At 27.6% G+C, this 243,793-nt stretch overlaps 1 protein-coding gene across 1 annotated transcript; it reads right to left on the bottom strand.

The window, feature by feature from the left end:
• Positions 1 to 9,671: 9,671 nt before the first annotated feature.
• Positions 9,672 to 197,990, bottom strand: LOC107438598 (neuroligin-2). Its single transcript, XM_016050915.4, has 6 exons — positions 196,550 to 197,990; positions 45,213 to 45,365; positions 31,572 to 31,757; positions 20,516 to 21,317; positions 14,886 to 14,998; positions 9,672 to 10,844 (listed from the first exon to the last, which is right to left on the bottom strand). The coding sequence occupies exons 1-6, from the start codon at positions 197,061 to 197,063 to the stop codon at positions 10,354 to 10,356; spliced, it is 2,259 nt and encodes a 752-aa protein (XP_015906401.3). The 5' UTR covers positions 197,064 to 197,990; the 3' UTR covers positions 9,672 to 10,353.
• Positions 197,991 to 243,793: the final 45,803 nt, after the last annotated feature.

Below are 243,793 nucleotides of genomic sequence, written 5' to 3'. Positions count from 1 at the left end.
TTATTTTTTGTTACTACTTAGTAATGCCAAAATATATTTACAAAATATATATTACGAATACTATAACTTTCAATACAAAATATTTTTACTTATTACATAAAAACGGAAGCTTAAATTTTGATAATCCATCTTTACTTTTGACGAAACCGTTCCCTGCTTCATGCTCCAAGCATAAATTTCGTCAAGGTGATGAAATTGCTGCTTTACTTTATATTTTATGATCGTTGTTGAACTGCCGTCCCAATTTTTATGGGTTTATGACTACTAATGTTCAACTCCGTAGCCTTGTAATTTTGAACCCAATCCTGAAGGCAAGCGACTCCTGGATCATGTACCCCTAGAGGTATAATTTGTTATGGGAACATGGAAGACTTTGTGACTCGATAGATTTAACGTGCACCAGTTACTATTTACTACACAGGGAGTCTTTGGCCAGCGGGAATCGAACCCACGACTTCTTGGACATGGGTCCCGTGCCCTACCAGCCAGGCTATCCCGACCTACGAAATTACTATTTTATTTTTATTTTGCAACCGTCTTTGCCTAGCCGACCCAATTTCATGGGTTTACGACTACTAATGTTCAACTCCGTAGACTTGTAATTTCAAACCTAATCCAGAAGACAAGGGAACTCCTGGATCGAGTATTGCGAGAAATTTTACCTTCGTGGAGGACTTTTTGATGGAGCTAACCCGCATTTGCGTTACATTGATAGGAAGACCACGAGAACCTCTCACGGTTAGCCTGACGGCAAGGGGACTCTAAACCATGATTCGTCTATCACTGAGGATATTTAACGTCAGTACTGCGGTCGGTGCAAGCCGGAAGTGGAATTTGTATCGACTGAAATTCGAACCCGGTTCGCCTCATTGGAGGGCGAACACTCTATCCCCTAAGCCACCACTTTACGAAATTACTATTATCGCTTCTTCGAGGAAATGAATTTAATCAAATTTAAGGAATTGACTTCCGATTTTTTTTCCTTTTCGAAAAAGAAAAACTTATAGTGCCTAAGCTATCTAACTATTCTAATAATCACTTTATTTGGGAACCAGATAGGTGGAACAATGTAGACCAAATAACACACAAATGATAGAACACATACAAAAATAAGCCAGAAGCGGGATTCAAATCCGGGAACGTCCTGATATGAGGCTGAGTCCTTGACCACCATTCAAGCCGGTTGGCTTGTTTCATGTCTTCATTTTCGATTGTCTATTCCTCATCCCAGTTTCGTCATTCTAGTTAACTATCTTCCACAATGCACAGCGACGAGGTTTCAAGTTGAGAAAACATTTTCGTGATATATTTTATACGTTTTGTCACAAATCACGCTATTTCATTACGAAATGATTCTCAAAATTAACGAAATACAGCTTAAGTATTGCTGAATCGTCAAAAGGGAGAGTTTTATTTCTTAGAGTGCAAATATATATTAACACGAATTTCTTTCTTAACATCGTATTATTTTTGCAATCAATTGATCAAAACTTGTACTCCATCTTATTCGTAAAGTGTCTACTTTTTTTTAATCTAGTAAATTCTAATATCTTCTTTTGGAAGGCTGTAACTACTATCTCATGGTCACCCGATGAAATAAATTTGACTCTAAAATATCATTTTCGCTATTAATTTGCCAGAAACAGTTTTAGTAACAAAATTGATTTTTTTTTTTAAAGTTTAAAAAAAAAAATGAAAACAAAAGAGCATTCAAGTGATTCTTGTATAAAAATAATATATTTTTAGAAGTATTATTTACTTACAATAGAAGTATATTTTTATTAATCATGAAAGGAAATATTTTCCTTATGAGTTTTCTTCTCGATTGAATAAATAAGCACAAAAAAGCATCCACAAGTTTTAATAAAGTAACAACTGTTACTTTTACACATCGATGCTTCAAGTCAAAATGAAGTTCTCCTTCTACTATTTTACCTAACGCGAATGCTAAGCAATAAGGCCCGAGGCTTAATTTTATTCGAAGGGAAAAAAATTATGAAAGAATAAAAATGAACAAAGGTTGATTCATCGAAAGGGAAACTACTTTAGTTAGTGCAATGATGATAACAATAGTTTAAATCTTCTCTGCTGAACTAGGGGAAAACTTCGCATTATCTCAGCTATTTCCGTTTGCAAAAACGCTTTGAATATGTACAATACCGACGCCGCTCTGTTCATTGTTTGCGGCCACAATTCAGAAAGTGGTGAAAAAAATGTGGGAACTTAATTTTTATTTGCCACTGCATTGTTCTCAATATTAGTTTCTGATTTTTACAACTTTCTCCCGGAGCAATTGCACGAGTGTTGCTATGGTAACTCTCTTTGGGATTATTAAAATAGCTGTTTTATCAAAATGCGAAGAGTGTTTGGCTTTTTATTTCCTCTCAGCAAATTTTCCGCTTCACTTCATAAACTGAAGCCGAATATTTTCATTTTTTTCCCGATGCTTTGTATGTCTTATTTTCTCTGTATGAAAATGAAAATGAATCAAATTTGTTGCGGAATAATTAATGAAGGTTTTTTTTTTATAAAGTTTAGCAATTCCCTACATCCATACGATCTCCAATGCTTTCTTTCAGGGTAAAAATTCTTCTGAGAAACCGAAGAAAAGTTATTCATTCACTTGAATATTTCATCAGATTAAGAGAAAAGTTAAGTACATTCGGAAATTGAAAAAGTTAATGCATTTATTATGGTTTTTTGTTTTTGAAGATTCTTAGTAGCGTGACATTTGACATAAAAATCCGTTAAGATGATTCACAGATGAACTTCTGCTGGAATATTTTATTATTATTAAAAGGTGGTAAAGGGAATACTAATCGGAGAATGTCTAAGAACGAGGAGTTAACTAATAAGCAATCATTTTGTGCTCAAAGAAATGGTTGAAGTATTTCATCAGTCTAGGGAATGTATCTAAATATGAAATAGTATAAAACTTATGTTATAGCTGATGACAGTGATAATTTTGTAAACATGTTTAAGAAATAGTCTTCAAAAATATTTTTCACAAAAAGATCTGTATTTTAAAATTATGGAATTGAAAGTATTTTATGTTTAAATCTCATTTCCATACAAAACTGATAAATTCCCATATCTTATTACCAACTCATCCGCTGTAAATGGTTTCAATAAGAATAAAAAATGTAGTTAAAAAACTTAATCCATGAACTTAAGCAAATTATTGCTGTAGGACCGTATAAAATGTAAAATAAGGAGTATTCAAGAAATAAAAAAAATAACAGACTGGTATAAAACACTTAATTATAAAATAACACTCCTAAATTCAAAGGTTCATGTGAATTCCCGTGTAGACAGTATTAAAAGTAATTCTAATATTCATCTAAAGGGATCAGATAAATATTGGGTCAAAATTTACACTGTGAAAAATTCCGGGTCAAATTACGGTAAAAAGTACAAGCACCCTAACGAGAAATCCATTTTTACAGGAACATGTAGAGGAACAAAAATTTGATGTACCGTAATGTTTACAATATTAATTTCCGTAAAATCGCTGAATCAATCTAATGAAATAAATATTATTGTACAATTTATAGTATAATATTTTAGGGTAAAAATAAAATTTACTTTGAAATGGATTTCATGGAAGATGCACTAGGTCCTTTATACAGCACTTCGATTCGGAATTTTTTACAAAAAAAAAGCACAAAACAAAGGAATACATTTTGCATTACTTGCACTACGAATAATAACTATCCTGGTTCTTGGTGGAAAGACATGGTACTAAATTTTCTAATTGGAAACGCTGCTATCTCCCTATCTGCTATCTTCGAATTGAAGCAGTCAGGTTTATCTATACAGTAAAAAATTCCAGGTAAAGTTTGGGAACATCATCCGTAAAATCCATTTTTATGGTAAAATAATATACCATAATTTTATTAGTACTTCTTTCCAGTTAGAGATATTTAGCGATTTTAGGTTAATTATTACTGTAAAATTCGTGATGTATCAGATTATTTGTTTTGTAACATAAGTACCGGTTATTACTTTGTTCTGTAATATAATAGAGTGTCGGCACCCTGAAAGCCGATACTTTTAGCCGTTATTGATTCGGTACAACTAAAACAATCGATGCTTGCAGTGAAAAGGGAGCATTGTTATTGTATCGAAATTAAAAAGACCATTTTGTTATGAAATTTATAAGACATAACAGTCTACTGCTTGCAAAATGCGACGAAAAAAAGTTCGAAATCTCAGGCATCATTGTGATCGAAATGTCATGCATTATGGAAATTATTCACGTGATTAATCAATGCAGCTATTTACCTTTTCAAATATCAGTAATAAAAACTACATGATAAACCACTCAACAGTGAGAACTTGTTACACGTGCTACTGTGTGAAACTATTTTTTTTATTGTAGAATCTTGATGACTGGAAGTGAGTGGTATATAAATGGTTAAAAGTGTGCATGTGAAATTTATATTTTGATTTTCAATCACGCTAAGATAAATGTTCTAAAATGGCAATCATATAATTCAAATATTTATTGCTTTGTTTAGAAGCTGGTTGATCTTTATTGAGTTCTTATAAAAACCAAGAATGATAGTTTCTCTTCGAAGTTTCAGAATTCAATTTTTCGGAAGCATTTTTAGATTATCCTAAAGAAGAATCGAGATTTCAGATTACCATGATGATTGCTCTTAAAGCGTAACACTATGACTTTAAACTATTCGTTTTCATGATTGCCCTCGAGTGTAGTGACTTCATATAAAATGATTATTTATTACAATAAAAATAGTCAGGTAAAAAAATAAGATTAAGTTTTTTGTCCCCTAAAATAACGTTACAAAGAAACCTACGGAAATAAAGTTCGGTGATGTAATTAATACAATTTATTAACAATACATTAATAATAAGAGCAATACTTATTGAAAAATCATTTCTTGAGTTTTATTCTTTTTATAAGAAATTCGTAATTTATAGCTTCAATGTGTATTATTATATATTAATTAAAGAATCTTTCAAAAGTATTATAGCTTGTAATTTTAAAAAATGTTGCGCATATTCCTCTTACATAAAACGTTTTAAAACATAATTAGCTTACTAATTTTCCTTTTCTCGCGTCATATATATTTCAAAAATTATAGCAAGCTATTCCATATTATAAATAAGCATCGTCCTCAGTATCAAACTATTTAGAAAATAATTTACATATAGTTAATATGTTTTTATGTTTATAAAAATTATTTCTAAAATACGCTTCTTTAAATCTGTGTTTATTTTAATACAATTTAATAACATAACAATAATAATATAAGAGCAATATATATTAAAGAATCATTTCTTGAGTTTCATTTTTTAATAAAAATGCGTAATTTATAGCTTCAGTGTGCTTTATTATGTATAAATCAAGGAATCTTTCAAAAATATTACAGCTTGTAATTTAAAAAATATTACGAGTATTCATCTCATTTAAAATTTAAGAAACTAAATTAACTCATGCAGAAAATTACTACTTTTTCTATTCTTGAAATCACATATATTTTGAAAAATTATAACAAACAATTCCACATTATAAATGAACATCGCCTTATTTATAAAATGTATTAATATATTGTTAATTTATTTTATAAGTTTATAAAAAATATTGGTAAAATGCTTTCTAAATTCTTTATCTTAAATTAACTAAGTTACGGTTCTATAAACTACGTAATTTTCAAACTTAGTTCGAATAATTCCTAAAAATAAATACGTGAATTTATAAATTTTATATTCCACCGAGCTTATTCTTCTAATTAATATGCTTAGGCTGTGAACTTACCATTTTGTACTGACTTAAAGTATGATAAAATGCCTTTTTGGGATGGTAACCAAGCGCTGAACCTAGTAATCATAATTTACGTCAACGTAACGCACTTTAAGATTTAAATCTCTAAAATTTCAGTTGTTAGTGTTTGTAAATATTAAATATGTATGGTTGAATCTAGAACGTCTAATCTCCTCTTTATTAACGTTTAAATATACCTGCTTGTATAAACAGCAACAGGAATTGCATTTAAACTGTCGTGAAATGTTTTGTGAAATTCATTTAAAAAAATTGTTTAAAAGAATAGGCTATGAAAATAAATTTTGCTTCCAAAGCTATGCTATTTATATAAAACTATTTTTTAAATATAATTTATAAAAACTTTTAACAAATTCAAAGTTTATATATATAACTATTAGATTTTAAAGAGTTTATAAATTAGTTTAATCAGTTAGATCTTTTCAAGTATAAGTTTGGAAAAATTAACCTCTTTAAAAAAAAGTACCCTATACATAGTTATACTGCTCATAAAAATGTGAATAAAGCTATATTTAGAATGTTATTGACAAAATGATGTCGAAAATTAATTAGTGGTTTCAATTATTTTCACAAAGTGTAACTGTATTCTTGAAATTATTATGACGAAAAGAATTGCTTAGAACTATTAGCTAACTCAATATTTTATCGGAAATTTTCATTTATTGTATGTTACAAGTGATAATATTTTATTGAAGCAGAATTCTTCAATGAATATAAATATTTGGTTATTTCTTTCTTTTATATTATTGTAGAAAATTTAACAATGGAAAGATTCTACCTCGTCATCAGACCAGTAGATTAAATGCACAAAAATATCGTTTTCTGCATTAATGCCCATGAATTATGGATAATTCAGAATCACACAAAAATTGAATTAAAGTAAAAATTTCACTAGTAGAATTATCACATCATAACATGCCACCAGATATGCCACCATAGATATGCCACCATAATAGATATGCCATCAGATTTAGTAAAAGTTGGCAAGGAAGTAAAATTGCTCTCAAGAGTTGTGTGAGTCGTTTGGACTATGACACATCAGTATTCCATATGGAATACTTATAACACAAAGAAAGCATGTGGATTTTATTTTGCATGGTAGAATTATCAAGATCCTTGAATTTGGGTGTACCCAAATGGACTTATCTGAGGAACTTGGAATTGAACTTAGTGTCATCTCAAGTCTTTGTAAACAATTCCAAGATGATAGAATTGTAAGTAGAAGTTGCAATACAGCCCCCCCCCCCCCAAGTTACAATACCAAATGAAGACCGGTAAACGATAGTAACAGCCAAAACAGATGGATCTTATTATCCGACTAGTCTTGTCTGCTACCTGCAGCCACGGATACTGCAGTTTCAAGGTAAACCGAGTAGTGTCGTTTGGGTAATATTGTACGTATCTATATGCTTATAGACCTATCAGATGTCATTCTCTCACGCCAACTCATGTGCTGACCTTTAATCCTAAAGCTAAGTTTGATTTATTTTCATAATATATTTAATGTAAAACTATGTACAATGAAATATTCAGTAAACTATTAAAATAATTAAAGGTTTAAATAAATACTAGAGATTAACTTTAATTAAACACTAGGGCAAAAAACATGCAATATAGTACCCGGAAATTAAATGAAATTTAAAAATACAAGTTTATGAAGGAAACTGCAATGACAACGAGCTAAGTAATTAAATGTGATTTTAACTAGAAGAATCGAAAAATATATCCGTGGAACCAAATTTGTGTTAAAAGAATTAAACCTTTTGAGTACCTTTAATAAAATAATTTTAAATTTAAGTTTATAATTCCTTTTATCTCTAAGGCACGATATTGATTGTAAAGTAATATTGGTATAGGCTAGTGATAACCAAGGAAAAATAAAACTACAGCGTCGTATTAAAAAAATATTCAGTCATATTTATTCATTAAATTTCCCTTTCATTTAAAAGAAATTCTATTTAATTTGAATAAGACCTTAACCATTTCTTTTTATATTTTATTTTCAATTTATATCACTAACTGATTGCTTCTAAAGATTTTCTTACCCGTTATAATTTAAGCTTACCTAATAATTTCTCACACCTTATAATTTTGCTCATTATTCTCATTAAAATAAACATAAACTCGCCATCTTAAACCTCATACAGTTAAATCTTCGCCTTGCCAATGTTCAAGGTTCCTGCCACTTTCAAATCGAACATGCCAATTTTCAAGGTTTAATTCAAGCAACCTCAAAACCTTTTTTCAAATTTCGCAAATAATTTTTTTTGTCATGTAATATTTGATATGCAACTCGCTGTTTTCGCCTTCTTTCATAAATGAATTAGGAAACTAATTTGTCATATTGGCATAAGTTTATACTTAGTTAAAATTAGCTATTATTATTTATCTAATATGTAATGCACGGCATCATCATCACGGCATGAATCTGTAAGTAAAATGTTTTATTTTATTATCTTTAGTTTTATGATCATTATTTAAAACCAAGAGAAATATATATTTGAATTATTTTCAAAAAAGTGGTTAAAATGCAATAACTATAATAAAAAAAATTCAAACAATGCATATCAGAACTTTACATGTGTAAAAATTATTTCCCTTTGTTTCAGCAAATCTAATAATATGAAACAAAACTGTATGTAAAAAAAATATAAGATTAGAAAATATTAGAGATTAGCTTAAGAAAGTGACATACGAGTATTGGAATGAAAAAAAAATTACAATATGAAAACATTCCCGGACAACTTAATATCTAAATAAATAACTTAACTAGGCATCAACGAAATAAATTACTTAAATCTGAAATTTATTTATCATGTGTTTAATATCTACTACAATTATAATGCATCGTGTTTTTATTCTATTGTGTAAGTATTTCAGCACTAAATATTTTTTGTTTAGATCAATTATGCAATTTCAAATGCAAATGAAAATTCCATAGAATTTTTCAAACCAATCTAATATTTTTTAGGAGAATAAAACATCTCATAATGTTACTCTAAAAATCAGTATATAATATACGTACGGAAAAAATATACTGCATTTAAGATTTTATATATGGTAAATAATTAATTTTAAGGATGTCGATAAGTTTTTAAATAAGTAATTGTTTTATTTTAATTAATATGTTCATTTATTTTTTCTAAATCTCAATTCAAAATTATGCTTGAACAAAAAATTAAATTTCTTTGTTCCTTTATATTGACCAATTAAGCATTTTAATTTGTTTTTTAAATGCTTATGTTCTGCTTAAAATAGCTTTACCTCATTGAAAAAAATTAACATTACTTAGCACGAAAATTATTTTATTAATGCATTAAAATTATGTACATAATGCATATCATTATGTAAGTGTGTCGAATGCTTTTTAAATTCTAATGTTTTTAATAATATTCTAAATTCTCAATTTTAAAAACCTAAAATGAAAGTAAATACAAAATATTTTTTTATAAAAATAAACAAATAAAATATTAATTTAGATTAAAAAATTTAATTCTTACTTCGAATAAAATTATTTTCCATGTTTTTTATAAATATATAAATAAAGCATTTAATTTTTTCATTATCATCCTTGCATTTCCTATAATTAAAATTGTATAATTTAGTTTTGATAGACAAAAAGATAATTTACTTTTATTGAAATTTCAAAACTGGTTTTAAAATGCAATTTATAATAAAACAAAGTGCAAATAATACGCAGTTATGTAAATGTAATACTTAAAATTGAAGAAAATTGTCAAGTAATCTGTAAAACAATACTTAGTCATGTAAAAATGTTCTCTTTTTTAGAGTAAGTGCAGCTTATCACTACATTACTCCAAGCTCAAATTGCATCATAGTCATTTAAATATAATACAAGAAAGCCTAATTTTCAACAAACATTTTATTAAACAAATGAATAGTCATTTTTTTTAACAAATCCAGATTTTGTAACAAATTTGAAACATTCGAATAACAATCCAATTGAAATCAAAAGATATAATTTATATCACTTACAAGGACCATCATTTTTAACATCGCTGTATATGTTTGAATATATGTTTTCAACTGAAATTGATTTTTAATTCCCCTTAACACATGAGTGTTCTTATATGTACATGGTACAGAATAAAACTTCACTTTCATATGTACAATACGGGAGCAAGACACAAACTTTTTAAGTATTGCATGGTTACAAATATTTTATTTCGAACCAAAACGTATAAAATTCATGTTAAATAAGCACTGTTTTTTAATAAAAGTTCAGCATTTGATAGCATAATTTGAGAATGGTGTCTCGATATGCAAAGCTTCAATTTCTATTCGCTTTTATTTTTATGTTACCTATTCTCTTGTTCATTTTATACCACAATAAAATAGCACAGCTTATTTATAATACATGTTTGTTCTTCCATATTTCATTTGCAAAAGAGTTTTGCAATAAAAAATTTTGCTCGCCAATGGTCACCAATCAAGCAACCATAAAAGTAAGCTTCTGAGTTAAGCAGCTCACTATACCAGTTTATTTAGTTTATTTGGATTTTTTTCTTTGTCTCTGTTTTCATGCGTTAAGATCTCTCTTTATAATCTACATGATGTTGAATTGTTCTTTCTCTGTTCATATAAACACCAGCAAATATGATTATGTTCAAAATGAGAAGAGAACAGCCTATGCCTATTGTGACAGTCAATGCAGTTGAGTAAGCCCCCTGTTGGAAGATCATGGCGAGAGAATCAGATATATTCATGGACTTAGTGGCCGCAGTTGGCCTCTCTTCTAATATTATTAAAGTAGCATATGCACTGGTGTTGATTCCACCACCCTTGGTGGTAGTTGATGGAAGTGGTGGCATTGTTGATGTTGTTGTCATAACAACTATGTCACCTGGACTTCTGCTTCTAACAATTCCATCATAGGTATGTGGATTATCATGGTCTTCTAAGAGATGATGGCTTGTAGTAGCTTCGGAAGCAGCAGCTCTGTGAAGTGTTGGGATGAGATTCAACCAAAAAGATAATCTGTGAGCGTGGTAGTGATCGCGTAGTTTTGGTTTCAGACCTGTAAACAAATCAAATTTCTTGTTATTTATCTAAAAGTGACTAAATTGTAAACGAAACATTAAATACTCATTAAAATTTAAAAATTGAGGTCCCCTATACTCATTTTACTTTATAAACGCAATGTTTTTTCCCTTCTAAACAGTTTGAAATAATAAATACCTACTTATACAATTAGTTCAAAATGGTTTAAATTAAATAATCTATAAATTTGGTTTTTAAGAGACCTTTGTCTCTTTATAGATCCTAATTGTTCGAAATATGCATTTATGTTATTATCCATTTAAATGTGACTAAAATATTAAAAAAATATTATATATTCGCTAAAATTTTAAAATTGTAGCTCAGCATTCTACTAAACACATTTTTCTTCACTAATAGTTTTTCTTTTCTTTTTTTTTAATGGCAGGCACTTGGAACTATTGTCCATTGGCCACAGAAAGTGCCAGAACTGCTAACTCTCCTTTCGTGACCCAGTGGGCACCTGTGGCGAAGCCACGGCGGTGGAGCAGCGTCGCCCACGTCACACTACCACAACCCGCTTATAGGGCGGGTCACATTCTCACACAAAGGAGAAAGGGCATAGAACGCAGATAGTGAGAAAGAAACAGTTACTACTTTACTAATAGTAATGCTTTTCTTTTCTTTTAAACAATTTGACATAATCAATATGTACTTTTGCCAATTTTTTTAAAGGATTCAAATTTAATATTCTATAAACTTCATCTTTAACAAGTCTTTCCTCTCCCGATCTAAATAGTCTAATAATGCCTTTAATCTTCCTATTTAACTGTCGCAAATAAACTGATGGTGTATATTTACTCTATTTGACAGTAATTTTTGCTACATATGAAATGCAAGGCCTCCATCCAATTATAATTTGAGATACAAAGCGTGCGATATTTTTGATTCTCTATTCTTTTTTGCAAAAAAATTATGACCATATAATTCTGAAATCAACAGTTTTTAATGGATAGTTAAGTAGTATACACTTGCATGTTTTTAGGTTTCAAATGAATATTTTATGACATTAACGTTCAAGGAGTTTTATAGCATCATCAGAATAATTTTTTCTCAATTTTAACAATAATAAAGTTAGTACTAATAACTATATACTTTAACGATAATAAAATTAACAGTAATAAAATTAATTATAACTTGTAAACATGTATATTGAAATTACTAACTTAAAACCATAAAAATCATAATCCCAATGAAGTCCTAATGAAAAATTTATAATAATTCTGAAAATCATCAAACGCCATTTCTTTTAATCTAATACAGCGATCCCTTTATTTCCTGCCTTTTTGTAAGGTATTGTGCTGTCTAAAAGAACTATATAATCAAAAGTTTGGTAAGTATAAAAAATATCCAGAAAACAAAAAATTAAAAACTTAACCTAAAATTCAAGATTGCTGGGTTAGAGAGCTCTTAACTCATAAATTACAAGTTGTGTTGTAGTAAAAGCAACAAATTTTATATTTACAATTGAAATGGGAGTTTAAAAAATTAACTTGCTGCATGCAGAAAGGACTAACTACAAACAAACTACAGTTGACGAAATCTGAAATGAAAAATAGTTTCTTATTTTTCTGTCGGTGCGAAAAATCTATAAAAAATATATATTTAAGAGCTAGTTTCAGCAAATTAACATTTTTTCAGATCTCTTGTACTGGTCTGAAGAGCAAAAAACAGTGCTATTCTATCACATTCTCCTACGTGGCTCAGAGAACTGAAGCTCTTTGTGCATGCAGAGATTTATTTGAGAAATAAGTTTACATTGTGTACAAACACATCATATATCAAATTTACATAATAAATCACTACGTTTACAAAATATGTCAGTTATTTTTTGCTATTGAAAACAGTAAAAATAAAAGAAAAGAAAGTAAACTTTTAAATATACTTAGAAGTTCTTTTTCTACTTTTTTCGATAAAGTTCTTCTCGTTCTCTTAATATTTGTAAATTTAAAAAGCAGTTCTCAATTGATAATTTTTTTCATGGCGAATTATGGCATTGACACAAATCAGGGTAACATAAAAGGCGCATTTTCAAACAACCTATATTAATATAGCACATCCAAACCTCTATTTTTCATAATTTAATATACTATGTTTATTAATTTTCATGCTTCGATATTATTCAATTTCCTTCAGAGATATTAAATATTACCTAGTAAGGAATGTGAATTTAAATTAGAAATTATACTTTACAATAGTTGTTTTGAAGTTGTTTTAAAAAAAACTCAACACTAGCTTAGAAAAAATAATAGTTACCACAAATATTACTTCAAGTAATTTTAATAACAGTATTTGACGTATTTCTAAATTTAAATAGTTTAAACATTGTGAGCTTCTTAGAATCTGTTGTTACAAAACAATTTTAATGTATTTTAATATTTATCTACTATAAATACGTTTGATTCTCTCAAAGGATTTAAATATTATAATATTATAAGATGAGTAAACAATTCCAAAAATTTAATATTTTGGTAAACAGTTTCTAACATATATGATGAGATAGACATAAGATGAGACTTTGAATAAAATTTTAAAGCTTTTTTCAATTCTTTTAAAATTAATAAACAATTTTTTTTATTAAATAATATACATCTCAACTAATATTAAACGAAAGGCATTGTTGTATATATATATATGTATATATATATATATATATATATATATATATATATATATATATATATATATATATATATATATATATATATAGTCAGTAGGGTATATCAATAATGCTAAAACTGACCTTTTTTGATATACTTTTTCTAACTACTTATGATATAGTTTCGAAATTTCAATGCTGTGATACTATACTGTTTAAGCACGTTAACAGGGATATTTTTTGAGTTATGAAAGATTTCTGCAGAAATATGATGAAAGTGCTTAAATAATTAAAACTTCGCAGTCCGTAATTCCAAATGTAAGTAATAACACTTATCACAGTGAAAACATGTACATGTAAATATTCTGCGAAAAAAAAACTGAAGCAATATCTTGTTGAGTTGCTGAGACAAGGTGCATCGGAAACGGTCATTTTTTGCATTGTATGTATATGCCCCTCCAACTCCTCTTAATGTCATTAATTTCTTTCCTTACCCTATTTTTAATCCCGCCCTTGTATACCCCTGTGAACTACCCTTTTTATTAATAGTTTTTATTAATGGTTGTTTAAGAGCATAAATACTGTACTGAATCTCCCAAAACAATATAATGATTAGGTTCTCGGAATCAAACAAGTTATAAAATGTGATTAAAATAAAATAGTGAAATATCTGAAAAAATTCCGCATGAATAATTAGTTTTTATGAATTATGAAATGTTTTCTTCATTAATGAAAAATAACAGATATGAATTTATATTATTGCAGTAAAACGAACAATTCAAATACAATTTTGTCATTCAATGTTTTGTTCTTGATCTTATTCTTAATATCTTAGAAAGTTTTCGTATTCTTAATATCTTGATCTTATTCTAAATATCTTAGTTAATTCTTCACTTTCTTTTTTTCGTGGGAACTGCCAAAATTCTTATTTAGGTAAGCCAGGTCTTATCTCCCTTAGTAGTCATTGTGTAAGAAAATATTTAAAACAAAACATAAAAAATGTTAACACAAAATGTTCATTAATATTTTCTGAGAAAGTTTTAAAACTTTTAAAATAAAAATTTATGTTACAAATTATATTTTATACATTTTTAAATGAGTCTGCTGAAATATTAAATAAGAAAATATTTAAAAAAAGACATTTCAGAATAATTTGAAATCCAATAAGAGAAACATTTTAGAATAATTTGAAGAGAGTAATTTGAAGAGAATAATTTGAATAAGAGAATGGAAAACTTATATTAGTTTCTAATTTAATATACAAAAATATCTTTTATGGTATTTAAAAGAGAAACATTAAATAGTATTTTTAAAATAATTAAAAGAATAAATAGAACATGGTGAGAGATTTTTGTGTTTTCAAAATAACTTGATATTTTGTTTTTTGTTTTGTATTTCAGAAGAATATCGATTGTACCTTACCTATTGATAAGTACTTTTGATGAGTGTCATTATATTCAGGCCACCAAAGTTTCTCAGGTTTACCTCTACTTTTTTCATTGATTTCGTTTTCTTGAAATGGATCATTAGGATTCCTGAAAAAAAAATGTAAAAATGCATTATTAAAATTTAAATAATTAATTCTTGCACAAATTTATATATTTGATAAATATTTCGCAATTAAGCTATAATAGCATATAAATATAAGGTAAAATAAAAAAAACATACAAAAGGAACTCTTTCACGGTCAGAATTTCTATAATATATCTCACAAAATATAAATCCAAAAATAGTAATTCACAAAAAATAAATTTATCATTCGCAAATTTTTAAACAATTTACTAATTAAGAGTTAAAAACAAAAAAATTCAATCATATTTGACACAAACTAAAATACTTATTAGTTTAGATCCTTTGAATCAGTAGTACTTATCCATTAAGAATATCTGTTTTTATTTTCGAAAATATTCCTTTCTGTTTATTCTGCAAAACATTCTTACTTATTCTTCTCACTTGCAAAAATTTTGTTTGCTTCATTTTACACTTTTAAAGAAATTATTCTGAAATTATAACACACACACTCACAAATAAATAAAATATTTCAAATACGTTTTTATATATTAACAATAAATATATATTTCTGTGAGTAAATGAAACATGAAGAAAAATAATAAATACATGAACTCTATACTTTTTAAGGAATTGTGTCTAATTAATCAAAACCTAACGCGTCAGAATCAATATTAGTACGAAAAGCTGCACAGATTCATTAATAATAAGTGTCTATCAGGTCTAATGAATTTAGAAATAGGAGCTTTGTCATGTTTGACTACTGATTATCATAAAACATAAACTGAAGTTGACATGTTTAACGTAAATATTGTAATGAGTAACTGTTATGACATATTAAAAGAAATATTACTTTAACACTTAAAATAAAATTCCTAAAGTATTTGCATTTTTTTCGATTCTTAGGACTTTTTCAGCAGAATAATAAGAACTTTAATAGATTTCTATGTCAGAAAAAATTTAAGCTAAAATAAGGTCTTTAAATACTGAAAATCAAAAGCTTCTTACTAATCAAATTTATTATTTTATATTAAATCATTTTCGCAAGTATAATGTTTAGACACAGTTTAATATAATTAATTTGATATCATAACCACATAAATTAATAATGCACAAAATATTAAAATTTTCTTTTCGCTATCATAGATTTCATTTTAGCATTTTTTTTTTTCAAAAGATTTTCCATTAATCCATAAAAAATCTTATTTCCACAAAAGACTTTCCATTCAAGAACTGCTGAAGTTTTTTTTAGGAATTAAATTTAGATATTACCAAAAATCTCATTGTTATCATTGATTTTTTTAATCAATTCAGCTAAAAATAACTAATTGAAATAAATATGTTTAAAAATGGGATTTTTTTTTAACTTTTTTAATTGAAAACTCTTCATTTCATGCTAATTATGTACACAATATTGTATTTAAATTGAAAAAAATTAATGAAGCTTGAAAGCATTTTCTAATGAGTGTTACATATAACTGAAGTAAAATTGCGATTCCTATTAATAATAGAATTAATATTTTTGATACCTAATTCACAGATTCCAAAAAAATATTCCCATTTACCAATTTATAAAATAATGGCTTTGAAAAAATCATAAACATAAAATAAAACCATGTTAATATGTGAACAAAGTAATCATTATTCATGTCAGTTTTATTAAAAAAAAAAGAATAATATTAAAAATGATTCTTTTTAAAATATAATGCTACCATTTTTTTATAAAAAAAATTGTTCTGACAGTCTTTTTCGAATGCAAACATCTTTTTTTTAATTTATGATCGTTAGTTCTATGAAATTACACACCTTAATTTCATTCTTTCCATGAAAAAAATTTAAAATACATTTCATTTTAATCTTAACTCATTTCTTTTCTACGACATTTACATTTCATTTTCTATAAATGTAAGCAGACTTAAGAAGAAATTCTGTGTCATTTCTAAAAAGAAAAAAAAATCTCATTTTTTTTAAAAAGAACACTTTTAAGTGCCTTCCTTTTCATTTTTATTAGAAAACCAGTTGTTGAAAAAAACCTCTTTTTAATGAAAAATGGACATTGAATTAGTTCTTTTAACAAATGTCACCAAAAAAATATTCTCTCTCTTGTTTGCAGAAAAAGTGAATGAAAAAAGAATTGGCGCAATCCTGGAAAATAGCTTAAGGGCAAAGGAGACTAAAATGAGTATTCTGTTGCCTTAAGTACCTAAAAAAAGAACAGTATTGGTGGGTTTTTCGAAGTTGTTCTAATGATCACCGACACGATTAAGAAAAAAAAAGAAGTGTTAAGATCGCGTGTACATCTGATATAACGATTTTTGCTGCCAATAAAAACTGGGACTAAAACAAACCAGAAACTTCTAAAAACAAGTAAAACGAAATTTAAAAAAATCTATTGAACATTCGTGTGAAGTTCTTTTTGTAAGGAGCATAAAAAAGTGAGAGCGAACTTTAGCAACAAATAAATAAGTAATATTTTAATAAATGAAAAAATGGGGTATTTGTTTACTCATTTTTTTTCTTTTGTGTAATTAAAAATTTACTACTTTTTTATTTGAAATATTCTAAAAAATTTCTGCAAAAAAAGGTCAAAAATTACTAATTCAGACAAGTAATTTTATCCTAAGATATTCTAATTCAATTTCAGCTTCAAACGAAAAAACCACAAACAGAACTATTTTTTACACTATTAAATCCACGCAAATTTATTGAAATTTTTAATTAAATTCTACAGATTTTATAAATCTCTGAAGCTCTTGTAAGTAAAAGAAAAAAAGTGCTCATTCTTGTAACTTCATGTAATCTTATTAAAAAGGATTTTCGTTGCATTGTGTGTGGTTCCGGAACAGCGCCTTGTGATTATGAAGGTTATGGCTTTACAGGTACGCCTACAAAGACATATATTTGTGGCAATGTGGAAAGAAGGGCACAATCTTTACTTCGCAGAATAGCTGGTATCCATTAAACTGTAGCTAGATTGGCTTCAATGTATGTTATTTTGCAAGAACTGTTACATTTTCAGTCAAATGTTTTTTGTTAGTTTTATTTTTCATTATCTACTAAAAATATTTATTTTTCTTGACATTAGTTTTAAGATTACTACCGGGAGAAACAATGTCGAATGAAATCCTTGCACTGCATTCGGGTTACTCTCGTTTTCTACATTATAATTCTTATTATCACACAATTAGTATTAATGACGAAATTAAAATGAGTAAATAGTTTTTATGCCTTGTTTTAAAGCACTGTGATAAAATTATCTAATTTTACCAAAATTAACCAAGTTTGATCACGTATTATTAAACCGTATTTTATTGTAAATTTTACAAAAATCATTACCAATCCGCTTCATTTAAAAAAAATTACTGAGCTTTTTGATGTTCCTATACATCCATAAATACTCTACATTTTACCATATTCTGGTAATTTTGATCATCATTTTTCTCAGTATAAATTTAAATTTTGCTTTCATTTCTACTAAGCAAAGTGATTTTTTTCCTAAAAAATACTAATTTTACACTTACACTACACTATAAATATTTTAGTGTATTTAAACGCCAAAATTGGTGGCAACTACTCTACACCAAAGTGATGTAGTGAAACGCAATACATAATCGTTGGATTTATAGTGTTGCCTTACACCAATGTCCTCTTACACTGGTTGCCTTAAATTAGCCGGTGCCTTTTTTTTTATTCAACAATACTGAAATTTATCTTAACAGTTATATGAGATGCACTTAAGGGTCTGTAAAGTTGCTTTTACAATACAATATAAAGAGCCATGATGGCTCAGAAGATAGAGCGTGAGGCGAACCGCGTTCGAATCCCAGCGATGGTTGATCGATACGAATTTCGCATCCGGCTTGCACACAACCACAGTGATGACGTGAAATATCCTCAGTGGTATACAGCTAGAGTACCCTTGCCGTCAAGCTAACTGAGTGAGATTCTCGTGGTCTTACTCTCAATGTAACGCAAATGCGGGTTAGTTCCACCAAAAGTCGTCAACAAAAGCAAATTTTTCCTAATACTTGATCCAGAAGTTCTTTTGCCTTCTGGATTGGGTTCAAAATTACAAGGCTACGGAGTTAAACATTAGTAGTCTTGAAACCAAAATTGGGTCTACTGTTCCACAGCAATTATGAAATAAAATTTTAAAAAATGCAATATAAAGCAAAAACAATTCAATTAGAATGCATATATATTCTAATTCTTAAATTAAAATTAGTTTGTAAATCAAAAATCCGTGTAGCCCATAAAGAATCTTAAGATAAATAGGAACCAGACATAACACAGCGAAAGAGGATGAAAATTATGCATTATAAAATCAAATCTCCGCGATTTAAAAATTAAAATATATTTTTCTTAATACATAGCTAAAGACATGCATAAATATTTAACGGTGATTTTATTTCATTTTGATGATTTTTAGAACTTAGAAATTAAAAAAAACTCTCAACAGCTAATTCCAGATAATCAAGAAAACTACTCACGAGGCTCTAATAGGCTCTTTTTTTTTAAGTTTTGATATTCAAAGTGTGCCAACGGTGGAATTTTTGGAAGTGAGAATAATTATCATATGGAGTAAAGCGGGAAAATTTCGTGTCAGATTATTCAATTTTATGTTATTAGATTAAATTACATCTTTTATATCATATATGAAGGCTCACTTTGTTAAGCCTGAAAAAAGTACTCCTACACAGTTTTTTGGGTTATACAACACTATATTTAGAGAGAAGAAAGTTTATTAAAAAAAAAACTATTTTTCTTACAAAATATAATTTTTTTTCTTAGATTGATAAAAATTTCAAGCTTTTATGATAAGGGTCAAAAGTGAAATGAAACTCGAATCATATATTCACGTGTTTATAAAACAGTATTTTTTTCCACTGCTTTAAACCTGTTTCAATTCTTTAACTATGCTAAAATAAATATTTTTCCAAAACCACTCGAAAATTTGTTAGCAAGACTAAAAGTTTATAATTGCTGGATTACAAATATTAGTGTTAGAAAAATTGACAATCCGTAAGAAAAAATCTTGTTAAACTTTTAGACGCATTTATAACAAATTATAAATATCAACTAAGGGGCCATAACAGTGATTTTTAATAAAGTTAAACTGTGTCGAATTTAAGTCATTATGCGCTTTAAATTGGCAATGCTTCCCAAGATATTTTCCAAATTGTTTTAGCCATAATTTTGACATATTTTATTCTTCAAAAGTCATAGATATTTACTCATACTAACTAAGGTTGAACAGCTATTATATGGTTACTCTCCTTTTTTAGGAAAAAATATTGTTATAACTGGAAAAGTAATCGTTTTTTTAAACACACTTTTATTTGAGAAAAGATTTTTTTCTAAAATTAGCAGATATGTTAATATTTATACAACACAACAGTATTATACATTCTCTATCACTTAGTTACGATAGAACTGAGTGGTAAAAATTATTTATTTATTTTCAGTTCAAGTAAGATATCGTTAGGAAAATTAAGGCTGATAAATGGATATTTAAACAATTTACATAACTTAAATTTTCCTACCCATATTTGGCAAAGTTGCTCCAGAAATGAATCACAGCTTCGGATAAAGTACTCTCAGGCTTCGAAAAATTTCTAGGAAAATAAGATAGCGAACTGACCAAAGGTGCACCAAAAACGTAAACAAGATCTTCACCGTGAACGCAACCCAACCTTTGACCATAACCAGCCTCTTCACTCATGTGAGTAAAGACGTACTGATAAGTTTTAGGTTTTTTGGGATAATGCACCCTGGAATGAAAGTTACCAGTTCTAACCAAAGGTGCAATAATTAAAGCATCACTCATGGCATCAGTTGTAGAATCTAGAACATTTATAGGGTGTTGGTCCGGTTTGCTCCAGTCTGTGTATTCATTCACTACTGTGAGAAAGATCTCTTGCAAATGGTACGTGAACAAGTTCCTAACCAATGTTCGTAAAAGACGGTCTCTTCTGAGGACGTCAATACCAGATTTATCTTCCTCACTGGAAAACTGGTCGTATGCTTCTATCCTAGTCATACCAAACAACAAATCATACTGACCGAAGTGGTCAGTTTGCCTTTCCATTAAATCGGCTGGCTCTCCTGGTACAACAACACCGTCTATTGTGGGACCAAAAGCAGACAGATGATCGGGAACACTGAGGTGAACATTTAGAATATCTTGAGCTGGACGTTGACGGAGACACTCCACCAGAACAGAACTATCTTCTGTTGGACACTTCAAGTTCTTAGCTATTTGACGCGTATAAGCTAATGAGTTCCTAGCGATAGCCCATGGACTTAGTGCAGAGCCACTTTGAAGAATTGCACGTTGAAATAAACCTGTAAAAATTCATAATTTAGAATCAGCACCATTCAACAATATAATTAATATGTAAATTAATAATTCTTCTTAATAAATGTTGCTTAAGAGACTTTGTAATTTTTTAAAATTTTATATAGATAGATATTTTATATTTTATATATGTTATGACCGAAGTAGGTGGTTGTTGACTTTCACCGGTGAATTTGGAGAAGCACCAAAAACGTAGGTGAAAGATCGAATATTTCATTACATTCTTGTACATTCGGACCCTCACATAGGTGCATGTCAACAATCACATATTCGCTTATGTGAATGTCCGAAATATTTGTTATATCCAATTTTATATTTATTTATTCCCTGATATTATTATATTTATTTGATATATTTATATTTATTGTATATTTTAATACTTACTGACGACAGATTAGACATCAGTGTAGGGTATACCGAGCCAGTTAAGGTTAAGTGCCACTGCCCGGTATACTCTACACTGATGTTTTTTAAGGTTAAGTGCCACTGCCCCGTATACATTTGCCCGGTATACCTTACACTGATGTTTTTTTAAGGTTAAGTGCCACTGAACGGTATACATTTCCACGGTATACCCTACACTGATGTTTTTTTAAGGTTAAGTGCCACTGCCCGGTATACATTTGCCCGGTATACCCTACACTGATGTTTTTTTCAAGGTTAAGTGCCACTGCCCGGTATACATTTGCCCGGTATACCCTACACTGATGTTTTTTTAAGGTCAAGTGCCATTGCCCGGTATATATTTGCCCGATACTTGGTGTATACCGGGTAGTGGCACTTGACCTTAAAAAAACATCAGTGTAGGGTATACCGAGCAAATGTATACCGGGTAAATGTAAATGTATGTCCCGATACTCCAAACACTGATGTTTCTTCTGATCTATCGTCAGTAAATATTAAAATATCGAATAAATGTAATTATATCCACGAATAAATTCATATCAAATCGAATGTAACAAATATTTCGGACGTTCACCAAAGCGACTATGTGATTGTTGACATAATTCACCGGTGAAGGTCAGAAGTAAGGGTTTTTAGCAAATATTTCGGACATACACCAAATGACTAGGTGATTGTTGACATTCACCAGATTTTGGTCATTCACCGTTCCATATATACTCTTTATCTATCTATCTCTCTCTCTCTATATATATATATATAGAGAGAGAGAGAGAGAAAGAGAGAGAGAAAAAGATTTATATGGATTCATAAATTTTATGAAAAAAAAAGAGAAATTATGATAAAAATTAAAAAAATAATTCTCTTTTTTCAGAAAGTAAAAAACAATTCAAAAACTAAGAACAAAATGACGAAAAGATAAAATCTCGTCGTCAGCTCCTACAATTATATCCGCCAATTAGAAGGCTATCTAATAATGCAATAGCCATAAGAGAAATATATTAAAACATTAGTGTAAGAAACAACTACAGAAGATTTGAAATCGATACGAAAACTAAATATATCAAGCAAAAACCACAAAAATACAAAAAAAATTCTTGTCTTTTTGTGCTTTTTGCTTGATATGTTTTATTTTTGTATCTATTTCATCAATTTTTTTTGGTACTCATTACACTATTATGTTCATATTTCTTAATTTGGCTATATTAATACAATTTTATAAAGCACTCTAATTTGCGATATAATCGTGCGAGCTGATTGTGAGATTTTATCTTTCCGTTATTTATTTTTCTAGCTTCTTAATATTTCGTTTAATTTTTTTTTTAAAAATAATTTTTTAATATTTTTTTTTATTTTTAGAAAATGCTATTCCTTTTTTAGTTTTTTCCTTGTTTTCTTTGTATTTTTATCTTTTTACATGGGTTTTAGTGCTTTCAGCTTACACGTACACTTACAGCATAGAAATATTTTTAAGCAAATTAAAAATTAAAAACTATATAAAAACTAAGTTATAAGTATCAAATTCTTCACATTAAAACATTTAGAAGAAAAGGCTGATTATCTTATTTATTATAAAATAAAATATCTATTTAAAAAAAGCAGGTGAGAAAACATTTCACGAGGAAAAAAATTGATAAATCATTAGACTTTTTCTGGTTTTTGCCTCTTATTAACGACAAAGTATCGTTTTTACTTTTTCATAAAATTAGTTAAATGGTCCATTAGCAAATAGCTTCTCATCATTCTTTATGTTGTTAGTATAATGTATTTAGAAGCTGTTTTTCACATTAAGGCTATTCAAATGCATTATCGTACGATCAATTTTATCTTAAGTGCTTTATGTTATCTGTGATTTTTTTTTGTTGGTCTTTTACTGAAGACGGGTATTTTTAAGTGAGCATTTTAATCAATGTCCAAAATAAATTAAAACGCTTGACTAAGGACTTTTTTTCCAGTAAATGCTTTTAGTATTTTTAAGATTCAGTGCAAATATTTATGTTTTTTTAAGAAAATACTTTAATTCATTTATGGCAAAAAATATTAGTCCATTTTCCTTAAATAAATTATTCTCTAAGTAAAAGAAATTTCATTTTTTCAAGTTAAAACGTATATTTTTCTAGTTTTATGTGTAAATTCTATTTTCCAAACATAAAGGCAATAAAACACATGTATATTCAATTCTTTTTTGTAAATTTATATGAACATTTTTGCATCCTTATGTTCATGTTACGCTACACGCATAATATTTTTTTTTAATTTTGGTTAAATTAATTCAGCATTTTAGAATTCAAGATTTCATGATATAAGTGTATTATCTAAAACTAAATATTTTAACTATTTTGTTCTAATAATTCAATTTAATTGATATTATCAAAAAAATTAAAAATCGTTGAGAAATTCTTATAAAATAGGAATAAAATTTCCAAGGAAAGTTAAGGTTGCTGATCTATAGATCATTTCGCCTTTTAAGTGTTGGTTAGTAATATATTATACATTATACTTATTACTTTTAACATATGTTTGCCAAGCTTCCAAATTTTCCATTGTAAATCTGTTCGAAAAACATGATGAAACAGTTTGAATTGTTTAATGCGAATTGACTATTTAACTTCTTATTGCCAAGACGAAAATCAATTAAAAAATCATTAAGTTTTCAAATGCATTAATTAATCCGCTTCATAACGATGGAAAAAAAATTATCGAAAAACAAGACAGAAATTAATAATAATAAACACTATTATGTTGGCTGCCAAATTATCTATTCAAAAACTGTTCAAACAGCGTACTCCAACAGTTTAAGTTATTTAATGCTAATTTACTCTCTCTATATATTTGTTTGCCAAGACGAAAGTCAATAAAAAAAATTTTTTAAGAAAATATTAAACGTCTGCATTATTATACATATTATATTAATCCATTCTTTTCGAGACAGTGAAAAAAACACTTTTCATCTAGTAGTTTTCAAGTATAAGATGTTTCATTTTCATAACACTTTCAGTAGTTCTTTCGCATATGTATATTAAAATTCTGTAGAGCTGCATGTAAACTTAAAAGTACGAAAGTTTCATATAAATTCGAATTTATTACTATGAAAAAAAAATCAGTGTTTATAAGGAAAACACTTTCCAAAACGTTGGCAAAGAAATAAGTGAATATGGATAGATTGGCGATTTCACATCTCTTTCATTTCATCTTATGAAAGCTATAAAACTGTCTGATGTATACAACAGCAAATAAGCACTTCGAGATCTGAGGGAATTTCTTTATGAATCTATTTTTATGCCTCTGCGAAAAGGCTCTGACGTAAAAGCCACGCAGGCTTTTATATCTTAAAAAAAAGTTTTATTATTTTTTGAAATGTAAAAATGCTGTAATTTTACGAGTTGCAATCATGAAAATAAAAATTCATGTCCCCTAAAATACAGGCAATATAACAATACCCAGCTCAATCTAATCCTCTCAATAAAATGACTGTTGAATTCATAAAGATTTGACCAATGAATAAACATGTAAGACCTTAGGCAACAAAAACTTAACACATTTTCTGGAAATAATATTATTTAGATCATATAATTTAAAATTTGTTAATAACTTTGTTAGTAATTAATAGTTGCTATATTTTTTTTTAATTGACACAATTGACACAAGCTCAATTGACACAATTTCGCAAACATTATAAATGATTTATTTGAATATTGAAAAAATAATTGAGGTATTGATTCTTCAATCATTTATTTCAATTTTACTCATACTAAAATTATTTGAATTTTCGGATAATCTTGATGCTCTGGCTGAATTCTTTCATGTATTGTTTTTCCCGTTCAGAATGTTTACTAAGTCTGACTTAAAATTCATGATCAAAATTTTATTTTTAAATTACTGCACTGTAAAAAAACCAGATAAAATTATCTTAAAATGAACGGGCTCCCTGGATAGATCACGTGTAGTTTATATATAATAGAGCTCATGATGTTTGTTCTCATAATGAAATCACGTGACTCTTGTGCGCATCAAGATAGAGTATTTCTAACATCTGTTTCACCTAGCTATTGCAATGGAAGAAAATTGATGCACGCATTTCAAAGCCAAAAATTATCGGTGATTTATTGTTCCGCATTTGGTGGCACAAAAAAAAACTGTTAAAATAGGACCCTAAACACTCACATGTAAGTTAATTTATCCCTTTTTTGAATCACTATTTACATATTGATTATATTGAGACACGACAACAACATATTGATTATATAAAAAAACTTTTCAAATGTTTTTCTTTTCATTAAAATGTCTTATTAATCCAGAGGCATGGCATGCAAATGATTAGAATTACAAAGCGTTTGCGCATGTATAATGAGCAATAAAACGGACCATCCTGACTAAATTTTGATCTAATGATGGGATTTTCACGTTATAGGAAGTTCTCAGAGTTTCAGGGGGATGACCTCAAATGTGCTAATTAATAAATGAAGACGATATATTAAATTTTGAAATCAGATATAAAAACGTACTTTCTCAGAATAAACGCACATTTTTTCAACAGATTCGGATTTCTGACCCCTTAAGTACAGGGGGCAGCCGAAATTTAGGAAATAAATATAGCCCAATAGTTTTGTCAAGAGAGCACTCCATAGTATAGACCCCTTAATGTTTACTTTACTTTTTACTAAAGGTGTCCCACTATGTCACGAGAACTTTTTTAGCGAATTGAAAAATTTTTGCACGCAATTATGAAAATCATTTATCCAAAGATAATTTCCTGCAAAAAGAAATTTTTGTTAAATATTTATTATTTTTTTATTATTTTATTAAATAGCTAGAACATTTCGAATTATAAGGTACAAAATTTTCTGCATCATTTCGAAGAATGTAATTTTACACGCAAAATACAACATTTGAGCAAAATCGGTCGAATAGTTACATTTTAACTACCTGACTTTTTTTGAAATTCAATTTCTCAGGAAATATTCGACCAATTTCACTCAAACTTTTCATTTTGACACCTAAAATTAAATTCTTTTGAATTATGTAAAAAATTTTATACCTTATTTTTCAATTTTTTTTAATCATTATTGAATAAAATAATGAAAAATAATAATAAATAATAAATATTTATTAAAAGTTATTTTTTGCATGGTTTTATCTTTGACTAAATGAATTTTATAATTGTATGCAAAAGATTTTTAATTCACTTAATAATTTCTCCAAAAAAAAGTTTAAAAAAATAAGTAAGATTCAAAAAGTAAAAGTAACATTACGGAGTCCAAACTTCGAGCTCCCTCCTGACTGAACAGTTGGGACCATATTTCCCAGATTGTGTCTACCCTCGATATTTTGGGGGTCAGGAATCTGAATCCGTCGAGAGAATGGTATACTTATTCAAGGAAAGTACATTTTTGTGTTTGATTTCGTAACTTAAAATATCGTCTGCACTTATTATTATCATATTTGAAGTCACCCTCACGAGCCATTGAGTCTTAGAATGCGAAAATCCGATCATTTTTTAGAGCAAAATACATTCAGGGAGGTACATTTTTTGGCACGCAAAATAGCAACTGTGCGTGTGATTTTACCCGAATCAATACTGTGCGGAATAAATTTCATCAAATTCAGAAAAAATTTCAGGGTATTGCAATATTCACAAGCCTTAGTGTAGCAAATATCGCTGTTTCTTGTACTTCTAAAGAGGTGTGGTATTCATATACGTTTCTATTAAGATGCGCAGAGGTGACTTGCGCATGCCCATGGAAATATATGGGAATTCGCTTCCTATATGCTTTTTGCTTCTTGCTCGTTTGTTGAGCCAAGTTTGACCAAAATAACCGGTTTTTATGACAAAATGCTCTCGAATTGGCAGAAGTCTTAAAGTGTAAAGTTCTTCGATTCAAAATACCTCCAATCCAATAACAAAACCAGTGGGATGACTTTCTTTTTACTAAATACGAATTTGTAAACCCACATTTACCTGGAGCTTATTTAAAAATAAATCTAATGAATTAGCATGAGTATTTAAATTTTCTCCCAAATTTCAAGTTTTATTAAGTTACTCATATTTGTCCAAAAATTGTGAATTTGATTTTTGGAATTAATTCAAATTAAGAATTTATTTTTTTAAATTTCATATTTAATGAACTAGTATTTTTCCTATTGTTTTTCCAAAGTCTCATTAGTTAAATATAAAAGTAGTTTTATGTTTATAATTAAATATTAATCTAATTAACATTACTTTTGAAATATAAGTTAAAAGGGAAATAAAACTAAAATTAATGTAATTTCCTTATCATACATGAATAAAATAATGGAATTACTTTTAAACACTTAAACTTAAATTATAAGTGCAATTATAATTTAATGAAGATACGGTAAGAATCATTTCTAATATCGAATTGCAAATTAATATGCTTAAAAACAAAATTATGTTTTTCAATTTACTTTGAAAGCTTTTAAATAATATTCCAAAAGAAAATTAAATTTCTTTGTAATGTAATATTTGTATGCTCTTTTCTAGTTACATTTATATATTTTTCTTCATTTTTTTTCCTTACCTTCCTTTTGATCTGCTAATTTGTACATCTTAGCAATAAACCGTAAATTGCTTAAGTTTGACCAATAATTGTTCAATTTATGATTTAAAATTTGTTATTTTAATGAGACGCATTTCAATGGCAATTGCAAGTCATAGATGAGCAAATAATTTTTAAAATAATCAAAGGTTAATTAACATAAGAACATCCACTTCGATTTATTTTTCCTTTTCAAAAATGCTCCCAATTAAGGAGGAACAGAATGCAGATGAATGAAGATTACAAAAATGCCTCATTTGTATAGAATGGGACAAAGAATCCTAAATCACTGTCAACAAATTTAAAAGGTTTCTTAAACTCTTATTAGAGTAAATAAACGTACGAGTATTATTATTCAATCATAATTGGAAACGCACAGAAGCGTACATAATTAAACAGAAAGTTGTATTTATTAGAGCATAACAATAAATACAAATTAAAGAAGGAGATATGTTTTACAAAAAGACATAATGAAAAATTGATCTTGTTATGCATTGTCTGAAATATGAAGTTTAAATGCAAAACAGGAGTTAGTTTTACACCTATTTATGCTTCCGAAGAACTATAAAAATAAATGAATTTTAAAATTTTATTAAAAATTTGCGTTTGTAATCTAAAGATTTTATTTTATTTATTTGATGGATTTTATTTCAATAACAATAAAATATTATTTATTGTACAATCATGTATTACGTTTTAACAATGCCATTTAACAACTTGATAAACTCCGTAACAACGACTATAAATCTATGCAAGAGAAATGAACTTTAAATGAACAATGTTCTGTTACCCAAAACATAACAGCTCGATATGTTATGCATGTCATAATTTAATTTCAAATGCAATTTAAAGCTGCGTCTTTGTTATTAATTCGAGAATTATCAACTTTTAAACTTGTAATAAAAAATACCACTCTGGTAGTTTTGCAGTCCACTAAAACAGAGCAGCGGAGTTGAAATTCGTCGTGATGAGATATTTTCACTTTTGAAAGTAAAGGAAGCCTTTTCTTCGAAATTATAAACTTATTTTTGAGCTGGAATTAACGTCAAAAGTGAAGAAAAAATAGATTAAAAAAAAGAGAGTCAGAGATTAGATATTGCTAGAAAAATTTTAACACTTACATGGAAATGTTTAAAAATGTAAATGTCACAAAGGAAATAAGAACCATTTCTAATTTGAAATGTTAGATCATGCACGTTTATTATTATATATTGTTTAAAACTAAAACTACTGTTCGTTTTTTGCTTCATTCTGTGAAAGTTAATTCTATGAAAGACGATCATTCTGTAAAAGTTTAGTTATTTCAACCTAATTTTACCTAACCTAACTAATAATTAACCTAAGTATTACCTAAGTTCAAGTTTTGTTTTCGAGTACAGTCGTTTATTCCTTTAATCCAAGTTATCTTCCATTTCATTTTAAAAAAAGTTCTATAATTTCATAAAAAATTATTCATTTCTGTTATAAAAAAAATATCGCCCTTTAAATGGAAAAAATAAAGCAATGACGAATTAGTAAGAGCTTCGGGAATCGTTGAACTGAGCGAGCAATGGTAATAGTCTTTAAAACAATTGATAGAAAGAATCATCTGCAGTTTAAAATTGCAACACAAATCAGTGCTAATCCCATAAGAAAATTCTCTTTCCTACTTTAGAACCCACTAAGTAATCCCATTTAAGCGTTTCGGAGCAGAATGTTCTAATGGAAATAGCGAACATTAAAGACATTCTGAATTTTTTTGTCAAACTATCAAGTGTCAAATTATTATGCTATGACGTGTATACGCACATAGAAAAGCACTTGAATAAGCAGACACGCAAAACATAGATTTTATAACATATATAAATCATTATATATCAATTATTATTATTATTATCATATATTTTATAACATTGCATTTATAACATTATATAATTAAGTGACTTTACGAACACGCAAGTTTGCGTCCAAATGGAAAACGCACCTAAAGATGTCGTATGCTATTACATGAAAGTATATCTATACGCTGTTAGAATTTTCATTCTAAAATAACTGGCAGTAGTACATCCATCAAATTAACTGCAAAGTTAACGGTCAAGATTTTTTTTTACCTTAATGGTTTTGAAACCACTTACAACAAGTATGGTTATAAAATTATGAATACAAACCTAAACGGTTTTTTAGCCATTTACAACCAGCAAGGTTTCAAAACCATAAAAGAGAAATTTAACTGAACGTAGCAGCTCTGCCTTTTGTTAGGTAATGGGCATTGGAAAGTGCAGGACACAAATTGTGTGTTGAAGGGAATACTGTGGTATTAACTCTGGGATTCAAATCCCATTTTTCTCGATCATTGAACTGACAGAATAATCCTCTTGTCTATAATATGTAAGCAGTAGTAAGGCACTAAGCGGCTTCATTTGGTGGGCTTAGTTGGTGCAATAAAATTCTAGTTTTTTAACCGCATTAGGTGAAATCATTTAATATGTGGTTTTTCTCACATTTGACAGATTGATTACCATCTTATTTATGATTATTTGATTGATTTTTTTTTTAATGTGGTGAAAAAACAATGAAATAAAATGTTTCTTAATCATTTTTGCGAATAAGTTTCTAACACTGTAGGGCCATCAAACGGCTAGATTCAAGATTTGTTCGGAGATTCAGAGTAGCGCATTGAACGTAAAATAAAAATCAAGAACCAAGTTACGAAGCACTCTCGAAACATAAATATTACGTAAGATGCTTGTAAATTTGAAATGGCACCGAAACTAAAGAAACATTATTTTTTCTGAAATAAACGAACATAATTGTGGCAGCATTAAAAGTATGAATTACGTAGGAATTACGTATTACACTGTAAAAATATCCGGATAAAATTACGTACAGACACCCTCAGGGCAAGATTCGTAAAATCCTTTTTTAACGTTAAATTTTATACCGTAGATTCTATTTCAAATTAGAGAAAAGTTTAGTTTGAGCTTAAAAAAATATTATTTTTCCAAATGCTTTTAGAATGAACAAGTATGAAGTTAGCTATGTAGATAACTTAAAAATTCTTGAACAACATTACGAGAAACTTCTATGTAAACATCTGTTTATTGGTTCAAAGTTAACCTATATCTAGCAAAGGTAAAATTATTAAGATAAGGTATCAGATGAAAAAAGAAATTTAAGATCAATATGCAAAACAATTTATTCTTTCTTTTAAAAAGTAATTATAATTTATATAATATTTCATTTGTGTATTCAAATAAAATGCAAATAAGAGTAGTGATATTCTGAAATTTTTATCCACATTACCTCTAGTCAAGGGAGTTAACATTAACAAATTAACACAAGCTGCTCCATGTCCATGTCCAAAGACTGTTACATTTTTTGGATCACCCCCGAATTCCGCAACATTTTCTTGAATCCAGTGCAAAGCTGCTACTTGATCCATAATTCCATAATTTCCTCTGGAAGAGCCATCAACAGCTGGTAAGAAACCTGGTAATAATAAATGACAAGAAAAATTAAATAATGATGGCAGTTTGAGGATCCCATCGATATTATTTTGAAAAAAAAAGCATTTTTTACACTTCAAAAGCATTTTTCATAATATTTTGTTAGATGTATGCAAATGAAACTAATTACATGGGGTGAATAAAAAGTTATGGAACGACGGTGTAACTAAAAAAAAATATATGTCTGAAAAATACACGAGATCAATTTTCAAAAAACAAAATTGAGTGATGCTAAAATAAATTCACATTATTGTTCTATGACTCTTGACCTTTGGTGCACTGTAAAAAAATTAAGCATCAAATTAAGAAATTACGGAAAAACTAGGAATTTAAACCTTTAAGATTGAGTCCCGTAGTGGACTAATCGTTGAGACACGGTTCCCAGCAGATCACCGAAGTCAAGCATCACTGGCTGCGGTCAGTGTGCGGGTGGGTGACCACTTGGATCAGCCTGCGTAGGGACCGAGGTTGTGCGGTATTGGTCCTCGTTAAACTGCTCTTCCGTAAAGTGCTCGACTTCGCGTGCAGGTCGTCGGGCTACCGAAGCGGGGGTGTCATCCCCTCTGCAGAGGATCAAAATTGTGATGGCATGTCTTCGGATCATCCTCAGGGATGTTTCCCAGACAGTCGCCAATAGCCCTTTGTGCAGCTCTAGTGCGACGTAAATGAACTACAACAACAACAACGTCTAATACGTGAAAATATTTTCATTAGATCACATGTCTCAGAAGTTGTACTCACTTCTTTCTCAATATATTTAAAATAACACTGTTAAATCCATTTTTACTGGAACATGCTACGGAGCAAAAAAAAACTGCTATACTGTAATTTTTAGATTTATATTTATCGTAAAATCATTGAATCACATTCTTATCTAATTGAATAAGTATTACTATAAAAATTACGGTATAATATTTTACAGTAAATATAATATTTTATAAAATACTTTACAGCAATAAATTTTACAGTTCACTGAATTTTGCTGAATATTACACTCAAAGTGCATACTTTGTGACGCCCGGTAGCGCATCGTGCTGCCGTGCCCCAGGACCCTGGTTTGATCCTTGGGTCGGGCAAGGTTGACTCAGCCTTTCATCCCTTCAATGGGTCGATAAATGAGTACCAAGCATGCTTGGGAACTAAACACTGGGGGTTCCGCGTTCGGCTAACCATCTGACCGGAACATCTGCTCCTGCACCCTAGAGCCTAAGGTCAAGAAAACTGAGATGGGCACAGTAAGCCTTGGCCCCCTATGGGCTGTTGCGCCACTGAGTTTAATTTAGTTGTGCATACTTGATGCCGTTATTTTATCCGGAGTATTTTACAGTGTGCGCTTGCAGTTTATAAACGGTCAGGCTATTTTATTTTACCTCTAAAGTCTTTTGAAGATGGGGGTTTATTATTTGTTTACTTTTCCCAGAATTTAAAATCTTGGCTGAAAAGATCAAATTAAACTTTCAAAAATTACATTTCAGCACTGAAGCTTCAGATATGTACTTACTTTGAAACTAAAGTAAATATAAAATTCAATTAAGAAAATGAAATTTTCCATAACTTTGCGGTTGTCCCGAAAATTTAATTTTTGCATTATGTAACTAAGCAGTTAATATTTCTTAAATTGCGATTAATTTTCTCAATTACGTAAATACGTAATACACAAATTGATGATTTTCTCCAAGATAGGTAGTGTTGAAAGAACATTTTTGAATCTTTTCATTATTTTATTTTTTAGATAAAATGATATTTAATAATGTAAAATGAGTAGACTGCTTTTGACAGATTTATCTATCCAGTCCCCGACCGGTATTAATCTCTTAGTAAGAAGATCTATCTGATAATAGGCTATTTAGACGAGCCAATTAGCAAATTCGACTGGGAGTGACTCAATTTAATTCATATTTTGAATATGCTTGCCAGTTTACGTGAAATCGATTTTTGTTGGACAAGCGCCAGAGGCAAAAAAATATTAAACGAGCCGTTCCCAGTCAATCAGAGCATCTGTTTTTAAGTTTTTCGCTGATTAATATGTCCTTTATGGAAGAAAAATATGTTTTAAGTTCTTAAAGATTGAGAAAAAGGAAACATCTTTCAATTTGCATTTTTTTTCATTCCCTTATTTTTATTTTTTATTTATTTTTCAACCCAATTCATAAGTATGTATCTTAATTTTTACAAGTATTCCAAAAATACATATAGGAGCTTTTTTAAGAAAAAAAATTATGATTTTTTTATTTTAGTGAAAATACTTCAAGATGTGCAGAGAGACGTATAAAAGCATTCATATTATTTAATTTGTGTTAAACAAAAGAGAAATGGCTCATGTAATTGCTGAAAAAAATTGTTTCTGAATGAGACAAAATGATTTTTGAAAATATTTGCTTCTAATATAAAGCTGATAACTTGAATGAAAAATCAAATTATTTTTAGCGAAAAAACTATTTTTTGAATAAAAAAAGCAGGAAATTAAATCCTTAAAATTATCTTAAGAAATAAAAGACCAATAGAAAATTGTCTTGCAAAATTTAAATTTTTTATGAACGATATTGAAATATTATTATTAGAAAAATACTTAAAAACTGATTAAATATTATTAAAAAACATTAAATTCAGCAATCTAACTATATTTGTGCTCTTTAATTAGAAAAAAGAACTATTTATCTATATTTCATTTTATAATCGTTGTCGAACAGCAGACCCCAATTTATGGTATAAATCTAGTCCGTAGCCTTGTAGTTTTGAACCCAATCCCGAAGACAAGGGGACTCCTGAATCAAGTATTGGGAGAAATTTGCCTTCGTGGAGGACTTTTTGATGGAACTAACACTACTTTGCGTTACATGGAGAGGAAAACCTCCCATGGTTAGCTTAACGGCAAGGGATTCTAACCCATAATCTGTCTACCACTGAGCATATTTTACGTCAGCACTGTGGTCGGTGCGAGCTTGGAGCAGAATTCTTGACGAATAGCCATAGCAAGTATCCGAACCTGGTCACCTGATAGGTTTTATCCCCTGAGCCACCACAGCTCATGTAGCTATATTAAAACTATCGATGGTGAATAGTGATAGTCCTAATTACATATGGAAAGATGATTTTTATTTCATACTGTACTGTCGTTAGTCTTCGCTTACATTTTAAAAGTATTTTTTGTAATTAAGAAACTTTTGACTAATTAAAATTTTAAATCGAAGTTATTTGCAGATTCTAACTAACATCTAACGAAAAATTGATTTCATTGAATAGAAATAGTGCTGAATGTTGAGTATCTACTCTAGGTAATCATGATCAAAAGGCTTGAAAAATCAATGCTTTTGAAACGTAATGAATATTGACTTTTTTTTAATTTTCCATGCATTTGCTGCTCTTCAAATTGCATTCGCTCACACATTTATTAGTGGTACGCGTGCAAATTTTATGTCATTTTGAAATAAACGAAAATTATTGAACTCATTTTGCGCAATTTTAAGATTGAACACATTAATCGTGAACACACTTTTTTTGGTCTTGCATTTATGGATATTATATTTATGTACAAAGCATGTATATCTCGGTTTTGTGATCATGTGTATAAAAGGAACAAAGGTATCACGACATTAAAAAAAGAATGAGAATGTGTTAAGAAAGGTATATATCAAATGCAGAATCTAATTCCATAAATACGTGATTAAGTTTATATCTTACTCCATTGAAACACTCACACTCAAAAATGTGCATGAAAATTATTTAAATCACAACCCAATTTGTTTCATAGATTTGTTCTTTGCTACTCAAATTTTTCTGACAAACACACAATTAGAAATTTATCCAAAAATATGGTTAAATATGAATTAATTTAATTGTTATTTTACCATTTTCAACAGAAAAAGTCAAATAATCATAAAAAAATGGTATTCAAACTGTCAACTGAGAGAAGAATAGTTTATGGAGAGTTTTTATCTAATATGCTTTAACTACCAGAATTTTAATCACGTCAACTTGACCCCCCCCCTTATGAAGTCACTTAGTTCTTTGTAGCTGAGTACATACTATAGCCGCAGCATGTCCTTTTGTGAACCTTTTGCCAATAAACCCTACATTCAATTCAATTCAAAACATACTATAACCAGGTCTCGTCAGTTTCATGTCAGCCTGAATGGGGTTTTGAAACCCAGCGTTCCCACAACAATATCTCTTCCATTCCTTCAAAACATAAAAAGTTTCCTGTGTCCTGCCTTTTTTACTGGTGACCCTGGACTATTGGAATACGAAACTCTCATTCACATATAGATGACACCACTGCAAACCTTTCTCAACACATAAACATTCTAGTATTTCCCTTTCCTCATGATAGATGGTGCTACCAGATAAACCAGTTAATCCACACTCTACGGTTCCTTTGACAAAACACTACTCAACCACAGCTGAAACTCAATATCCTTTACCTAACCAAAAGCCTAATATAATATAACTTCAATTTTCAGTTAAATTTTAATTTCACAGTTTAGAAATAATGCAAGTCGTGAATGATTACAAAACTGCAATGTTTCGTATTCATGGATTTTTAACCATACCATACCAGTTATAAGCAGTTTCAAAACCATAAAAGTAAAAAATTTTAATAATCATAAATTTAACGTTTAATTGAATGAACAGGTTGATATTGGTTTTACAGTAATTTTAGAATAAAAATTCAAACAGTGTATAAGAAGAAACTGTACTAAAACGTTAAACTGTTCAATTAAATGTTTAAGTTCTAATTGAATTTGTGTTAAGTATTATAAAGTGTATGAAGATCATAAAATATTAAAATTTAACATGGCATAATATAAAAAAAATTCCTCTTTATATGATTGATAATAATTTAATTCAGCTTAAGTACTTCGATGTATATTTTTTATTATTTTTCAGTCATATCAAGATATTATATAATATATCTAAATAAAACAATATAACAAGATATTCAAAGTACAACCAAAGAAATTGGGAAAAGCCTTTTGATAAACAACAGCTACTTTTATTGAAATATAAAGCAGAATCTCGCTTCCGCCAAGGTGACCTGAATGCTAAAAAATAAAGATCTTCAAGTTCTTCATTCAAAAAGGAATTAAAGCCTCATTTCCACCTCGATCGCAGTTGTGACGCTATAGTAATGAAGAACATTTTTACTTTAACTTATAGTGCTAAACTTTTAGAACTCGGTAAAATTAAACTGATGCTTTTCATTCAACCGTTATTGTAGATGTCCATTTTAAGAACAAGCTAATGAATCTTAAAATGTATATTTACTAATACATGAATTCTTTCCTACAAAGCGATTTTATAAATATATTTGCTATCAAAAATTTTATTCGTTATTTAATGTTTCTCGTTTATCTTCTTCGTTATTTACGTAATGCTTTCGGCAGAAAATACTATTCTGAATTTACCTTGTACTTTATATTGAGTCAATTATTGTGAGAATTTGATATATTTAATTTATTTAAAAAAAAACCGGAAAAAAAGATAAAATCTTTTCTTCAGCCCACACGATTATATCCGCAAAACAGAGTGCTTTCTGATATTGTATCAATAAAGCCAAAGCAAAATATATTAAATACAATAGTGTGAGGAGCACTCAAAAAAATTTTTCATAAAAATAACAACAAATAAAATAGATCACAAAAAGTAAAAATAAGTAAAAATAACATCTGAAAACAGAAATAAAATAAAAAGAAAAAACATTAAAAAGGGACTATAAAGCGAGTAGCAAAATCAGATCAACTTACATGGACAGAAAATTTTTCAAGAATGATTTAAAAATGTTTTTGCAGAAAGATTGCCAGATTACGAAAGATGAAAACAAAAGCACAAATAGAGTGTAACAAGAGGGTTTCAAAGTGTGGTTTTTACTGCACTGCTGAAGTGATTTGTTACTCTGAGCTTTGATTTGTTAGTTACCAAGGATGGGCCCGAAATGGATGTGCGCAAGGTAATATTATACTGGATAATTTTAGAAATTTTATGGATGGAGAAATTATACTGGATTCTTCTAAAACTATTTATGACCAATTTCTAAAATTATCCAGTTTAATAGTTTATAAATTATTTTACAATGAAAAATGGGTAAGAGATAATTATTTACTATCAGCTTTAAGGATGTTTGTCACTTAATTTTTTTTAAAAATTATCTTGGTAATTATTATCAAAATTACATTTTACTATGTTAGTAAAAAAGAAATGGCCCTAAAATAAAGTGTTTTGAAATATTTTTAATTTTATTTAAGAAAGATTTAGTTTTCTTCCTTTTATAACTTGAAGTACATTGAAACTTTTCGTGTTATAATTTGTGACGATATACTTTTAAAAAAATATTTATTTTTTCCATTATAAACCCATCAAATATTAGTTATATTTGTGTTTTAAAACCTTTTATCAAATAAAGAGGAATTTAGCTTTTGGAATGATATGTTGTCAGATATATCTGAACAATTAAACCTGGAAACCGAACAGAAATGGCATATTCAAATAAACATTAAAAAAAAAACATAATGGAATTTTTGAAAAATTTATCGTCAAGATTGGCCGACACTAAAGAGAACACTGTCAGGAAAATTTTAAATGGAGCGTAATAAAAGCTTTTATCGAAAATCTAAATAAGGAAAACTTCTTTTTGGAAATAAGAAAGAAACAGTTTGTTCAAAAAGCAATAGCATGAAATATCTAACATCAAATTCAAACAAAACCATTTATCTTTGAGGATCGAATTTCGATATACAGGAGCTCAATGTTCTTTAGCTTATTTCATTTTAACTAATCAATTAAATAGTTTATTTGTTTTCTTACAAATGAAATCAATCTTATAGGATATTGACATACAAAACCATGAATTTTCTTGTCATTTTCAACAAATTTTGAACAATTATATTAGTTTTAGTTAAATTCTATATTTATTTATATCTAAAAAGTCTATTATCTTACACTTTTTTAGTATTTAAAGTTTAAACAAATTGCTCTCATTACTATCTGTATTAACACTCTTTAGATTCAAAAAACCACCGAAATTAAATTAAATTTTGTCCATTTCAAATAGCTAGAATGCTTACAATTTAACAGAAGCTTTATTCTAGATGACAATAAAAGTTTCAATTGCTTTCTAACAAAGTCTCAATTGCTTTCTAGCAACGTTTCCATTACTTTTTTTAAATAGGCCATATTATTATCAAAACAAATGTATCTTTGTTTAAGCTTTGGATCACTGTTTGACAAAGTAGAGTGTTTGAAGTTTGACTATGTACAATGACAAAGCTTTGTTCTCGTTAATGATTGAGATTTCTGTGCGCAACATGCAGACAGTACAAATTTAACGCCAAATAGTCAATTGTAATTCTTGACCATTTTCCGACTCGATATAAAGTTATAGTTTTGGTTGTAGCACTACGGCTTATGCTAATAATAATTACATTTGTGTCTTCTTCTTCTTAACTCCTACTTAGTCAAATGAACCGATGCAGCTCATGTCGATCACAAGCAAAGAAGACGAGTAGATTTTTTTTCTCTGTTGAATCTAAGTATTATTTGTCTAACTGTTTCTTAAACCATACAAATTTCATTTATTGTTATTGTATTTCCAATCAAACTTTTGACCACTTTCCTATTTAAACAAACTGAATTCAAAACTAAAGCAAAAAATTATAACTGTGTGAAAAAAAATATTAAAAACATTTTTAAGCAGACTAATAAATAAGAAAAATACATTTGGCAAGAAAGACACAAGATACATTAATTTTGTTATCACAAAATATCTCCTACATTTACACGTCTATTAAAATTGATGTGCACTACGTCTTTGATTCTAGATCTGAAAAATTAAATTATCTGAACTTTTATATCACCAACCTGTAAAAACCAATAGTTTTAAAGCTTTTAATTTCATTAATTTCTATTAATGTGTATTTTTTAATTACGTAATCATTAGGAGAATGATGATGATATTAAACATAGCAACAGTTCTTATATGCTTATTATTTGCGTAATTAAGAGAAAAATATATTCGGAAAATATAGTAATGTATATATTTTTCATATAATTTATTATATTTTTTATTCAATTAATACTAAAAAATACTGTCTTTTTTTATTTACATTTTTAGGCCTTTGTCTAACACGATTGCAAAACTCTCACTCAAAACAATATAAATACTTTTTAAAGGCAAGATAGTTTTATCAATTTTATTTTATTCAATTAATTACTTAATTTTAATTATTTTTATTTATTATTTCTCGTTTAATTACTAAGTAAATTTGTAAGTACATTCAAATTATAGAGTAAGATTAAAAGGTAAACAAGACGCATATACAGAAATTTATAAAGAAAAAAATAAGCATCATACTTAATTAATGCTAAGGTATTAAATGATACTATATTTTTTAAGCTAGTTTCCAAATTTTAAAAAGTATTTTCTTCTTTGGCCACACATCTAGAAAAGTTTACATTATTTTTACGCACATCATTACTTTTTCACAAAATATTCAGAAATGTTAACAAAGATAATCAATTTTGCGCTTAGGCTAATGAATAAACACCACGCATATACGTAATGAAATAATTTAATTAAATGAAGGGAAATATTTGAACATTAAGTTTGCATAATATAAAATAGTACACATTATAAAGTTTATTAAAATTAAATTTCAATATTACATTCTGTTAAATATAATTAATTTAATTAGTAATATTAGTTTTATTTGTAGCTGCATTTGAGATAGAATCGATATTCTTTTTAAAAAAATCTAATTCTTTTTAGATAAAATGCACTCAATAAGTATTGGGATTAAAAATAGTTCTCATGACTTACTTACAAACACGACATTAACTTATTATCATTCCAACATAAATAAAATTTGATGAAATAAATTTAAAGTTTACGGATTAAAATCAGATAACAAAACGCAACATAAATTATAAATCAGTTCTCTGAATGCATCAAGCATTTAGATTACGCATTAATCTACAATTCAGTCCATAGTAAATTTAAAATTAGTCAAATGAAAGGAATTGCTAGCTTCGTAGATTAAGCTAATTATTCGGAGTTAATCAATGCAATTAAATTTATTCATCCATTTGGAGAATAAACTATAGGAGCGATTAGGACCATAAATATGTATGCCTAATGCAAGATTTTGAAAATCCTTGAACAGATTTTAACTGAAAGAAACTAGTATTAAGCATGACTATCTTATTAGTAAATAGCTTATGAATATGTATGCAACTGAATTCCTAAATAAATTAAGTATTTTCATATGTTTTTCATTTTTATTTTCTGCCCCTATTTTTGGAGTCCCGTTATTTTTTTTTAATGCATCTATGTCTGAATTTTTTTATTACATGATGTTTGAGAGTTACTTCGGAAAATTTAGGTAAATTTCCTAAATTTTAATTTTGCAAATGAAATATATAGAAATGGTTTTTGGAACCGTGGGACTCCTCACATAGAATGTTTCTTTACTGATGTTTTCTCCTCAATATTAAGGATCAAGCATGAGTAAACAAACTTAAAACCCTATTTTTTTCCGTCTAGTTGGGAATATTTTACCCAACTTAGACTATCAATTGTTATCAATGGATAACGCTTATATTTTTATTATTTTGGAATAAAGCATATCATTTTCAACAAAGATTTATTATACACTTTGTATGTAAATTTTTATGCCATAGAAGTATATTAATTATCATGTGGAAAAGTAAACATTTTAAACTAGATTGCTTATATTATTTGTATTACTTGTATTATTTTATTTGTATTGATTTCTTCAAGTGTATGTCATATGTTGTGAATAATTCTACACAATATTTGTGAGAATACATAATTACTAATGAGAAAGTAAAAACCATGTAAATGATAAGTGAATTTTAATGACTTCATGAATAATAATTGTTTTAAGAATGAATCAATGATGATAAAGACCACAAACATTCTTTTCCTCTTCTTACATGGACGAATAATTCAATAAGTTTAGCAAACTATATGTCTGAACAATGGATCCAGTTTATTTCAAGAGAAGAACTTTTCACAAGTTGTGAAAGTTTGGTTTGATTTATTTTTATTTTAGATATGTCATGGTATATTTTGTTTTAGATATTCTAGAGTTGTTTTGATATTTCTTATTCTTTTCAACAGGAAAAGGAAAAATGTACATAATCATTATTAATTATTATAAAGTTATTAATTATTGTTATTCAAAGTTATGCAGAAATATTTAGTTACTTTTATATAAATGTTATTGTTGTAATTCTCTACTTATAAATGTATAATATTGGACAATATACCAAAAATAATAAATTTTAATTTGAAATCGCGTGAAGGGGGAAGTTCTGACCAATAGGCTAGCATATTGATCAGACCTTTCTTTAGAGGGGGGGAATATTATGTAATGTTAAAACAATTATATATTAAATATAATCCTTAAATAGAGCATTTATCCAACGCGCAAACGTTTAAAAACCTTTCCCACAAGAAAGTAATAATATTGATCTAATTATCTCAAAAAATGTGATGATGTGGCTTTAGCAGCTTGGGAAATTGATCAGTCCCACGCTACTGAGACCTATTAACATTTAAATATATTGTCCAGAAAGATATAAAAACCCTCTTTCCAAGGTCAAATGTGCTATTCTATACCTATCCACCAGCATGTAAGGTTGTCATTCTGGGGCTCTGGCCCTTACTTTAATAAAATTATATTATGATTCCTGCATTTTCCTGTATCTTTTTCAAGAAGCACCGGCCACACTACGAACTTACAATGTTTAGGCTTTCAAAGCGTAACAGATATATATATATATACACTACCGGTCAAAAGTTTGCGAAAATTTTGAAATCTACAAAAAAAAGTTCTAAATTCAAATGTTCATAGAACTGCGAAAAATCATTCAAATGGCATGAAAATTTGATATGTTCTAATGTGAACTCTTTACAGTTAGTTACATATGATCAAATTGCAATACTTTGTTTTTTGCGAACTGAATCCACCTTTTCTTCATGAGTTGTTTCTATGGTGAAAAAAGTTGTTAAGTTTGAACACTTGCCAAACTTGCAAAAAAAATTTTTTGTACTTTCTGTTAATAGAAAATAGTTATTTGAACAGTTCTATGTAAGTTCTCAAAATTTCAAATCGATTTGATTTTTTTTGACGAAGTTATAGAATTTTGAAAAACATGTATACTTTTCTCGATTTTTAAGCATTCCACATTTGCGGTCCTTTGGTCTATACATCTTCGACCAAAGAACTTTTTAATTTTAATGTTTTCTATATTTTCAAATAATTAATATTGATTATAAAACAAATATTCTTATTTATTATTGTAATTATTGTTACTACAAGGAACTTATTATGAATATAATTAAAACAATATCTCATAGATGTCACATTTCATCTAAAATTTGTTTGTTCTTGCAAACGATGCTCTGCTATTTGAATCGAAGTCAGTTATGGGACATTTTACAACAGGAATGGAACTCTATATCACTTGAAGTGATTAATGGTTTATTAGAACGAATGCTATGCATATGTAAGGCTATAATAAAAGCAAAAGGTGGATGGTTCGAGGAATCTAAGATTTAAATGTTAATTTATTTAATTACAAAATACGAATAAGAATATGTTAAATATTTGACCTGTTGTAAATAAAATAGTTTAATAAAAATGCAAATTTTTTATACTATTGTTATTATTTTTTTAGAATTATTTATGTAATTATTGTTATAACTTTTTAATTTAATTTAATATAAAGTAAAAATATCACAACAAAACTAATACAGGTAAGCAATAAATATAAACAATAAATATAAACAATAATAATTACAATAATGAATAAGAGTATTTGTTTTATGATAAATATTAATTATTTGAAAATATAGAAACATAAAAATTAAAAAGTTCTTTGATAGAAGATGTATAGACCAGAAGACTGCATATGTGGAATGCTCAAAAATCGAGAGAAGTACACATGTTTTTCAAAATTCTATAACTTCGTCAAAAAAAATCGAATCGATTTGAAATTCTGAGGGCTTACATAGAACTGTTCAAATAACTATTTTCTATTAACAGAAAGTACAAAAAATATTTTTTGCAAGTTTGGCAAGTGTTCAAACTTAACAACTTTTTTCACCATAAAAACAATCCGTGATGAAAAGCTGGATTCAGTTCGCAAAAAACAAAGTATTGCAATTTGATCATATGTAACTAACAGTAGAGGGTTCACTTCAGAACATATCAAATTTTCATGCCATTTGAATGATTTTTCGCAGTTCTATGAACATTTGAATTTAGGCCTTTTCTTTGCAGATTTAAAAATTTTCGCAAACTTTTGACCGGTAGTGTATATATATATATTTCTCTTACACGGCGACAAAAAAAAGCCTCATTACAACTCCCCGAATGGCAACGCTAGAAAATCGACAAATGATTGCAGCTAAAAATGTCACATGCCAAATCTAGCTGAGATGGCTAAACATATAGCGCTTTTAAAAACGGAAACTGAAATAACCAGAGTGAGCATAAGTTAGGCAGAAGTGTCTAGGCAGTCGTTGTCGATAGATCTCTATTTTAGTATTTTGTCGAAAGCGCTTTTTTCACGAATTTATATATTACGAATTTATTTGACGATTTTTGATATATATCACGAATTTATTTGTTTTACTAGAATTTATTTGTTTATGCGGGTTTTTCCATTGCAATTCACTTATTTCAATTTTTAATAGATTTAATTATAGCCAAAATTTCAACCTCTTTAAAAAGATATCAGTTTTAGAAATTTTATCTTAAGATTTTATACTATAGCACATTTCTAATAGGTTTAACGAATTACATGTCAATTATTTGAATCCAAATTTATTTTAATGACTTAGTATTTACTGAAAAGATTTATTTTTTTCTTTAAAAAAAGTTGTTATATGGATTTGAATGATTGTTTTGAATTCTTAGAATTTTGTGCATTTGCAATGTACCTAAGTTAGTAGCGAGCGAAGCGAGCTTGATTTGCGAAGCAAGCCATATAAGATTGCGTAGCAATTTTCGGGGGTTGGCGAGCGTTAGCGAGCAGGGGGCGCAGCCTACTAGTAAAAATATATTATCCTTATCAAAAATTCAATCTTTGTTTGGATATAGTCAAATAATTACACGAAATTTTTTTTAATATTTTTTTTTACTTTTCTGTAAAAACATCATGAGTGAAACTCCAAACGACAAGAGAAAGGCAATCTGAAATATGTATTTCATTTAATCAGGAACTTCTGAGACTATAATTTATACATTCCCAACGAAAACTTTGGACTTTTATAGATGCATGGAATACTATGCTCAAATATATTACGTGTAAAGTTTGAGTTTAATTCACCTTTCACAAAAAAGGAAAAAAAAAGGCAAAATTAGACATAAATTCCATATTGGTGAAATTTATAAAAATATAAAAAGAAGCTTACCAAATATTCCAAGTCGGAAATTAATGGTGATGACAATTACATTGCCTGCACTGGCCAATACACTGCCATCATATGGATTTCCGGAATTCCAATCATATGACTCTCCATGAATAAATACCATGACAGGAATTTTTGATTTAGAGTTTCTTGGGCCTTTAAGAAAAAAACAAATTATATAAGTTGCATAAATATAAAAGATCGAATTTAGACACTTCAAAAGCATTTTATGCCAGAAATTTTGAATATATAAATAAAATGAGAGAAAGTATGGTCAGAAGGATAAAACATAGTAATCGTGTTTCTGATTTTATGGGAACACCAGAAAGAACTGAAAATTTTACAGAATTGGGATAAAATTAACAATAAAATACAGTTTTATTACCATGCTTTTTGGTAGTAAATGGGATAATATTCATTAATTTTAACAGCACTAGTATAATTTGAGATGACACAAAAATTTTCAGTTTGATAACTTAATTGTACTTCAAAATTGCCTCAATTGAATAACATTTGAGTATTGTGCGAAAAGCATTGATCAGTGGTAACAAAATAGAGTCAAAAATTTAAAATCAAATAAAATTCTCTGGCCATTTCTATACCTGGCCATTTCTATACCTGACCTTTAATATACTGTTTAAAATATTTATAAGTAATCGAGAAAAAAATTTCTTTTAATTATTATTGTTTAAAATATTAATACACTATCTTTGCTACCACTGGAAATACATTTATGCATATGTGGGTATATATTATAAGCTTAACTTGTATATTTAATTAAATCGAGAGCGTTCAAAACTGTTGATAGTTCAGGGTACCCGGGCAAAGTTGGATTTATTGACTGGCCGAATTCTTCTGTTCCGTGTACCCAGTCGTGTATTATAATATTTATACAACATAATAAAGAAATTGTATAACTATCTATTGAACAAATAACTTACAAGATACAGTTCCGCAGAATTTTATTGCACACCGACATATAGTAAAAATATGTGTTTTTATTTTTAGTTTTTCTTAAACTGAACTTAAAATTGTTTCCAAAAGAAAATTTGGATAATTTTTCGAATGTAGAAAGAATACCATGAAAACTATTAAAATGGGGACATCCACTAATAGTAGACTTTACAAATTAGTAAATTTTCATTTCATTTACTGAAGTTTTCAATATTATTTATTAATGTAGCTATTATTAAATTCAGGATATTTAGAAAATATTTTTATAAAATGACAGTATATAGCATGAAAATTGTTTTAGCTATCAAGGTTTAATTTTTCATCATCCACACTCTCAGAAATACAACTCTCCCTTTTGACGAATCAGAAATCATTCAGCTATATTACGTTAATTTTAAGATTTTGTCACAAAGTCACGAGATTTGTGACGAAAAGCGAACCTTCAAATGTATGACGAAAAGGTTTCCTCCATTCGAAACCTCACCGTAGTTCTTTGTGGAACATTATTACTAGAATGATGAAACTAGAATGAAGACTAGACGGTCGAAAATAAAGTGACGGAATAAACCGGCTGGTGTGTATGCTAGTCAAGGAATCGGCCTCGTACCAGAAAGATTACGGTGTATACTACCGCTTCTGGCGTGGGCGTAATTTATCTCTATGTTCTATCTTTTTTTCTTGTCTTGTCAGGATATCCTTCATCCACCTACATGGTGCCTACGATAAAGTAATTATTAGAAATGTTAGATACTTTTGGCACTTTTGGTAAAAGGGCGAAATATTTCTTTAATTTTGAAAAATATCGTTTCCTCAAAGAAGTGAGGATAGTTATTCCGTCATTTTAACGAAAAAGTCATTCGGAGCATAAACATGGAAACGGTTTCGGGATATTTGAGTATCTATTTTTTTGTGAAATAGCTAAAAACGCAATTTGAGTGCAATGAAAACTACCTTAGTACTATTTCATAACATCAGCTAGATATTTTATTACATTACGAATTTTGAACAGAAGATTTATAAAGTGGTTTCGCTGTGTCCTTAATGCTGCGATATCTCCGTATCATAGTAAATTTTAACAGACAAAAGATAAAATAACTTCTAGATGAAGCAAGAAACAAATTAAAAGTTTGCCTTCATTAAAAACATTAACTAACTTAAACTAACTCGTATTGATTAGTTAGACTGTAAGAGTACTTTAATCAGATGGGTAAGAAATTGAACTTATTGAGCTAAAGAATAAGGAACTCGCTTCCTTATTCTAATAAAAATATATTTTAAATGCAAATCTTCAATTTTAATTTTGAGCTTATTGAACTAAGCTATTAATTTAATTAAAATAATTTTCATCATTAGAAATCGGGTATTGTTTGCTTGGAATATACTATTGAACCATCCACGGCACAATTAATAATATTCTCCCATTATCTGAAATATAAATTGTCAGTAAACTGATAAAATGAAACTTTATGAGCTTTTCAGTTTGGTTATTGAAGTCAAATAATTCATAGACTTTAATGAACAGTTAATAAACTCTATTATGTTATAATGTGAGCAATTTACCTAGTTAGGTGTTCACTTCATCGCAGGAGGTTATTAAGCTTTCCTCTGTCAGTTTAGTTACAATTTCTTCCACTGTGTTAACTGAGTTATTTTCTCCTTAATTATAAACTGTCAGTATCAGAGAAGTATTTATTAGACAGTAGCTTAAAATATAACGAATATTATTGAGATTACAAGTTAAATTTCTGACAGAATTTATATTATACTATATCTCAGCTATATCAATGAGACGGAACATCAAAATTAATCTTCCAAAATATTTTAAATGCTATATTTTTAGTTAATTATCAGTTAAATATTTCGTATTTTTTGTTAATAATCCTTTATAGAAAATCAGTTTAACATTTTTTTGAATTTTTTTATAAACATTTTTTTGAAATTTTTTTTTACTATTGTTATAAATAATCTTTATAAATGTAATACGTTATTGAAGGTGCTTGATATATACGTTAAATATGAATAAATATATAATGTTCACATACAATAAATTTTTAACAGTAATCCAAATTAATATTTACACTATATTTAAATCTTTTCTTAAAGTTGAACTTAATTCATTTCAACAGTTTTCTCGTCTCATATTAAGACTCGACGCCCTCGATGCATTTTAATATGCATTTCTACATAAAGAAAAAAAGTTTGACAAAATTACCGTACTTGCATGGAAAAGACATCTCTTGTATAAATAAAATCGTAATTTTGGTAATTCAACCAAAATATATCGTCTTTAAATCATCTATTTGATAATTTTATAATTTTTCTGTTCGTATGTTAACTGTTTACCGGAAATACCGGTTTTCAAAATTGTGAAGCAACAGTAAAAATCACAAAACTGAACAGTTCATTTAACTGAGTAAGGCATCCTGATAAAATTAGCATATTTTATCGCATATTATAAAACTATTTTTATTGTTAATTTGACTAAAATCATTACCCAAAATACTCCGGCAAAAATGATTTTCATGCCATGCTATAAGGTATCATGCTAAAGTTACCAAACTATTCTTCGGAACTCTTCTTCCTTTTACCATTTGTTTGATAATTTCAATCATTTGATCTCCATGCCTTTTATCAAGCAAAATAGTAATGATATGCTTTATTTAAATGGCAAATAATAGTAAGGTGATGGTTAATTATTTTATTTCTTACTATATATCCCGATTACATCAAAGGGATGATGATACTAATTGCAGCTTTCAAGCGTTTCAATGATGCTAAACTCGGATAGATCAAGCAATGCTTTCTGTTTTATGCATTGCTTATTGGGGCGGGGATTTATTTAATTATTCGCAAACTTATGTAGTTTTCTTTATTAAAAATAAATTTTAATACCAAACAAAATTCATGAAAAAACGTATTGAATAATTTAATAGTTATAAAATGTAATGAAGTAATAAATAATAATGCAATATAGTAATGTAATGTATAGTATATTTTTGCAATACATTAAGAAATCGCAATATAACATATTAGTACATTACATAGTTAATAATGATGTAATGTAGAAATTAATAATAATAATAAAATAATAAATAATGTTGTTCTGTTGTTCTAATAATAATAATAATAATAATAATAATATATATATATATATATATATATATATATATATATATATATATATATATTAAATAACTTAAATAAATTATAAATTTCAAAGAAACACGTTCGAAAATTTGAACAAATGTTATTATTTCATGTAGTGCTATAATTGCAGTTAGGTATGAAATGATTATGGTATTAATGCGATTATCGACTTCAATAATTTTAAGTTCATTTAATATTTTTGATTTTCGATTTTATGCTTACTTCAATGCACAAATAATAGCAAACGAAAAAAACTTGAGCAATTTCATTTGTCAAAACATTCTCATTTACAAATAATATTAACAAAGAAACGTTTTCTAAATTAAACTATAATCACTAAAACATAGAATTAATTTTGTGTTTTGCCTTCTTTATCCGTTTATATATTAGCAGTCAATTAAAATTGTATGAAATCTATGCAAACACATTTACAATATTTTAACAGTAAAATAAACTGAATTGTAAGGAAACATATATTAGAATTATTAATATTTATAAAATTCGAATTTAAAATAGCTTTGAAATCAACGACTTATAATTTTCAACATCCCAGGTAAACTAAACGAGCGCTTTTGAATCACAAAAGAAAATTATATTACTTATTTTGATCCATTGTTTGTTGATTTCGCGAACGCCAAACTGAAAAGGATTTCATTGCTAAACATATTGGTAATTCAAGTTCTAAAAGGGGGGATAAAAAATCTATTCCTCTGTGAACAAAAGGCTTGCATTTCAGTATAGATATTCTACAAGAACATAGCATAAAATAAAATCTCAAAGGATTTTCGAATCTTCCTTACCCAAACAAAACAGCTATTCAAACGCGGATGTTATTCAAGTTGACAATTGCAACTCGTAAACAGCGGAATTGAAATGTCACTATGTCAAGCTGTAAAACTAACTCTTTTCAAGCACTTATATTGCACTGATATTGTATTTACTTCAGAAGAAGAGCATCGCATATGAAATACTTATTGTACTCAACTTTTGGGATTAGATAAATATTTTTACAATGCATTATTATTTCAATAATAAACGCCTTTGAAAATAGTGACTGTTTTATATTGAATTATAAAGACATTCATACGGTTATAAAGTTTAGCGGTACTTCACGAATTGATTTCTATTGTTGGGTAGTAATACCCTTATCAAATTTCTAAACTTTTATTAGTAAATAATGTGCATAAAATGTTTGAACATGAAATTTTAAATAAATGTTACATTTTAAGCAGTTTGAATGTAAAAATTACACGTGACAGAAGTTTAATATAATGTGGTTACAGAAATAACTATTTTCTTAAAGTGTAAAAGGCAATTAGATTTATGTAAAAAATGTGTAAGCAAGCGGTTTAAATAATTGATAATTTTCCAATGTTCGTTTATCCAGTGTTTAGAAAATTTTGCTTAGCCCTAGTGATTGCGTCAAAATTTTAGCATAACAAATAATTTTTTATTTTAAATAGAATTTACAATTTTCGAAAATTGTCTGTTCTTGACATTAAGAAAATTCAGTTACTGATTTAAAACTTTATCTCGAAACTGTCTTTTAAGTGTTTGTAAAACTGCATCCTTTATTCAAACATTCCTTACAGTTGAATTTATTTAACTATATTATCATTTCCATGTATATTTAATTCATTTAATAAATAATTGATATTATAGATATGCAATATTGCAGATATGCATGTTTATATATTTTAACAAACTACGGTAAAATCTGATTTTCGAAAACTATTCGTATATGAAAATATAGAATATTCTTAAGTATGTTTGAGGCTTCCCTAAATATACAACCGAAAAACAATTAAGGTTTACAAAAATGAAATATACGTGATTAAGCATAATTTTCTCACAAAGAGATTTACTTTTTTTTGTTCTAGACATTTTCTACAGATGACACTGTACATTCCGTTACAGTTTTTCCAGCTGCGTTCTAATACAGAAAAAACTTCTTTTACAGATTACAACATGCTATGGGCATCTCGAAAATATAGTTATGTGATTTTTGTATAATTAAAAACATTTCAAAAATGTCTAATGCATTTTTTGATGTTTTTATTCCAGAGACAGATTTATTCCATCTGCTGAAAAATTTCGAGCAATTTTTCAATCTTGACAATCTTTCATTTATACATTTTTAAAAACCATTCATTTTATAGAGGATACCTTATAAGCAAAAAATGACGAAATACATTCAATTTATAGCTATTATATCTAAACCCAAACAGTAAAAAAAAATCCATTTTACCGTAAAATATTATACCGAAAGTTTTACAGTAAAATTTAATTAATTATAGTGATTTAATGATTTTACAGTAATTATCACTGTAAAATCTGCAGCATATTGAATTTTTTTGTACCATAGCATGTTCCTGTGAAAATAAATTTTACGATAAAAAAAAGTATTTCAACCTGATTGCCGGTGCTTTTTACCTGAGTTTTATCCGAAATGTTTTATATTTTACTTATTTATTAAAACATTAAGGATTTATATTACACAACAATTGCTAATTATATAGTAGTAAATTTTATTACAGTTTTGTGTCCGCAAATAAAATTCATTACGTTCAAAATTATAGATTCCTTAAAGTCTGTAAAAATAAATTATCGAAAAAATTATCTGTAAAAATATATTATAGGATTCAAATATTTATGAAAAATTAAATTGGAAGTAGTTTGCGAACTATGGAAATTATTTACAGTTTAAGAACCTATATGATTCTCTGCAATGCATGGTTACGGTCTGTTTAAAATTTAAAGATTTACAATATCTAAACTCTTCGTAAAACAATATTTTCCCATCTTAATTTAAAAATATTATGCATATTCGTAATTTCAAATCACTAATAGTAATAGTTAGCAATTTAAATTTATTCTCCAGACATTTAAGTCTTAAAAATATGAATACATATTGTCGAAATATTAAATTCTAAATTTAAGCATAAGAGTACATATTCCAGTCGTCATTGAAATTCAAAATTCAAAAGGAGGCATTTTAATGCGACGGAGAGAAGTGTTAGTACAGTTTTAAATGCAGTAATTACATTCGAAGATATGCATCGTTGCGCAAAATTACTGCAAACATACATGTATACACATATATGTTCGCTTTGTTACGATCGTTCCGCCTTTTGCAACCCGTGTGAAATGACCAGAACTGAAGCGTATGCCAGATTTCAAGTGAAAAGAATTTCTACTTTAGAAGGGGGCGTTACGTCATTAAGCTTCAATCATCGTTTTCATGTCACAGTAGTTTTAAAGGAGTGGGACTCACTGTAATGTTATTTCAAATTGTTCCGAGTCGTATAATGTTCGAATCATTAAAAGCACTTCGCTGAAGAATGAAATTTATTCTTTCCTGCTAGACAAGTGTGATTTTAAATGGGAATGGAAATGCCATTGATTTTTTTAGTAATTTACTTCGTTAATGCGTCCAAGATTGCCTTAACTTGTTTCAGAATGTTTCAAAGAGTAAAATTTATCTGAATAATTCGGAGCAATGTCACATATTTTAGATGAATATTAAATTTGAATAATATTTTAAAATTAATAAACATTTCTCTAAGGGTTAGCTATTTAGTCATGGTTACTATGTATTAAAAAAATATGTTTACATTATTTCTTTTTTGTAATTTACTTCTTAATTCGCTTAATATTATCACAATTTTTTTTTAAATGTTTAAAAAAGTAACATTAAAATAAAAATTTCTAATTATTGATTATTGAATTATCAGTGAACTAGTTTATTATTTTCATTATTATTAAGATAACTATGACTGTTAAATTTGATAAAAAATGTAAACACAGGGATTAAAAGTAAGGTCAAAACTACCAGAAAATGGTAAAATTTGCCGTGTTTCCGTCTTAACGGGAACACCGAAAAGGTCGGTAATTTTTACTATAGCGTTTTAGTAAAGATTTTTCTAAAATTAATAAATATGATTTTATAAAGAGTGGTAAAATTTGACAATTTCTTCATGATACTTTAGAACATGGTAGAAGGCCATTTATTCAGTTAAATTTATTTTTCAGTTTTGTATTTTTTATTAACTGTGTAGAACTGAAATTTAAAAAAATAGAAATTCTGCTAAATCGTTAAAATATGAATATACAAATTACTGAATAAATGAATAAATAACGCATATTTTGGTTTTAATAACTATAATTACATTTTTTTTTACCAAAAATGTCACTCCTATACAGTACAGTCATCTTTTCTGAATTTTTTCTGTGAATATTTTTTTTATAATAATGAAAATTTCTCTGCCAGTTGGCTTTTTAATCATGGACTTTTTTTAAAGAGACAATATTTGTTAAATGCCATTATGTTAATGCAAATTTGCTTATCTATTCATTATAAACGTGATGTGCTCAATGCAGAATTTTTTACCTAACGCTTGCATTTGTGTTATAAGGCATATTTTTAAAGTTTAAAAGAGTCTACATAATCTATAAACATCGGAACTACTAATTTCTTATGTTTGAATACAAGGGGTTTAAATAGTTTTTTTGTTCAATTTAAAATAGAAAACTGAATCATTTAATTATTTTTCAAGTTATTATTCTTGTATTTTATTTGCTTACATAATATATAAAAATAACACTTCTAAAGTAACGGAGAAAGTAACTGAGAAAATTCAAAAAACTGGTTTAAAAAAAGAATATAATTACAGCATATGTATTAATAATTTTTGTGTTGTAAATAGTTTAAATATTTTTGAAATTTGGCGAGAAAATACATTAAAACGCTCAAAACTTCAATTAATATAAAATACAAATTTTGAAATAAATGGAAGAAACATCTTTACAAATAGTGCGTCCGAAATTTTGCTTAAAATTTTGTACAAAAACTTTAAAACTACAAAAAAATAAAAATTAAAAAAAATTATTAAAATCAGCTTTTTAGATTTAAACTTCTTTTAAAGAAAACGAAGAACAAAGTTAAGTCCATGGAAATAAAAATGAATTTTAATGCAAATGAAAAAATAAAATACGTAAAAATACATATAACTATAATCTTTAAAAAAATATTTATGCAATTTTATTTTACTTAAATGCATTACGAGATTTTTCTTGTATCAAAATTTCCTTATAATAACATAAAGCAGTTTATAAAAAACTAAGTTAATTACATAAATTTCTTTATATATATTTTAAAATAATGAATAAAAGATTATTTATTTATGACTGTTGAACATTTTTATTACAGTTTGTGGGTAGACGCTTTAAATTTTCGCTTTTTTAAGAAACATTATTAAATAGAATTGATAATAAACCTATTCAAATTTTTAAAAATTCTATTGAAAAATATTCGTTATACGCATTTAAACTACCGAAATAAATGAGAAATGTAATTGAAATCATTTTTACGTTAACCTTTAGAAATACTTTTAAATAAACCAAGAGAAGAAAATTAAAATCTACGAAGAAAAATACCTTTTTATGCAAGGAAAAAGATAGGGAATATTTTTTCAGTAAGCTCTGGCATTTATGAAAAAAAGTAAGAATAATAATGCATTGAAGAGATTGCCCTATCAAAGGCGTAGCTTTTTTTTAACAAAAAATACAAAGAATAAAAAAACCAATATCAAAGCTTTTTCAAAAGCTTTGATTAATACTTTCAGGAAAAAGCAGGATACTAGCGTGGAATTTCAAATCCGCACCGCAAAAAGATACATCTTTTTTAAAATATCTTTTTAACTTGTATTTTATTTAGCATTTATTTTATATTTATTTAGTGTGTGATGCAGTGAGAAAAAAAGGAAAACTATTTTCATTTTGAGAATAAATGAATCAAGTCTCTCATTCTTTTAATAGACATGTACCAAAAACATAAGTTTTTGCTGTTTTTTGATGCATACAAAAGGATTCCAGGAAGCTTTAAGAAAAATGAAGATACGTAATACATTAAAAAACATCTTCTCCATTATCCTCTATGAAGTAAAAACAATAACTTTCGTAAAAAAAAATTAAGTGAAACATTGCATCTTAAAATATATGTCAAAACCATAATCTCAAGAGCCGAATTGCAAAAAGAAAATATCTCAGAATTTAAACTATGAATGGACTTAGATTTATCATCAAGCTCTTACAAAATTGATAAAAATTACAGCGCTTTTTTAAATATTTTTTATTTTATGTTTCTTTTCAATTTATTTATTTTCAGAAAAAAGTTTTGACTTTTTTTAAGTTAAGCAATTTTACTAAATCAACGATAACTAAATTTTAAAGCTTAAAAGCAGTTAAGTGTGGTTATAGTAATAAATTTATTTTTAGAAGAATAATAGAAATTTTTCATAAACATTTCATGTAGAAAATAAATATATTATCCCATTATTAAAACAAACATTTTAAATAAGACATATTCATTTAAAAAAACTATTAATTTAAAATAGCATGTTTTATCTTTTCATTTAATTCATTTAAGGTATCATACAGTAAATACGGACTAAATTTTTAATTTAAAATAAGCTAAACAAATAACTCAGCAATGTGATGACAAATGGGACTAAAGTTATTATCAAACAATAGTTATAATAAGTGGATTATATTACATTAACTTTTTGGAAGTGATGATGATTCTCAACTATGGCATTGAGATTACAAGATACTTCGGTTCAACTTAAATATTTGCATTATTCAACCAAATACCTTATTAAAGGAACATTTACGATTTTATAACACATGATAGCAGGATTAAGGTTCAAATTTGAACATTATTAAATTTGAATATATGTGTGAAATATTATAGTTCATAATATCGAGATAAAGGCTACAATTTGATATTTATTAAGTTAGCAACAAATGTGTAAGATATTTTGACTCATGATACCAAGGTAATAGATATAAATATATGGGATATTATATTACATGATAGCAAGAATAGGGTTCTGATTTGAACCTCATTAAGTTAGCAACAAGTAAGATTATTGTAAGATATAGCACATGTTTGCAAGACTAAGGGTTCAATTTGAACCTTAAATAAATTTGCAGCAAAATGGTAAGATATTATGACCAAGATTACGGCTTATTTTTGAACCTTAATAAATTTGCAATATATGTGTAAAATATTATGGCTCATGATACCAAGAAAAAGGTTAAAATTGGATATTTATTACGTTAACATAAATGTGTAAGATATTTTGACTCAAGTTACCGAGATAGGTTTCAAAGTTCAAATTTGAACAAATTTTTCCTGGTTCTCCTGTTCTTAAACATTACAATTTTCAATAAAAACATTTCATTCCACTATAAAAAATTTTAAAAATACAATATGTGCTCCCAGAATCATTTCCCAAATCCAACGAATCTCTTTCTGTGTATACTAATTTTAAACTTTATTTAATTTTCATGAAACTATATTAGAATTTATCAATTGTAGTATCAATTACGGATTTTTAATGAATGTAAACCCAAGAAGAATTCCCCTAAAAAGTGCTTTTTCGAACAAAAACTGTAAACGAAAATGTGAAGAAAATCGATTAAAAAGATGTTAGAACCTCATTTATCACTTTGTCTAAAATATATTTTTCTAAGGAATTTAAAAGTTTCCATTTAGTTAATGCATTGCTTTTGATCGAGGCTTAACGATAAGCCTTTAAACCAATAAACTAGCTTAATAAATATGTGTGACTTAATAACAACCTCATTTTTTGCAGATAATTATGATAGAGCACTGTCTATTTTCCGAAACAATTGCAAACAATATAAGAAAGGTTATTTCTCATCATATTTGGCAATATGGGTTTTAAATTTAGAAAAGTGCTAACTATTTTTATTACTCAAAAATTTTAACGATAAAAAATTATAAAAAATTTACAAAAGCTGCAAAAAGTTATAATTTTATTTAAAATGTAGATTTTATTTATAAAACAAAAAAGCGTACTTGTATAAATGAAAAGCAAATGATGAAAAAATATAAATATAATTTTCTTACGATATTTTTATAACGTTTTCCATTTAAATTTATAATATTTTAACAACACGAATTGTAGTAATGCTTACAAAGAAGATGGAAAGTGACATTTAGTATAGTTATCAGAATGTATAATAATGAATCAGTTTGTATAATAATATTTGTAATCTATAGTAGTCATATTATTTGCAGTATTTGTAAGTGGAGCTTCTAAGCATTGTCAGTAATATAAGTACTTGTATAATACAAATGATTGATTTCTGAGTTCATCCTTATAATAATGTAAACATCTCCTCCAATTATTTAATTGTTTACTTTGAAAAAAGAGCTAAGTACTTTCATCTTAGATACTAATATTTTCGTTTCAACTGAAAATTAAAATTCAGTGTTTTTAAGACATCAATTTAAACAACAATTATACATAAAACAATTACACATAAAATAATTTTTGTTAGGTTTTTAATATTCATGTTGAAAAAAGCGTTTCAAAATATAAGTTACCTGAGATTTTCTCCAAATTTATACTTTTATGACTGATTCATTGTTAAATTAATTTTTTACTATACAATTGCTTAAAATTAGTAAAATATTCTTATGAACATAATATTTTAGTTAATTTTCAACAAACTTCGTATTTAAAATAAATAACTTATAACATTTTGTTTATCAATATATATTTGTATACAATTTTTAATGTACTTTTGTGTATAACGACTTCCGTTCCTGTTTTGCATCAATATTAGTTTTTAGTTGCAAAATAATCATCAAATAAATCTTGATTTGAGCTTCAAAAATTCAGAAATAAATCCAAAAATTTAAAATAAATTTAATCAGCAAAAAAGTATAACATGCTTCGAGGGAGAGAAAATGCAAAATATTGAAACTAATTTAGTCATCGTAAATATTTGAAAATAATTTTAGAGTAATTAACAACAAAAACCAAACGAATTTAGTTTCAATATTTATTATTTACCAACTACATCATAAAGACATGTGTTACTGAATCTAGATTCCATCAATAGGAATCATTAATAAAGACGATTATAATTATTCATGTCAAGTTTAAACGTAAGCACTGATAATTATTCTAAGCAGCACTCCATCAGGAAGTGAAATTCTGAACATGTTCCGCGCTTAGAATATTAACATTAATGGTAGCGAAAATTAATTTAAAATCTTATATAAACGTGAGGATTTAATTAAATTTAAGGCTATTAAATACAAGCTTTCCAACTAAATATCGACCGCTGTAAAACAGTTGTTAGAGAAAATATTTTATCGCAATAGCTTTAGATTATGTACGTAAAAGTGTGCCACTCCTCTTGTTCATTTCGTTTTATTTGTTGAAAAGGTTGGGGAATACGGAGCACTACTGTGGTCGTAAATGTTTTTGAAAATTAATTCCAGTTTTAGGCATATTTCGTCATTGATTTTATCTGCTTTATAATGCTATCAATAAAATTATACCATTCTTTACTGAATATTTTAAGGCCAATATCATTTTAAGTAGCAATTTGTCAAATAGAAATTAAATAACATTCTTGTTTTATTCTATTTTTGCAGAAATAGGGTACCATATCAACATTCTTAGATTTCGCGATGCAAAAGGAAACTAGTGATTACGAATTTAAAAGAATTTATTGTTTCAATATTATGTTGGTTCTAAATGAAAACTAGGGATAGTAATTAAAATTTTGTTAGAAATGTGCCCTTTTTTATTTCTTTACAATTCCGGAAAAAAATACGTTATTCGTCTGATTCGTCTGTTCCCTTCGAAATGAAAATGTGATAACAATTTTAATAATTATTTATTAAATTTATTACGTAAATTTTATATTATACCAAGCTGTCAACTATAGCATCTTATTTACATTTATTTCATGTCATTTTCATTCCATTATGTTTACATTTTAGTATAGCAAATTAAGACATAGTTTTCTATCACATTAACATTATCTTTCATTATAAAATGATTATGTTATATTTTACTGTAATGAATGAAGATAAAATTTATTTTCTCAACAGCAAATATTTTATAATATAATATAATATAGGATAAGGTACTGTTGCTTCTACAATGTCTAATTTTCTATAATAATTAAAACCAAATTTTTCTATCACAACATCGCGTTTTGTTGTTATTACAGAGATTATTATTTTGCTATATGAGAAAAAATAAGACTTACTAAACTTCTAAATGTCAAATTGTAAACAATATTGAAAATAGTTGAATCATTTTTATATTGGACCTAAATCGTTGTTATATCCTATGAATTAAAGTTTAAGTAGCAAGAGACAGTAAATAAATAAAAATCGTTTTTAGTATCTCTCAAACTATCCATTAAAAAATATCTTCTATGTAAAACGAAGGGAGGAGACGGCATAACAACATTAGAAAAATCTGCAAATTTACTAGATAAAACTATTTCATTTAAAAATTAAAAAGTTAAATTAAAAAGGTATTTGTTTTTTAAAACAATATAACCTGTCTTGTAATTCGTTATTTTACTTTTCGGAGATTTCATAAGCTATTTTAAATTTAAGACATATGAAATTTATGAGTATTTATTATGGGATAAATTTATTATTGTAAAACTCTTGACCTACCAATTCACTATACTTTAGACTTGAAAATGTGAAAAGTATTTACTTTTACGCTTTTTATTGGAAATTTAGATATTAAGAAAAAATTAAACCAAATGCAGCTTAATATTTTACTCTCTAGTTTATGGAATGAATCATGTAAATCATGTAACAAGCTGACGAAGTCTAAGCAGATTTTTCAACAGTTCTGAGTAGTCAAAGTGATTTTTTTTATAAAAATGATTCTCTGGTCTCAACACTTCTTGTCCAAAGATCAATTTTGTGGAGACTTGATCTTGTGGAGATCTTATTGACTTTTGTTACCTTGCATCAAAACAATTATTAGTTTAAAAATTGGAAAAAAACTTTAAAAAAAAACATATAATCAATGAAAAATCCAATAAAGCTATTCCTGCAATGAAAAAAATTTCGTAACTTAAAAACATTTGTCATGGTATTTATATTTTAAAATTTAAGAGATAATAAAGATTTTTAATTTAAAAGATTTTAAAATTAAGAGATAAAATTAAGAAACATGTAAATTAAGATAGAATCATCTTAAATGCAGATATAAAATATTCATTAAAACACATATGGTATTAAAACATCTGATCCAAAACTAACTCAAAACTTATGGAATGAAAATCAAAAATCAAACTCAGAACTTACTAAAACTAGTGTACAAAAATTATCCAGCAAAATTTGCTTCACCCAGTTGCCTAAGTTTCATTATGGCAATTGCAATACCCAAGTCAGAATTTTTGATGGTTTTTCCAATGATGGACAACATAATCTTGATGGTAACCATCATTGATTCCATTATGAAGCATTATACTCTTTGGTGGTAACCAACATAAGTAAACATCATCTCAATGTAGGAATTCGGGCTTATTTATGATGTTCCAACATAAGAATAGCAACTTGTTTTGATGGTTTGTTCATCTTCAGTAATCGTGAATTTTCATCATAGTATCTTAGAAATCAAATGTTGGAGTGATCAGGAACATCCATCATTTTACTGTAGGAAATCGGACTGATTTCTGACGGTCCAATATAAAAAAAAAACAAATTGTTTTGATGGTATATTCCTCAGAACCAAAAAAAATCCCTTTAAACCATCATAGAAACGTCTAGTTGAAACCATCATAAACCATCACGGATCATCATGGTATGTTGGTCCATGAGAGTTAAACTTCTCTTGATGGTTAGCCATCATAGTATTAAAGTAGCATTTTCCATCATGGCATGATGGAAGTTTGTTGGCACATCAAAAACCATGAACACGTAATGGAAAATGTTAGATGATGGAGACCGTCATGATGATGTTGGACCATTATGAAGCACACTGAAATCAGGAAAAAACCATGAAAATGTTTTGATGGGACTATTAAAAATTTTGACTTGAGTATGAATGAATTTTTTTTGTATCAAGAAAACTGCCGAATAATAACAGAAATCATGTTAGAAGTTAAAATTAGTGTTAAATGTGTAAATTTGATTTCTAAAAATCGTTTTCTTCCCTTTTTCTCCCGTTTACTGAATGAGAATTCCGATAAATGCCCGAACTGTTAAAATGTACAACTCAACTCAACGTAAATCCAAAGGTAACAGATTTCTCTTTGTTCTGGTTGTAAAATATGCGTTAAACAATGTACTAAGAACAACTAAACTAGTTCTAAAAGCCGGTAGTCGTTTCGGTACTATTGGAAACATAAACGATGCCGAAACAAAATAAAAAGGAACGACAAAATCAATAGAGTTGCAACAAGAACGCAACTCAGTATAAAATTGACTATGGTAGATAAATGGTTTGACTTCACACTGATCATTTTTTCCAGTGATATATCCTTGTTGTTATTGAATTGATTCTGCACTTTTCCTCGTTCAGAAATAGCTTTTCGTCTTTCGAGTTAGTTTATTTCAGTTTTTGCGTTGCTTTTTAATTGCTTTATTTGTAATCATAAGAAAGTTATAAATATTAAAAGAAAATATTATCATATTAGGTAAAGAAAATTTTTATTTTTAAAATGGGTGTTTATTAGAAACGGTTTCAAAGCAAAAGATCAATAAACGCTTGACACAATAAAACTATCCTTCGCTTATTTTTTTAACAACAGCATTACGACAATAAGCTAGCAGACAGACATTGTAGTAATGGGTGTTTATTAGAAACGGTTTCAAAGCAAAAGATCTATAAACACTTGATACGATAAAACTATCCTTCGCTTATTATTTTAACAACAGCATTACGACAATAAGCTACCAGACAGACATTGTAGTAAAAGAGCAGATTATACTACAATATCTGTCTGCTAGGGAGATATATTAATAATTAAGGACTGGATTTTGATGAGATTTGCATGTTTCTTAATCTGCTGCTCTTTTTAAACATTTTTGTTTAGATTAATGAGTTATTTTTGGAGATTGTGTAACTTTTTCTTCAAATTTTAGGCCATTGCATAATATTTTTGTGCAATTTATAAAATTTTCGGCCATTTTTGAAGACGTGTTTCAGTTGAAGATTTTGAATTCGGTTGAATAAGTGATATCTGATTCTGAATGTATCACTGAATGGAGAAATATTATCGTGTAAACTATGTGAAACAAAAGATTTCAGAAAAGTTATTTTGGCCAGCTAAGTGGAAGGAATTAGCACATAAGACATATAAGAGATATTCACTTTGCTGAGACACGAAGTCAAGCATATCAACTATTGGTTGAGTAACGTAATTGATCTACAGAGTCAAAAAAAGTCATTACTTTACAAAAAATTATATATTTCTTTGTGTTTGTTAATATTCATCAAAAAATTGCATAGTTTAAAATCATGCAAGTTTTTGTATTAAAAAATTCGCTGTTTACTTTATGCTTAACAAACAAAGACTGTGAAAAATATTCCTTGAAGACTGCTTTACTAAAAACTAGAACAAAATTAGAAATTTTTAAGGAGGAAAAAACTTTTGTGTCCATATACGACTTATTTTTTGTATTAAATATTATTTCTAAATTTTAAATAAAATTATATCTTGATTTTTCTTAGCATGCATTTTTAAATACTGTATGTTACATGAAATTAGATATAATCTCATGCAACTAGCCTATCTATCGCTAGATATCGATAATAGGAGAAAAAAACAATATGATACTTCGAGAAAAAACTCATGTGTCATATTGAAACTCCTTTTTAATTAAAAGAATTATCTTTTTTGATTTTAATATAATTTTAGATGCTTTAAGGGTATATTTTGAGATTTCTACTATTATCAAAATCCAGGTTCTACTAATGGCGTTTCTGCCAAGGTCTTACGCCGCGTAAATTCGATATTTAAATTTTCATTAGACGACTCATTTAAATCCTATTTAAATAAAAGCAAAATTTTTAGCAGTCTTTTTTTTACAGAAACCTTTAAGTGAAGATTTTTTTTCTTAATTAATTTTTCTCAGATCAGTTAATCCTATCTCTATCTAACACCATAGATTCTTCCATCAAATGGCTTTTAAGCCAGTTTGAATGCATGAATCATACGAGTCTTAAAGATCGCACCGACGCGAGTTTGCTTATGAAGTTACCTTTCTATTTTCTCTTTCAAAATTAATGAATCTCATTATCGAAGGCGGAAAGCTCTTTGCCGTGAAAGTCCCCGAAAATGAAAAGTACGCACTTCCTTCGCATATACTTGCTTCATTAAAATAAATTGCATAACGGTAAAAAAAAAAATCTGTTTTTGTCTCATAATTTTTTCTACTTCCTTAGAGAATTTTTACTCATTTTTGAGAAAAACCTTTCCTATTCAGACTAGCTTATGCAGAATAATAAAGCATCCCTAGATGACCAAGTCATAAGATACTAAATTTTTAACTTTTAGAGTATGAAAGAGAAATATTTACTCATTGGTGGGTAAATGTCTGGAAAAGTCAACGAATAGTGAATTAACACAGAAAAGAAACGGAATGAGCTGTAGAAAGATTTAATAAATTAATTCATAGGGAAAAAAAGACTCGAGAATTCATAAAAGACGAGAAGTGAAAATGAAAATTGTTTTAATCATCCGTATTTGCTTCAGAGAATAAAATTGTAATTGACAATTATTTTTGAGTAACGATCTGATATCTTGCAACTGCAATAATATTTTGGTATTTGTTACACTATTACACTATTACAGATCACTTATTTCCGTAACTAGCACGTTTTTAAGCCAAATGAAGTGCTAAAGCTGAATAGACTAATAATTGGGGGTATTTCTAATAGGTTTCAGAAAAATAACTGTTGGGAACATTTTATTCAGATTGAACCATTAGAATAAGTAATAGAGTGAGATGTAATAGATAAGTAATCATTGGATCAAAAGTTATTAAGGGTGGCTCATTTTCTTGGGCATTGTCTATATTATTTGTTATTTGAAGTTTGCCAAAAATTATTTTAGACGCAATAGGGATATTTTTTAAAAGCATTTTAGAGTTTAAATTCTTTAAAAAGAATACGTTTCACAATCATAAAAGAAAAAAATTATAATAGTTTGAAGAAAATGACATTTCCAAAAATTGATATTGTTTGAAAAAAATGATATTGTTTGAAAAAATGATATTGTTTGATATTAAGCTTTCATTTTCAAATAAAAATGCGAATTGGAAACAAGCATTTAATTAGTGCAATAATACAAATATTTCAAAGCGCAATCACCAAAGCTATAAATGTATTGAAATTGCACCCAAATTTTTTAAAAAAATCGGACTAAATAGTTTTCCTTAAATTGATTCCCCGTAAGCTTTAAAATACAAAGACATACTATTTAATCAGGTCAGTTAGACAAGGTATAGGAACAATAGGCACACGGAAAGTGTCGTTCCTTATTTGTGTGGGAAGAAAGAGTTAGAAGAGGACTCTCTCGTGAGAAATGAGATTCATTATGGACATGATGCTGGTAGAGTGTAGATTAAGGAAAATGGAGCAATGGGTCACCAGAAATAAAAGCTGATCTTCGTTTTGATTTAACACATGTATATTTGATTTAACACATGCATATTTGATTTAACATATGTATATGTAACATTAAACACATGTATGCACAGCATTTGATTTAACATACGTATATTTGGAAATATTATTTAACATAATTATGCAGAATCGGAAATAAATATCTAATGATATAAGTCCTCGTCAATCTAATGAGTGTTTCAAAAGACGAACTGCAAATAAAACAGTTCCACAAAGAGCAGTTGTCACATATGCCATGTAAAAAAATTTTAACATTTTGTGATGTTTATAAACTTTATAATACTTTACAAAAATTCAGTTAGGACTTAAACATTTAATTGAACAGTTTAACGTCTTCTTAAAGCAACCTCTATCTATACCCTGTTTGAATTTTCATTCTAAAATTACGGTAAAATAACCAGCAGTAAAATACAAAAATACACGGGTTTTTTAACCATTTACAACTAGCGTAGTTCCAAAACCCTGAAAAACAAATTTGACTGAGAATTGGAGATAGAATTTTAGTTAGGTGATGGGCATTTCGGTTAGGTTATGGTTGAGTTGCGTTTTACCAAATGAACCGCGAAAATAGCTTAAATAGGTTATTTGGTTGTTTCCCCTATCGTACGAGATGGAAAATACTAGACTTTACCCCAGAACCATCAATGCATGTGCTATCTATATGTGAATGAGCGTAACGTATTCTAATAGTTCAGAGTCACAAATTGGAGAGAGCAGCACACTGGAAACTCTTCATGTGTTGATGGGAATTCGAGAAATATTGTGGTGTCAAATTTGGGAATCGAACCCCAATTCTGTCTGCAAAGAGCTTGACAGGTTAGCTTTCTCTGCTATAATATGAACCAAGCTGCAAGGAGCTAAGTAGCATCCTTAGGTGAGCCTAATTGGTGTGATAAAATGCTGATTGTTTAATCTTATTAGGTGAAAGCTGTTAATAAACTGTTTTTCTCTCAGTTAACAGTCTGGATGCCATCTTATTTATGCTTGTTTGACTGTTTTGTTTGAATATGGTAAAATGACATTTGGCCAAATTGGTATTTATCCATTTTTTTCCTAGAAATTTTTGACAGTGTTGGTTATAATACGATTAATGGCTGTTTATTATACAAAAGAGTACAATTTATTAGCACTCGTACATACGTTTTCCTCAATGTATTTATACCTAAGCAATTTAAACTATTAATACTTAAACAATTTATGAAAAATTTATCGTTGCAGATTTGCCGATTTGTTATTAGTCATCTTATTAAATGTCTGAATAATTTGGGAAATAATTATTATTTTACACTTTACCTTTTAATTTCAAGCATTCTATGGAATGCCGTACTTCATTAGCAGTAAAATATACGCCGTTTTTTTTAAACAAGTATTAAGGTTTTTATCTTTTTTCAGTAAAAGCTTTTAAATCTAACTGAATCTTTTTTCTGAAAAAAGGAATTGAATAATGATGGATGATTTTTTTTCTATTTCATTGTAAAACTACGAAAAATAAGCATTATTTTTTTAGTTCTTTAGAATTCCGTCTCTCCGTGAGGAGCTTTTATTGTAAGCAAAGATTGAGAAATTCATTTTAAATACAAACAAAAATCCATTCCTAAAGGCAGCCATCTTGAACAGGAATAATTATTTACTTCTGAATTGCAATCATTCTCTTGCCGAAGAGTGGCTAAAAAGAAGCTGCATCAGGCGATACGATACGATACGATTCGTTTATCTTAAACTCAATCGAAAACTCTATCACATTCGTATGCTAAGGCCAGGATTTTAGAAAATTCCAGCCATTACTCAAGGTCTGCGCTCTTCTATTGACACAGCAATCCATGGCACTTGACATCCAATAAACACTCCTGGCGCTCGAATTCGCCTTCGAGTGTCAAATTGATGAATGCCCAAGAGCTAATGCCCAATAAAATCAAGTAGTGTCCTCCTTTACTTCCATGTATTGAAAGTTCCAAAGACGCCATTTTGCTCCAAGTCGCAGTTTTAATGCATGTCCGAAGAAGACGATCTTCCAAGCGGTGGGAGTCGAAATTTACATAAAATGTAAGGGGTTCAAAGGAATGGAAGAAACTAATGATTTTAATTCTTTGGCAAATGAAAGAGATTTGAATAAGCTCTTATTTATCAAAAGAGTCCACTGTCAGAGTTCCCTTTGGGTAAAAGGTTCATAACATTTATTGTTACGAATAATATAATCTATCCGACACATTTAGAATTAATCTAATTTATTATGTTACGCTTTCGTGACACAAAATATTTAGAGAGCTTTTTCACCGCTGTATATATGCATTGTATTGATTTACTCAAATGGATGGAATTGCTTTGTTGAGGAAATGGTTTTAGACTTGGTTTAATTGTTATAGAAACATTTCTAGAAATTATGACATAAAAAGACATTTTTTTGCAATTTTTATTTATTTCTTCTTAAATGGAAACTAAGAGATGCAGAATTAATGACGCTAACAAATTATCTGTTAATCTTATTTCGAACGAAATATTTCACCCCCTTGTAATGGAAACCTAGTTTAAAACCATCTATATTGAAATACAATTTGAGTTTGGACGCTTTGAATTTTGTTTCTAAAATTAAAGTATAAGCTTAAGACATTAAATAGCATTAAATATTTTTACTTTATTTATTAAATCATTTAATCTTAATTTTTCATTTTGAAAAAAAAACTGTTATAATTAAATAACATTGCTAATTTAAATATTATTAAATATCAAATCACAGAAGCAATGATTAAAATCTTAACTCAGAGTATTATTTCAGATTTGGGTGAATTTTCCCGATATATCTTCATTTTTTTTTTCATTTTCATAAAATAACAGCTGCTACATAATGTTCATAATCACATGATTTTTATTTTTGTTAAATAACTTTCACAATAACGTGATTTTTTTCTATTGATAATTTTAAATTGTATGGGTTTGGTTTGTCGGAAATCTCTTTCAGTATCATAATTAACTTTTTTCATACACCTAGTGAACTTTTGAGAGAAAAAATTACGAACTTCGAATTTAGCATCTCGGAGAGGTAGTAGATAGTTTTGCTAGGGAATTCATAGTCACTTAACTAATCCTTTAATAAGACTATAACTATCACAAACAGAGTTTGTGATAGTTATACAGTGATACAGGACTACAATACTAAAAATACTTCTAAGTCTGATTAAGATAATTAAAATTAGAGATGCTAAAAGAGAGCAATAAAGTGAAAGATGTTGCAAAATATGTTGACTTAATACTCCTTATTGTTATTGAATTACGATCTACATATAATTTTTGAATCAAAGTTAATTTGAATGATTCCACGGAGAAAAATATTCTGAGAAATTATCATGCCGAATATTAAGAACATTTCTAATAAAAACAACCCCGAGTTCTGTTTAATAAAACCAAAATGTACTATATTTTAACCGTTCATTTGGTAATTTTTCCATTCATATGGCAACAGTTTATCGAAAATTCTGGTTTTCATAATTGTAGCTCTTACTATCACACATTTAGTTAAAAATACAAGACTGAAAAATAAATTTAACTAATTAAATAGTTTTCAAGCCATGGACTAAGGTGTCAAGATAAAATTACCAAATTTTATCACATATTATAAAATCATATTTTATTATTAATTTTACAGAAATCATTACCAAAGCACTTCAATAAAAATTAGAAGCCTTTCCATAGAGCTAGAAACACGGTAAATATTACCATATTTTGGTATTTTTGAAAATATTTTTTCTCAGTGTAAGTAGATAATAAAAACATTATTGCGGTTAAAAAAAAAATTCTGAATATTATTTCCAGTCCAGATATAGTGCCACAAAGAAACTCTTTACTGTAATAATACTAAATTATTAATCAAAAATTCGTTTATTTGGAATGCTTTGTGATAAAAAATAATGATAAAAAATTGAAACATAAATTCATCAAAAAATTGCATTTAAAATTAAATTAGAATTCATATTTTAATAAATTTAAGACATTCCATCGACAATTTATTAATTGTGATGCTTGCATTATACAACTGAATATTCTTGCATTTTTATTAATTCCTCATTTGATTCCTTAAGAATTACATTTTCCTTTTTGTTAAACTTGGATTACTTTTAAAATAGCTCTCTCTCACTTTAAATGGACTCTATTAATTAACTCTAATATGCTTGACAATTTTATACATTCTAACCCTTACTTTTAAAAAGAAAATTTCATAAACATATAACGTAAATATTATTTTAGTTTTAGCTCCATATATATATATAGAAATTTGAACAAAAATCTAGTTTGTTATTCATAGAAAAATATTGCCAGATCTAATTTTTTTCTTATTGTTTTTTCTTGTTTCCAATGGAAATTCTACTGAGTGTTAGGGCTTTTTTCTCATAATATGCAGCAAGAATGAAGTTTATTTATAAGCATGCAAACTACATTCTTTTTTTACTATGTTAATTTCCATTTCCTTGACTTATAAATTAATCGATCTAAAAATAAATAATCCTGAAATGCATGTTTACAGCTAGAGAGGGCTAAATTTTTTTCAATTTTGTTAAAATCATAAAATTTCCATTTAAGGAAACATATATATCAAAAGTAAGCATGCATTTAATATGGCAAGGGGAAAAAAATCATTTTTAGTCATTTAGAATAAAAAAATAAAGTATATTTTGATTCAGAGTATAATTTTTAATTTATTAAATTTCCAAAGGGTACAAATATACCTTCTTGACCTCTTGCGGGTGACCGTGGTATCTCTTGCTTTGCAGATTTTATGCCATGAAAACTCAAATTAAATCAATAAACAAATAAAGGTATCACAAAAAGGAGAGCTAGTCATTTTCATACACAGTAAAATCGTGTCCCTAACTGTTTCCTTGATTACTTCATGACTTCCAATGTTGGTGATTTGAAGTTTGCAATTAGCCATAATTGTTACCGTAATTGGCATAAATACTAACGTAATCAATGTAATTGCATTTCAACTCCGGATTCACAGATTTAGCTACAGATAAAAGTGCAACACAGTTCAAAACAAAATAAGAAATATGAAACAAATATAAAGAAAATATGCAGTTAATATTTAAACTAAAACACGATTGATATAATGAAAATAAATTTTATTCCAATCATTTTAGATTATACCATTTTGCTATGATAATAAGAAGAAGCACAGCTCATTTAATGTGACAGTGCTCTAAAAAACAAAGCAGTTTACATTTGAAATCAAGAATAAATAAGCAAATAAGGCATCGTAAAAACGAAAGCTAGTAATCTTCTTGCATACTGAAATATTGTTCCAAACACTCTCCTTCATAACTTCATGACTCCCAATGCTTGTGATTTGAAGTTCGCAATTAGACATAATTGCAATCGTAATTGACATAAATACGAACGTAATCGCTATAATTGTATTGCGACGCCGGATTCACAGAATTTGGTGACAGATAAAAATGCAATCCATTTTGGAACAAAATAAGAAATAGGAAACAAAAATAAAGAAATTATGTTGTTAGTATTTAAATTGAAACTCGATTAATAAAATGAAAATGAATTTCCTTCCAATCATTCTAGATTATGCCATTTTGTTATGATAGTAAAAGAAAAAAAAACATAGCTCATTAAATGAGACAGAGCTCTCCAGAAAACAGGGCTGTGAAGAAATATTTTTGTTGTTGTTGTTGGAGCTAAGTTAACCAACCTAGAGAAATTCTGATTACTTCTAAGTCATTTATTTCTTTTGCCTACAACCACCGGTATCAACTACTTTTTCAAGAGAAACTACGCTACTATCCGTTTCTGCAATACTGGAGCATTTCTGAAAAAAAAATAATAAAAAAAACGACCGATAAAACCTCTAGAGAAACGTTCTATCTATCGTTCTATTCTTAAACTGATTTTTTTCTCTTCCTGTTACTCTTACTCTAGTCCAAGATCGTATGTTGGATGTCTCTGAGCTTGTTATCTGTGCCGCAAATACCCGAAAAAGGAAGGTACGAGTTAAGGAAAAATTATTCAAGAGATTTGGGCATTCGTTCCTGCTTGAAGCTCTTTTTTTTCCTTTACTGACTTTGAAATGGACTCCTAACTTACGGACTGTAGCCGCCACCCATCATTTCCCCAAGTTTCCTTTTCTTATTTTCCTTCCAAAAAAGTTAAAGAAGAATTTCCGCCTAAGAATGGATACGTAAAGGATCTAAATTTTCATCCAAAGGAATTCTAGAGGCTATGGATGACTTGTGAAGTATATATTTATACCTTACGAAGAGAAAAAAAGCCTCTATTCGAGGATACCGAGGATTTTATGAGTCATTTTGAAACTGAACAATGTCGATTTTAAATTTTGTTTATTTCCGAAAACTGTTGAAAAAAAGCATTTAAAATGAGCTATGGCAAGTTTTTACTATATTTGTAACGCAACAAAAGGCTATTTAATATTTCAGTTTTTTAAAATAAATAGAAACTCTTTTTCTTTATTGAAAGGAGAAAAAAAAATAGAGCTCTTTTTTTACATTTATTACTTTTAACAGCTTCACAATATTAATAAGATTGTCTTATAAAAATATTCAAATTTTTCTTTGCATACAGTTCAGCATTACTTTTTGCAGATTTATGAATCCCATTGTTTTCTTACATTTTACACTTACTGTTAAGGGCTTTTGAAAATATAACTATATGTGCTATTGTATAATCTTTGTATTTTATCTGAACATTATACACCAGTTGGTTTTCCATTTTATCAATTTGCTGAAGTTTCATTTATATCATATAAACAAACTACAATGTAAAAAGTTGCTGATCAAATTACGGTTAATTACGGATCAAATTACGGTCGGATACCGACTCTTTTTACCGTTAAATCTATATTTACCGGAGCATGTTACGGAGCGAAAAATCTGATATTCCGTAACTTTTAGGGTAATAATTACCGTAAAATCACTATATCACTCAATAAATGAATATTTCTGTAAACAATTACGGTATAATATTTTACGGTGAAAATGGATTTGACGGGTGATGCACCCAAATTTTTTAAAAGTGTATACTACGCCCATACCACACCCATGCAAAATAATCATAATCTTGTTTTGATATTTCTTGTTGTTTATGAGCTCACAGGCTGAAAAATTTAAAATATCAATTTCTTTCTCCTATAAAATTCAACTTAGCTCCTTTATTTTTCATCTTTTAATGAGAGGAAAGCATATCATCTAATTATTACGCCAAACAACCAATTAGAACTAAAATTGCATCTACGTCAAAATGTAACCAATACTAATTTATTTTTCAATTTTAAAATTGTTTCTACTGATTAAAATATATTTTAGCAGAAATAGCTGACCCATATTGTAGCAATAACTCCTCATTCAACTCGTGTCATATAAATAAATTGAAAATTTGAAGGCGTATAAAAAAATCTTTATGCTCTCTTCATAAATTTAATAATAAGCTTTAAGTGCATCCTCTACTAGTAAATAAAAAAAAACTTAGAAAAAAAATTATGATACTTAATACAATACTACTCCACCTGATTGGATCTGCTATTTTGATTTTTTTCTCCACATCATGATCATTAACCTCGAAATCCATAACATTATTTAGTTTTTAATACTTACATGGTACACATTGCTCTCAAGCTTGAAGTGGTGGAAATAAACACATAATAACTTTTTGTAACAGATACCAACATCTTGGTGTCTTATATTGGTGTGTCTAATCTATCTTAAGAATAGCAGAATTCTCATTTGAATGATTATTTTTATTATAAAGGAAAATGGTTTACGAACTGTATTTGCTCCTTTAATAACACAACTATATGCCAATGTTGATAAATAAAGATTAAATTATGGTAAATATAACAATTGCACGTAGGGTTTTTTGTAGTAACCACCTTTTACCTGAGAATATATAGTAAACTTCAAGTCACTATAGTAAAATCTTCGTCAAAACTGAAAAAAATGCACTTTAAGAGTCACAAATCAGAATTTAAGTAAGAAAAAGAACAACTTTATCAAAATCAAAGGAATCATTTATGAGAAAGAAGTTACTTTAATCTTGAAAGCAATTATAATCCCCTAGGGAAGCTAAGAAAAGGTAATAAGGGAAGACAATGCGAATTCGAGCTTAACATTTGGTTATCAAACTGGCTTTGGTATTTTTAACCTCAAATCTTGAACAAGAATTAGCCCGATATTGATAATATTCTAATTTCCACACCCCAATTAAATATTAATCAGGAATCACTTATGTGCATTCTTCAGTTTTCAGACACATTCTTGAACAGCGTTCCCGCAGTAGCAAGTTGTAGGGCCAGGGGGAAATAGCTCAAAATGTGTTGCTGCCAGCGTTGTGGGCCTTCACCCTATAATTAAGGCTCCACAATTTTGTGACGAACGGCATGATATTGGATTTGTGATCTGCAATGCACACCAGCTGTATTTTCTATCCAGATAAGCAGGTACAAACTGATCTGAAGCTAGGTGGGCTTCAAACCGCCATAAGGAATCGAACCCCAGTTCTTCTCTATGAAATTCCAGTGCCTTGACCACTGAGCTATAGTGGCTCTGTGGTAAGATAAGGACACTATAAAAAGAATCCTAAATATCCTTTTTTTATCTTCTCTCAAAATTTACACCAATAAAAAAGACAAAGAACAGTTTATTTTACATACTTAATTAAAAAAATAATGTATGTTTAGATAAGAATTGTTGATATACATGGGATGTACTTAAAAAAAAGTTATTCAACCTGGATGGCTTGCTGCATCTCTTAAAACTTTCTAGTATTGAAAAAATACTCACTGCCAACGACGCCAACGTCTGTGTTTATGATGAAAGAGATTGAAAAGAGACAAAAATAAGGAAAACAATAAGAAAAGAAAGTTAAATCGACGGAAAATTCGAGAGCTTGGGTTTCATATTTCATGCAGTGGCAAGATTTATGAATTGATGTGTCAGCTTCAACGGAACTAGAATAATGGGTGCTCCATATCTCGGAGAATAGAGAAGAAAAATCCATATATAAGTATGACCAATCTCTGCAGAGGAAAAATCACGAACAATGACATCAGTTCACTTTGCATTTAATATATGGAACTTTATCGTCAATGAGTCACTACCGAAAATAAGCTATGTTAGCAATAAGCTATTCATTACGTCATGGAATCTGTTGAGAAGACCATATTTCAACCATATAGTCACATAAAAAAATAGCTCTTACATATGATTTTTATTACAAAATTGATCTGTATTTATTGTCTGGGGTATCCTTAAGCAATTCTGGTTAAATATAATGAAATTGAAAAAAATTAAATATTCCAAAAAATATTTATTAAAATTATCAACTATAATTTATGAAGCTTTTCGATTTCAAAGACATTCATTTCAAAAGCATTCATTTCAAAGAGCTCATTCTGTTACCAATTTAAATTATTTCTGTTAAAAATTTCATTCGCTTTGATACTATATGAATAGGAAGCAGTGTCTCGCGCGATCAAAAACAGGTGCCCATTTTCAACATATGCCAGACGTGAATAAAAAGAATAAAAAATAATTGAAAATATAAAATGCAAAATTTCCAAAAATGCAGACAAATAAAGGTGATAAACAAAACTAGAATATCCACAGTAGCGGAGAGTGGAAAAAGTCGAAATACAGATCAAGAAAAACTGCATCCGCAGTGAGAGTCAAATCAGGATCAACTATATTTCAATCGGCTGTGCAGAGGCTGTGAGGAACTACATCCTTGTGCAAATTAATTGAAACAAACTTTTTTTTCGTGTTTTTTAAAGAAGATGTTTTGGGGTTGTTTCGGTTGCAATGGGGTTGGACCTTTACAGCCTATTGACGGTATGATGAGTTCTGAGCAGTACATTACTATACTGGGTAAAAAAGTTGTTCCAGAGTTGAAGAAACGATAATATATGGAACAGGGATTTTTCAACAGGATTTAGTTCCTTGCCATACGTCCAAAATTGTCAAGAAATTCATGTCTGAGAATCAAATTGAGACATTGGAATGGCCAGGGAACTCTCCGAATATCAACCCAAACCCCCTATTAAATATGGACTGTACAACTATGGAGAAGCTAATCACGGCGTTAATTCATGTGTGGTACAAAGACACAAATATTATAAATGACTGTAAAAAATTAGTGGAATCCATGCCGAATCGTGTCCAAATGTTAATAAAGTGTCCTGGAGATCACATTATGAACTAAAAATTTTTGAGTTTGTATAAATTTAAATAAAATAGCATTTTCTCTTAGTTTTCTGAATTTATTGAGTTTGTTTCAATTAATTTGCACAAGGGTGTAATATCATTAACATGTGAATTAATAAATTCAATTTTGACAATGCCAAAATTATTTCCTCTCCAGTCACATTCAGTCCAGTCTCCTCATCACAAGGGATATTGGTGAGAAACGCGTGAAAATGCATTTTCCCCTGATTTGCCCCTCTCGGCCATTGTGGTTTTTCTTGTTCTGTTTTTAATCTTTTTCTCCCTCGGCAATGTGTATTTTTTTAGTTTTGTTTCTTTCCTTTATTTTTCCTTTTTTTTTTCGTTTGCATCTGTTCATTTTATATTTTAAATCGCTTCATTTATGTCTGGCAAATCTTTAGAATGAGCGTCTGTTTTGAGTGCTTGAAACGTGTCGTTATATCTTATCGTTATATTATAGTAACATGTCGTTATATCTTGTAGTTATATCTTATATTATCCTTATATCTTTTCGTTATACATGTCGTTATATCGTCGTCTTGTAGATTGAATGAATATAAATCGAAACAATACATTTCCGCTTGGAATTAAATATAACTGTAAGTTAATTAAATTACTGTATATTTTTATTATACATTTTTAAAGCAAAAATAGCCTTTAAGCAGGTAATATCTTACCTCTGAAATTTCGTGGGCTTATTCATTCAATGTATTTCGTATTCTGTTAGAAGTCCTGATTAAATATTATGCGATAAAAAAACTTTCGAAATATTAAGGAGTAGAGAAGATTCTCGTTTGAAAAATATTCAGCTATATATCAGGTGTTTGATTTTATACGAACTCAATCTATGTAAATTTCATGTTAATCACATTCCTTAATAAATTTCAGTTAAGTAATACGTAACATTAAAATTAAAAATATTACATGATAGAAAATTTTGGAAAAAAATTGTTGCCTGAGGAAAAAGTAATATTTGTTGAACATTATTATTTAAGCAAAATCTATACTTTATGTGTAAAAATAGCTTTCATGTTTCGTTTCTCACTAAATTTAACAAAGGGAAAATAAATTAATTCCCATTTCATAACTTATAAAACTGAAATAAAAATGAGAGCATTTATGCAAAAATTCTAACTCGCACAAAAAACTCGTAATTATTTACACACATTAAGTTCTAAATTACTTACAAAAAATTTAACTATTCACAAAAACCATTAAAAGAATGACAAATGTTTTTTTTTATGAAAAAAATTTTAAAAAAAGTATTTTCCTAAAAAGAGTTGAAAAAATTTAAAACATCTTGTTCAAAAAACTTTAACTTGAACTTGGTTGTCACACAATGAATGCTGATTTGTCTTTTATTTTAACGTGTATGTTTAAATACGTAGTACTACTGTCAATTTTTCAAATTTAAAAATGCGACAAATAATTCCTTCATAAAACTCTACAAAACGTTAATGTACTCTAACTAATTATTACTTTGTATCTAAATTATTACTTTACTACATTTAATTGCATTTGATTACTTAATTTTACTATAAATATTTTAACATTAAGCTAAGTTTTCATCTGCTTTAAATGAATGATATAAAACAAATCCTCATAAATAAAACCATGAAATAGCAAAATATTCTTCAAATTATAGATTTGAATCAAAATAATCAATTAACTAAGCGCACTTTTTTTCATGTATTTTAAATAAAATATTACCATACCTATTTTATGCTATAACAATAATGCACAGATAAAATAATGAAAGTACCTGATATCTTCATAACATTATGAAAATACCTGATATCTTTATAAAATTATAAAAGTACCTAATATAAATTTTTTATTTGAATTGTAATAGTCTAATTTGCATATTTCATTACAACTGTATTTATTTAATTTTAGACGAATAAAAAAATCACAATGCAACTGAGTATTTTCTCCTTTTTCAGTCTAGCATAATACAGCAAATAATTCCACACATAAAAACCTACATATGCCAAATCCTCATATATGCTTCATTTTAAACTATTGAAATCGCATATTTTATTCTGAAATACAAATTAAATTTCAGCTACCTGAACTTTCCATCCAGGCACCAAAATATAAATTTCAAATTAAGTATCAACTCCAACAAGTTTATAAAAAAATTTAATATATGGGCTCTTGAGTTTTGTAAAGAAATTTTAAAGCCACGTTTCTCAATCCGTCAAATCTGTATTCTTAAAGCAATATCCCCATATATCCTAAGTTTTCCATCCGGCCGTCTGGTAAACTCATACTTTTCACCGTGACATGTCATATATCCATCCAGAGGACGAAAACCAATTTAGCGAGAGTAGGAAAGTAACTTTTCGGAGTGATGTGATGTCACTTGATAAAATTTCTTTCGATGGATAACCCTGCCGTGTGTAAATTTTTTTGTAAATGAAAGTGGTTTAACTTTCAAATTGAGTAACACCACAATTTGGTTACTGGGAAGTACGCTTGCGTGGAGCTATCATTCACTGTTTTATTGATGGCTGTCCGAGTAAAAACTTATTTAGGAAATAAATGGTTCTTGTAAGATGTTTTATGGTATTGAAATTTCGAACAGTCTATTTAAATATATATGAGTAAATAATTTGGCAATAGCCTTTAAATATTTATGCTGTATATTGGATGGATATAAATCGAAAAATATACTAATATATTTTTGTCTTGAATTAAATATAACTGATAGTTAATTAAATTCTCACTGTCAATCTAAATATATGCGTGAATAATTTGGAAATAGCCTTTAAATATTTGTGTTGTAGATTGAACGGATATAAATCGAAGCAATACATTTTCGTTTGAAATTAAATATAACTGAAAGTTAACTAAGTTATTCAACTAATTAAATAGTTATTTAAAGTACTGCAAAGTACTTGGAAATGTAAATTTATATGAATTCGAGATGCTATAATCTTGGTAATATTTCCTTACATGCGAGCTATATGAATTTTATCAGCATTGTATGAAATAGAATAACTATGTCATACCTATGTCAGAATGAGCTTTATACCTTTCATAACTTGTCTGTAATTCATTTGACGTACTATAGGATGGAACGTATTGTGAGAAATGTTTAATTGTTTCATCCTTCACCGGCTAGTTTAGGGGATTCTAGAAAACTGCGTATGTTTTCCAAAGAATACCCAATACAGGTGAACTACAGTTCATCAGTATTTTAAGTATTCCAAATTGAAAAGCTAGCTTAGTATTTAAATCTAATTTAAAGCTAGTTTTGCACATAGAGGATGCTCTGTAGTATGTACCTATAATATATATTTTCAGGCTACATTTAAATCTACTTTCAAAATATACTAAAAGGCTATCGAAAACTTACAAGTCAATACTGAGTTGTAAGATTTCTAAGGCGGAATTAAAACCAATAAAATATCCGTATAATTGTCGGGAAATCAGAGAAAATTTACAAGATGATTTTCAGAAATATCTTCAATTTTCATTAGCTAATAAAACTGTTTTTGATTTTTTATCAATTTTTTCTCACAAATAGTTCTAGAGATTTCGATAGCGGTTTTGATTTTTCTCCCATAGATAATAATTTGCGATCCCTAAGTAGTATATTTTTGATTTTCCTCTTTCGCAAGGATTCTAAAAATCTATCATAAGTCATTACAGAGCACCCTGTATGTTCTATACAATTTACTGTTTATTAATGTAAAGTATCTAAGCTTCACTTTTCACCAAGCCCAAACATTCACTACTGTGAAATGCAAGACAGTTTTAACTCAATCACTACTAAAAATTACAGCAAAATATAAAAGAGTGGGAACATAAATTATACTAAAAGCAATAACCTCTATCATTATTGTTCTAGCAGATACTTCTTTATCTTCTTAAGTTAAAATAATAGAAACCATCCATTATTAGAACCATAATTTTTTTTATGTTCTTCTTTACTTTCTTGACAAAAGAAAAGGAAGCTAAAGATTGTGGAAAAGAGTAATGATTAATGATTAAAAGCCAAATATCTGCAGTAATTGAAACGTCTATATTGATGATTGTACAAATATTTTACCCAGACGGTAAAATTATATAAAAATATTTTACAGAAATACTATATAGATTGGAAAAAAACATAAATTGTTTCACAAACATGTCAGCAAACGGTGGACACAGGTCAAAATTTACTTACGTTATGAAAATGAAAAACATTTGTCTTCCAATGCTACATCAAACTGTATTAGTAATTATAAAAAATATTTAATTTTTTTCTCTCCTTAGGTCATTTGCCTGTTTTGTCTTCTGTTGAAAATTATATAACATTTGTATAACTACGGTGAAAAAATGTCTAGTAAATTTACTGTAAAGAATGGTAATGACCATTTTGGTATAAAAAATCACACTTCTGATAGGTAAAATCAATATGCAGTATTAAATTCATTCATTCATTCCTTTTTCAGCTCTCATAATAACGCATTACCGAAAATTCTGGTTTTCAAAATTACAGTTCTTATTACCAAACAAGAATAAAAATTACAAAAACTAAAAAGTAAATTTATCCGATTTAGGTATCATGATAAAAATTTCTAAATTTTATCACATATTATAAAATAATATTTTATTGTAAATTTGACTAAAATCAATACCCAAAGTACTTCGGTAGAAATGATTTTTATGCCATGCTCTAAGATATAAAATTCCAAAATTTTATCACATATTATATTCATTTACTAAATTCATTTTACTAAAATCATCATCCAAGCACTTTGTGAAAAAATACCAAGTTTTTTTGCTGTTCCTGTAATATTCAGAGAAAAACACTAAATATTACCCTATTCTGGTAGTTTTGACCATAACTTTTTTCTCAGAGTACATCAAATCTTTTATCATTTAACAAACAATCTAAACAGCATTTTCAATAAATATATATGAAAATTTGAGTTAAAATTGTAAAAGAGTAATTGCGAAAAATTATGTTTAATATTTCAAAAACTAACTTCAATAGTTCAAAAAATACTAAAGATTATGAATAAGAAATCCAAATAAAATTAATGACATCCTTAAACTCTTTTAGAAAAAATATAAAGCAAACATTTAAAATGTGAAATTGAAACGTCTCAATTCTCAATAAATTGAGACAAATTTCAGCATGAAGAATTTTTTTAAAAATATATTATGACTAAATTTGAAAATAATTTGTTCTTTTCAAATAATATATAAACAGAAAGAAACTCAATATTAAATTTGAGTTCTTTTAATATAGATAGAATCAAAATATATATTATTTATGATTTATAAAAAAATATACATCCTTGTTTTTCAAAGAAAAATTTTCAAAGAAGAGAAAAACAAAGTTTTAAAGAAAATTTCCGGAATTTAAATGCCAGGAAATTTTTTTAAACTTTCAGACTAGGAGAAAAGGGTTACTTTTATAAAAATAATTTGGATTCTTCTCAGTTCCACTGAATTTTTCAGCATATGGCACAAAATATTCCTTTGAATGTTTTCATCTTATATTTTAAATTTCTCTTTAAAATACTTACTGGAGAACACATTATCTTCGTCAGAAATGTACAGAGTGGCTTATTCAGCAAAATGCTGACTAAAAGTAAATTAAATAATTTATACCCTGTAGAAAATTCCGTATTAAATTTCCATTAAAAAAAGTACTAGCACTGGCACCAAAACTAAAATCTATCGTTATAGTAAAATTTTATACCGTAATTTTTAGAAATATATTTTTTAAATTACTGTCATCTAGTTAAATCTAGTTACAGTTATTGCTGGTGATCTAGTTGGGGTAATAACTGCAAATATTGTGGTGTACAAGATAAGTTATTTCGTAAAATTATGCAGTAAAAATAATTTTACCGTATTTTAAACTTAAGTTTTTTTCAGCGTAACCATCTTTATAATAACTTAATAAATAATAAATTAAATATATATTCCAAAGAAACTGAAGCTGTAAGATACTACTTAATTAAAAACTTCATTTACTTCAAGAATGTATGAATTGAAAATAACTGGTGACATGTTTCAAGCGTTCAAACATAGGTGCTCATTTTCAAAATTTACTTGACAAGAATGAAAAGAAAAGAAAGGCAGAAGTAAAAACATTCGTAATTACTTTTGTTTCTTCTCATTCATGACTGGCAAATATTGAAAATGGGAGCCAATTTTTGAGAGCTTGATACATGTCTACCGTTATTTCCAATTTGTATGTTTTTGAACGGAGCGAAGTTTCTTCATTTACTTCAAGAATGTACGAATTGAAAATAACTGTTGACGTGTTTCAAGCGCTCGAACATAGGCACTCATTTTCAAAATTCGCTAGACAAGAATGAAAGAAGAGAAATATAGAAATAACAACATTCGTAATTACTTTTGTTTCTTCTCATTCACGTCTGGCAAATATTGAAAATGGTAGGCTATTTTTGAGAGCTTGATACATGTCTACTGTTATTTCCAATTTGTATGATTTTGAACTGAATGAAGTTTTTATTCAAGTTATACATAATAACTTAGTTTAATGACCAATTAGTAGTACCTTATTATAGGAACTAGTTAAGGAAGTTTTAAACTCGATAACTTAGTCATTAATTATCAACTTCTTAATATGAGAACTAGTTTGCCCACATATTACTATTGAATTAAAAACTAAATCTTATATCTAACTAACTGTTGTTTTTTGTTAAGCAGAGTACAAAAAATAATGATTGCTGATTCAAGATTATATCTTATACAAACCAAATTTAAAAGTAATAAGCTAATAAAGCCATAAATATAAACTCTTATATGAATTCTGGCTTTATCAACTACAACAATTCTCAGCTCATACGAAATCTGAATAAGACCTTTGACTTTTGTCGAAAATATATGAGACTGTCGTATGACCTACTTACCTTGTTTGCAATTTGTTTCGCCCTTTCGGTTAAGACGTAGCTTAAAATACCTTTTAAGGGAATTCAATTTGCAACGAACGCAAGAGAAAATGCTCGCACATTTTAAATAACCCATGAATTAAAGTAATTATAAAAGTCCACAAATCCACTGAACTTCGTTTTAATGATTTTACTTTATTTTCTAAAATACTATTCTTGCTACGATTATCTAAGATATTATTCTTTTAAAAAATATCTTTGCTAGCAATAAATTTTAAAAGTATAATTTTATACGCTCTTTCAGAAAATTCTCTATAACAGGTTGCTTCGATAAACTTATATTTTAAAAATATGCTTCCCAAACAGTTTAAAAAAATTTATAATCATTCTCTCAATTAAGAGGAAATACTTAAGTAAAACTTTCAAAAACTCATTATTTTTAAAAAGGATTTTAATTTTTTTCTGTAATTTATGGGTCTGTTTCTTCTTTGATGCGCATAAGTTTTTGAAAACTTTAAATAGAGTTTTTATATCCATTCAAACACTACTTCTTTTATTATCTTTAATTTTGAATAAATAATAATTGCGAATGCACCGGGTGAAAATAATTATTTGGATAAATTTCAAAAATTATCATTTCTATCCAAAATATCATTTAGGAAGCTGTTGTGCTTTCTTGGGCCCTAAAAATTTTAAGAAACGAAAAAAGGAAATTTTCCAACAGGATTATGCTCCAGCTCATTTTAAGCAAGACAAATGTTCCTGACTTTCTTACACATACTAAATTCGATTCAAATTGTTTTCTAAGTTTGGTGATATCGTAAAAAATGATTTGTGAAAAACCTCATATAACCTGGGCATAGACCGTAAGGAATGAAAATAAAATCGACCCATATTCGAACATTTTGTAACTCGTTCACATCCATGCATTAAAATAAAATGGTGTCTGGGTCTCATTAAGACTGTGTAAATATGTTGTAAGTAGTAGTCTTGTTTAGTTGTTAGATTACTACATAAGTTTTAATTAGCATTAACATTTGTATGTATTTACCGACCGGCCTGTGTAGGGGGCAGGGAACTGTCCTTGCATCAGAAAGGTCCTGGGTTCGAATCCTGGGCAAGGCATGAATGTCTCTTTCTCTCTGTGTGTGTTCTATATCCTTTCTCCTTTGTTTGTGAATGTGACCCGCCCTATAAACGGGTTGTGGCTGTGTGAATGGGCGTGGCAGAAGTCGAATTCCTTGCCATAGATGGCGCCACTGAAAAATAGGAACAATCGCACCCCTACTGCCTAAACAGGCGTACGATAAAAACGAAGTGGGCCTAAGAATGTAAAAAGTAATTTTAAAAAGTAATTCACGTAATGCAGAAGTTGATCAGAATTCTTTCCTTCAGTTTAGTCAGATTTTTAAATAAATTGTTTGAAATAAGTTAGAGCCCCCCTCCCCTCAGCAACTGTTAAAACATTCAATTCTTACATTACAGAAAAGTTACAATGTTTCCTTTTATTCTGAGTAATGTATGGAATATAAGCAATAGCATTGTTATCGGGAGAATTAAATGTGTTCTCATCTTTCTGTATATAGTGCGAAGTATCTGTATATCTGTTTTTTTTAATTAATGGTTTTGTATGAGTGGCTGGTATTGTATGAAATATCTGTAGCATTTCTCTTTTTCTCTTCAGTATGTAGTCCGATACTAGTAATGCCTCTTGTATTTTTATAAAGTTTGCCAATATTACATAAATTTTGCTACTATATAATGTATAAACTATTGTACTCAGCGAAAAAGAAAATAGAATACCCTGAATTGCCTTTCATCTAACGATTGAATTGTTATGTTCTTGAAATCAAGCTTAATGGATCGGGTATTTTCAAAAAATATGATAATAAATTAGTGCAGACGATATCCTTGGTTACGTAGTCAGACATAAAAGCGCTATTTCTCTGCATAGCCATGCCTTTTGTTTTGGACGGAGTTAGATTTCTAACCCGTAAAATATAAGAGATAGCAGCAATCTGGGATATATGGTCCCATTAGAATAGTCAGGAGAATGGTCTAAAGTTTGAACCCCTTAATTATAATTTTTATTTGTGTATTTCACCATATCTAGAGAAAGTTTTAAGTAAAATGAACATTTTTTGCACAAAATTATAAAATACGTTTACCCATAGAAAATTCTATCCAAAAAAATACAAATTTTAGTAAATATTTATCATTTTATTTATATTATTTTGATCATTTTATTAATAATAATAAAAAAATTTAAATTATAAGCCATACAATTTTATATCATTTTAAGGAATGTAATTTTAATATTAGAGAAATACAAAATATTAACTAAATCGTTATAAAATTCGTGAAAAATCAAATTTTAAAAAAAAATCATATAATTTATGTATGAACTGTTTGATTAACGGGGGCGCGTATTTTTCATAATTAAACTGAATTCATTTATAATTTGAATAAATAAAATGAATTATTTATTTAGTTATGCATAAAATTTAAATTAAATTTGCAGGTATCCATAGTAAAACAGATTACAAACTCAAATGATCATTAAAAAAATTAAATAACTTAATTCAGCATTTTATCTTTTGCATAATAGACAAAAAAATTCTCATATTTTTCATATTTTCTCCCAAATGATGAAATCAACTTATCTCAATAATGCCCTGAATTATCTTAAAAATAAATAATTGAGTGTTTTTATTATACTTCTTTCTTTTTCTATATTTTCTTTCTTTTAAATACTTATTTTTTATTATTTACGAGACCCATTGAAAAAAATAAGTAATTAAGAAAAAGAAGCTCCAATTAATTATTCTGTATTACATAAAAATGGCAAAAAATTCTAAAGATTTAAACTAAAAAAAATGAAATATAAATAAGGAAGGAATAATGAAAAAAATAACCAGAATTATCCTTAAAGTTTGGTTTTTAATAAAAGTCTGATATTAATTACTGGCTCAAAGATATAAAAATATTCTTGCATTTTGAAGAAAGAAGCAGATGGTGTTAACATATTTCATTCAACAGAAGCAAAATTGAAATTCGTAACTGTGCCAACTAAAAATGCAAAATATGTATCGAATAATTCATCCCATTTTTTACGTAAGCAGTTTCGATTCACTTAATTAGTTTTTGCAATTTATTTCCTTTTGATCTGTTTCTCATGCATTTTGCAATTAATTCATAAATCCTACTTTGATCAAAGAAAATTATTATTCTTTTAGTAACAGTATTCTTTTTACTGGAATTCTCAAATAATGTTTTGATACAGAATTTAATAATGCGTTTCGGATTTTAATTAAAGTTTTAGATTCTTTTAGTCTTTCAGCTTAAATAACAAAAACATTTACAAACTATAATTCAATTTTCTGCTTACTTAATAATATTAATATTAACTGCTTGCTAATAGAAAATACAACTAATTTTCGTATTTAAATTCAACAATTTTAAAATTGTTTTAAGTCTCAATAATTTTTAGCATTATATATTTTTCTACGTATTCACTAGAATAAGTGACATAAAGTTTAAAAAAATTGAAAAAAATCTGGAACTTTTTGTTTAGGTTTTGTACTTACAAACATGATTACAATCACTTTCATGCAAATATATGCACAAAGTTCTTAAAAAATTCATCTATTTAGATAAATTACGAAATTCCCATCAAACTTGACCAACAGTTATTAAATAATGCTTACTTAGCATTTATTTAAAATTAAATTGAAGCTTAATGTTTAAGCATATTTCTTTTTCTTATTTTGAGCTTTTAAGTTTAAATAGATAACAGAAATACTAACAACACAAAAAAATGAGAAAATAGAAGAAAACACTTATTTTGAAAATAACATCAGTGATGATTTCTAGCTTATAGCTCTAGTTGATCAAATAAATATTTTATTGTACGTATTTAGATATTTAATTATTTTATATTCGTCATGTCAAATAAATTCAATGAACAACATTACGTGGTAACTTCGTCACCAAATTTATACTTTTAAAGTTGTCTGATACCTGGCCCTTTTTTTTATGTATAATATTTCACATAAAACGTGTTTATAATTATATATTTATTTAAAATCAACGGTAATTGAATATAAAAATTATTTACATATTTAAAGACAAAATTAATGGGAATGTGGTGCTAATTCTTTTAAGAGATACGTAAAAATCACATTATTATTACAGACGCCAATGATTCTTAATTAATTTGGATAATAAATGCATACTGAAATATAAAAAATGAGAAAATAGAAGAAAACACTTATTTTGAAAATAACATCAGTGATGATTTCTAGCTTATAGCTCTAGTTGATCAAATAAATATTTTATTGTACGTATTTAGATATTTAATTATTTTATATTCGCCATGTCAAATAAATTCAATGAACAACATTACGTGGTAACTTCGTCACCAAATTTATACTTTTAAAGTTGTCTGATACCTGGCCCTTTTTTTTATGTATAATATTTCACATAAAACGTGTTTATAATTATATATTTATTTAAAATCAACGGTAATTGAATATAAAAATTATTTACATATTTAAAGACAAAATTAATGGGAATGTGGTGCTAATTCTTTTAAGAGATACGTAAAAATCACATTATTATTACAGACGCCAATGATTCTTAATTAATTTGGATAATAAATGCATACTGAAATATTTTCTCATTTTTTCAACATTACGTGGTAACTTCGTCACCAAATTTATACTTTTAAAGTTGTCTGATACCTGGCCCTTTTTTTATGTATAATATTTCACATAAAACGTGTTTATAATTATATATTTATTTAAAATCAACGGTAATTGAATATAAAAATTATTTACATATTTAAAGACAAAATTAATGGGAATGTGGTGCTAATTCTTTTAAGAGATACGTAAAAATCACATTATTTTTACAGACGCCAATGATTCTTAATTAATTTGGATAATAAATGCATACTGAAATAAAAGCAAAGCAAAGGTAAGCAAGGGTAAGAAAATAAATTATTCACTGGGCTGGCCTGTTGGCCGAGTGGTCTGTGTGTCTGACTGCGGAGCCGCTGGTCGCGGGTTCGAATCCTGCTCATAGCATGGATGTTTCTTTCTCTCTCTGTGTTCTATGTCCTTTCTTCTTTGTGTGAATGTGTGAATGTGACCCGCCCTATAAACGGGTTTGTGGTTGTGTGACGTGAGTGACCCTGCTCCACCGCCGTGGCGTCACCACAGGTACCCACTGAGAAACGAGAAGAGAGTAGCAGTTCTAGAATTTCTGTGGCCAATGGGACAACTCCCAAGTTCCCGCCATTGAAAAAAATTTAAAAAAAGAAAGAAATATTGCCTGGATTTGCCAAGAATAACCTTAAGAAATTGTCATACTATTATTGACGACAATAATGCTTAAATGTTGGTAATATGTGAAATAAAAAAAAATATGTACTAAAAAGCAAAAATAATGGAGAAACGATACTTATTAATTTCGGGGAGCAGTAAAAAATCGCCATATTACTACTGACACTAATGCTTTATTAATATTGATATTATTTTATTTTATTTTATAACCGTCGTTGTCCATCCGACCCAATTTTTGGGTTTACGACTACTAATGTTCAGCTCCGTAGCCTTGAAATTCTGAACCAAATCCAGAAGACAAGGAAACTCTTGGATCAAGTACAGGGAGAAATTTGCCTTCGTGGAGGACTTTTTGATGCAACTAACCCGCATTTGCGTTACATGGAGAGGAAGACCATGAGAATCTCCCACGGTTAGCCTAACGGCAAGGGGACTCTAACCCGTGATCCGTCTACCACTGAGGATATTTCACGTCAGCACTGTGGCGGAATTCATATCGAATGGGATTCGAACCTGGTTCGCCGCAATTGCTGGCGAAAGCTCTATCCCCTGAGCCATTGCTGCTCAATATTGTTAATATGCTTTAAATAAAATAAGTTGAAAAGAGAAAAGGTTAATAGGAAATTCGGTAAGAAAACCGTGGAAAATCACCATTCACAGATGATGCTTAATTATTGCCCACTGCTGATGGTAATATGTTATACTGGTATAATGGTGCAGTTTTGAGAGTTTTCATTAGTTTAAGAAAATATTTTTCCAGTGGTAGCAAAGATAGTGTATTAATGTTTTAATGAATTAGAATTAAAGGAAATTTTCCACCACTAATTATAAATATTTTAAGGAATAAATTGAAGCTCAGATAGAAAAATGGTCATGCTCCAAAAATTTTTTCAAGTTCTAATAAAAATTATATTTTATTTAAAAAAAATTGCCTTTATTTGGCTGAGAAATGTAATTTTCACAAAACTCAAATGTTGTAGGTTTATGTTATAAGTACCAAATATAATAATATAAGTATAATAATATAGATTTGCTTACTTCACTATTGTAAAGCCATCAAAAAGGGCTACAAATAATATTAAATTTTAAAAAATTGAACTAGTTTCAACTATATTAATTGAAAAACTTAGTGAAAAAACCAGGTAAGTGACATTTTCAGAACAAAACAAAAATTTGCTTTTGAACTATTTTATTATCGATTCATTAGAAGGTTGGAATAATAATTATTTGCTTTATTTTATTTACCACTGCCTAATTTGATACAAAAATCATGCAAGCGTAATAAGAAAAGTTCTGTTACATTAAATATGTTGATGCAACCACTTTTTGTTATTTTCTATGTATCATTTATTCCCCTAAAAATTTCTCGTAAATGATTCTTCGGACAAGCTCTTTAATTGTGTTGATATATACTTCTTAGTTCTGAGTTGATTTGTAGTGTTTCTCAGTACTTATTTATTGATTCTTTACTTATTTTTCATTCACCCCGAGAGAAGATTAGGTATTCAGCTAGTTCAAAATATAGTTGAAACACTAACACCACACAAAACATGGAAGTAAATATGACTCAATTGTTAACATAATATATATTTTGCTTACTTAAATTGAAACTAAATTTATTGGCTTATTTTTTTATTCAGAGCCTTTAAATTTAAATAGATGATTGAAATACTAACAAAACACAAACATTTGAAGCAAACATTTATTTTAATATTTAAATTATACAGTTTTAAAACTGTTTTAAGTCTCAGTTTTAAACATCACATATTTTATTGCGTATTTACTTGATAAGACTTATTGCGATAAGACTTAAAAAGACAAAAAATTATCAAGACAGCATTTTTCGTTTTGGTTTTTAACATACAAAATAAATACAATCGCTGAAATATATTTTATGAAAATGTAAGTACAAAATTCTCAAATAATTCCTATATTTAAATTAATTCTTATTAAACTTGATGCAAAAAAAGTACAAAAGAAATGAAAAAATTATTCTTATTAATCTTGACCAATGATTATTATATAAATACCTACTTAGCATTTTTAATTTTAAAAAAATGTTAATAGATTTTAGTTCTTTTATCTTCGTAAGCATCATATTTTTATAAAAAAACCACGTAGTAACTTGAAAGGTTTAAAAATCAACGATTTAATGAGGTACTTTTCTTAGTTTTGTGGTGGATATTTTATACAAGGAAAATTTTTAATTAATTATTTACTGTACATTTTTTAACCAAATATTTACTTGATATATGTCGATCAAAATAAGATTTCTTTCATAATTAACTAGGTCAAAAATAATTAACTTTTATATTTAGCTTTTATTTTACTGATGGAAATTTTACTTTTTTTATTTATATGTATACTCTAGAAATTTTTTCACGTTTATCAACTAATTACTGAGAAATTTCGCATGCAACAGCATTAACATCTTTCATCCCACTTTTTATGACTGTTAATAATAAATGAAAATAAAATAAAAGTTTCTGTACTGAATTTTATTTTGATGGGGATAAACGTTGAATTAAATTATAAGAGTATCAAAATTTTCCCAACATTTAAATTCCACACCATCTGTTTTGTCAAATGTTGATAGCTGTGTCATGCTATTATGGATATTATGTATTTCCCAAATTTTTAATTTCATTTAGCTCTCAAATTTAGATTTAATCCTTTAAACCTATTTTTCTTTATAAAAGTAGCCTTATACTTCATTTTATATACATGTGCAAAAGCAGTAATTTATTTCAAAAATTAGATTTTGGCTGTTAGCTGTTACTGAAAATTGTTATTTTTCAGTAACAGCTAACAAATTGGCATAAAGTTCGTTACAGATTTGGATTAATTTGTTACTTTCCTTAAGTTTTATCTTTCGCTAAATTTACATCCTTTAAAGCAAAATAAATCATTCCCTCAACAGGTCGTTGTGGACCAGTGAGATCATAGTGGTTTAGGCTCCCAATTTCGCGACCAAAGGTATGATTGTAGAAACCTCGTAAGCACTGCGTACAAGCCGCCTTTACTTAACAGGTGAGCTGGTACCCATTGATCTGAAGCTGGCTGGGCTTCAAGCCGTCACTGAGAGTTCAGTGCCTTAACCATTAGGCCATCGCTGCTCAAATTTAAATACTTTTTAAAAAATTAAATCCTACAATTATTATTTACTTACATCTTCTTACCAAATTACCTCGTCGTCTTAATAAACTGTTCATCATGGATTTTTAAATGAATTAAATGGCAACTATTTCTCTATTTTTTAAACTGTATTTGACCCCCTGTGCACCTATGCACGGGTAATAATTGAACCCTTATTACGCGAGACTTCAGGCACAACAGAAATGTTGTTTTTGATAACTACTTGGGACAAAAACATTTGTCTTATTTTTAAACCAAAGTTTATCACTAATTTTCGATTCGCGATCGCAACGCTCGAGTACGCCGTCTAGCGGGAGCCTGTAAATATCGGACATTAATTTATCACGTTTTCATTTAGTTCCATCAAAGTCATTGACTGAATCAGACGCCATTTTTTAGCAGCAAATAAGAAACAAAATTTCCCTAAGGAAAAGGCCGAAGAACTTGAAAAAAATCTCCAGAATATTAGTAAATCTTTCAGGAACAGAACACGCCAAACATTTGAAGAAAAATTCCTCAATAATTTTTAATTTCTATTATCAACAAACTTGCAACTGATGACTTCCGATTTCGGATACTGTTACAGATGTGTGTATTAAGGTAAAATGCATTTCTTCTGTCTTCAATTCATTACGAATTAAAGTGAAGTCAACATTGCTTTCGTCATTTCAGTGAATAAATATGAATTCAGAACATACAGAATTGTAATAGTTATAGCATATTCTTCTTCGTTATAGAATAGTATATATTTCTGTATCCATATAATTCGGAAAACAACAATAAAAAATTATCCAAGTTACTTGAAATAGTGCCATTTGTGCTGATTCTTAATTAATTAAGTTAATTTTCTTGGTAAGTTTTTTTTAATTTTGAAAGAATAAGTTCAACTAGAATTCAGCTATTCTGTTTTTAGCTACATATTCAAATTCATATCAATTATAAAATTTTGCTGTGTAGTATGTTATCTAAAAGTAATGAAGGGATAAACTATGTATCTATTATTTGAGAATAAAGTTTTCAAACAAGAAACTTATCATTTTGGAATTCTCCGGGAATTATAAATCAGGTAAGTGCAATGATTTTTACAATAAAAAATTGCTTGTAAATATTTTTTTTTCATTTGATGATGGTTCTCTACAGAATGGTTTTTTACGTCTGATTAAGAACTATAAGAATAATAAAAAAAGAAACAATACGAAAGTTTTTATTTCAATGTTAAGAATTCTTAAAATCGTTTTTTTTTATCCTAAGAATTCTTTATTTTCCGTGTTTTAGTTTATAATTTTTTGATAAAAATTTTTCTCAAAATACTTTTTTTGAAAAATTAAATGGTATAACATTATGTGTTTATGTATACTTCTTGTATATTCCAATGTTTGAAGTAATATGATTCAGAAAAGTATGGAATAAAAATTCGGTACTTACGTATTAACGCCACCGCCGCTACAGATTTGGCGGTTTTTAAGTGCCGCCAATCTACACTTAAAATTTTTGCGACAGTTCATAAAATAAAACACTTTATTTAAAATCAAAATAGTTAATCGGATTTCGGTGGAAAATGAGCCGATATAGAGTTTAGCATAGATTCAAAACAATCATATCGCCATATGAACTCTGATAAATAAGATTCCAAATGAAATAACATTTCCAAAACGTACGTTTACCAAGATAAAGTTTCATGTTGTGGGAAATGGTACATTTCCTTTTTTCGGTAAAATATTTCCCTCCTGAAAAAATAAAATTGCATCTTGTTTTGTTTTTGGCAAATCCCGAAGACGAATTTTCGTAGCACTAAAAATGGCGACAAAAAAAGAATTGTTTTTTTGTTTTTGTTTCGTCAGCATTCTTTATTTTACGTTTCTTAGTTTCTAAATAATGATTTTTATTGAAACTTGAAATTTTTTGATAAAAATTGTTGTCAAAAAACTTTGTTTACAAAATTAAATTTCATAAAATTATGAGGCTTATGTATACTTTTTGTTTATTTTAATTTTTGAAGTAATATGATTCTTTAAACTATAGAATGTAAAAGTTTAAATGGGCCTTTCATGTTATATCATTAAATTTAGTAATACTATTTCTCGGGCATTAGGGTTTAACTCTTATAAGAATATACATATTTTTTTCTGTTAATGCACAAATATTTTTCCGATGTTTTTTGGATATTCCTTCTCTAATAAAAAGAGATACCATTTTGTTTTCGGTTGTACAAGAAAGAATATCAAGCATTTTTCTTTTTTAAATTTAATAAGCCACATTAAAGAAGGAACGTTGCAATGCTACATGCTACATTAACGACGTGTCCAGAGTAACTGAATGACGGTTCATATAGAAATCGCAGGTATGCGTCTCATACAACAACGCCCCCTATAGTTCGTTGCGATCGCGAATTGAAAATTTTCCTTATGACAAAAGTGCTTATGACCGTACAACAAACAAATACTTCAAAAACTGATAATTTCGGATAACTAAAAAAGAAATGTTAGAGGAAAAATCAAACGCATTTTCATTTTTGAGAAATATTTTTAAAAGTGTTAAGTCCTTTCCTTCTCTTGTAATTTGTTGTTTCAGTGATTGGAATTGGCTGCCTTGACCATGCAATCGAATGTTGTTAAGCTTTTTTCTTTGGGGTTCTTTTAAGCATAAGGTTTTATAATAGCAAGCTAGTGATCATCCACATTTTAAACTTGGAAAAATTGTGTGTCATATCAACGAAATTCATCCTCAATTGTTTTAAGAAATCCATTAAAAATTTCGTCATAAGACTGTGTGTCCGAAAGCATTCATTTTATCTGATATGTTTTTATACGTAAATCTTTGACTACTGTATATTTTATGGATCCATAAAAAATTCGCAACTTTTGACGAAATTTATTCCTATCATTGATTGCAGTATGAAATTACCTGTACCAAGAATACAAAAGAAATGAAGAAATTAACCTCATTTTCATATGATTTATCAGAAATCAATATTTTAAGAATTCAGTTCTTGGTTTGTACTTTAACTAATAGAAAAGATCCTGAAATATCAAATACTTAAAGCGTCCCTTTACATTGATAAAAATAATGTTATAAGTTTTTACAAAACAATTGCACCTGTGTAAAAACAAAGATAATTTTCATAGAATACAAGAAAGTAAGTGCAAAACACACGCATATATAAAATACAAAGCACAAATCGAACACACGCTGTTTTATTTAAGCACTTAGCATGCTGCTGAGTCTTATAATTTCAAAATACTGAATGTATAAACTGTAATAATTGAAATCAAAATATAGAAAATAATTAACATTTCTGAAATAATAATAACAATAGAAATATTGTTTACTTAAAATGCTAAGTATTTGACTTTTTTTTTCAATTCCAATACTCTCATTGATTTCCTACTATTAGTTCATACTCTCCCTATATCTTGTTCAAATTTCCAATCACTAATGAAATGCTTTTTTTCATACACTTAAGTTCAAATATATTTTTTTAAACTTGTAGTGGATGACACTTGATGTTAATACAGCTTTTTCAAATATTAATCCCTTAATTAAATAAGGATGAGCGAAAAGCGAAATGGAATTTTCTGATTGGTTAAGCGTTAGTCATTATTTTAAATTTTACTATAAGAGATTCAGTTCTTCACATATTTTAAAGGTAACATCAGTGATAATTTCTAGCTTATAGCTCTATTTGAACAAAAAATAGTTTATTGAGTGCATTTAAATATTTAATTATTTTATATTCGCTGTGTAAGATAAATTCAATAAAAAACATTACGTGGTAGCACGTGTGGTCCACGTCACCAAATTTATACTTTTATAGTTGTTTTTATTCTTTAATATATTCTATTCTTTCTCAATAAACCTTTATTCTTTTAATCTTTACTATGAGTTCTCACTCTCTCCATATATATTTATTAATCTTGTTTAAATTTCCAATCTTTAATAAAATACTTTTAATTCATCCACTCAAGTTTAAATACATTTTTTTAAACTTGTAGTTTATGACACTTGATGCCAATGCAGTTTTTTTTTCAAAAATTAATTCCTTAATTCAATTTAATTAATTAATTTTAGTTTTATATGGGAGAAAAAATTTTAATTATTTAATAAAAAGTAGCTAAAATAAAATTTTTATTTATTGGCCTAAGTAGTAATTGACTTTAATTTTTTATATTAATTGTTTTGTTTTTTTTAATAAAAATTGAAATAATTTACGATTATGTGTTCATTTTTAATATACATATACTATAATAATAGTAGTACATTAAGATAACTCATTTGATTTACTCTGCATTTTCACAAGCCTTTCTAGTTTTCAAAGTTTAATTCTTTTGAACCACCATACTTACATAAAACCATAAATTGAATAAATTAACCTATATGCAATATTATACACCATGCTAAGTTACTTATTTTATATGAAACGCTAACTATTAAGTTAGCGCAAGCAATGGGAGAGTTACTAGAATATTTATAGCTAACAGTAATGCAGATCCTACTCTAGCATTATAGGCATTTGTCGCATAAGCCTCTCACTAGAGAATAAAGCCAGTGCAGCCTTTCTGTTTATTCTATTAATTTAAAACGGTTTCGCTCCGCTATTTCAGCAGACATTTACCGTAAACACGGAATTAAGCTATATGGGGGTGGTTATAAATTGAGAGGTCCGGTGCAGTTCCTGTAGTGGAACATTGCTGAAAACCCCCGGAAGAATATATTACAGTTAAATCTTCAGCTTGGAATTGCTGGAGTACATGTGCACGAATATATGAACTGCTGTTGAATACTAAGTTTAAGCGACGTTTCACGCATAATCGTCCATTTCAAAGATTATAACTATTCGCGTAATTTCATATTTAGTATTATATACTATATGCCTTTGTGACTTTATTACAATTCTATTTCGAGTGATACACTATTGAAAACTTTAGTCTTTAAACATCAGGAACATGAATTAAACTATTAAAATTATTTAATTAAATTAATTTTGTAAGTTTGACTTTCTCGTCCTGAATATTCCTTTACTGTATTTATTCTAATTTTTCAGAAAGCATCCATTTATGTAAAACCGTATGTGGTGACCTGCATGCTGTATATAACTTGTTTAAAAAATTTGTAGTAGTTAATCATTATATCCCGCCAACACGAATGAAAGTTTTATTTTGATAAAAAATTTAATAATTATACAAAACGAAATAGTGTGGCTAGTTGATGTGTTAATTACCTGTTATGAATACACAGAAAATATTTTTTTTTAAATTCTGCTTCTCCCTTTAAAAAGTTAAATTATCCCATAGTTCAACAAAAAGCTACTAAAAATAAGTTTTAGATGATAACTATATGAGAATTTCTTCTTCTGTATTGTCAGAATCTAAATGAGCCAGCTATTGTAACTAGAAATTAAAAAAATTTTAATATTTCAAAAGAAGGAAAAATTCATAGTGACTTCTGACTGAATTAGTTTTAGTTTAGAGTACATTTAGAACATTGGCCAAAGACATTTATCATTAAAGCTCATTTCGATGGAAATGAAGAACTTGGCGAGAAATAATTTAAACATAATGCTTAAGCAACGTAAACTTTTAAACTTAATGGTTGAACCTAACTACAAGGGTTCTTAAAATAAATTTTTTTTAAAGAAATGGAAACTTATTTTCACCACACTTTTGTGAAAAGGGAAATCAACGGTCTTCTATCTCTGCCAAAAATTTGGCCCACCATTTTCTTCTGTATTATGTTTATATATCATAAATTTCTCGTTCTACGTTTGATATAACTAAATTAACGAATTTTAATCTCCTTTTTAGTGTATTTAATAACGTTTCTAATTTTTTTTTATAATTTTTTTTGTCTTTAAACACGCGTCAAACATGTTATATATTAAACTTAATAAATTGAAATTAAACTGATTAATTACAGTTTTGTGGTTTCAGATCTATTATTGAAATTTTGAAGCTGTAATTATAACTATGTACCAAGAAATTTAATTTTTAAAAATATTTGGTTGGAATAAAATTATCAATTTATTGGTGTACAACAAAGAAATTTTCTTATAATCAATCAATCTTATTAATCAATTTATTTAAACCAGTTAAGCATTTTAGAAAACTTAAAAATAATGTAGGAAATTATTGACTAACTTTATATATAAATTGATTTAAAACATTTATAAAATTTTCGTTAAATGCTTAACTGGTTCACAATGTTAGTAAAATAGTGGCTTGATATATTTTTATCAGAATTTATGTATTGTTAAATTAGTTAAGCTGTTCAAAATATTGAATATTCCTCGTTTTTTTTTATACGCTACCTTTATTTATGAATAGAAAATAGCTTGAATCGGTTTCCATTTCAGGCATAGAAGAGGAATTCGATTTGCAGAAAAAATATGGACTGACACCGAAGATTCTGGTTTGAACATAAAAATACACGAAATTGTAGATCCATTTTTAAAAAAAAAGTTACCAATGCATATTTGAATAAAATATTTTTTAACCAAATTTGAGGTCTTTTCATTGATATTCGATGAAAATGTCAAACACAATGCCTGCGAGGATGAAAATCCGATTTTTCTTAAAATATTATCGTTTAAATCGACGGAGTAAGTTTTGTTTTATTGAAGTCTTCCCTTTTTCGTGTTATTATTTAAATATATATATTAGATTAACATTGATGGAAATCGTATTGTACTTTTTTGAATAAATCAATACATTGGTAAAATCATTTTAAAAAAATGAACTATGTATGTTTTCGTAATTCATATTATCTTTGAAATTTTTATAAACATAAGCGAAGTATTGACGTAAGAAGTTCAACTTCAAATTTAAAAATGCTATATAAAAACACATTTGTAAATTTACGTATGAAAAATAACTTCAAAGAATGTATTACAGCTGAATATTTTCTTCTTTTTAAAACAGCAGTAAAAAAGAAATAAGACTATAAAAGAATCATTTGAATGACAAAGTTTAAAAGTAATCTTTCAACAATCATCTTTAAAAAAATAATATTGCTATTTTACAATCAAATCTACTTTAATAAAACTGAAATGTTTCTAGACGTATTATTTTTTCCAAATAACCATATTTTTGCTTTTGCTTCAGCGAAAAAAAACACTCAAATTCAAATTTGTGTATGTTGATTTTTTTTACTTATCCACCAATTTCTTCACGCCACTATGTTTTATTTCTTATGTGAAAAATCCACAACCAATAACTTACGAAATTTTACCATTAAAATTTTTATTTGTTTCAGCAATTTATTGGTTTAAGGTTCATTTTTTTGTAAATCTTATCAATTACCTCATCACCACAAATTTTCAATTCACCATATTTCGCTGTCTTTCACTGACAAAACAACAACAGCATAAATGTCATAATTGAATTTTTTTACTATAAATAAATTCATGAGTTGTTGCATTTGACTAATGAAAACAACATCACATTCTTATTTCTATGCCAGTAAACTTATTTCATCATTTTGATATGCAAAACAGATCAATGATATATTTTCATTTGTTGATAAATGCCGAAGGATTTCGAAAATTTCTAGTGTCTGAAATTACACACATTTTAATTCCAGAATGAAAGAAAGACCATGCATTTTAAATATGAAATAAATTTATTCACTTCAACAGGAATTAAGAGGTTTGTGCAAAATTAATGAAACTTTAATTTTCAGTGTTTATAATTTAACAATACAGTAAGTCATTCTAATTAATTTACAATATGAAAACTAAATTTATAATTTCATGATTTTTTGCTGTCTCAGAATTTATTCAAAATATTTACTTTTTTTTGGGGGGGGGGGAAATTAGTAATTACAACTTAATAAATCAATGGTAAAAATGCTAATATAGATGAACTTAAGGTCTTTATTAGTGAACTCAATAAACTTAGCTTAAAAAATTAATCATTCATGAAAAAATGTTTCAAAAAATATTATTAATTCAAGCTGAGTTTTTCGCTTTGGAAAGGACCTGTGACTTTTTTTTTTATAAATTAAGACGAAATTTTTTATTTCTTTTAAACTTTCATAAGGCAAAATTTGCTTTTATTATAAAATCATTTCACCCATTCTAAATGCATTTCATACGCATAAATGAACAAAATAATTAATTTTAGTTTTAAATTCTAATTAAATGATTTTTAATAACACTATAATGATTTTATTGGTATCTGTTGTTGAAAAAATTTATAAACATGTTCCCTTTCGTTAATTTGCAAAATAAAAAATTTAAAAAGGAAAAAACGAACAGATTTCGAATTTAATCATTTTTTCCCACAATGGCTCCTAAGATTAACTTAAATTAAAATAAACCTTGATCTACGATTAGAGCACACTATTAATATTTATACAATTCCTCAAAATTAAAAAAAGGTAATGTCAGTAATTTTGTTGTTTTCTTTTTTTTAAATAAAATTTGTAAGCAAATTCTTTTTGGTAAACTTCCGTTAAAAAAAATTATAAGAAACAAGTGATTTTGAATTCAAATATAATATTTTCTCATTCACTGATTCCCAAGATCAAACTTCAACTAAAAACAAGTTACCTGTTTCACATAAATATCCAGAAGTCAAGAGAAAATGTTGCATTTTAGACTGGTTTCTTATACTCCGAAACTAAGAGTATAAAAATTGTTTGAAGCTAAAAATAAAATTTAGCTACGCGTCCAATACATCAAACAATTCGGGAACTTTAGGGATTTGCAAAATCTTCTCCCACCCTAATGTCAATCACCACTGAAGATGTCTTGTCGCCGACATTTCTTTATTTTTACCAATTTTTATCACATGTCAGTCGCAATTTTCTTTTTTGTTTACTCTTTTGAGGCTTCTTGAGAAAGACAGAAAACAAATGGGGATTTCTCAAGAGAGAGAATAAAAGTATAGAAGATTTTTTTTTCGTACTAACACTTGAACAGTTTCAATTCAGTACTGTTTTTAAGAAAATAGCATTATAAATCTTTTTTCTTTTATAAAATGAAAAATAATTTGTGAAATTGTAAAATACATAATTCGGAAGAAAATGGCAAAAAATGAATTAGAAGAAAGATTAGACATTTTACGATTCTTATGAATTTCAAAAAAAATTTTTATATCGAACCTAATTCAACGAATTGTGCATTACAGAATTTACTAAATTAAGAATAATATTACTGACTTCATAAAAATGCGCCTTCTGGAAAATTGTAAGCATAGACTCATAAGAATAAATTTGAACAATTCTACTTTTGAAAATGCATTGATTTAAAACATATATAACTCATTAAGATTTATCCTTAAAATAACTAATTTTAATTTTAAAAATATTATAATATAATTTGGTATCCGATATATGCTCTAAAAATACATAATTTTTTTGGAATAATCATTGGAAAAGCTGTTTTTAAGTGCTCATTACTTCCTAAAATACTTTTTGGTAAGCTTCTCTATAAGCCTTAATTTGTGTTTCTGAAAGGAATATAATTATAATACTAAATAATTTTTCTAATCATTTGAAATGCAAGTAATGTAGAGTTCATTTGTGTCTATTTATTCAAAAAAATCAATCTACCACTTAACACATGCTGCAGCAAATGAACAAAATTATTAATTTTTGTTCATTTAACAATCGTCATATGCATTTCAAGTAAATGGATTCAATTGATTTCATTATTTTCTTCATGTGAAACGTGAACCCAAATTCAAATAAACATACATAACAGTTGTTGACAAATAATCTTTTAGACAAAGATATTCAATATATATTTAGATTTCTAATTATTTTGTATAATAATTTAAAATCAAGTAAATGGGTTAAATTGATTTCATTATTTTCTTCGTGTGGAACGTGAACCCAAATTCAAATAAACATACATAACAGTTGTTGACAAATAATCTTTTAGACAAATATATTCAATATATATTTAGATTTCTAATTATTTTGTATAATAATTTAAAATCAAGTAAATGGGTTCAATTGATTTCATTATTTTCTTCGTGTGGAACGTGAACCCAAATTCAAATAAGCATACATAACAATTGTTGACAAATAATATTCTAAACAAAGATATTCAATATATTTCTAGATTTCTAGTTACTTTGTATAATAACTTAAAATATATATTTTTCTCATTTTCACAGCGATCTCTGACATATTGCATTTGCAGATTAAATAATTTTTTTTGTGATCAGATGAGAGTGAGAATTTGCATTTTTATTTACTTTTCAAAGGGTGTAAGGCACAATGCAATATTTTTAATCAAATCTAGTATTTTTTTTTAACTAATAATTGCCTAATTGGATATAATAATATTTTCTCTTATAAAATTTCATTTAGCTTTAATTACGGTATTTCTTAAAAGCAAAATTATAAGACAATAATTTTGCTTTTCTTTAATGTTCATATATACTATATTAAAAGGCTATCCTTTGTTACTGTAATTTATTTAATTACTTTAAGTATTTATCGAATATGGTTAAAATATGATAATGCTGCAATAACAATTAAAAGCATAGCCAAATATTTTAACTACGCTATCTAACATCTGAACTACCAAAAACGCTTCTTATACTTAAAATCAATTATAGAAATATCATAAATAAATCTTATGTTATTATCGCTCTTGAAGAATCACAAGAATTTTGAAATATTTTTTTTCAAAAGCATATGAAGAATTTCACTTGGGAAGCTCTTGTTTATTCTTGTTTAGTACATTAATGTGAGTAGGTAGTATTAAACGATGGAATTAAATTCGGAAAAAAGATAATTTGTTCAACGGTATAATTGAAAGACTTTAATTTATTCCTGATATCTTTTCCCCTAGGAATAAAATACGCACCCCATTGCACTGAAGAAAAAAATTCAGGGTATATTGATCTGACAGAATCCAAATTCTTTTCTAATTAAAGAGTTTAATTTTATGTTTAAAGAAGAAAACCACATCTTCTAAAAAAATTATAAAGTACATACTGCAGCACGAGCATTAATTGAATCATAAGCGAATTTTTGAATTTATAAATTTAAGGTTTTCAATTTAAGAATCTCGGAATTTTGAAATGTAACTTAAGACTTTCAATTTCGGAATTCTTTACTTTTTGCATTCATTTATTTAATACAATACTTCGAAATTATTTCTAAGACCTTGAGTATTTTTTGCCAAGAAAACTAAATTAAATTTATACAAACATATACGGAAAGGGCAAAGAATTGACAAGAATTTAAATAATACAACGATAACATGGATAAAGTTACTTCTTAAATACTAAACTATAGATGAAAAAAATGTTATTTATTTGTAGCTTATCAAAAGAAAATATTCCAGATTTTCAAAGTTACCTTTAACTCTAATCTTAAGATGATTGCTGGAGAAAGAAAAAAATTATTTCAGCAGTTATAAATTTTGACAAACTCACAATAGTCAAATAAAGATGTTTTTTAATATAAAAGAAGCATCATTTATTCTAATAAAAGAGACTTTGCAAAGTATTTTTAAAAGCTATACACTCTAAATCACATAACAATTATTTTTAAATCCTTATTTATATGAAATAATCGTTAACAAATCATCAATAAAAATAATGAGATTTTATAGTACAAGTTCTTGCAAAAGGAAATAAATATTTTACGTAAATTAGATACCGAAATAATTTCATATCAAATTTAAAAACCTCCATGGTTTGGATCAAACCCAAATGTCTTTCTCAAATTTATACTTCGTCATGATTTGAGTCAATTTAAATACGATGATAGAAAATCTTTAATCTTATAACTGCATCATAAGCGATAGCATAATAACCTTAACTTGCATTTAATGGGGCGAGTTTATCGATACATCTGAAACCTTTTAAAATATAGTGAAAATTTGAAAATATCGCTTTAGTTGTGACTAAGGTAGGCTTTTAACATGAAAAATTGCTAATGTCTCATAAATATTCAGATAGTATCATTTTACAGCAAACGTATTAGGCAGTGTGAAAATATAGACTAACGCTAAATCTTTTTGTGAGCTACTTATTTTTTTTTTTAAATACGCTGTGTTCATCTGCGTACTGAAGTTTTAGAGAAGAAATGGTGATAAGAAAATTTTCTATTCTCATTTCTGAACATTATATGTCCGGGGAAAAATTAAATCGTATTTTAATATTTTACATTGTATTTTTAATTAGTATTTGTAGTTAAAAGTATGTCTACCTTGAAATCATTCTTGCGGATTTTATGGGTTAAAACTCAAAAATATTGTTTGAATTATTAAAAGGATATTTATATCCTATTGTCATTGCACGAGCTATAAAATTTAATTTTATTCATTAGTCTTTTGAAACATTTATGCAAGCTTTTTGAGCCTAGGAAAAGAAGATAAGTCTTTAAGAGGAAATGAGAAAATTTTTTTTCTACACTTGAAAAAGTATTTAAATTACATTTTGCTGTTTTACAGTAAATGTACAGTTTTATTTACAGTTAAACTTTTAGTTTTGATTTGATTCAATGATTTTAAAACAAAATATGAAAAAAATTTATTATTTAGTTTTTTGCAATGAAACTTAAGAAAACTTGCCTAACCACACTAAATACACTAACCACCCAAAGCTGCCAGCTGCTCCAACTTTTTAATAGTCAAGAAGTGAATTTAACTTTCGCCTCTTACATGTTCGTACTTTCAGATCTTGGGTATTTAGAGGTATTTTTAAAATTTGAGAAAAATATGTATTGTTGTGAATTTGTTATTAAAATGCTCAGCACAACCTAAACTTAAATTTTAAAATAAAAAGCAAAATATGCTAATTAGCTCAATGATGTTTTTGTTGGATAATGAAACAGATTAGCAGCATTGATAAAATCAAACCTTACACCTATCTGCTATTATAAGTTATATTTGTGCTCGCCATAAAAACGCTTAATTGTAAGCCAATGTGTTTTCTTCAGTAAAAGAAAATGAATTTTTTCCAGTTTTAAATTTACTTAAGTTAAAATAATGCACGGATCATAAATAATACATTTAAATCATAAATAATACAATAAAAACAAAAATTAACACTAAATAATGCATTCGAAAGCAAAAATATAAATATTAAATATCATTTATCTTAATTGGGCTCTTAAAGAACTAAAACACACCATAACCAAGAAAATTAGTATTTACCTGAAAAAATTAAAATGAGTCTTTGCATTGATATAACGCGCATAATCGCTAATTAAATGAAATTTTGATTGCCTTCTTTAAACCGAGATGAAGTAATTTTTGCTGTTATTTTTTTTCTTTTCTTAATATTATAATATAAGTTATGAAACTTACCTTTTTCAACGCCTATAGTTCCATAACGGTTAATCTATTTAGCCGCTGCTGGTCCCTACCTTTCTGACAGTGAAAATTTGGAATATTTCATAAATTTTAAGATATTTTTATTTAAAGAATTAATGCAGAGTAAGAAAATTAAAAGTTTGTGTTTCAAAATTAATTAAGAAATAATAATTATTAATAATATCTGCAATAAAAAGGCTTTCGTGTTAGAGTTAAAAAAATTTAAGCATACTAAAAATAAGCATTATGTTTAAACGATGGAATTTTATATTTTCAATATTGCACCCAAACCAAAAGTGCTGATTATTTACAAACTAATCCATAAAAATACACTTAGTATAGAAAGAAGCACAATTCAAATTGATATTTCCGTTCTCGGATTATGAGTTTTATATTTTGAAACCGCCGTTGGACAGCCAACGAGTTTAACGTCACTAGCGTTCAACTCCGTAGCCCTATAATTTTGAACCTATTTCAGAACAGGAAGGGAACTCTTGGATCAATTAATGGGAGAAAATTTGCCTTTCTGGAGAACTTCTTAACGTAGCTAACCCGCATTTGCGTTGCATGGAGAAGAAAACCACCCATGGTCAGCCTGACGGTAATACGACTCTGACCCATGATTCGTCTGCCACTGAGGATATTTTTACGTCAGCACTGTCGTCAGCAATGTTCCGGGTGCGAGATTCACATCAACCAGCCATAACTGGGTTTCGAACCAGGTTCACTTCGTTGGAAGGCAAACGCTCTATCGCATTTTCTGTTATTTCAAAACATGTATTCAAGAACATGACGTGATGTAAAACAATATTATTATTTTTTTAAGTTGCATTGCTCGCCATTGGATCGAATTCAAGTTAGAAGATCCATATTAACAGTATAAATATTAACAATTATTAAACAATTTAAGTCATTGGTGTTGTAATTATCATCTGGCAATATCTAAACAAGAATAAGATATAAAATTTTATTTACCGCAAAAACTTATAGTAAATACCTTTGAAACACTGCTCAATGTGCTCACATAAAATTTTGTTCATACTAAAATAAAAATTCGTTTATCTTTTAACACACGCAAAGGTTTAAATAGTTATGTAGAGTAATTTTCGTGATAGATGTACAGTGATAGTTTAATCTCTTACTTTTTTTCAATTTATAAATTTCAGAATAAATTTATTCCTTACTGCTTACTTAAATCATCCAAACTTTTTCTAGTTAACTATTTAATTCTATACAAGTTAATTGCTTAATTTCTCAATTTTATTTGCAAATTTTAACTCATAAATTTTAACTTTAATGTAAATTCTCAAACTATGAATGGATACCCAGAGTTAACTAATTTTCTTATTAACACAATGTTTCTGAAAGGAATGTACAAATTTGGAGTGCAAGTCGAGGGCATCAAAGGAATTGTAAAATATTCAACTCCAATAGGTGGTTATTGTTGTTGTTTCTAATGCTACTTGAGAATACCAAAGAGCCTTCTTGGTGAAACCAAGTGAAGTTAAGTCAGATAGTGCGTTTCTCGTTTTTCAGTGGAGCCATCTATGGTCAAGAACACAACTTCAGCCATACACACGTTACAGCCCATTTATATGACGGAATCATTTATAGATCTATCCATTCATCCACAGATCGTAATTTTGAACTGAACCAGAGAATGATCAAGCTCCAATTCAGTACTTTCAGACGTAAGATTTGTTATGGGAACACAGAGGACTTTGTGATCCGACAGATTTAACGTAAAGCAGTCACTATTTACTAAACATAGAGTCTTCGACTATGATCGGAGATCAAATTCCCGACCTTTTGAACATGGGCCTAACGCCTTACCAACCAAGCTAACCCGGCCCCCCTTTCGTGTGATAGTGTCAAAAAAAGCAGCTGAGGAATTTCCTCATTTGAGATCGGCTGTTGTTGTATAATTAAATAAGTACTTTTATTTAACTAAAATTTATTTTTTTTTTTGCTTACTTATTATTATCATCCAAATTGTATTCAAATTGATGCCGTAATATCTTTTATATTGATTTTCCAGTCAACTTGAGGAGCTCATCAAATTTTTCACCAAGTAATTAAAACCTCAAAAAACAGCTACACTGTTTGAAATTTCCTTCTGAAATTACAGTGAAATAGTTGGCAGAAGTCTGTCTATCCAATAAACCATATATTTTATAGTAAAGGTCTTTTTTACCCTTATGGTTTTGAAATCGTTTACAACTAGCATATTCAAAAAATTATGAATGAAATTTTATACGCATTTTTATCATTTACAACCAGAAAGGTTTCAAAACCGTAAAAAAGGACAACTTGACATTGGAGCTAGGCTTTTTGACAAGCATTGGAGTTAGGTTTTGGGTGAACTGTGTATTATCAAATGAACCATGGAATGTGATTTGAATAATTTTTGCTGGTTGATTAATTTTGCTGGTTGTCTATAGAAATTATATTTTAGAAGGATAATTGCGTAGTCTTAATGATAAATATTTAAAAAACTCATGATTAATTTATAATTTTTTTATTGTTTTAATTTTCTCGTTGTTCAGTTTAAAATTATTCAATTGATTTTAGGTCTCTCAAAACACTATTTAAACATTAATTCTGTTGCTTTGCTTATACCAAACCTAATAAATTTTTAAAGCATAATGAATATTTAATGTAATGCTTGTTATCTTAATAGCATTTTAATAATTCGAAATAAAATTTTGAATACTAATTGAATTAACTAAAAGAAGATTAATGAAAGTATTTAAGGAGATTAAAGGATTAAAGGGCAAAATAAATAATTATTAATTGTATAAAAGATGCGACATTAATGGTGCTTTATTTTATAATAACTTTAATAAAATATAATAAATTAATTTACAATAAATTTCCACATGTTTCAAAGAAATTCAGGGATCAATTACTTTTATGAAATGTAATTTTTTTAAGCGTTATAGAAGTTTTTATGAATAGAGTTTTAGTTATTCTGTTTATTTATATTGCATAATTTACTCATTAATAGCGAAAAATTTATGCAATTATTAAAACAAATTAATTAAATGTCTTTGAATGTTCGGAACGTTTAGAGATAAATAATCCGATTAACTAAACATCGTTTAGTGAATTATTTATAAAATCCGTTCTATTTTGTTAGAGTTCTATTTATAGAAATCAAATAAATCTCATAGCATTACATTTTCATTATTAACTACATTTGATTTAAATTCGAATACATAAGCTTTATCAATTTAAAAAAAACATGATATTAATGAGGGGGAAAAACAGAATATTGTTTTGTCAATTAACAAAAATAATTTAAAATGACCAGAAGCTATGTAATAAAATCTTCTAAAAGGAAAACAATATCTACATATTCAATATTTGAAGCACATTTAAACATTGCAATAATTATTTTATTCGAAATCTAATAAAAATTTATAATATCATAGAAATTAATTCTAACTTAATGAAAGCAAACGTAATAATAATATGTTTATATATAATTCAAAGAGATATAAATATTAAAAAAAACAAGCATTGAATAATGACCGAAATAAAATCTTTTGTAATTATTTCTCAATTTTGTTTCTCCTTTAAAATTGCTTTCTGCGAGTTAGTAATTGTTGATTTTATATCAGCTAAATTGTTGTTTTATTGTAACTAAGGATCGGCAAAGGATTGTTTAAAGTAAACCAAACAAAAGTACTAATTTGGAAAATTAAAAATTTAAAAAGAGCTAAATTAAGCAAATATGTTACAATTTAAAATTTGAAAGAAAAATAACAAACTATATTTTTCCATTCGCTATTTTTTTCATTTTTCTCCAAGTACTAAAAATGCTAACATACGGTATCAGTATATACAAAATATGCGAGTTTAATAGCAAAAAAAAAACTTTATATATGTAATCAAATAAAAAAGAACTTAGCGTGAAGTTGAAAATTAGCAACAATAACAGAAGAATTGCTTTTATTACTTTTTTTTTCAGTTCGAAATGCACTGAAATATATTGAATTTTCAATACAACTTTGTTTGATACTTGATTGTTTGATAACACACACAATTTGGAAAGAGATGTCTAGATATTCAACAATTCATAAGTTTATTTATAGCCATCTTTATAATAGGCGGATGAAATTGAGCAGTATATAATCCTATTGCATCAAATTTTTAAATAAGTGATGTAGTTTGAGCGTAACCTTCTGGTAGTTCAATCAGAAAAGATGCCAGTCACTCCCCTATTAGAGAGCAGGGAATTGTGAGTTCGATCCTGGCATCCGACTAAACAATTGGAGCGTATACGCAAGTTAATGCAAGTTAAATCTATCATGGTTGAAAGTCCTCTCGTTTGTTGTGGACTGGAAAGTTGAAGTGAAGGATATCTACTCATTAGCCACCCGCGTAACCTGACCAAGTTCAAAGTCCCATAACCATCCTGACAACGCTGTTAAAAGATATAGTCCTAAAGTGTGTGGCTAGGTGTTTGACCATAATTGGAAGATTGTGTGTATAAGTAATTCATTCATGACAGAAAGCTATGAATAGTAAAGATCCATACAACACAGCATTAAATATGATTAAGTCAAATCAAATTGAATGTAATAAAATAACTTCAAATCAAATGTAATTAAATGAAATACATTTTCCAATAATCTATAAGAAAAAAAATTTTGAAAAATTTTTTTAAGGACTTTGATCAAGGGAGTTATATTAGAAAATTAACGAATCAAATATATTTAAAACTAAGATTATCTCCACCCGTTAAGCAAATATAAATAATATTTAAACTGGCACACAATAATCTAGTCTTTAAACCAAAATCTAAAATTATTTCTCAAACATCAAACCACTGAAAACAACAGAAAATTTTTCGAATAAATATAAAATTTCAAAATGAAAATTTACATATTTAAATTTCAAACATGAAAGTTTTAACATCAATTATAAACATTATTGTAGAAAAATTATGCTTGCTTTAACTGATTTAAACATGTTTATATTACGACTGTACTCTATTGAAAATATTTAAGCATGTTTCACCATAATGTCAGGCGAATTTGCTAAATATCTAAAAAAAAGACATTTCATTTAAACGGAATAGGTTTTATTTTTCTTCAGCCAGAAATGTCACTATTATACAATACTGTAATTTCATCAGAATCTTTTTTCCCGTGTATTAAACTTATGGCAAATTTTATAGATTTGATACTGAAATACACCGATAAGACTCAACGTTGTTTTTCAGAAAGTTTATGAAGATTATCAAGCTTTTATTATAGACTTTCAAAAGTAACAATCTTAACAACAATTTCTGCGATAAATTATTGTAAGCAATATTCAGTTATAATATTTACTTATAATGCATAAAATGTTTAGTCTGAACAGTAAGAATGTGTCAAAACTTTTCTTGTATTATTCTAATCAATAATGCTATTAATGCTAATTAGTTATAGGAAGATATGTACAGAAATAATTACGATAATTAATGAGCTTTTTATTATAAGCTTTTGTACAAATTAATAGCAAATGAATACTAGTCTAATATTTTTATTATTATTACCATAATGTCAGGAAAATTTGCTAAATACCTAAAAGAGTACCAAATTTAACTTGAGCAGAATAGGTTTTCTTTATACCATAAATGTCACTACCGTACAATGCGTTAATTTTATCAAAATTTTTTCACCGAGTATTAAAGTTCCGGCAAATTTTTTAGATATTATGCTTGAATGTATGACTCAACACTGCTTTTCAGAAAGTATATAAAGATTATTAACTTCACCTTATAGATTTTCAAAATTAACTATATAATATTAACTAACCACATAATATTTATTATAATATTTACTTATGAAACGCGAAATATAAATTCAGATATTCAGATATAAATTCAGGGATAGGAATGAGTCAAAATTTATTCATCATTATTTTAATCAATAACGCTGTTGCTGCCAATTAGTTGTAGCATAATATGTACTGAACAAATTAGGAAAATTAATGAGCTTTTTTGATATAAACTTTTGTACAAATTAATTGCTAGTGAATACTAGTCTAATATTTTTATTCTATATAATACCATGAGCTTATGCAAGCGCTTCGATGGGTATAAATTCATTGTAAATCAATGAAAGGGAAAAACAAGCTTTCAGAACAAGGCGAATAAAACAAAATTTGGGAGATTCCGGAACTAGCATCAATTAACAAGTGCCTTAATGAAATTAAGGCGATCTATACCAGCCACGTTGACAGGCCTGGCTACTAAAAAGAAAAAAGAAAACAAAATCTGAGTGATCAAGTTAGAAAACATAAGCCTTGGGCAAAGGGAGTAGAATTTAGGAAAAGGGTTTTGCTAGAAGGCAGAAGCTGACGCAGTAGATTCGTACCGGATAAAAAGGGAAAAAAACAGGGGAAACACGGGGGGAAACTCCAAGGAAAAATAACTGGAAAGGATTTTGGAGCGCAAACCACCTGAGTCCAAAAAGATATTTGTTAGACTACGGTTTTGAAAAGTTGAATAAAAGAAAGCAAAAAAATTTTATGGGTTTCTGAAATTCTTAGAATCGCACCTGCGTTTTGTTTTTTGTTTTTATGTTTCTTTATGCCACTATGTCCATGTGCAATGTAAAATTGTAGCTTTTTGAGTTTTTCAAATCCCATCTTGCCCACGATAAAGTTCTAGAAGCTTACGGCGTTCCGTTTCTCCCTTTTATATTTTCTTGTTACTTAAAAGTAACGGTCGCCCTCTGAATTCGTTGGTATGCAATTCAAGGGATATAGACTCCAGTTTTTATATCCTCCTTTCTTCGCATTGCTTATGCGGAGTTCGTAATGAAATGCAGGAAAAAGGGGAGATGGGGGGTCGTTGTAAAGAGTCTGTTCTCAAGAGGGGGTGGCTCCTTCTCAAGGGGATGAGTAATTTTCCAAAGATTCACATCGTGAGGGGAATCTTTAGTGATATAATTCTAAATAAAATAAACGAGATTTTCTTCCTTCCAAAACTGTTTAAAAATTCTGTTTGCGTTGGATGATTTTAGTGCAAAATATAAACAATCATTTCAACTAAGCACTTTAATATAAAAGCTGTTTTGATGAGGCTTTTATGAAATAAATATCTTAATCTGATTTTGGAGAGAAATGCTTATTTTTCGCTAAAAATAGCGAAATAAGCGTAAGACTAAGTTGAAGGAAAGCTGCATCGCATTCCAAATTAGAATATGATTCTGCTTTATGGTCTTGTTTTCATTGCTAAAAATATAATACATTTAAGAGTTCATTTTTTTTTTCAATATGTTTGTTTTTATTAATTTATAGTTTCATGCATACATTAATTCATTCAAAATAAAAAATCATTTTGTAAGTGTGAAATTTAAGATTAATATAAGATAAATAGATTAATTGCTCACTTTTCCTCATTTTCTATTATTTTTCTCAAATATATTTTAAAAATTATCAGGTAAAAATATTAAAGATGTAGTTTAAAAGGAGTATTATAAAACAAATTTATGACAGCAAATTTTGAAAAAAATAAAAAATAAATAATAAACAAAGAACATAAAAAAAAATGCAGATACAAATTTATGACAAATAAAACTTTGTATCCTTATTTAAGCCAACTGTTAAAAATTGTGGATCAAATTACAATAAAAAGTATTGGAACTCTGGGTGCATCATGCCTAAAATTTATTTTTACAGTAAAATTTTGCACCGTAATTTTTACCTCAATATTTATTTAATTACAATAACTTAGTTACTCTAAGTAAGTATTGCTGTAAAAATTACAATATATCGGATAGAATAATTTGCAATACTTCGGAATGTAGATACTCTGTAAGCTAATACTATTGTACTTCTAAATTGTTATGTCATTAAAGATGTGTTTTTTAGGCATAGAACTAAGCCATGTTGTAAGCAAACGAATTAAGTATAGATTAAATTTAATTTAATTTTCTTAAAAAGAGTTTATATTTTAATTTCCCTAACCATTTAATCATTATTGACTTTACTCCAAGCTCTTCACTATTAGCAATTTCACTTTAAATTTAAAAAGATAAACTTGATATTGAATAAAGATGTTCCTAATCTATCTTCAGTAATAACAGGTGGGGTAATACAACAGCTAAAAATGATTAAACAATATTGGAATTCTTATAGCTAAATAAACAAACTGTGTCATTATAGGGTAAACCACCCAGTGAAGGAACACTACCCAGCGAAGGAACATTTCATATATATTGATTAAAAATAAGAATTTGAAAGTTCTTCTTTAGATTGATTGGTAACAATAGCTTACTGCCAAACAATAGGAAGTCATCCAGCAATGTTTTGGATTACCTGGTCAAATAGACTACTCTGGAAAAATTTTTGAATTTGTTATTATCTCTGCAACATTTTGTTTCTTTGAAAAAATTATAAGGTGAGTGTTTGTATTTATATGTTTGAAGTGGAATTAATTGCATGTAATAGTTTTATTTTTCTCACTGTGAAAAAGAGAATTCAAAATATAATTATTGAAGTTAAGTTTTATTTTTTTAAGCATCATAGCATAATAAAGTACTGGGATAAGGGGGTGTTTATTCACTGGATCATCAAACAATGAAAAACCAATGAAGGAACAAGTGTTCCTTTACTGGGCTTTTTTCTTAGTTAATAAAAATAAAAGATAAACTTTAATTTTCTTGTACCTTTAGTGATGTTCCGCATCAAAAGTATGTTAAAAATACGAAAAACAACTTCTAACCAATGAAGGAACAGGCATGTTCCTTTACTGGGCATAGATTTCCCAGTGAATGAACAGTATGTGTTAATATGTTTACGCTTTAATTTTCAATTCATGATTACAAAAAAAAGTTAACATTTTCCAAGTATTTATATGTTATAATTTCAAGAATAGGCTTATTTTTAAGTATTTGTATGGCTTATAAATTCAAAAAGAGCATTAAAAAATAACCAAAATTAAGTGTTCCCTTACTGGGTAATTTTGTGCTCCTTCACTGGTAAGAGCTGTTCCTTCACTTACTACTTGTTATTTGAACCTCCAAGACTTTAAAACAATATTATATAAGTTCTCTACAATTTTTTTACATAATTTGCAATTAGTAACAAACATGTTGACACTGTCATTTAACTAAAATTGCGAATTTTGAAATTAATACGATTTTTTAAAAGGCAAGCGAAGCTGAAGTGTTCATTCACTGGTTAGTTTACCCTATATCATTCAGTTTTGTGCTTGATTAGGTAGTATTATTCAATACCAATTTATTGCTTATTTCCTTTTTTTGAACCCGTTTGTAGAACGTGAATGCAGATAGTGTAAAATATTATTATATCTTTTGTTTAAAGGTATTTGCCTGTAATATTTATTCCTTTCCTGGTATTTTTTAAACTGTTATGCTTTTGATTGTGAAACTTATTTAAAATTAAAGGATTAAAACTAATGGAGATGTTTCCTTATTTTCAATATTATTTAAGATTAGCATAATGTGCAACATTTTAGAATAAACTTACTTCATTTAAATCGATATATTTACTTATAATCCCTTTCGCAATTATAATTATACTTACGCAAATTTGAGTAAAACTAGTATCAATCAATAAATGATAATAAACTAAATATATAATTATATTTTAATTATTTCACAACAATATTTTTTTGAATGTAAAACATTATTACGAATTAACATTTCGCCTTGCTAATAATTCGCCAATTTAGCACAATACATTTAACGAGTTTCTTGTAACCAAAATTTAAATAGGTATCCCTATAAAACAAATTGTGTTTGTAAGTGAGATAAATCATTAGGCTTAAATTTTGTACCCATATGATCGGGGGGAAAGAATAAGAAATCAAACATGTATTATTCAATAAATTATTAAAGGAACATTCAATTAAAAATATTTTACTTTAGATACTCAATAAATAAAAACAGTGGGTTGTAGCAATTGTAAAAGCTGGAGAACAAAGCGAGTAAGAAGCACATCCTCCTAGTTTCTAATATGTTTTCTACTACGTTATAAATAATTAATTATTACTTTAAACAATCTTAAAATTTTTAAGTGAAGTAAAATATTATAATTAGCTCCTTAAATTAATCTGGATAAAATTAAAAAGTGCATCGAGCGAGAAACTATTACTCGTTTAAAACCATTTTGATCTTATTTTTGAACAAGAATAATAAAACATTTTTTAACTTAGTAATTAGCATTTAAAATGGTTGCTTAAACTTGCATGAAATAATTTTGACAAATTAAATGCGGGTATGCTTACTTTTTTTACCACACTATTTTCATTTAAAAACATTTCTCTGCTCTTGTTTTTAAAAATTTTGTAAGGAAAACAAATTCTCGCTTTAATAATTGCCATTTAAAAGCTATAAAAACTTCAGATAAACGAAAAAGTTAGATTTTAAAATTAGTAAGATTTAAATTACTTCGTTAACTTTTCTCTCTATTTGTATTTCAAGAGTTTTTATCTGCCTTAGAGAGCATTTTAAAATTCATTTAAAGGAAAATCACATGAATAATTCGTAAAGCTCCATTATATTTAGTCTTCAATCTGAAAAATAAATTTAAATCAGAACTTTAAATTTGTTAAAAAAAATCTAATTGTATTCAGAGTAACTAAAGACGTTAAAAGAAATTAAGATAAGGAAATTTTGATGTATTTCATATTGTAAATATTAGTTGATTTTAAAATTAAGCATTAATTAAGAAATCCTGCAAATATTTAAAAATGCACATAAGTTTTTCCTAATTTTACTTTAGTTTCTTTCAGGAAAAGAGATCGAGAATTATATAATTGCATCAAAATTGAAAATATACTTCTATATACAAACAGTATACTACTGTATATATTTTTGTACTGAATGTACTACTGTATGACACTGTATATGAACAAAGACCAAAATAAGGTGAAATTAGCAAAAATAATATTACGAAAACAAACTTATATTAATTTTAAAATTGTAATGAAGCACCTCTTTCAATGTTCAAACAAGAAAGGAAATAGAGAAACACAGAGATGTTGAAGAAATTAAAAACAAATTAGAAAAGTAGAAGTAATGAGCAATAAGAAACTGACAAAATATCAAGCAAATTTGTTAACGAAAGGTGGAAGTTAAGAAAAAAGTAAGGAGGATTTCGTTGCTTTTATTGTAACTTCGTTGTATGCCAGTAATTTTTTCCATCTGTGCTATTCTTTCTTTCACGCTATATTTTGACAGTGATGAAGACCCTTTTTTATAGTACCGAAACAATCTTTTATCTAATAATGTATCATTATAAATATTTCTTTTTCACTTTATTCATATAATAGTAGGTTTATTCATCGATTACGTTTATTTCATAATAGTAACTGTGCTGTTCTTAAGAAATAAATGAATAATAATAATAAAACATCCAATTTAATACTATCTAAATGAAAAATTACTTCCAGTGTCATCTCCCATCATCAAGAATTAAAACTATATAAATAAATCTGTTTTGGTTTCGATTAAATAAATGTTAGTATTAGGAATAAGATATTATTCATGCTTCTTGTAGTAAGGAATTTATTCGTGTTTAGGGAAAGAAATCAAGTATTCGTTCACACTACTTTATATATTTCTTTCATTCATAAAATTACTTTAATGACAGTTTCTGTCTTCGATAAAACATTCATCATTTTCTAGCAATTCAAATTTGGTGAATATTTTTTGAGAGTGTACAAACGTGCTTCATCAAGGGAAAAATGCGAATGATCAGAGTAAAATAAAATCAAACAAAACATAGCGTTGGCGCCAAAAAGTAATGAAAAATGACGTTTCTAATTGAAAAATAAAACACCAGAACTTAACGTTATATTAATTAGAGAACTAAGCTACTAAGTCAAAAGATGAACTAGATCAGTTTTCCACTATCATACGATCAATTTTTAATTCCACTCTTCTTAATGAGCGATTCATATTCCTATTCCAATGGAAATGTATTTCTATTTGTTGCCTCTGTAGGTGATTGATCATTGGTGCATTTGATTGGGCAGGTAAGCAAAGTGACATCTTAGACATTATGCATCTCTATAATGAAATTAGTAATGATAAAACCGACGCTAAAGTGTCATAAATCAATATACTTCCGGCACCAATCGGTTACTTTACATTGTTACTTCGCACTGAACATTTGTAAAGTTTAACACTGCTAATTTGTGTGCTCAAGCGTAGCATTTAAACTTGTAAACCATTTTAACGACTAGAATATATTGATTAGTACAATTTTAACGTTAGTTTTTACAATTTTAATTATCTTCACAAAGTTTTTAACCTTCTTACTATTATAATATTCTCATAAATGTTAATTAGCTCTTCTTCTTAAGTGGTTATTTTGTCTCATTTTTCAGATTGTGTGGATTAATATTTCAAAACTGTCTGGTTTTTTCGAAAAATCTTAACATTGCATCAGTTTCAATTTTAGGATCAAAATAGTGGATTTATTTTAAAAATTTAATGAAACTTATATATCTTAATTTAAAAGCCTTTAAGGTTATTATGTGAACATTGTTTTGCGTAAATTATAAGTCCTACGCTGGGTAGTTATAAATGGACACTAATGATAAAATATTACCATATCATAACACCATATCATAACACTTCGAGTGTTTCTTTAATTATCTTACTTTTAGTTGAACGAAGTTGCAGCCAATGAAATTTTTTTTCAGATGAAGCTTGTAATAAGTAGGTATAAATTATTTATGCATATTTATTTACAAATGCTTAATTTTGATTTAAGACATTATATAAAAATGGGTTTTAGTTAAAAGTAAAAACAACATAAACTATTAATTTATATTTATCAAAAAGGTTTTTTCAAACATCTTTCTATTGGTTAAATGCATTCGTCGAGTCTCAATGAAAAAAATTTTATCACTAAAACTTAAGTTTAAAAACTTTCAAAAATAATAATTTGCAGTGTTGATTCAGCTTGATTCGCTACAGAAATGTTCCGCTTTATTTTAGAGCGAGCTTTGAAATAATAATTGAGCCAATTATCCAGTACCTCATATATATTTTTATCTTTAAGGAGTTTTTAAAGTTGGAAAATAAATTGTATTGGTAAAAATAAACTCCACATTTTATATCTCATATTAATGTTACAACAGGAAATTGTAAAACGCAATTCACATTCCAATATTATCACAGTCATTAAATTTTAAAAGAATTTAAATTTATTGCAAAAAATAAATGAATTAAAGTAGTTCTAAGTGAAAAGAGTAAATGAGATTAAATTTATGACTACTAAAGCACATACGAATGCGCTCTTATAACGTGTATTCTATGCTTATAATTAAAGTCTCATACATATTTATGCATCTAGTTCTCTTAAAAATTTATGAATATTTTATGTATCGAAATTCAAACATGTATTTCTTTAGAAATTCATTACTACGAAACATTGAATGCTGCATTTGTTACAAAAAAGAACGTAAACGAAGCCGTTAATTTATAGAAAATAGTGCGTCAAGTGTTTTTCTTTCAAAACAAGATAAACAATATACTTTCGAGAGACGAAGAAGTCAGCAATGTAATTGGGAAGCTAATATAGATAACCTCAAGTTTTTGAGCTTGATTTTAAATTGCCCTGTTTAATTACACAACACGAACTAATTTTTTTCTTCTTCATTTTAGGTGGAAAAAATTTGGATATTTAGATAACAATGCTTATTAAAATTGCAAACTTATCTTAATAGGGTAAGGTACTTAAAATTAATAAAATAGAAAGTAGATAAACTACATGTGAAAAAAAGTTTTCATATTATTTAATGATGGTAAAAAAATTAAATAGAATTTGTTTTAAAAGTTTAATTTTTATGCTGTACTAAAACTTTGAAAATATGACTCAGAACTTGACTTTATATGTATAAAAACTGGCTTTAATAACTTAATTTTAATATATAAGAAATTCTACTTCAGAGAATATAAACAAATTTATCAAGGACTATTAAATCAAAAAAGTTAATTTCATCTACATATTCTAGTTCTTGCATATCATTTAATATAGAGTGCAATTTTGCTTCATATTAAACTTTAATTTTCATTTACTTTCTATAAATTTAATAATTATTCAGATAAGAGGAATTTTTTATGCAGTAAAGTAATTATAAATTGATTACGCTTACAATAAAATTCATGCTAAAAAAGAGTTACATTGCTATATATAGGATAGTTTCAGTTTACAAAGCATGAAAATTATGCTTACAAAAGTTATTTACTTTTACTGTGAAAAGCTTAATTCAAAATTTATTCTAATCTTTTGAATAAACTGCTTAATTGATGTTAGGCAGATACATTTAATACAGTTATATTACTGTTAAATAGTACAGTTAGTAAATAGTTACAGTTAAAGTTTGGTATCATTATTATTAAATATACATTTTGAACAATTAAAACTTAACCATTTGCAAGACAATTAAAATTACAACTACAATAAAATTTCGTTTTATCATCCATAGACACAAATTCTTCAACAATTTATTGTAAATTAAGCAGAGATCGATATCTACTTATTATTATGAAAACGTTTGAAAAATCTCGATTCAAAATTTTGATAAAAAAATTTGGACAGCTTTTTTTATTGTATGAATTCTAGTTGACCATCGTACGTAATGTTCTCAAATCTATATAAAAACATATAAAAATAAGTCTTTTTTTATTTTACTATGAGATAAATATTTAAAAGTGAAAAATTCAAGTTTTGTTTGAAATAAGAACTAAAACTTCATAATATAACAGTTCATTGCAATGTTTCATAGCATGATAGCCACATATTTGAGAACATTAAAAAATACAAAAATATATTAAGCTTTTATTGAATGCTTAAAATTCAAAAATAACATTATTTAAAGAAAACTTTAAGTAACAAGAACTTTCTTCAAGAACAATTCTAGAGATTTCTAGAAAAAGCGGCTTAATGATTTTTCGATTCACTTTCTCGATAGTTTCAGCAAAATTGGGGATTTGATGGATTATATAAATCCAACTGAAATCCCAAAGAATGATTTGGATCCTTTCAAATAGAAACCAAAATCCCTCGATGGAATTGAATGTAAGTCTCCCTCAGAATAAGCTTATTCAAAATCATTAGTTTAACTATCTGCATTTAGCTTCATAGTAAAAATGAAATTGCACTTTCATTAAAAAATTGTTTGTTTGATTCAGTTAACATATATTTAATTATAGACCATCTATTTAACTATATAACAAAGATTTCAAAATACGTTAAATATTTAAACCTATGTTATATATTTAAATATATCACATATATTTAAATATTTTAGTAAAAATCTTAAATAATAAAAAATAAATAGTACTTTCATTAAAAAATTGTTTGTTTGATTCAGCTAACACATATTTATATACAGAAAATCTATTTAAATATATAACATCTATTTAAATATTTAAATTGATATGAGACCTAATTAAATATTTTATTAGTGATTAAAGTAAAATAAACAATTGTTTTTTAATAATTTAATAAAATTAGTAAATAAAAAATGGAATTTTTTTTAAATTTATAAAATTGCTAACATGTAAAATTATTAATGAAAATATCAGCAGCTAAATAATATATTAATTGATAGTTAAATATGTATTTCAAGAAAATTAGTAAATAAAAAATAGAATTTTTTTTTAAATTTGTAAAATTGCTAACATATAAAAATCATAAGTAAAAATATCAGTAGCTAAATAATCTATTAATTGATAGTTAAATCTGTATTTCAAGAACAAACAATGATGAATCCCTTGGCCAGTTTACTAAAAATAAATGAAATTGTTTGATAAAAATACTATAAAACTATCCCGATCAAGAAAGGGATCCTTAAACGGATCAAGAATTTTAAATCGGAAACAAATATTTAAGTAATATAGCTTGGAAAATGTTTTATTAGCAATCACAATTGAATAAACATTCATTTTTTCAGATTAAAATACACTTTAAATTTGAAAAAATGTTGTTGGAATCTAAAAAAATTGCTATCAAAAATAGGAAGGAGTCTAACGAAGATATGAGGAAAGATGCTGAAGTTCCAAAGTCTAAACACTAAATAATCTAGTATTCTCTTAATATATATTTTAATAATCATTGCTGTTAAACAAATAATCACTTTTATTGAAATGTACATATATAACAGTTATTACCATGTTTTACCTTACCATATAAGTAAAGTAAGGTCTGTGTAGTCCAAAATTCCAATACTCTAAGTGAGCCGAAATAGAAAAAGACAATTAAATGAACCAGACTTAACAAAAATCTGAATAAACCGTATTTGCTGTTTAAATACTTATTCAGAACATAAAGAAAAAAAATTCTGTTAAAATTACCTCACTGTATGGTCATGACATTTCTGGCAAAAGAAAGGTACAAAACATAATTCTGTTTAAAATAAGAATAAAATATACTGTATTCAAACCATTCATTTGGTAATTTTTCCCTTCATGTGGTAACGATTTATAGGAAATTTTGGTTTTCAAAATTGTAGTTCAATTATCACACATTTAGTAAAAATACAAAAATTAAGAGAAAATGTAACCGAATAAATGTTTTCATTCCATGCTTGACCGTATCAGGGTAAAATTACTAAATTTTTCCACATTTTCCAAATTTTATCACACATTGAACCATAATCTACTATTAATTTTACAAAAACATTACCAAAGCTCATTGGTAAAAATAATCGATATTTTAGCTGCTCCCATAAAGTGAAGAACATTGTGGATTTTACCATATTTTGGAATTTTTGACCATACTTTTTCCTCAATGTACTTATTAACATCTCTCAAATAAAGTAATAGATAAGTACGGTAAAATTGAAACAGAAAAGCTGCAAAATAAGGAAGATTGAAATATCACTTCCAGCATTCAATGTTTGCTCAAACAATAAAACTAATTAATTTATTCTAAATTATCTATTAATTTCTGGCTTACATTACGTTACTTTTCCGTTAGTTGGAAAGCTTTGTGTCATAATCGACCATTGATAGCCTTAAAATCAGTTTAACATTTGGACTTAAAAAAAGTTACATTGAGTGAAGAAAATTGAGTTCATAGCAAATACTAGTTCAATCAAGCAAAATTTTATTTATTAAATACAAATCCCGCATGATAAAACTGATAAAATTGCATAAAACTGAACCTAGCTAAATTTCATACATAACCTAAATTGACTAAAATAATTTTAAAAAAATTTCAAGTTCATCTGTTTTTAAAGCATGAAATTTAAAGTTTTTAGAATCAAACTTTAATTTTAAAATTATGAAATTTTCTATTTTACTTATTTTATAATCGAGTTAAAATGCCCTTGCAACTTATTTCAATACATCTCAACAAGCTTCACTTATGTTTCAGAACTATTTTTAGTCTCTTAGAAATATAGTAAGATTTCTATTTTCATGAAACTCTGTTTAAGTGAAAAATATGTTCGAAGCACAACACTATAATATAGTACGAAACATTTTTGGAATGTTTTCCTTGAATCGTTTGATATTGCTCTTCAATTCTATTCAGTAATAGACTTTAAAGAACCCTTTTCAAGATGTATATTTCTGTATTTTTCTCTCCAGATCATTCATTTTATATTTATAAATAAATGGCAGCATACTTTTTACGCGTAGTACTTTAAAAAAATTTTCAATATCTATGAAGCATTCTCGGAAAAAAAAACTTAATTTATTTTTGTCAGCAGAAAAAGGCATGCTGGTACTTTTAGAAAATATTTATTCATTAAAACTACTAAAAAAATACAGATATTATGTGATATCCGGGTCAAAATTTGTTACAAATCTAATATAAAAAAGCATCTTCTATCGGCTACATAGCTGGACTTCTAATCATAGGTTTGAGTTTCCTTCTTCTGAAATCATTCAACACTTCTACTCAGGCACTGGCCTAGATTTTTGAGAGCCATTTCCTATTACAGACATTATGTCATATCCGGGGAAAATGTGTGACATATCTAACGTAGAAAAATTATCTTCTATCGGCCTACATAGCTGGACTTCTAATCATAGGTTTGAGTTTTCTTCTTCTGAAATCATTCAACACTACTACTCAAGCACTGACCTAGATTTCTGAAAATCATTTCATGCTTTGAAAAATTTAAAAAAATTAAATCATGGCTTTTGTAGTATCGCATTTTTTCCAAATATACATCTTAAAAAATCTAGAGCTCTCATTAAAACCAGTACATACACCTGTTTCCTATTTCCTCTTTTTGTTTAATTATTTTGTTCAAGATTTTCCCCTTCCATATTAGCCATTTTTTTAACCATTAGCCCATTTTTTTACTTCTTTTGACTTGTTTGTAATTTTTTCCTTTCTATTTATGATAATTTTAATTGTGTCGTCTGACACTGAATATTTTTTTTCACCATTAAACTTAACCATAAAACATAAAAATTTATACTTATGTATCATCACTTGAGTTCCTTTCACGTATTGAAGCTTAATTCGCTTGAGTTAACTTACATTTTTATTAAATTTTTACATAAAACTTTTTATTCATTTTTTACGTTGTTTGAGCAGCACGAGTTTAAAGTATAGTATCGTTTATCAGCGGTATCATCTTCTTTGCCTTTTAAAAATTATCCTTATGTTCTGCAGCGAGCTGTTAAAAAAAATCACAAATATTTTTGCTTCAAGGTATCACACATTACATCCTTTTAAAGAAAAGAAATCATTTTAATAACATAATAAAAGAGGAACTAAACTTAATTCATACGTTTACTGCAATAAAATGTTGTTTGAAAAATATCATACATTTAGTCTTCTCGAGTTTTTTTGAATTCTTAAATGCCTTTTAAAAACAAATATTTTACTGATTAAGTAATTATCCAACAAAATATAATTTTAAATGACATATAATATAAAAATTATTTGTTTCCCCTCCTCTGAGATTTTAACTCAAATAATCTGATTTGATTTTACTCATTCCTTACAGAGGAAGTGTTTTACACAATAGTTAATATATGTCAATCTTCTTAAAAAATAAATATTTAGTTCCTTTTAAACAAATATTTCGCTCAATAATGTATTGTTATAAATTTCCACGTGCTTTTTTCATTAGAATATAGGAAAAATGAAAGAAAAAAAAGAATAGTTTATCAGCTATGTTAATGAATGAAACTAAAGTTCAAAATATTGCTTAGGTAAAATAATTTAATTTGTCAAAGAATGATTAAGTTTTATTTTTTATTTATAATCTTATTAACAATTGTATTGCATTGTTTTGATTACAATCAATTATCATTTTTCATCACAAACAATGAACTTCAAAATAATTTAAACAAAAGCATAATAAAGAAAAAAGTTGAACACATTGTTATAGATAAAGATAATTTATCTGTTTCTTTTAATTGATAATATAAATTGAATTAGGCACAAATCATGGAAAACTTAATAGAAAAAAATTATGAATTTATTGCATTATTTTATTTCTATGAAATATTTATTTATTACGAACATAACTTAACTAAAGAAAATTATCCCAGCACTAATTCATTTCGGTTAAACTGATTAATTATTTGAAAGATTACTGTAAATGAAATAAATTTAAACTGACTATTTCATACATTTATAATAACTGGCATTAAAAGAAAGTGAACAGAAATTACTTAGCAAGTTATTCTTGTGAAAGTTCATAACTTTTGTATTTGTATCAAACTTTTGCTTCAATAAATAAAAACATTTATTTTAATTAGAAATAAGGAAGTAATTAAATAGTTGAAAAATAAATCTGCTGAAAAATTAGTATTCCTTCTTTTTGTTAGTTCAATTTACAGATATTTAATTTATCAAGCAGAAAACTAAAAGAATCATAATTCAACACAATGATTATAAAATAATTTCCATTTATATGATATTGTTATTGCCAGATTAGTTATATTTAATTATAATTACTAGTTTAATTAGAATGAAGGCACCCCATCTGAAATTAATATTTGTAAATGCCTTAATTAATTGTGATCTAAAAGTTAAAATATATAACATGTAAAATCGAAAACATGTAAATCATAAATTAAGGAAATTGTTTACGTTATAATATAATTAGAGAAACTGCTTATACAAGAATGTAATTTGGCGGAAAGATATATTCGGAAAAAAATGAATTACTATGAAAATCTGGTTGTAGAGTTATTTTCTTTTATAGAGTTGATAAAAGATAATTCAAACATGATAAAGTAAAACTAACAAAAATACTTTAATGCAAAAAGTGGTCAAATAAAATTATTAAGAAAATTGATATTCTTTCTCATTAAATTATTTTACTCTCGATTTCTTAAGTCTTCAGAAAAATTTTAAATAAATCATTAATTTCTTTCCTCAGAACTAAGTGAATGAAAAATAAACAGTATTTAAAGTTTTCACGAAGACTTAAAAAAAATATAATAAGTTGACATTTTTGCAGTAATAATAAAACTATTCTATGTAATTTAGTAGTGCATATTTTTACTTAAAAAGATTCAAACACTTCTTCCAAATTTATGTATTCAATACTTAAAAATTTTGATGTTGAAACAACTAATTTCATCTCTAAATTTTGTGTTAAAACTTCTGTTCAAATGCAACTCAACAAATCACCGTATTTCTACCAGCATCCCTCTTGTATCAGTAAATCCCAAACTGTTACATTCAATGAAATTTGCGCTGAGGATACTTGAAACAGAAATGTTTGATTAATTACAGGCACACTGCTGGAAGCCCATAACAGCAACAGCTTTGCAATATAAGGAACAGGGAAGCACGTTGACAAAATGTTATCCCTCGAAGAGAACACAATTCTCCAAACTAAGGCATAAATTTCAGTTAACGAGCTATTAATCGCAGTTCTTCGCCTCATCCTGAACTCGGGAGCGTGAACAGGATTTCGTCACTCCATGATTAATTTCCCATTAATCTTCTTCGACCATGCCCTGACTGAATTTCCTCAGGGTTTTCCTCATCTCTGAGACATGCTCCGTTGCCTCCATAATGTCTCCTATGTGAGGATACCTCTTCTGCAAAAATAAACCCGACTGAAGATATGTCATGCCGGAGAAAAATGTCCCTTTGTCGCCAGTTCCATTAGGTTTCATTCAATTCCAGGTGGAAATGACAATGAGAAGAGGAGCTTGTACTTCTTCCTTTTTTCTTGAAGTAAGCAGGTGTTCCGTGTGTACCGATTCCGCAAGGAATAACGCCTCCTGATCCCTTCATTTGGAGGAACATGAATTCTTTTTTGTTCCTTTTGTTGGTCTGTGTAAGCAATCTGTCTTTTATTCTAAATCCCTTAGAACGTTTCCAATAGAGAATTTTTTTTCGTTCGGTTTTGTTTTGAATTTTTTTAAAGACATAGTCTACATAAAATTTCACTTAAATTTCATTATGAATTCTTTGATTTTTGTATTATTTCACTTCAAGGAAACGGGAAACAGAAAAAGTTTTTTAGTTTTATTGTTTTATTAATATATATATATATATATATTTATATATATATATATAAAATAAAAAAGCATATAACGAAATAAATTAAAAATAAAAGCACGAGAAAATTTAAGGAACAACAGAGAGTTGTTGAGTTTTGATTAGGATATTTTTTTGTTTTGAGTGTAAGGTTTATACTAACCCGCTACGGGTTTTTTCATTTATTTTTCAAGGTTATTTAATTTCGTTTAGTTTACGTGTGGTTGTCAAATAAACATTTTTTTCTTTTAAAAAAATAACTGTTTTTTTAATGTAGCGGATCTGGTTAAAACAATGTTAGAAAAAACTAAAGAAAATCGTATCTAAGAGGAAGTAAGAAAACGCCAAGAACGAGAAAAACGTCAATTTGTCTAGAGCAACAATGTCTAGAGTGATTAAGACTTAGTGCCCAATCAAGTGGCTTAAATCGAAAAACTGGTACTATTCAGCGGAATATGTTAGACACCTCAAAATTTGATCCTAAGTAAGATGAAATTAGCCTCTATTTAGTATTATTTGAGTGTTAAGCAAGACGAGCAGAAATCCCAAAAAAAGTGTGTTACTCATCTATTATCTTTTCTTTCACCTGATATTACAAAATTAATGGCTAGAGAATCTGAAAAACAAACTTATAACTATGACAATGCTAAAAAAATTTAATGAAGCGGTTTACGCTAAGTCCAGAAAAGTTTAGGATCAAATTTATTCAGCAGCAAAAAAAAGTTCGATAATTGTTGGAGAGATTTCGTTTCAGAATTAAAGAACTACCTAAATGAATGGGTTCAGGGATTAAGAATAAAAGATTTTGAAACCTTGCTGAATCTAATGGTTACCAATCAAACTAAGCAAAGAGTTGCCAATGTGAGCATTTTATAGATACTTGGTAAAAAAAAAAAACCTCATCTACAAAGCTGTCAGAAATACTTGACGAGTACGAGAATGTAAGTGGAAGTCGGAAACGAGGCGATTCGAAAGTAAATTATGAAAATCGGACACCCAATTTGCAAGAGGAAAATATAACACGGAAAAATTTGCAGGGAGCTACTTCAAAAAATATCCGAAATGAAGGAAATATAAAAAAAATATGAGCACACGCAAGAGAATTGTGAACAATTAGACAGACGTAAGTCTTTTAAATGCTTCGAATGCGGATCTACTAATCACTTACAACTTCAGTGTCCGTAGCTTAAGTACCAAAAGTCACCCACTCAAGTCAATCGAATCGGAGTAGAACAAGAAGACGATTAATTACTAACTCCGTAAACTCTTAGGGCGAAAGTAAATAGATTTAGAATGCCAGTACTTCACGATTCAGGTGCAACTATTGATGTCATATGTCGAAAATACGTTACTCCAGATATGCTTACTGGCGAAAGTATGCGGGTACAACCAATATTAGATGAAAGCCCAACTTGTTTACCACTAGCAATAGTTTCGATATCTGAACAGTTTGGCGACATTGTAACGAAAGCAGCTGTGGTTAGAAGCGAGTTGGACAAAGGTTGATATCTCCTTGGGAATAGAATGACGGCCAGACAGCCATATCTAAAAATTTCAGAGTTAAAGGCTGTTCATACGAGGTCTCAAGCTCGTTTAAAAGTTGAAAATTTAGAATATGCGCTGTGAAATACGCAAAATGTCGAAAAGTTATCTGAACAAAATGATGAATATCAAGAATTTATTGTAGATGAAAAAAATGATGAGGCAGTTTTGGAAGCGGATGCTGTTAATTCAGAAATGAAAAAGATATTACCAATTTTATATACCAATTCTGATGAACTTTCTTTGATACAAGTTGATCACGATAAATTTATTAAAACACTGGGGAAGACGCTATTCAGAATCAAAATAGCAAGTATCATTATCTTGTAAAAAGAAAACTTGTTTTTAGGTGCCAAGAAAGACGATTAGGGGAAATTTAAAAAAACTTCTAGTTATACCTGAGGAATTTAGAAATCAAATTTTAAAATTATGTCATTAAAGTAATTCCGGACACCTTGGCATAACCAAATCTAAAGATAGATACGCACGATATTATTTTTGCCAAAATTCTATACAGAGATGGAAGAATTCATACGAACCTGAGACAGTGTCAAAGTGCAGGAAAATCAAATAATAAAAAGAAGGCTCCTTTAAAAATTGTACCGGTGATACAAGAAATATTCTGAAAACTAAATATTGATTTAATTGGTCCTCTACGCATCATGCGAAATGGAAAGAAATACTTGATTACAGCCATTTGCATGTTGTCAAAATATCCAGAGGCAATCCTATTGAATGATATAGGATCTGTGTCGATGACTGATGCATTACTTAATATTTTTTGTAGAACTGGTTTCCCACGAGAAGTCCAATGTGATCAAGGAACTCCTTGTCTGAGCATGAAACAACTGAGTTTTTTGATCGATTTGGCAGATAGGTTCGGCACAGTTCTGTTCATCACCCACAGTCTAATCCCATAGAAAAGTTTCATAGAACTATCAAGCCTATCTTACGGGTACTTTGTTTGGAGTCATGTTCTGACTGGGACTACCATTTACCAATTAAAGCTTTGAGAACTATAAGGTAGGAAAGAACGGGATTTTCTCCAGAATAGTTAGTACACGGAAAAAATTTGCATGCCCCTGAAACTTCGTTGTATGAAAAATGGACCAATATGAAAATAGATGAATCTCCTGTGACGTATTTTTTTCACTCAAAAAACTGTTTAAAAAGATACCAAAAAATTACAGTTAACAAATGGAAGACTTGTCGTTAAAACGGAAATCGTATTACATTAAAAATAGTATTAGGTGAGAATTCAGTGCCGGAGATTTGGCTCTTGTTTTGGCAACGTCCATTTAAAATTGTGCATAGAGCTGCACTAAAAGCAAAACTGCAGATGGTCTTTGTAGAGTATCTTTGAGATCTTTATTTAAATTAGACAGAAGTGAATTGATAGGAAAATAAATGTTAATATTTTTTTTCTTATTGATGCTGGTACAGTTTAGTCTTATTTTCTTATTCATAAGCATGATTTACTTAGAAAAAAATTAGCACGTAAAGAAAATAGTATATAATTGAAGTTTAAGTAGCCAAAATTTAATTTGAGAAAGTGTTTAAAGCTATATTTGCTACTGAAAAATTGATGTTAAATGAGTTTGATTAAAAAGTGTTTAGTGTTTTTTGATTTTCTTGTTTTTTTAATTATGTATATAAATATTAATAAGATTGAGTTTGGACCTATTTATGAGAAGTTTAAAGGTTTTAAGCATTTTGTTTGGTTTAATAGCTAGTTGCATCAAGATAAAAATAACCATTTTGACAACAAAAAAAATCGTATATGCTTTAGCCTTTAGATATTTTTGTATGCATGTAAATAGATATATTTCGTTGAATTTATTGCATGTGAAGTTAAATTAAAATGTTTATTAACATTCTAATTTCATTTTGAATATTTTAGTTTGATATCTAAATTGAGTTACAAGTGAATTGTCTACGAATATTTACTGCAAGAGACTAAATATAATTTAGTAATTTTACGGTTTAAAGTTAAATATCGTACATCACTTCTAATTTAAAAATTGTTTGTTGTATTTAATTTGATAAATCAAAAATTTTGCTTTAAAAGTGAAGTGTTTTGATTGCAAAATGCATTCGTTTCAGCCTAAAGTTTAAAGACGTATGTAAGCAAATAAGTTTATAAATAGCTTTTCCAGTTTCTATTCATTTAATACTAATAATTTCTATTATTTAAAATCAAGATCTATATTTTGGTGAGGTTTAAATATTGCATGTCTTCTGGAATTTTCGTATTCTCTTTAATAATATTTCAAGGAGATTTTTTAAAGAAATCCATTAAAAATTCATTAATTTCAATGCTTTTAAATTATGTTCTGCATTTAAATTTTCTTGAAATATTCTTTTCATTTTGCATTAATTTTTTACATTAAACATATAAGTTTCTATAAAACATATTTTTTAAAAATAATCAACATTTATTATATCCTTATTATATTAGATGTGAGTCAACTTATGATTTTGAAATTTGAACTACTTAAAGCCTTCCGAGATTTCATAATTAAAATAATTTTCAATTTAGCTAATATAATAATTTATATTCAAGATTATATTATAAAGAGTTTTATAATCAACTTACAAGCTATTCTAAGAACAAATCCTAAGGAATATTGAGCGCTTTTTCATAATATGACAGAATAGAAAGTTTACTGTTACTTATTTCCTTAATTAAAACTTTTTTGCTTAAATACACTGGTTATCATAAATTAAGGAAAAATCACAAAAATAGCGATAACTCTTTCAAAAGTAAGCCAAACCGTGCAAAATTTGCATATGTTGTCCACTAAGAGTAGCTGAGTAAAATTGCAATATGCAAATTAGTGGCGCTGCACTCGGCTTACGTCATCTGCCTGGAGCATAAAAGTCCAAGTTTGAGAGAAAGCACACACATTTTACTGTGATTGCGACATTGAAAATCTGAGATAGCCAATTCGTAATAATGACCTCTAGGCATCATTTGCCTGAAGAACTACGATGGAGAGCCATCGGGAGACTAGAGGCAGGGCAGAGTCAATCAGAAGTGGCCAGATGGCTAACTGTGAGTCCATCTGTGGTTCATAGACTTTGGAGGCAATTTCAAACCACAGATTCGGCATCTAGGAGGTTCAGTCAAGGACGGCCAACTGTTACGACCAGTGCCGATGACCGATATTTGACATTAAGTGCACGCAGGAATAGAACCGCTACTCCGACACATCTTAGATCCTCTCTTGCTGCAGCCACCGGAAGGTTGGTGTCAACGTCAACTGTGCGCAGAAGGCTCCACGAAGGTGGTCTGTATGCGAGACGACCAGCCATTTGCGTGCCGCTCACATCACGCCATAGGAGAGACCGTTTGCAGTGGGCCCGACAACATGTCCACTGGACGTCAGATCAATGGAGGCCTGTTCTCTTTACGGATGAGTCCAGGTTTAGTCTAGAAAGTGACAGTAGACGTTATTTGATATGGAGAGAACCTGGGACCCGTTATCATCCATCAAACATCCGTGAAAGAGATGCATACGGAAGAGGCAGTGTCTGTGTTTGGGGAGGCATATCCTTAGGAGGGCGCACATACCTCCATGTCTTTCCAAGGGGAACCGTGAATGCTCAGGTTTATCGAGACAACATCCTTGATGCTTATGTGCGCCCATATGCCGGGGCAATTGGTGATTGCTTCCTGTTACAGGACGATAATGCAAGACCACACAGAGCTCGCATTGTTGATGATTATCTTCAACAGGAAACAATTACTCGCATGGAGTGGCCAGCTCGATCCCCGGACTTGAATCCTATCGAGCACGTTTGGGATGCTCTAGGGAGGCGTGTATCTGCCATCAATCCGCCCCCTCAGACCCTTGCCACGCTTGCAACTGCTTTACAAGAGCAATGGCTCTCACTTCCTATTGAACTGATAGACCGCATAATTGAAAGCATCACACATCGCTGTTTGTGCTGTATTGCTTCTAGAGGCAATCATATTCCATATTAAAGGTACTTTTTCTATTGCAAACCGATACTTCCAATTTGTTTATTTTATACATGTGCTAATTTCTATACTACTATTAATGTCTGATAATTTCTTTTTATGTTGTTTAATACCTTACTATGTGTTGTATATTGTGGGTAAGTTTCATAAAATTCCATGTGTAATTTCTTGAGTTATCGCGATTTTTGTGAATTTTCCTTAATTTATGATAACCAGTGTACAATAAATATAATTATTTGTAATTCTATTTAATTATTTTATTATATTTTTAAAATAAATAGCATTTATTAAATTAGTTTAAAAATAGTATTAGTTTTGCAAGACTAGTTTAAATCTTAATAAATCAAATATACCATTTCATTATTTTTCCCCGAGCTAGAAAAGAATAATTTATAGAATTTTTAGGATCTTCAGTAAAAAAGTTAGCTCATTCTAAAATCCTAGAAAATGCAAAACAGGAGCTTCGTTTTCTTTCATCAAGGGAATTGAATATTGATTCATTTCCCTACGTTAAGCATTTTTCATGTATTATAAATTCTTTTATCGAGTACAAAAATTTTTAAATTTTGATTTAGTTGAAAGTTTTCAGAATTTCTTTTGCTAGTTTTAGAATTGAAAAAAAAAACCTTTTAATTTAGAGCATGAAAAAATGTATGTTGAAATTCTTATCTTTAAGTTCAATAAAGCGAAACCAGACAATAGTTAACTTTAAACAAATGTATAGTTTAATGTTATTTTTGATAGTTAAAATCATCTGTATAAGGAAAATGATTTAGTGTTTTATTAACACAAGAAAAGCCTTTCATGTAAAAATGAATTTAGAAATTTTGTTGAAAAGGTAACATTCTTTTAACTTCTCTATTTGTATATAGTTTAAATTTTATAAATCCATTGATAAGTTCATTTTTAAATTTAATGTAAGTTCTTCAGAGATTAATTTGAACTAAAAGCGTAATTGCATAACTTAAAAGAAATTGAAAAAAAAACTTGCTTTTTTTGTTTGTTTTTTTGCTTTATTTGACTTTATTTCAGATATAACAATACATAATTGATTTTTTAATTATTATAACTTTACAATTCAAATATTGATAATTTGTGTAATTCAATCCATAAATGACACTCTATTTTAATTTTTTAATGTTTGTCCGAAATACTCCATCTTTATTTTTAATATAAATAAGCTCTACAATATTGAGTCGTAAAATAAACTTCAACTCATATTTTATATAAATGAGTAATTTTTATCGATAATTTTTGGATTTAAACAAGTTGTTTTCAAAATTTCGAAAAAAATGACATTTAATTAAGTTATGTAGAAAAAAACTGAAACAAGTAACATTCTTATATTGTTAAAGTAATAGAACGTTTCAAATCACGTTAAATCATTGCACAATTTAAACATTTGTAAGCTTAGAAACAAATCATTCCTACAAGTGAGCCCATTTATGGGATATAATTCCAAGCTGTATTAAATATTAAAATTTTAGAATTAGAAAGTTATTGTGTTAGTACATTTTAAGTTTGAAATGCCAAAAAGATTTCAATTAACCAAGACTATTAATAAACCAAGAAAATCCGTATCAATTTAGTTTAAACATTAATAAATAATTAACAATTAATAACAAAACAAAAATGGAGCTATCCTCACAAAATCTTTAATGGCAAATAGTACAGCAAATATATTTTTATCGCAATCTTAAAGCTACATCCTCTATCATTAAAGTGTTTAAAATTAGAAATAATTTCAGTGTTTTGACTTCATACTTTTATAACTCAGAAAATGCGCATATGGCAGAATGTTTATTGCTTTGCATACAATTACTGAAAAGAGTGACATTATCATCTTGCAAACTTCACACAATCATGCTTGCAATTAAATAATTCTACAAAAGCAAGCATGTTTTCGCCAGAATAATTCCCACTCCTATTACATTGTCTATGCTCTCTCATCATGTATCATGCAATCGGAATGTAACGCTAGTTGGTAATTACACGTACAAAGCAAATGCAATACAAATTACCAGATTGCGTACATTCGCTGACCCACACTGGTCAAATTCCTGCCAGAGTCCGTAATCAATTACGCCCCGCCGATCCGAGACTAAAGCAGATAGCCCAGATGCTTCGAGTTTCCCGGTTGAACCATTATTCACCAGAGCCGAGGAAGCCAGGTTGTGATTGAACCCAAACCAGATAAGTGACCAAAGGTCGCTGGACAAATGACCACTGCCAAAAATTAATGACTGACTGGGAACCGGGATAGTTTATCAAATATCGCCACTTTCCGCTCTGCCGAAAAGCACACATATTTTGGTCCGTAAAGCACTTTTCGTAATCATCGAGAATCATTTCTTTCTGTTTTTCTTTCTTCCGCTTTTGTCTTTTTGCCATGATTGGGAAAAACACAAGACGAGCAGAAAATCTCAGTAATAAATTGCTTTCTAGAGTCCTTTAGTTTGGTTTCTAGAAAGAGGCTTTAGATTAGGTTCTTTTATTTTATTAACTCGATAGAAATTCTTTTTAAGATGTAAGATAAGTTATTAAAAAAACGCTTTCGAGTGAAGAAACTGATATCACAAGTTTTATTCGCTTTTTGCTTAAAAAAATCAAAATGAGATTTTAATTTCAAAGATAAAGTTTTCTGTTTGAACGACGCGGTGTTTTAATTTTAATTTGCTTTGAAAATAAATGCTTGTAAATCCATTTTATTTGATAGATTTAAGAACGCATTAAAACTTTTTTCAACATCTTTATCTTTACATAAAAAAGAAAGCAAATAAAATTGCATTTTACTAGCGTAAAAATAATAAATTTTGAACAATGCTTTTAAAAATTTAAACTTGTAGTCATTAGTTAATTCTATAAAAAAATTCTTAATTTTTGTTTATGTGTGTTATTATCTAATTATGAAAGGTAAGAAATTCATATTTCATAAATTGATTAAAATAAAATTTATTTTGTAAATGGTTTCAGAAAATACTTGAAATAAATGTATTCAGTAATAATTTTTGAAATTTTTTTTCTTGAATTTAACATTAAGTGCCTTTGCTTAAGACTTTTAAAGCAATCATGTCAATAAATTACATTTATTTTACTAAAATAATTTTATATTATATCTTGTTATAACAATTATTTAATGAAAAAATAAATCGACGAGCAAATCTGAAACAGCATTTCATGCTATAATGAAAATATTTATTCAATTAATAAAATTAATCACTTCGCAATACTATGATCATTTAAAATAATAGAACATATTTCAATAATTTATGAGTTACCTTAACGCTCACTAGGAAAAAATGTATGGTCATAACTACCAGAGTATGATAAAAGTAACCGAGTTTCTGGCTCTAAGTCTTTTGATAAAATTAACAATAAAATGTAGTATTATTATCATACTGTTTGGTTTCAAATGTTGAAAAATGTGCATTTCATTTTTTCAAAATACCTTAGAGCATAGCAAAAATGTCATTTATTAAATAAAATTCAATTTTCCGTCTTGTTTTTGTACCGAATGTGAGAAGATAAGACCCATTTCGATAAAAAGCACCATGCGAGTGGAAAAATTACCAACTCAATGATTTAAACATCGTATATTTTGCAATGTGTTCATTTGTTTTTTTACACGAAATATCATTACCTTACACTACGGTAATTTTTCCAAAAAAATTTTTTTCGCCATTTTGTTTCTTAGTTGCGCATATTTTATCGAAATTTATAGAAATTTTTATAAATTCGGAATCAAATTGTAATAAATTGAGGGTATTAACGCACTTACTAGAAACAAGAATTATCAGGTCTTCATTCAACGATAACAAGCAGGCTTAACTTTCTTCTCTGCCTCAACTAAAGTAATTGGGTTCTAGTATAAAGATTATTCCAGAGCAATATTTTCAAACGTTTTTGTGCATACGCTTAATTATTTTCTACTCCCCTATAGCACAAAACGTCTAAATTACATTTCATATTAGCTAAAACTCTTTCAGAAATAATCACATAGTCAAAGAAATATTTGCTAACGTTATCTAGTAAAATTTTCATCTTGGTTTTTAAAAAATATTTTTGGTGCATTGTTTAGTTTTATTTCTGGAGTATTTCAAAACAAATACTATTATAGATTTTTTAAGATTTCAAAATGATATAGATTATTATAGATTTCAAAATAATAATTCCGTAAACTGTTAAAAAGTTAAATTTTTGATTTTGACGATTTAATAATAATTGAAGTATATTTCGTAATTTTTTAAAATAATTACTTTAGGGAACTGCATGATTTTGGAAGAACGTTAACGCTAGAATATATGTCGAACTGATTTCCTGACCCATGTATCATCTCAGAGAATTTTGGTTATTCATATTTTTTCCCGCTTGTTAAAAAATATTGCTGTAAACTGTTATCTTTACAATGGTATATTTTTGAAGTATTTACAATAAACTATAAATTAAATTATTTGGGAGAAAAACCTATATCTACCGTCAATGAAAGTTCATGGTATCTCTCTTTTCACCCCACGATAATGATATAAATAGTTTTTCAATATGTTTTATGCAATATTTGAACTGTTTGCTTTATAATACAAATTAATATCAGTATATCAAGAAGTTGTGCCCCCGTGATAACTGTGACCAAAGTGTGCCTTAATGTTCTAGTGGTTTCCGATAAGTCGGGAAACCGGCTGATCAATAAGTAATTGATAAGTTGAGTTTATATAGTAGGGAATAAGTTTCATATCCAAAAAATGGGGTTTACTTTGTGCTATATAAATTAAATCAAATAAATAACGTGAATGAAGCACAAATAAAAATTTGTACAAATGAGCATGCTATAGTTTTGGTTCAACTAACAAGAACCCTCTTCCGTGTATAAATACAGAATGACTGTTGAGAAATAAAATAAAAAAATTGTTTAACCAATAGAGACAGAGGGGCAAATTTGAACAAGATAATCAAAGAAGGGAGATAAGAAACAGGTGAGAGTAGGCAGGAAACCCAGGGTGCAAAAAATTAAATTCGAATAGATTTTCAAATACTATTTAGAAACTAGAAAGACCATTAATTAAATGATTATAATTTTCAAAATATAGAATGATTCCCGGAAATCAAGTTTGATTGATTAGGGTCGAATGTTCAGTAAGAAAACTTATACCTATAATTAAAATTTGAACTATGTAAGGTGATGGAAGATCAGTGAATGCTTTGATTTTGGACAGATTTTTTCATATTTTTTATTATCTTATCTTGCTATTTTGTGTGATTTTGTTTTATGCATTTTCCTTAGCAATGAAAACTTTAAACCCATTTATCTCAAAACATGATTTTTTGAGTTGTGCCGCTATTGCAGCACATCACTTACTGTATTTTAATTACTATTACTATATTTTACTATATAAACTCATTATATTTCAATTACTATTACCATATTTTACCATATTACTATATTTTTATTACTCGTATCATATTTTACCATATTACTATATTTTTATTACTCTTATCATATTTTACTATATAATATTACTACATTTTAATTATTATACACTATATTTATATTTTCTCAATTTACTTAATATAATTTACATACTACATTTATTTCCGTTTAATTACAAACTTTCTTGTAAAAAAGCATTATGATATACTTTATTAAAACCCTGCTCACATCTAAACATTCCATGAAATAATAGTTGACATTACGCATGTATTGTGCGTTTTATCGCATATGTAATACATGTATTTTCTCATTTAGTCACGGCTGATATCGTATATCTCATTACAATATGATAATTTTAATAACATATATCAACAGATGCTTTATATATAAAATCAAATTAAATTAAATTAAATTCCATCCCCAGACATTTCAAAATCAATTGTAGTCGACAACTCAAAAGCAATGCATAGACTATCACACATCCCTAACTCACAGAATAAAGACTCCTTCAAATTAAATTCCCAAGGAACTTTAACACAGGCAATGCGATGAATTAAACGCAACGATATTCGTATAAATTTGCCGCCCTTGACGCATGAGTAGAACTATTATTTGCACAGTAGAATATTCAAAGTTATGCCTAAGTATTGGATAGCACTGAAAACCCCCTTTAACTGGGCCAAAGGCGCCGCTCATAAATTAGTAACTAAAGCCATGATCTTTAGAGGGCTCAAAGTATCGGTTGCATTTCTGCATTAGCTCGAAAGGGGCAGATTTCGAAATGCATAAGATGATAATTTATTATTAATTCGTTGCAAGTCTTAGTCCTCGATAGCCATCCAGAGAGATAATAGGAAGAGACGACTTTGCGCACTGTGATGGAGATAGATAAAGAATGCATATAAACAGGCTTAAAACCATGGATCGCAAAACGCCGTTTAAATTAATTTGTGAATTTGTGAAAGTGCTGACCATTTCGTTCTTTCATGTGAAGCGTGAATTTGAGAAATAAAGCGACTTTATTTAAATAGAGAGTGTTCGTACAATGAAAACAAGAACTTACACGGAATATATCGCTTACTCGTAACTCGTACACTCTAAAAACCAAAGTAAAAAATATTATAAATATATTTTTTTTTTATAAAATAAATGCTTATAATAACGCTCGCCAACCCCCGAAAATTGCTACTCAATCTTAGATGGTTTGCTTCGCAAACCTAGCTCGCTTCGCCTGCTACTAACTTAGGTACATTGCAAATGCTCAAAATTCTAAGAATTCAAAACAATCATTCAAATCCATATAACAACTTTTTTTTAAAAAAAAATTACATCTTTTAAGTAAATACTAAGTCATTAAAATAAATTTGAATTCAAATAAATGACATGTAATTCGTTAAACCTATTAGAAATGTGCTATAGTATAAAATCTTAAGATAAAATTTCTAAAACTGATATCTCTTTAAAAGGGTTAAAATTTTGGCTATAATTAATCGTCAAATGAATTCGTAATATATAAATTCGTGAACAAAAAGCACTTTCGACAAAATACTAAAATAGAGATCTTTCGACAAAGACTACTCACTTCTGCCTAGCTTAATAGTACGAAATTGTCACAGCTGATAGTGTGATAGCTGACATTTGGTGAGAATACTCTCTCTGGTTACTTAAGTTCCCGTTTTTAAAGCGCTATATGTTGAGATATCTCAGCTAGATTTGGCATGTAACATTCTTAGCGGCAATCATTGGTCGATTTTCTAGCTTTGCCATTCGGAGAGTTGTAATGAGGCTTTTTCTGTCGCCGTGTAAGAGAAATATATATATAGATGCTTTGCTTAAATAAGATTTTTCACTATTTTCTCGCTTTAAATTCGTTTAGCAAGGCACAAAACTGGATGGTATTCTAAAATGGTTACATAAAACTTTGTAATGGAGAATATTCATAAAAAATATATAGAATTTTTAGAAATATTAAAATCATTAAATAAAATATTGAAATTTTAAATTAATTGTACAGACGAATACAAGATACCTACAAATACCTACTTAGAGGTTGGCAAATAAATATGAAGAATTCCTGATGGAGTACTTAACTCACATAATCATTCCTGGGCTAATAAGAAAACACATTCAGATATTTAAATGATTTCAATGAAATTCCGAAACTTTATTTCTCATGTTGAATAGATATAAATATGAGTTTTTCATAAAGTTTCTAGTTTTCTTAATTATTAATTCATTTAATATCAAAGTAAATCATGTTCTTTAAAAGAAACCTCTTTCGTAAGACTGTCTGATGATGACACATTTCTTTTGTAATTTTAATTACCAACCGTAATTTTCTGGTAACTGGTAATGACAATTTTTTAAAACGGAAGTTTCAATTTATTATTACTTTCTAGCTATGATGATAATTTCTACAAATGGGTGATATATTATTTTATAGAGTCGTATTGTATGCTTATTTTATAGAGTCGGGGTTCCGCAAAAGGAAGGTGGACCATTTAGGGTTCTACAGTCGTAAAAATCGGTTCTTTTCAGTTTTGTATTCTTTAGTGTATGTGTGTGTTAATAAACGATATATATATATATATATATATATATATATATATATAGTTTATCGTTTGAAACGTTATTTTGAAACGTCGTCACCATACTGTTCTTTTATCCCTACCAGGATTTTGTTCTTCGTGTAAGTATATTTTATCTTTTTATTCATTAAATTTGGAGATTTTTCTGCTCATAAAAAAGAAAATTTAATGCGATATCTTTTGATTTGTAGATTCTAATTTGCGTTGCTTAGATTTTAAATCCTTTTACCTCATCTATTCCTTTGATAATCTCGGTTTTTTGCAAGCTGGAGAGAAAGCATTTTACCTCCGTCTACATCAATTTGATTTTAAAACAGCTTAAGAGGTTGAAAAATAAATAAATCCCAACGACCTTTGTACGTCATTTTAAATTAGCCGATCTGCTCCTCACATGCGGCATTAGGGGGGGAAAAAAGACAATCTGTTTTTACTCCTTTTTATTTTTCCTTGAAAAAGCAGAGTAAATTGTCTTGCATGACAAACTTTAGAAGCAAAGTGCAAAGAAGTTATACCTTACTAACGGATTATAATCCGATTCTTAAAAGGTTAGGAAGAAAAGTTTTGTACGGCAAGCCATTAGGTTGATGGAAACTCAAGAGCGTCCCCTTTACAAGAAAACTGACGACTCTCATTCTGCGGGACACAAAAATCCTTCTTCTTCCTTCCATTTTTAGAAGGCGGGGTAAGAAAGGAAGAGCGAAAAAGAAACGAGATCTATTGTTTTCTGTTTCTTGGGATGGGAATTTGTCACAATGAGTTTCTAAACTCGATAAAGTAGTGATTTTCAAAATTCCATCTTCCGATCGGCTCTCAATGTCGGAAGAAAAGGTTTTTGTTTCTATTTGAGAAATGGACGTGCTTTTCGAAAAACATTATGGAATCTCCATCTAAACTGACAAATATTGCGCAGATTGATCATGGAGTGTTATTGTATTCATGGATTTCAGGTACTTGGCTTCATTCGAAATCGAATTTCTATGCATTGAATTTATTACGAATGCCAGCGTTTATTGGAAATCGCAAAGCCGGAAGGTGACACCGAGTCTGGATGTAGATGTCTCCCTCTTGATCTAAAATAGATCGAGCTTATTTATCCATGATATTTTTCAGATAATTTTAATAACTTTTTCAATCAAACATTATTTTAATCCATGTACGAAATTCTTATTTTTTTCCGTAAAATCTTAACTTATAGGCAGGATAAAATAAAATAATTGATCTCCTTTAATTTGACTGAAAAAGTTTGCACTGAAATTTCAATTGGCAAAGCTTTAGATGCGAATTTACGAAGGCAATCACAAAAGTAAAGCCTTCTTTTTTAAAAAAAATAATAAATTGAAATTCCTATCATTTTAAGGGTTGAAAATGAGTCTATCTTTTTTTACAAAATGCCCAATTCAATCGAAATGTTTGTGAAGGCAGTACTAGTCTTTATAGGCTAATGTCATTTCAGTTTCCAGTTATGTCCTAGCATAAAACATAATTTTCCGTCTTGCTTTTGGAGCTGAAGCTCCTACAGACCAAAAATTTTTTTAAGTGAAAAATACGTGTTAGTCACTGGTTTTCGAGCCCAATTTATTTAAATTAATATTTTACAGTTGTTTTTAAAAAAATGACCATCACCTGATCTAATTTTAAGGTTTGAAAATGAGTCTATCATTGTTTTACAAAATGCCCAATTCGGTCGAAATTTTCGTGAATGTAGGAATAGTTTTATAGGCTAATATCATATCTGTTGCCAGTCATGCCCTAGTATAAAACCTAATTTTCCTTCCTGCTTTTGGAGCTGAAGCTCCTACAGACCAAATATTTTTCGGACTGAATTTCACGTGTTATTCACAGGTTTACGAAACCACTTTATTTAAATTAATATTTTAGAGATGTGTGGTATGGATCTGGTATAGCAATACAAAACTAGACATAACATCGGATTTCTTATTTTAGATATTATTTTTCGACCGATAAAGACGAATTTTTAGCCTTGTAATTTTTTTTTCTTAAACTCTGCTTTAAAATTTTAAGAAAATCGTAACTCTGGGTAGCCACATCGCTTTCAAAGCATGACTAAATCGAAGATATATTATTTCTCATATTAACTTTAAGACATTAAAATAAATAAAAATACAAGAGCTTTTTTTATTTTTTTAAAGCATTTGACCTTATAATTGTGGTCTGTGGCAGACCAGAGTATGGTGCAATCAGTTATTCTGACTCTTACAAAGAACAACTGATACATGCACCCTTAAATAACAACAATCATTTTAGATTCAAGTTGAATAGTCAACGTTTACTCATAAATTGAATAAAGTTAGACTTCTTTAGTAGCCTTTAGTGTATTGCTTATCTCTATACAGTACAGATGCCATGTAAATTAATAAATTAATGGAATTTAACGAAAGTGTGTAAGACCACATAAAGCATAAAAATATCAATACCTCTACAGTCTATCATAGAGTATGGCACTCTATCATATAATTAACAAAAATTTTTTTAAATTGTAATCTGAAACAAGAATTCAATGTATGAAGATACGTACGAGAATTTATAAGTATTCATTTTTTTAATTCATATATTTTAAATTATTTAAATATTAATTAATAAGAAATTAATGATTGTGAGTGGAAAGGCGAAATTTAGAAAAAAAAGTACTAAATTGGAACATTTTATGCACTTACAGACTTACCATATTGAAATTAAATTTATCCTAATACGATGAAATAATTCACTATCTTATAATAATTATATTCAAAGTTTAGTTAAGGACTAATTCAATTTGTAAAGTGAAATAAAAAATATTAAAAATATATTAATGAGAAAAAATATAATAATTAGAATTACATAACTGTGGATCAAAAAAGAATCTTCGTTTAAAATGTTAAAATTTTATAAAGTTTTTTTTTATTAAAGCATTAAAATTAAATAATTTCTTATATACAACATTTTTTAAGTTTTCCAATACTTTTATTCTACTCAATACCTGCAGCTACACATTTATGATAGGAAAAAACATTTACTGCCGAATTATTTTCAAATACTACTCTGAGACAATGTTTTTTTTCTGAAAAACATTTTGATAAACAGTTTCAAATGTTCAAGTGCTCGTGAAATTCTTAAATGAGGCAATAAAATATCGAAAAATGTGTCTCTCTCAAAGATAAAGTAAGAAACATGATCTGTTTGTAGAAATATGTACGAAATATTGAAAACATTTCTTTTTTGAATAAAATAAAAATTAAATGTGGTAGAAAAATAGTACGATATTGTTAATCTTAATGAATTTTTTAATGCAATCATTTTTTAAATTTACTCTGTTCTGAATTTGTAATAATTTGAAAAAAACGTAAACAATTTTATAACAAGTAATACTTATAACAAGTAACACTTTTATAACAACTTTTATAACAATTAAAAAGCTCGTTACTTTTCCTTCAAAAACCTTTTCTTACAACGAAAATTATATTAAATCTAAAAAACGATTTACTGCCAATGCTGATATTAAAAAATGGTGTCATATTATTGATAACAACTGCAATTTTATGCAACCTATATAACTAGTTCAAAGTAGACAAAGGCCTCTTCATACGTTATTTCGAAGATTAAACATCGATCTTTACAACTTCAAATGCATTTTCTGTCATACATTATTTCTCACATTTATGACTTTTCAAATTCAAATCCTTTATTTCATTAAATTGAACTAAACTTAAATCAATCTTTTCAAAATTAAGTATTAACATATATTTAACCCGGCATCATTTCACACCTGAATAATTTGATTATCAAATAGTATTCAAATGAAAACTAAATTTTAATCGATTACTTAAAGGCAAAATTCATTCTGATAATAAATGAGAATTTTGAATATTACGTAATCAAATCTCTACACTTAAATATTTTGAAGTATTTATGTTAGATTCAATTAAATTTATTTTAAAAATGAATTAAATTTATCTACAGAATGATCTTACGTAACAACTACCCTTTTATAAGAACGGCAGATTCAATCGAGTCCCATTTTCGACGTTAATTTAACATCCGTTGACTTGAATTGAACTATTCATTCCAATTAATGCAATATTAGGTTTATGCGATTTCTTTTATTTAAAAACGAAGTAGTAAATTATTACTTTTATTACCACAAGTCTCAAAAAATATATCAGAGCCTCTACATTATTTTTGTCTGATTGAAACCTTACAAATCTTAAATTACGCTTAATTGCAGAGACTGATTCAACCCCTTAACTTCTTAAAGGTTAATGATCATAATATGATTTAAAAAAGGAATCCAATTCTGATCCTTTTTCAGTATAAGCAATCAAAGATATATATTGCAATATCTACAGAAATTTCTATGTTATCAAGCATACGTTCACTCGATAAGTTCATTAATTTCACGTAATTAAATGTTTTTAAAAGTTTACAGTAAAATCTTGAAGTGGGTTAGCTTTGAGAAGACTGATCAAGCTAGCTATTGTAAAAGACCAAAAGAAGATAAAAACAAAGGAGATTAAATCAGGAGCTTTTGTATTTTCCAAGTAATTTGACTGTTTTATTAATCATAGAAGTCTAATACAAATTTTAAATTTAAAGCAAATAAATGAAAGAAAAATAATTTCTATAGTGAGAAATTCTGTCATTTTTATAAAAGAATTTTATTTGCATTCTATGAAAATTCAATGCTCTATTAATCATTCGAGATAATTGGAAAAATAAAACTTTTTACTAATATTTTATTTAAGTAAAAGTCGTTTAGCATGAACTATATAAATATCAGGAAAATAATGTGAATTTCGGTGTATTTTTACTATTGCAAAAAAAATTTAATGTTTATCTACTTCCTCATTTTTAGTTTTACTTTAGCCTTAATTTCATCTTATAATTATCCATAAAAAATTTCAAAGTTTTTTTTTAAATAATGATGACGATGAACTTATCTTTACAAAAATTATGACAGGAAACGGCAATTTATTTCAAATTATTATACAGTAGTTCAGTAAAATAAATAAAAAATACTGTAAAATACACGCATCCTTCAAATTAAACCGTTATTCACTTTATAAATTTATTATACAGTCAAACAAATATTTTTAATAGGCTAATTTATTAGAAATAAGACTTTTTTTCTAATAAATTAGAATTCTAGACAGTTCTGGTAAATGCCATTTAATTATAGTTAAATAAAAATCTAAAATGTTAAATGCAATGAATTTTATATTAATTCAATAGATATATATGCTGCATAAATGTATTCAAAATATTTCAATAACTTAAAAGTTTATTTTTATTCCAACTCCATTCTGAATTCAAACAGTTCTAGTAAATTCCTCTAATTTAAATTAAATAAACATTTAAAACATTAAACTTAACTCTTATTCAATACATATATATGAATTATAAATACATTCAAATTAGGCCTTTTAACAATTTGACGTCTCTTTTTTAAAAATTCCAACTCAGTTATCAATTTTAATAGTTTGAGTAAACAAATTTTAGAAAAAGATATTACATATAATATCACTTTTCTAACCTCAAAGTGAAAAATAAAGTAAAAAAACCACTTTAGATGTTCGAAATTTCCAGTTTTACTTCTATATCTCGACTTCCTGCGACGTTGGTTGATAGTAAGCGATTAAAAGAAATAAAAATCAAGAAAATATTGACTAAAATGTTCCCCAATATTTCCTTTTTAAAAAGAAAATTCTAAGCCCTCCAGCTGTGTAACCTTTTCATTTGAGAGCATTCGATCACCTGTTTCATTTTTTCCTCAGTTTAAAAGCGGCTTGATCTCTATACTTACAATACGATTGGGAACTCATAAATATTTCATATAGTTTCGCATTCGTTAAGGATTTTTCCACACTTCAATAGAAAAATTGCAGTCAAAGACATACCGCTATATATAGTTGTATTTGATTTTTCACCTGCTTCTTTTCTGCTATTTGCATATATTCTTCACTTTCTTTTCATGAAGTTTTCTCGTACACGGAATCTGCCGCCATTAAATTAGAAAGTTTTCCTGCAAGCTCGACAAAAATATCAAATATTCTTTCCCCGTCTCATTTAATACAGAAGCTAGCACGTATCTCTGATTAGTTTTCGCCAAAAACGAAAAAGAAAAATCGTATATTCTAATAAATAAATATCTGGCAATGTACATTTTCACGTAGAAAGACAATTTTTTTAACTGTAAGTATTTCCTATTATTCAATAAGTCTTATTGGGAAAATAAGACTTATTGAATAATATAAGACTTTGCCTTTATATTGACGTCATTGGTTTTTTTCAATACACTGGAAGATACATAGAACAAAAGAAGAAACAAAACTCAACTAGGATTGTTATAATTTATTTTAATAATAGCGCCAATAAATGTAGGAACCATTTGAAATTTTTATGATGACTTCTATATTATTTATGTGGTGCAGTGCTGCAAAAAAGACACTCACACCTAGTCAACTTTTGATTAAATAATCCGATTTTAACGAATTGGGAGTTAATCTTAATGATTTGATAGCCTAACTTTAAATATGCTAATTAATTAGTGCATATGGTATTTTAAACTACTAAATCGAGAACAAAAACAATTTTTCTCTGATATAAGCATGCTTCTTTTTTGAATTATTTGGACTTTTGACCTTAAATTATGAGGAGGAGATGTCCACAATGTGAAAAATATGCTCTCAATATTTGAAGCAGTAAACCTGTCGAAATTTTGATCTACGCAGTGGTGGAACTATTGGGCAGCTTAAGGTTAATTTCACTTAAAAAGCATAAGAGTCAAATACATTTTTACATGCAATTAGAAAATAAACCTTTGATAATTATTATCTATTGTTTAAATTTTCTTATTTTAATAACGCCTAAAACTTCCTTGAATAAAATGGTATGCAAATTTTTTGCAACATTTTTATAATTTTGAGCTACAAAATGCAAATAAGATAAGATAATATTTAAAGTGGTTGAAAGTTTGTTTAAAAAATGAAAATTACAACTTTTTCACGCTAAAAACGACTTTTTCAACGTTAAATGTTGATATATCGAGGGACTTCAAATTTTGTCCACTCTCCATGGAAAAAAAATCCATTAAAACTATATTAATAATACATTTCTAACAATATTCTTTATAAATTAACATATATAAAGTAATGACATTTCTGATAACATGCAGTACTTGGCCAAATTATTAGACGCACTATAAGATTCTATCTAGAATCTCATTTATCAAGAGATACTATACAGCTTTATTGTTTTTAAGCGACTAAAACCGGTTTGCACTTAATTACGTTCGGGTATCAATTGGCTAAATTAGACGATATAAAATACAAATTCAACGATTGGATAAATTAGACGATATATAATATAAATATAAAATATTTATTATATCAGGTATTATATTTGTCTATTATAATAATTAGACTAAACTATTAGACACACTGTAGTGTTTTAATAATTACATGTTTTGCACGAGTTTATATGTAATACTTTTACATTTAAACATACGTGTAATGGGTTTTAATTAAGGAGATTTTTCATATACTTCCCATTTATATTTATTTTTTACGTATTTCATTACATTGTTAACTAATAGATACACGAATATAAACAAGTATAAACCGGTTTTAGCTGCGTGAAAACAACAATGCTGTATGGTATCACCTGATAATTAAGATTTTACATAGAAACTCATAGTGCATCAAATAACTTGGCCAGGGACTGTATACATAGTTATGTTACTTCTGCTTGTTCAAATATTTTTGTTTACAGACAAAGTAAATAAAATTGATAAAATAAACGTTTTTTTTTTATGTAACAATAATTATTTACATTTTCCAAACCAAAACTTGTTACCAAAAACTAAACTTCTATTATTTCTTATCTTGTATTCATATATTTGCTCCTGTTTCTTATTTTCTATTTATTTATACTTAAAAACTGAGAAAACATGTTGTTTTATCATCATTAAAACAACATGTTTTCAAAACTTCTAGTTTTATTATCATTAAAAAATCAATCTTTTTTCCACTAGCTTCGAATTTGCCAATTTATTTTCTCATAAAATATAATTGGCTTCCTTAATTTAAATAAACATTTTACATAAAACTCAAAAATTCAAGAAAACCCTTTTATAAAACTTGTTTATCAAAATAGATTATTAAAATATGCGTATGAATGCTTTAAAATTTCCGTAACGAGGTTTTACACAATTTCGAATGTTTTGCCTCGGGATGATCATAAAATCTATTATATTATGATTAATTTTCCAGTTTTATGAAATACCTAATTTTCTATTAAGTTGCTCGGAGAAATGTTACTTTTTTCAAATGCGTAAATAATCTTTATAATTTTCACCCAGCTTATCGATTATTACTGATTTTAATTCAATTTATATTTTTAACAATATTATAAATATTTGCTAAAATATTATAAATATTTACTACAATAAAAAGTATTATTAATGTTTAAAAATAACACTGATTTGTAATATATCATACTAATTAAAATAAAATGCATAAAAATATAAAGAAATTCTGTGTTATTTCAAGATCTATTACACTTCTGTTTGACTCGAAGCAAGTAAATATAAAGATAAGCTTTATTACCATGATTTAGGTTAAATTTAACATTTACTTAAAACATTGATAAAAGTATTTCTAGTTTCAAAAACAATTGGTCCAAGTTATGAATGAATCTTTTCAAACGGACTTGGTAATGATTTCAACAATTCGGAAATATTTGTCTTATTTTTCCCCCAATTATGGGATTATGTGACACCATTTCCGAGCAGCTAATATGACTGAGAAGTGACGGAAATAATTATACATTACTTCCTACGTTACTAGGAAGCATTACGGTTGACACGTCATGGAATTAATAGAATGACCTAACATTATTGAAGAATATTAATCGCCACATTTATAATGTTTGTCGAGTTCAAATTTCTTTAATGTATAAATATATATATGTACATATATATATATATATATATATATATATATATATATATATATATATATATATATATATATATATATATATATATATATATATATATATATATATATATATATATATATATATATATACATATAGTAAAAAAAAGCAACGGTATTTAAACCATTCATGCAGAAGCTTTTCCGTTCATATAGTACCACCGGTTTACCAAGAATTCTGATTTTCAAAATTATAGTTTTTATGACTACACATTTAGTAAAAAAAACACAAAACCGAAAAATAAATTTATCTGTATAAATGGTTTTTATGCCATGTTCTAAGGTATCTTGATAAAATTACCAAATTTTAACACATTTAGCAAATTTCATCACATATTATAAGGTCATATTTTATTGTTTATCTTATAAAAATCATTGCAAAATTGCATCGGTAGAAACTGTCGAGATTTTTGGTGTCCCCATAGAGCAAAAAACACGGTAAATTTTACAATAGTCTGGTAGCTTTCAGCATACTTGTTCTCTCAGTGTGGTTCTATGCGCTATTTCAGCAGTTACCAAATGCACCAATGTACGTAGTTAATATGAGTAGTAAGGTACATCTTAACTGCACAACTCTCAGCGTGGTTACATGCGCTATTTTAACAGATACCAAATACACCAATATATGTTGTTAATATGAGTAGTAAGATACCTCTTAATTGCACCACGAGAGGAATAAGTACACTGTAAACTGTATTTGGCCAAAAAGTTGGTCGAATTTAGAGTCGAAAAACTCAAAAGTATTTTAGTCATTTTTGATTCCTCTAAATTACTTAAAATAAAGCTATATTGTGATTTTTTTGTTAGAAATGGTATAATCTATGACAGAAGACTCCATCTAAGCATAATGAGTAGGTTTACTTAAATATCAGCACTGTTTCAGGAATATTTTTGATTTTTGATCAATGATGGCGGACATCGAAGCCTAACAAGAATTAGATACTGACCCAGCATCTACATGAGGGCAAACTACTAGAAATTAGTCAAAGTAATTTTAATACTCTTGTCTCATTGAGTTAACAGACTGATTATAGCCCACTTGGTACCAAGTAAGTTTTAATTATCCTTACTGATAAAGCGGGAATATTGATTGTAGTAGAATATTTATAAAAAAATATCAATCTTCTTGTCAGGTTGATTTGACAAACTGATCATACAAACTCTTGTAAAAGTCATGTATGTTCTTAGTTCCATAATAAAGATGTTTGTATCTCCATACAAAGATTTACGTAAATCCCCCATTTGTATAAAATAATTTTAATATATTTAACTTTTCACTCCTGTTTTTTTTTAAGCCAAGTTTGAATTTATATCAATATTCTCTCTATGCAACGGGTTTGATTGATTTACCAACTAATTTTATTTTAAGAAATTTTGTATCCTAAGTTAATGATTCTTACCTATATTGAATAATAAAAGTAACTTAAATGGCTCCTATATTAATCAAATGTTACCATAATAATAAATGGAATTGCTACTGAATAACAAAAACGTTGGCGGCTACTTTACACCAAATAGTACCGACTTGGAAATTCACTATACCAGGAACTATTATTGATTTTTAGTTTTGTGAATCCTTTGTTGAAGTACCACTTTGGTGTAAAGAAGCTACCATGATCTTTATTGCGATTGACAAATAATGTTATCAGTGTAGGAAACATTCGTATGGTTTATGTAAATTTTGATTAAGTGGAAAGTATTAGCATCAAAAGAAATGACGCTGAATATATTTAATTTTAAGTTTTATAGATTCTATGGGTTGTGCTAAAAAAAAGAAAAAAACACAAAAAATTTGTTTAGCCAGCAGCTTTAGTTCTGGGAAGGGCAACTAATTGTAATAAATGAAATTTTGAATTTTGTTATCTTCATTTATTTGGTAGAAATATGCCCTTTAGTTTTGTGAATGATTTAACGTTGATTCTTACTAATTTATTGATTATTTTCATTTTTTACTACTTACAAGGAAACATATTTTACCATATACGATTTTTTTTACCATATACGATTTCTTTTACCATATACTTTTTTTTACATAATTTATGTTAAACATACATAAATTCTGATGTAGCTGATTCATTAAATATTTCTTTTCTATTTCTGTATTTATTTTTCAGAAACTGAAGAAAGGTTTTGTTTTCTCCCTTTCATGAAAGATTCAAGAAAAGAAAAAAAATAAATGAATAAAAAAATATTTTATCAAGATTGCCGTTGTCGGTAAACATATACGATGCGAGTTATTTTGCGTAAGTTTTTCAAATGTAAACTATTTTACTATAATTTGAAACGAAATTTCTTTGATTTCATACTAAATTTTAATTAATTTACTGAAAGCTATTGTATTAATGTCTGCCATGGTTACAAACGTCTCAAGAGAAAACTATTAAAATAATATCATCAATGAGCATTTTGTTTGAGAATGTATTATGCGCGGTTAAATGTATTATGCGCGCACTTGGAATATGCGCGGTTAAAGACACGAAGCACGAAAGCAAGAAGAATAAATGTAAGAAGAAGAAAATTTTATCGAAATTTTGGTTGTCTGGAAAAACATATGATGTAAGTTGTGTTACGTAAGTTGCGCGTAAATTAGTTTACTATAATTTTAAAGGAAAATTTTTCATTAATATCTGCCTAGCTTACAAACATCTCATTAGAAAAAGCATTTTTATTTTAGGCATAGCGTAAATTCCTGATTTTAAAAAAATAAACATAACTTAAAATATGCACGTTTATAGATTGTAAATTGATTAATAGGCGAGATTTAGAAAATGTGAAATGCTAATTGATAAATTGACATAACATTGAATTCCTGATGTATTCTTGGTGCTTAAAAAGGAAAGGCATTTCACAAGATATATATATTTAGAATTATCTTTCATTAAGACTAACATTGGCATTAAATTTCAAATTTGGTGCGTTGTTTAAAAGTGTAAATACACATTTTATTTCACGCCCAGTTTTTAACTCGTTTTGAGCCATATCGATTTTCTATAAACGCATTTCATGTTACTACATTTTCTTAAATAAGCATTTTAAGTTTTGTTCTACTTTCTCAAAAAAACCTATCAAACTTCGATCATTTTTTGCAACTCTGTTAAACTATATATGTATTTTTTTAAGCATTTCAAATTATGTCCAGTATTTAAATTATGTCCGTGTTGATTTGTGACTCTTTTTTCAAGCACATGTTTTAATTTTTTTTCATCTGTTTAAACGCCCATGTAGCGCAATATCCCCTTTTCTTTCAGAAACATATTTCATGATAAGAAAATTTTCCTTAATAACTTTTTTCAGCTACATTAACAGATGATTATGCTCTTATTTCTTCACACAATAGTTACATTAATATATATAAATGTTTTGAATAATAATAATATCAACAATATCAGTGTAAATATCAAATAAATAAGAATACCAATGATAACTACAAACTAATTAAAACTTCAAAGGAAAATGAGTGATTCTTTAACAACGTATTGCTTTGACAATATTTGAAATGAATAAAATAATTTCCTATATTCTGACATCGCAAATATTTGCAAATTAGTTTATCAATTATTCACTTTCTAATTCCTTTAGTCTTATAATAAGGAAACTAAATAAAGATGTACTTTCACCAAAAGGCATATTTCAATTCAAAGGATGTATCAAATATTTCATTATAAGATCAAATTAAAACATGTAATTCCCCAATAACATGCTCTAAAAGAACTTAGAAAACATGAAGGCAGTGTAAAATAAAAGATATCAGCTAACTGAAAGGAATTTAAGGAGAAATATAATCAACAATAAAAAGATTTTAAATAAATTGGAACATGTGAGAGAACATTCGATTACTGTATAAGAATAGAATAATTACGTTATGCATTAATGCTGCTGAGTTTTCTAGTAATTATTACTTTTAATTTGCGTTATTTAAGCTCATCTAATTACAATTATGTTTACAATCAGTGGAAAGCGAATGCAATCAGAATTAAACAAAGAAATAAATTATTCTCAATGCTATAATTATCTATGTTAATTAATTAAATCGTTTAATGGGTTTCATTATTACACATATTTGGGCTGTAGCAGATTTGTTAGTAAAGATTTTTTGAAATAAACAATAACGTTATGTTCAAATAAATGAGAGGATATTGGTATTTGTAAAGAAAAGCACAAAAGGGAAAAAAATATTTAAGCTGAGAGATGATAAATTTTCCCTTGCATTTGGAAAAGAAAAAAATAGCAGACGATAATTACAGAGAAGGTAGAAGCTAAGCCCCAGCAAAAGAAGATTCTGCTAATGACGTAAGCTCTGAAATAGAATGGAAGTAGAAGTTGGAGTTAGTTTTTCTCGCTGGTTCGGTAGAGAAATATGATGAGAAGCTAGATTTAAAATGGGGCCAGCTTTAGAGAAAAGTATGGAAGTGAAATAAAGAAAGTTAAGGGTTTTGATTAATGATGATAAGAGGATTTTTCTCTTGCAACTATAAAATTTTCACTCTTCTTTTAACTTATTGTGAAATTAAAGAAGAGCAGGGAAATGCATCTTTATGCCAACTAAAAAATTTCTAAAAAATTTATTTACATATTCAAAGATAGTATTTAGCTAAGATGCGCTCCAAATAAAGTTTACTTAAAATTTTATAAATTGTTTTATCAACACTAAATTGAAAATTATAATGCATCACGCGATTGTTCCTTAATAAAAGTATGTATAAGTTTTACATTTAAAGTATTTAGATAGACTTAATAGTTTAGAGAGGATCACTTTTAATGAATTATCTTCAACTATTGCTAAAATTTTAATTTTTTCCACCTTTATTCATTCAAATAATAGGATTTGATCACAACAGGTAGTTTTTTTAACTCTCCATAAACTTAAAATAGAATATAAACAAGAGAGAGAAAGATTTTTCTAAAAAAAGATCGGACAATTATTGCTTACAAATTACAATACAACTATTATTCAGTTAACATTAATTCGGAAAATAATTTTTACATTTTTTTTCGGAAATATACTCCGATAGGAACGGCCTCCACATCCTTACGGAATTTGCAAACGTTGTAATTTCATTTTCCTTTGGTTGTCACAGAAAGATTGACTAAATAATAATTATTTGAACTTAGAAATATTAGTATCTAAGCTTGCTTTCTTAACAATTTGAAAAAGGCATGCAAATAGAGCTGAATAAAGGCAACCAAAAATCTTATTTTCTAGCTCTTATTGTAAACCTTGTTTTTTTTCATTCCTTCTTTGTTCAGGCTCTCAAATACAGCATTTTGTTTGTGTTGAAAATTTAATTGATAATTAATTTTAACCTTCACTCTTAAAGTATTAAAGAAGGTATTTAAATGCTTGCTAAAATGAATCTGGTTTCAGTGATGGTCATATAATCTAAAATAAACCTAGAGAAGGCATGATGAAAGCGTTTCCTATTCTTGATTTGCAAATGATAATTAGTCTTCGATTTCAGAATGCTTAACCAGCATTGTTCTGTAAAGACAGACTCAATATAAAAAGTTTTTCTCTGCAAGCTTAATGCGAACCTCATACCGCATGAACTAGTCATTTATTTCTTTAAATATTCATAAAAATTTTAATCAAATTTCTATGAAGCATAAAATTACAGTTTCTAAAAAAGCTGAATGTTCGGGATAAAAAAAATTTAAATGATAAGATATTTTCTTGTTATTTAAAAATAATGTAATTAATTATGTATCTAATGAAAAAAATTTATATCACTTAAAACGAATGTAATACCCTCTGCTTGTTGAATTTCAAAGGATGCTCAGATTTTAAAGCTCTTCCCTTCTTTATGATTTTCTCATTCATATCAACCCCAGCAGTATCAACTGAATCAACTCTACAGTTCATGAATTTTGGAACATATTTATTCTTCGTCAATTTACTTAATTTGCTTAAAAGATTTTTTTTAATTAGACTTAATTTTATATTTTTTTAAAATAATATCGAAAAACTGTTATTTTTATTTCGAAAATTTAATAAAAAATTAAACGCTAACAGCAAAAGCTACTTACTTCATATTGAATTAGATTCCTTTTTCCCAAAATTAACCAAAAAAACTAATACTGTAATATAATTATTTCAGTTAAATCAAAAATTGAAAACATCAAATTGAAACGTTAATTATTTCGAAAAAATTAATGAAGAAAATATTTATAAGCATTTTGTGTGATACAGCATTATAAAAAATTTCAAAAATAATTGCTTTTTCAAAAAGTATCCTCGATTCAAATAAAAATAGTTTATTAATATATTCTTCTTTTAAAAAAAATCCGAAACAGTAAATTTATAACAAAGCCGTAAAATTTTTCATACCCAAATTACAAATGGATGCGTATTCAAAAGCATGACATTTCTATTTCCTTTGATTTAACACCTATGAGAATTGAAGGATTTTGGAGCACAAAAACTTTTTGACACACTCCCAACAGACCATATCCATAGCCAAAAAGCTTTCTTAATCTCATTAAATAAGCTTTGGCGATTATCCAAAAAAGCAGCTTTAAGTCATCCCTAACAGTAAGATTCATGGAACGAAAAAAATAGTGGAAAAGCGTATAAATAATATCAATTGTACCGATTAGACATCTAAAAGGCTTGTTACCACTTAAGTTGGCAAATCGCCATTCCTGGGTTTCACAGTTGTTGCTGAAGTTGGAAGATTCCTTTACTATAATACAGTATTTCGAATGTCCTAAAGGGCGATTCGAAGGAATTATGTCTCTACTATAAAATGGTCCCCTCGAGAATTAGCAGCGACACGAAGATTCGGGATTTTCTCGGAGAATTGTTCTAGCATCGTGGCCGAATGACTTTTCAGGAATTCTGGAAAGCCCTGCTTTTAATTGCATTAGTCGAAATTCTTATCTTTTAGAGAAAACCATTAAAAGAATTTGTTCGAAAATTATCGCAATACTTTTTGGGGATTGTTTAGAATTATAAAACTATGTCGAAATGAGAAAAAAGGAGAGATTAAAGTTTTAAAGAAAGTTAGTTCTACATTTTTTTTGGAAAAATATTGGAAAGGATTAGTGCTTAAGCAACTAAAAACATTTTTTTTCCTTTTGGTGCTCAGAAATTTATGAAGAATAAGTTCACTAAGACTCAAGTAACAGTTTATATAAATATTGCTCCAAAAATATACTAAAACATTTAATATATGATTTATTGAAATCTTACCAATAGATAATTTGAAAGGAAAAAAAGTATGTCATAAAGTAATTTTACACTAATAAAGTACACATCTAATCAATTTTTTCTATAGTTTCATGCAGATTTTAGATAATTCAAAACATAATTTAAATAAATTTTGAAAAATTGCTTTAATATCTGTAAATATTTCTAAAATGCATTTTATAGTCAAGAAATATTAATTATTAAAATCTTAATCCATCTTTTTATTAATTTACAGACTTTCTCCTTTGAAAAAAAAGAGGATGACGTGTTCCTCACTTTATGGGAACACCGAAAATCACTGTAATTTTTATTGAAGAGCTTTGATAACGATTTTAAGAAAATTAATAATAAAATATTATTGTATAATATATGATAAAATTTGGTAAATGTGATAAAATTTGGTAATTTTATCATGATATCGTAGAGTCTTGCAAAAATACATTTATTCGGTAATTTTCTTTTCCATTTTTTAGTTTTATTAAATGTGGGACAAAAGGAACTGCAATTTTGAAGGCCTGACTCTCCAATAAACCGAATATGTGTGGTTTAAACATCGTATGTTTTGGTTTCATTATCATAATTAGAGGGTTTTTACTATAAATGCCTTTATAGTATGATAATTTTTCCTGGATTTTTTCCCCGTGTGGCTAAGATCATGTGGTTTATTTAAGCATTTTTTAGTTTTTTAAGCTATTCTCATAAAATCAAATACGCTAAATTTCCTAATTCTTCTAAATTAACTAACCATACCGCTAAGATAAAACCCACTGTAAATTCATTAATATTAATACAGAATAAACTATCCAAATGCCATAAATAATACTATTCAAAACTAATGATTATAATCAAATAATGGATTCTGACACAAATAATATATTTCAAATGCTTCTCTGTGTTTATAATTACATATTTATTATTTACATATTTATTTATTATTATTATGTTTATAATTACATATTTATTAGATAATTAAATTATTAATAGATTATAACAATTAAGACTATGAATACATAAAGAGAAGATAATAATAAATAAGATACAATCAGTCGTGATTGAGAAATGCTTTCGCGTACAGAGTTATAGTATTATAATTGCACCAGAGCATGTAAATAAAATCGTAATTTAAATCTTAAAATGTTATTTTGGAAATCTAACAATTAATTTTTCGGTAAAAAATATTAGAATATATTTAAATGAGTTAACGCAAATTTCATAAGGTAAGTCGCCACAACACATAAAAACAAGATTACTTCTCCCTAACATAAATAAAACGTGCAATAAAAATATTGATTTAATAACACATATAGAATATAATTCTTAATTTATGTTATATTTGAAAAAAAGTTCTTACTCTGAGAAAAATTTGGTGTGTTCCTGTCTCTAGGGTAAAAAAAAAAGTTCGATAATTTTTACCGAAGCGCTTTAATAATGATTTTGGTAAAACTATTAATGAAATATAGTTTTATAATCTATGATGAAATTTGATTAGTTTAACATGATACCTTAGAACATGGTGTAAAAATTATATATTCGGTTGAATTTACATTTCAGTTTTGAATTTTCTACTAAATGTGTGGTCATAAGAACTATGATTTTGAAAACAAGAATTACAGATAAACTTTTACCAAATGAACGGGAAAATTATAAAAGTATAATGGATAAATACCGTATATTTTGGTTTTATTAAACAGAAATATGGGCTTTTTTATCAGAAATGTTACTATCATACAGGATGGTAATTTTATTAGAATTTTTCTCTTCACGTAAAATACTTTTCTAAGGAAAATACTTATTTGGAACTATATCATATTGAGCTCATATATTAAAATGCTTTAGAGGAGCTTAGGCTTTTCCCCCATCGTGAAAACTCTCAGTAAAACTACGGTGAAACACACTGACAAGAAACGCAAAAAACTGAATGAAATGCGCCTTAAACGGTAATTTTACTACGCATATTTTGAACACAAATGAACAACAAAATACTAGCTGGAATCAAACAGATCTCGCATTTACTACTCGAAGGATAAAGGATTTCTCTCCAAACTTAAATGAAAGCTAAAAGAGGTTTTATAATTCATCCTAACAATAATAGAAATCATGGTAGATTACGAACTATAATTTTTTGACACATTACTTTGAGTAATGATGAATATGTATGAAGATTGCAGAAATGGTTAAATAAATCTTCTCATCGTATTTACGATTTTATACTAACTATTATCTATATAATATTAACAACAGCTGTTCATATAGATTAAAATACAGGTATTCATATAGATTAAAATACAGTTGTTCAAAATACAGCTAAATGCTTCTTCTATTAAAATTTCTAGCAAAATTTCATACGTTGAGAAATCTGCTGAAAATTCACGCTAAAGTTCATTTTTCGGTAATATTGCGAGTGACGAAAATTCCTAGAGCGTAAATATTGAGAGAGACAAAGTCTGCGGTTTAAGTAATTACCTCTCAAAAAAGTAATTACAAAAGCTCTGATCATACTTATTTCCGGAAGTTAAATACAGACAAAAGAACAAAGACATCCCGCGCCTAAAAGTTCTTTTTTGGTAAGAATTTGCGACTCAAAAGCCGAAAATTCTGCCTCTGTGCTTCGGCATTTACATATAAATTGGAAAGATTGCATCGCTGATTAACTACTAATCTAGGTTAGTTTTGAAGTATAGCTGTGATGACATCCTTGAATTTGTAATGAAACTTTCAACTCCAAGATTTAATCTGGGAAAATTTTAGAAATAAATTCTCAACACTGGTTTTCTAGAGATCCGTGGCAGTTATTTATTGATTTTGAACAAGAAAGAAATGAAAACGATTTGGAATATATATTTAATTTTTGTTTGGCGTTGCTTTCTCTCTTTATTCAACTGAAATTGTTAAAATTTTGTCTTTCACATTTTTCATTGTAAAACTTTGTAATTTTTTGTAATTCAATAAACAAAGAATTATGTTGTTTATTGAATTACGCAGAAAGTTTTCAGAATTTTTCATTCAGAAATAAGCAGGAATCTATACTTTGTTTGCAGAAGAGGAAAGCTTTTTATTATGATATTTAGTATTAATTTCGTTTTTATTCAATTGGTAAGTCATTATACCCAAAATGGTGGAAATAATAAGCATCAATTTCTCTAATTCTAGTAATTTCATACTAAAATATTAAAGATTTATGAAGTTCTTGTACTTCAAAGCAGAAATAGATTTATAGATTATTTCCTAGAGCGTCCAAAATATAAAATATGTGTGTTATAATTACATTGTAAAAACTTCTGGGTAAAATAAAGTTATAAAGTGCTGGCATTTTTGGTGCATCATCAGTAAAATCCATTATACCGTAAAATTATTTTTTACCGTATTAGAGTAATTCAGTGATTTTACTGTAAAATATATCAGATTTCTTGTTCCGCAACATGTTCAGGTAAAAATGGATTTTACGGAAAAATTCGCCAATAATTTTTAACTTTTTGTGGTTTTTTGAGTGGAACTTTTTTACGGATTTTTTTTACAATGTACTCAAAGCAAAAGTAAAAACTATTTTGTTATTTTTATAACGAGAAGTATTCGCAGAAAATTTGTATAGGAAGAAACATCTTAAACTTTCCCCTTAAAATTAATTAATATTGTTCAGATGATTGTTCTTTTGAAGCTTTAAGTAAAATAAAATTACCTGATCTACCGTCTTTTTTTAATGCTGCAGTTTAAGTAAGCATTGTTTCTGAGTTTTAAATCTGAAAATATAACAATAAAATTATAAGCTTTCAACTAAAATAAGTACACTTTTTTTTTAACTCATTGAAAAATATTTAAGTGAAAATTGAAAGCTTTTTGCTTATGATATTTATTTTCTTAAAAATACTTTTCTTTAGAGTTATTCTTGATGGAACTAATCTATAAGTGATGGAGCACGTCTGAACATCCAAAAATATAAAGTAAATATAACAGAATATGTCTCAATGAACTAATTTTTGAAAAGAAATCACGTATGGACAATAAAATCAAAGAATGTAATTGCTTGAACTGAATGATTTTGAAGTATTTTATTAGTTTTTTTTGGAAAATATTTTGTTGAATTAAAAATAAATAAACGTAATAAAAATAAAAAGATAAATTAGCTTAAACTTCTTTTCAAATTTATTTACGCATGATGTTTTAAAAATATAAATTTATTTCTTATTGCAAGCAAAGCAAGGATACACAATTGTTTGAATTCACGAGAAGAAATCATATAATACCCGAAGCAATCGAGAAATGTATGGGGAGTGCAGTATAAAAGCTGTACTGGAGTACGAAATATCTTCCAATACACCATATCTTCACCACAAAACTAGGTCAATTCCATTCGAAACAATTCTATTCGATTGGGGAATACATTTTAAATTGTTCAAAAATTAAATAAAAAATTATGTAAAAAATAATCAGACAATTTGCTTAAGATTTTGCAGCCAGAATCGGATGCTTTGTTCCAAATAATTGGTGCGATATTATACACTGTTTGAATTTTCTGTTAAAAAATGGTTAAATAACAATTTATTTAATTTTCATTTTTCCATATTCAAACAAAACAGTCAAGTATCCAAATATAGGTTAATATTCAAAGTATTAAATGTGAGAAAAACCTTTTATTATTAGATTTCATCAAATACGATTGAACAAGAATTTTATCGTACTAACTAGACCTATTTAGTGAATCCATTTAGTTCCTTACATAAGTATACATATTTTAGCCGAAGGAGATACTCTGTCAATCTTATGACAGACATAGCGAGGGTACGAGTCTCAGCGTTGACCAAAACGCCCACCATTCCATTCAGCAAATCAAGAGTTTTCAGCTTCCTGCTATCCCCAATTGTTGATCCTGGACTATTAGAATACGATGTTTTCATTCACGCATAGATGGCAGCTCCGTTATGCTGCTGAACGCAAAGAAGTCTAGTATTTCCAATCTTTTACGATAGAGAAAACAATCAGAAAACTAATTAAACCAGATTCTAGGGTTCAGGTGGTAAAACACAACTCAGTCTCAACCAAAATCCATTACCCATTACCTAACAAAAAGTCAATCACCAATCTCCAATTAAATTTATTTTACAAGGTTTTGAAACTATGTTATATGTAAATGATTACAAAAAACGTAATTTTTATATTCATGGTAAATTAACCATACTAGTTGTAAACGCGGTTTCAAAACCGTAAAAGTAAAAAATATTATTCATCATAAACTTTACGTTCAGTTGGAGGGCTAGACAGATAAAATGGATTGGTATGATAGTAGTTAAATAGATTATGAAATTGTACGAAAGAGAAGAGAACATTTTCACGAACCATTAAAAACATAAACATTTCAACTAGTTCAAGGAAAGATTTGTTTTATGGACATGATTATGGAAATTGAAGATGTAAAAAAGTATTTTTCATGAAATAAGTATTATAAATCATTTTTATTTAGCTAAATTTTTCGCATGAAATGAAATATTTACTCATCAAAGAACATTTAAAAATACTGCAAGAAAGTACATTTGGGAAAACACGATGTGCCACTTCAATTAATGCCTTTCAAATATAATTTAATGATTTGCAAATTTGCTTATTTCACAAAGTAAACAACTTCAAACTTGTACATTTTTTTCATAATTTAAACGTTTATTTTTCCTTGAATCATACTATGTTTTATTCGCAACTTAGTTTTCTATAAAAATTGGTTATTTAGTAAATATTTATTCATTTATTCAAATCACTGGATGCCTTTAAAGAAAGTCTTTCTGTTCAAGCTCAATATTTTTTTTTATTCCGAACCTTTTCAATTTTAGTTTTATGAGTTAAAAATTTCTTTTTAAATATTTTAAGTTAATTTACTCTGTATAAATTTTGAATATGAAAAATATATGTTTTTGCTTCAAAAAATTGGTAAAATGCATCACTGTGATGTAACTTCAAACAAAAATTTCTAAATTTTCAAAACTTTTATGTTTTTATTTTATTTAATCAATAAATTCTCAATTTTAGTTTTATTAGTCAAAGAAACATAATAATATTTTCAGTGATTTGTTTAGTTTATACTGTATAAATTTTAACGATGAAAAATATTGAGTTTTAAAAATAAATTCTCAAAAGTGCACTATTTTTCCCTTGAGAAAAAAAGTTTAATATGTGATTTTAAATCCTATGAAAGTGAAAAAAAAAATTTTGTTTTAACTTCTTTTTTGAAAATAAAATTTTAGTTTTTCTTCTTTCCTCATGTTGTAATTTTTTTAATATATTTATTTTTTTTAGCCAATGAAGACAAAAATTAAATTAAATTACTACTCTGTATCCCAGATGTAAAAAAAATGGAAGAAACATATTACATGAAACATTCAACATTTTGAAATATTAGTGCTATTTAAAAGTAATTTAGAGATCATACTATTAATTAACGTGACAGGATATTTTGTTTATCATAGTATTGAAAATGACCTTCGATCATTCAGGTAATCAGTTGAAACTTAACACCCATGGTCTACAACTTTGTAATTTTTTTTCCTTCATATCACCTACACTGTTAGATTTTTCATTCTAGAATTATGTTAATTAATATGGTAATAAAATAATGGTAAAATAACCGGCAGAAATTTGTCCATCCGATTATGGTAAAGAACATTTTCTGACTTAACGGTTTTCAAACCGTTTACAACTAGTATGGTTATAAAATCAAGAATACAAAACTATACTGTTTTAGAACCATAATAATTCGCAATATATTCACAAATTAATTATGAAATCTTAATCTTTTTATAATATGAATTTTCTACATGCCATTTTGATCCCTGGTTTCTAATTCATATTTTCACCCAGCAAAACGAAATGCAACGTTTTGTTGAAAACCTTAAACAGCAGCGTTTAGCATAGTGTGAGATCTGTCAAATTATTTGAAAGCTTGGTTTTAGATAGCTCAATGAGCTATATGCTCTTATCTCTAAGAAAATATTTCAGTTTCTCACAATTATTTTAGGGTCATTTATCTCTTCAAGAATTTTTTTGTTTAAAAACATTGCTATTTGAAACTATTATATTAAGCTGCTAAGGTATTTAAAAATATTCTAACTCGAATTCAAGTTGGTAGAGCGACCCACAAAAGAAACAGGTAAAAATTAAATTTTCGAAAAAATCTAGCTTCAAAAAAGTTAAAGTTGTACTCATTTTTATCTAATTCCTTTTTTTCTTTTCCTTAGTACCAATTCTAAGATTTAGTTAGAAGATATAAAATATATATTACTGTCTTACTATTATGTATACTACTTTAAAAACAATAAATATTCGTAAACAAATTATATCGCACGCATGAAAAAACGAGCCTATTTCAATATTTTTTTCATGTGACGATGAGCAAAAAATAGCTTTTCCCCATTTACTTGGCAAACAAAATGACGAATATTAATTTTTTCAACCAGTTTATATCAAATTCTGAGTTTCAATTAAAGTTTTATTATTGACAATGAAATCTAGATGAATTCTTTGCTTTGTGACAAAAAAAACATTAGTTTGTGCTTTAATTTTACGTGACAAACTTTTCAAAGAAATAGTCATATTACAAATTTTTAAATAGGTTGTAATCCGCATAAATATAATGACAACATAAATATCAAAGTTTTTGCCTAAGACTAAAATATTTAAAATGCTTTAATGTATAAAAAAATTGTCATGTGCTCATGCACTTTCTTCAAAACCTATTTTTGAGATATAAACTTTTACAACAGTTTTTCCGGGGCTAAAACATTTATGAGATACTTCTTTAAACACTATGACACTGTAAACTTTTTGCTTTCATCATGTAATAAAATTACTACTCGTGAAGAGTAATATTCAAACAGTTAACATTAAATGCATCGCACGCGTTTTTAAAGTTTTACGTTTGAAGGTGAAAATGGACCATATAACGTTTTAACAACCTCAGTTTAAAGAGCTTCTTACGAATATATATGTGTTTAAATTCTCTTTAACTTGACTTAATAAATGTGGGTCGCTTTACTTTAATATTTTGTCACAATAATTATGATTGAGTAAATTGATATAATAATTAATGTACAATGATTAATATTTTGATACTACACTTTTAATATTTTGAGATATTCAATATCTATTTTTCAATATCTACGTAAATAATTTTATATTTTGTTATTTTACAAATATTTATTACGGCATATACTGAATGTATAAAACCTGATAGGATACTCAGGGGTTTAATAGCTATTTTTTTTTATCTGTATATCCCATAATATTAATATTTTGTTTAAATCATCGAAAGTCCTTTTAGTTATATTAATATAAAATGTTCATTGTAGAGAAGTACAAATTGCTATTTAAAGATTTCAAAAATAGTCCATTAATTTAATAGATGTGTGCTTAGCATGTAAAAAGTACTAAAATTAGTGATAACCTAATAGTGGTACAGTATATTGCTTTTATTAAGATAAGTAAATAAGTTATTATTTCTTTATAAGCTACAAAACCTTTTATTTAAAAAAATATACAATGTTTGTCCTTATTACTATTTTTTTGATGAATTAATTTTTAACTTGCTTCATTCTGTCAATCATTCCATTCACGAACAATCTAACATGATTTCCTACACAACTTTAACCATTTCAAAGATAATGATTTTGGTTTTCATAATGACGTGATGAAAGTTTTAACATAGCTTCATAGAAATTCACAGATTTTATAAAAACTTTTATCGATACGATTTATACCTCACATATAAAGTTTACTTTGTTGTTTCAAGCATAAACATCAATTAAATCTAACTACTGGTATTTAAGGTTCACTTATTGTAATTTATTATTTGGCTGGTTTTCTTACTTAAACTTACAAGCAACGGGAAAATCACTTTTGTTTTTAAATTAGTTCAAATTTATACAAGTTTACATTCTATATAACCATCTTTGAAAATATATGAAACAATTTCACAAAGCATGAACACTTTTCTGAATTATTCTAGTAAACGCAAGGACTGATCAAAGCTAAATTTTAGGAAATACCACGTTCTATAAAAAATTTCATGCCGACCGGCCTGGATAGGGGTCAGGGAACGGTCCTTGCATCAGAAGGGTTCTGGGTTCGAATCCCGGGAAAGGTATGGATATTCTTTCATTCTCTGTACTCTCTGTAGGAGCAACGTTGGCCCAACTAATCTGGTGCCCATGAAAGAGTGGCTAACAAATCTACCCTTCAGATGCCTGTATGACAAAAAGTCATTCGCCAGATAGGCATTTGAAAAAAAATTCATCGTGTGACTCTAACTGTATTTTTTTCTAAATGATTTTTTTCTGTTACGCTAAAAATTATACGTTCTTTAATTTTAATTGATTAATTATGCAATGACTAGTAGTTATGTATTCAATTTTAATAGATTACACTACGATTAACTTCTTTGAAGAAGTATCCAGTATCTGAGCTGAAGTTCTATTCCTTCGGCGATCACTTTTATTGCCATAGACGCACGTATAAGGCTCATTTTACCACTACTAAATGCAGATGCTCGTCCACAAATATGCCTCAATCCTTTCCACGACTATCATTCGAAGCAATATAACAATTGAGATCTTCAAGTGCTTCCTCTCACAATGGCAGCAAATATTGAGCGTCTTTGAAATCACCATATTCAAACTGTATAAATTATAACTGGTATGTATTTGAAAATAGGCCCTTTCATCCATGTTCTCATACAACTATATGTAAATATAAGCTATTTATATACTTTGCATAACCTTCAGCGACCCTACTATTGAACCCGAAATGATCTAGGCATCCTTATACCAGCAGCCTCTTTCATCAAGTACAAATACCGTAAAACGTGATACAGTTAAATGCCTCTAAGACAGAATTGAATAGTGACGAAAACAATTCTACTTTAGGAAGTCTTAAGTTAGAAAAATCACAAAATAAATTTACGTTTTAAGCAAATGCATAGCGTTTTAAACATATAAAAAATAATTTTCCATTACATTAAATATTATATCGCATACTTACATAAAAAATTTTGTAGCATTTTAAAAAAAAAACATGTAACAAAGAAATCAGAAGTACAGTGCGGCTTCAAAAAAGAGAAATGGAAATGATTTTCTACAGTTCAATAATTATAATTTAATCGAAATAATTTTGCAAAATGCAATAATAATTTTCCATGTGTAGTAATGCAGTGTAAGAAATTCCGGATCAAATTACGCTACAAAGTATCTGCACTTTGGGTACATTATTCATAAAATTCCTATTTACCATAAAATATAATAAAGTAATTTTTACAGTACAAAGTACCGGTAGACTGAGTGCCGTTTCTTTCTTCGTAATTTTATCTGAAATTTTCTACAGTGTGGATAAGAATGTATTTATTTCTTTAGCAAGCAAATACATGGTTTCTTCCCGGCATACACTTGTACGTGTAGATTATATTTGCTTAATATATTTACCTATTCAAATAGACCGAGTTAAAATATCCCCCAAAAAAAATCTGTGTGAAACAAATTAAATATATACCAGATCAATGCATAAGTCAGACTAAAATTTTCTCCCCAGACAAATAATTTTCGTATATGTTGTTGTCTTATTTAATTTTCTCTTTTAGCCAAGCTTCAACTTTGGATAGATTCCGGTTTCCTTTTAATGAAATCATTATTAGGGTTTAAAAGAAAAATTTCAAAATTTCTTCTTTTTCAGACAAAATTTTATTTTTTATTGCTTCCGATTTAGATAAAGTTTACTGCAAGTATTAAAAAAAATATCGTAACATACTTTTATTGTTTGTACGGTTTAGTCTTAATAGCAACAAAAAAAAAGTTGACGAAAGTAGTTTTTATACGAATACATGTTACTATGTGTTATGACACTTAGAAGCAGAAAATTAAGAATTTTTTACTGAGGTGACATTTTTAAAACTTCTTTGTTTATTTTACGATTTTGCAGAGAAAAAAATGCACTAAGTCAAGGAATTATTTTCAAATATTATAGAAATATTCTAAAATAATTTCCATAATCTTTCAAAACATTTCTATCAAAATGCAACCCTTACAAAGATTTCTTCTACAAATCTAAGAAATATTCAGCCCTACCGCCGCGAAACAATTCAGAATACATTTGTCACTCTCGATGTATCTGGAATGAAATTAATATCAAAATCTATTATAATGTTCCGACTAAAATTTCAAAAGAGAAAGAAATATTTTCCATATCATGCGCCGCTTTATCTTCTAAAGAATTTTCTAACTTCCAATTACACTTCGCTGCATACTTTTTCCAGTTTCATGCTCTTTTCGCTCTCTTCTAGCCCCCTCATTTTTATACATATAATATCCGATCTACCGTCTACTAATCATTTATCATATATAAAATATTTTTTTTCTTTTTATTTTTTGTGCATTCCCCAATCTTTTTCGTTCTACCCACCACCCCCATTTGTGCCTTGAAGCGACGTGGCCTCTGGAAGATGAACTGTTCCGGAATCACATTCATCTAACGTTGGGAGCAAAAGCTCGCTGGTGATTGATGTTGCCGGGAACTGCATATGCTAGAGATGGGAGAGTGGAAAAAAAAGAGGAAGAAGAAGTTAAAGGAAAGAAAATATCCTAACTAAAATATAAAACAAAAAAAAGGAGAAAAAATGTTGAAGCAGAGAAGTAATTGTTTATTTCATTTTCTACGTGAGTTTCCATAGAAGTTCAAAATCGGATAGCGATAATATGATATGGAATGGTTTCAGATTTTTGAGCTTTGATTCCGTCTAAGTAATAGGCTAGATATGACTTTTCCGATGAAAAATTCTTTTTTTCCTGGAAAAGGTATCTTGTTTAAAATGTGTCTTGTTAGAGGGCTTTCGGTTGAATTCAGTGCTCCTTTTGAGGTTTTCTTTCAATTATTATCTAATAAAATGAAATATTTCTTTCATTTATGTACTTTTTAGTAAACAAAATATTGAATCTTATAAAAGAAACTTAAAATTCATAAATTGCAGACCAAAATATTAAATTGTCTGTAGTTAAAAATTGATACTTTATTTTTTGAATACTCAGTTAAATTTAATTTAGTTTATTTTGTGACCAGCATTAAAGAACTGATTCATTCTGGATTTATGGATGGCAATGTTCAACTCGGTTGGCTTGTAAATATGACCCCAATCAAGAGTTGGAACAATCTCCTATTGTGTAGGACTTCACCCTGATTTGTGTTGCGTGAAGAGGAAAACCTTCCACTGTTAGCCCGAAGAAAACGAGATTCCACTCATAAGTCGTATACTTCAAGGTGCCTGTTACGCCAGCACTATAGTTTGTGTAGGCAGGGAGCTGTATATGAATCAACCTGGCAATAGTGGGATTAATCGTACCTAGAAAGTCACATTTGGAGTCAATCGCTTTTTACTCCGAGGCATTTAAATTACTGTTCGACACATTTATGCCTTTAATATTAAATACTTTTAAAATGTGTCGAAAATGTATTGAATGTTCTGTTAAAACATACTAAGGAGCAAATCTTGCCTATTGGCACGAAAAATACATGTTTTAATTGAGCAACTTCTGATATTGGTGTCATATTTCAATTAATTTAAGAATTGAAGTATCAAATAGAGCTCATATTTAACAATCTTAATAAGCAGCATATATGTATATAGCAGTGCATAAGAGGAGTGTAAAAAAAATTAAGTAAGTAAAACATGAAATAAAGCCGGAAACCCTTATTACATCACCTTTATTACATCATCCATTTATTAAAATTATTATATAGTATGTTTTCTTTAAATGAACTTATTTTGTAAATTAAAAGTAAAATATCTCATGATATTTAACTTTAACAATGAAATCCATAAAAATTTCTTGGGAAGACGCTCTACTATTAAATTACTTGATTCGTTTGAAGTTATTTATAAAGCAAACGAAGTAGAGCTAACCTTTTCTTTAACAAAATAAAACAGTTTTTGTAGAAGAATATTTATAGAAATTCTTTTTTTTAAATTTTGCTTAAACATGAGCATATACTATATTGTTAAACAACATATTACTCAAAAACAGTACGTGATGCGTCATTTGTGAGTCTGAGAATTTGGCTTAAACATGAGTACATGCTACACTGACAGCTGGAAAATTCGGACTCACGATCCTGGAAAAATTTTACTTCAGCACTGGTGGAAGGAGGAATCGAATCAACTAGCTATCGAAGAGATTCGAACTTCGGTTGCTACATATTCCCTGAGTCACCGCAACTCAATTTAGAGCAGTATTAAACTTATTGATTAGTGAGCTTGAGTTAATATTAAACTGCTATTGACCTGTACATTCATTTTTGTGTATATTACTATGAATGTTCAATTTTGCAGCCTCGTAATTTTGAATCCAACCTACAAGGCAAATGATTGCCTGTAACATGCGTCGGACAAATTTACTTTTGTCAAGATGGTGAAGAAAGCTTGGGGATTCTAACATATGGTGCTTCTACTTCTAATGATATTTTACGTCAGCACTGTAATCAATGTGAGCCAAAATTAAAATTGATCAGCCATCGGTGAGATTCGAACTTGGATCACTTTTTTGGAAAGCAAGCGCTCCATCTAGTGCGACACCATGGCTCTTGAGTAGTAGTTTCTATCTTATTTTTATAAATGGAGATGAGCACCGGGTTTGTTTTTTAATTTGCGACTAACAATGCCCAACTCTATCCTTTCAATTTTGAAGACAATTGGAAAGAATTCAATGAATGAAGGAATTTTTGATGGAAGCAAACCCCCAGTCCCTAATTCCAAATCCGCCATTATTCATGGGTGTCCAAATAATTGTTTGTTTCCACAAAAATAAACATTTTTCGGGTTAAAGATCTAAAATAATAAAAATAAACGTCTTTATCAAAATTGCATTTCACATTTAAATTCAGTGATAGAAACTCAGCATTTCATTCTAGCATATTTTCAGAAATGTCAACAATAAAACTAAATCTGAAATTTATATTATTTGAAAATTTAAACTCTAATCGGAATGTCTTAGAGTTACTCGCGATTTAAGGGCAACGAAATCATGTGTAAAATCTGCACCGTGCATATGAAATCTCATGAATATTGCATAAAAATCCCGAGCAGAAGCGTAAGTTAGAAAAAGAATTTCTTTTACAGATTTGATGCACCAATAGGACGATATATCATTTTAAAGGCTTTTCTCTCTGGCGTATTCTCTAAACATAAGGCAGGCGAAAGAATAAAATTATACCGGAACAAAATACATAAACATTCATAAATTTTGTTTTTCAAAAGCGTGAAATAATTCCAATATATATCGTGTCATGAAAAGAATTATATATTAATGAAAACATGTATACTTGAAGATGCTCTTGTAAACAAATTCTGCTTCGCACATATTGCCAGCAATTTTATTCTGATCCTGTTTTGTCAACAGAGTTAAACCTTAATACCTTTCTGATTTTGTAGAAATATATTTTTCATTGTTTAATCTTTTTTAAAATGCTATATGGTTTTGGAAAAAATCAAATTTGCTAAAAAAAATTTCTTGATATTTGTCTTTAGTCGCAAATATTTCGGGTAATGAAAAATAATATTTAAAATTATTAAAATATGCTTATTATGATATTCAATATATGCTTAATACTTTTTACGATTCTTAAATCTATTTTACTAAAGTGGACAAAATAATTACATTTAAAATTAAATATACATATGTTTATGAATAATATACGTAGATATAATACATTAAAAATTAATATGCCTTGTCCAAAAAAAAACTTTTTAACTAAAACTTGTAAGGTATCGTTATAAATACAATTTGACAAAGTAAATCTGCACTATAAAAAATTCCGAATCAAATTACGTTATAAAGTAACAACGCTTTGGGTGCATCATCCGTAAAATCCATTTTTACCGTAAAAAATTATACAGTTATTTTTACAGTAATATTTATTTAACTCGAGTGATTTACTTAGCTATTTCAAGGTAATAATTATTGGAAATAAAAGAATATACCATATTTTTTGTTCAGTAAAATACTCCGGTAAAAATGGATTCTATGGTTAAAAAAGGACCGGCACCTTAAGTGTCAGTGCTTTTTACCGCAATTTGATCCGGAAATTTTTACAGTGTACTTTATGTTAAAATTGTGATTATACTACTGGAATATTTCTATTAAAATTGCAATTTTATTCCTATTTTACATGTAAGTGCGCAAAAAAAAGAACGGAACTTCCTGAATTATTTTTGATCTAATAATTGTGTTTTCATGTAATATAGCTCAATCTTAATAGCTTACGTGAGAGACTTTATATATGTTTATAAATTAGGTCAAATGATATTTTTAGTGACAAAAGCGGATTATCCATGAGTAAACATATAATTTTTTAAGCTGATTTGGATTCCTGACCCTTAATATTTCAAGGTCAGCCGCAAACAAGGAAATTTGGACTCAATAGTTAGGTTAGGAGTGCGATCGAAAGTTTGCACCAGTTAATGTTTATTTTACTTTTTTGGTATTTGACCATATTTCTGGAACTTTTTAAGTGTATCAAAAACCTTTCACACCCAATTTAAAAACTCGTTTATCCAAAGAAACAACAGCCTAAATAATTTCTAAAGGCATTCAAGTTTTTAAAAGAATTTAATTTTAAATGACGAAATTCAATATTAAAATAAAAACCATTGAATGGTTTGCAAAAATCAAGTTTAAAATATAATACTGTTTTAAAATTCTACCTCTAGAGAGTAATTCGTGCAATTTCGTTCAAATTTTGTAATTTTCCATTTAAAATTGCATTCCTTCAAAATGATTCAAAAATTTGCATACCTTGAATTTCAAATTTTCTCGAGTGTTGTTAAATAAAATAATAAATGCATATTATAGTCTGAATTAATAAATTAGATAACTACGGCATCTTAGTGAATCAAAACTGCGCTCTAGTTCATAAGAATCCTATCAATAGATCAAAATTTATTCAAAATGCTTACTTTTTTTTTCACTCTAGTCATGATAAGTTTAGAATCAACTTTTACTTAATTTTTTTTCTAACATTCCCTACTCTCAGCTTAAAAATATTTATATTTATTACCAAAGGATAAAAAATATGACACTGGATTGGTGAAAAGTCAACGAGTGATCTGAAATTGTTCACAAATGTTGCTAGCTAAAAAAAACTTAACTGTATCAATAATAAAAGCAGATAAAAATAGCAAAGTTTACATTTTTAGAAAAACAACATTCATAATAAATCATTACAAGAGAAGGATATAACAATCTACATTCGTGATAATTAGAAAACTGAAATCATAATACGACAAAACTGAAGGTTACACATTTATTTTTAAAAAATTAATCAATATGGTTTTTTTTTCACTCATTGAAATTTAAATACTCTATTTTTTTCCATTTGAATGCTTTTGCTGTAAGGTGTTTATAGAATCGCAGGCATCGATCGGCCTTGAATTATGAAATTCTATTTTTATTCCCACTTAGCTTACCACAAAATTATGAAAACTCAAATTCAACAATCAATAAATAAAAATATCCTTCATATAAGTATCTAACCTATCAACTATTTAACTTTAAAAAGACCCGCAGCGGACTGATCGTTAAGCCACTGTTCCCATCAGATCACCGAAGTCAAGCATCACTGGCTGCGGTCAGTGTGCGAGTGGGTGACAACTTGGATTAGTCTGCTTAGAGACCGTGTGTGTGCGGTATTGGTCCTCGTTAAACTGTTTTACCGTGAAGTGCTCCACTTCGCGTGCAGGTTATCGGGCTACCTAAGCGGGGGTGTTATCTCCTCTGCAGAGGATCAAAATTGTGATGGCATGCCTTCGAGATGTTTCCCAGACCGTCGCGAATAGCCCACTGTACAGCTCCAGTGCGATGTAAATGAACTACAACAACAGCTTAACTTTAAGCAAAAATTACGTCTCAAATAATTACAAAACATTTCACTGTAATCTAATTATATTATCGTTTATTCAAGGCATTAAAGCAAAGCAAATTTCTCATTAATATCATAATGATTGCTTTATGTGTAGTTTAGTTCTTATATTTTTAATATTTTTAGAGATATATGTATCTTTATATTTCGTCAACAAACACCAGGTATGACATTTTCATATAATTCTTGAAGTTTATTAAATGTATTAAAATTAGCATTAAGACAAAGATGTGACATTAGTGAATGAATATTTTAAGGAAGTAATTATACGTGTCAAAAATCTCTTAATTATTTAGCCACAATGACTACCCCTTTCGAACAGTGATTAATTTTCAAACAAATATTTAAAATGACAACCAAATGAAGTATTAATTCAATTGAATTCGAAATTAAGCCCCGAAAATCATTTGGCTTATCATGTTAATGAATAAATTTCTATCGAAATGAATGAATTAATAAGTAATTATTAAAGAAATTTAAGACATTCATTAAACATAGACATCATTAAGACAGTGTTTGCTAGCTTGAAACAAAGCAATTTGGCAAAACTATTTGGAAAATGGGTATAAATTAATAAAATTTGTCTAAAATCCGATAAATATATCGCATAAATTTAAAAGCATTTTTGTCTTTAATACAATAATTAATAATATAATATAAGTTTAATGTAATAATAACTAAGATATTTATTTACTATATACATCATCCAGACAGTTTTTGTTACATTAAAAAAAATCAATTTGGCAAAATTAAATATTTAAATTTAATATTATACTTAAATTTAAACTTACATTCAAACTTATATTTAAACTTAAATATTTAAACTTTTCAAAAATATGCATAAATTAATATAATTATATTCAAATCCAACAAATATATCGCATAAATTAAAAAGCATTCTTGTCTTTAATACCTTTTAAACTTTTTTTCTTTTATCAACTAAAGTAAATTTAAAAAGATTTAAATCCTTTTTCTGTAGATGAGAATTGCGCTGAAATTATTTTTAGTTCAATCCTTAAAAAAATATAATTGTTTTGATAAAATAACTGCTTTTAAAATATTCAAGCAATACTATTCGATATATTCTATTGAATGATATGTTGACGCAGAAAGTTTTTACTACAAAAAACTCAAACATTTACCCAAGACTAGTTAGTTCAAAATATCTTTATATCTTTTTCAAAAACTAAACCCATGATATGACAACATTACAAAAAAGAACTTCTATTCAAATTCAAAGAATTTAAATCTTTAAAATATTATACGTTTGTAAAAATCTGTTGAAATAAATAAAATCACATTTTGTTTGAAGATATATATGCATTCCTCATTTTACGAATAGTTTTGGAAGATATCTAAATAGTCTCTATATTCTTGGATTTTAAAGTAATTTTGTGATTAAATATGCAAGTCTTAAATCTTTTTTTACATACAAAAACTTAGGAAATGCGATAGATAAATTGACGTAATGTTATATTGTTTTAAGTCAAGAGTCAATTATTTGCTCTTATATTTCCCTGTCAGTCTCTTAAAAATAAAACAAATTTGTATTAATTTTATTCAACAACCGACAAATTATAACATTTTTGTTGATTGTTACAATAATTAGTCTATGCCATGCAGATATTATACTTGATAAAAATTAACTTTACGTAACTAAACTAGCAAAACTACATTTACTTCTTATCGTTAATGGTATCATAGTAATAGACATATCATAGTAAGTAGTTAGCCATTTTATCTTAGTTACTCGTTATATATACCATAATTAGCCATGGTTCTATCATAACTACTTCTCATAACTTCTCATCTCTTATATGTCAATACGCGTAGATTTAAACACATAAATTTAATTAATTAACATCGCTTCATAATTAGAACAGTTTCCTTTAACAATTTAACAACCATTGTTATGAATCATAATTGTTTTGTATATTTGTGGTGAGTTAAAGCTGGAAATTTTTAAGAGAAAATGAGACCAAGATGATGAGTAATTAAATTTCTGCAAATTTGTTTTAAATTATTTTATAAAATATCAGATGAATTACACTATATGTTAATACTAAACAAATAACAAATTTATGTTTGCGTAATCAGCATAACAAATTACTTTCTGCCATAAATATTATTTGCACAGACTATTTTTTATCATTGAGACTTTGGATTGAAAAAGGGCTTGAGCCGGTGTGATATATTTTTGAAGAAACTATGTCTAAATGTTGCTACCTAAAAACCAATAATTTGGTATTAGTAACTTCGTTCATCAATAAACATAATGAAAATAGATACTGTTTGTTTGAGTCAGTGTCGAACAACTTAAAAAATTCAAATTTACTTAATCTCATTTTTTTGGTCATATTCTAAAACTTAATGCATTGCGTACTTGCTTTTTTTTCAAACTTTAGCATTTAAATATTTTAAATAACTTCTCTTTGTTTATTAAAATTTATAAAAATGGAACAATAAAGTTAATTTGTTATACTACAAAAAGTCAAAAAAGTCCCGTGAATTAAATTGTTCTGTTCTGTTTAGTTTCTCCTAACTTTTATTTACTGCGCGGAAGCAAAAGTTAATTATCAATCCTTTTGCTTTTTACACTTTCATTACACTCCATTCATATCCCATACAATACCCCTATTTATGAATGAGGTATTAAACACTGATCCATTCTTCTTCCTTTGATTCAATCTTCTTTTCAATTGTTCATAAATAAAATAATCCATAGCTTTTAAGTTTTACGATTTTGAGAACCCAAGAAATAAAATTCCGTCTCCGAACTGAAATAAAACAAATACCTCGGACACTTGAGTCTCTTTGAATAAACAAACGTTCTGTACACCTCCCAAAGTAAACCGAATAAACTCGAATCGTAGAGACTGAGAGCACCCCTACTGGCAGAACATAATACTGTTATAGGAGGTATTCTTTTCTTCGGCATCCTACGTGGTGCAGGGAACAAAGCACTTTGTTATACGAATGAGAATCTCGATGGAAAGTATGGAGCTTGTGGTGGTAAATAATATAACTCTGAGAAAGAACTCTCTTGAAGTGAGAAGAATGGCTTGGGGAACAATTTTGTAGAATGCCCTTGACAACCGTAAATGAGTGCCACCGTCTGCAATAGTCCTCTAGAAAAGAACTCAACAGGCAAATAAATAATATATATATTCAGGCAGATCTGTAGTGGCACTTTCTGTCTTTTGTTTTGAAGCTCTGACCAAAGCATTTTAAATTATTGTTTTCTCTTCTTGAAATTATTCTAAGCCCATGCGGCTAGAATATGTTTAATATCATATTACCTTCAAGTCGTTTAAATTGGTGTCATTTAAATAGCTTTCATAGTGCTTTGTTTAATTTATTGTTTGAAAAAAAATCATAAATGCCTATTCTAAAATTGATATGCAGAAGTTCTTTGTTCATGTTATGATAATTTTCACCTTCTAAATGCTAATGATGTGTGTAAAAAATGTCCACACCTAAACATATTCAAAATGTTTGTTGATTGAATGTCATATATTAGGTCTGCTAAGATGCTTTTTCATTCCGTTGTTTCCTGTAGATTGACATTTTGTTTGATTAAGTTTTAATTGGGTAGGCTAAAATTAATGTAAGAAAAAACATAAATGCATATTACAAGATTGATATACAGAAGTTCTTGGATATATTAATTTAATTTTTACCCTCTGAAACCTAGTAATGAATGTAAAAAGTAAACACCCAACCTTATTCAAAATGCTTTCTGACTGATAGTCTGATAAATCTGGTAAGATGCTTTTCCATTCCTTTGTTTTCTGTAGATTGATACTTTAATCTTTAACAGATTTGTAAACTAATTCAGTTTTTTTTACTAAGTTAATTTATATAATGAATACAACAAAATCTGTTTTCAATTTCTTAAGCTTTCTTCGTGTTGCCATTTCTAGTTTTCTCTCGTATTTTCCAAATGACTCATCCTTTTATTCTTTTCAGAGCACAATATGAAGGTCAAAAAAGAATGACAACACAATAAAAGCTACCTAAAGATTTCAATGAGAATCTTGAGGTTTCTTTCTAAAAAGCATTCCATTGATCAGTTTGCATTTCTAAAAGAATTTTAAACACATTTATTATGATTCTTTTCAATGTTTTGAAAGGAATATTGACAGTCAGAAAACTTTTTTTTCGAGAAAAAAATTCAAAATGTAATTTTTTAAAAACTTTAGTTTATTATTATAGGAATTGGAGACAAAATGGTATCGGGAAAAAAAAAAATTTCCCCAGAAAAATTTCTTAAATAAGAACTACTGTATTATACAAGGTTAGCAAAAAAATGACTTAGCTTACAAGCAAAGAAATGCTTTACAGGCAAATACAAAATACATTTTCATTCAGATCTGAGGATGCACTTTTTGTTTTATGTTTTGAAAATTTTGACCAAAAATTTCATTTCATTTCTATTTTTCAAAATTTATTTCATTCACTTTATTAACAAAGCTGTAATATCATTAAATTTGCATTTTATTTTCCTTTTTATAACCTATGCTGAACAACCGACCTGTGTTGAGTGTTCAAATATATAAATATTTAACTCCGTAGCCTTGTAATTTTGAATCTATATATGAACCTATATTTGTACCTTGTAATTTTGAACAAGAATACAAGGGAACTCCTGGATAAAGCATTGGGAAAAATTAGGCTTCATAGAGGCCTTCTTGATGGAACTAACCTGCATTTGCGTTACACGGAAAATAAAATCACGAAAATCTCCTACCGTTAGCTTGACTGCAAGGGGGTTCTAACCCATGATCCACATCTACGGCTGAATTCGTATCAACCAGCCATTGCTGAAATTCAAACATGGATTACCTCATTAGGAGGTGAACGATCATTTTCTGAGCCGCAGCAGCTGATTTTAAACTTGCATTTTGAAATTCTTGAAATTACGGTGTAGATAGCTTTAATACCATAAAAATTATAATTACATAAAATCAATCAAATTATATTAAGATGTGAAAGTTAAAATACCAATTGAATTGCAAAACATTATGTTAATAATAGACAATATTTCTTAAATTATAATATCTTATCAATATACTTACGAAGAAAAATATTCTGGTAAAATTACCGCAATAACATTTCTGGTAAAAAAAAATTTATTTTTCTTAATAAAACCAAAATATATGGTATTTAAATAATTCATTTGACAATTTTTCCAGCAATGGTTTCTGGTTTTCACAATTATATTTCTTTCGAATTATATTACGCTGAACTTATAATATCTTGAAATCACAAACTAAAGTAACACAAACATTATATTAACTCGAAGTTGTTGAAATCATATTCAGTCAGTGATTTCATTGAAATAATATTGTTTTTGAACAAATCGTAGTTATATATTAATCCCAAACAATATTATTGAAATTAGAATAACTTATAATAAGTCTCGAAATTGATTATTTTAAAGTTAAATTAAACTTAAATATATAAAATTTCATTTTAGTTGTATTGTTATAACTTCACTAGTATTTTATTATAATAAATCTAGATGGGCTATAATAACATAAAAATTATCTTGAAATCATTTTAAATCTAATGAGTTAAAATAGGATTAAATCTATATTAGGCTCTTAAAAGCTAAAATATCATATATTAATGATTAATGTATTGGAAGTATTAATGTATTCTGTTTAGAAAGTTTTTTTGATGCATTCTATTTACCAATGTTACCTATTTTCTCATTTTTTGGTAATCAGTTTTATGAGAATTAAAAACATTTCTATAAAAACATGCCATTGCGATCCAAATATTATCACACTAAATTTCATCTCAACATTTGAATTTTTTTATTCATCTAAGAGTGAAAGATAATTAGCTTTGAAGTTGAAGATTTTTTGAATATCTTAGCTTAAGTTGAAGATTTCTTATACTTTCTCACTAACGTAAAAAGTATTTATTTGCTGTTATTAAAAGTAAATCTTGAAAGTAATAGTAAATGGCAGAATGGTGTCCCTCATAATGCTGTTCGTTTAAAAGTACAGTCGCACTTATGAATATTATTCATTATTCTTATTTTTAAGCAATTATTTGATGGTTTTTAACATTATTTAAATAAAACTGTGATTAATTATAATTTTTTGGTAAGTTAGGTTTCAAACAATTTTAGTCCCTTGGGCACTTTACTGTTTTGACGCTTAAATATTACTTCAATAAATAGGATTTGCAAGATAAAAACAGCTTAAAAGACTTTTTTTTCAGTACCGAGACACTCAACCTGCCATGGCTCAAGAGGCTGAGATCTCGACTTCTTGTGAAGTGATCTAGGTTCGAATCCCAGCTTCGGCTGTTCATACAAATGCTGCTTTCGACTTTGCACCGACCACAATGTTTAGACTGTAACTTTATAGAACTTTTTAAAATAACAGAGATTGTTTTCTAAAATAGCAGCAATTATCAGCTTGAAAAAAACTCTTCAAAACTTTTGACGTATGAAAACAATAGCTTTGTACTGCACACCAGCTAACAGTTTCTCCCGTAAATTTAATCAATATTTTTAATATTTTTTAAAGCTTCCGAACAGCAATGCTACCTTTTCGTATTTTTATTCGAATACTCTTTCAAGTTTTTGCAACTAATACCATATAAAATATTTTATGTAACAAGTGTAAATGTAAATATATAATGATGAAATATTTTTCGATTTCCTTATCCAGTCCTCCTAACTCAACTATCATTGCAGTTCAATTTAGATGAGTATGTTAATAGAAAAGAATTTGATAGTAAGTAAAAGAACTTCTTCATTGTTAGAAAAATATTATAATAAATATGCTCAATAAATATTCTTCGGAAAAGCACTTAAAAAAGCATCTCCTTTCAAAACAGTTTTCAGTTTAAAATGTCTGATTTGTGACGTATATAGTATAAACACAAGAAATGTAAATTCCAAGCTCTTTCTCGTTTCAGTACCTGATCAAAAAATAGTAACGTTGCTTTTAGATGACTGTAAAAGAAAACATTTTTTTCGATCGCAGAAAAAACAGTTTTTATTTTGCCTGAAAAAGTCTTCGGGAAGAAAAATCTAAAAAGTTTTCTTCTTCATAGTATACAGTCAAAAATAGCCTCTTTGAAAAAAGTTATTTGGGCATAAACTGAATGAACTATCGATTTTCCAACACGAAAATTTTGAAATAAACATCGAAGCTGCATTCTTGTCCAATACTTACGCTTGGAATAATTTTACCTCACCACACACTTTTAATAATTTATTTAATACCATAAAAAATGACCAAAACTTCAAAAATTTCAGAAAAATGTAAAATTATTTATTTGTGCAAAACATATTTTATTTATGTGGCAAATACTTATAATTCTATAACATTATTGTTTTAATTTTAATTATATATGCTTAAAAAATCAAACTGAGGATTTTACTAACGTAATCACTTTGTAAAAAATTCCGGATCAAATTACACTGTACTGCACAGTACCGCCACTTTGGGAACATGATCCGCAAACGCCATTTCTGGTATAAAATATAACACTATATTTTTTACAGTAATATTTATTTAATTAGAATAATTCAGTCATTTTTTTATAATTATTACCATAAAAGCTCCTGCGTATCAGACTTTTTTCTTGTGTAACACGTGCCGGTAAAAGTGGATTTCTAGTACCGAAACTTTATAAAGTAATTTGAACCGGAATTTTTTTTATAGTGTAATAATAATAAAAGTAAGAATTTGCTTGTTGTTTATCTCTTGTAATTTCAGAACCATTTGTGAGGGGTTCATGAATAACGACGGATGCTGTCCGAAATTCCTTTGTCAAAAAATTTTATTATACTGTTGAGAAAGAGCTCGTGAAAATGAATATTTCACTTTGGCTTAGTAATACACATTAACAGAAGCTTGTAGTTTGAAATTGCTGTTTGATCAATTATTTAAAAAGTATCATCAGTATTGCTGTTTGATTAAATATTTAAACGACATCAAAGGTATCTGAACCCCTCTTAAATCAAAAGCGAGTTTTGCTGGAATTATTTGCTCGTTTTTCAGAGCGCATCTTTTTTTTGTTCTTTATATCAGAAAAGAGTAAGTAAATGAAATGTAACTTCATGATGTAACTGAATAATTGCTTGGTGATAAATATCAGTTCATTGATTATTTTTGACGTTTGAAAGGAAGTTAATTATAAAATTATACTATTTCTATTTTATTTAATCAATATTAAAGCTCAAGGATTCACCTAATGTAGATCACATTACAAATTCCACAAATCACACTTGACCTTTAGAAACTCTGTGCTTCATATCAAACTTGGTGAAAAAATTATGGCAGATTACCGCACTGCACATTACAAATGTCGAGAAAAAAAACATAATTCTGGTAATAAAGCCAATATATACGATATTTAAACCATTCATTTGGTAGTTTTTCCGCTCATATGGTAACGGTAAAACAGAAATTCTTGTTTTCAACATAGTTCTTAGTACCGCGCATTTAGTAAAAAACAGAAAACTGAAGAAATATGTTAATTTGAATAAATGGTTTTATGCCATGCTCTGGGGTTTCATAATGAAATTCTCGAATTTTACCACATTAACCAAATTTTCTCACATATTATAAAATCATATATTATTGTTAATTTCACCAAAATCATTACCAAACACTTCGAAAAAAAATTACGGAGATTTCTGGTGTTTCCATAGAGCCAGAGACGCTGTAATATTTACCATATTCCGGCAATTTTTACTATATTTTTTTTCTCAGTGAACTAACGCTATATTTTTTAAATTATAGATTATTTGAATTGCGTTTACCCGAATCATTTGAGTCAGCATCCATTAAGAAAAACTTAAATATATGGTTGTATTTTACGATATTATTTTATCTTCAGATCGTTTCGCTCTCCAATAAATAAGCTACATAAACTCGACTTATGGCAGTCATAAACATGTAAGAGCTATGTTTTTTTTTTTCCACTTTAGAAGAACCTAAATAATAATCTTTCAATTATTCGCTTGTAAATAACAGTCAACCTTTCTTCAGCTCCCTCATTAATACACTAAGACTTTTTACTCATTTTATGTATTTAGTTTTGAATTTCAGTACTTATTTCCAATTTAAAATGCGTATGTTTTCTTAAAAGAGCTTATAAAATCTCAAGATGTACATCTTTATATCCTCTCTTTATGCAGGCAAAGTTTACCTTTTTCTGTATTTCCCGTTTCTTTTAAATCTGATAATCCTGATCAAGTAAATAGGACAAGTTATTGTAAAGATAATGACAGCTTAAGTTATGCTTTCTATAAGAAAAATAGTATTTAGACGACTTAAATATTATACTTATCTCAGAAAAATTTATTCTTCGGATGTAAATAAAAATTTAAAAGGCTTAATAAATTTCCTGGAAGACTGTCACAGTTTGAAACAAATCTGAATTTTACATATCTAGGTAAAACAAGAGAATTTCATAAGTATAGACTTATATATTAAAACAATTAAACGAAGAAAAATCCATTTTTTCTACTTTATTTAAGAAGAATTATCAGAATTTTATCTACTCCGTTATTCCAATTTATACAATAAACAAATTATAAACACATACGGCATCAATCCGATATATTTTGCTGTATACTGTAAATTAACGAACATAGTCCTAGCACAGAATTACTTCCCTTAATATTATTTTTATCAGTGTTTGATCATATATTCTCATCCAATTACGCGAATGTTTATCCAAGTGATGAAAAAATATTAAGAATAAGTAATTTTTGTTTCAGAATACCATTGCGATCTGAACATGGATGGATGTTTGTTTGAAGTTGCATAAAAAGAAATAAAATATCTCTTGTTCGCGATTCAAAAATGTTTTTTTTACCACCTATGCCGGATAAAAGTTTAAAATAAATTATGGTGAAATGTGTAAAGTAATTCATTCACCATAATTATTGATAGTTTATAATCATTAAAAAATTAAATAAATACGCCATACACCTATTTTGATATTTTAAGTAATGACAATATAAAATAAATTAAATACTTCTCGAAAATGAAACTTAATTAAGTGATTACGTTAAAATTAATTCTTGTCTAGCGAATCAATCTTAACCTCGGTCTTACGAAATATAATCGTATTAATTTTACATAATCAAGTATTGTTCTGTAATCCGTTTAAAGTAAATACATTACATTTAAGTATAATCTTTTTGAATTATAATGAAATATGCATAGTTTAGCAACGCTAAAACAATATCGCAAGAATTAAATGCATAAAAAAGCAAATTAAAATCACGTTTTATGAAAAAACACATTATAATTAAAGAATTTATATTTTTGTCTATTATCAGAGTAAATTTTAATATTATCTAATCAAATTTTCCTATAAATAATATTTAACTAATTATTTATTCAAGAAAATCTGCACTTATTTAAATTTTTGTATCATGATCTAACAAGTCTTAGAAAAAAATATTGTAAAAATGAAAGATGTAGTTTTAAGCGCACTTAAGGAGGCAATCAAAATTATATAGGGATCAAAATTATTATCAACCAATTTTCTAACAATAATTAAAACAATTGATATTCATTTACTTTTATTATTTTTAAAAGTATTTTCTTACTTAAATAAAATAAATATGGAGCTGTATCGCAGAGCCATTTGGTTTAAAATTAAATGTGTAGTAATATTTTATTACTTTTTGATATAAAAATGTTAAAGCATAATGATGAACAAAAAATACCAGAAAAGTAATCATATCAATTTAATGCCAGTCGCATTGTATTCTCACATAAATAAATCATACTTTTAAGTTTATTTTTACTATGAGTAAAATAAACTCACGAATAAATTATTACATTATTATTCCGATATTAAGGAAGCATTTTCACATTGGACATTAAATCTTACACTTAAAAAAATCTTTATTGTTCAATTTACTTTTCAAAAATGGGGAATAAATAATATAAACAAAAGTGAAAACCAAATATTTTTATCGCACTTTTTTCGATGTTTCCTTGTTTACGAAAATTTTATGGAAACTCTTTGAAAGGATTCTGCTTTAAGACAAAAATACTCAAAAATGACGCTTGTTCCATATTGTTGACTAAGTTTCACATCACAAGAATAGCCATATTAACCAATTAATCATCGGATTTAATTCAAATAGAGATAAAGTCTATCCTGGAGACAAGAGCTTGCATTAAATTTCCTCAGTTTTTTGCACACATCAAATAGTCCTTGGGCAAGAACTGGGATAAAGTATCAATAAGTACATTGCGGTCTATAGCAGAAATTTTTGCCGCTTTATCAGAAGAATAACCAACTCCAGCATATTTGCCAGACTTTTTTCCACTAGAGATTAGGGTCCATCTTAGAGATTAGGCTTTGTACAAAACCTCATAAGACTTTTGCACTTTTCTTAGTAATCTTTGAAGGAACAAGGAGAAAGTACCAGAAGGGGAAGTGCTGTCTTAGTAGAAAATTTTGCTCAGCGACTTAAGCATCCCAAGAATAACACACTTCATCTTATTCACCAGTCTTCATTGCAATGGAAACATGGTCTATTCTAAATATCATGGTTTCTGCAAAACCTCATAAGACTTTTACACTTTTCTAACAGTCTTTAAAAGAACTAGGACATTGTATAAATAAAAAGTGCGATTTATGTCCTCCAGGTTCTCTGCATTAAGACAAAAGGTACTCGTATCAATGCTATTATGTTTAATTGAAAATTTAGCGACATAAATTTAATTAGCTTTTAAATTTACAGGTACGTGTGACGAGATTATTTTGTATCATCCTGTAAATTTGCTGTTACTCTTTATATATTTCAAAATTCTGTTACACTATAATTTATGTAATATTATTTCAAAACAGGATACAAGTATTGATTAATGTCAGGAACTTAAGTTGTCTGCTTTTATGAGTAATAAGTATTCTTTGAAAAATATATACTAAAATTAATTTAACTTCTAAGAATTCAGCTTAAAAGTGTGAAACAAATCTATATTATTATACCAATTGTTTCGCGAATTTATGTAAGTATATTTTGCCAATTGCTCACTTACAATGTTTAAGAAAAATAAAATATCCTACAATAACACTTACCAAAATAAAATATAAGCCAAAACAAGCTCAGAAAGAACTTTTTACTTCTTAAAACACTGTAGAAATTATGGCAGAAAATTCTTTTCCCTAAAGTGCTGGCATAACATTTTTTAGCTTTATGAAAAAAATGCTATTTTAGCACGCGAATTCTGCATTCATTATTTCTCAAAAGAAAATTGTTTTCAGTTCATAAAAGATTAAATCAAACTGTTTATATTCTTGAGAAACCATTAATCTTAACCAATTTGTAGGCTAATATTTTTTTGAAAATTACTGACAGATTATCATGTTAAAATAAAACATTATTTACAATCATAGTGTTTAAGATATCTAAATAATAATTTAATTTTCACTAAGTAAAAAAAATATCTTCCTTAGTCTGTTAGTTACTAAGTTTAGTATAACAAATATCATTTCCTTATAACAAATTTTCGATTGTCATTCTTTTAAGTTGGGAACAAATTCATAAGCATAAATAGAGTCTCGAATAAAAAAATATTAATCATTATGAAGAAATAAGCACGTTTTATAAAAGCTAATGTTTGATATTTAATAATAATTATTGTTTTATATTTTACAATTTTTGACAGTTGTGATTTTACTGTTTCAGGCTACTTTTCATGCCCTTTTTGCACCTAAAAAATAAACATAATTTCTCAAAAATACCACTACTTTCTAATTACAGTCAACCAAAGTCTTGATATCCCATTTCGTTTCAGTTGAAACATGTATGGCTTTAACCGAATGTAGTCATTACAGTCACAGTCTAAATCCAATCTAGAATCCATAAAACTTTACACTGCTAGAAGTTTCTCGAAAAAAAATGACTACATAACAAATTATTTGTTTGCTATTTTACAATATTCAAAGAAAACAGTATAATAGCCATATATCAGAAGATATTCAAACTGTTAACTGTGTGTAAAAAACCGTTTCTTAACTACTTTTACCTAATACGGTTAAACAACCAGAATTCTATCGTAAGCAAACGCAATGTAATGGGTGTTTAACGTAAACGCCATGTATCTAGTATCTCTTACGATAGGTAAAACATCCAGATAAACTAATTAACTCATGTTACACGTTTCATTTGATAAAACACAACTCAACCACATCCTAACTCTAATGCCTATTACCTAAGAAAAAGCACTTAACTCCAATATTCAATCGAATTTAATTTCTATGGTTTTGGAACCATGCTAGTTGTAAATGGTTTAAAAAACGTATAGTTTTGTATTCATTGTTTTTAATCATATTAGTTGCACGTAAATTCAAAACCATGAAAGTAAAAAATGATCTCTACCATAAATTTTACGGTTAACTGGATAGACAGACAGCCTGCCAGTTTTTTTTTACCAAAATTTTAGAAGGAAAAGTCTAACAGTATCTTAATACTTTAATTTCTTTAATCAATAATAAAAATTCTTAAAAATATTTCTGAAATTAGCATTTTTTATTTTCAAAAATATGCTAAAGAAAATTTTTAATAAAATCTTTAAAAGAAAGTAAAGCCAAAAAATATATTAAATTAAATTATGTGAAAGATAATAACAAGGAAACGTCTCAACATTGTATTAATCTATTTTTGACTTCAAACATATTTTTTGAAGTTATTTCTCTTCTTAAGAATGCATATAAAAAATTAAAAAATTTACTTCCTTCAATCAATTTAAAATCAGTTGTTAACGTCAAAATATTCAACACTTCCTAATATTAAAAAATAGTAAATGTCTGATCTTTTATCTGTCATCCAAATAATTTCCATTCTGGTTATTTTATTTTACTTCTAGATAATTCTAATTGAATTTTAAGATTTTTTTCTCTTTTTAGCGAGTTTTTATTCTGTAATATGTTTTTTACTAACAGAAATCTCAGTAATCTATAATATTTAGTCATTACATTTAATTGGTGTCTTGACTGTACTTAAAAATATTTTTGCGACTTATTATGAAATACTCTAACAAATCTCTAACTCTGACAACTATTATAAAATCTCTCATAACAAGAAAAAACTCACTTTTAATGATATTCTCAAAATAAACTATGCTCAAATTCAACTACCAATTCAACATAATATTTCTATTTTAAAGCAATAATTTTGATCCTGTTTACAGCAAAATTGTTAACATAGTACAATCTGAGCTATTAATTTGTTAAGAATTTTTCTAGATCAAAACCCAATAGACTTAGTTACAGAGTGTACAGTCATAAACTGTTAATTGTTCACTGAGCAATTTTTGTGAATTATTGCACTCAAAATTAGTATTCCAAAGGTACAAAACCCGCGACTGTTAACGCCAAAAAATTATACAACATGTCTTACAATTAAAATAAAAAAATAATCTTCCTTAAAGTAAATATTTCTATACGAGACAAAAAAAAATACTTGAAAGAATTTTTCCCGTACTATTTTTACTGCGTGTTGTCAAAAATGTATTTATTATTTATTTAAAATTTGCAAAAGCAATTTTTTGAAATATAAGACTCCATCTCTTGTTTATTTATCTTTGTCAATTCTAAGAGAATAGCCCTAAGATTTTACAACTTTTCTTATTTTGCAGGAATTTCCATTTCTCGTTTTACAAAATATTTTAAGAAATCAAGAAGTAGCCTTTTAAACAGTTTAAATTGTCTACCAAATAGATTTTTTGGGACAGACACTTTTTCTAGAAATAACAGTGCAAATATTTGATCTATTTGTTAATCTTACTAATTTTTAGCAACTATAAATTTCTAAATTACTTGTTTTTTAAAAAGTTTGTGAAAGTTAATCACAGCAATTAGAAAAATTATTAGATTGCAAAAATTTTGTTAATCGTAAGATTTATATCATATAATTATTTAGCTATAAAATTCGTGAAAATTCATTAAAAAAAATTTTCAGTGATGTAAAAGTTTCTGCTGAATCTTATAACAATATTCTATTTAAATTTCACCTGAAAATCTTAGATTAATTGGGCGTCTGACGGCAGAAAGCGTTTCGCTTTACGAAAAACAGAAACTTTAGATTTTAATTCGCAAAATTAATGATAAAAAAATCGCAGACCTATCTATAATGTCTCATTGGAGGATTAAAGCCAAATTTAACATTTTGGGTTTCAATGGATTGTATAAAAAAAATGATGAACTTTATCCCAAGAGCTTAGTTGGGACAGTTATGAATGGTGGAGATGTCGTTATGTGTTGGTACATGTCACCATCAGGATAAGGTAATTCGATATTTATTGATATCATAATGAATCTTCCTGTTTAATTTAAGTATTTTAAAATAAAATTTGCATTATCAGCCCAAAATGTGTGCATTGGAAACGGCTGTGTTTTATATCAAGATAGGTATCATAAGCACAAATCAACTTTCACGTCTAATTTCTCAATAACAGACCGTAAGATTTTTACACACTACCTCCATTGCCATATTTAAACGCAATAAAAAAATATTTGAAGAGAACTGAAGGAACTGATGACATGAAATTAACACGAAAAACTATAATGATAAGAGAAAAGAATTTTTTAACTAATATTACAAAAAAAAACTTGTTAAAATTATTTTCTGACTTTTAAAAGCTATTGACTCTACACTAAATGTTAATTTAACTAAAAATTAGAATATTTAATAATAGGTGCTGATTTTTTAAAGTGTGCGATAACTTTTGTTAGATCAGGTTTTGGTTACTTTTCGATTATTCATTTCTTAAAAGTAGAAATTTGCTTTGTTTTTGAAATTTTCCATGCAACAGAGAACAAAATATATCCCTTATTATTAAATATCTATTCTGAAATATACACTTTAATTCATGGATAGAACTCTATGTAAATGGATAGAACTCTATGTGAATAGATAGAACTCTAGTAATAAATTTATTGAATTAAAATTGACACAACAATTTTATGAAAGAATTTCTCTATTTGTGCCAAAAGATGCACAAAAGCTATTTTTACAGTTTCCAAAAAACACCAACCGCAATAACTTCTGATTTGGATAGAAAACTTTCGACTCAAATCAATACATATTCCCAAGACGATGATAGTTTCCTACAAGTTATTCTGAAATATCAGGCTTATGTTTATCGACTCCATGAACTAAACACATTATCTGGGATGATATGAAACACCATAACAGAAAGAGGGAAACTCGATGTAATATTTGCCGGAATAGGAGTAAAACTACTAAACTTTGTTGAGCTCAATACATATTACTACAGAGTAGCTAAAACGTAAATTACAATCAAAATGGAATGGATTTTCTCACTTTTAAGCGCAGTGAAAAATTAACTTTCAAATTAATAAAATACTTTTTAATAAAATAAAATGCTTAATAGTATTAGTAAGCTTAATAGTAAAGCTTAATAGTAAAATGAAATAGAATTAATTTATTTTTGTACCATTTTATAAACTAACAATATTATAACATTATAAAATTTATAACATTGTTTTTAAACTATGTAAATTTTATTATATCATTGCAATTTTTTATTTTTCGTAAGTTATGCAATACTTTTATAAATCACGTTTTCTACAAACAGCTTAAAAAGGGAGAGCTTACGTGTTTTACAATTTTATCTTAATAAACAGTTAATAAACTGTCAGTCAGCGGTTATTTTATTTTATTTTATTTTATTTTATTTTATTTTATTTATTTTATTTTATTTTATTTTATTTTATTTTATTTTATTTTATTTTATTTTATTTTATTTTATTTTATTTTATTTATTTTATTTTATTTTATTTTATTTTATTTTATAGCCTGGGTTTAGTAGCCGACCCAATTCTGAGTTTACAACTATCAATTTTCAACTCCATTGCCTTGGAATTTTGAACACAACCCAGAAAACAATGGAGCTTCTGGATCCAGCATTGACACAAACTTGCTTTCTGGGAAAACTTTCTGATCAAACTGACTTTGAGAGGAAAACCGTGAAAACATCCTTAGACTTTAGAGGGTTGAAATCCCTAGACTAGCTCGACAGCAAAAGGATTCTAACTCTTGATCCATTTATAACTGAGGAAATATTAAATCAGAACTGTGTTTAAAGCGAGGTGGAAGCGAAATTTGCACCAACCAGCCACCGCTGTGATTCAAACCTGGGTCACCTCGTTAGGTGTCAAACGCCCTATCCCAAGTCGATGTAGTTCAATTAACAGTTATATGAAAATAACCTCAGTCAAACATCAGGATAAATCTATCTTCTTGGAAAAGATTTGAGATCAAAGACTGATTCGCCAGTATTCGCATTACTCAAATCATCTTATGGGTAACAATAATCCGTTTACTAAAGCGAATACTTGATGCCATCACTATATTGTTAGCAAAACACTGACCTAGAGCAAAGTGATAATTAACTGGTTATAAAGCCTGACTCAAACAGACAGAACATAGGTTATCTGTATAAGAAATCAGCAATTTATTTCCTGATCTGACCTTTAATCCTGATTTAGAATGAATATTTCGTAGCTACATGAAAAATTTAAAGTTTGAAAAGTTTTGTTCACTTTAAAATTAACTATTCATCGAATTTTAGTTTTTTTCAAATAGCTAAATACATTAGAATGTGTAGTAAATTTTTATTTTATAACCTATTTTTTTAAAAAAAAAAAAACCTGTTTTACATTCAATTCAGGATTATGAAAACAATAATAACTTTTTTTAAAAAAAATATATTTATTTAGTCTCGATTTAATTTATCATTAAAATTTTCATATCCATTGTAAAGAATTTATTGACTCAAAATATTTAAATAGCAAGTTAAGTGCGAGAAGAATTGCTGTCCTAACGTCAGTTCAATACATTTATATCTTAAAAAACTATTAAATTTTAATAGCTTTTTGAATATTTCCATACTTTTTCTCCTTTAAAGTTTCTTCTACGATAAAGGGGATAAAAAAATATACAGACAATAAAAATATAATAAAATTTTATACAATTATAAAAAGAGCATTTATTTTCACATAATAGAAATAAAAGAGAAATTTATAAAAACTTTTCATAGTTCTTGGATGATGGAAAATTGAATTTCCTAATTTAAAAGAAGATAGATTTTGAAGAAAATAAATTGAAAATATAGAATTTTTGTTGCTCATAATAATATTTTCTGAAATTAATAAAAAGAAATAAAAAGAGAAGTTAGAAAAGTGTTATGAAGGTTGTTTCTCCAAAAAGAATGAATAGTAATTTTGCTTCAAATTCTTTAAAGATATTTTTTCTTATTAAAACTAAATCCAATTTGTCGTTTTATGCGTGGATCGAAATAAAGTTTTTTCTTCAAAATACATTATACTCTCTAATACTTCTTAAAATTGTGGTACAGTTTAATATGAAAGAAATTTAAACTACACTGTACAGAATTTCAGGTCAAATATGTAAAATCCATATTTGTCATAAAATCTATTTCTATCGTAAAAGCAGTACTACAGTAATGCTTATTTAAAGTAATAATTATAAAATTCAATTACAGTGATTCAATGAAACTCAATAACAGGACAATTACAGTAATTCGATTTTATATTACTGCATACAAAAAATTACGGTTTGTTAGATTTTTAGGCAAAAATGGATTTTATGATAAAAAGTTCCAACACCCTAATTGTCGATATTTTTAACGTTGTTTGATCTGAAATGTTTTGCACTGTATACAATTTTGCAGTTATTAATCAAGTTTTATCAGTCAAATTTTTATTAATCATCTTTTATTAATCAAATTTATTAATTTAATTTATTAATAAATTGTCTTTCTTACTCTGATTGATTATAAAAAGCATAAATTAAAATAAAACATTCCGTTTTATAGCGTCGTAGCACGTCTCTCTTTTAGTTTTTTACAGAAAGAAAATATGGAAAACAAGTTAAAATAGTGTTTCGCACCTATACCACATCAATTAAATTTTGATACTGAAAAGAATTTGAAATATGATGCGGTAAATACTAATTAAAAACTGTATTATTTTTTTAATTATGTAGTACGAACTCTAGTATACTAAAGGCTAAAATAATTAATAATAACTACAGAATAAGGCTAGAATAAAGCTATACATGGCCAATAATCATCATAGAATAAGTAAGTACAGAAAAAAATCATAATTCGCATATCTTTTAAAGTAAATTTTTGCTGCTATTATAAAGTAACATATTTTGTATTGATATCCAAGTTACTTTATAAATAGCTTGTTATGGCTTTAAATACACAAATTATTTTATAAGTATTTTTATTAATGATCTTCGTAAGTGTTGAAATGTTCTTAATAAATATAAAGGGTACTTATAAATTTGTTGAAAACTATACATTTGTTCATTAGAATTTACACAAAAATAAAAATAAAAATGAAAATTCAAATTCATTTATATTTAAGCATATTTTATTGAATAGTTTGTTTCCAATAACTTCTGCAATTAATAATAATTATTTTTATACTAAAGTGATCGAAATGAAATAAGCAATTAATTATTCTTATTATGCTTATATCATGTCCTTACATTCATAATTCCTTCTTATATTCTTATTATATTCATTAATTCTTATTATATTCATTAATTCTTATTATATTCATTAATTCTTATTATATTTATAAATTCTTATTACATTCATTAATTTTTATTATGTTTATTAATTCTAATTATATTCGCAGTATTTTAATTGTTCATTTGATAATAGTTTATCATTGTTATTAAATTAATTATTTAATATCATAAGTCATGTGAAATAATAGATCATATATTTTTTTTCTATTATAAATTAGGTAGAAATATTTTTTATCATCTGAACATATATTTTTAATACAAAATTAACATTTGTTTTAACAACATTTATTTATTTAAAATCGTTAGGCAGATATTGAATGTATAAATTATTTCATATTTAAAATGAGCTATATTTAGATTATATATTAGATTAATAAAAATTATTGTGGCAATTCAAATGTCTCTTGGCCTACAAAACTCGTGTACGTAGGGAAAATTGGCAAGTGATATGAGAAAAATGAAAAATAAAATGCATAGATGTTACGTTTACTGTTCAAGACCAACTAGGCAAAATGCTTTTCTCGACATTATAAATAAATGGAGTATTTTTTTATTTTAGTAGATTTAGGAACGTATATTCAATTTTTATGCGTTCGCTGAATATTTCTAAAATATATAGAAATAAACTCAATAAGAAAAACTAAGTAAAATCGTGATATACGCTAATATTGTGCTTTGCATTTGACAAAGCTGAGTAATTGATTAATAACTATATTTTGATTAAATATTAGCGTGGAAAAATAAAAAGGATTGCATGTTAGTTGTGGAATTTTGAAAATATATTAAATGGACAGTTACTTATTTCTATAAAATTATTTAAAATAGAAATGTGCAACTCATTTCACTATTATGTGATATTTTATTAGTATATCGCCAAATAAACTAAGTCACTTGATTTTTAAAACCTATATAAATTAATTAATGTAAATTACCTGCAATATTTTCATGCAATTCTTTGCCTGGAAAAATATGATTTATGGGGAAAAACATCAGGAAGTATATTTATAGATTCAATATTCAAAATCATAAATTAAATTTATTACTGAAGAAATATTTCCTTGTGATACAAAATGAACAATTTCATTCCGAAAGCCTTTTACATATCTTATAAATTTCCCTTACAAATTTATAAAATTTAAAAGCAATAAAAAAAAATTTTCTCAGATTTTAATTGCGTTTCCTTTTTAAAAAAATGAAAAACAAATAAATGTAACACAACTTTTTTTCTGACCAATATCATTGCATGTTATACACTTCTATATGTAATTGACTTATTTATTTTATTAGTTCGTAAACTAATCTTTGAACAAGAGAATAATACTGAAGTAATATACAAAAATGAAGTAATATGCAAAGATTGTGTTTAACAAACATAAATTAATTCGTAAAAGCTTATTCAATCAAGTCATTGGCTTTAAAATTTAAAATGGAAATATTTTAACAAAACTCTGTCCACATACTCTTTAATATTTACATTGCCTGTTTGCTTAATAAAGTTAACATTTGAAGAATATGGTACAAATATTATCAAAACCTATGTTGTTATTTGATAATCAGACGCATATAACGTGCATATATGATCTTAATTCATAATGATCGTTTCTTTGCAGTGATTATAACTACAAACATTAAAATGGATTTAGAAATCTTTCAGTTATGTAAAAAAATACATATTTTAATTAATTGAATGCATTACGTTTTCTTCCGTACTTTTGTACTTTTTAAAAGAATTTTAAAGTCCTTAAAAATATTTAATTTTAGTTGATATCACAATTAAACTTAAATTTAAATATTAGGTGGCTAACAAAATATCGAATACATAATTCTAATATGTTTTTTTTCCTTATACACAGAGAAAGAAAATTTTAGTAAAATTACCATACTCTATGGTAATAACATTATTGGGAAAAAACATAATTCTGGTTCATAGAAGAAAAGTATATAATATATTAACCATTCAGTTGTTAATTTTTCAGTTTGGATGGTAGCGATTTACAGGAAATTCAATTTCTTGAAAAGATAGTCCATATTACTACACTTTTAAAAAAATACAGAGTTGAAAAATAAATTTAATGGAATAAATGGTTTTCATGCCTTGCTCTTAAGTGTCATGATAAAATTCTCAAATTTTACGCCATGAACCAAATTTATAGCATAAAAAATCCTATTTTGCTGTTATTTTTACCAAAATCATTAAAAAATGTCCTTCGACAAAAAATACCATACTTTTTCATCTTTCCATTGAATCGGAAATACAGTAAATTTTATTCTATTCTGGTAGTTTTTACCATACTTTTTTTCCTCAGTGTAGTATAAAAATTATACGAAGTTTCCCTTTTAAAATGCAGTAAACAATGATCTATATTAGTTTCTGAAGCTATTGTTTTTGTTCAAAAAATAAATAAGCTTAAGAACGTGTCATAGCAGTATGTAAATTTAAAAATGTCTTTCTAGTCATGAAATCTTGAAAAAAAGGACAGACATAAAAAAGATAGTTTTTATACGTTTCTTTCTAGGGTTTTTTTTATCTGAGTATTGTTTTTAAATGAAATGCATCTAGAAGAAGAGGAATAGAAGTTATCTATAACTGAACCATACATAGTATACATACAAAAAATTATCATGCATAATAATCATTTTTAGAAGGGTATAATATTTATTTATTCTTTATAAACAGAGCTACCTATTATTTATGAATAAAACAGCCTTCGAACCTTAGCTTTATGTAAATTTTAAAAGCGTTTTTCTTGTCATGAAAGTTCGAAAAAAGTTTTGAAAAGAAAGTTATCCAAAATAAGATACGCTATTTCTTACTACGCTATTTGATCATGAATTAGCATTCATAAAACTCTTCTGCTATTTTTTAATAAAATATTAACTAATACAATGAATTCCTATATAAAAATATAATTGCAATCAAAACAGTTTGTCAAATGAATAAATTAACACACAGAATATTTTCTTAAATCATATATTACATATTTTGAATAATTTCTTAAAATGCATTGGTAATCACCAACTTTAAAAAACACAAAAATAACGTTGATTTTACAGAAAAATCTATAATTTAAGAAAATAAGAAAATAATGAAAATAGGGTTAAGAGTTTTATTAAAGATATATATATATATTATTAAAGATATATATATATATATATATATATATATATATATATATATATATATATATATATATATATATATATATATATATATATATATATATATATATATCTGTGTGTGTGTGTGTGTGTGTGTGTGTGTGTGTGTGTGTGTGTGTGTGTGTGTGTGTGTGTGTGTGTGTGTGTGTGTGTGTGTGTGTGTGTGTGTGTGTGTGTGTGTGTGTGTGTTGTATATATATAATACATGTGTATTATGTGTGTGTGTTGTATATATATTATGTTGTATATAATACTATACATTTTTAATTTGAAATTAAAAATTTATGTACATTTTTAATTTCAAATTTTTTCTGAGAAAAAATACGAAAAAATTAATTTCAAAATATTAAATTGTAAACGTTGATTCTTATTTCATTATTATATTTTCCAAAAAAAAAATTAAAATTGTTATAATAAATTATGAAATAATATTATCGAGAAATATTAAATTTTAATTTATTTTAATTAAAAAATTTTCATATATATTATAATTACACTAAAACTCATTATAATTGCTGAAAAATCATTAAATTCTGAAAAAAAACATTTTTTTTATTTGACAATAACTTCGTCAAAAAACATGTTTTTTTAGAATTTTTTTTTTAAATAAAAGCTAAAGGTCCAAATTTTTCAATGGTATAATAAAAATTAACAATATCCAAACCCTTTGTGCCCGTACATTGCGTCAAACTTCACAAAAAATTAGTACAATTTTCTATGATTGTTTAGAGTGTAATTGTACACAGTTGCAAAATATATTAATTAAAAACAATTAAAATACATAAAAGTAGAGATTTTAAGCTTCAAAATGAGCTATAGCAGAAGCATTTTTGATCATTTTTAAAGAAGTTATGACACTTTGAATTTTGCCATTTTTCTATAAGTTTCTAGGTGTACTGATACTTTTTTTGAGCGGTACTGTGTATATATATATATATATATATATATATATATATATATATATATATATATATATATATATATATATATATATATATATATATATATATATATATATATATATATATATATATATATATATATATATATATATACATTTAGTGTATGAGTTTCACATTTGCAAAAAAACGCACAAAAGCAAACACGTATGTTTGTGTTTTTAAAGAAAAATTAATATTCCTTAATTGAATTTTCGACCGCATACAAAAGATCATCGTCTATTCATTTTTATTTATAATCAAAAATCCAAATTAATGTTTTTTCTTTTCAATTTGAAATCACAGTTAAAGTTAAAAAATAACTATAATTTTTCGTAAGTAAATTTAAAATTTCCTGGCCGATTTTCTTAAATAAAATTCCTTTCTTTTATATAATACAATTTTATATTTTCAATTTCTTATGAACTGAAAAACATTAATAAATAATTAATATGTTTGTATTTAAATGCCTTTAAATGACGTAATAATTAATAAGTTACTTCATTGCAGGTTTCAGGATCGTTGAATTAAATTTCAAAAAGTGTTTAATGGATAAAAGATTTTTTGGATAAGGATGTCGCAAATTATTAAATTTTAAAATGCATCATCATAAATATTAACAAGAATATTTTATCAAAAATATATCTTAAAATTTAAAGTAAGAAGTTCATATTCAATAGCTGAGTTAAGCTTAAAATTCTTAAGTATAGATTATTATTATTATTATCCCTATTCAAAAAAGAAATGTTTTTCAATTAGTTATTTTTGAGAGTAATTTTATTTTTATAGTAACTATAATATATGAATTATTTAGACAGCATTTTAAACTACTCTCCTTATTAAATATTAACCCTCTTTAAATGTTTCTTCACTTTTTGACTAATTTCAATTAAGTTTATATTGATATTCACGCGTTGAATATCGATAAAAAAAATGTCCCATTTATCCTGGAATGTCCTAATTAAACACTATTTAACAAGCACTATATGAAAAACACATATTTAAGAATAATGATTGGAAAACATGCTAAATATTATTATTATATACATATATTATTAAATATTAACGTATACTAACATCATTAGTATTAACACATAATACACAAAAATTGAATTTTACTCACTTCCAGCTGGTGCGTAGATATTTAAATAAAGGCAATCCTCGCTCTGATTTGCCAAGAATGGCAAAAGTCTTTTTAAGTATTCATATCGTCCAGGTGGCATGCGTTTTAATGCTTCTGTTTCATTGCTAATGTCTGGTGGTTTTTGAGGACACACAGGCATAAAATGGTCAGCAGTTCTGACACCACGCCACTGTGGTGGTGTTCCAGGAGGTAAAAACCGTAATGACCCTAGTGGCACACCTGCATAGGGTACACCTAGGAACACTTCAACGGGTTGCAAGTTTTTATTGCTGAGAATTTCGACTACTCCTCTCAAAGAGCCATACTTTGTCGCAACAATACTCTCAGTTGGTTGGTACTTCATAGGTTCTGGTTTCGGATTAGAGTCAGATCTACATCCACTGGTGTTTAAAAATATTAAAGAAATTCCGGTGAATAATTTCGTAAAACGAAGTAAATTAGTTGTCTTTTTCCTAGGCAAGCTTCCTATTGTGTTGATCATTGTGTGATCCATTTTATTTGTAACTTTAAATAAGATTACTTTTTACTTACATGTCAAAAAAATTTACAAATCATTCATCTATTTTTTTGTTATTTCTTGGACTTATAAAACCAGAGAATCATAAAGTAAGCAATTTTAATATTTAAATAAGCAAGAAACTATTCAAAACCAAATGTAAAATAAATTCCAAGAGAAAATAATTCTATGGCTTTATATCTATTTAATGTATGTCTTGAAGCAATATATTCCAAGGAAAATCCTATTATTCTGCAAATGACTTAATAAAAATATTTCATAATTATTATAATCAGCAGTGACTAATTGTTTATAACTCCCATGATGATTGGAGCTAAATCTATGCGAACACAAAAAGTATTTAAAATTAAATCATTGTTTTAAAAATTAAATTAAATCAAAAATTCCGCATAAGATAAAATTCAAAATTACAATTTTCACTCTGAGATATTTTCAGGTATTCAAGTCAAAACTTTTCTGGAAAGACTACAAATATTTTAAGCACATTGTATCTTTTTACTATCACATCATCAATATTCATTACCTGACTCCCTACCTAGAAATGCGATTTTTCTCAACTCTAAATCTAATAAAGACACAAAAGTATTACTCAGAGACACAACATGACACATAAGTGCAACAGTAAATCACCACCAGCATGCACGCAAGAAACTACCTGTAAGACTGTACAGCACGTAAATTTCTTTACTTTGGAAACAAGATATTTCTATCTGTTAAACAAAATACAGGAAACGTAGAGTATTTGAGTCTAGATTCCACTTTCTCTGACTATTTGGCATGAATCTTTAAGGAGCCAAAAAGTGAATGAAGAAGAGGATTTCCATTCGGAGAGCGCCGATTCCCACTCACTTCCACGATCCGGCACTGATCTTAATAGGAGTGTTATTTCAAACTGGAAAGTCCGGAAGGTTTGGGGACTAAGCAAGAGCAAATTTGGCCCGCCATCTGGAGGCAAAGTGTGAAACTGATGAAGAACAAACGCGAAATTAAAGTCTTTTGTCTCACTTAATTCCCACTTAGACTTTAAAATAGAATTTTATTCTGCATAAGAAAATGTTCAAATATTTTTTTGAAAAAATAGGAATGATTTATTGAGGTATTTTACTTAATAATAAATCGAAAAATAACTTTACGTTTTGAATCTTTTTTTAAATTTACTTTTTTCAAATTAAAATCGGGATTAAATTTGAGGTTTTATAAGGAATAAGTTATTTAAATATTAATTCTTAAACTTAATCAAATTAATCATCATCTTAAAATTAATCAATTAATCTTTAAAATTGAAAAAAGACAAAAAGTGGAAAAAAACTGACTTCAATTTCCAAAATTAATGCCTTTTTAGATTTTTTTAGTTTTTTTTTTAAAGCAAGGCAAGAAAGGAAACATTGCATAAAAATAAGACAATTTTAAAAATTTGTTAAAAAAAAAACAATTTTATTATAACAACATAGCTTCTCAAAACGATAAAATTTATTATTATCGTTTTACTGTAGAAAAATTATATTTTAAGGAGTTGATATTTAGAGTAGATACTTAAACAAAAATAGTCAAGCTATTTTTGATGGTTGGTGCTGTAAATAGCTTAGTAAAGCTGTAATAGCTGTAAATAGCATTGTAATAGCTTTGTTAAAATCATAAGAATGAATCATATTTATTTCAAAAAAAATTTGTGAATAGTTGCAGATATTTTAAAAATGAATAATAATACATATATACTAATACTCCTGATGTCGAGATTTTTTACAAGTCATTAAAGCATGCCCTAACGCGATGAAAATAAAATAAAATAACACTTAAAAGAGGGGATTCCTTAAATTTTTATAACCGCTCCTATTTCTTTTTAGATAATGTACAGAAAATAATTACTTGAAAAGATATTGTATCGTTGCTAGAAAAGTTCATTACTTAAGATCAAGCATTGGACAAACTAGTTGTTGAGTATGATGCTTTGAGATGAAACTAAGCCACATTTGCGTTCCATAAAGAAGAAAACCACGAAACATCCCATGGTTAACCCGATAATAATGGAATTCTAACCCATAATAAGTCAACCACTGAGGATATTTTACATTATAGCTGTGGTCTTCGCGGAGACAAGAAAAGAATTTGTATCAATCAGCCACCACAGGTATTCGAATCCTGACCACCTCATTGGGAAGCCACCTAAACACAGGGAATAGTTTTTATCACTTCTTTAACTGTTATGAATAGTTGAAATTTAATTAAATTTCACAAATATGATCCTATAACTTTAATGCATTTCGCAGAGATTTTCAGAAGCCATTAAAACGACACAAATTACACGGTAAAAAATAACTTCATCAATCGTATTAAGAATCAATTTAATTAGTTTTATAAACTCAAACAAAACTGAATGAAAAATAAGCATTTTTAAGTATTAATAAGTTTTGTGAGGAGATCTTAACGATACTAATACATCTTGCAAAAAGCAAATGCTTCTTCACCCTTCACATGTTTCTTACATCTAACTTGCAAACTTTCTATCTGATTGAAAATGACAATATAATAGAATTTTTTAATTAAGATTTTACAATACTTCCCTATTAACTTAACACGTAGTTTCTAGTAATATAGTAATAAAAAATCTGAGTAGTATGACTTTGTATTATAAATGTTTGATTTGGTATAAAATAGTAACAAATAATAAGCGTGACATAATTAAAGGGAACGGAAATTTTATTAAATATTCTCTTACGCAATGGTGTTTTATTTTTCAGCTGTTCTTTGTTTAACTTTGTATGTGATATATTATGTGTCAAGTTTAATTATCCAAACTGAAAGCATTTTCTTGATTCTTTAGCTTATGAAATTTTAAAAATTAAAACTCTTGAGGTTTAAAATAACAACAAAAGTATTTTTGAAGCTCTTATCACATTTGCTTTAATATGTTTGCAAATAAACAAAGAATAACCTACTGAATTTGGTAAATTGGAGAACATTAATAATAAAAAAATTAAAATAGAAAAATATAAATAAACACCATTTTCTATGATAAAATAAAATTGAAACAAAATCAACTATGAGCAAAGCATTTTATTTTTAAATATCAGAAATATATTTTACAATTCCATTTTTAATGACTGAAAAGTAGAAAGATATTAATTGCATACAGTAAAATTATGGAAATAAAAAATTATAATTTCCTTCCGACATCTAATTCTATAAAGCTTCTCTGAAATATCTTGCTGTTAAATATTTATTACTTCTACAAAAATACTCTAGAAATAAATAATAAAATTTTAAATAAAATTAAATTTTCAAGAAATTTAATTCAATTTAAAATTTTGGGAAATCAGATCAAACTTTAAACATTTTATTTAGTGATTTATGTAGTTTTAATAAATTTTTATATAATGTTCAACCATATGAGAAGATTTGGGTAAAAATAATTTCAACGTTTAAAAGATAAATTATGTGCTTCGTGTTATGCTTCAATATCTTCAAATCAAAAGATCTTTCTTCAAAATATTTTGCTTACTTTGAAATCAAAAAAAAGTCGCCAGTTAATTTCATTATAGGCATTTTTGTAGCTAAAAGTGCTTAAAAAAGTATTTAATAGAAAACATATTCTGATGTCAATGTTGAGATTAGATTTCCGAGATTGACGGATTAGCTCTCTCTGATGAAGTAAGTACCCAGTTGCAAGGAGCTAGTTGATTTCATACGGTGTTCACCACGCACTTAAAACTATTAGATTATTGAGCATCATCTGTTGTGTTAAGCATCTGATGGAAAAAGCAATGTGAATGCGTAATTCCTATCACATGGCTTAGCTTCCAGCTTTTAAACAAAGTGCGCTCGATTCTCATCAGCGGTGGGCCTAGTTGGTGCGAATAAAACTCTATTTGATTAACTATCTTTGGAGAAAACGATCAATAAACGATTTTTCTCTCAGTTAACATTTTGAATACCATCTTTTTACGGTAATTTTACTGTATTGGTTGAATATGGAAATTGGTTGGATATGGCAAGAATATCTCCAGGTTTACATTACATACATCTAGCAGAAAAGTCATTCATGTATTGAAAGTGAACAATTAGAAAGTTAAATTGCTAATTAAAATTATTTACAATCAATGTTGCTTTTTTTTCTCAAATTTCAAATAAATAAAAAAATTATTTTTCCTGGAACTTTGAAAAATAACTAAACTTAGATAAGGAAGATCTCGATTTACCATGGATATCTAGCTTTAATTTAAATTTTAAAATGTCCAATAATATTTTTTTCTTAAATAGTTTGAATAACTTTTCTGTCTCTAAGCAGTTTTATTAGCTCCATTTTAATCTAATAATGATTATGAGTTAAACTAACATCAAGATTTAATTTAATTGAAAATTAAAATTACGGAATATCGGTATTTAATTGAATAAATTTAATTGTGTTTGAAAAAAAAAGGAATCAATTTCGATTTACTGTTGAAATGATGTAATTAGTTAAGATTTATTTGGGCATAAGAGAGCCTTCAATTAGAAAGTTTATTTAGCGTACTTATTTCTTATCCTCATTCTCTATCCATTATTAATGAAAAAGTTTTTAAGTTAATTTAAAATAAAATTCCTATAAAAAATTATTTATTAGTTTAAATTTACTCATCAATTAGTCCCTTTGTTTCATAAATATAGGAATATTTTTAAGCTTCAAAATTTTTAAGTTGAGTTTTTATGCTTAGATGTTTTGCTACAAAACACAATTATGATTATTTTTAGTAAAAATATATGGAAATATTTAAAATACTCATAGAAATCTCTAATAACACTTTCATTCTTTAACTTATTTCGTTTATTATAACATATAAATCGTATTTTTTTCTAGCTTGGAGCTTTAAACTTTAATGCTAACCAAGTTTCAAACCAATCCCATGTAAGTCATGATTAATTTCTTACTGTGAACATGTCAATAATTCTGATTTGCTATGTGTTCCGTAATTACCACCCTTAATACGCCTTTTCAGCATCCTTGTCAAAAGTGAAGCTCAAAAACTGTACACCCAGAGATCGTAAATAATCATTTAAGACAGGAAAAATCTGAAATCTGTCAAATCACTGTTAAAAGTTAAATGAAAAATATTCCAATCACTTGGTGACATTTGAAGTTAAGAAATCGCTTTTATACTTTTTTTTGTTTTCGACGGCAATCAAGTTAGTTTTTTGTTTAAGTCCCACTTTTCTCAGTAGTGATTCAATAGATTTCGAGAGTGATTTTGTTTCTCTTTTTATTGCTCTAGCTTGGTTATTAATTTCTAAAAAAATAATGTGTATGTTTTTTTGTATAAGCTATAAAGATGTTTCTTTCGGAATACCTTGTAACAATAATAAAATTTCTCCCATTACCTAAAAACAGAAAAAAACATTAAAATTTATTAGCACTACATGATGCTGCAATATATTAAAAGCATTGAGTTTTTAAGACAGTATCGAGCACTGTTCTTTTTCAAAAACAATAAAACATTCATAAGTTAGTATGAAAGATTAAAATAGTCTGAAAAAAACGAAGTAGGTAATTTTTCAGATTGCTTGCCTAGACATTATCACTTTCTAATAACAAACTTTTTTAATTTTACAGCTATTTCAGTGGAGTGAAAAATCTTAGTAAATTAAACATTAATCATTAATTCAAAAGTTTTTCTCATTACGTTCTTTTATTCAAGGTATTTGCAAAAGTTTTTGATACGCCCCTTTTTGAAAAATTTTAATTAATCGTTTTGTTGAAAGGCAAAATTTTCGAGATGCTTTTGGATATTCTTATGCAATGATTTTCCATATCATGTATTTTCCTAAATTTTGTCAGCTGTTCTACCTTACAAGTTACACTTATAAAGATACAGAAATTTTCTTATAATGTGTTATTAAATGAAACATTTTCTAACTTTTTTTTTACTTCATAAATCTTTGATTGATGTTAAGAAAGCAAGATGCTAAAAGTAAAAGGATTAAAAAAAAGATTTGAACTTTTTTTTTTTTTTTTAGAAAATTCGAGCGTCCCAAAGTTACATGCTTAAGACTATCTGACACAGACACAGCAAAAGTTTTCGTTACAAAAAAGAAAAAAAAGACGGAAAAAAAGGAAAAAATGAATTTGATGGCTTCTAGAACAGCCAAAGGCTGTTAGTACTTCGTTGAAGAAGAAATCTCCAGAGATGCGATTAAGCTTAACTGTGGGTAATATGCGATAAGTATTTCTTTCCTTAATAGAAAAATCCAATCTTTCTTACCAAGTTTGTAAACAATTATCTAAGAGATTTTATTTTTAATTGCTGTTTCTAGTATCACTCGTGAATAGCTATTGTATCATGGTTATCTTTATCTTTGGCCATCAGATCTTGATGACAGAAATATTGTTAGTATTTGATTTACGAAAATAAATTATTTAGCTAAAGGTTGAAGTACTTCTTAATGCATTTAAAAGAATTATAAAATATGATGACTTGAAAATGTATTAGAAAATAAAACAGTTATTCAATTTAGTAAATATAATTCTTCTTATGTAATTAAATCAAAATTTAGAGAATATTAGATCATAAAAAAAATCTATTTATTGCTTGAATATCAAAAATTCTAATTATATTATCAAAAATATTATGAAACCACTAAAATAATATTTCAGGCCTCCTCTAATATGTAACCATTCTTATCAGCATACTTGCATATAGTTTCTGTGCAATGAATATTTTAGATACTACGACTTCTTTTTTCATTTACCTAAATTCTTACTTTATTGTTTTCATGTAAAATAAGCCGGAAAAAAAACTGTCACCCTGAATAAGTTTTGATCTGATAATCTGATCTTCACGTTCCAGGACTCCATCTTAAAGGTTCGAAGAGTTGACCTTAAATATGCCAATTAATTGGTGCAGACAATACTTCAGCTTAAAACACACACAAAAAGGCACTTTCTCTAAATAAACCTAACTTTTTCCGACGAACTTTGGACACACTAATGTTAATTTTACTTTTTGCGTGTTTCATCATATTTTGAGAGCTTTTTAAGAGAATTGAAAAATAATTGCACGCAATTATAAATTAGTTTATCCAAAGATAAATTCATGCAAAACATACATTTTACTAAATAGTTATGATTTTTTATTATTTTATTTAGTAATAGTAATAATTTAAGAACAGTCTAAATAAATTTGAATAGAAAGGTGTACGATTTTTACAACAATTTAAAGTATCTAATTTTACATGGCAAAATACGAAATTTGAGCAAAATTGGCTGAATAGTTCCTAATAAATCAAATTTTAAAAAAGTCGTATATTTAAAATTAAATTTCTCAAGAACTGTTCAACCGATTTTTCTCAAATTTTAAATTTTGCAGTGTAAAATCTTATGCTTGATAATTAATATTAAGGTTTATTAATATGTAAAAATTAATAAACCTTAAAATTTGAAAGTCCAATAATTGTTAGTAAATAAAATAATAAAAATAACAAATATTTTTCAAAATTTTTTTTTTTGCATGGAATTATCTTTGGATAAACGAATTCTACAATTGAGTGCAAAGATCTTTTCAATTCAGTTAAAATGTTCTCAAAATAAGGTGAAAAATGCCAAAAATGCAATTAACATTGGGGGGACCAATCCAAACTATGAGAAACACTTTTCCCGAATTGAGGCTTCCCCCTACATTTTGGGGGTCAAAAATCTGAATATGTCAAAAAAAAGCTATGTTTAGAGACAGTTCGTTCCTGTGACTCATTTCGTAACTTAAAAATCGTCTGCACGAATTAATTAGTGTATTTTAGATCACACCTCGAATCATTGAGATGCAGTCATAGAACGGAACTTGAAGATTCGATCATTAGATCAAAAGTTATTCAGGGTTGTCTCTTTTCTTGGAGCATTGTACATTATAATTTAATGAAAATAATGACCGACATCTGCAGTCATATAAGATACATAATTAACATGATGAGATCCAATTTTCATGATGTGTCCCAGAAAATCAATATTTCTTTGGTTGTCAACAGTAAAAGTAAATAAAAGCTATAAAGCAATTTAATAAGAATAATCTGTAAAATATTTTTTAATCTAAATTTAAATGTTAACCTGTAACATTTGCTTATCAACCTTTCTTAGTATTCTCGATTAGTACTGTATTTTTGGTTTTTATTATTATTTCAAATGAAGATTTAAACTTAAAGAGTAGTTTTTCTTAATTTTAAAGTAATCATATGGATATTTACTTTTTACGCCACATTTTTCGCGATAGACATTATTAAATCAGTATTTTTACTTATTGACTCTTTCATAAACAATTTAAATATTTACTTTTATATTGAGCTTCAAATTAGTGTCTTCCCAATTTTTCAATTAAAATAATGAATACAAAATTGCGAAATATTATTAGGAATTAACTTTTTACACAATTGTTCATTACTCTGGGGCAAAAAATATTTAATAAGTTTCTTTAATCACCTAAAATTAATTACAAATTTAAAAAGCAATTTGTTCTCAAAGTCTCCCTGGTGACCCTGCCAAATGATTAGGTTTAAAAATTCTCTCTCAATAGAATCGGAAATTTAATGAGTGAAACAAAATCCATGCTCAATGAAAGGTTTTACGATCGTTTAATTAAATTATTTTTAATTTTGTTGTAAAATTAATTTAGGATTCTAAAGAAACAAGCTTGCGTATAAATCACAAGCGTTGATCTTGAGGAAAAATTCATAAGCCAAGTTTTAAAAAAATATATACACAACAAAACATATTTCTTTCAACGTTGGAGTTCTTTGTTTCCTACTTTATAGTTAAATAGTTTTTAGCAAACTTTCTATCTATAAATTCATTACTCATCAGTGGTTCTGAAGTTAAAATGACAAATTTTTGTTCTGAAATAACATGAAATCTATAGAATTGGAATATTTAAGCATTGAACAGAATACATAGTTTAAATACTGAGTTGACTCATTTTGACCTTATATATATATATTATGTAGTCCCGCAGTGGACTGATCGTTAAGACACGGTTCCCAACAGATCACCGAAGTCAAGCATCACTGGCTGCGGTCAGTGTGCGGGTGGGTGACCACTTGGATCAGTCTGCGTAGGGACCGAGGGTGTGCGATATGGGTCCTCGTTAAACTGTGCTACCGTAAAGTGCTCGACTTCGCGCGCAGGTCGTCGGACTACCGAAGCGGGGGTGCCATCCCCTCCGCATAGAATCAAAATTGTGATGGCATGTCTTCGGATCATCCTCCAGAGTGTTTCCCAGACCGTCGCCAATAGCCTATTGTGCAGCTCTAGTGCGACGTAAATTAACAATAACAATAACAATATATATATATATATATATATATATATATATATATATATATATATATATATATATATATATATATATATATATATATATATATATATATATATATATATATATATATATATATATATATATATATATTACTGTAATTAGTTCCATAATTCGTACACTTTTATCATGCTTTATATAATTTTTATTATTTTATTATTTTATTTAACTTATTTTTTATTTACAATGTTTTAAGAGTTAAAACTACGTTGTAGTAAAACAGTTAAGCATATAATTTCGACGCTTAGTTACTTTGAAATTGGTATCGAAAAATCAAAATTTCTCCGACAATGACTATACAAAAGTGTTCTGTCACTGACGGTAAAAATAAACTGAGAATGAACACCGACCGTATATCTCCAGTTTGGGCACTGATGTTGTTTGAGATTCATGCGATTTGGGTTTTCTTAAGAAATGCTAACTGTAAATCGATGCAAAATATTGTAGTTAGTTGGCTAAGCTGGGTTTGAACCCTGCAACTTATTGTTCTTAGAATCAAGATGAAGCTAACATTGAAAAGGATGTACACATTCAAATCGAGTTATTTAAACACTGTATAAATTAACGGTCAACTTAACTACATTTCCTTGTTCCTTCATCTCAAAGATGGCAGATTTGATGAAATAGCAGTTATCTTTACTAATTTTTCTGAAATACGTTGCAATAACTGAGCATATCTATTTACTAAAAAAAAGATGCTAGCTGTATAAATTAACGTCTAACTATCCAACTGTTTCGAAAATTTAAAATTTTTCAAACCAAATCATTCACACTTTAATTATAATTGAAACCAAAAACCTTGAATAAATCAGATTAATATACTTTACATAGATAGAATTTTCCTTCTAAAATTATGGCAAAATAACTGGCAGCAGTCTGTCCATTCAATTAACAATAAAGTTTACGGGTAACGAACGTTTGTTACCTTTATGGTTTTGAAAACATTTTAAACTAGTATGGTTATAAAAGCATGAATACTAAACTATAAGATTTCTTAACCATTTACAACTAGCGTGGTTTCAAAACCGCAAAATGGAATTTAACTAGGCATTGAAGCTAGCCTTTTCTTTAGGTATTGAAGAGTGCAAGGCATTGGCATTAAGGAGAATTGGGCATTGAATAGTACAAGACACAAATTGAGGAGTGCGGGAAGCTCTTTGTGTGTTAAAGGGAAAGAAGGAAATATTGTGGAGTCAACACTGAGACTCGAACCCGGCTCTATCGGCTAAGAAACTGACATATTAACCCTCTCAGATATAAATCTCACCCAGCTTTGAGGAACTAAGAGGCTTAATTGGGCTATATGGTGTGATAAAATTCTGTTTGTTCAACCGTATTGGGTAAAAGGAGTTAATAAACGATTTTTCTCACAGTGATCTGTTTGAATACCAACCTATTTACGGTTATTTGGCTGTTTTGTTTGAATATGGTTACATAAAAATTAAATAAATTGTTATTTAAAAAAAATTTCTGAGAACAGTGTAATAAATTAATAAAAAATTTATAATAATAAAACTTTTTAAAACAAAATAAAAGGGAAATGTAATAGCAGATAACAATAATAATGAAACAATTGAAAATAAAATTAGATGACTACATTGCGGATTAAAATTAAAAGAACTAATTGAAGCCGTTGGAAACAAAAAAATAAAACGCCGAGAAAAATAACCTCTCTTAAAGTAATAGAATGACAAAAAAGGAGTTCTGAATAAATAGTTAAAGATTAAAGACTGAATTGAAAGTAAATCTTTAAGTAATTTATAAAGCTTAACAATTACTAGAGGCTAATAATCCAGGTTATAAGCTTAAAATTAAACAAGAGATAAGGCTAATGAATATCTCGAGTAAATTAATTGGTGACAATGTTTAGAGAAAAAAGAATTAAATTGTAAGTCCGGATGTTAACGACTAAAATGGTGACAAAAAGTGCTGTAAAGCACCTCCTACTACTTAAAGCTGAAGCAATTGATTTTTTGCATTTGAAAGTTTGAATTTTTTCAATTAAAAACCAATTTACCGGTTTCATTTGTGAAAATTTTGCTGAAAATTTCATTAATTATAATGATTTAAAATTTATTGTAATGTATCATATTTATTCTAAAAGCGGAAAATTTCATTTGAAAATGGTTCAGTCCTTGTTTTCCAGTAAACTTGTTCGAAATTTAAAGTTAACAAAGCCCAACCGGGCAAAATTTTGAAACATTAAAATTAACATTAACATACTAAAGCTTACTGTGTTTCTGGATGAATTAGAACACCAAAAAGCTTTATAATTTTTACTTAACAATGCTGTAAATGATTTTGTAAAATTAGCAAAAAATTATGGTTCTATACGATGTAATTAGATAGGGTAAAAGTGGTAAAATTTGATAATTTTACCCTGATAACCTAAAGCAGGGATGGGGAAACTACGGCCCGCGGGCCAACTGTGGCCCGCCGGAGGATTTCATCCGGCCCGCGGATAGAATTTTTATTTGCCGATCAGCGGCAAATATAAACAATATACATCCATTTTATTGTCGACTATGTTTAAAATTATTTCTGTTTTTCCTTTTTTAACAAAGTACTGATGACATTTTTACTTTCTCTATTTTTGTTCTACAAAACATAAATTGATGGAAATAGTTAGCACAGACAGCTTCTATTGGTAAAATGTTGAAAGCAGAAGTTCTTTATAGAATAGCCGTAGATTGGCTCCAACTAGCGTTTGTCTTTCTCGAGGAGCTGACTTATGGAATCTAATATAGGTAAATTGTACTTCACATTTGGCAGACTGCGCATTTTACGCTCCAAAGAGCGGACAATCTAACAATCATCTGAAGCAGTTGTTTCTAATTATGCCTAAGTTTGACAAATCATTACCAAAAGCTAGTTTCCAAAATTTAAAATTTCACGCCCAGAAAATCAGTGCTATGTTAGCTTAATCTTATATACGTGAACAAGAGTTTTCAATTATGAACCTTAGAAAAAATAATTTCAGAAGTAGACTAACAGAAAAGGATTTAGCCTTGTTCCTTAAAATAAGCACATCTAACTTCGAACCTTAATGTAAGGAACTTTTAGAAATGAAATCGCAATTTCCTTCATCCCACTAAATATTTAAATTAAAACTTTTATATCGCTTTTTTTTTCTTTCTTAAATTTTGAAGATCTTACTTGGCCCACCAAACATTTTTTTTTCTTGATTTTTGGCCCTCGACCAAAAAAGTTTGCCCATCCCTGACCTAAAGCATAGAATAAAATCCCTTTACATGGTTAAATAGTTATAAAAACTATAACTCTAATGAACCACATAGTAACTGAACAGTATGGTTATAACGATAACTTTAAAAACCAAAATTTCCGTCAAACCATCAATTCGTCCGCTCCGTCAATATATATATATATATATATATATATATATATATATATATATATATATATATATATATATATATATATATATATATATATATATATATATATATATATATATATATATATATATATATATATATATATATATATATATATATATATATATATAATATATTAATATAAAGTTTGATATAACAAATATTTCGGACATTCACCAAAGCGACTATGTGATTGTTGACATTCACCGGTGAGAGTCAGAAATAAGGGTATTTAGCAAATATTTCGGACATACACCAAGCGACTACGTGAATGTCAATATATATATATATATATATATATATATATATATATATATATATATATATATATATATATATATATATATATATATATATATATATATATATATTGTATATATTATATATATATATATATATATATTGACATTCACGTAGTCGCTTGGTGTATGTCCGAAATATTTGCTAAATACCCTTATTTCTGACTCTCACCGGTGAATGTCAACAATCACATAGTCGCTTTGGTGAATGTCCGAAATATTTGTTATATCAAATTTTATATTAATTTATTCGTTAATATTATTATATTTATTTGATATATTTATATTTATTTGATATATTTTAATACTTACTGACGATAGATTAACAGACACATCAGGCAACCAGGCAAAAGTATACCGGGCAGTGGCACTTAACCTTAAAAAAACATAAGTGAAGGGAATACCGAGCAAATGTATACCCGGCAGTGGCACTTAACCTTAAAAAACATCAGTGTAGGGTATACCGGGCAGTGACACTGAACCTTAAAAAAACATCAGTGTAGGATTAAAATATCGAATAAATGTAATTATATCCACGAATAAATTCATATAAAATCGAATGTAATAAATATTTCGGACATTCACCAAAGCATATCGGTGATTGTCGACATATACCGGTGAGGGTCCGAATGTACAAGAATGTATTGAAATATTCGATCTTTCACCGACGTATTTGGTGTTTGTCGACATTCACCGGTGAAAGTCAACAACCACCGATTTCGGTCTTTCGCCGTGACATATATATATATATTCCCGAAGCGGATTTGCAAATGGTAAAATATCAATTTAAGTATATAAAAAAATTAATAAATTGATTAATAATTGTAATACACAATTAACTCAAAGATTTTAGTAAGATTTTAATTACATTAGTTGGATATCCATCGTTGCTTGCCAAACTTTGAAAGTGTTTGTCAATTTGTTATTGGATGAACAAACATTACTACAATTTTTTTTATTCTATTTATTTGATTTAAAATAGTTTTTAAATAAATATTTTTTATATAAAATTTAAAATCATTCCTTTTATCGTATAAGTTAACAATGCAGAAATTTTCTTCCTTCCTAATACTTTAATCCAAAAAAAAAAAATAATAATTTTATTGTCAGGATTATGAAGCAAAATTTCTTCCTTGGGGTAAATGTTATTTAACAAAATTGTATAATAGTGAAAATTAAACATAACTAAATCATTAATAAATCGTGATATATATAATCAATAATCATAATAATCTTTTTAAATTTTTTTCTTAATATGCTTTATTTTAGTTTCGATTGTTTTGATGTTCCTCGCACTATCGTATTGTTATATTTTGCTTTAGCTATATTAATACAATATTAGAAAGCATTTTATTTTGAGGATATAATTCTGTTAGCTGACAACGAGATTATATCTTTTCCATATTTTGTTTCCCGGCTTATTATTTTTTTTTAATATTCTTAAAAATATTTTGCTTATTAATAATTTTTCTTCTTCTTCTCTGAAACTTTATATTTTCTCTGTTTTCTTAACATTTTTAACTTGCTTTATGGTCTATGGGTTTTATTTACTTCCAGTTCATGCGCAGTAAAAAGCAATTATTATTTATTTCTTTAATTTTCTTTGTAAATCTGATCTGCCTTTTCTTTAATTCATTTTTGTCATTTTTTGTGTTATACTTAAGTTTCGTATTTCAATGTGATTTTATATAAAGCTTCAATTAATCTTTTTATGTTATTCCTTTTCCGTAAATCCTTGCCTTAATATATTATTCGAAACTAAATGCTTTCTCACACTTTTGAATTCACATTCCCGTCCTTTAATCTATCTTTGGCTCAAGTATGCATTAATTAAAAGTAAGACATTTTCCCCTTTGCTCATTGAGGGAATCACGTGACCAATTTAATAAGCCAATTGTAATTACTAAGATTTCACTCTTTACCTAAATCGAAGCATTTTACGGATTTACTTTGCAAGATTTTCCTAACTTATGTCGAGGAGCAAAACTTTTCTTGACCATTTTTATATCTGTTCTCTGTCTAATAACCAATAAATAAATTTTGTACCCTCCTTCCCTGACTAATACTTGTTTTAATCCTTCCACTCGGCATATATATATATTTTCTCTAAACATTCGAAACTAAATGCTTTCTCACACTTTTAAATTCACATCTTGTCCATTAATCGATTTTTGGCTCAAGTATGCATTAATTAAAAGCAAGACATTTTTCCCTTTCCTCATTGTGGAAATCGCGCGACCAATTTCATAAACCAACAGTAATTACTAAGATTTCACTCATTCCCTAAATCGAAGCATTTTACCGATTCCCCTAACTTATATCGAGGTGCAAAACTTTTCGTGACCACTTTTATAGCTGTTCTCTGTCTAATAATTAATAAATAAATTTTAAATTTTGTACCTTCCTTCCCTGCCTAATACTTGTTTTAATCCTTCCACTCGGCAATATATATATATATATATATATATATATATATATATATATATATATATATATATATATATATATATATATATATATATATATATATATATATATATATATATATATATATATATATATATATATATATATATATATATATATATATATATATATATATATATATATATATATATATATATATATATAGCTTTATGTTATGCTAGTAATGTCGATACATATAATAGTTTTTAAATTTCTATACTCGTACGCAATTACAGACTACTTGTTGAAAATAAACTTTTAAATTCCTTTGAGCACAAAACTTAAGCATTTATTGTGTATTGAACCGTATAACATACACAGAAAGAAAAGGCTGAACACCAAAAAGTAAAGTATTTGAAGTTCTTGCTGTCCAATAAGGATTCTTTATCCTAGTCATTCATTACTCGTTACATCCTAAAGACAGGTACAACAACTAATAGAAGCTTCGTGATAATGTCAGATTATTGGGTTAAGCTTTTCTTGCTCCCTTAACTCTCTTTTTTTTTATTTTCAATTAGATTTATCTGATTTATTCCTCTTTAACAAGGAATGCCATTCCAAACGTCCGAAGCTCTGGTTAGGGATGAGGATAAAATTTCATCGTAAATAACATTTAATGGAAATAAGTTATCCGGATCATTTACAGCTGTTAAGGATAAATCATTGATTGCTTCTGATCTATTACATGATCAAATTTTTCTGATGATCACATCAAATTATATATTTTCTGCAAGTTTTACAAATAGAATGATTAAAGTTTTTTTTTATCAATCAGTATCTAATGTGAGTTTTAATTCTGCTGCATTAATACATACTAAATATATCTTAGCTTAAACTTCGTTATATGAAAAATATTATCTCTAATAGTTCATCTGTGCCGAGTAAATATTTAAAGATTAAGTTAAATGGAAAATTTGTATTTATTTACACTGTCTGCGGCGTAGCTATTAGATTACCGTAAACCGGGGCGAGTCTACCCATTTTTCAGTTTGTCAACTTTCAAGTGGTCAAACTCTTGTAAATATTGAAGAAAAAAGGCTTTTAATAGGTGTTTCAAAATCGCTATTTATCTCTCTTTAAAGCTGTGAAATCAATTTTAGAAAATATTAACAGTTACGCTGTTACTGTATATTTGTATAGAACTGCTGACAAATCTCTCGTATAGGGCGAGTCTACCCATTCTACTAAAATGAAGTTACTATATAGGATATTTATGAAGTAAAATTCATAACTTTATTATATATTCCATTTTTTTATTCATAAAATAACACAAATTGAGTATTTGATCGATTATCACATTTTGATCACAGTTTTGTTTTTATAATCATTAACATTTTGAAGTAACATTTTTTTCTGATTATTGTTCATAAAAATAAATTAAAATTAATATAAATTTACAATTAAATAATTAATAAATAATAATAATTAAAGATTATTAACAAAATCGAAATTCAAACATTGGGAATCATGAAAAATCCTTTTCCCATTCTTTTGGGAGGTAATAATAATTTATAAATAATAATTTATTTAACTTGCATTAAATAAAAAAAGTTAATTTTGTAATATAAAAATTGAAAAAGTAGGTAAAATAAACATATTTTATATTTGCATTTATATTTAACCTGTAAATTTTCTTATTAATGATAAATTTATAAATGCAGAATTAAAATAATATACTCAAATTCATTTAAAATGACTTAATTTTAGTATAAACAAAGCTCTAAATTATATTATTATGCTTTATTAAAACTAAATACGAATGGGTAGACTCGCCCAGCGAATTCTGGCTTTTTGTTTACAACAGCAAAACTTACATTCTTTTTGGGTTTTTTTCATATAAAATTAATGTAATCTTAGTCTTAGATAAGTTCATCACTTAACCAAAGTGAAAATAGTAATAATAATAATATACTTACGGAGCACCAACTAAAAGTTTGCTGATTTTCAATACAAATCTCTCAAAAGACGTTTGAACAGGTCGGTTAAAAAGACACCAAATAAATAAAAACGGATCAAACTACTACAGCGTCATCTTCCTTAGAGTCTGAACTAAGTCCTCCGTCTGTAAAAAAATTTTTATTTGCAATTTAAAATAGTGAAAATTAAATAAAACTAAAATGGGTAGACTCGCCCCTGGATGGGTAGACTCGCCCCGGTTTACGGTACTATATTTTAATGCTATCATATGAATTTTATTTGAGTTTTACAAGTAAGATTTATTATTTAATTAAAGTTTTAGTTACAATTTAATACATATTAGTGTATATTTTCAATGCGCATTGTTTTGTGCTAGCATTTACTAGGTAATAAAAAAAAGTATTTGTAATATGAATCTCTTATGAATTCAAATTTCTATTATAAAATTTAATCTAAACATTTCATTAGTCATAAAACTTAGGGTTGATTAAAGTATTTTTCTATTTTTAAAGTCAAATTTTGCCTTGATATAAAAATATTCTCAAATTAAATGTAAAATATAGATCTCTGAAAAATATACACTTAATTAAATATATTTAAGGTTTAATCTAGGACAGGATAAAAAATCAAAATGTAATCACTATTAATAAAAATATAAGGAATGTTTATTGAATATTTTAAATTTTCAGGCATATACTTTTTGAGTGGAAAATGATGGAATATTAAGGACAAAATATGGAGAGAAAAAAATTTGAATTTAAACTGACAAGTGTCCTTAATATTAAGATACGTTGTCCATCTAATACAGTAAATGAAAAGACGCGTTAAAATATGGATAATAATTCCTTCTATGAGCACATCACATTCAATCCTTGTTTAATGTTATGGTATGGTATTCTTCTCCATAGCTAACAAAGTGATATTCTTTCAATTTTGAGTCTATAGAATCAGATAATAAGAAGGGCTCTATCGAGTAGATTGAAGGATTCTATCGGAACAATATGCTTGATGCTTTGAATCAGACAGCAATATGTTCGTACAGTACTTAAAAAACTTAAAAAATGATTTCAATATTGTTATAATAAAAGCTATGTATTTCGTTTTACTACCTTTCATCTAAAAAGGAAAAAACCGAGAGACAATCTTTAACGACATCAAAGATTTCATAACTAGATTTTTTTAATATTATGATTGGAAATATTAGGTGTGATGATGAATATGAATTTACTGAATTACATTATATTTTCTTACTTTTCGAACCACTTTTAAAATTTTTAAGTGCTTTACGATCCCTGATATTTCAATCATTGAAAAACGTCAAAATACATGATTCCCTCCCGAAAAATATTTCACCTATAAACAAAATAAACATTAACGTTTTAACATAATTTTTGCTGCCACGAATAGTAATGCTTTATCTAAATTGATAAACAAGTTAACACTTCTTCGTGTGAAATTGCAATTGCTGCAATATATGAATGAATATATTGGATTTGCTGCCTTATATTAAATATTGGCGACTTTTAAACTGACCATCTCTCTTCTATGACTAGCTAACCTAGACTTACCCTAAATTATATTGCATGAAACATAACTTTGCGACAAAATTTATCTGTTTTCAAATCATAAACATAATTTCTCGTCTAGTTTTAATTAAAGACATACTATAAATATATAATGTCCTAAAGATATATAACACGTTGAAAGGTTTTTAAGCTTAATTTCTTCTGCATAAAAAGAAATTTTAATTTTTAATTGGAATAAATATAATTATATATGCAAAACAATTTTCAAAAATTACATTTATTAATAGTTTTAAAACATGTAAATAATGATATAATTTTTCTTTATTTTTGTATTTAATTGAAAGATATAAATATTATATCTTATTTATCATTCCTTATAAGTGATTAACATGATAATGTGTCAAAAACTGCAATTGAACTAACTTGCATAGTTCTTGAAAAGTATATAAATTACAAATTTCCACAACATAATTTATGTGTAAAATATTTATTAATATTTTATTTGTACAATGATAAATAAACAAATTAAAGTACCAGTTTTTGCAAATCTTCAAAACTTAGACATTCAATGCGTATTGATTCTGTTGATAAATTTAACGCCCGTGTTATAAATTTTTCATACTTAAACGGAATCTATCTTAAACACTACTATCAAAAGCGTAGAATTTATATTGAATTAAATATGAATTTAAAAATTTTTCAGTACCATTAAGAGCATTAGCGCATATTAAGTAGGGACTATTAAATTATGATTTTGTAATCATATCAAAATGACTTCTTGGGACCCCTTAACCAGAACTCAAACCAGAGAATACTTAACTGGTTTAATCCTTCAATTAAGCAGACCTTAACTGGTTTAATTCTAAAACCGTGCAACAAACTTACGTAATTAAATGAAATAATTATCTTTACAAAAGTAAGTGTGACGACGGATTAAGTGGATAGAAAGGAAAAAAAAATTTTCACAAAGTACCTTATCGGAGAGTACCTTCGTGATCGATAAGCACGTTATGCTATATGCATGCATGTCGATAAGCATGTTATGCTATATCTCTAGTTATGCAATATCAATTTTCTGATGTTACTTAGAACGAATATTAGATACCAAGAAAGCATTAAAATTTAATTTTGAAAATTTAATGTGTAATTCTTACGGGGAATAATAGAGATGAAATCTTTTCTTAAAAAGTACTGAAGTATTTCTTTTGATAATAACTAACAAATAATGCTCGCTATTCGATTGAAAATTAATAAGACAAACTTGGGGAAAACAAAAAAAAACATCTTGATTTAAAATAATAAAATTATTTGTGAAATAAAATTAAGGTTTCTTCAGAATTATAAAACAAATTTGTCTTTCTCTTATAACGCCTAATACCAAAATTTTAAGATGCATAATAGTTAATATTAATTTTGCATTAAAGAATTTTACTAACATTCCGGAAAAAAAAGTCATTTATTAATTTTATTAATTTAAAAATTGTACTTCAAAAAAATAATTCAAATGAATAATTAATAAACTTTTACAGAATAAAAATACAATTTCATTTTTGAAATTAAAATCATTTCTAGTTCGCTCATTTCATTTTTTTAAAACATCCGTAAAAGGGTAATTTATTTTTTTAGACACAATAGTTTACAGGTAATTTTTAATTATAAAACCAGTTAATAAATAACTACATATATTTTTTCTTCCATTAAAATATATCAAATAAAATTGAAAATTTATGAAGAATGTTTCCGTGTTTATAACAAATTTTAATTTTAAAATATGCTTCTTTAATTATCCTACTTTGAAAACGTTGCAGTATACAAAATTTAAATATTCTATATATCAATGCCCATGAGAGTTTACTACTTTCTTGCATGTTTTCTAAATAACATTTTAAACTCAAAAACTCATTTTTAATAGAATTTTAAATAATATCACTTTGCATATAAATATATTCATAAGTTCTGTTTAATATTTTAATTGATAAGTATGTCTCAGTGTATCCTCTCTATATCGTTTCAGTGTTTTAAAAATTATTTGTGCTCTTAAACTGCTCAGTTGAAAGTATAACTGTTATTTTAATTTGTATTACTTAATGATTAAAATTTTAATTAAAATGTTATACTTTAATTCACAAATTTTCCGCTAAGCGGTGCTGTTAAGTACATAGCTTCACGTGATGCTCTTCGGCAAAGGGAGTAGTGCAGAATTCTTCGGGAATGTGCTCTGACAATGGCGGAGTGGAGCAGCTCATTTTGTTCGTTTTACGTATTATTATTTTTTTTTCTTTTTTTTGCCTTCGTTTATTTAAAATAAGCTCATATCATCTTAGATTCGCGTCGTTTAATATAAAGAAATATTAGTTTTATATCCATTTACTATTTCATCCATTTCGTCAAAACCACAATACGAAATTCAATTATATTGAATTAAATGAATTTAATACAATTATATTGAATTAAATATAAAAACAACATTATATCGGATAAATATTAATAAAAATCGAAAAAATTTTACAAAAGGTTTTCAGTTCCTATTTCAATGTCATAAAACAAAAGCTGTTTGTAAAATCATCTTACCTAATAGAAATATCTTCCATCATACTTTCGAATAAAATAGCCGATCTTGACGAAAAATTTTTAAGTATAAGCAATTGATCAATTCTGAAATATACTAACTAAACTGCTCAAACTAATATTTGATAAGACAAAAAAAATAATATATAATGATAAATTATATATTTTTCCAACATTCCAAGGAAAGGGCGAAAGAAGTTAAATAACTATTGATTTAAATAAGTATACGGAAACTTGTCAATTAAAGAAAAGACGAATATTGATATCCGGGAAAATAATTTTTTTTTTAAAATACTTCGAAACGTTAAAAGTAAAGTATTTTAATAACATATTTTAAGAGACTTAGATTGATAAAATTAATTTATTTTTGTCTCTTTCCAGACTTTAAGTAAGGAAAAAAAATTTCTTTCTAATTTTAATCTCTGAATCTTCCTATAATAAACTTAAGTAAGGTAAAACTATCGATAAAGCTATATTTTAATTTAACGATATCTAATGATTGACCAGTAATTCTACGGATACTGACGCCCAACTTGAATTAGGTATCTGACTTGGTTTTATACTCGCATAAATACAAAGTAATACCAACTTAATTTATTTAAAACTTTTGCTTCTACTTTGAAAATCGAATTTTCAAAATTTCATTCAATTTTCAGATATGAACATATACTTCTAATATATAAAGAGCAAAAAAATGTGCTTCTGAAAAATGAAATAATGGTAAAGCGTTAACTGCAAGTGGCAAATGGAGGAAATAAGCATAGAAATATATTTCATACTCATTTATACACCACCCCACTTCTGTGGTTTGATTTCATTTTCTAGGTTTTACTTTTTATTTTATGGCAACATTTCCTCTTGTATATTTTTCTGGATTTGATAGTTCAATCATTTAAACAAATAAAGAGTGTGTTTTTGAACTCAAAACACTTCGAATGTTAATTTTGTTCACTTGCTTTTCGTTAAAAATATTTGAAAGCAATATTTTTTTCCACATTTATGCAAATGTTGCCATAAAATAAAAAGAAAAACAGAGAAAATGAAATCAAACCACAGAAATGGGGTGGTGTATAATTGAGTGTGAAATATATTTCTATGCTTAATACCTTCATTGCCACTTGCAGCTAAGGCTTTACCATAATTTCATTTTTCAGAAGCACATTTTTTTTATCTTTATATATTCGAAGAATATGTTCATATATGTTACAATGCGAAAAAAAGTATGGTCAAAACTACCAGAATATAGTGAAATTTACCGTCTCTCTGGCTGTATGAGAACACTAGAAAGCTAATTAATTTTTAGGGCAGTGATTCGAAAATGATTTTGGTGAAATTACCTATGAAATATGGCTTTATAATGTGTGATATAATTTGGTAAATGTGAAAAGCTTTATATTTTTTACTAAAGGTGTGGTAATAACAGCTGTAATTTTGAAGACTTTCCAGTAAACCTTTACCATATAAACGGGATAGTTACGAGATGAATGATTTACTTAAACGTATGGTTTAAAAATGGTTTATTATAGTATATTTTGGTTCTATTAACCAAAATTAGAATGGTTTTTTGACCAAAAATGTCATTACAGTACAGTACGGTAACATTATCAGAACTTTTTCCTCCGTGTAAAAGCTTATAATATCTATATACCACACTGGCTTCAAATTTATTTAGTTAATTTTCTTTAATTTCTACGTTTTGGTGATTCACATATTTGCTTGAGAGCTGTGTTTTCTCACTCAAAATAGAAAATACTTTTTTATTAAAATATGAATGGTTTTATAAAAATTCATAGTGACCCATAGGTTTATTTAGATATATTTTGTTCATATTAATTAAATATTTAACAATTTACAATTTACGGATTTTTTTATAACTTAAAGTAGAATATAATTTATTTTTATGATCATTTTACAAAACAAATTAGATATATTTCCTATTCAATTTTAGAACCTTAAAAACAAAGCAAAAGTGTTGCTTTTCCTCTAAATTTCATCGCTTCAATAGGTCATAATAATTAACTCTTTCCTCATCCACTACTATTAGCATCTTTAAAAATATTAAAAATGAATAAACTTTTCGCCTTCGAAAAATGAGCAAAGTTCCGGCACTAAAGCGAGGAACATATTTCATCAACTGGATTTAAACGCATAGGTATGAAATAAGCATTCGTAAAGTTTACAATCCATTAAACACCCAACACATAAAAACATATTAGTTTATTACTCAAACCTATGCCAAACACTTTTTCATCAAAGAATACCTCACTAAATCCATTTTCCAGTTTAAAAATGTAACACGGGAGAAAAAAATAAAAATTGCTTTCATTTTAAACAAAAATCTTATAAAGCAAGAAGAAAATTGCTTAGTCCGCTTTTATTACTGTGTTCCTCAATGGTAAAAATGTCTAGTTGATATATGAGGTAAAATGAGAAGACAAGCTTGTTTAGGAAGGTGCACGTTTGATTGCTTGAATTTTTGAAGAACAGAAAGAGGAGAAAAAAGGCAGTTTTAAATTATCTCATTTATTTTCCTTCCTTCCTTTCATATGGAGGATTTATTAGATTTCCAACAAAAGTTTTGCAATCTTTTTCCGCTTAAGGCACAGTTCTAGATTTTCAATTATAAAATACCCACGCGAATGTTTTGCTACTCTCAAAAGAGTGTGTTGAGCATTTGTCACACAGACATTATATCAATTAATAATTTCGCCGTAGAAATGATCTTTCCCAGCGTTACTTTTGCTAAAATGACTAAAATAAGTTTGTTTTGGTCGGACGTCGCTTGATTAATCTGATTAATTTTGAAACGTAGTAAATTAGAAGTGCGTCCCCTACCTACCTGAAACAATGATAAACTACGTATACAATTTTGAATTAAAAAAAATTTGAAATATTGGTGTTTAATTATGCTACTTACTAAAACTAGATAAAATATCAAAATATTACTCGTACTTTCTTTTACTTTACAACTATGTATATTTATGTGTATTTATTATTATTGCATATCTATCATTATGGTATTGTACATTTGTGTTTGCTTTTGAATTTGTTATGCTTATGTGCATTAATAAAGTAATTATTTATGAGCTCTCAAAAGAACGTCTTGCTCTCAAAAGAGTGTGCTGAGCATTTGTCAATTAATAATTTCACTATAGAAAATATTTTTCCCAGCGTTACTTTTGGTAAAATAACTAAAATAATTTTGCTTTGGTCGGATGTTACTTGATTAATCTGATTAATTTTAAAACGTAGTAAATTAGAACCGCGTCTCTGAAACAATGATAAACTACGCATACAGTTTTGAATTAAAAAGAATTCTGAAATGTTTATGTTATATTATATTATTTACTAAAACTAGATAAAACATCAAAATATTGGTATATTTTACTTCATAAGTATAAAATAAATTTCAATGCCTATATGTGTATATGCGCATAAATAGAGTATTTTATAAAAATTTCTATCAATACTTTCTACATATTTATATTACTTAAAAATAGTTTTTCATAACTAAAGAAATTCTCTTTCAGTGAAATTTCATTTCACTGAAAGTTAAATTTACAGTCGGAAATTATATTTGAAATTCTAAACTCAGTAATTGCATAAAAGTGTAAAGGAAAATAAAAATTTAAAAACGATATTTATTGGTGTAGCCTATTGAGATATTTTAATTATGTTTGTAAATATCGTTAAGTGATCTCGAAATTCGAGTTTTGGTATCATAAAATTTTCATAAATAAGAGCTCATATATATTATCGTAAAGTTAAAGTAAATTCCGCTTTTTTCCTAATTCACTTTGAAAAATATGTTTTTAGTAAATAAACCATGTATCTAGTTAATTCTACATAATTCAAATAAAAGTAATATAAAGAAATGATAAAGGTCTATCTATTAGTCACAAACTTTTATTAACCGCGTTTTATCCATAAATACGAGTACATCAAAGATGGAACTTAATATATATACTTATATAAAATTTCTGTTTTATAAAGATGTAAATCCATGCAAATAATAATATAAAGAATTTGTACGCATCCTTTTACAGGATTGTGTCTGTCTACAGGATTGTGGGTTAGGGAGTCAGACTTCGGTTCGGAAGAGGCGAGTTTCAATCGTCGACTCCGCAAGTCCTCGATCCAAGACTCACCAAGTACATACGATGTACGCACTCTGTTGAATCAAAATTTGCGATATATGGGCTCTGTGAACAGTCGCTGAGTAGTACCATAAGTGCAAGTATTTGGAGAAAATGACTTTCCCTATCAGATCTGTGTCTAAATTGAGGAAATGGCCTCTCGAATGAATGGTGTTCTAAGTTAAGACGTACTTTCACCTTGGCGGTGATCTCTTGTCAAATGAAAGGCGCACCTCCCTGACTTAATTCGCAATATACCAATAGTTGTCAGCTCGACATGCCCAAGTGTCTGTAGAAAGAACAACAGCACTTGTTTTTTTGTTTCTTTTTTTTTGGCAGTAACAGATTTTGACATTACTTTCAAAGACATAAACAACATCATAAAACTATGGTACTTCCGTTAGGATCCTACTGCTTTCAACTTTGCTAGGTTAATCAGATAATTTTAAATTTGGTCGCATTACTCTAATTCAAATCTAATAAAAACAGTACCCTGAACAAATTATTTTCATTATATCTGTAGTTTAATCTAAAATAATATCTAAATAAGATATTCAATAAAACATAAAACATAAAATAAGATATTCATAAAAACGGAAATTTAAATTAAAATAGAAATAAATCAGCCATTTATTCATATTTTAATAAATAAGCCATTTATTTCCTATGTAAAACATATTTTGCAAAAATAGTATACAGATCAAAAATTGAATATAAAACTTTTAAACTTTTCAAGGCAGTATTTCCTTAAGCCAAAGCAGATAAAATGCAAATTTATTTTGAAAACATTTTTTATTTTTGCTTCCTAATACTTTGATTTAATTTCCTTCACCCAATAAGCTATATCCAATTTCCACAACAAGGCAAATTCATATTACATATAATCCTTTAGCTCTGTCAATCAACAATCCTAAAATTAATTTATATAAGATCAAATCATCCTAAGTTCTTAAATAAAATTATCTTGGGAGATTATGCTATTTAGAGAGACTCTTTTGTAGGAATTAAAAGATTTTATTTCAAAAATCAATATAATGTATTCAAGTTTAGGTTGATTGTCAGAAGGGTTTGAAGGGAAAGTATATTATTAGAGGCTTTATCAAATATATCTAACTCGATTAAATAAATAAGGTACAGAATTTAAATATCTCTTTTTATCAATTATATGAACATTAAATATTATACATACGTGTAATGAGAAAAATGCAATTATGTAGTCGAATGTAAATCTAATACATTTTCGCAATTATTGGTGTAAGTAATTTTTTTTAAATATATAATTATAATGTAAATGGCAGTATATATTCTATTAAATATATTTTATGCAAAAGAAATGTTGAATAACTCAGCAGAAACAGTTTTCTATACATAATTGCACTATATTTGGCAACAATTTTCGTCTTTATTTTATATTTTAATTCTTAATTCCGCTAATTATAGAGACATCCTTTTATAAAAATTAAAATATTCTATTTAAGAAATCAATACAATGTATTGCAAGTTTAGGATGATTTTCAGACGAATTTTATCGGAAAATATTTAATTAGAAGCTTTGTCAAACAAATCCAAGTTGATTAAATAAATATAGAACAGAGTGAAAGAACCGTTTTTCTTATTTCTTATTAATTTGATATGAATATTAAATATTATAAATGCCTGTAGTAAGAAAAATTTATTTTTGTCACCGAATGAAGTTCAAAGCACTTTCTTAATTGTTATAGTAAGTTATTTTTTACTAACATTTAATTAAAATGTTGGTCGTTAAAATTGCTACACCGAAAAAAATTCAAACAGAATAATAGTATCTATTGGAAAACCACACAGTAGTGGAAAAAACAAGTGATTAAACTTGCCGGAAATTGGAGCATATAAATCTTTAGAAATCAGTACCAAAACTATTGTTATCTTTGGCAGAAATAACAGCGTTTATTCACATGGACAAGGAGTCAAACAGAGCTTTAAGAGCATTTCCGGAACATCAGTCAATACAGCTTCAAAATCAGACACGTCAGTTGTTGATATGTGACAATCGTAATTGAGGAGTAATTGCAGGCCAGTCTCTATTCAAATATCTGGATAAGATATTAGCCATGATAATTATAGATCATGGTTTGTATCAGCAAATTTCAAAACAATACCTGCAACATGTTGGTAACCACGCACTTATGCGAATAAAAGGTAGCAGAGAAAAATATTGCTTACATTTGGTTAGTGAATGGTCACTTGTCTTTGTCTTCACTTTTTTTACTTCAATTGTGCTGGAATACCTGTTGCAACTTACTCAAGGAATTAAGGCATTATTAACTCAGTATAAAGTTGAGATTGCCTTTTAAAATAAGAGTTTATTATTAAATAAACATAATTTGCAAGTAGGTGAGCTAGTGCTCTTAACAAGAAGTATCGATGAGTAGTGAAGGGAAAATAAAAGTTATACATTTCATCATTAAACAGCGTCATCCAGTGGCTAAAATAATAAAAAGTGAATGATTGTGTTTAAAGATTAGTGATGAAATATATATTTTATGACACACCATGCAGTCAAGCATTATCCTGCTGAGAAACAGCATTAAAGAGGCCTCAAATATGGAGCAGAGGCATGGATCATAACTTATCTGAAATGTAACGGATTGTGCCAGGAATGTAAACAAGAGGTGATCAACCCCGCGTATCCAGTAACTCCGAATATAACCCAGTAGAGCCGCGATAGCTCAAGGGATAGAGCTTTCGCCTTCCAATGAGGCGAACCGGTTTGAATCCCAGTCGATACGAATTCCGCATCTGACTTGCACCGGCCACAGTGCTGACATGAAATATCCTCAGTGGCATACGGATCATGGGTTAGAGTCCCCTTACCGTAGGTGGTTCTCGTGGTTTTCCCCTCCACGTAACGCAAATGCGGGTCAGCTCCATCAAAAAAAAGTCCTCCACGAAGGCAAATTTCTCCCAATACTCGATTCAGGAGTACCCTTGTCTTCTGGATTTGGTTCAAAATTACAAGGCTAAGGAGTTGAACATTAGTAGTCGTAAACTGTTATTTATTGCTGCTTATTTTCGTTACTGTTTATTTTCTTTGTAATGTTTGTTTGCATTTAGTTTATTTCTAAGTAGCACTGTTTTCTGGATTTCATATTTAATATTCTACCTATTTGTTAAAACTCTAATTTGAAAATTTTGAATATGTTTGCCTATGTAATTGAACTGTTACGCTCACTTCGAACTTTCGGAGTGCCCCTGGATGCCCCCTTACGGGGGCGGGACGGGCTTAAGCTTGTTATTAGTAGTCGTAAACCCATAAAATTGGGTCGACTGTTCAACGACGGTTATAATATAAAATAAAATATAACCCAGTATAACAGTGTCAAATGTCAGGTTCTGTGTGCTGACGCAGCATTGGTCTGTAGTTTTTCAGTGAAAATCCTTAATCCTGACTCTGGTCATTGGTCCTTCCAGTGAAGATGCTACTGTCTGTAATGCAGCGTCAAGTCAAGAAGAGCAGAAGCCTTAGTTGCCAGTTTGGTGGCCCGTACTGCTGAAAACGTTGTTTAACTGTTTGATCATAGACTGGCTAAAGCGCGTAGAAGTGATACAATGCAATAATTATTTTGACTTACTTTATTTAACTAAAAACTATTAACTATAAGATTATTTAACTATAAGATATAGATAACTCGTAAAATTTAAAAATGATCATAGTATAAACTTAAGCATACTGAACTTAAGTATGCTTAAGCTTTTAAAAGTTTCAATATACCTTCTTATAATATACGCAGTTTTAATATACTTAGTTTCAGTATGCATATACGAAAACTCATCTTTGTCACTAGCACGTACTCATATGTACAGATTTTGAATTATTGAATAAACTTCTGAAGAAAAATGCCCCCTAGGCTTAAAATTGAAAACATGCAGTGCATGTATTGAATTTCACATCATTAAGTGCATTTTCTATCGTAAAACTCACTCTTATATTCACTTAAGTTTATACACTATTATTATTTTCAAAAAAAATATTTACATAGATATTAAATAAAACATCAATTTAAAAGTAATATATCTAGTTATCTTTCCTAATGACTAACCATATTTCCTCATAATATTGCTGATAATAAAATAAACTTAAATTTAATTTATAAAATAGTGTTTACTAAAGTAAATAGTGGAGATTAAGTAAGACAAATTGGTTTTATTAGGAAATAAAATTATTGTTTTCTCAAAACTAAACAATTTATTTCCATGAAATGTTTGAATTTTAAATTAAGCAAGGAAATGAATATTCGGATAAAATCAAATTTAATATAGAGTAAACATAAACTAGATATATAGAAAAAATAAATCAACTTAACTATAAAGAAAGATTGTATTGCTGAAAACAATCTTTTTAAACCTTCTCCCAATGGACTATATGTACTCATATTTGTGTTTACTATTACTATTTTATTTTACAATTGTTTATCAAGATTAAAAACAACAACTATGCTTTCCATTCATGCAGGTTTGTTCAGAAGTATATTTTATAAAGAAAATTATTATTCTGAAATAAGTATGAAATTTGTTATAATCTACCTTAAATGTAAATGTTCAACCGTGCTAATATATACTCTTAAAATTAAATTTTAAAATCATATATTAATAGGTGAATATTTTTAACAATAGATGGAGGTTTCAGATATATTTTAAAGATTTAAGTCCTTATTTTTAAAATCTGATTACAGACAAAAAACGATGAAAAAGAGTAAAATGCATTTTTATAAAACAAATCTCTACTTACGAAGAGATAATGACGAATATTAAAGAATGTCTATGTCATTGATTATAAAATTTGTTCAGAAAGGTTGACAATTATTGAGCTACAAAAAATCTTCATGATGTTGATCTGTTGGCGGATTTGAGTTGAAACTTGACCTTTAGATTAAGGAGTGCCAGAATTGTTTTGAGCATGTGCATTCTTCTTGTTATTTAAGTTAATTTTTCGAAAAAATCATTATTGTAACTTCCTTTTGGATCATGTAACGATCGTCACGGATACCCTCTTTAGTTTTATTTTATCCCCGGCGTTAAGCAACTGACCAAATTTTGAGTTTACAACTTTCACCGTAGCTTTACAATTTTGAAACCAATCCAGAAGACAAGAGAACTTTTGGATCTAGTATTGGTTGAATTTTGCCTTTCTGTAGGACATTTTAATGGAACTAACACGCATCTGCGTTATATGGGGAGAAAAACCACGAAAACCTCCAATGGTTTGCCAGATGGAAAAGGTACTCTAACTCATGATCCGTTTACCACTAAGGACATTTCACGTCAGCACGGTGGTTGGTACGAGCCGGTAGTAGAATGACCCTTCTGCTACCCCTGGTATTCAACACCGAGTCACCTCGTTGGGAGGCGAGAGCTCTATTCCCTAAACCGCTACGGCTCATAGCTATCCTATTTTATTTTATAACCGGTGTTGAACAGCTGACCCAATTTTGGGTTCACGACTACTAATGTTCAACTCCGCAAGCTTATAATTTTGAACCCAATCCAGTAGAAAAGGGAACTCTTGGATCAAGTATGGGGAGAAATTTGCCTTCGTGAAGGACTTTTTGGTGGAACTAGCTCGCATTTGCGTTACATGGCGAGAAAATCCACGAAAACCTCCCACGGTTTCCTGACGGCAAGGGACTCTTACCTGAAAACAATAAATCAGAATTACTTTACATTGTGATTGAAATACGAATAATAAATGATACGAAAATAGATTTATTTAATTCAATAATTATTTTTGACAATTCAAAAATTTTCAAGTGAAAATAATAAAAAGGTGTAAAACAAAGAAAATAATTATTTTAATTTTTTGCAAATATATTCAACAAAATTCCTATATTTAATCTACCATTCTCGCTTTTACTTTTATTTATTTTAAGGAAATCAATGATATATGTAAATTTGGTTTTGAATGCAGTTTGTGTGACCAATATTTTGAATAATATAAATTATCGTCAGAACAAAACTACAGAATTATCATAGAACAAAACTGCAGAATTATCATCTGTAGTTACTAAAACAAAATCTTGAATTAATAAACAAAAAGTTTCTAAAGGGTTTTTTTTAATAATTCATCCTGTAATTATCGTAACACAGCTACGGAAAACATAAGTTTTCATGAAAAAATTATTCTTTATTTTTTGCCATCTGTTATAACTTGATGAAAAGATGTTGAAATACTCTTAATTACTTAAAATAATAATCTGTCACTAGCGAATTTAATAAAGGGAAATAAATTTTGCGGATAAATGTTTTGCTAATATTTAATACACAACTTGTAAAAGGAATTCATGAAGAGTTCAAAAAAAAAACTGCAAACTCAAACTACAAATATATAAAAGTGAAATTAAATAGTTTTTTGTAAATTTAAACAGCTTTTGAAACTTATCACTGAACATGATGAATTTACACAATATTATAAATGAAACGGAATATTGTTGGGGAAATTGATATAAAAAGCTCATTGTAATTCTATAGAGAATAAAAACATAAAACTTTTATTCTTCCTATGAATAAAAAAACATTTTGATTTAAAAAAAAGAAAGTTAAAAAACCGAAGTAAGTTATAAAAGAAGAAAAAAAAGTTCCTTTTTATAAAAAGTTAAACTCGAAAAAAGATCAAACTTACACAAATGAATGATAGAAGTAAAAATTCATGAATTTAAAATCTCATGAAAGAAAATCAGTAAAAAGCATAAGTTCAAATCTATGAATGCATTTCGTGCAATATTAGTAGATTAAATTAGTAATATCCTTAGAAAGAGAATAAAAATAATTTTCATTTCCTTAAACTTTATTTTTATCCTTTTGATAGAAACTTCTTAGTGAATTTATTTTTATGTACAAAAGAAAGCTTTCTACTATACAACTTTGAACTATTTCTTATAGGAAAGTTTTGTCTTTCCTAGACAGAAAATCTTAGGAAAAATTTTATAATGTTTATTCGAATGATTTTAAATACGTAAAAAAATACAACATGCACAGCACAAAAAAGTTTGGATTTTTTGTAGCAAACTTGAAATTAGAAATTACCATTTACAGTAATTCCTGACCTGTACAACAATTTACAGTATTTCCTGACCAATAGTTTTCCAGGCGTCATCTCAATTTTATAACAAGTTTTGAAGATTCGCTTGCGTTATTACACGAACCTGTCCGTCTTACTTCTCCTATAATTTCTCAATTAATATCTGGTGATTACTTAAGAAATTGGTATTGTTAGTAGAATTTCACAAATTTTTAATATTAGATAATTGATACTCAGTTTAGATGTGTCTTAAGAGTCTTTGCGTTATTCGAAAATAAATTGCTTTCAAATACTTTGTCTGCGAGTAGTGTATGACGTACTAATAGTGAATCTTATTTGTAAAGTATAGTAAATCTTAGAGAAAATTTGATCAGCCTACGTAGGGACCAAGGGTGTGAGGCACCTGTCCTCGTTAACTGTTTTACCGTAAAGTTCTCGAATACGCGCACAGATCGTCGGGCAACCAAAGCGGAGGAGCCATACCCCCTGTAGAGGATCGAAATTGTGATGGCATGTCTTCGGATCATCCTCCCAGACCGACGCCAGTAGCCCATAGTGCAGCTCTAGTGAGACATAAGTAAAATACCTACCTACCTACCAGAATGGTAAACAAATTATGGGTTTGAGTCCCCTTGCAGTCAGGGTAACCATTGGAGGTATTCGCGGTCTTCCTCTCCCTGTAACGCAAACATGTGTTAGTTCCCTCAAAAAGTCCACCACGAAGGTAAATTTCTCCTAATACATGATCCAGAAGTTCCCTTGTCTTCTGAATTTGGTTCAAAATGACAAGGCTACGGAGTTGAACATTAGTAGTAGTAAACACAAAAAAATTTAGGTCGGTTGTTCAGCGACGGTTATAAAAAGAAATTCTTTCACAAATTTCGTTTGTTTTCGCAAATTTCTTCACAAATTAAATACTGCGATTTTTCTCACCAGCAACACTCACAACTTTCCAGCTCTCTTTCCCTAACCTTACGACCCTTCTTAAATACATTTAATTCCGAACAATTCAAACTCGATTTCATGAGTCTGGGAAACACACTGTTCTATTTATTTGATTTCCCATCCTGATCTTTTGATGTTTTTCAAACTCCTTAAGACATTTTATTTCGTTCACACTCCCTACGAAGGGTAATTTGAGCATTTTAACCTAGGCTATGATTGTGGCTTTTTTCACCGTATTAAATGCTGCTGAAGTTTTTCTAATTTCATTTATGTCCTCCTTGATTGCAGTGCTGAATGTCTTCAGTTTCGTTTCGATAATTTGTCTGTTTTTCATTTTTATTGTATATTTTGGCAGTTCAGAACATTTCTGTTTGTCATTTGTCCATGTCACTTTTAAACAAGCCGAGATATCTGAGACACACAGTAAATTACTTTAGAAAGTACCGGCATTTTGGGTGCATCATCTTTAGAATCTATATTACAGTATAATCCGCTTTTAACGTAAAATATTACATCAAAAATTTTACAGTAATATTTATTTAATTAGTGATATTTTACGGTAATTATGACTGTATAAATAATGGTCTGTCAGATTTTTTGTTGCGCAAGATATTCAGGTAAAAATGGACTTCCTTGTGAAAAGTACCGGCACCCTGAATGCCGGTACTTTTTACAGTAATTTGATCCGGAATTTTTTACGGAGCACTTGGTTTTAGAGTTTTTGCGTGAGTATAACTTTCTTCTGATAAAATTTACATTTTTCTCAGTAAATTCAATTAATTCTCATATCCGATCTATAAAATTGTATTACATCATCCTCAATAATAAAAATATATTATTTAATCATCTTTTATATATAAATAATTAAACTAATGTTAATAAATATTGAAAAACTGTTACAATAGAATATAATATCTAATGTACCTACCGAAAATAATAATGTAATTTTATGAACCCACCGAATTTAAACCTCAGCTAATAAAATGTTTTGATATAAATCTATATTAATCATAAAATACCATATGCATCATAAAACTTAGTAACACTCTGAGAAAAAAAAGTATACTTAATACTACCAGAATATGGCAACATTGGGCGCGTTTCTGACTCTATAGGAACACTAAAAAGCTCGGTAATTTTTACCAAACCACTTTGATAATAATTTTGTTAAAATTAAAATTAAAAGTGGTTTTATAATATGTGATAAAATTTGGTAAATATGGTAACGTTGGTAGGTTTATCATGATACCTAAGAGCATAGCATAAAAACCATTTATTCGTTTATATTTACTTTTCAGATTTGAACTTTTTACTAAATGTGTGGCAATAAGAGCTATAATTTGGAAAACCTGAATTTGCGGTGAGCCGTTTCCATATGGACGGAAGAATTACCAAATGAATAGCTTAAATACTGTACGCTTAGTTTTCATTATTCAGAATTTTGGGGCTTTTTTTACAATAAATATCATTACTATACAGTGCTGTAATTTTGTCAGAATATTTTTCTTCTCCCAGCGATCATAAATAATAAATTTTGGTAAAGACTTTTACACGCTAGCAATTGTGTAAGTACATTCTGTTTTTAAAGCGAAACTCAATCTGTTACACTGCAAAGAACAATAAAATAAATTTGAATGGTTTATAAAGTGAGAGTTTTTTTTTCTCTTTCAACTAAATGATCTTCATTTTACGTGTATAATTTTTTCACTCTCTCTATGTTTGTTTATTTATAAACTAATTCATCCACTTCTTAAGGAACTCTGTGCTGTTAATGTAAAATAGCATAAAGAAATTAGAATGATGATAAAAAAGACGAAACATTAAAAGGAAGTTTTCGTTATTTATAATATATATTTTAGCAATGCCGTTATAATCATTTCTCAGCAAACATTTAACAAATCCAAAAATATTTAAGCAAATTGTCTCCAGCTAATTTATTTAATACCGTAATGTTCCATTTATAAAGTTACAAGATGGAATAAATTTTTATTTATAGAACATAATGCTATTTTTACAGATTTAAAAAATACTATTTTTAAGTTCAAATTTACAAAGTGCGTGGAAAAGCGTGACACTTTATTTTTTTTTCTTGAGTTGCATTTTTTAGCTTTGCAATATAAAAACATTTTTTCGCAAAGACGAGACTTTTAACTGTGTTAAAAAGAGCTAAACAATTAACTAAAGACTTCTAAAAGTGCAAAAGTTGAAGCTCTTAGTAATATATACGGTTGGCTTAATTAAGATAGCTTTAAAAAGCAATAAATGTGCCTAAAATGTATTCATTATACGTTTTCACTAAAATGCTAAAGAAAATAAATATTTTTATGCTAGGAATACAAAAATCACATTCATGATTTACTGATGTTAGGACTAACCAATCATTTTATGATGATACTATGCAAAGGAAATATCTTAATAAAGAATAAAATAACAAATGATATTCAGGCCAATAGGAGATAAAACTACTTGACATTCTAAATCAAAGTCTATGCTATTTCTGGAGTTGCATTGTTATCCGATATTTGGTAATGAACTGTTTCATTTCTCTATTACTTTTGCAACTCTCATATATATTTTTTTAAATGTTACTCCCATATAATTTATGAATGACTTAAAAAAATTTATTGCAAAACTTAAATTTTAAAATATTTACAGTCAATAATTTTAAATTAAAACGGAATCTACTCAGGTGAATCTCTTTTAAAGAAAAATATAAAGAAAACATTCATTTAATTGTATAAGCATCTTTAAATGCAATAAAATAAATAATTATTCAATAAATTGCTGTTATTTAGTTGTTTCTAATAACGCTATAAGAATTCCTCAAGTTAAACTCAAAGCTCTTAAGTAAATTAAAAAAAATAGTTTTTTTTTCATTGAACTTTCCAATAAATCAAAAAAAAACTCTTTTTTCTAGTATACACATTGAAAACTTTTTACATTATGAAAAAGTTACATGCTTTAAAATTTCGGAATCAGACAAGCTTAAAACTGTTTATCCAATTGAATCTTCAAAGAAAGAGCTTATATTTTTTCAAATTGGACTTACGAATCGGATCGTCTTCAACTCATATCTTCTTGTAGAATGGAAAATTTTTGCAAGTGTATTTTTAAAAATATACATTCAGCAACTGAACATTTTCTAGTAAAATATATATATTCAGGATAAATTTTCTTGCCAAATCTGATAGGTAAAATATATTGTGAAAGCCTTTATAATTTGCTTAGAAAAAAAACATTAGTATCACGTTAACAATTCAATTACATTACATTGTTTAAATTACATTATTGCAGGACTTACTGCTCAGTATGATTACGTTTAAGTTAATTTTAAACAATCACTATACAATAAAATGAGTCAAATAAAAACAATTTATGAATTCATCATTCTAAAAATTAATACTGAAGGTCTGCTTTATAAATTATTCTATTATTTATTTATTTTCAATAATGAATAAATACAAAATTGAATCTCCTAACTTTATTTATTTTAGTGATTTGAAATTTTTCAGAAATGCTCATTTTTGTATGATCTTTCTTTACTCGAACAATGACCAATGAATTAGAGACATTAGATAAATGTTTTTTAGTTCTCGTTTTGCACGGATAACAAAGGAGAGCGTCGAATCCACAGTGGTGCATTTCTTTCTGGTGTATAGTGCGCCAAAAAAACGGACCACCCACCCTAAATAACTTTTGATTTAATAATGGTATCTTCACGCTCTAGGACTCATTCTTAATGGTTCATAGGGGTGACTACAAATATGCTAAATAACTAGTACAGACGTTATTTTAAGTTACGAAATCAGACCCCAAAACGCACTTTCTTTGAATTAACACACCGTTTTTCAACGGAATCAGATTTCTGCCCCTCCCCCAAAAAATAGATAGCCACAATTTGGGAAATATGGTCCCCATAGTTTGGTCAAGGGAGCGATATGAAGTTTGGACCCCTTAATCTTTTTTCGCCATATCTCGAGAGTTCTTTAAGAAAATTGAAAAACCATTGAGCGCAATTATAAAATTCTTTCATCCAAAGATAATTCCATGCAAAAAATAAATTTTAGTGAATATTTATCATTTTTGTTATTTCATTTGAAAATAGTCAAAAAAAATTTAAATTGTAAGGTAAACAAATTTTTACATGTTTTTAAAGTGATTCAAAATTTGATCGAAATCACTTGAACAAATCCAGAGAAATAGAATTTATGTTATATTTAAAATTCAATTTCTCAGGAATTATTCAACCAAATTTGTCAAATTTTCCTTTTTTGTGCTAAATTAGATACTTTGAAAGAATGTAAAAAATTTTATACCTCACAATTTAGAATTTTTTCAACTACTACTAAATAAAATTATAAGAAAATAATATATTTTTACTAAAATTTATTTTTTGTGCTGAATTATCTTTGAATAAACGAATTTTATAATTGTGTGGAAAGTTTTGTTCTATTCGCTTAAGAAGTTTTCGAGATCTGGCAAAATACGCAAAAAGTAAAATTAACATTAAGGGATCCAAACTTTGGACCACTCTCCTGACCATACTATTACAACCATTTTTCCCAGATTGAGGCTACCCCCTATATTTTGGGGGTAAGAAATCCAAACTCTTCGGAGAAAAAAAGATATGTTTATTCTGAGAGAGTACTTTTTTATGTCTGATTTCGTAACTTAAAATATCATCAGCACTAATTAATTAGCATATTCGAGGTCACCCATTCGAACCATTAAGATTGAGTCCTAGAAAGTGAAAATCCGATCAAAATTTATTTATAGTGGTCAATTCTGTTATGGAGCATTGTCCATTCATGTCAAGAGAATGCCACGCATTGTCTACGTACGCTACATAGACTTTAAGATCCTGTAAATTAGATGGAAGAGGAGATTGCTGTCGGAGATGCCTTTCCAATTGTTCCTAAACATTTTTATAAGGTAAAGATCCTTATTTCACGAGGTCAATGAAGGTGTTGGAATTCAGGTTGATGATCATTTGCACGATGTACAGTACCATTATTGTCCATGACACAACCGTTACCTTAGCACTAAATACGTAACGTCGCAGAAGGAACTTATTTTGCATTGTGTCCAGGTGTTAGATAGATTTTTGTTTACTATCGAGAAACACAAAGGCACCACCTACACACCAACACAACATGTCCCACATTATGATACTTCCATCAGACCCTAATACAATGTGAGCAAGTCGTTGGACAAAAACAGTGTGCGTAGAGTAAGACTTAAGAATATAGCAAAGTGTTTGAAATCATATGGGCATATACATATGTTTCATTTATGTTTGACCACATTCACATTTTATCGACTCACTCCACTTTAAGAAATAAAACTCTCATAACATATATATTTTAGCAATCTTAATTCGTTATTACCGACAACTATGTAAGAAAAATAAAAAATGAGCTCTTAAAATACACTGCTTGATAACTGCTAAGGAACAACTGATTTATTCGAAGTGGAGCACCCGACAGCCCACCAGCTACCGTAAAGTCAAACGCAGAGTTCGTGGTGGAGCAGCTTCAGTTATCCATATAAAAGGCAGCGTATACAAACTCCACATGCATTCGAAAATCCATGCTGTTAGGTGTTTAACCAATATAGAGCCGTAGGTGGTTGAACTTATTTCTGTGAAATTTTAGGTGATGTTGCAATAATTAAGTGCAAAGTAACAACAAGACATCATTTGAGTGTTTGCAATCATATAAGAGTAGTTGGAAGACAGGAATCAAGTTAAAGTGTCCCCACTGGGGTCACGGTAATGGGAATGTCAAAAAGTGTCATCACGTGAGTTAAAAAAAGGCCACTGGAGCCTTAAATGCTATACGAAAGCATGGTGGTGGTGGTAGGAGTACAAGACCTCAAGAAGATTGATATGTATCTCTAGTGACTAAAAGGTACAGAAATGTCACTCCTAGTAAGATAGCTGCAGTTCTTGCTACCACTACCGTTACACAGGTTTCTCCCAGAACAAACCGATGGCGATTAAATCAAATCGGTTTGGATACCCGGAAACCTGTTCAATGCATCTCTCTTCAACCACTCCATCGTAGTGAAAGGTTAAGCTGTTTTAAGAAACATTTTACTATGACAAGTTATTTTGGCCACCAGTTAGTACAGAGAGAGAAGGGAGTACATTATGGAAACACATAATGCACAACAGTATGTTCATGAACGTGATCAGTGCTGCCCAGGCTTGTTGGTAAGCGCAGGCATCATTCAAAATGGCAGAACACCGTTTCACGTATTTGAGAGAGCTAGCACTACATCCCAGTGGCATTGCAAAGAGGTTATTCTGGATTATGTTCGTTCTTTTCAGGGTGGGGTAGATCCAGAATTTCTGGTTATAAATGGTTATGAGTGGACAGACAAAAACGCTGAGGTATCAGACATTCTAGAAAGTGAAGGTTTTGTCTGTAACTGCCTGCGTTCTTCCCGGACCTGAATCCAATAGAGCCTGTCTGAAAGCTCATCCCCCCCCCCCTACACACACACTTTTTCTTCTTGTTCTACTTTCTTATCAATCGCCTCAATTTATACATTGCATTAAATTTAAAACTTTTTGAAAAAATTCCTCCCCACAAATATATAGATAATAATTCCATCAGTCTAATATTTTTTTCTAATGGCGGGCACTTGGGGGTTGTCCCATTGGCCACAGAAATGCCAGAACTGTTACTCTCTTCTCGTTACCCAGTGGGCACCTGTGGCGAGGCCACGGTGGTGGAGCAGCGTCATCCACGTCACACAACCACAAACCCGTTTATAGGGCTGGTCACATTCGCACAATCACACAGAAAGGAGAAAGGACATGGAACACAAAGAAAAAGAAACATCCATGCCCTGAGCAGGATTCGAACCCGCGACCAGTGCCTCCACAGTAGGCACGCTAACCACTCGGCCACCCGGTCGGCCATCAGTATAATATATAGATTATAATTTCTCCTAGATTATAATTTCATCAGTTTGACAAAGTGTTCACAGGGAATACTTCTCAGCATAATCAAAAGTAAATTTAGTGAATTAATTTTTGTGTTGAATCAATTTTTATGTATTATATTATTTTTTGAGTTTTGAATATCTCTTTTTACAGTGCAAAAAAGGATCGAAGAAGATAAAATTTAAAAACGAAAACATAATACCCTAATCATGATTTGAACAAGCATCGGTTATTTCTTGCAGCACACTATACTTATTAGCAGCTTATCAACCGACTTAAATTATAATTTCAATACAATCTTTTATAAGAATGTTACATAATAACTGATTTCTGCCTTTATGCACGTTGTTTGTATAAAGTCACGAGATGGGTACTATTTGAAAGTTTTCAATTATTTATATACGAAGCAATTCAATGCCCAGAAACATCCTCCAATTAAGTTTTATTCATACAAAAGATTGGAAGCCAGAAGCATAATAACGATTTTTCGCATTTTTTTAACTGATATAATGCTTGCTATTTCAAGAAATCTACTTCAAAACATATGAACAAAAATACCAATACTTCTTATTCGGAAAAAGAAAAAGAAAATTCTTTTAGCAGAACTGAATCTTTATTCTTACCGCTCGTATAGTAATGATGGTATTTAAAAGCGAAGTAACTTTAATTACGCTCCTTATGTTAAATAAATTCCAAAGAACTTTTATATTATCATCGCCTCTTCGATGGAAATTAGATTTATTTGTTCCTTTATTCCAAGTTCCAACTAAGATTCCAATCTAATGAATCTTATCGATTAATGAATGCTGTCGAATAAAAAAAAAAGTTTCCTCAAACACACTCAAATCTTAACTTAATCAAATACGAACATATAAATGACGTCAAAACTGTTTAGATCTCGTTTAACTTCCTTCAAATTCGATCTCGTTTGACTACTCAGAATCCTTAATAAGTTCATTTAGTTCTAAGCGAAAGCATTCAGAATGTGATGTTCAGCATCCTTGCTCTTCAGCGTCCTTTCTCAAAAAGATGCTTCCAAAGGAACAATAGAAAGATAAGGAGCAAATCTTGCCCTTTTGCGAAGTCTAATATTAATCCTGGTAGCATCATTAGGAAGAGGGATGTATCCCCGTTCAATCACAACACAAATGGGGGGGGGGCAAAAGTAATCGGATAACCTTTAGGCCCTTTTGAATGCTCGGCGGACCATCCAAGTGGACATTCACTTAAGGAATAAGCTCCTTTTATCTTAGAAGATGCTTAAAAGGAAGATGCTGAAGATGTTATTTGATGGAGGACTTTACTCTATTAAGGGTGATTCGATTTAAATAAGGCAACATTTATTGAAGAGTAAATCATTATGTATATTAAATTACATTCATATACAAATCTAATCAAATATTTTTGTTAAAAATATTATAATAAGTTTTTTTAAAATAAGGAATGACATAAAATTATTATTAAAAATTTAATTGTAAAAAAGTAAGACTCCTTCTAATAAGAAAATACTCATATGTTTGTTTAATCTTTAAATTTTTATATATTATAAATAGTTTGTATTTTTTAAATTAGTAAACTTGTCAAGAATTGCTCTTAATTATAAGTCGCTTTGCAAAAGCTTGCAATTAATTTTGTTCATTTTTAAGAGTTGTGATTGATTTTATTTATTAATTTATGCATACTCGAAAAAATGAAAAAACAGTACAGTAATTCTATTGGAAACTAATATATTACTGCTCAGCAAATCTTTTATTATAATATTTTTAAAATTGTAAATCTAAGTAAAATAAATAAATTATAAAATTTATTTTTCAAAAAAATTAACACACTTTTAATTATTTAATTTGAATGCATTGCAATATAATAAATTTCACACTAAATTTTTAAAAAATAAAATAAATTTTTGACGGCAAAAATGAAATTTCAATGTCTTAATATTCTTAATAATTTCAATGTCTGCTTTAGATTACTTCTTTGAAATATGGTTAAAAAAATTGACTAAACAATCATTGAATTAGTTCACAACTGTAAAAATTCTTCTTCCTGATTCAAATTCTAATTTATTCAAAAAAGAACGTTCAGTCTTTTGATAATAGGAAAATGAGAAGTAAAATTTATATTTTATATTTTTTGAGTTTATAACTCAATTTCGTTCTAGTAAAATTAAAAATAAAAGTTATTTTGGAATAAAAATTATCTGTGCAGACAACGCAATCTTTTCTTGAATAATTAATTTTCGGAACAAATTCAGTTAAAAGCTTTTTCAAGAACTATTTTTGTAAATCTCTAAATGTAAGTCAGAATTCAGAAAATCACGACCTTAAATCTTCTTTCAATTCAATTATCTTCTACTAGAGAAACTCAGTATTCAATTTCAATAATTAGATTATTTTAATTTACGCTATTTATGATTATTCTTTATCCTGAAATTTGTGAATTCAATAATTGTTAAGTTTAATGAGTTATCAAATGCTTTATATTTCAATAACATTTGAAAATATTAAACGTGTAGCCGACATGGTGACCGAGCGGTTTGCGTGCCTGACAGCGGAGCCGCTGGTCGCAGGTTTGAATCCTGCTAAGGGCATGGGTGTTTCTTTCTCTCTATGTCCTTTCTCTTTTGTGTGTGATTGTGTGTGAATGTGACCCACCCTATAAACGGGTTTGTGATTGTGTGACGTGGGCGACGATGCTCCACTACCGTGGCTTCGCCACAGGTGCCCACTGGGTAACGAGAAGAGAGTAGCAGTTCTGGCATTCCAGTGACCAATAGGACAACCTCCAAGTACCCGACATTAAAAAAAAATTTAAAAAATATTAAATGTATACTAATTTACATTTTTAATATCATATTTCACCTAAACTGGAAACCGCAATTTTAACTCTAAACTCAAATAAATATTTAAATACCTGATAAAAATATCTGTTTTTAAAATTTTTACAAAATAAGATTACATTCATTTCTTTGCATAATATTAAATTATAATCATACACTCAGCACTTTAAATTTTACTATCATAAATATCACAGTTTTCATGAATATAATAATTGCTTTATTTCTACCTGAAGGCCACGTCCTATGCTCTCTCCTCTCACCAAGCCCGTTGATTGCCTTTCAAGGATACTTCTTTGTTTTTTTTTTAATACCTTGAAATTCTAAATTCTTATAGAAAAATATCATTTTGACTATAAAAAATATAATTGTTATAATTATTTTATATAAGAATATTTTGCTAATATGTTAATCGTAAAAAAATTAACGATTTCTTGGACTTGAAAAATAGTTGGCTGCAATTGAAAAAAAAACTATTTAAACTTAAGTATACAGAATGTACGTGACAATAAAAGGTAATGCGAGAAAAGTAATTTTACATACTAAAAATATCTCTTGGGTCTTTCACAATTTAAAAATTTTTGATATAAATGTTCCGATTTATATCTGATAACATATAATGTCTTTATCTTTTTATTTTTATTTATTCATCCATTTGCTACTTCTGCATCAAGTCAAGAGCTAGATTAAGAAATGGAAATACCGAAAAAAAAATCTCTTTCCATTTCTTCTAAAACGATATTCTTCCAAAACGGCTAAATATCATTATTTAATGCAAAAAAGTGACACATTTCTAAAAAAAACACTTAAAATTGCAATAACTTTCAAACAAACTGAAATTTTAAGAAAAAAACTCGAGTTAAACTTATAATTGAGAATGGTGCTTTCAGCGTGCCTTTTAATGATGTGTTTCTGATCTAATATATATAATTCTCTTACGTGGCTCCCAAATTTTGGCTGGAGTACTTTGCACAACTAAATAAGATTCTTTTCACAACAGTTAAATATTTACTTTATTTTCTTCATATATCAGTCGGCAAAGAATTCTGTTAGGATAAAAAACATTTCGCTAAAAAAATAACGAATTCTAAAAAATAAAAATGCTGCTGCCAGCCATAGAATTTTTTGAAAGTTAACTTAGCAACATAAATCAAAATGACATAGAAGCGCAACTAGATCAAAATTATGATTCCTGAGCGCTTGACGTAACAAATCCTTCAATTTTATAAGTGTTGTATCGCCAAATGGCCAAATTAACAATTGTAATTTTAAAGAAATTCTATAAAAATTTTAAATAAACAACCTACTTCTACAACTGATTCTTGAAGAACTTGGCTCATTAATTAAAAATATTGTTTTATTTTTACAGTACTAACTTTACTTCTACTTTCATTATTGCTATGACCCTCTTTCATTGCATTTTACAACTTCATGCTAAATTTGAGAACTTTAAGTTGTTTTGTGGTTGAATACTGACATTTAGAAATGTGTACACAAACAAAATTATATTAAGAGGTTAAGTGCTGCCTCAGAAAAATTTGAATTGTTGACATTGAATTTAACAATGGAAACAATCGTTTTTGTGAAAAATTGAATTGTATTGTTGACATCAAAACTAAAAATATTGTGTTTCAACTTAACAATACTACCTTAATTTATACTTTAGAATTGCCTCGGAGAAATTTGAATTGTTAGCAATGACTTAAACAAAAAGTTTTATTTTAACTGACAAATACTATATTATAATTTTAACTTTTTCTATGACTATACTCCTTTTCTTACTCTTTTCTTTGTTTTTTATACATTTTATATTTTTGTGATAAAATAAAAAACTTATAGTTGTTCTGCTTCTGAACTCTGATGAAAACACAAAATGATGGGCTTCAACAATCAAAAATATATACATTTGTTTTACAAATTCCATATTATTAGGGTGGCGCCCTTCTGAGAATTAAAAATACAAAATTATCTTCATCAAAGCCGATGCTTTACATCCGGCGTTCAGGGGCAGAATACTATTTCATATTGTTTTACAACACTTGGTTTTAGCCCTCTGGTGGGAAAGACTTTAAAACAAAACTTACAACAGTTACTTTTCGCAACAACTGAAATTTAGAATAGTGTGATTAAGAAAAATATGTGAACTGTTTGCAATTTCAAATTAATATTGAAATTTACAGGTTTAGAATTTTCTACAGTGAAAAGTTTTCGGAACTTCAGTATTCAAAAAAGTATACAAAAGCTAGACGTTAAGAACGTATCTAATGAGCGAGCAAAGCGAGCTCGGATTGCGAAGCAATCCGAAATGAACTGCGAAAGCAGTTCCGGGGGTTGGAGAGCGCCAGCAAGCAGGGGGCGAAGCCTCCTAGTTTAACAATTAATAATTCTCGATTTAATAATCCAGAGTGAGTTTTTCTTTATTTCACCGTAATTTCTGTGAATTTTTACACATTTTCGTAATTTCAAGTTTCTAAGTCTTATAGATCTTGCACAGTAAAACAAAAAATAATGTAAAGCTGAAAATTCGAAGCAGCAGCTGTGGTCCTTACGATTTTTTAATGCAGAAATAAACTACTTATAACGTCTCTTACTACTGTTATACAACACTCTCAGAAATTTGTGTAAAACTCGCGAATCGGCTGTTAGTTTATTCGGCTACCACCATTTTTCGGAAAAAAAGGCTCAGTACTCGTCTTTTTAACTTATTTCTTAAATACTAGTAGAGTTGACTCTTTTATTAAAGAGTGAGTTCCTTTTCGAGAAAGAAGTCTTCCAAACTCAAAAATAAAAAGTTCCTCATGGGCCAATACTGATTGTTAGAGACAATATTAATAAAGAAAGGTATGAGATTATTGTAATTAATTTATACATGTTTGAGATTATTGTAATTAATTTATCATTTGAAAAATTGAATATTTTTGATTAAGATAATTTCATATTTTAATTATTTAAAATTCTGTTAAGAAATTAATTAATTAAATAATTATGTATATTAGTTACATTTAAATTAAATATATTTTTATAATTTTTTCCTTTGCATTCTAAAGATTACTTTTAAACAAAGTTATGAAAAAATAATTTATGAAAGAATAAAATATAAATTGATAAAATTAATAACTTTTTTATTTGAATACATACTAAATTTTATCTATGTCATAAATAAAACTGGGTTTAATGTTTTGTCTAATTGAAATAAATTAATTTCCCCCATGCACTCCGTTCACATTGGTATACATTACAACGAACTTCCTTAGTGAACTTCCTTAGTGTATAATATTTGAGGATG

The sequence above is a fragment of the Parasteatoda tepidariorum genome, chromosome 2, assembly GCF_982258835.1.
Source record: "Parasteatoda tepidariorum strain Cologne lab strain chromosome 2, Ptep-v5.0, whole genome shotgun sequence".
Lineage (NCBI taxonomy): Eukaryota > Metazoa > Arthropoda > Arachnida > Araneae > Theridiidae > Parasteatoda > Parasteatoda tepidariorum.
This window is presented reverse-complemented; position numbering and strand designations above follow the sequence as displayed.

What these genes read in the sequence shown, in the direction of transcription:
- LOC107438598 (XM_016050915.4), bottom strand. Translation starts at nt 197,063, where the DNA reads ATGGATCACACAATGATCAACACAATAGGAAGCTTGCCTAGGAAAAAG. An exon ending in GTTAACTCCCTTGACTAGAG is followed by an intron (nt 21,318 to 31,571) that starts GTAATGTGGATA and finishes GAATTTTTACAG; the next exon opens with GTTTATTTCAACGTGCAATT. An exon ending in TCAAAAGTACTTATCAATAG is followed by an intron (nt 10,845 to 14,885) that starts GTAAGGTACAAT and finishes ATTTGTTTACAG; the next exon opens with GTCTGAAACCAAAACTACGC.